The sequence below is a fragment of the Prionailurus viverrinus genome, chromosome A3 (genome assembly GCF_022837055.1).
Source record: "Prionailurus viverrinus isolate Anna chromosome A3, UM_Priviv_1.0, whole genome shotgun sequence".
In the NCBI taxonomy this organism is placed as follows: Eukaryota; Metazoa; Chordata; class Mammalia; order Carnivora; family Felidae; genus Prionailurus; species Prionailurus viverrinus.
In genome coordinates this window covers 12,539,348-12,750,280 of record NC_062563.1, presented here as the reverse complement: position 1 = coordinate 12,750,280, position 210,933 = coordinate 12,539,348, and the positions used below count along the sequence as shown (strand labels likewise).

The 210,933-nt window shown below is 44.1% G+C and overlaps 2 protein-coding genes and 1 long non-coding RNA gene across 5 annotated transcripts; 2 read left to right on the top strand and 1 right to left on the bottom strand.

The window, feature by feature from the left end:
- Positions 1-37,128: 37,128 nt before the first annotated feature.
- ARFGEF2 (ADP ribosylation factor guanine nucleotide exchange factor 2) lies at positions 37,129-141,841 on the top strand. Its single transcript, XM_047851983.1, has 39 exons — positions 37,129-37,413; positions 51,480-51,510; positions 52,138-52,261; positions 61,473-61,619; positions 62,578-62,757; positions 63,232-63,466; positions 72,690-72,758; positions 74,647-74,798; positions 77,634-77,764; positions 79,150-79,384; positions 80,029-80,128; positions 80,862-81,001; positions 82,499-82,607; positions 83,256-83,439; positions 85,680-85,791; positions 86,308-86,513; positions 89,556-89,640; positions 89,743-89,914; positions 90,472-90,623; positions 91,650-91,778; positions 93,067-93,225; positions 97,554-97,701; positions 98,841-98,940; positions 104,480-104,520; positions 104,625-104,794; positions 109,496-109,647; positions 115,207-115,379; positions 117,119-117,279; positions 119,268-119,398; positions 119,540-119,669; positions 122,745-122,880; positions 124,913-125,051; positions 125,160-125,214; positions 126,677-126,791; positions 129,077-129,207; positions 133,304-133,472; positions 134,368-134,506; positions 138,217-138,334; positions 138,900-141,841. The coding sequence occupies exons 1-39, from the start codon at positions 37,293-37,295 to the stop codon at positions 139,074-139,076; spliced, it is 5,358 nt and encodes a 1,785-aa protein (XP_047707939.1). The 5' UTR covers positions 37,129-37,292; the 3' UTR covers positions 139,077-141,841.
- A 7,997-nt stretch (positions 141,842-149,838) lies between these two features.
- Positions 149,839-153,490, bottom strand: LOC125161828 (uncharacterized). The gene is made up of 3 exons (XR_007150774.1): positions 153,047-153,490; positions 152,566-152,665; positions 149,839-150,176 (listed from the first exon to the last, which is right to left on the bottom strand). It is a non-coding gene; the product is annotated as an uncharacterized LOC125161828 (long non-coding RNA).
- Positions 153,491-153,605: 115 nt separating this feature from the next.
- CSE1L (chromosome segregation 1 like) lies at positions 153,606-201,509 on the top strand. Of its 3 annotated transcripts, none has more exons than XM_047851269.1 (25): positions 153,606-153,751; positions 166,684-166,779; positions 171,770-171,912; positions 173,977-174,078; positions 174,157-174,302; positions 174,844-174,934; positions 177,046-177,153; positions 178,930-179,022; positions 181,623-181,790; positions 181,917-182,046; positions 184,139-184,204; positions 184,596-184,798; positions 185,830-185,914; positions 188,007-188,068; positions 189,551-189,687; positions 190,812-190,915; positions 192,564-192,661; positions 194,818-194,968; positions 195,336-195,544; positions 195,925-196,022; positions 196,124-196,209; positions 196,586-196,667; positions 198,274-198,420; positions 199,480-199,711; positions 201,083-201,509. In XM_047851269.1, exons 2-25 carry the CDS (start codon positions 166,689-166,691, stop codon positions 201,170-201,172), a joined length of 2,922 nt encoding a protein of 973 aa, XP_047707225.1. In that variant the 5' UTR covers positions 153,606-153,751; positions 166,684-166,688; the 3' UTR covers positions 201,173-201,509. The 3 variants fall into 3 exon arrangements, with proteins under 3 accessions (XP_047707225.1, XP_047707226.1, XP_047707227.1); XM_047851270.1 differs by lacking the exon at positions 153,606-153,751 and adding an exon at positions 157,158-157,261; XM_047851271.1 differs by lacking the exons at positions 153,606-153,751; positions 166,684-166,779 and adding an exon at positions 167,445-167,572.
- Positions 201,510-210,933: the final 9,424 nt, after the last annotated feature.

Sequence of the window (210,933 nt, the reverse complement as noted above, 5' to 3'; positions counted from 1 at the left end):
TTCTGGGGCTTAGTAATGAAGCACTGAAAGTCAGGCACACGGGGCCTTGCACATAGCATTAGCCTTTGCGAGGATCATCGTGTTAATAAGATGATCACGTTCACCCTCATCCAGTGGGTGTACTATCGAATGGAGCACAGAAACCCTCAGTCCCGTGAGAGAAAGAATCAAGTCTCTCTCTTTTTTTTTTTTTTTTAACGTTTATTTATTTTTGAGACAGAGAGAGACAGAGCATGAACGGGGGAGGGGCAGAGAGAGAGGGAAACACAGAATCTGAAACAGGCTCCAGGCTCTGAGTTGTCAGCACAGAGCCCGACGCAGGGCTCGAACCCACAGACCGCGAGATCATGACCTGAGCCGAAGTCGGACGCTTAACCGACTAAGCCACCCAGGCGCCCCTCAAATCTCTCTTTTTAGCAGTTTGCCTGTATCACTCATCTGTAAATATCTTGCCTTTTTTCCTGTTTCTATCAACCTCGGTGAGAAAGCAACACGGGGCTAGCAAAGAAAGTGTGCAGATCTTGGTCGTGATCAAAACCACTGTATTTTTTAAAGATGCCAAGAATCTTGATTGCTGCTGAGAGATTCTCACGGAATAGACACACCCACGCAGGCCCCTGAGTCCAGCTTGGTGGCAGGGGGACAGATGAGATTTATCTTTCAAGGTCACTTCCACCTCTGCATCCCCAGGAGGTTAATTCAATTCAACAGTTATTTAGTAAACGTTCACACAGTTCCAGGCCTCTGCTGGGGATTGGGAAGACGGCACTGAACAAGACAGATAGAAATCTCCATCTCACGCAGCTAACATTCTAGGGGAGGAGACAGACAATTAAAAAATAGAGACATCATTCTAATGTCAAGTGTTGAGAAATTACCTGAAGAAAAATAAAACAGAGAGTAATAGGTGTGGGAGTGCTGTTAATTTAAAAAAAATTGTTTTTAACTTTTTTTAATGTTTATTTATTATTGGGAGACAGAGAGAGGCAGAGCGTGAGCAGGGGAGGGGCAGAGAGAGAGAATCTGAATCTGAAGCAGGTTCCAGGCTCTGAGCTGTCAGCACAGAGCCTGAGGCGGGGCTTGAACTCACGAACCATGAGATCATGAGCTGAGTCAGACGCTTAACTGACTGAGCCACCCAGGTGCTCCAGGAGGGCTGTTATTTTAAATAAGGTGATCAGGGAAGGCCTCCTGCAGACATTTAAGTTCAGAGCTAGTGACGTGAGGATAGCTGGGGAAAAAATATTCCAGAATGAAGAATGAGTGGCATGCACAAAGGCCCTGAGGCACAACCAGGGTGGAGAATGGTAGGAATTGAGTTTGGAGAGGCAGGTAAGGCCTTGCTTCTCTCCTTTTTTCTCTACCAAAGTGGAATAAAGACAACAGCCTGATGCCCCACCTCCATCCCAGCTAATGGATGGCAAAGTGCTTTGAGAGGGAGACCAGCGATGATCAGTGTCACTAATGGACATGTTGGACAAGACCCATCCCAGGGGCATTTGGGGTCAGCGTGGTTTCTCCTCCCTCCTGGCGAGTCTGTGATATCCTAAATACTAGTGCTGGGAAAGCCCAAGGTTCAAACATTTCCATTCTCTCATTCGAGGGATGGAAAAGGTAGGGCCCAGAGAGGGGAGGAGGCCTGCCCAAGGTCACACAGCAAGCTCCTGCTAGAAGCCTAGTTTTCAAGATTTGGCAAGAGTGCAACAAGCAGTGACCCATCCCACCCACAGGTGCAGATGAGAGTAAATAAAATCGATATTCTTATCTCCTTAAGAAGTTGTTACTTCCCCAAGGGTAAGAAGAAGGTGAGACTGTTTGCTTGGGGGTTGGCTGTGACGAGTAACACTTTGCAAAGCAAATTCAATGTGTTAAATGAGCAATTTCTCCCCTAGACCATTCTCTCTCTGCTCTCAGCAAGTGACTTCTCATTTGTGCTTTTCAAAACATTCCCCTAATTTTCTTAGGTTTTCACAACCAGCGCTGACAAAGGGTTAGAGAAGACTGGGCTTTTTGTCACTTTTCCACAAAACCAAGGCCCAGAGTAGTGAAATAGCTCATCAGAGGCCGAACAGCAGGTTTATCTGTTCGGTCAGCAGATACGCATGATGGTGGACCTGGAAAACGGCCGGGAACAGGCCACGTAGAAAATAACGTAACATACAAGATAATTTCAGAGAATACCAAAAGAATACCAAAAGCAATAAACAAAGGAACTGGCAGAACTAATCTAGGGTGGTCAGAGAAGGGCCCCAGGGGAGGTGACAGACGAGCAGGACCGGCAGCTGAGATGCAACCAGCCAAGTCCGGAGCCAGGCAAAAGAGGGTTCCGGACCAAAGGACGGCGAATGCAAAGGCCCTGTGGTAGGAACAAGTTTGGTGCTGGCAGAACAGAAAGGAGAGGCCACTGTGGAGGAAGCAGAGCAGACCAGGGGGAGGGGAGGGAGAGATGAGATCAGAGGGGTGGGAGAAGGCCCTGCAGGCCACTGCAAGGAACGCCAATTCAGTCCCAAATCCAGGGCTCTATGGTTCGCAGCAGAGCTGGGCATTAAGACTCAGGCCTCCTTTGGGGCGCCCGGGTGGCTCAGTCGGTTAAGCGTCTGGCTTCGGCTCAGGTCATGATCTCGGGGTTGGTGGGTTCAAGCCCCATGTCGGGCTCTGCTGACAGTGCAGAGCCTGGAGCCTGCTTCGGATTTGGGGTCTCCCTTTCTCTCTGCTTCTCTCTCTCTCAAAAATAAATAAACATTAAAAAAAAAAAAGACTCAGGTCTCCTTCTTCAGACCCAAGACTCCCTCTTCTATGACTCCCTTTGGCCTTGTTCACATCCCAGTTCCTCCTCAGCCTGACTCTGAAAGCTTCTGGGTGTCCTCCCAGAGCGTGTCTCTTTCTTGCCCTCCTCAGCCCTGATTTCCCACAAACTCACTCAGCACCCACCGTCTTTCTGTCTCTGTCTGTCTCTCTGTCTCTGTCTCTCTCTATCACACACACACACACACACACACACACACACACACACACGTGTGGCAGTCCTTGACCTTGGTTTCTCAAGTTCACACTCTCTGGGAGCCTCTCAGCAGCAGATAAATTTGCATCTCCCCTGCCCCCAAGGCAACAGGAATTGGGGACGGGGCAGGGGGTGGGGGGTGGGGAGAAAACAGCAGAGAAGGCCTCCAGGAGAGAATCTGCCTGCAGACTAGATGGGACACAGGCCAGGTCTGGCGGAGGGTTAATCAGCCCTGTCCTGGGTGACAGGCTCCCAGGGGCAAGGGCTGCTTCTCTTCCTTACTCCCTGTGCTAGGAGGTGCCAGACAGGATCCCAGAATGAGGCTGGCCTAAAACTAGCCAAGCAGCAGGGACAGCCTCCAGGGAACCCTGGGGGTGGGGGTGGGGGTGGGGAAGGGGTCGTAGCCCCCCCCCCCCCCCCCAGCAAATCACCATCAAACCTCCAAAGCCCCTCCTTGGGGTTATCTTTCTTGATGTAGGCAGCTGAAGTCTTTTTTTTTCTTTGTAACTGAGATATACCTAACATATAACCTTATATTGGTTTCCAGCGTGCAATATGATTTGATATCTGTAAATGTTACAAAATAACCACCACCGTAAATTAACATCCATCACCACACGTAGTTACACGTTTTTTCCTTCTGATCAGAACTTCTAAGATCTATCCTCTTAGCAACTTTCAAATATGTAACATAGCATTATCAAGTATAGTGACTATGCCGTGCGTCACATCTTCGTGACTTTTTTAATTTTCTATCTGGAAGTATATACCTTTGGACCCCCTTCAACTATTTCATCCACTTCCCTACCTTCTGCCTCTAGGTCACATTTATGGAGCACTTACTGTCTGCTAGGCACTGTACTATCTACTTTACAGTTTTAACTCACAAAAACACTTATGTTTTATGGAAATAAAAAGATGCTTAGAAAGCCTAGTGGTATTCTGCTGACACTGAGCACGAATCTGGTCATTTAACCACCCTTCCAGACACAAACCAAGGTGTCCTGCCTCACCAAACACCCATTAGGTTTGGCTGCCATCAAAATAACAGAAAATACCAAGTGTCGGTGAGAACGTGGAGAAATGGGAACCCTTCGGGGTTTTGTGGGTGGGGCTGTAAAATGATGCAGCCACTGGAAAACAGTGCGGTGGTTCCTCAAAAAATTAAAAATAGAATTAGCACATGACCCAGAAATTCCTCTTCTGGGTATGTACCCAAAAGAATTAAAGGCGGGGACTTAAAACCGATATTTATACACCCACGTTCGTAGCATTATTCACAGTAGCCGAAAGGCGGAAGCGACCCAAGGGTCCATCAATGCATGAATCGATAAGCAAATTGTGGTCTATTCATACAACAGAATATCGTCCTGCCTTTACAAGGGAGGGAATTCTGACACTGGTTACAACACGGATGAATCTTGAGGATCTTATGTCAAGTGGAACAAGGCCGTCACAAAAGGACAAACACTGACTCCACTTCTGTGAGGTCCTTAGGAGAGCCAAGTTCATGGGGGGCCTGGGGAGTCATGGCTTCGTGGGGACAGAGTTCCAGCTCTGCCGGATGAAAAGAGTTCTGGAGATGGGCGGTGGGGATGTTTGCACAACAATGTGTGTCCTTAATACCCCTAAACCAGGGGCGCCCCGGGTGATGCAGTCGGTTGAGCGTCCGACTTCAGCCAGGTCACGATCTCGCGGTCCATGGGTTTGAGCCCCGCGTCGGGCTCTGGGCTGATGGCTCAGAGCCTGGAGCCTGCTTCCGATTCTGTGTCTCCCTCTCTCTCTGCCCCTCCCCCGTTCATGCTCTGTCTCTCTCTGTCCCAAAAATAAATAAAAAAACGTTGAAAAAAAAATTTAAATAAAAAAAATACCCCTAAACCAAATGCTTAAATAGAGTTACGATGGGGGCACCTGGGTGGCTCAGTCGGTTCAGTGTTTGACTCTTGATTTCAGCTCAGGTCATGATCTCGTGGTTCATGGGTTGGAGCCCCGCGTTGGGCTCTGTGCTAACAGCACAGAGCCTGCTTGGGATTCTCTCTCTCCCTTTCTCTCTGCCCCTCCCCTGCTCAGGCACTTGCACGTGAATGCTCTCTCTCTCTCTCTCTCTCTCTCTCAAAATAAATAAACATTAAAAATTAATCAATTAATTAATTAATTAAAGCTTCAAAAAATGGTTACTGTGGGGCGCCTGGGTGGCTCGGTCGGTTAAGCGTCCGACTTCAACTCGGGTCATGATCTCGCGGTCCGTGAGTTCGAGCCCCGCGTTGGGCTCTGTGCTGACAGCTCAGAGCCTGGAGCCTGCTTCCGATTCTGTGTCTCCCTCTCTCTCTGCCCCTCCCCTGTTCATGCTCTGTCTCTCTCTGTCTCAAAAATAAATAAATGTTAAAAAAAATTTTTTTTTTAATGGTTACTGTGGTAAACTTTATATTAGGTGTATTTTGCCACAATTAAAAAAAAATTTTTTAAAGAAAAAGATGTCTCTGCCTCTTCACTGAGGCCCAGAGAGGAGGTCTCATTTTCCGACAGGAAGGGTGGGGTTTGACTTACACCTCCAGCAGCCCTGTGGCCCCATCTAGCTTAGTCTGTACATTCAGAGGCTGGGACACGCCTCTGTGACCCTGAGAGGAGCCATCACAGACTTTAGGTAACACCCTTTGGCCCCAGAACAGCACAGCAGTGAAAGCAGGCTGAAAAAAAACGGGGTTTTCATATTAGCTTTGGGGGACCTGGAGGAAGTTGTTCTACCTCCTTGGGCCTCAGTTTCCCCATCTTTCCCAGTGAGAGGTTGGACTTCAGAAGCTGCCCAGGAACCGTATCTGGGCCCCAGACATGTCTTATTTGTCTCACGCGAGCTTTAAAATTGAGTGGTCACCACCATCTAGAGGTGGCACCCTTGGATGGAGCCAGTGTGCCCCAGTTCACTGCAGGTCCCCCTGGGCCTGAACTTCCCCTGCCAGGGCCCTGTAGGTGGTTGAGTTTGCAAAGCCTGGACAAGGTGACACCCCAGAGGCCTCTGACTTCAATAACAGTTTGATTAGGGTTTCTTGGGTGAAGGTCAGTCACAGCCCTGGGGTTTCTGACCATGGGACACACTGTCTCCACCTGACAGTGTTTTACAGAGACATGCCGTGTACGAAGAAATCCTAGAGTGGGCTGAGGGCTTTGCTCAAGGGCCTTTCAGACAATAATCTCCTTCCCACCCTCCATCGCAAAGTTACAGAAAGTAAAAAAAAAAAAACAAAAAAACTAAAAACAAAATATACCCTTATACCTTAAGGTGGGGATGTAAACTGATGCAGGCATTCTACCCTGACAATTCAAACAGGAAGAATAGGAACTAACATCCTCCTCTTCCTCCTTACCATAAATGAACACTAATAATAATGATGACTGACTTTAACTGAGCATGTGCTATGTACCAGGCTTTTTTCGAAGTGCTTTCATATAGTTTCATTTATACCCGACAACAATCAGGGGAGGTGGATGCTCTTATAACCCATATTACAGAGGACGTACCTGAGACAGAGCCCACACAGTGGTGGTGAGCGGACCTGGGAAAGATTTCACCTCTCTCTCCTCTCATGACAAGTCACTTCCTCTCTCCAGGCCTCACTTTTCTCATCTGTGAAATCTCCAAGTTGTACGATGCCATCATTACGGTCTAAACATTTTGCTAGGTCTTGAACACATTTCCTAAAACTCGAAGCACATGCAGAAAGAATGAATTGGAAACTATCCCTGCCCGTGTAGGGCGTGTGTGTGCATACGTGTGTGTGTGTGTGTGTGCGTGCATGCATGTGTGTGATTGCCAAGCCAGTGAATCAACATTCCACTCTGTTCTTCCTTTCCAACCTGGGTCAGGCAGAATGGCTCCCGCAAAGAAGGATGGTTACAAGAAGGCCATCCTGCCATCAAGGAGGTGGTGACCAGAGAACATATCATCAGCGTTCCCAAGCACATCCAAGGAACAGGCTTCAAAAAGTGCACTCTTGGGAACCTCAAAGAGATCTGGAAATTTGCCTTGAAAGAGATGGGCACTCCAGATGTGTGCATTGACCCAGGCCAGAGGAATAAGGAATGCCCCCTACTGTGTCCGTAGGCAGTTGTCCAGAAAATGTCATGACAGGAGGAAGGTTCATCGAACAAGCTCTGTACTTGGGTCACCTGCATCCCTGTTCCCACTTCCAAAAATCTTTAGTCAATGTGGATGAGAACCACTGATGGCCAAATAGTTATAAATCCAAGCAAACAAAAAAAGTGAATTAAAGTTTTAAAACTGAACCTATACCTTTTAAAAAATTAATAGCCTTTTAAATTTTTTAATCTTTTTTTTTGAAGTTTTTTTATTTATATTTTGAGAGCGGGTCGGGGGAGCAGAAAGAGAGGGAAAATCCCAAGCAGGTTCCGCACTGTCAGCACGGAGCCCCATGTGGGGTTCGAACTCACGAACCATGAGATCATGACCCAAGCTGAAATCAAGAGTCAGACTTCAGGGGCACCTGGGTGGCTCAGGTTAAGCGTCCGACTTCAGCTCAGGTCAGGATCTCACCATTCGTGGGTTCAAGCCCCACATCAGGCTCTGTGCTGACAGCTCAGAGCCTGGAACCTGCTTCTGATCCTGTGTCTCCCTCTCTCTCTGCCCCTCCCCCACTCGTGCTTGCTCTCTCTCTCTCTCAAATAAATAAACATTTAAAAAAATTCTTAAAAAAAAAAGTTGGACATTCAACCAACTGAGCCACCCAGGTGCCCCTAATTAATAGACTTTTTTTTAGAGGAATTTTAGGTTTACAGAAAAATTGAGGGGGAAAGTACAGAGAGTTCCCCGATACCCTCTCACCCCCCCCGCTAAGTTCCCCCTATTACTAACATCTTGCATTAGCGTGGCACATTAGTTAATGCCAACAGCCAACATTAGAGCCATATTGGTACGTCGTTATCAACTAAGCCCATGGTTTACAGTAGGGTTCATTCTGTGTTGCATATTCTACGGGTTTGGACAAATGTATAATAACACATAATTTCCCATTGCAGTATCATACAGAATGGTTTCACTGCCCCCAAAATCCTGTGCTTTGCCTAGTGATCCCTTCCTTCCCTCCCCACAAACCCTTGGCAACCACTGCTCTTCTCATGGCCACCATAATTTTGCCTTTTCCAGGACGTCACACACTTGGAATCACACCATATGTAGACTTTTCAGACTGGCTTGTTTCACTTAGTTATATGCTTTTAAGATTCCACCATGTCTTTTCCGGCTTAATAGCTTATATACTAGTGCTGAATAATATTCCATTGTCTGGATGGACCACAATTTGCCTATCCACTCACCCATCAAAAGTTGCTTTCAAGTTTCAGCAATTTATGGGTAAGGGTTTATCCATTTTTTAGTAATTTTTTCTTACGGGGGCACCTGGGTGGCTCAATCAATTGAGCGTCCCACTTCAGCTCAGGTCGTGATCTCATGGTTTGTGGGTTTGAGCCCCACATTGGGCTCTGTGCTGACAGCTCAGGGCCTGGAGCCTGCTCCGGATTCTGTGTCTCCCTCTCTCTCTCTCTGCCCCTCCCCCACTTGCCTTCTGTCTCTGCCTCTCAAAAACAGATAAACATTAAAAAAGTTTTTTAATAATAATTTTTTCTTCCAATTGCAAAAAGCAATTGCAAAAAGCAATGATACACGATCACCACAGATTTGGAAAACATAGATGAGCACAGTCTCTCATTTACAAATGAGAAAACCGAGGGTCAAGGAGAGGAAGAAAAGTGTCCATTCATTCATTTCTCCAGTGACTGTTTGCAGAGGACCTACTACATGCGGGCACTGTGCTGGAGCAGGGGACACCTCTGGGAATAAGGAGTTGAGGTCTCTGCCCTCCTGCAGTTGACATTCTAGACAAACAATAATCAAGTAAGGAAGTAAATCCGAACAAACGAAAGAATGGCTAATATTTATCGCGTACTTTCTTTGTGCCACATGTCGTTCCAGAATCTTTGTGTACATCAAGGCAATTAGTTCTCACGGCCACGCTGTCTGTCATTATCCCGATTTTGCAGATGGGAAAACGGGTACAGAGTTTAAATCACTAACGTAAGATGGAATGATGGCGTAGCTCAAACATGGAGGAAGCCGGATGCGGACCCAGGTCTCGGGGCTCCTGAGTCTGTGGGCTCACCACCACTCTACAGCAAGGGGAGGTCATTTAGAGGGAGGGGTGGTGGCAGAGCCCAGGCTGAACCCTGATCTTCAGCTTCTAGACGCCTTTGTGCCAGGGGCCCCTCTGCCGTTCGGGGTCCTGAGAAGCCAAACTTCATTATTCTTTTGCGACTTCTTCCAGTTTCTTAGCTGTGGTCCCTTGGGGGTGAGGGGAAAGGGCTCGGAGCTACTGCCAGGGCTCCTGAGTGCAATCCGATACCCTTTATTTTTAAGCCATTCAACCCCCGATGACAAATGCCGCTCTACGGACAAGCAGGCTGACCTGACCGCTAGAACAGAGTCACTAGATACGGAAAATGATCTCAAAGCCACACACCTCAGCTGTGTTTTTGACCATCAGACAGAGAAGGCCGGCCCGTCTGCTCAAAATCAGCAGCAGAAAAGCCAAAATTTTATAAAAAGATGCAGGTGAGACTCTGGGGTGAGAGCCACTTGCTGTAGGTGTTTTGGGAAACAAGTGATATTTTTTTTTTTAATTTTTTTTTCAACGTTTATTTATTTTTGGGACAGAGAGAGACAGAGCATGAACGGGGGAGGGGCAGAGAGAGAGGGAGACACAGAATCGGAAACAGGCTCCAGGCTCCGAGCCGTCAGCCCAGAGCCGACGGGGGGCTCGAACTCACGCGAGATCACTCGAGATCTCGCGAGATCGTGAACTCCCGGACCGCGAGATCGTGACCTGGCTGAAGTCGGACGCTTAACCGACTGCGCCACCCAGGCGCCCCGGGAAACAAGTGATATTGACATCACCTACCCAAACTTAAAGGAGCGCAGCCTTTGACACACCCATTCCAGGCCCAAGAGTTTATCCTACCAATACCCACACACTTGTGTGAAACCATGTATCTGCAGACCTGTAGTTCCTTACAGGGGTCAGTAGTGGAAGAACCGAAATGACCCACCCTTCGCCCATCCCCCAGAGAGGTCCCTGGTGAAACCAGTAAGGTCCGTACTTGCACAGAAATTCTATGCTGTTGGTCGAAAGAAAAAGGCAGCTCTCCGTGTACTGTGGTTGAGCTCTCTCCAAGATAAATTGGAAAAGGGGAAAAGCAAGGTTCAGAACATTATATGCTGTCTTGGCTATAACAAAAGTGGGGCGGTGGGGGGGGGGGGGGGGGCAAGTCTACAGAGGCGTTGAATCCTGAGAAAGGGCCAGGACCTGGGGCCGAGGCAAACCAATTCTGGCCCTCCTTTGCTGTGTAATGAGGAGCAAAATGCTCAACCTCTCTGTGCTTCAGTTTCCTCAACTGTAAGATTGTGTCCTCCTTGCTGGGCTTGTTGGAGGGATTAAATTAAGTAATCTACCTAAAGAGCTCCGCTCAGTGCCAAGGACACAGGAACCGGTCAATAAAGAACAGCTATGCTGGGGCGCCTAGGTGGCTGATTTGGTTAAGTGCCCTACTCTTGATTCTGGCTCGCGTCCTGATCTCACGGTTTGTGGGTTCGAGCCTCCCATCGGGCTCCACAATGACGGCATAGAGCCTGCTCGGGATTCTCTCTCTCCCTCTCTCTGCCCCTCCCCTGCTCATGCTCTCTCTCTCTCTCAAAGTAAATAAATATTTAAAAAGACTTAATGGGGGGGGGGCAAGGCAAATTCAAAATGAGAAGGAGCAGGTGAGTGATTTTCGGGTGACTTTCCAGCTGGATTTTCTGAGCTAACGGCCTCCTGGGCACGGCCCTTCAAGACATCACGGGGGATATTGGTAGAACAGCCACCCTCAGCCCCGCCCCAGACCTGCTGAGCCAGAATCTGCAACTTAATAAGGGTTCCTGGAGCCACACAAGTTTGAGTGTGCAAGTCTGAGGGGGTACTGAATTTCAGACTGCGGCCCTAGCGGCTGCCAGAGGCCAGAAGACAAGTGGTTCTCAGTTTTGTGACTCAGCAGAGCAGAGGATGAATGGAATGGGTTGCCCCTCCCTCGGGATGGGGGAGGGGGTAGAGAACAGTAAGAACTAGAATTCTGCTCACTCTCTCCCCAGAAGACGTTGTAGCACATGAGATCTGAGGCATGTGGCTTTTAGCAGCTCCCCACTTAGGTTTAAAATAACTTTCTGGCTACAAAGAAAGAGAAAGAAAGAAAAGGGAGCCTCCCACTGCAGCCCACACATCCCCAACACAAAAGGAAAGCCTCTGCTCCCTGCTTCCCCACCACAGCCCGTTTGATCCTTCTGGGGAGACCGTGACGGAAGGATTGCTCAAGGACAAACCAAGTCAGAGATTCTAAGGGCTGAAGAGCCTCTGAGAGGACCCACTTCAAGCTTCTCATTTCACAGATGCGGAAGTAGAGGCCCCGAGAGGGAAGTGATTTGTCCACGGTCACACAGCAAGTTGGGGACAGAAGCGTTTTAGGAATCGCAGAGGCAGGAGAGAACTGGAAACCACTCTTTTCAGAGCTGCACACTCGAGGGGGCCACACAGGCAGTGTCTATAAGAGAAGCAGATTGGCTTTTCCATCCCACAGGCCACAGAGCTGGCACAGGGGCCAAGCTGGGCTCATGATAATTGGTTCTGGAACTTTCCTTGGTACTGAGAACCATCTATGCCTTGACATGCAGGTATAGAGCCTGCCACATTTTCTTTTTAAACCGTGGTAAAACACGCGCAACATGAAATTTACCATCTGAACCACGTTTTTTAAAGTTTACTTATTTTGAGGAGCACCTGGGTGGCTCAGTGGGTAAAGCATGTGCCTTCAGCTCAGGTCATGATCTTGCAGTCTGTGAGTTCGAGCCCCGTGTGGGGCTCTGTGCTGACAGCTCAGAGCCTGGAGCCTGCTTGGGATTCTGTGTCTCCCTCTCTCTGTGCCCCTCCCAGCTCACTCGCTCTCTCTCTCTCTCAAAAATAAGTAAACATTTATTAAATTTTATTTATTTTTGAGAGAGAGAGAGAGAGAGAGAGCCAGAGAGGGGCAGAGAGAGAGGGAGAGAGAGAATTCCAAGCAGGCTCCATACCGTCATCATGGAGCCTGATGGGGGGGCTCGAATTCACGAACTGTGAGATCATGACCTGAGCATAAATCAAGAGTCAGACGCTTAACTGACTGAGCCACCCAGGTGCCCCCATCTTAACCATTTTTGAGTGTCAATGTAGTGTAGTGATTAGTATATTCACATTGTTATGCAAAAGCCTGCCGCCTTTGATAAAGGCCTGGGTGTAAGAAGTGCTTGGCTTTTCTCTCAGTTCTCTAAGAAAATGAGAGGAAAATGATAGATGGCAACAGACCGCAGGTCTCGGGGTCAGGGAGACAACAGGGAGTGGTGGGGAGTATGGCAAACCGGAGAGCACACAGCCCATCTAGGAGGTAGACTTACCACCCAGCTCTGCACTGACCGTTACCTGCAGGGCGGGTAGGTCCTCTAGATATGAAAACATCGATGTTTTAAACTCTTTTTTTTTTCCAAAATACAAAACATTTTGAAAAGGTAAACAAAAAAGTCTCCCTCCCACTCCAGTCTCCTACTCCCAAAGGTAACAGTTACTGACTTTTCTTGAATATTTAAGATTTCTTTAGAATTATGCAAGCAAATAGTAACATAGGCATACACATTTTTTTTTTCCTTCAGAGGAAAGAAAGCATAATGAGCACTTTGTTTGACACCTGGCTTTTTTACTTAACAGTATATCCTAGAGAACTTTCCTTATCAGTACCTAAGAAGCGCCCTTGGCCGTTTTTCTAGCCACATAGTATTTCAATGTGTGGATGATCCATTTTGGATCTAAACCATCTCCTCTGGGTAGGCACTGGACTATTTTTCAGAACTGTTACATTACAAACGATGCTGCCTGCTTGACCTCCAATGTATATCATTCTTCACATGTGCAAGTGTATTTGTGGACGACGTTCCAAAAAGTAGAACCTCTCTGCATGCGTTTGTTTAAAGTAGGCTTCATGCCCAGCGCAGAGCCCAACGTGGGGGTTGAACTCCCCATGCTGAGATCAAGACCTGAGCTGAGATCAAGACTCGGATGCTTAACTGAGCCACCCAGGCGCCCCGTGGGTGCATTTTTAACACGTAATCAAAGTGGCCAAATTGTTCCTTCCCAGTGGTTGTACCAAGATCCACTCCCGCCAATTATGTATCAGTGACTACTTCCTCACAAATACCTTATTGTTTTAATGTTGTCAAATAAACCGAAATGAATCAAAACAAAACCATGTGCCATCCACATAAACATGCCTGTGGGCCATGCAGGCCCCAGCGTCACCAGCTCCAACCCTTCAAGGCCCAGAAACGTTGATTGACTTTCCTCAAACTGCACAGCGAGTGAACTGCAAAGTCATCGTTCGAATCTCAACTGCCTGATGCCTATGCCCGTCCCGGACCCACTTCCTGGCTGACAACCAGCTTGGGGGAGCACTCAGCTTCGGTGGTAAGAGACTGGGGCTTCTGCAGAGTTGCCCGGAGCCTCTGTCAGCTCGGTGCGTGGAAGAAGTCCTATTTCCGTGCAGGTGGTAAATGTGCATGGCGCTGTCCTCAGACCCAGCAGGTGCCCACCTCTCAGATGTATTGGTCAGCTCCTGATGTGTAACAAATAACCTCACTTATCTGTTCATCTAACCGAAAGCCCTTCACTAAGTGCTTGTGGAGGTCTCTTACTGCAGAAGGGTGTCTACAGCTGGAACCCAGGGTGCAGCTTTGGATCCAGACAGCCCGAACCCCAGTCCTGACCCAATCTCCCTTACAAGCTGTACATGACTTTGGGAAATTGTCCCTTTTCAGCTTCCGTGTCTGCAACTATAATACAGGGATAATAACAGACCCCACTTTGAATTACACTTGGTAACCACAGCGCACACAAAATAAGTACTTTAAACATTAGAATCAGGCCCAGCTTAGGGGCGCCCAGGTGGCTCAGCCGGTTAAGCGTCCAGCTTCGGCCAGGTCACAATCTCATGAAGAAAGGCAACCCAGTCAAACAGGCCTGGAAGGTCTTCTGGAGTCTTCTCAACCAGCGCTTGAAGGGGGATTTTAGGAGATGAAAGAGGGTCCAGCTATTTGCTCGGCATTCGGTTTCCTGATTTCATTTTGTTTTTCTATTTAGTTTCTCCCCCTCTCTTTTAGAAATAACACAAGTGTCTGGGGCACCCGGGGGACTCAGTCAGTTAAGCGTCCGACTTCAGCTCAGGTCATGATCTCGCGGTCCGTGGGTTCAATCCCTGCATCAGGCTCTGTGCTGACAGCTCAGAGCCTGGAACCTGCTTCGGATTCTGTGTCTCCCTCTCTCTCTGCCCCTCCCCTGCTTATGCTCTCTCTCTGTCTCTCAAAAAATGAATAAATGTTAAAAAACATTTTTTTTAAATAACACAAGTGTATCAGTCGGCTTTTGCTGTGAAATATACTCCCGTTTGCGTCTCGTGCATGTATTTTCTGGGAAGGTGCTATTGATCTTGTGATCTCAACTGGGCCTCTGGGCAGTGGGTTTGGTTCGGGGTGCTTCTAAGTCACTCATCTGGGGGAGCTAGTGGGCCACCCAGGGCATGTTCTTCTCGTGTCGAAAGCCAGGAACACAGGGGAGAGGCCCCATTCCACAAGTACATTCCAAGCCTTGGTTTATATCATGTCCACTAATATCCCATTGGCCAAAGCCAGTCACACGGCCGTGGCCAACGACGAGGGCCAGAGAAGTGCACCCCTTCCACGAAAGTGGAGGGGGAGAAGGTAAATACTTGCTCAATGACAACCTGATCTACAGCAGCTTGTATCGCATGTGAATGTGGTCTCATTAAATATCCAAGCAGGAAAATATAAAACCATAGCAAAGGAGAAGAATACTTTATCACCGTCCTGCCCCACCCTTTCCAAACACAAACACTCCATCAGTGCGGGACGCGTCCCCTCAGATTTTTCCCACGCTTTCACTTCATTTTACACAATGAGATCATACTACATGTATTCTCACATGACAGTTGTAAGTATCTAATCATTTAACTATTATAGTGACCCTATGATTAGGCAGGTTGAGTTTCTATTTTACAAATGAGGAATCTGAGGTTAGGGTGCTTACCCAAGATCACTCACCTCTTCAGTAGCTGGACTCCCGTTTGAACCCAGGACTTTCCACAAGTCCTTTCAATTACGGGAAAGCTGCCTCTCCAAACGGGGGTTCGAGTTGGGCCCTCCAGACTCATCGTCACCAGCCCACTACGCCTGTGCTGTGGACACGCAGGCATCGTGTGTGTGCGTGTTGTGCTGGGGGCGCGAGTTTTAGGAAAAGGAAAGGGGCATGTTTACCGTGACCAGACTTGTGTTGGGGGCTTTCCCAGACACGAGGTGGAGGACAATGACCCTCCCCTTCAGGTCGCTTGGGACTAAGCCGAGGAAACAAGGAGGCTCTTGAGGCGGTTTAACAGCACGACAGGATGTGCTAGCTGAGTGTCGGGCACCTACGGGAAGTTTTTTTTTATCTGTCCTTCTAAGAACTGAATGCTGAAAGGGAGCTGAGCCACAGGCTGATATCTCTGCTCGGCCCTGGGGATGACACAAGCCTTAACGAGCTAACTCGAAAAGAAACGAATAAATAAATAAATAAGTAACTGGTAGCATTTGGAGAAAGTTGAAGGAACTTTTGCACGAATTGTGAAGAGTAATGATTGTTACAATGCCTGCCGTAGTGCTGCCCATGCGATATGAGGATGTCACCAGGGGGTTTAATTTAGACTGGGGGTCAGGGAAGGCTTCTTGAACAGGTAACATCCGAGCAGAAACCTGCAGGCTGAGTGGGAATTAGGCAAAGACTAAGGGAACGGCGAGTGGGGACGCCTCGACTGAAGCTGGAGAGGGCTTGGCATCCGAGAAAGAGGAGGGACCCGGGGCGGTGAGGGGAAAAGCGTAAGGATAGAGTGGGGGAAGGTGGGAGATAAGGCTGGGTGGCCGCCGGGGGCCGGGGTGTGCAGGGACTAGGACTGAGCCGCACTGGGAAGGTGGACAGGGGGGCAGAGGCCATGGCATGAGCACGGGCTGGTGCCCGAGGAGGGTGGTGCACTTACGTGAGCGTGCAAAGAGCGGCTGCCTGAGCATAGACGAGAGCGAGGCCGGGGCAGCCCGCGGCTCAGAGACCGGGCCAGGGTAGCTAGCGTATGCACAGTGAGATGACTCTGGTTACAATTGCATCCATTCAGGTCTGCAGCTACAAATTCAAGTTTTCAAAGGGGTGCCTGGCATAGCAGAACCTGACAAGGGGTTTGAGCAAAGCACCAGTGAGACAAACGCTGATGTGTTTGTGGTGCGGAGCTCGGGGAGGAGGTGGAGGAGGGAGCGACTGGGGTTTGGAAGGTGTCACGGGAGCCGCCTGAGCCAGGCCCTGAGGAATGAGTGGGAGATCACCAGGCTAGGTTGGTGGGGAAGACAGACAGGCAGAGAGCAGAGCAGAGGCGAAGGCAGGGTGTTCTGAAGGGGCCCAGTGGGTACAGAGAGCAGGCTGGGAAGGGTACGAGCTTGGGTTCCTGGAGGAGAGAGGGCACGAGGGAATACTGGGCAGCTGAGCTGGGGACAGGCTGTGCAGAGCCGCCCAGCCACGGGAGCTGAGACCAGGATCACATGTCTCGTAATAATATATTGGGCTCGCCTCCCTGCTCTCTCACCCCAAGGGGAGTAGAGCGAGGCATTTGGGGCCCTTCCCCCTCTTCCTCACACAAAGACGCACCTTTTGGGGAGGGCGAGGTGGCAGATGTGGGTGACAGATCCTGTAACCGTATCCGCAGTCCCTGGGTCAAGAAGCTCTTTCCCCAGCGGGGTCCAGCCCAGGTCTGCTGTTGAGACAGAGGGCAGAAAACTGTTTTTCTCATCCACCCGGCCTCAGGTGGATGGGATGGGAGCCCAACAGAGTCCTCTGGAGACAGCTCTGGCTGCGGGATCGGCCCTTAGAGGGCGCAAATGAAATCCAATGTGACATGAAAGGTGGCAGGAGGTGGCCAAGTGCTGATTTTATCAGGCAAACTCCTCCTTGGAATCAAAGAAAGGGAATAAAACTTTTCTTGTTGTCTCTCCTTTTCCGTCCCAGTTAGCTGTGAGCCAGGGGTCTGCGGGGGACTCTTGGACCTGTAATCTGGCTTGGGAGCCAGGCAGGTTTCCCGGGCACCCTGGATTATTCCCAGTTTTTGGTGTTGTTGAGAGTCACATCCTCAAGCAAACTGTTGGGGCACATTTAAGGAGCAGCCACCAAAGGCTCTACAAAGGGCTAAATAAATGCTCTTGGGAGTGACATAAAAGGTAAAAGCCTGTCTTTCCACAAAAGGAGTCTATGATCTAGACAGAGACGGGAAGTGAGGCACAGGTTCTTTATCTCCATCAACCGTGAACTTGTTAGGAGCCAGGCACTAGTCAAAACCATCCTGGCACAAAGTGGGGCTCAGGGTACATGGCGTCTCACCAAGGATTCTTCCAATTGTAAGTATTAGAAACCCGGCTCAGGGCGCTTGGGTGACTCAGTCGGTTGAGCATCCGACTTCGGCTCAGGTCATGATCTCACAGTTCGTGGGTTCGAGCCCCGCGTTGGGCTCTGTGCTGACAGCTTAGAGCCTGGAGCCTGCTTCAGATTCTGTGTCTCCCTCTCTCTCTGTTCCTCCTCCGCTCATGCTTTGTGTCTCCCTCTCTCTCCCTCTCTCTCTCTCTCTCTCTCTCTCAAAAATAAATGAAAGATTTAAAAATTTTTAAAAAGGAAAGAAAAGAAACCCAGCTCAAAATGGCTTCAGAGAAAAGTGGAATGTATTGGCTCACAGAACTGAGAAGCCCAGAATGATGTCAGGTTTGGCTGGATCTAGGGGTCAGCCAATGTCATCAAGGTTAGACTTTCTTCGTCCCCATCACTTGTCCCTTGTTCTTTGTGTTGGCCTCCTTCTCAGGTGGAGTCTTACTGTATGGTGGGCCTCAGTGGCCAGACTTCTATCTTTAGCAACATCATGGAAAGAGTCTTTTCTCTAGGTCATTGGACCTAGATCATGCAGACCCCACATGGGTCACATGCCCATCTCTGATACAATCACCTAGCAGGGAAGTGGAATGTGGTGATTGACCCTGCCTGGGCCCATGTTGATTTCACATTTGTTACATGAATAAACATGAAAGGCTAGAGAAAGAAATACAATAGTCTACATTTGTACCCCATAGCAACCAGAGTGATTCTTTCCAAAACCTCTATGGGATCACTTCACTCTTCTGCTGGGAGCCTTCCTTCCCCCTCAGAGCAAAAGCCCAAGTCCTTCCAATGACCTCTAAGGCCCAGTGCGATCTGCTCCCCTGCCCTGGCTGACTCCTCTCCCATTCATCTCCCTTTGCTCACTGTGTTCCAACCAGGCTGTCCTCCTTGCTGATCCACAAACAATTAGGCTTCGGTTTCTTTGTTACTAAAATGCGGACACTTGTAGTCAACACCTGACACTCTGTCTGTTCGGTATTCCCCTTTTCCTTGCAACTCAGTGACATCCCCTCACCCTCCGGAAGTGTTGACCCCATCCCAGGTCCAAAGGTGTGCTTGTGGCTGGCCAATCGGAGTGTTCTAGTGGTGTTCTGGAACCAATCACAGAGGATGGTTCAGGGATGGGCATGGGATCCAAGTCAGTCTATTGAGATTCAATCCTGAAACCTTAATTAGGGTTGTTGGAAATAGAAAGCTCTCTTTATGCTGATGTTGTTGGAAGGATAATATAGGCATTGAACCATCAGAGCTACCACATGGAAAGAGAGTCTACTTGAGAAACACCAGGGAACGGAGGGCAAGGATGGAGGGAGAGGAACACTGAGTTCTGGTGATATCTTTGAGCCCCTGGATTCAGCCACACCTGAATCCCACTAGACTTTTTAGTTACACACCTTAGAAGCTTCCCGTCTTTGCTCAAGCCAACAGGAATTGGATTTCAGTCACTTGTAAGCAAAAGACCACATTTCAGGGCTGCACTTGTAAGGGTTAAATGAGATCGTGAATTAGAAAGTGTCTCGCACAATAAGTGCTCAAAAGGCAGGAATTGTTATCAGAAGTATTTTATGATTCCATCTTCTACACACATATTTAAATATGTTTTCATTTTTAAAACTTTCACTGAAGAAACAAATATTTAGGGGTGCCTGGGTGGCTCAGTCAGTTAAGAGTCTGATTTCAGCTCAGGTCATGATGTCACAGTTGGTGAGTTCAAGCCCCGCATAGGGCTCTCTGCTGTCAGCACAGAGCCTGCTTCAGATCCTCTGTCCCCCCCTCTCTCTGTCCCTCCCCCCCCACTTATGCACGCACTCTCTCTCTCTCTCTCAAAAATAAATAAGCATTTAAAAAAAAGAAACAAATACTTAAACGTCTGTAAAATCAGAGCTCTTATTTACTTGGTGCTGGTGCAGCCACACAAGTTGTTAAAATACTGAAATACTTCTGTGATGGTTGATAAATAGCACCACTCTCAATCTCCTGGCTCTCCAGGATGCACTCACCTCCTCTCTTGCGACCCTCCGGCCCATCTTACAATCTAGCACCTGACAGGTGAACACCAGGGCTGCTCTCTGACTAAGGCTTCCTCCATGCTACGCATTTTTTACACCACCTCTGGGTATACCTATTAACTCTTCAATATGCACGCATTAAATGGAAACACTGAATGATCAACAGCTCCATGAAATAAGAGCCCCACCCTCCATTCCTCGAATCACCGGTGATCCTTAACTGTGTAAACTCCTCTGATCCTAAAGATACCAGAGACATGATTTTGCACAGTGGTGACTAAGCAGGCATGGGTGCAGGCCAAGTCCTGTCTTTCTCCCTGCCTGCTACCTCGTGGGGCGCCTTCCCTGATTTGCACATCACGGTCCTTTTTGCCGTTCACTGTGGCAATCTGATATTCCTTTGTCTTAGCGCACACCATGGACCGCCTCACCCTTCCTCCACGGTGGGACATATGGTCCGGTTTTGTTCAGCTTTTCAAATTTTAAAAACTCTCTCTGTGGGAAATTGATTTTCCATGTGGTGCCCATCTTTCTGGTAATAAGCAACGGATTTCCTTCCTGATTCAAGACTTCAGTTTTGCGAATCACAAGACACAGTCTAACTTTTTGTCTGCAAATGGTTTCTGTTGCTCTTTGAAGTAAGCACCCTTGTGCTCGATTGTGCAATGCTGCCCATTTAATAAATTATTTATTTTGATTCTCAGTCCATAAAGGATTCAAAGTGGTTTTACAAAAATACGTGCAAGATGAAATCAATAGAGGAGGGAATCGGGGAGAAGAGAAAATAAGGAGCAGTCCATCTGATAAGTATTGTGCCCAGCTGGTGGTAAGACCAGAAATAACAGCGGCTTAAACAACATAGATGTTTATTTTTCTCTTATGTAAATAAAATCTGGGGGAGGGAAGTCTGGAAGTGGTGCGGCAGCTCCACAGATGGAGAACACAGTCTCTTCTATCACCCTACTTTATTATCCTCACAATGTGGCTTCCGTCCTGAAGGCCACCTCATGGTGCAAGATGACTACAGGAACTCCAGCAATTACGGCCGCATTCCAGGCAGCAAGAAGAATGAAGGGAGAAAAGCTTGCAATCTCAGCTTTCTTTAAGGAGCCTCTTCGGAAGTCCTAGTCCCAAACGTCTATTTGTAAATTACTAGCTAGGACTTAGCCCTAACTACATGGTAGACTGAGAAATGCTGTCATTTAGCTCTGTCCAATGTCACCCCCAATGAAATCAGGGCTCTTTCCTACTAGGAAAGAAGGGAGAATAGATAACAGACCACTAGTAATTTCTGCTACAGGTGAGAAAATGAGGTGAAGCCTGGAGTTCATGGGGTCCACAAAACTACCTGCCACAAAGACCTTTCCAGGTACCTGGCTACCAAATTGTCTCTGAGCATCCTAATGCCCATAGAAGAAAGGAATCCGTGACTGAATACAAAGTATATTATCTTATTATCTTAGCAAAGAAGGCAAACCCACTCCTCAGGAAAAAAACACACAAACAAACTCCTGATACAAGGGTGAAAAAGAAAGTCTATGCACCAGTCTTTGTGAGGTGGACAATATCCTCAACAATATCCTGCACTAATGGAAAAGCTCCATTCTGGGATTTGTTTCAAAACTTGGGGGCGAGGGGGTGGGTGGGAGTATAGCTAAAACCAGATGGGCCATGAGTTGATAATTGCTGGACTAGGTGATACAGACATGAAAGTTTTCATATGTTTCCCTTTACTTTGCTGTATGTTCAAAATTTTTCCATACTAAAAAAAGAATTCAAAATCTGCAGTAAATCCTTTCCTACAATTGCTTTTTTAAATGCTCCCTTAATAAATGTGCTTTTTAAGGTTCATTGACAGACAGCTTCTATCAAAACTGCATTCTCCATTTTTTGGCCTTTTTTTTTTTTTAATTTTTTTTTTCAACGTTTTTTATTTATTTTTGGGACAGAGAGAGAGCATGAATGGGGGAGGGGCAGAGAGAGAGGGAGACACAGAATCGGAAACAGGCTCCAGGCTCTGAGCCATCAGCCCAGAGCCCGACGCGGGGCTCGAACTCACAGACCGCGAGATCGTGACCTGGCTGAAGTCGGACGCCTAACCGACTGCGCCACCCAGGAATTTTTTGGCCTTTTTATCTCCTTTCCGTATTTACGAACTGATTCTTGAACGGCTCTACCGAGATGTAATTCGCACACCATACAGTTGACCCCCCCTTAAAGTGTATAATTCACTGGTTTCTCACAGAGTTATACTACCATCACCACAATCTATTTTAGAATACCTTCAGCGCCCCCAGAAGAAACTCGGTAAGTATTAGTGGTCACGCCCCATTCCCATTCCGCTGTCTCCACCCCTAGCCCTAAACAACCACTCACCTACTTTCTGACTCTATTCTGTGTATCTCATAAGTGGACTCATACAATATGTTTTGGATGTGTGACTAGCTTCTTACCTTAGCATAATGTATTCAAGGTGTGTTTGTGGCACCGCCTATATTTTACGGCCAAAGAATATTCCCTTTCATTGATACACCACATTTTGCTTATGCAGTCATCAGTTGATGGGCATTTTGGTTGTTTCCAATTTTTGGCTATTGTGATAAGGCTGATAAGAACCTTCCCGTACAAGTTCTTGCGTGAATGCCTATTTTCGCTTCTCTTGGGTATGTCCCTAGAGCTGGACTGGCTGGGTGGAATGCTAACCCCACGTTTAACATTTTGAGGAATTGATGAACTGTTTTCCAAAGCGGCCGCATCATTTTTGCATTCGCACCAGCAACGTGCAAGGGTTCCAACCGTGCTGTGGCTTCAACGCTTGTGATGGTCTATCTTTTTTGTTTTAGCCACAGCCGTGAGGATGAAGTGGGATCTTGTGTCTTTGATTGGCACCTCCTTGACGGTTAATGATGTCAGCCATCCTTTAACGTGCTTATCTGTCATTTGTATATCTTCTGCGGAGAATGTCTGTTCAAATCCTCTGCCCACTTGTCAACTGGTTTATTATTGTCTTTTTATTGTTGGATTGCAGGTGTTTTTTTTATACGTTCTTGGATGAAAGTCCCTTATCACATATATGATTTGCAAGTATTCTCTATCATTGTGTCTTTTCACTCTCTTGATGGTACCCTCTGAAGCACAAATGTTTTTAATTTTGATGAAGTCCAATTTATCTATTTTTTTTCTTGTCATTTGTGCTTTCTTGGCGTCATATCTAAGAAGACTTTGCTCAACCTAAGGTCACAACGATTTGTTCCAATGTTTTCTTCTTAGAATTTATTATTTTAGTCCTAGCCTTTACGTTTGTGGTCCATTTTGAGTTATTCTTTATGTATAGAGTGAGGAAGGGGACCAAATTCGTTCTTTTGCATGTGAATATCCAGCGGTCACAGCATCTCTTATTGAAAAGATTATATTTCTCCATTGAATTATCTTGGCATCCTTGTCAAAAAGCAACTGACTAATAACTGTAAGGATTTACTTATACTCTTTCTAATCTATTCCGTTGATCTACGCGTCTATCATACGCCAATACCACCCTGTCTTGATTGCCATGGCCTTGTAGTAAGTTTTGAACTCAGAAATTGTGAGTCCTCCAATTTTGTTCTTTTTTGAGGTTGTTCAGTTATTCTGGATCACTTGCATTTCCACATCAATTTAGGATCAGCCAGCTAACTGAGAGGAAGCCAGCTGGGATTTTTATAGGAAGTGCTTTGAATCTGTAGATCAATTCAGAGAGTATTGCCACTGTAACAATATTAAGTGTTCCAATCCATGAAAATGGGATGCCTTTCCATTTGTTTAGGTCTTCCCTGGTTTCCTTCAATGTTTTACAGCTTTCAGAGTGCAAGTTTTATACTTCTTCTGTTAATTTATTACCAAGTATTTTATTCTTTTTATTGCTCATGTAAGTGGAATTTTTACTTAATTTCATTTTCAAAATTTTTTATATTTTATAGATATTTAATTATTTTTTACATCAATCATATCCTGTAAACTTGCAGAACTGATTTATCAGTCCTAATTGTTTTTAAATAAATTCCTTACCATTTATATTATACAAGGTGATGTTATTTGCACGTAGCATAGTCTTGTTTCTTCCTTTCGAATCTGGATGTCTTTTATTTCATTTTATCTGATTGACCCAACTGGAATGTCCAGTACAATATTTACTAGATGTGTTGAGAGCAGACAATCTTGTCTTGTTTCTGATCCCAGGTAGAAAGCCGCCATTTCTTCATCACTAAGGAGGATGTTAGCTGTGGGATTTTTGCAGACCTCTTTTATTGGGTTGAGGAAGTCCCTCTGTCCATAGTTCATGTAGGGCTTTTTTTTTTTTTTTTATCATAAAAGGCTGTTGGATTTTGTCAAATGCTTTTTCTGTACCTGTGGGATGATCATGTGGTTTTTATCCTTTAGTCTGTTACTATTGTTCATTATATTAATTGATTTTTGAATGTTAAGTCACCTTTGCATTCCTGGGATACATTTTTGGTGTGTAATCCTTTTCATACGTTCCTGGAATCAGTTTGCTAGTCTTTTGTGGAGGATATTTACATCTGTACTCATAAGGCTATTAGTCTGGAGTTTCCTACCCTTGTGATGTCTCTGTCCATAACCTGGACCACTCAGCAGCATGTGACACAGTTGCTTACTCCCTACTTTTCCATTTTTAATTATGGCAAATTGTACCATAAAATGTACCACTTGTGCCATTTCTAAGGGTACAGCTCGGTGGCCTTCGGGACGTCTGCTGTGTTGTGTAACCATCACCACCATCCAGCTGCAGAGCTGTTTCATCTTCGCAGACGGAAACCCTACCCCCGTGAGACCCTAACCCCCCTCCCAGCCCCTCATACCCGGGAACCTACTTTCTGTCTCTGAGTCTGACCACCCCCGGGACCTCATCGAAGTGGAATCACACAGTACCTGTCCTCTTCTGAGTTGTTTCACTCAACAGAATGTCTTTCGGGGTTCATCCATGTCATAGCCTGGGTCAGAATTTCCTTCCTTTTTAAGGCTGAATAATGTTCTAGTGTGTACATCTATCTATCCACTACATTGTGTTTATCCATTCATCTGTCATTAGACAATTAGGTTGCGTTCACCTTGTGGCCACTGTGCATCATGCTAGTTTGAACATGGGTGTTCAAATGTCTGTCCGAGTCCCTGCTTCCGGTTCTTTGGGGTATATACCCAGAAGAGGAACTGCTGGGTCATATGGTAATTCTATGTTCAATTTTTTGAGGAACCTCCATACCGTATTCCTCAGCAGCTGCACTATTTTACATTCCCACCAGCAGTGCACAAGGGTTTCAATTTCTCCACATCCTCACCAGCCCTTGTCATTTCCTTCTTCTTTTTATTTTTGATTTTATTTTATATTTTTATTAATTTTTTAAGTTCACTTCTTTGAGAGAGAGAGAGTGAGTGAGCAGGGGAGGGGCAGAGAGAGAGAGAGGAAAAGAGAGAATCCTAAGCAGGCTCCGTGCTGTCAGCACAAAGCCCGACGTGGGGCTCCAGCTCACAAACTGGGAGATCATGACCTGAGCAGAAACTAAGAGCCGGACAGTTGACTGACTGAGCTACCCAGGCACCCCAGAAGGAAATGTCCTTCTTTTTTTAAAACAGCTTTATCAAAATGGTGTTTACATACCGTGAAATCCCCTACTTTAACTGTATGAGTCACAAAGGTTTGTGAAATTTATAGAGCGTGGCCATTAGCACAATTCGAGAACATGTCCATTACCCTAAAAAGGTCCCTCAAGCCCATTTGCCATCACTCCCGATCCCCCCACCCCAGCTGCAGGAGACTTTAATCTCCTCTCTCTGTCTCCACATTTGCCTTTTCTGGATATTGATATGAATGGAATTGTAGTCTCTAATTCCTATAAACGGATCAGTATCTTGTTCCTTTTAGCTGCTGATGCTACTCTAGTGTATGGATATAGCACATTTTTTTAGCTATTCACTAGCCGGTGGACATTTGGATTATTTCCACATATTTTTCATTTTTTATGGTGGTAAAATATATTTACCGTAAAATTTGTCATTTTTAAGTGCACATCAGTGGCCTCAATCACAGTCATAAAGTTGTACAACCGTCAACACCATTTCCAAAGTTTTTGTCACTCCAAACAGAAACTCTGTACCCATTCAACAATCGCCCCCCATTGCCTTCTACCCCCCAGCCCCCGGTGATCTCTAACCTCCTTTCTGTCTCTGCGAATTTGCATATTCTAGATAGTTCATAGAAGTCGAATTGTACAACCTTTATCCTTTGGGATTTATCTTCTTTCATTGAGTGTGATGTTTTCAAGGTTTATCCACATTGTAGCAAGTATCAGTACTTCCGTCCTCTTTACGGCCAAATAATATTCCATTGTATGGCTAGGCCACATCTTGTCTATACATTCATCAGCCGATGGACGTTCGGGTTGTTTCCACTGTTTGGCTGTCACGAATCGTGCTGCTATGAGCATTCCATAAGGTTTTGTGGACCTTGTTTTTAATTCTGTTAGGTATACACTTCAGAATGGAATGGCCGTGTCATAGGACAATTGGCTGTTCTCTGCTTTGGGGACTGCACTGGCTGTGGTAGGACAAGGATTCTCAGCTTTCCAGACTTCTCAAGGCCAGTAAAAATTCCCAGAAAGAAAACAGATGATTGGGCCGTCTATCTAAGACGATCTATTTGTTATGCTACCAAGTAAAGACTTTAAGGTCAAAGAAACATTTTCCTCATTACTTCACAGAGAAAGAACATGTTAACTCCCACCACCACTATCCCCAACAAGGGAAAGAGATTAAAATACTAGAATAAACAGCAGCGATTCAAATTTATGCAAACTTCACTACATTGTTGTTTTCCACAAAGTACTGGGAACGGGTTAAAAAAGAAAATAACAACACACCTCCTCAGAGTCTCGCCAGGCTGTGTGTGTGTGTGTGTGTGTGTGTGTGTGTGAGAGAGAGAGAGAGAGAGCGCACGCGCGTGCCGCACGGGGATGTCAGGTACCCCAGCTCTAGGGAGTTCTGAGATGTGCAAACAGCGGTTCTTACCCCAAGGAGCTTCAGGCTCTGAGAAGAACAAAAACCGGGACAATTGCTTTAACTGAGGCACACGCATCAAGAGAACTCAGAGACAGAAATTCGTTCTGACCGTGGGAAGAGCAGGTGAGGGGTGGAGACCCGAGCAAGCCAAGGTGAATTCCACACGCCCACAAGTCCGGGAGACCACTTTTGCCAGACCAGAGAGAGTCTGCAACTCCTGGAAGTGTCAGTACCTTTAGGGACAGAGGTTCCACGGCCAAGCAATCTCTTCCAGTCGGGACATTCACAACAAGAGTGGGTAAGTTCGGTCCCCTTGTCCTCCTGGGCCCCAGAGGCTCTGAGACCCATCCCCTCTGATGGAGGCCAGCTGGGAAATGAACCCTCAAGTGCCTACCACCTGTTTGGGAGGGAAGCAGCCGCCCTCAGGAGATCAGGAGATTTGTGGGGTCCTAGCACCATCATGAAGGAACGAAAGGAAGCTGTACCTGGGGCAGCAGGTACCGGAGGGCCGTGAGGCTCTGAGAGCACACTTCCCCCAAGCTCCTAAATCCCCTTGGAGACTTTTGGGAGCAGCTGTCGATGAACTCATTATAAGAAACAGCTGTCAGGGCGCCTGGGTGGCTCAGTCGGTCGAGCGTCCGACTTCGGCTCAGGTCATGATCTCACGGTTCGTGAGTTCGAGCCCCGCGTCGGGCTCTGTGCAAGCAGTGCGGAGCCTGCTTGGGATTCTCACTCTCTCCTCTCTCTCTGCCCCTCCCCCACTCATGCTTTCTCTCGCTTTCGAAATCAGTAAGTAAACTGAAAAAGAAACAACCGTCCTCTTGTAAGCTCCCGCTGCTGGAAGAAACGAGGAAAGGGGACAATAAAGGTCATAGATGGGGGAAGGTCATAGGGCAGAAGTATCAGTGTATTAGAATCAAACTTGGCTGACCTTCCCCTAATGAAAATACGAGGAAAAGTCCCCGTGCTTTGTGAGGTGGGCTCATGGAAAACTGTGCTGAGGGAGACTTTTCCTGATCAGCACTGAGGGATCAAATAAGCCAGTGCCAGACCCTCACACGGGACATAGCTATCAGACTTTCTTCTGGTTTCAGGGCAGCTCATGAGAATGAGTCTAAGGCAAAATGATGAGGTCCAATCCTTTTCCCCACCTTTTCTTCGGAGAGGAGTGACGCGGGACCCGGTGGTGAGCCGATCTGAACTTCCTGAACATTGTCGCTCTCTGGTGGCTGAGACACAAATTGCATCGAGGTTGAGCGTGGACGTAGGGTGGAGGGTCTGTCCTTTCCCTTCTGTGATGAGAAATGGTTATACCAAGAGGTTTCAGAGAGACTGGCTTTGCTTATGAGGAATATCTACCGGAAGGTGAGGTCTTGGAGTTGGAGTTTATGACATCCTCTTTCTGAAACCAGCTTTTCCTGTGCACCGTTGGCTTGGTAAATGGCCTCACCACCTGTCTGCTTCCCCAGATAAGAAACTTGGGGGCCCTCCTGCCTAGACACCCTACTCTCCCTCATTTTCACATGCAGGCAGTCCCTGAGGTCTGTTCATTTAGCTTTCTAAATTTGTCTTGAATCTGCCCGTTTTTGACCACCTTTGCTGCTATATCAGCCAGAAAATGGCAGAAGCTTCTCTGTTTCGAGTAGCTTCTCTCTTCGAGCCATTCTAGCAGAGTGATCTTTCCTTCTGTCATTCAATAACTGTCTGGTTACTATTACCTTAGAATAAGTCGCCCCAAAACTTGGTGGCTTAAAACAACCAAAAATCAGTACCTGTCTCCATTTCGTGGGTCAGGAATTTGGGAAGAGCATGGTCTGGTAGTTCTGGCTGGAGATTTCTTTTTTTTTTTTTTTCCTAATGTTTTATTTATTTTTGAGAGAGTGCACGTGAGCAGGGGAGGGGCAGAGAAAGAGGGAGACAGAGGATCCGAAGTGGGCTCTGTGCTGACAGCAGAGATCCCAACAGAGATCTCACGAACCGTGAAATCATGACACGAGCCGAAGCCAGACGCTCAACCAACTGAGGCACCCAGGCCGCCCCTGGCTGGAAATTTCTGATGTGATTGCAGCCCGATGCCTGCTGAAGCTGGCACAGGGGGAGCCGGAGCAGCTGGGGTGGCCTGGCATCTCCCTGTCTCCACGGGGGCCCCTCTGGGCTTCCTCAGAGTGGGGGACTCAGGACAGTGCGTCTGGGTTATGTGGCAACTTGGGGCTCAGGTGCTCTGTGCACCATACTTCTTTGGAGGCCACGTGGGTGGGATTTCTTCACGACGACAAGTCCCAGGAGACCTGCAGGTGTTCGGGGAAGAACAGTGTGGCAGCTCTTCTCAAGGACGAGCACCACCAGCCAGCCTCTTAGTATTCACACACCCACATAGCTCCTTAAACATCTATTCTGGACTGATCTCCTGCCTTGATTGAACCAATAGAATGCAGTGGAAGGGGCGCTGCGCCTTTCCAAGGCTCAGCCTTAAGAAGGTCTGGTAGCTTCAGGTTCTGCACCTTGGGGAGCCCTGTGCCACCGCATAAGGGGTCTGGCTACCCTGCCAGCAGGGACCATGTGGTGAGGTTACATAGGGACAGACCCTGAGTCTATGAGGAGAGAGGCCAGGTGTCCCAGCTGTCCTAGCACCTCAGCTGTCCTCCCCCAAGGTGCCAGATGTGTGAGCAAACCATTCTGGGTGTCCCGGCACTGTGTGAGCCCCTGATAACTGTAGCCAACACCGCACACGACAGGAGAACCACCCAGCTGATCCCAGGCGAGCACAGAATCGTGAGAAATAACAAATCGTTGTTTTAGGCCGCTAAGTTTTGAGGTAGATTGTCACACAGCAGTGGATGGCCAAAACAAGAAGTAAGACCAGTTATGTGGGTACAAGGCCCACGGAGGGTCTGTACCCCAGGGTGGCAGCAGTGGGGTCTTTCTGAGGCGGTGACACATGGACATTGCATCTGGCTACCGATCCTCAAACATGAGTCTCCGGGCCTCCCAGAGTTTCCTTGAGCTTCTTGGTATATTTCAATAAAACCCTTTCCTGCTTAAATTACCTAGAGTGAATCCTGTTGTTTGAATTCAGAAACTTCTCTGATAAACTCACGGTCTAGGCATTAGTGTCCTATGGCTGTTCTCACAAAGTGACACAAACTTAGTGGCCTGAAATACAAGTTTATTACCCTACAGTTCTAGAGGTCAGAGGTCTGAGATGGGTCTCACTGGGCCGAATCTAAAGTGCTAGAAGAGCTGTGTTGCCTCCTAGAGGTTCTCAAGGAGAATCTGTCTTCCTGCCTATTTCAAATTCTAGAGGCAGCCCACATCCCGTGGCTTGCGGCCCTCTTCCACCTTCAAGGTCAGCAATAGCATCGATCTGGCCTCTGCTTCTGTCACATCTCCCTTCTCTGCCTCTTCTGCTTCCCTCTTTCTCTTATATGGACCCTTGCGATTATGGTTAGCCTACCTAGATAATCCAGAATAATCTTCCCCTCTCAAGATCCTTAATTTCATCCCCACTGCCATGTAGGGCCATATAGCCACAGGTCCTAAGGATCAGGGTGTGGGTATCCCCGGGCAGCTATCATTCTGCCCACCACCGTTAGGTTCCCCCAGAAGCACATTCTGAGGTAAGGACTTGGGTGCACATGGTGTGCTTGGCAGGAACCAGCAGGCGAGTGGGGAAGTGAGACAGAGAGGGGAAGGAAGCTGCCATGGGATGTGCTCTCTGGCCAGCGAGCCCCGAGGACCTCTGGGAAATAGCAGAGCACGCTGCAGACCTCTCTGTTCATCCTTAGGTGGCTCTCCCAAGGGTGTCAACCGGCTGGCACTTCTGATCTGCGGTACGCTTGGCCGAGCACACGTCTGTGCCCCCGGGAGAGTCCTCGAGCCAAGGGTCTGACATATATAAGGACAAAAAAGTACCCAAACGGCACGCAGCAGACACTGTCGGTGCTCCAGCCATCTGCCCTGGGCGCTCACCTCTCTTGGCTGGAGGAGGCCGCTTCCACGGGTCTCGGTCAGCCTGTGTGCAGGACACGGTGTCAGAGCTGATGCCCCGAGAAGCAGCCGTAGGCAACAATGGATGGGAACTAGACGAATTAATACCCGGGCTTTCTCATCCCTTGGCTGGCATAACTCTGACGCATATCTACACCGGCTCCCAGGGCTCTCCAGTGCGATGGAGCCCCAGATGCCCTCGGGGGTGACTGGCTTGATATCACACCTGTACTGGCTCCATTCTCACTCCCTGCTGCTGTGTCCTGGGGTCACCTCCTAAACACACTTGAATCCTTGTCTCAGGCTCGTCCTCTCCTCCGGGAGCCCAAACCAAGATCCAGGGGCAAACAAATAAACAACAAACCCCCACAGTGGTGGTGTCTTAAATATTTACACTGAACAAGTCAACATTTTTCTAGTGTAACTGGACTCATGTCCACAAACAAACAGAATACAGCTGCTACACACATAACTTCCTTTGGAGAGACTCTCGCAAGTCTACCTTTGAGGCTCGCCCTAAATCTAAGGCCCCAACCAAATGGGGCTCCTCCCCAGTCCTGCTACGAGAATCGGCGAGGCTGTATTTGAGTTTTGCCTTAAAGTAAACACAGAAAATAAACATCTGTCACAGAGAACAGTGACACACAGAGGCACTGTGGGAGCAGGCTCAGACCATCCAGTGTGACGAGGGGTATAAAGAGCCTGTGTGTAGCGGGAAGAGACCAGACCGGAGGCTGGAAAGGTTGACTGCAGGCACGGCCACCAGGGCCTTGGGTGACTGGCTCAGGCTACCAATTGAGACATGACTCAGGGGAAAGCGGAAGTCAGAGAAGACGCTGCCGGTTGCCAGTATTATTAGTTAGGACTAGGTTCCACTGCACGAGATAGGGAACTAAAACTAAAAGGCTGCCTTGTGTAAAAGGCAACAGGTAAGCACCCCAGAGCTGGTGTGGCTCTCCAGAATGTCAGGGACACAGGTGCCTTCTCTCTCGCTGCTCTGATGAGAAAAACTTCTATTTCAGATTGCCTCATGGGCCCAACATGGCTGCTGGCAAAGGGAGCCGGTGGGGGGGGGGGGGGGTCAGTTAGATAAAATACAATGTAGCCAGTTATATTTTATTTTTATTTATTTTATTCTTTATTTATTTATTAAATGTTTATTTACATTTGAGAGAGAGAGAGAGAGCAAGAGCAGGGGAGGGACACAGAGAGAGGGAGACAGAGGATCCGAAGCGAGCTCTGAGCTGTCAGCACAGAGCCTGACATGGGGAACCCACAAACCATGAGAACATGACCTGAGCTGAAGTTGGACACCCAACTGACTGAGCCACTGAGGCGCTCCAAAGACAAATAAATATTTAAAAACTAAATGGGGGTGCCTGGGTGGCTCAGTTGGTTGAGCATCTAACTTCAGCTCAGGTCATGATCTCATGGTTCGTGGGTTCGAGCCCCACATCAGGCTCTGTGCTGACAGTTCAGAGCCTGGAGCCTGCTTCCAATTCTGTGTCTCCCTCTCTCTCTGCCTCTACCCCACTTTTGCTCTCTCTCTCTCTCTCTCTCTCTCTCTCTCAAAAATAAATAAACATGAAAAACTTTTTAAAAATTAAAAAATATAGGGGTGCCTGGGTGGCTCAGTCGGTTAAGCGTCCGACTTTGGCTCAGGTCATGATCTCACAGTCTGTGAGTTCAAGCCCCGCATCAGGCTCTGTGCTGACACCTCGGAGCCTGGAGCCTGCTTCAGATTCTGTGTCTCCCTCTCCCTCTGCCCCTCCCCTGTTCATGCTCTGTCTCTCTCTGTCTCAAAAATAAATAAAAACATTTTAAAAAATTTAAAAATAAATAAATAAATAAATAAATAAATAAATAAATAAATATTAAAAATATATATTTATCTCTGAGAGAGAGTGCAAGCTGGGGAAGGGCAGAGAGAGGGGGACAGAGGATCTGAAGCAGGCTCTGCGGAGAGCCTGATATGGGGCTTGAACTCACAAACCGTAAGATTGTGACCTGAGCCAAAGTCAGACACTTAGCCAACTGAGCCACCCAAGCTCCCTATTTATTTTTTTACTGTAATCTCTACACCCAACATGGGGCCTAAACCCACGACCCTGAGATTGAGTCGCATGCTCTTCCAACTGAGCCAAGCAGGTACCCCTCCAGTTATAAACTTTTCCCCCTCTAGTTATATTTTAATTTCAGATAAATGGTGAATTTTTGTAATATAACAATGTCCTGGTTATTGCATGGGACACACTTCTACTCAAAAAAGTATTCATCGTTTATCTGAAATTCAAACTTAACTTCTGTAGCAAATGACCACAAATTTAGTGGCTTAAAGCAATACCAACTGATTCACTCACCGTTTGGGAGGTCAGAGGTGTACAACGGGGCAGCAGAGTGGTGTTCCTTGTGGAGGCACTGACAGGGATTCCATTTCTTCTTTTCCAGCTTCTAAAGGCTGCCTGTGTTCCTTGGCTTGTGGTCTCACATCACTGCTGGCTTCTAACATCTCCTCTCCTCTGACTCTGGCCCTCCCGTGTCCTTCTTATAAAGACCCCCGTGATTCTATTGAGCCAGCCCGGTAATCCAGGATGATTTCCCAGTCTCAAAACCTTTAACTTAATCACACCTTCAAAGCCCTTTTTGTGGGGTGTCTGGCTGGCTCAGTCGGTAGAGCATGTGACACTTAATCTCAGGGTTGTGAGCTCCACGTTGAGCATAGAGATTCCTTTAAAAAAAAAAAAAGCTCCTTTTGCTCTCTAAGGTAATATATTCACAAGTTCAGGGGGTTGCAATGTGGATATCTTTGGGGACTGTTATTGTACCCATAGAAACACAGAAGTTGCCCCCAAATAACTTGCTGATGAAATTATTAAATCCTGTGGACCCAATCCAGACACCTCCATTCATTCATTCATTCATTCATTCCATAAATAGCTACAGAGCACCTCCTACATGCTCTGGGCAGAGAGCTAACAGCAAGACAGATGACGTCTCTATCTTCATGGATGCACATTCTACCTGGGGAAGAGGAGACAATAACCAAAGAAACTCGTGTGAAAACAGACCTTTCCTTTAAAAAGGTGGAGCCTAATTTTTCTCCTCTTGAGTGTGGGCTGGACTTAGTCATTCACTTCTAAAGCAACTATATGCAAATCAAGGGAAAGCTGCCTTTTGTCTGGAACTTGACCAAATGTCATTCACCGTTGCAAAGCCATAGCACCACCATTTATGTCAACCACAGTCAAGTCTCCAAGACAGTACCCTTGATCAGTCTGGATGGAAGATACCTTGAAGACAAGGTCATAAAAACTACTGCAGCTTTCTATGGCTGTTCCCTCTTTTTTTCCCTTGGATCACTCTCTGGGGAAAGTGAGGTACCATGTCACAAGCACATTCAAGCAGCTCCATGGTGAGGTGACTACCCGAGGCCTGTAGCCAACAGCCATGTGAGTGAACATCTTGGAAGCAGCAACTCCAGCCCCAGTCAAGCCTTCGGATGACTGCAATCCCAACTGACGGCTTGACTTCAATCTCATGGGAGCTCCCGAGCCAGAACTACCCAAGCTGCTCTCAAATTCCACAGAAACTGTGAGATAATAAAGGTTTGATTTCGAGCCACTGAGTATTCACATAATTTGTTATGCAGCAATAGATAACTAATATACAGATAAATAAACACCTCCATTGCAAATTAAGTTTAGTGTGATAAAGAAAAAAAATCAAGATGGTGTGGAATCCCATGGTGAAGGCAGGCATGATATGACAGGCAGGTTGGTGAAAACCTCCCTTATGGGTGACCGTGAGCTGAGAGTGGATTGATGGGAAGGTGTCAGCCAGATGTGCTTTCCAACCCCAACAGACACCACACTCCCTTTATTATAACCACAAAGCCTCTGTTAACTGTTCTGAAATGAAATTCATAGATAACAGAATCTTTCTACATGCATAATTTTTTTTAACTTTTATTTATTATTGAGAGAGAGAGACAGAGCATGAGCATGGGAGGGACAGAGAGAGGAAATAATACAGAATTCTAAGCAGGCTTCAGGCTCTGAGCTGTCAGCACAGAGCCTGACGCGGGGCTCGAACCCACAAACCACGACATCATGACCTGAGCCAAAGTCGGATGCTCAACCGACTGAGCCACCTAGGTGCCCCATGCATAATTTTTTTAAAGGTAATAAAAAACAAAGACAAAACAAAAGGAAAGTAATGTACAATCCACAAACTTTATTTCAACATATAAGTGCTCAGGCACAATTACACTAAGAGATATAATGAAGCAGTCAGATACTGGAACCTAAAAGTAGAATCCTGTGGATCACAACAACTGCAGATTGATCAGGGGTGCTATTGTGGCAACGCAAATACCAGGGCTGGTGTAAATGGTACTAATGTGGTTTTGAAACAGAGAACGACCAGACAGAATGCAGTTTTCTCTGGAATTACTATAATAGTTACATTCCTAGAAAATTCAAATGTATATTAAGCCTATGAAAAACGCTTGTGTTTATATGTTAAGCAGATGTACGTTCTAGGTTCAGATGGCTACTAATAGGTTTTTCACCTCCAAGAATGTCTACTCCAGCCATGCAGGACTCTGCAGGATGGTCCAGCTCTCTGTAGAATGTTATCAAGCAGTCCTGCTTCCCTATCAAAACTTCAAAATGTCCCTAGGGTTGGTACTGGCCTCAGTGAGAGGCACTGATTGGGAGGAACAGAGGTGCATAAGCCAAGCCCTTAAGGGGAACAGAAAGGAATCCACAGTGGCTGGAGAGTCCCAAGGAGGAAGAAGGGAAGAGAGAAGTGAGGGCAGAGAAGTCGGCCACAGTGAGATACTTAGAGTCAATTCCAAGGGCAACTGGGAGTCATTGTAGGTTTTATAGCAAGGAAATGACTTGGCCTGACCTTGTTGGGGGGGGGGGACTCCAAACATCTGTTACTCCTTGGATCATACTGCATTTTTTGAGTGTCATACATCCATTCGTTCACGTATTCATTCAACACATAAGGATTGAGAGGTATCTCAGTGATGCATTGCTGTGTAACAAGCAACCCCCAAATATAGTGGCATAACATAACAATAATGTGTTGCTTTCTGCTCTTCTGTGGGTTGGCTGGGCCGTTCTGCTGGTCTCACAAGGGTTACTCAACCTGCTGTATTCGGCTGGCGAGTTGGCTGGGGGCTGGGCTTAGCTGGGAGTTCTGGGACGACTGGGCCTCTCCCTCCATGTGCTCTTCCTTCAGGATGGTCCTGAGCACCTGAGGCCTCCGGATGCACAGGACAGGCTCACTTCCACCACATTCTGTTAGTCAAGGCAAGGCAAATCAAGGGGGTGGAGAAACAAACAGCACTGCCCGCCGAGAAGAGCTGCAAAGTTGCATTACAGTAACGGAATTTATGGCCACGGAACATTCTACTTGGCTCTGGACCAGACCCTGGGGAGAATGCTGCCCCTTTGTGGCCTACACCTACACCCTAGTCTGACAACACACAAGTCAACAAGTGCAAAAGGCCAGAAGGTGTTGTGAAAAACATCAAATAGGGAGACAAGGGGCTCCTGTGCATGAAACTGTCAGGGAGGACCTCCTGAGATGTTTGAGCATTTGAGCATGCCTGCATGAGAAGTTTCCGTGGTTTCCAAGAAAGACGCCCTCCTTGCATGAGCACACAGTTGCCTTGTGGGATACAGGCGGTATGAAAGGGCTCGGGGGACATCACCAGTGGTCTTGCGATGTCACTGGCAGTAGGATAGAATACAAGGGGCCCCGGGGCCAGAATTTGTCTTCTTACACTCACTTGTAGGCTGTGTGACACTGGTGATCTCTGTTTCTTCCTCTGTCAGACACCCTGCCCTGTGCACAGCACTGTGAAGAACCACAGACTGATGAACGTGGACAGGCACACTCCAAAGGGAGGTGCACAGAGGTGGCACTGGTCACACAGCTCACTGAACTGGACGGCCAGGCACGCAGTGCAGTGACGGTAAAGCTGGGTGCAAGGTGTGTGTCTCGCCAACAGGCATGGAGAAATCCTGTGTCTGGAGAGTGTCCATGAATCCCCCTTCCCTCTCTCTGCCTTCCTTTCACCTCCCCTTTCCCTCCACCCCTTCCTTTCCTCTCTCACCTGCCCTTATCTTCTCTCCTTCTCATCTCTTTTCCCCTGAACTCTCCTCTTCCTACCTCCTCTCTCCCCTCACCCCTTCACCTCCAATCGACCCCCTACCTGTCCTCCTTTTCACCTTTCTCCTTTGTCCCTCCCGGGCCCTCTGGCCTTCCACCCACTCCCATTCTCCTCCCCCACCTTTTTTTCTTCCTTCCTCCACCCTCGCCCCTCCCCTCCTCACCCGCCGGACCCCGCCCCCAGCCGCAGGCCCCGCCCCGCCGGGGTCACGGGGTCGACGGACGCTCGGCGGCCGTAGCGGCCCCGTCAGTCACGTGGTCACGTGACGCGCTCCAACATGGCGGCGCCGTGGGGCCGCGGCGTCGCTTCCTGACGGGGCGGCGCGGACGGACGCGGCCGGTGGTGGCCGGGACGCCGGGCCCGCAGCGTCGCTCGCCCGCTTGTTCGCACCGCCCGCCCGCGGGGCTGCTAGCCCCCGCCGGGCCGGGGCCATGCAGGAGAGCCAGACCAAGAGCATGTTCGTGTCTCGGGCCCTGGAGAAGATCTTAGCCGACAAGGAGGTGAAGCGGCCCCAGCACTCCCAGCTGCGCAGGGCCTGCCAGGTGGCGCTCGGTGGGTGAGCCGCCCCGGCCCGGCCCCGCGCCGGCCTCCCCACGCCGGCCGTTACCCCGCCCGGCCTCCTGGTTTCCACCTCCCCCGACCTCGAATCCCACCCTCCCGACCCCCTTATTGTAGCCCGGGGAAACTGATGTCCAGGCAGCTCGGGACTGGCCCAAGGTCACCTAGCAAGTTAGTGACAGCCAGCGCTAGCTATCCAGCCTCCCAGCCCCGGGCTCTTGCCACGACTCCTTGCCGTCCTGTTTCCTGGTTCCTCCCCTCACCAACCTCAGGAGCGGTAGTCCTTGCCCCAAGTTTTCTCTTTACCTGCGTTCTGCTGGTTAGGGTTCCCCCATGTGAGCAGAGCAAGTGCTTTGCTCACCTGCCTTAGGGAAACCCCTGACATTTGTTTTGGAAGTCCTGGATTGGAGAATGTTTTCCCTTTCATTTGGGGATCTCCCATAACTCCGTCATGTCCTGCACCTCTTAGGTAGGTGCAAGAGATCCGCTCGTTGCGGGCAGTCCAGTGAAATAGATGTTCTTTGAGGGCAAAAAGGCTCGTCTGTTTTATGCACTGCTGGATTCCCTGCGTCTGCAGCTCTGCCTGGCACATAGTAGGTGCTGATTGAATGGACCCACGGATTATGGAAAGAGGGAGAGGACTCTCACTCATAGCTAGTTAAAACCTTGGTAGTTGATTACAGCATCGACATCCTGTCTTTTAATCATTGAAATATTTACCAAGTGGCCACTGTCTAGGTGCTGTGATGGGCACTACAAGACAGACAAGATACTTGCCTTTGTGGGGCTTATACTCTAAAATTACTAAAATTACTGAGACATTTTTGAGTACTGATAAATACTTTTGTGAAAGTAAAAGAGCAAGATAGGATAAAAAAAGGGGGGGGGAAGGCCTGCGGACTGGTTTTGATAGGGTGTCAAGAAAGTAATCCTTTCTGAGGAAGGGACATTTGAGCTGAGTACTGAAAGGCAAGAAGTGTCCACCATGTGGAGTTTCAGGAGAAGAGTTCTGGGTGTTGAGGATCAATACATTTGACCAGAGCTAGCTTCAAGCTAATTCACGACCCCAGTGCCTTTGGTTTGACATCTGTAAAAAGACTTGTTTTTTTCCCTAACAAATCGAGTAAATGGAAAGTTTGATTTTCTGTTAGGGAGTTTGTAGTTGCCGTCACTTTTCTCGCTACGTTTGGTGTAAGGGACAGAGCCGAGATTCTTCTCTTGGGGCCTAGGAACGAGCTTGTGAACTTTGCATTTGTCCAGGAGAAGGTCTTTGGCTTTATCTGATTCTCGGAAGGGTCTGAGACTCCCTCAGGGGTCAGGAACTATTGATTGAGAGGTTGTAGTTGCTTAGATAATCTGGAAACAGATACTAGTCCTGTGAAATCCAGGATCAATTGGAGGAATTTACTGAGATTTAGATTTGTAAAGCTTTTCTATTCAGAAAACCAAGGCTAACTGTTGGATATTGTTTTATCAGGAATGCAGGATAAACACCTCAAAGCAGTTTGTTAGGCAAAAGCCCAATAGTTAGAACTCCATTTTGAAATCTGCCTGGAGTCTATCCTGTCAATATTACTTTAAGAGTATTGTCGCAGAAATTTAAAGATAACTATTTGGCAGAAAATTTTTCATTCCTCATTTTCACCAAGTTGTTTATCACAATTTTTCAACCTACTTCTAAAATTGTATTATGGGTCATAAAGGGTCATAACATTGAGAGCTTTTTAGATGTTTTTGGATCATATCTTTATTCAGAAGTTGTGGAATGCATGTTCAATGTTTTAGTAGTGGATTGTAAGAAATACCTCATATAAGAAGTAATTTGACCATAGGTTAAATGAATAGCAAGCAAATGGACATGGTGGCTCGTCATTGTCATCAAATTGGGTCATAGGAACTATTATAAGGGAACCTGTGCACAGTGTTGAGTCAAAGTGGCCATTTTTTTTAAGAGAGTAATTGTGTCATTGCTGTTGAATAGAAATGACTGCTTTTATTTGTAAACAGTAGAAAACCTATAGCAAAGTACATGGTGATTGATACTTTACTCTGCATCTCCAGGCACAGTCTTGTGCCCAGAAACAAGCCTGTGTGTGAGCTTGTGTATAAGAAGTTTTGTAACGTGGCCAGCGTTTTAGAGATTACCACGTATAGATTATCGTTAATTTTGATAAGAGGAACTGTAAATGACCACCCAAAGTTGAAGTGCTTAGATGATGGAGCACACTTACAGGAAGCAGCTGTGATAGGATTCGTCTGTTGTAGTGTATTGGGGGAGGGGATCAGGGCTGCAGGGACTGCATAGTAGGGAGGTTAGGAGTGTGTTCTCTGGACTCAAGACTGCCGGGGTTCAAGTCGCTTGCCTTCCGCTTCTTATCTTTGTGATCTTGGACAGGTATTATACCTTCTTCATTGGGTTATTGTAAGGATGAAGTTAGTTGACATATGCAAAGAACTTGGCACATAGTGGATGCTCTTGGTTTTGCTCTTGGTTTTTTTTTTTTTTTTTTTTAACATTTATACATCTTTGAGAGACAGAGACAGAGCATGAGCGGGGAAGGGGCAGAGAGAGGGAGACACAGAATCCTAAACAGGCTCCAGGCTCTGAGTTGTCAGCACAGAGCCCGACGCCGGGCTCGAACCCACAAACCGCGAGAGCATGACCTGAGCCGAAGTCGGACACTCAACCGACTGAGCCACCCAGGCACCCCTCTTGTTTTTTATTATTAGCTTAAGCTGTAACAGACCACAGACACTGAGAGTTGTAGCCTGATGTTCTTAACCTGCATTGGTTCCTCGTTCAGGAATGACTTATTGCTCTATTTGGTTTGTTGCTGCAGTAAATAAGAATGTAATTACACGACCGGGAGGCTGTGTTTATCGCAGTGTTAACTTGCTAAAGCTCAATGAAGACAGGGGTTGTCCCTTGTAACAGCAGTGATGATCAGGATGGAACAGGTTTGGAGTAACCTCAGTGATTTATCTGCACTAAATGCCAAATGCATAGGTAGGTATAGACTACCCAATTAGGGGATTTTGTCCTGCCAGCCTTTATCTGGAGTATCAAAATAGCCTGTAAGAGTATTCATCACCCCAAGGATTTTGTTGGTCTTTACCTTGTTAACGAAGCTCTGATGTGTATTAATAATCTTGAACCCTTCAGCCTTCTTGTTGGGGTACACACATACATTCCTAAACCTCCCTTTCATAAGTGTCTTAAGGGCCATTTTCTGTCATGATCTCTCTTTACATTACTGAGTTATAAATTATAAATTCTAGAGTTTGGAGACTTGACAGGATAATCTGGGTGTTTTTAAATTGAGTATGGAAAAATTTGTCTGGAAATCTGGAAAACGTTAACTGAGTTCTAACAGTACTCTTCTCATCTATATATGATAAGAGATGCATTATCTTACTTCGTAACAATCCACACAGAGTGCTAAGAGCTGAGTGCTCTGTAATTACTTGGTGTCATTCTTAGTCATTATCAAGAAAACATAAAAAGAATAACAAACATATCTGTATGGCTTTCATATGAAATAAAGTGATTTCTTTTTTTAAATAGACTTTTTTTTTTTAGAGCAGTTTTAGGTCCACAGCAAAGTTGCACAGAAGGTACAGAGAATTCTCATCTGCTCCCTGCCCCCACACATGCGTTGCCTCTCCTGTTAGCGACATGCCTCACCAGAGTGGAACATTTATTACTATGATGACGCTACACTGACGCATCATTATCACCCAATTGAGTAACGTCTTAAAATCACATGTTATGTAATAACTATTGGTATCTACCATGTACTAAGCATTTCTGTGTTCCAGGCACCATGCCATGTGCTCTGCAGCAGTTTACTTCTTAACTGTTATTATCCTCATTGAGGCCCAGAGAAGTTGGCCAGCATACCTCCACCAGGAAGCAGTGGAGCCAGGATGGAACACGGGCAGGCCGGCTCCAGAGCCCAGGACCTTAACCGTTAGGGTCACGCTTGTGTTGCTCCTCCGTAGGAGAGTTATTGTATGTAAAATACTCAGTGGAGTCTTTAAGCGGTAATTGCACTGCAGTAAAGTTTTGAAGTTTCATTAAGTAAAAGCATTTGGTAAGTAGAGAGACCATATTTTCTATAGTTGAATTTTGATATATTTGAAAGCCTGTCATCACAATGATGACAGCTTTCTTCCCCTGCAGCTTTTTGCTGCATGTATCTTGGGTTTACTTTAGTTTAGGAACTAAGGGGAAGAAAGAAATGAGGGTAAAGAGCCGATGGCCCATAAGCTTCACTTGAGTGATGAAGCTTTCTGATTTATGACCTCTCTCTTCATCAGCGGTAAAGTGCCTTTGATGAATTCTGGAGGTGTGACATGGAGCCGGTGTCCGTCTTTGGGTACCGCGGGCAAAGGGAAGCCGAGGCCCACGTCTGCACAGCCAGGCGGGAGACATACGGAACACACACACGTGCCCTGGCCTGACACACAAATCGTAAAATCCAGCTTTAGATCTGCCACTCCGCTTGATATATGGGACTGAGAGGCGTGCGGGTCATTGGTGATCTTAGCTTGAGCTGTTTTGGTGGCACAATGAAGGAGAAAACCAGAATGGAATGGGCGAAGCATGAGTGGGAGGTGAGGAAATAGCGAGCACAGACAACTGTTTTCCAAAGTTTGGCTGTGGCGTGAAGGAGAGGCAGGAGATGTGGATCCTGGGAGGGTTTTTCTCCTTATTATTTTAAAATAGAAAAACTCGAACGGGTTTAAATGTCCTTGGGAAGAAGCCAGTTAAGGGAGTATGCTCATAAATCTTAGTTGTATATTAATGTGCAAAAAAAAAATTTAACATTTACACGTCCATATGATAAAGTGAACTGCTTTGTCCTCCATGTGATGTTGTTGTTATTCTAATTTTGACGTGTTCAAAATAACTGTTCTCACCACTAGGAAGAACCTAAGTGCAAAATTTGAAAAATATGAAAACCATCTCTAAATTGTCATAGCAAATAAAGTAAGGCTTCCTGGTGAAATACAAAATAAACCCTTTAATTTTGGCAAATTCTGGTGTTTGGATGAGACATTTTGTTTGCACGTGGTGCAGATTAATGTTTTGAGAAATACCAGGACTCAGGACCCTGACAGATTAGTTTTTGTTGAAAAGCTTTATGATGATTCTTCAGGAAGCGGTCACCTGCCTAGAAGCAGCATCTAAAAGTTGGATTTTGATTCCTGAAAATTGTTTGTTTATTGGATTAGCAGAAAATTCACTGACAGCTGAGTTGGAAACTTTGCTTCTTGATTAGTTCTGTGATGCTGGGTTGATAATTTAGCTTCTTTGAGCCTCAGTTTCCTGAAATGCTAAAGGTGATAATACCTTTGTCCCGGGATTATTGTGAAGGTTAAGTGACCCAGTGTAGTAAAGTCTGGTGCCTAACAGATAACCTGTTAAAATTTAGAGGCTCTGGTGTTAACCATATTTAAAGGAGAAGAAACTGAATGCTTGCTCTTTTCTGCCTCCCGTATTAGTTGGTTTGTGGACGTTTTTCTGGTCTCTGACATTTCGATGCCGGTGAAACAAGCCGTTGGATGAATTTAGAGCTCTGTCCTGTACGTGTAAATCTCAGGGGAGAGTCTGTAAGCAGTGCTGGGGAAAACAGTAAGACTATTCTTTATGGAAAAGAGCAGACTTGTGAAAATGTGTACTTAATCAGCAAGTACATGGAGTTTCCTATATAAATAGCTCAGAATTGTATTTAGTCCTCACCAATTTCACCAGGCTTAGGGGGCCTGCCAGGAAAATACTTGACTTTCTTTCCAGCAAGGTTATCTTAGAAAACCTTGAGTCAGTCATTCCTGGAGTCTTCCTAAAGGAGCTTCTTTCAGTTTACTGTCTTGGTTGTAAATAAGTCTTTTGCTGCTTTTTTTTTTTTTTTTTTTTTTTTATTTAAAGGTATTTTGTTAAGTTTTATAGATTTGTGGGGAGAACAGCCTTCTTGTGCCATTAAATTCTTAAATTTTTCCTCAGTCCCAGGGAGCGGTTAGTGCATATTTTGCTCTTTATATGGTCCTTTTGTCTGTTGACTAAACAAGGGTGACATTCACTGAGAAGATATTTATTTGGGTGTCACATTTGGTGTCATGATGCAGGGGAAACAAGCAAGGACCCTCTTCTCATGGAGTTTGCAGTTAATGGGGAAGAAGTGCATTATTCAAATGCTCACATCCTCTGAATCAACGTTAAAAAAAAAAAAAAAGTTAACCTAAAAAGTCCTGTGAAGGAGATAAACCTGGTCCTGCAGGGGAGTGAGCAAAGTTGTGAGGGAAAATTTCCCTGAGGAAGTCTTGAGATTTGAATGACAAATAAGAATTAAGTAGGTGGACGGGGCACCTGCCTGGCTCGTTCAGTAGAGTGACTCTTGATCTTGGGAATGTGAGTTTGAGCCCCATGTTGGGTGTGGAGATTCCTTAAAGATAAAAGCTTAAAAAAAATTAAATAGGTTAGGGTGCCAGGTGTTTTGGCAGGATGTGGGAATAGTATGTACAAAGGTCCTATGGCAGGGAGGAGTACAACTGTTAAACTCAAAAGTCGATCGACAGTTATCTCAAAATAGAAAAAAATGTGATCATTTAATTAAAAAAAAGAGAGAAACTGAAAGAGGCCACTGTGTGGTGGGAGCATGGTAAATGAAAGGGGAGAGTGTTTGAGAACAAGGTGGGAGGGGTGGCCAGGGCCCTACCATGCAGGACCGCAAGGTTTTCATGGTGAGGAGTCTGATTTTCCAAGCAAAAGCAGTGAGACAACACTGAAGAGTAGTAAACGGGGGAGAAGGTGCCATCATGACCAGGTTTGTGTTTTGGAAAGATCACTTGGACTTGGACTGTTGTGTTCAGAACATTTTAGAGGAGGACCAGAGGGATTGCTCAGGGACAGTGAGGAGGCAGTTCCCGTCACCCGGGTGAGAGATGTTGGTTCCTGGCCTCAGTGGTGAGGACAGAAGCCAAGCAAAGCGAGTGTATTCCCCACTTGTCCAGAAGGTGAATCAGAACATTGGATAAGGAAGAGGCTGGCTGTTAAGTTTCTGACTCACCCGACTGAATGGATGGTGGTGCCGTTCTGTAAGGTGGGACTGTGGGGGTAGGAGGTTGATCTGAGTTGGGACTTGATGTGTTGAGGCTCACCTGCCTTCGAGCATCCAGTTAGGTGGAGCAGGCAGCAGGTGGACATATGAGCCTGTTGTTCCTGAGACAGACCTGGGCCGGAAGTCATGATTTGGGACTCAGGAGAGCCTAGGTGGGAACCGAAGGTGTCGGTGAGAGTGAGGTGGCCTAGGGAGAGAGTGTACAGAGAACGAGAGCCAGAGGTCTGCCTGGGCCTCAGGAACCCCTGCCTGGCTGGGCAGAGGAGGCAGCCTGCAAAGGCCATAGAGAGGAGTTGGGGCAAGAAGCAGAGGGCAGATGAGAATGTGTGCCTAGGAAGATAGAAGCAGAGAACATTTCAAGGAGGGTGAGGTTGGTAAGGTCAAACGCTGTAGGGAGGTCGGGTTAGATGGAGAGTGGCAAAATGCCCATCAGATCAAGAAACACGTGGGCCATTGGTGACCTTAGTTTGGGCTTCTTTGGTGGTACGGTCGGTGAAGGTGAAAGCCAGACTGGAGTGGGCTGGGGCGTGGGTAGGAGGTGAGGAAATAGGCAGTGAGCATGGGCAGCTCTTTCCCCAAATTTGGCTCTGGTGTGAAGGGGAGGAGGGAGGTGTGGATCCCGGAAGGTTTTTTTGTCTTATCTTTTCTTTATATAAAGGTTTAAACTTGGGAAGGATCCAGCTGAGTGAGAGGTTAAATAATGCAGGATAGAGAAAGGACAGTTTATTCATTCAACAAATATCGAGTGCCTCCTCTCTGCCTAGGAATTCCTAGGTGCTGGGAATTCAGCAGTGACCAGAAGAGACAAAAGTCTCTGTTATCATAGTTTATATTCTCCTGGGGAAGACAGAAAACAAATGAACTGATAAATAATGTGTCAAGGGCGGGAAGTACTGTGAAGCAAGATGAGAAAAGTAAACCAGGGTGAAGTGGAAAAGTGAAGCAAGTGAGGAAATAGAGAATGACAAGGAGGGGCAGAGGTGGCAGATTGGGTGGTGAGGGAAGGTGACATTGGAAGGGGGAACTGAAGGAAGTGAGGGAGTGAGCCCTGCGGATATCTGGGGGAGGGAGGGCATTCCAGGCAGCAGGAATAGCAATTGCAAAGTCCCTCAAACTGGACCGAGCAGGCTGGGGGTGGGGGCAGCGGAGTGTCTAGAAGGTGAGATCAGAGGGATGGCAGGGGGCCAGATCTTACAGAGGCTTGGAGGCCAAGGTCAAGATTTTGGATTTTACTCAGGGTGAGATGCGAAGCCAGTGGAAAGTTTTGAGCAAAGGAGCAGATGTAATCTGATTTCCATCGTAAGGGTTATGGATAATCTGTTTTGAGCAAATGTGATCTCATTTACATTTTAAGGGAATCCCTCTGGCTGCTGTGGGAGGAAAGGGTGGGAGCTGGAGCAGCGTGGATGGCAGTGGTGGTGGCCCAGCACCGTGAGAAGTAATCAGATTCCAGGCAGAACGGAGAGCCCGCAGAGGCAGGTAGGGATGCGAGATGATAGAGGTGGAGGGATTGGACCCTGTCTTCTGGCAGGAAAGAGTGAAATTCTGGGTACAGAACCAGTTAGGTTCTCTAACGGGAAGCTGAGTCAGTCTCCTTGTGGCGGCGTCTAATCTCTGGATGAAATAGGAGGCCACTTCATGGGTAATGAGTAAAGAGGAGGACCGGTTGGTGGTTAGTTAGGAGGGGAGGTGGGGTGTTTGAGAAGAGCGGAGAAAGGAGCAGTAGTTTAGGGAAGGTAGAGGAGATGGGCTCACCCGGCATTATTTAGGGCTCCATTTATGGTTGGCGATTATGACTCTCTAGCCCTGCCAACTTGCCCCACTGTCAGAGGTCTGGTTGCTAGGTGGAGACAGGTCAGAAGGAGATGGTAGTATAATCTCAGTTTGGGATTTTGCCAGAAGATGAAGACTAAAGGTCAGAGAGAGTCATGACTGTTGATCACCTACCATTCTGATAGCAGTCCTGCTAATGGGACCCATCCTGGGAACTGAAGAAAGGGGAAAGCTAATGCTGGCCTTGTCAAGATCTGACAGGCCAAAGAAGGGCCCTGCTGGTCAGCTGGAAGGAAAGAAGACTGAGGGCATGGGTCAGGAAGGAGCTGGAAGTCCACCATTCCATATAGGGACAAGATTCAGAGTGTGACCAGCCTCACCAGGCTGGCTTGGAGTGGGGGAAGAGGGCCTTGGAGGAGAAGTTGCACGAGTTGGGGGCAGCCTTGGTTTCCATAGGAGGCAGGGGTGTGTGTGGCAGGTCAGATGTGTGGGGAGAGTTGAAGATTTGCAGGGACTTTTGGGGTCTCTGGGTGAGTTGACCAGTGATGGGATCATTGAGGTTGATGTGGGTCGTTTTTGGACTCAGCCTGGGAGTGGAGTAGAGGCTTGTGCCAAAGTCACTGATGAATGGGGGGCGGGAGGGGGGGGTGGTCCTGACCCTAGGGGTTGGTAGATGGCAGCCATGCCCAGAAAGGATTTCCTAGGAAGAGTGTGGTTTTTCGGCTGAAGCTGCCCCACCCACTCAGGTCTTCCTCCTCTCCAGCCTGTTCATTTATGGCTGCTAATTGTCCGGTTGGCTGCTGGGAACACCTGTTAAAATGTGGAGCAATAAACCAGAGCAGGTGTGTGTGGAGCAATAAACCAGAGCAGGTGTGTCCTACCATATGCTCCTCTTCCTCCTCCTCTGTCTCATCATTGAGGGCTTCTGGAGTATTGGCTCTGGAGCAGACAGCCTGGGTATGATGCAGTAGCACTTGGCGGCTGTGATGGTGGACAGGTGACTTCGGCCGTGTGCCCAGATTCCTCACCTGTGTAACAGTTACGGGATAAGAGTGCTCTTGGCTTCCTGGGTGTTGGTGAGGACCGAATCGGCACCTGCCCCTCATTTTCTTTTTTCCCTTGTCTCTGCTTGGTTCCACTGATAGCACTAGAGGTTTTGCGCGATTTCTGACTCCTCTTTTAAGAAAAAAGCAAGAGAACTGTCACTTGGTTGACCACCTGCTGTAGGCCGGACCCTGCCTTAGCCATTAATCTGACAATACCTCTCTCATGGGCTTGTCAAGAGAATCACCTGCACCCAAAGGCCTGGTTACAGTCTATGGGGCAGAGGGGGCTGCTTTTCATCATCCCCATTTTTTAAAGTTGGCAATCAAGAGTCAGAAAGGCCTACTAACCCAGCTGGCCTCGTTCAGCTAATAGATGTCCATGCGAGGACTTGAACCCAGTTCTTGCTGAGTCTCAAACGAATTTCCTGTCTTCCACCACACCAGGCCGTGCCAAGCTATCTGTGAGGCCCCCTGCCACACACCTTTCCCCTGTTTCTTTTTCTGCCTCTGTTTAATGGGAAGAACATACCCTATTATCCAGATATATCCAGAAGCCAACTGTTAGGGCAGGCCATATGAAACTGCTACTATTCGGCCGTTCCCAGCTTACAGAAATGGCGCGCTCCTGTGGTTCTGATACTTCACCTTCCCCCATGGACTCCATCCTGGTCCAGGCCCCTGTTACTGCTCGCCTGGATTAGTAACAGTAGCCCCTTGAATGGAGTCCCTGCTTCTGTCCTGGCCACCCTCCTCTTTATACTCAAAACAGCCGCCAGATTGATCTGTCAGAACATAGGTAGGTCAGCTCAGGCTGCCTCCCTGCCCCCCCCCCCCCCGGGGCTTTCCATCATCATTGGGACCCCAGCTGTGCCCAATGAAGAGGTTTTTTTCATAATTTTTCTTCTTTAAGAATGGTGTAGAGGGGCGCCTGGGTGGCGCAGTCGGTTAAGCGTCTGACTTCAGCCAGGTCACGATCTCGCGGTCCGGGAGTTCGAGCCTCGCGTCGGGCTCTGGGCTGATGGCTCGGAGCCTGGAGCCTGTTTCCGATTCTGTGTCTCCCTCTCTCTCTGCCCCTCCCCCGTTCATGCTCTGTCTCTCTCTGTCCCAAAAATAAATAAACGTTGAAAAAAAAAAAAAAGAATGGTGTAGAGAGTGCAACATTTCCTGATTCTTGTGGGAATACTTAAGCATAAAGTGAGAAACTGAAGAAAATCTGCAAAAATACGATTTGTGACTTTGGTGTCTTGGCCTTTGGCAATAGCTGTCACCAGTAGTGTCCTCTGTCCTGCTCACTGTGGAGGGCTGTGCTCTTCACTCACTGCCACAGGTCACTCTGGCCCGTGTTCAGTTCTTTTGGAAAACCAGGGCGTACCATCTTGGTGGCTCTGCCACAGCAGGCCAGGAAAGGAGATCGAGAGAGTCCAGAGCCGGGGTTCAGCCTCCCGAGGCCGGATGGGGCTCAGAGCGGTCCAAACACTGGTGCTTCGAACTACGGTCGCAGTAATCACAGTCTGCGTTAGTGATAGCAAAGCCAACATTTATATTCTGCATTTATAGCTTACCGGGAAATTCTGGGTGCTTATTTGGGAGTCACCCTCGTACCCAAGGGTTATGAACAAGGGCCTTAATTTTCTGGGTTCAAGTTCCAGCCCTACCGCTTACTAGACTGTAATGTCTCTGAGTCTTGTGTTTTCATCTGTAAAATTTAATGGAGTTGGGCCTTGAACCCTGGTCCTCAGGCTCCTTACATGCTTTTTGGCTGAGAAGCATTTTAGCTGGTGTAAAACTTGGATGTTTTGTCTTCATAGTGCTGGCCATACTCCTTAAAAGCCACTTTTGTCCCCAGCAGTTGTTAACTTCTCTGCAGCCAGTGAAGTACATTTTCCTCGATTTTTCCTGATCGGTAAAGCAAAGGTTGCAAACTAGTTTTTTTTGAGCATAATACTTTTAAAAATAATTGAGGTTGCTTTGGATTACAGTCAAACTTTCACTTAAAATCCGGGTTTTGACCTCTGGAAAAATCAAAACAGCTGGCACCTCTGGGCTCCGCCGGGACTGAGGCCCTGTGGGATGTGGAGGGGTCCCCCCTTCCCCTGATGTCTTAAGCCCACCTGTGCCTCTCCTTGATGTCCACTGCCTGGCCTCCGTAGGCCTTTGAGTGTTGCACTTGAGTTTATTACCCTTGATGCCTCAGTGACTGAGTAGCTGGCATTCCTGGTGATTGCCTCATCCATCAGTGAGTGAGTTGGCACCGGTGATATTCCAAAACAGATTATTTTGGAGCTCAGAGGCCAGCCCAGACTCTAGTGAAGGCTTAATTGCTTCAGATATATTTAACATCTAGACGCTAACAAGGTAACCGCTAACAGAAGGAGACCTTACGTTTGAGTTTGAGGAGCGGTGTGCCTCTGGCATGTCACACGGTGACACCAAGGACCAAGAAAGCCTTGACGTTATGGGTACAGATTTCTGCCAGCTGAAAGCTTGGCTACCAGTGTCCTGGGCTGGATGGGTCTCCTGAGCCACTCCCACAGCCCGGAGGCCTCCACTAGAGGAAGCCACAGCTACGTCCTTAGTGGATTCTTGTGCCAAAAGGGAATGCCACAGAGCTCTCTGTAACAGACCCTGTGTGTCACAGCCCCGATGGTCCATGAGCAAAATGCTTGCTAACGATCATCTGGGTGTTTCTCCCCCGTTGTCTGATGTGTGCAGTAAGAAGACACTGGAAGATTGCTTCAGGGTTAGAAATTGCCACCTCTAGTGAATCTGGTTGTTGAGTTTTCACTTCCTAGTTCAGTCTAGGATAATAGTTGTCCAAGAAAAAGAAATCTGTAATTTCCAGAGCTGTGTTGCTGGGATAACTGATGCTGTATCCAGACCACTGGTTCTCAACAGACTGGATAAAGAAGACTGCTCTTGGAGATTATCTGAGTACACAGCAGGCTTACTTCAGTGGCCTGGTTTGATAATATGTTGAGCCTGTGAAGCCTAATGTGCAGGAATACTTTTGACCAAGAGAATGGGGGAGAATTCTCTCCATATTTAGATGGGGTGTTCTGTTGCCTCAAGGGCACAAAACCTTGTTCTCCTGGAAATAAGACTATCCGAGATTGTGATTTGTGAATAATGATGCTTTATTTCTGAAACCTAACTGTGAGGTTGTATAACCTCCATGGTAAAGATTTTTTATAAATTCATAAAAATTTTTATATACCTTGGCACAACAATATGAGTGTACTTAATACACTGAACTGTGTATTTTAAAATGGTTAAGATGGTAAGTTTTGTTTGCCACAATTAAAAAAAACTTCTATGTAAAAATAACAAAGTATATATGCTTATAGAAAGTGTGAAAAAAATAAAACATAGTCATTCTACTAACACAGCTTTCTGTTATATTTGTTGCCAATCTCCTATACATATTTTTGCACAGTTGAAATGTTGATAGTATTACCATATTATTGTGGTAGCTATCCTTAACATGCATTTTGCATGACAGGGAAATAGCCAGAACATTGCACTATGGGCCGGAATGCTTGGATTCCAATTCTAGTTCCCCAGTTCCTGATATCTAACAGGGGGCAAGTTACCTAACCTTTCTGTGCCTTGGTTTCTCATCTAAATCAGTGATTCTCACCTGGGGCAATTTTGCCCCAGGGGACAGTTGGCAACATCTGGAGACATTTTTGGTGTTGCAGACCACAGAGGGCTGCTACTGGTATCCCACTGGTAGAAGCCAGGGATACTGCTGAACGTTCTGCAGTGCGTAGGACAGCCCCATAATGGATTAGCTGCTCCCAGATGTCAGTAGTGTCTTGGTTGAGAAGGCCTGCTGTAGATAAGATGGAGATAAATACTACCTGCCTTATAGGGTTGTTTTGAGGGTTAAGTAAATTAAAGGTATGTAAAGTACTTAGAGCAATGCCTAGCACAACATAGCTGCTGTGCACGTGTTAGCTATTGTTATTGTTACCGTAATCACTTTTTATTACTTCATATCAGCATTTCATTCTTAAAATTCTGATAAACATTCTTTTTAATATTTTCCAAATCTTTCAGTAAAGTTTTCTTTTACATAATTATTGCATTCTCTTAACGTGCCCTTCTTTTTTCCCCACAGATGAAATTAAAGCAGAAATAGAAAAGCAGAGGTAAGCTCTTCTCCTGGCTGAAATACAGTATTAAGGGAGTAGGTAGTGGCCACGGGAACCCCTCTCTGTGCGCGTTTTCTCATATTGTATTATGGACAGCGCATGCTCTCCTAGCACAGTGCCGGGCACAGGGCCCGACTCTGTGTGTGTTTGAACAGATGCTAGGTTAGCAGGTTACCGACTCGGTAACTGCATATTTGCAGGAAAGGGTAAGGAAGATCAGGTTGAGGCTGCTGTCCCTTTTCTTGACAGACGAGGCAAAGCCCTTGCTTGCCCTCTATGTCCGGCTTCTTTAGGCAGGAGGACAGCTTGTCCCGGAAGTGGCTGTGCCTCGTCTCCATGGTCAAGAAGCCAGTTCGACTACAGCCCCGACGTAGCTGATGCCGGGATTCAGTCCAGGACGCTGTCGACATAGCCTACCAGTCAGAGACCTCGCTCTCTGCATGTGGCCCTATGGTCTTTTGTCCTAATGCATGTGTTTCGGTTTTCAGTTGTCTGGCCCCGCAGAGGCAGTTTGCAGGCACTTCCAGTCAAGCGATTACAAGTGGGATGGGCAGTTAGAGTGAGGCGTAGAAAAGCAGACTTTTTTCCATTTCCCCTCTCTGCCCTCTCCTGCTTCTTCCCTAGGCGTGGCGCTGCTGCACCCCCGAAGGCAAACTTCATCGAAGCCGACAAGTATTTCCTTCCGTTTGAGCTAGCTTGCCAGTCCAAGTCCCCCCGGGTGGTCAGCACATCCCTCGACTGCTTGCAGGTACCACGTTTAAACTTGATGGTGTCAGGAGGGTTGTCTCCAAGCCACAGGGGGGTCCTTTCACAGGGGCAGTGAGGAAAGGAGCCATCCAGTGTATTCTTTATGGAGGTCTCATGAGGGAGGGAAAAGTAAGAGGTCTGATCTGACCTCAGCTAAAGAAGAATGTGTTTCCCTAGAAATGTTGTGTTGTACTCTTATGTGCGGTTTTCTAACTGAAACCTTTAGGATTCGTTGGAAGAGTTGGCATACATGGGCACGTGGTATTTTTACGCCACCTCTTTCTTGATGGCATTAAAATTCATAATATCCAGTAGAGAAATATAAGCAATATTCATCATTTGTGGTAATATTCCATAAAGTCCCTGTGAATCCTGAATAAGCAAATGCTGAACCATGGTTCCCACAGGAAATACAGAGTAAGGTTCCTGTGAGCCTCTGGCCTCAACATGTTCATCAACTGATTAATACATAAATCAGTACATAAGTTTGTTCTTGGTGTGTTTCTGTTTAAAGACACCTTATTTAATAGATGTCACTGATTCATTATCATCAAACTCACGGTCAAAACATTATAACACATGCCTGAACAAAGCTTATCTCAACGTGTAATTTCTCTGTAAGGCACATCATTGCGTTCTCGCTCTTAGGAACGATAGACGGCACTTCAACAATGTGTTTGGGGCCATCTTTTTTTTTTTTTAATTAATTAATTTTTTTTTTTATTTTTTAGGTTTATTTATGTCAGAGGCAGAGAGAGACAGAGCATGAGTGGGGGAGGGGCAGAGAGAGAGGGAGACACAGAATTCGAAGCAAGCTCCAGGCTCTGAGCTGTCAGCACAGAGCCTGAGGTAGGGCTCGAACTCACAAACCGTGAGATCATGACCTGAGCCAAAGTCGGTCGCTCAACTAACTGAGCCACCCAGGCACCCCTTGGGGGCCATCTTAAACGTCAAAAAAATCGGGACACCTGAGTGGCTCAGTCGGTTGGGCGTCCGACTATAGCTTAGGTCATGATCTCTCGGTCCGTGAGTTCGAGCCCTGCCTCGGGCTCTGTGCTGTCACCTCAGAGCCTGGAGCCTGCTTTGGATTCTGTGTCTCCCTCTGTCTCTGCCCCTCCCCCACTCATGCTCTGTCTCTATCAAAAAAAATGAATAAACGTTAAAAAAATTTTTTTAATGTCAAAAAAAAGCAACAAAATGAACCGAAATGTAAAAAACATGGCATGAAATAGGCCACAGAAAATGACCCTGTTTATAGTAAAAGAGCTGAAACGAGAAGACAGAGGGTCTCTGTGTTTGACCTCGGCTGGGAACGTGTGCATCGGGTGATTCAGTTTTCTCCTCGCTTTGCATGTGTCCGCAGATGACTATAAAAGTACCACAAATATTGATTTGGGGCTTACAAATAAATTTTAGTGAGTGGGTACATTTGCAAACACAGGATCTGGGAATGATGAGGATCGACTGTATTAGAGCCACAGTGACCTTGTTATAAATTACCTTTGCTTAATGAAGAAGCAGGAACAGAGAAGTTAAGGTAACTTGTCCGATAATACGTAGCGTGAAAGAAACAGGACTACAACTACGGTTTCTTAATTCTTCCTGGTCCAGCATTCTTGTATTTTTTCTTAAGATCTACTCTTGAGGTTTGTGGTTACCTCACTTTGATTCTTAACCCCAGCAAGCAACCAGCATCAATGAAAAAAGCTTGATAAATTAAAAAATGATGGTCAGAAGCCCACAGTTTACCAGGACTTTCTAGAGCAGGGATAGTGAACAGGTTCTGTAATTGCCCAGAAGCTGTGTTGAAAAGCTATCTGAAGCTTCATCTGGGTTTCTTGAGAAAGGACTGTGATCGATTGGTTCTGTCTGCTGTGGCACAGGACTGCCAAGTGGCAGTGGGCATGCCACGTTTTTGGCATCGGTGGTCTAATATTTACTCTATCAGTCTCGCTTCTTTGATATGTCTGTGCTTGAAAGTTGGTGACAGTTTCTTCATGGAAGCGGTTCTTCCAAATGAAAAGCCATTTTTCTCGTTCAACCAGATTCTGTACAGATTGTCCTATGTGAAACATACTGTGAGCCCAGAATTCTTAAATGGCAGACCCAAGTCCTGCTTCTATCCTGAAATATTTGTGGCCGTGAAATTTTCTGAGGAAATTTGGCATAAGTTTAACTTTAGTTGTTTCCTTCTCACGTTACGGTTTAGTTCTGAAGCTGGTGCTGAGAGTTAACATGACTGATGTGTAAAGAATGGTGTCTAACGCGTGTTGAGGTCTCAGCCAGTGCTGGGCCTTGTGCAGAGTGCTGCATCAACTCTGTCCACAGCATCGTGTCTGATCTTCCCAGCACCCCTCTGGTTACTTAACTCTCATCTCATCCTCATTTCAGAATGGAGGAAACGGAGGCTTAAAGAATAAAGTGACCACCCTACGGAGCTCCTGTGCCCAGAAAGTGGTGGGATTGAGTGGGCATCTAGGACTCTCCCCACCCTGTCTGAATTCTTAACCAGGGGTCCTTAAGCTGCAACTATGAGCTAAATCTGGCCTGCTACCTGCTTTTGTAAATAAAATTTTATTGGAACACGGCTGCCTGAATCCACTCAGGTTGCTCTAACAGAACACCACGGACTGGGTGGCTTAAGCTGGAGGCACTTACTTCCCTCAGTTCTGGAGGCTGGGCAGTGCAAGATCAGGGTGCCAGCTGATTCAGTTCCTGGTAAGAGCCCTCTTCCTGGTTTGTAGACAGCCAAGTTCTCACAAGACAGAGAGAGCACATTAGATCTCTGGTCTCTTCTTATAGGGCACTAATCCCACGAAGGACCCCACCTTCCTGATCTTACCTAAACCTAATCACCTCCCAGAGGCTCTTCCTCCTGATAACCATCTCACTGGCGGTAGGGCTTCAACATAGGAACAGGGGATCACAAACATTTAGTCCACAGCAGCAACTGTACCCATTGTTAATGTATTACCTCTGGCTGCTTGCTGAGTTGAGTTGTTGGAACAGATCACATGACTTGCAAAGCCTAGAAATTTGGTTCTTTACAGAAAAAGGTTGCTGACCACCCCTCTTAACTATTACCCTGTGGTTTGGCGTCTTTGATTAAAAGTATGCTGTTTATGATTTATGTTCTATATTTTCCTAGAAATAGTCTGTAGAACTCTGGAACGGAAACACTGACATCCTGCTCTACTTTAGGCCACAGTCCTGGCTCGAGTTGTAGATTTAAGAGTGTCTTGAGACCTATGACATATGGTTAGCTCTTCTTCTACTCCCCCCCCCCCCCCGCAGAATGAAAGTTCTCTGTGATTTAATAGGTACACTTGAATTTCTTTGGTTTGTATACAAAATGCAAAATATGTTGTCCTTTTTATGACATTAGAAAGTGACCCAGTGCCCTCTGGAATACTAAATGAAATACATTTCCTCTTGGAGGTTGCCCTTGCAAAGCCTGTTTGACTGGCTTTTCCCAGTGTGGGAGAGGTAACTTCTGACTTGGAAATGGAAGGTCAGTGTCCAGGGGTAAAAGTTGGTTTAGGCAGAATTGAAGACTGCTGCAGACATATCCACATTCTGCTCTGGGCATTTAAAGGCATCCTTCTTAGGGGCACCTGGGTGGCTCAGTTGGTTAAGCAGCCGACTTTGGCTCAGGTCATGATCTTGCAGTTCGTTGGTTCGAGCCCCATTGGTCTCTGTGCTGACAGCCTGGAGCCTGCTTCGGATTCTGTGTCTCCCTCTCTCTCTGCCCCTCCCCCACACCTGCGCGTTTTCTTTCTCTCTCTCTCTCTCTTTCTCAAAATTAAATAAACGTTAAAATTTTTAAAAGTAAATAAAGGCATGGGGCACCTGGGTGGTTCAGTCAGTTAAGCGTCCGACTTTGGCCCAGGTCATGATCTCACGTCCGTGAGTTCGAGCCCCGCGTCGGGCTCTGTGCTGACAGTGCAGAGCCTAGAGCCTGTTTCAGATTCTGTGTCTCCCTCTCTCTGACCCTCCTGCATTCATGCTCTGTCTCTGTCTCAAAAATAAATAAACGTTAAATAAATAAATAAATAAATAAATAAAGGCATCCTTCTTTGAGCTTGGAGAGGTGATGGGGTAGTAAAGATGCTTCTGGGTTTGGTTTGTCCTGAGCACAGTTAGCTTAGAGTTCCCTCTCCCCACGGGGAGAAGCCTACAGAGTTCTCCTGGTGCTCACTTCTACCAAAGGTAAAGATCCTCTTTATTCCTTCCTTTCTGCACCTGGTCTGTCCTCCCCCATGGGAGGACCCATGGGGGTCTCCTCCCCCATGCCAGGGGAGGAGCATTAGGGTCTGTCTTGCCTAACTCAGTGATCTCCAGGGTACCCTGGACATATGTCAATAACCAAATTTTTTTGAGAATAACCTTTTAATACGTTCATATATCTTCAGTGGTAAGATTATGTACATGTACTACTCTTATTAAATTATTTATATTATAAAACAAAAATAGAACTTTTAAAAGGATAAGATAAGAAAAATATGAATAGAATTCTTTCTATGTCCTAGTGAAGGCTGTAGGGAACCACTGGTCTCAGCTGTCTTGTTCATACCACAAACATTATCTTTTAGTTCTTATTTCTAGAAAACTTTGGATTTTTTAATGCATATCTTAAAATCCATTTGTAATTGGGGCTCCTGGGTGGCTCAGTCGTTAAGCACCCAACTTCAGCTCAGGTCATGATCCCACAGTTCGTGAGTTTGAGCCCTCCATCGGGCTCTGTGCTAACAGCTCAGAGCTTGGAGCCTCCTTCAGATTCTGTGTCTCCCGCTCTGTCTCTGCCCCTTCCCCCCACATTCGTTCTCTCTCTCTCTCTCAAAAATAAATAAATATTTTTAAAAATTTAAAAATAAAATGCATTCATAATTATCAAAGTTGTACATGATTACATTCTCTGTTAAATATTTTTTTTAGAACTTTAAGGATAAGACTGGGGGTGCGTGGGTGGCTCAGTCAGTTCAGTGTCCAACTTCAATTCAGGTAATGATCTCACGGTTTGTGAGTTCAAGCCCCCCATCGGGGTCCATGCTGACGGCTCAGAGCCTGGAGCCTGCTTTGGATTCTGTGCCTCCCTCTCTCTGTACCCCTCCCCCTCTCGAACTCTGTCTCTCTGAAAAATAAATAAATAAACACTTAAAAAAAAAAAAAAGGTAAGACTGAAATCCCTTAGACTGCTAACCCCAAACCCAGTTGCCTGTGTAGGTCATAATACTTTTTTTCCTCTCGTCTTTTTCATTGTTTTTTTCCTTACCTGTGGGTGGTAGAATTTTATCTTATGAATTTGACAAATTTCCCTAATTTATTTGCATCTTTAAAATGTTAGTTGGATACATGGAATTTCCTTCTCATTTTAATATTAAAAAAAAATTTTTTTAATGTTTATTTATTTTTGAGAGGGGGGAGGGGGGGGCAGAGAGAGGGAGACACAGAATCCAAAGTAGGCTCCAGGCTCTGAGCTGCCAGCACTGAGCCTGATGCGGGGCTCGAACTCACAAGCCGTGAGATCATGACCTGAGGCAAAGTTGGACGCTTAACCGACTGAGCCACCCAGGTGCCCCATTTTCTCATTTTAATACTGTTTTAGGTTGAACCACATGAAGTTGTCATTCTCATGGACTGAAAAACTCAACTATCAGTAACTTCGTACGACCCCAACTTTGTATGACAACTTTTTGTCCATAAAGAAGGCAGATAAGTCAAGACTGAGAGCACAGACTTGGCTTACAGATGGCCTAGCATCTGAGACAAGTTCTTTAACCTTTCCAGGGTCCGGGATCCTCAGACACAGAATAACAGTGGTGTCATCTGCCTCCGTAGGTGATGATGGGGACCAAATATAACTACTCAGTGTTTCCCAAACACAAATCAGTCATGTTTCTCCCACACAGCCTCTTCCATGTCTACACTCCTCTTTATCAAAAGTATTTAACACTTTTCTTTAAAATAATTTTTAAAAAATGTTTGTTATTGAAGTTGACCTATAATATTAGTTTCAGGTGTTCTGCAGCTTTTTACATTCAGTAGTGGTTTTTTTTTTTTTTTTAATTTTTTTTTTTTCCAACGTTTATTTATTTTTGGGACAGAGAGAGACAGAGCATGAACGGGGGAGGGGCAGAGAGAGAGGGAGACACAGAATCAGAAACAGGCTCCAGGCTCTGAGCCATCAGCCCAGAGCCTGACGCGGGGCTCGAACTCATGGACCGCGAGATCGTGACCTGGCTGAAGTCGGACGCTTAACCGACTGCGCCACCCAGGCGCCCCTCAGTAGTGTTTTTAAGATCTGGCTGTATTGCTATCTGCAGATACAGGGCATTTCTTTTGACTGACGTATGATATGTGATACCACCATTTTATTTATCTCTTGTTCTGTCGAGGGGCATGGATAAATAGGGTGACAGTGAACATCCCTGTGCAGGCAGCCTCCTTAGACACAGGGGTGAGCGAGCCAGCTGCCCAGAGGCCTCCCTCCTCTTCCCTCTTCTCATCTCATTGCATTGACAAGGAATAAAGCAGGAATTTCTACCCTCCATCTCTGTCACCCTCCCAGAGTCCAAGCCACCAGCTTCTCCCTCCTGGACAGCTTCGGTAGCCTCCTCACTAGTCCCCTGCTTCTCCTCCTGTTGTCCTCCGGTCTGTCCTCCATGCAGGAACTGGGCAGGGGGGGAGGCGGGGGGAGTCTTTAGAAATGTATCACATCATGTTAATCCTTTGCTTAAACCTGCCAGTAACTTTCCACCCCACTCACCGTGCAAAGCGCTTTCCTCAAGTGAGCTTGCCAAGCACGCTCGTGCTGCTGGACCTCTGCTATGTTTCCAGGTTTTTTTCTGTGCATTGACAAAAATTTACGCACGCGTATACACACACACACACACACACACACACACACACACACACACACACAGTTTGTATTTTCCAAAAATGAGATAGTCTTATGCATGATCACTGCAACTTGCTCTTTTTAAAGTGTCTACAAATCAGACAGGGCCCTGGAGATCGCAGCCAGGACTTTTGGCTTTGGTCTGCCCCCACCCGGGAGAATATAAACTCTGTGAGAAGAAGGACCATCTTACTCCCTGTTGTACCTCCAGTGCCCAGAACAATATCTGGCACAAGGAGTGAGAAGGCAGAACAGGAAGGTCACGGGAACTCTTTCTTCTGGCCCTGTGTCACTGCACAGACAAGGGAATAATGTCGTGCTTTAAAACCCTGTTCAGGGGTGCCTGGGTGGCTCAGTTGGTTAGGCGGCCGACTTTGGCTCAGGTCATGATCTCGCGGTCCGTGAGTTCAAGCCCCGCGTCGGGCTCTGTGCTGACCGCTCAGAGCCTGGAGCCTGTTTCAGATTCTGTGTCTCCCTCTCTCTCTGACCCTCCCCCGTTCATGCTCTGTCTCTCTCTGTCTCAAAAATAAATAAACGTTAAAAAAAAAAATTAAAAAACAAAAAAACAAAACAACCCCTGTTCAGTTTGAAGGGGAATGTGCCCTCACAGGAGTCTGTAGAGAGACTACTTCTAGTCCTTTTCGTATTTGAATTAAAATATCCAGTGGTTCCTTCACCTCAGTCCTGCTTTGCAGCATCAGTTCTGTGGGGCCTACTTGTTAACATCACATTTGAGGAGTTTATAACCATCGCACTCATAACCCAGTGCTCCACATGGGCTTATGCATCCACTAGGAGTAAGGCATAAGCAACGTCAAGAACCGGAGCTCACTTACCAGGCAGCCCGTGCTGCCCTCTTCCGAAGCCTGCATGTGCATCAGCAGTGGGGGAAGGGGGGGTGAGGTAAAGGGCATCTTGACCTGTTTCTCAGAAACACATTTTAGCACGCCTCCCCTCCCCCGCAACTTCCCCACTCCCGCCCCCACCCCCTGCCCCTGTGTGGTGACCTCTGGGGTTGGACTTGACGAACAGAGGCTGTGCAGGCCTCTTCTGCTCAGTCAGTCATACGATCTGGCGGTATCATGTTCTACTCTGAGCCACTGTCTCTTGTTTTTTTCTGCTTACTGAATGGCGATGCTTTCACAGTCAGTGATGGGGGAAGCCAGTGAGAAACAGAGTCCGGCCTCTGCAGAGTGGCAGGTTTTCCTAGCACCGTAGATAATCTTAGGACCTTGTGTCATTTTGTGTGTGTAGAAGCAAGGATGTGACCAATCAGGAACCAAAAAGGGTAAAAAATAGAACAGCATTTTAAGGAGTCTTTGAGTCAGTGGAAGCAGATAATGCCTTAGAAGTCACATATCCTAGAGGGGTTGTGTCAGATGAGTGATTCTTTTATCTGGGCAGCCTTCAAAATAACCTGGACAGCTTGGAGAAAAACACCAATTCCCAGGCTCTACCCCAGAAGTTATGATTCCGCAGGTGTGGGTTGAGGTCCAGGAATCTGTATGTGTAATGGGCTCCCTCAGGTGATTGTGAGTCTCACGCAGGCTTGGAAATCATCCTGCCCCTGACCTTTGGGTTCCTTTCCAGCTTTCAGATTCTCTGTGGTGAAATCCAGGTCATGAGTGAGGTGGCACAGGCCTTTGAAAGGCAGCCCCTCTCCAACCCAGTCTGTCGCCTGACCCAGAGGCCATGGCCCAAGTGACCCCTCACCTCTTCAGCCACGGGGTTGACACACGTCTAATACATAGGTGCAGAATTGAGTTCCCCCTCAAGCAAGACACATGATCAGTTGTTTCCTGTGTATCTTTCCTTTTAAAAAGAAAAATCTATACATACGGATTTTTAACAGCTCGTGATACAATTTATATGCACACAAGTCACCCATTGAAAGTGTACAATTCAGTGATTTTTGTACGTTGACAGGTGTACAACGATCACCACGATCAAATTCTAGACCATCTTTATCACTTCAGAAAGAAAGTGGGCTCGTGAGTAATCACTGCCCGTCTCGCACTGATGACTTCCTGTCTCTATTCCATACAGATTTTAGTCCCTCAGTCCTTCGCACTAGTGGTTGTGTATTGGCGATTGTTCTACACTCTGTTCCCCTGGGCACCGTTTCACCATCCTGAGGCTCTCCTGCCAGAGGAGACAGGGTGAACACTGTGCCCAGAGGGTGGCTGTGTCCGCCGTGCCCGGGGAGAACAGAGAGATCTGTGGGAACCAGAGGTTAAGCACTTCTTTTGCTGCCATGGGCAGCCTCAGCCCTTGTCGGGCAGAAACTTTTCATGTCTGTTCTTTCTGTATTTAGAAACTCATCGCATATGGGCACATCACCGGCAACGCCCCCGACAGTGGAGCCCCAGGGAAGCGGCTTATCGACAGGATTGTTGAAACCATTTGCAACTGCTTTCAGGGCCCTCAGACCGATGAAGGAGTTCAGTTACAAATAATTAAGGTATTTCTGTTTGTTTGCCTGATCTGGATTTTAAATAAGAAAGCTAGTGTCTTTTGGGAATTTGGATTTCTAATTTGCCATGTGTTAGTTGTCTCAGGTGGTGCTGAGCTGGAACAGAAGAGTGTAAGCATCACTTACATCTTTTGTTAAGTGTCAGAATTTATTAGCCCAGGCTGAGACAAGAAGAGTGGAACCAGGTGTGTTTTCAGAGTAAACAGTTCCGCTAATAACAATGTAAATTGCTTGTCAATTGGATCGGCTTGAAATCTCCTGGTCTTTCTCCTTGAAATTCTGGATTCCCAATCTGCCATTTCTCACTGGGTCCTTGTTGATAATCTTACACCAGTCTGCCCCTTGCCCTGCACCCCCGCCCCCATTCCATTTCCCTGTTCCATTCCAACCCCTCCCCCCATCCCATTTCCCTGTTCCATTCCATTTGTGCTGCCAGGAGTGGTTTAGCATGTAGTAGTACCATCTGCTTGTTGGGAAACAGGATCTGGATGGGTGTAGCCAACATTCCAGATCTTAAGTCCTAACTGTATTAGCTTTGTGTGGGATGATTCCGTGTTGGCCATTCCCAAAGCTCTCTTGGAAACCCTCCAGGGAACTAGGACACTGACCGCCTATCAAAACCTGTATATTTTGTGATTAATATAGACAAGATAGAATTAGAGCAGTTTCCCTCCTGAGAGAATGGTTGGTCTGTATTTTTGGCTCTTAAAAAAGTAAACTGGTAGAAAGCCCTCTTCAACACAACTTAATTAGCATCAAATAATTTGGATTTTATAGAGTTAATAATTATCTTTAAACTCAGAGCAATGGGGAGTTTTCGTGTGCAGAGCCATCTTAAAATTTATGAAACCAAAACAAAGCTAAACCCTGTATGAAAGTTTGGCTGTGGGAGGATGGGAAGCAGGTGGGTGTTTGTGAAGGTGAATGTTGTGGGTTTTCGTTTTAGGCTCTTCTGACAGCAGTGACGTCCCCACACATTGAAATTCATGAGGGTACTATTCTGCAGACAGTTAGGACATGTTACAATATCTATTTGGCCAGCAAAAATCTCATCAATCAAACCACTGCCAAGGCTACCCTTACTCAGATGCTGAACGTCATTTTCACCCGCATGGAAAACCAAGTGGTGAGTGGTAGCAGTTATCAGCTGCTAGGGATGCAACATCTTCTGATATGTGACTGTTTCACTTTAAAGTTTATCCCTTCTTCCTCTGAATTCTGTTTTTGTTCTTGTTTTAAAAGGCAGAGAAAGTAGCATGAATTTTGGAATCAACATTGAGAATTTGTTCTGAGTTTTATCAAAAGAATTTATCTCCTTTTTAAAATGTTATCCTTCTGGTTGGATTTTTTTTTTTTTTTTTAAGCAACAGGCTGGCATATTTTCTGATCCTTCTCAAAATGCTGGGACTTTTTTTTTTTTTTTTTTTTTTTAAGATTTTCTTATTTTTAAGTAATCTCTGTACCCAATGGCGGGGGCGGGGGAGGGGTGGCTCGAACTCACAACCCTGAGATCAAGAGTCACACTCTCCACCAGCTGAGCCAGCCAGGTGCCCCAATGCTGGGACCATTTAGATCGAATCCCTTTTTTGTTGCCTTTTAGTTGCAGGAGGCCAGAGAATTGGAAAAACCAGTCCAGTCAAAACCCCAGTCCCCTGTGATCCAAGCTGCAACAGTGTCCCCAAAGTTCAGTCATTTGAAGCAGAGCCAGGCACAAAGCAAACCAACGACTCCTGAAAAGACAGATTTAACTAATGGTGAACATGCCAGGAGTGGTTCTGGAAAAGAGAGCTCAGAGAACGGAGATGCACCTGGTGAAAGAGGCCTGTCGCTGTCAGGTATGTCCTGGGCAATGTCCCTTTCCCACTGTGAGAGGGACCTATTTTGTGTCTGAGGGGCAGTTGAAGGAGCCTGGTAACATCTGCAGGAAACCTCTGATAGCAGCTTGTCTATTTCTGGGCCTTCCCCTTCCCTGTTGCTTTTCTCTTGAACATAGCCAGCAAGGCATGATGTCCGATGTCAGCTGCGTGGTTTTCTCTAAATAGCCCCTGGAATGCATCAGGCTACAGCTTCAGTGCAGTGGGTTCAGTTTGGGGTGTTTCTCTCCCAGTGGTTAACTGTTTGGGTAATTAGTCACTCAGTGCCTGCCTTATCTGCTCAGGGGAGGACGAGGGGACCTCATCTGTCATGTCACGTATACACGGACGGGATCTCTGCACTGTGCCCACAGTGCCCACAGTGGCTACTCGTAGACAGCTGATTCCAGTCTCCAAGTAAATGAAACATCAGGCATGAGATGGTGGATTGGATTATCCTAAGAGTATTTCTGAATGTTTGCATGTTGCCCTGGGCAGTTTTTATGAACCAGTTCTCAAATTCATATTTTTTTCAGGAAGGTACCTTCCCGGTGATACTTGTCCAGTAATTCTTCACTCTAGCTGCTTGGTCCGCATGAAATATCTGACCCATCTTTATACTTTATCTCATCTCTTCCTCTGTCCCATTATTGATGGCAATTTCTGTTGGTCGTGTGTTCTGTGAAAGCATCCATATTTGAGAGCTTTTGTTCCTCTATTATTTATCAGAATGCTTGGCATACACAGGAGCGGACCAAGTGCTGTTGCTGGAAGGTTTTTCTGTATCTTTACTCAAGGGAAGGACAAAAGAAAAAGTTGCCACTAAGAATGGCACGTGCCTGAGCACGAGCACAGAGTTGCTGTCTCCTCAGTCCTTCTGTCCTGTGTCTCGGGGAACGTGCTCAGAAACTACTGGCCCACCCTCTATATCTGTTACCATCTTTGCCTTCTTAAGCTTTCAGGGCAAGGACCAGGTTTTTACTGTAACCCTTATCAGGCTGTGGTCAATCCATAAGTATTAATATTTAAACACATGCGAGGTAGTAAGCGTAGCTGTGCAGATACAAATGTCAGTCTCTTTAGCTGCAGGAAAGTGCTTCCACTATAGCCCATTTTGTACATGGCATCCAAAGTGATGTCTTAAAAGCATGAATTAGATCCAGCACCGCCCCCCCGCCCACTGCCAACCCTCTCTGGTAATTTCCCATTGTATCCTATTCAGAATGAAATCTGTGCCCTCACTGCCCCGTGGCTTCCGAGACCCAGTGTGACCAGCTCCTGCCCACCTCTCTATCCCCTTCTTACACCTCTTTCCCCCTTGTTTGCCACCCAGTGTGCAGGCAGTGTTTCTGTCTTGAAAGTGCCATGCGTACTCTTGTTGCCTTTGCACTTCCTGTCCCTTCCCTGCCCCGCCCGCCCCCATCTTCAGGTATCCCTGTTTGAACTGATCACCCTCTCTGAAGCTGCCACTCCTTCTGCCCCATCAGCCTCTCTTCTTTCCTTCAAAGCACTTACTGTTACCTGAGATCACTGAAGGATTTATGTTCACTTATCCCTGGGCTGAGATCTAGACCGCTGTGTTCACCACTGTATGCCCAACACCGGAATGGTGCCCAACACACACGGCAGACTGTCAGTAAATGCATTTTTTTGAATGAATGGGGGGAAAAAAACTTGATTTCTAAAATGCGGTTTTGCAGAAACACCATAACTTAAACTTGTGCAGTAACAAAGAATGATTTGTAATTCGTGTATTGCTGTGGGTTTTGTTGCCAGTACTTGGTGTCCTCTGCAAGGCTTCTCTCGAGAATATGGGAATTGGATTGCCAGTAAGAATCCAGTAGCAAACCCACAAAATAGTGGGTCAGAATGGAAGTGGGTCTGTTACCCTTAAAAAGAGTGAGTGGCTTCTGGTTCTCAAGATGTAGCTCTAAAGAAAGAACCTCTCCTTCAGAAGAAGGGGTTGAGCAGCCACAGAAGCCAAAGAGGAAGGACAGCGTGAGAGGCAGGTGGTGGAGGTGACGGTGCTGGGAGACGGCACCCTGGGCTGGACTCCAGGCTGTCGAGGCCCACTGAGAGGCCCGGGCTCTAGTGTCTCCGCGATGGAGATAACACAGCCTGCCCTTCTGTGGGGTCCATCCTGTAGTCCTCACCATCCTGGAGCCACCCCTCACCAGCTGGTCACTGTGTCAGGCTCCGAGCTCGCCATCTGAGCACTCCACATACATTTTCCTTTTTAATTCACCGAGAACCCTGCCCACGGCCTTCCTGGGATCACTTGCCTCCCACGGTGAAATTTGCTTACATGGAGACAGTTCACCAGCAGACTTGAGTATCTCTTTCCGCTGAGAAGTTTTTCATTCTAAGTTGATAAGTCAGTAATCATTTGGTAAATCTTTATCAGCTTGTCCAAGACATGCATTAGATTGGTCTTTGTAAACTTACAAAATGAGATCTTTGAACCTAAGATATGCTAGCTTCTGTGAATTTGGGGGCACAGCCAGCAGTCTCCCTAGGGGACCTCACCCCATTTGTCCATTTACACTCCTCCTCATTGCCTGGCTAGTCTTGTCGATTTTTGAAAAAACAGCTTTATTGAGATACAGTGCATGTACCAGAAATTTACCTGTTTAAAATGTACACTTCAGTTATTTTTAGTATATTCACAGAGCTTGCAGTCATCACCACAGTCAATTTTAGAACATGTTCATTACACCCAAAAGAAATCCTGTACCCAGTAGCAGTCACTTTTTGTTTTCTTTCTTTTTTTTTTTTTTAATGTTTATTTTTGAGCTAGAGCGTGAGCGGGGGAGGTGCAGAGAGGGAGGGAGACACAGAACCCGAAACAGGCTCCAGGCTCTTAGCTGTTAGCACAGAGGCTGATAGGGGTCTCAAACTCATGGAGATCATGGCCTGAGCTGAAGCTGGCCGCTTAACTGAGTGACCCACCCAGGCCCCCCACTTCTTGTTTTCTTTTAAGATCATTTTTAAGATCCTGACTTTTTGACTCCCACCATGCATGAGACATTAGCGTTTTTACATTTATACAACTAATGAGTGTTGTGGGTACATAAATACCTGTGGGTTTAAAGATTTCTTAGCTCATTTTTTCTTCTTGCATCTCATTCTTTAAGAGAAAAACAACCCAGTCCGTAAGTACTATACACTAGAGAAAAGCTATCCTCTTTTTAACCAATATGGAGATTCTGATCAGGCAGCCTGGTTTCAGACCGTGACTCTACCCTGTAGTAGCTCTGTGACCTTGGGGAAATCTTTAACCTCTCTGGGCTCAGGCTCCTCATCTGTAAAATGAGTCTACAGCTAGTACCTGCCCTGCGGGTCTGTGAGAGTCCAATGAGACCAGTGACTGGCCCTGGGACCTGTGTAAGTGTTTGCTATAATTAGCTTTCAAGTAAATTTCAGCATAAAAAAGGAGTTAGGGAACAGTGGCAAACAGTTAAGATGGTAACCAGATGTGAAGGTGGTAGGCATGGTCCTGTAGAATAACATGAGCCTATTTTCCATGTTAGCACCCAATCTTCTGCTTTAGGAATTTTATTTTATTTTATTTTTATTTTTATTTTTATTTATTTAATTTTTTTTTTGTGGAGAAGACAAAAATTGTCTCAGAACAATACTTTATAAAATAACAAAATGTACCCACAGGTCCCCCTCCTTTCTGACCTGTTCTTGACACAGGCTGTCTGGCAGGGAGGCTTCAGCTCATGGGGTTACAACATTTGTATAAGGGACATTTATTGTGCAACAGGAGGTTGCCTAATGTATTTCTTCCTGTCGAGGAACCATACTGGTGTGTGGCTGGAATGTGATAGCAAACAGCTGTGTTCCCTGATGTTTTCCCTTTAGTATTCTTACATGTTACCAAGTGCTTGGACATTGGGCACAACCAAACCCCAGTTTCTAGGAAACAGGCATGTCACGTTTTCTTGTCACCATGGGTTCACACTTGTCCCTTCCAATCCCACACCTGCCTCCTCCCACTCTACTTTTCCCCTAGCGCTGTAGGACACAGCATGTGTAGTTATTTACTATCCCAGCTAGAATGTAAGCACCATGAGGATCAGGATCTTTGTTTTAAACAGTGATAGAGTCCAAACGCCTGGAACGGTGCCAAACTTGTAGGCACTCAATATGTTAACAATATGTCAACTGCACGAATGAGTGAGTGCATCTTCCCACCCCACCTCCCCCCATCCCCCATGGCCCCTGCTTTGCTGGACAGAAAGCAGGGATGTGGGTGGGTCTGTTTCAGATTCCTTCCATTTTTTCCCCGGTTATTCTTAGTTTGTGACTTTCATCCTCCAGGTTACCTCATGGTTCCAGATGCTGTCATTTTGCTCTAGGCAGAAAGGAGGAAGAGGGTGGGACTAAAGGACTCCCGGCTGAGTCATGCCCCTTTCTAAGGAGCCTTTCTGGAACCCGATGCAATCTCCAGTAATTTGCGCTTACCCCTCATTGGCCGCAACTTGGTCAGATGGCTACCGTCTGCTAGGATGGCCAGGAATCTAGGGACAGCCCCTTCCAAAACAAAATTAGAGCTCTGTTAGAGGACTAAGGGTATGAGTCAGGACCTGGCGTACCCACCATGGAGGTTATTCTCCTGCTGGCTAGGGAGGGAATGGCAGCAAGGCTTTCTTTCATCTGAACGTATTCAAGGTGACCCTCTTAGGGACAGAGTCTGTGAAACAGGTAGGATCTGGTGCCTAATCAGTAATGGCCAAATGGTGACTGCTGGACATCCCAGAGAACCAGCAAAACCGGAGTGTTTTAAGTATACCCTGAACCTTCCAAGGATTTGATTTGATTTGATTTGATTTGGTTTCCTAACATTTTGACAGCATGCTTGAAAGTTAAACACAGCAGACTTCTCAGTGGTTATTATGTCATCCAGAAAGGCCTCTCCTGAGACCTACCCCAGGCTGACATGAAGCAGTCCAGGGGTACTGTGGGAAGTCCTGCTACTTCTGGGCCTCTCTGGGGACTCTTCAGCAGCAGCTCCCTGTGCAGGAACCTTCTGTTGGAATTAGGGCTTCCTGCGTCTCCCACCCCTTCCTAGCCTGAGAATATTTTGACAGGTGCCATTATGGATCCAGCCTATTGAGGAAAATGAGTTAAACACTGTTATCCCTCCAAATAATGGTGGGCCTGATGCTGTTTAAGTGGAAAACTGCAGTGAGGGAAGAGGAAGATCCCTGTAGAAATGGACATTCTTTAGAATGAAAGATAGTGATGGCTTGAAGTAACTGAAACTGCTTTCCGCGTGGTTAGTTGGGAAAGTTCAGTATGGACTTAGTCTCCAGGGCCAGGCAGATGACAGAGATGAGACGTCCTCTGTCCTGAGGGCACCTTATGAGCATCTTACCGCAGTCACACTCTGCAGGCCTAAGAAAAATGAACCTTCCGCTCCTCACTCTCTGGGTGCCATTTGAAACGCTTTCTGGGTATTATTTTTATTGAATTCTCACGAGGCCCCAGAGGTAAGTGCTGTGGAAATTGTCCTTGTTCGCTCCTGAAGGAACTGAGGCTAGAGCAAGTCAAGTGACCTAGGTCCCCACGTTGGGAAGTGGCAGAGTGGGGACCTGAACCAGACACACTGGCTCCAGAGCCTTCACTCCTCCTTACCGTGTTGAAGTCACTTCCACAAGGGAACATTGTCTCTCTGATGTCTTTCAAATACCCAGCCCTGTCAGTCTCCCTTTTTCCGCACTCTTGACAGACATGTGTCACATTCCTGCTGACTGTGATAGCACCTGTCCTCAGTGGATGAAAGACCGTTGACCTTGGCAAGGACCGAGGCACCAGGACATCTGCAGAGCTCACACCCTGGCTAAAGGGGGCAGTTACTCCTGGGTCCAGCCACTGTGGCCTGATGTTGCCAGATAATTTTTCTGAAGCCACATCTGGATTTTTATGACATGTCTCCCAGTTCTTAAATGTTCACAGCTAATTCAGCTGTTTTTAAAAAAAAAATTTTTTTTTCAACGTTTTTATTTATTTTTGGGACAGAGAGAGACAGAGCATGAACGGGGGAGGGGCAGAGAGAGAGGGAGACACAGAATCTGAAACAGGCTCCAGGCTCCGAGCCATCAGCCCAGAGCCCGACGCGGGGCTCGAACTCACGGCCGCGAGATCGTGACCTGGCTGAAGTCGGACGCTTAACCGACTGCGCCACCCAGGCGCCCCCTAATTCAGCTGTTTTTAAAAACAGTGCATAAGCACAGCAAATGAAACAACCAGTGGAGTTTGACTGCATCCTGTGGAATGGGAGAACCTATTTGCAAACCATATATCTGATCAGGAGTTAATATCTAAAATATACAAGGAACTTATACCACTCAGCAAAAAAAAAAACAAAAACAAAAACAAAAAAAAACCCCGAATAACCCACTGAAAAATGGACAAAGAACCTGAATAGATATTTCTCAAAAGAAGACATACAAATAGCCAACAGATACTTAAAAAGGTGCTCAGCTTCACTAATCATCAGGGAAATACACATCAACACCACAATGAGATATCGCCTCACACCTGTTAGAATGGCTGTTATCAGAAAGGTGAAAGACAAGAGCTAGGTGAGCATGTGGAGAGAAGGGAGTCCTCGTGCCCGGTTGGCGGGAATGTAAATCAGTACGGCCCATATGGAAAACAGTATGGAGGTTCCTCAGAAAATTAAAAATAGAACTACTTTATGACCCAGAAGTTTTATTTCTAGGTATATCTCCAAAGGAAATGAAATCAGGATCATGAAGGGATCATCTGCGCTCCTGTGTTCATTTCAGCATTATTCATAATAGCCAAGATACAGAAATAATCTAAATGTCAAAAGATGAATGGATAAAGTGCAGACATACATACACGCTCGCACACACGCATGCACGCGCACACTGGAATACCATTCCACCTTAAAAAGAAAATCCTGATGTTTGTAACAACATGGATGGATCTACAGGGCATTGTGCTAGGTGAAATAAGCCAGTCACAAAAGGACAGATACTGCTGGGGGCACCTTGGTGGCTTAGTTGAGTGTCTGACTTGGGCTCGGGTCATGATCTCCCATTTCATGACTTAGGGCCCCACATTGGGATCGCTGCTTTCAGCGCAGAGCCTGCTTCAGATCCTCTGTCCCCCTCTCTCTGCCCCTTCCCTGCTTGCGCTCTCTCAAAACCAAAACATTTAAAAAAAAAAAAGAAAAGGAAAAAATACCGTGTGATTCCACATAGATGAGGTGCCTAGAGTAGTCAGAGTCATTGACACAGAATGTAGAATGGTGGTTGGAGAAATGGGGAGGTACTAGTCAGGGGTACAGAGTTTCAGTTATGTAAGGGGCAGAGTTCTGGAGGTGCAAAATGCCAACAGTATAAACGTAGTTAACAATACTGTGTCGTATACTTGAAATTTGCTGAGTGTAGGTCTACGTGTTTTCACCACACACAGAAAAGGAAGAAAATGGTAACTGTGTGAGGTGATAGATGCGTTAATTAGCTTGACTGTAGTGATTATTTCACAGTGTATATGTATATCAAATCATCAAGTTGTATACCTTAAGTATATACAAGGTTTGGGTTTTTTTTTTTTTAACGTTTATTTTTGAGAAGGAAAGAGACTGAGCGTGAGCAGGGGAGGGGCAGAGAGACAGGGAGACACAGAATCCGAAGGAGGCTCCAGGCTCTGAGCTGTCAGCACAGAGCCTGACACGGGGCTTGAACCCACAGACCATGAGATCACGACCTGAGCCGAAGTTGAATGCTTAACCAACTGAGCCACCCAGGTGCCCCGAGTATATACAAGTCTTAATCGTCGCTTATACCTCAGTGAAGCTTGGTTGTGGTGGGGGTGGCGGGGAGCAGCACATATAGCATCAGAGAATGTTGGAACTGGGAAGGAACTTGGAAACATCTTGTCACATGTAGATGAGGTGATTTTAGGTGGCTCATGCGTAAACAGTTTTTATTTTAATAGTTACACATTTATTTTAACATGCATTCAGAAAATATAATTAGTGCATGAAACCTGCGGTTTTGTGAATATTCTTGTTTAAGGTGAGTTAATGTAAAGAGCACTGTTAAATGTACACATGTAATATACTGATACGAGTGATGCGTGAAAATGGCAAAGGTGGTACAGTAATGCCTGAAGTATGTCACACGCGGAGCTAGTCTAACTCATCTTGTTTAGATGAAGACGTGGGTACAGGAGATTGTCACTGCGGCTCTGGACTTTCTTTCATTCAAGTTCTTTTTTGCCCTCTAAGAAAAGGGTACACAACATCAACGTTTTCCAGAGATTTGCTTAGCCATTTACATACTTATTATGTAGTTTCATTCGTCAGTCGTACCTCCGTAAAGCTTGGGGCATGTGTGTGTGGTCGGGGAGGGGGAACAAATAAATAGTTTGGGTGGGTCAAGTGCTCAGTGGAAATGAAAATACATTGTGCTGTTCTCTAGGACCTTTTGGGCCAAGCACAGAACTCATAAAAATAAGGGCTTGATTGAAAGGCCTCATTGAGGAAAAAAAAAAAAAAAAGAAAGGCCTCATTGAGGAAGAATTTAAAGGGGTATTTTAGCTCTGTGAAGTTTTGGTCAGTGTGATGTTTGAGAAGGCAGTAATGTTTATTCCTAAAAGTCAAGTCCAGAACTGTTTACTAGTTCTCCCAAAACTAGTTTTAGAACAATCGGTGCTGAAGCTCTTTGCTTAAGTATTAACAGTGTACAGAATAATTTTACTTAAAATTTACTAAATCCTCATCACATTAGAAGTCTCATGCTGAGTTCTGGGGTGAGAGTGTGGGGGAGTAGAGGCAGCAGGGGGCATGTCACTTCCCAAGGCCCTGGGGTACTGGATGTGAAGGCACAAGAGAAAGCCCTGTCTTTTGTTCTGCTGAGCAGCATAGCTGGATGAGATGCGGCTCCTGCCCCAAACTCTGGGGTGGTGGAGAGGGCCCTTGACCGCATAGCTGTGACTTAAGAAGGAAGAGAGATCCACAAAAGGAAACTCAAAGTCATGGCAGACACTGCCTGAGAGTTTCCAGATTGCACAGGACTTGTTTTTCGTTGGCATAATCCAATTTGGCTTTGGAGAGGACTCCTTTGACCCCTTTGCCTTTTGAGATGTGACCTTCTGCCCCTTCCTTTGCTTTCCCTGGAAATACCCATATGTATTTGTTTATGTCTCTGGGTGTGTGTAGGGACTGATGACGGAGCCCAGGAGGTGGTCAAGGAGATCTTAGAAGATGTGGTCACATCTGCTGTTAAAGGTAAGAACCAAGAGCTCAGCCTTTCTTCCTACACACTCCTCCAAAATAGTCCTTGGGCAGATAATTTTAGTGGTGGAGTGCCCACCCTCGGTGAAGTCATGGAAACTGAGTCTGCCTGTATCTGCCCATCTTTCATGTGGAACTCAGAAATTACTTCTTTTTAGTGATTAATTTTATTCTCACTAGGGCCAGGTTCAGAGTTCAGAAAGCACAGTCTGACGGTGCTAGAATTGGGCACTCCACACGAAAGACAGAAAGCCACTCCCATATATATCCAGCTTTTCCCAGGAGTGGCTGGGAGTCCTGAGGTGCTGCTGAATGTTCATGGCCAACCATTGATGTATCACGTCAGTGGGTATCAGATGCACAGGGAACCTTTGTTTTGTTAGTCTTCACTCATAGCTCCCTCAGTTTTATGGTGTGGTTTTGGTGGAATTAAACTTGTATAGCTCAGAATGACTGTTGGATGAGTTTTTTCTTTGTTTTTGCCCCAAATCTTACGTCAGTGCCTATGTGTTGAACGCTTGGTTCCAGGGGCAGTAAACCATTAGTGGATTGAGAAATCATTAACTTAGCAGGGGTTACAATCAGCCTTTCTTAAAGGAGAGAGAATAAAATGAAAATAGAACAGAAACTGAATACATCACGATGGTAATGTTAAGCACTGTTTCATGAAACGTGCTTCAGTTATTATATGCACATGTGTACTGGGTCTTTTTTTTTTTTTTTTTTTTTTTTTTTTTACCTTGAGAGAGAGAGCCCACATGCACACACACACGCACACACATACGTGTTGGAGGGAGGAACAGAGAGAGGGAGAAAGAGAATCCGAAGAAAGCTCGGCACTGCCAGCGTGGAGTCAGACGCAGGGCTCGGGCCCAAAAACCTTGAGCTTATGACCCAAGCTGAAGTCAGACACTTGACCAACTGAGCCACCCAGGCAAGCCATTAAAATGCATTTCTTGCTGAGGGTCATGGTCAAAGAAGTTTGATACACTGCTCTAAGCCCTGTCCTTTTGTTAATTTAGGTTACCCAATCTGTATTCATAGAATTCATTATTTATGTAATGTAGAATTAAATTAATAGAACATAAAAATGTACACTCTGGTAGAAATGTCTTTAAAATAAAATAGTTTTGGGGTGCCTGGTTGGCTCAGTTGGTTGAGCATCCAACTTCAGCTCAGGTCATGATCTCATGGTTTGTGGGTTTGAGCCCCACATCTGGCTCTGTGCTGATAATTCAGGGCCTGGAGCCTGCTTCGGATTCTGTGTCTCTGTCTCTCTCTCTGCCCCTCCCCCACTCATGCTCTGTCTCTATTTCAATAAATGAATAAACATTTAAAAATTAAAAAAAGTAAAATAGAATAGTTTTAATTCTTTATCTTTCCCTTTTCACATGGCTGCCAGGAAGCTCAGGTCTTTTTTTTGGGGGGGGGGGGTTCCCCTCTCCCTCCACTCCATGACTAAGGTCTCCTGTCATAACTATCAAATTCTTTTCATTTACATGGCTCTTCTTTAACACCTATATTAGTAGCCCCTTTAAAAACAAAAATCTGTGCTTTGCAGGTTTAGCTGCTTCTAACCTTTTCCAGAAGTGGACAGGGGTGGGTAGGCTGCTGTATTGCTCAATTCTAGAGACACCACTGACATGGACTGTGGTATGAATGAAACCTCCAGGGAATGGGACTGTGGATAATGGACACACGTAAAGTCTAAGCACCGCTTTGGCCAAGCCTTTTTCGATATTGTGTCAGTTCTTAAGGTAGTGCGAAGGGAAAAGGGAAAAAGCAGGAGCTGGCAAATCATGTGAATAACTTCTTCCTGGGGTCAGGCTGCCTTTTAGACCAAGTACTAATTTGGTGATGACTTCTGCACCTGTGTTTTAAGAAGCAGCACAAAAGCACCGTCTGACAGAACCTGAGAGGGTCCCAGGTGAAATGGAGTGCCAGGAGTGTGCTGTGCCCCCAGCAGCTGATGAAGATTCACAGACCAACGGGATAGCGGACGACAGGCAGTCCTTGTCATCAGCGGATAATCTGGTATGCTGGTGATCCTCCCATACAGATGCGTCTCGAAGTTTCCTTTTTTTGAAGATGCAGATTTAAATCTCTAGCAGAAGAAGCGAGTGAAAACCAGCAACCCCTGTTCAGCTAGTCACACAGTCCTGGCCTGATATGCTTTGTATTAGTAGGTTCCATTCTCGGAACGTGTTACTGTTGGTTGTATAGGACATTGTTGTTAACGCTGGTTGTTCAGACTTGTAAAAACTTAGATTTCCTGCCCTTTTTCTTCTCCTTTAATATACATTCATTACAGAAGAATAAGAAAATACCGAGGAGGAAAAACAGGGAAGTAAAAGTCATCTATAATCCCCTAACCTAGGGATAACACTTGGCAACATTTTACTTACATCCTTCTAGATTTTTCTCCCCTTCTCATATTTTTTTTTTCAGTTAGATGTAATCACACAAGATACATGCTGTTTTGTAACCTACTTTTGAAACTTAATGTGTGTTACAAACATCTTTCAGACTCCTAGATCTGTCTGCCATATTATTTTTCTTTAATAGCTTTGTTGTTCTCTTGAAAATGCTGTATGGGGGCGCCTGGGTGGCGCAGTCGGTTAAGCGTCCGACTTCAGCCAGGTCACGATCTCGCGGTCCGTGAGTTCGAGCCCCGCGTCGGGCTCTGGGCTGATGGCTCGGAGCCTGGAGCCTGTTTCCGATTCTGTGTCTCCCTCTCTCTCTGCCCCTCCCCCGTTCATGCTCTGTCTCTCTCTGTCCCAAAAATAAATAAAAAACGTTGAAAAAAAAAAAAAAAAAGAAAATGCTGTATGTAAGCATTCAAAACAGGGAGAGATATGATGTTAACATCCCACCTGAACCCACTGCCTGTACCTTTTTACTAGTGTTTCTCAACCTTTTGCATTATTAGCACCCCCCAAGCCTTTTTCTATATTCCTTTTTCTGACTTACCACCCCCTTTCATGAATTTTAAAGCCACTGATAAACTGGATATCTGTTTATGTATTATATGTGTGTCTGTGCTTTATACATAAAAAGAATAAGATTTTTTTCAACCTGCCCCCCATCCTTCCACCAAGTACCAATACCTGTCCCAGTCTTAGTCTGTTTGGACTGCCATAACAGAATAGCATAGATTGGGTGGTTTATAAGCAGTAAAAATTTACTTCTCACAGTTTTGGAGGCTAGGAAGTCCAAGATCAAGGTACCAGCAGTTTTGTGTCTGGTGAGGGCCCATTTCCTGATTTACTAATGGCTGTCTTCTTACTGAGCTTACAGAGCTTTCTGGGCCTTTTTAATAAGGACACTAATCCCATTCATGAGGACTCCACCCTCCCAAAGTCCCCACCCTCCAAATACCATCATTTTGGTGATTAGATATCAGTTTATGAATGGGGGTGGGAGGCATAAGCATTCAGTCTACTGCAGTCCCCATGGGGTTATGTCATTTCCATTAAGAAAGGATGCACTAACAGGGATGTACTTAAATCTATATGAGGACACATGCCTTGTATACCAGGCCGTGACTTACTTTGTTCACTCAGCACTATTTTATGGACATCTTTCCACATGAGTACGTATAGACCTAACAGATTTTTTAAGTGGTCATGTAAAATTCTGTCATATAGATTACCATAATCTATTTTACCAATTCCCCATTAGGTTTTTATGTCATTTCAGTTTTATCACAGGAAATGGTTCTATAATGAACATCCTTATAGATAAATCTTGTGCACGTCCTTAATTCTTTCTTTAGGATAAATTCCTACAAGTGATATTGCTGGGTCACGAGTTGGAAGCTTTAAGGCTTTTGTTCCTTAACATCACATTAGCCTGCTGGGAAGGTAATGCTCAAATTTCTGCCCACCTGTAGGCTATCAGTGCTCATTTCCCCATTCCCTCATTAAAACCGGGCAATAGAATTCATTCAGAATTTTGCTAGTCTGTTGGGAGAAAGATCCTGCCTTAATAATCAGTAGTAAGATTATTTAGGTGAATCTGTCATTTGCATTTCTTGGTAAATTGCTTGTTCATGTTTTTTTGCCTGCTTTTCATTTCGGTGGAAGGTTTCTGTATTTCCTTAATGAATTATAACAACTTTTTGAGCATATTAATCTTTGTTGTATGTTACAAATACTTTTTTAATTTTTAAATATAGTCTTTTTAGTTAAAGAAGTATATTTTAAAATGCCTGTCATTTTCCCCTATCTACCCTGCAGTAGTGTTCTTAGAAATACTGCTATCCAAGCTAATAGAAATACTTATACACATGACCCTTAAATAATGCCGGGACTAGGGGCAGGCAGCCGAGAATCTGCATATGACTTTTCACTCCCCCAAAACTTAACTACGACTAACCTGTTGACTGGAAGTCTTACCCATAGCATAAACAGTTGATTAACACATATTTCGTATATATGTATTATATACTATATTCCTAACAATAGACTAGAGAAAACAAAATCATAAGGAAGAAAAAATACATTCACAGTACTGTATTTATCGAAAAAAATCTGCAGATAAGTGGATCCGTGCAGTTCAAACCCGTGTTGTTCAAGGGTCAACTGTATTTGTCTTAGATTTTTTAATGGTTTTATGTTTGCTCATTTATCATTAAGTCATCCATACCCACTTTTTAAAGGACAAGGAACAAGGTTTTAGAATTGCTATAATGACTCCCCTATCGCTCCTATTTTGACATATTGTCCCCTTCCCCACATTCCTCAGTTCCCCCATTGAATAAATAAAAAAATTTTGATTTCCATGAGATAATTATATTTCTTATTTTTGAGAAGAGTTCTTATTTGGTTTTGACGGTTTGATTTTTCTATTATTTGTTTCTAATCTCAGGAATCAGATGCACAGGGACATCAGGTGGCCGCTAGGTTCTCTCACATTCTCCAGAAGGACGCCTTCCTGGTGTTTCGCTCCCTTTGCAAGCTGTCCATGAAGCCCCTTGGTGAAGGCCCCCCAGATCCAAAGTAAGCAGACAGCCGTTCTTGACTGTGTATAACATAACCCAGATAACCCAGGAGGATCTTGGGGGTTCCAAAAAGATCTCAGTGCCTTCTCCCATGGTTGCTGCAAATGCAGGAATTTACAGCTTTCCACATTCCTGGTGTCCCGACAGCCCTTTCATAATGTGTTGTCTCTGTGCCCACACCAACCAAGATTTTGCCTGGTGTTGCTTTCCTTGGTTTGTGTGTGAAAAATAGTCATTATACTGAATGTGCCCCCTCTGTTTCCTAACTAATGAATTTAATCTAGTGCAGAGTGGGCAGAGGCAGGATGTGTACAAACCTCACTTCCCTGCCCTCATTGGAAACCTCTGCTTCCCTGAGTACAGATTTAAGCCTCAGATTCAACCCAGAGAAGCCAAAACATTCTTTGTCATGAACAAGTTACTGCAAGGATGATAGCCCTTTGGAGCCAGAAAGCTGCATTCCCTCCTAGCTCGCTTGAGACCAACTCCACAGCCATATGAATTACTGAACCTCATCTGAAAAGATGGGAATGTGGAAAATTGCCTTGCAGCATCAATTACATGAGATGATGCAATCGCATCCTGAGTGCAAGGGCCCTGCACTTTATGAGTTTTATAGTCACTGTTGTTATTAGTTGCTAATAATAATCTTCAGCTTTTCTGTTGAGACACGATGACCATTAAGGAGATGATTCAGGAAAATTTCCCTTTCTCTGCAGCCCTGTGGGTGGTGGTGGGGAGCAGGAGACAGGTGGATAAAGAGCCCTGTTTGCATTGTCCATAAACATGGAGCAGGACACACGTTTAGTTTCACATGTATAATGTAAAGTAATTGATTCTATTAGGTTAGTTGTAGAACCAGCTTTCTGGAGTCAGTTTACACTTATTTTGCTCCTGCTGTATTCCCTATTTTTGGCAGGGAGAGAAAAAAAGCAGGAGTTGGCAGTTCCTGTTCTCACAGTCCTCTGGGAGGGCCCATCTCATGCCATCTGTCCTCACTCTCTTGGCATTGAGGTGCAGGTGACAATCCTTAACTCACTGGCTCTCAGAAAATGCTACTCCCTGGTAGAGAAGCAAAGCCTTGTCAAGAAACATGCTTCTTGAAATGGAAATCTTGGGGCACCTGGGTGGCGCAGTCGGTTAAGCGTCCGACTTCAGCCAGGTCACGATCTCGCGGTCTGTGAGTTTGAGCCCCGCGTCAGGCTCTGGGCTGATGGCTCAGAGCCTGGAGCCTGTTTCCGATTCTGTGTCTCCCTCTCTCTCTGCCCCTCCCCCGTTCATGCTCTGTCTCTCTCTGTCCCAAAAATAAATAAACGTTGAAAAAAAAAAAGAAAGAAATGGAAATCTTGTAGCGCCATCACCGTTTCTCACTTTCTGTCCCAGATCCCACGAGCTGCGCTCCAAGGTGGTCTCCCTGCAGCTGCTCCTGTCCGTGCTGCAGAACGCGGGCCCCGTCTTCAGGACTCACGAGATGTTCATCAACGCAATCAAGCAGTATCTCTGTGTGGCGTTGTCCAAAAACGGCGTCTCTTCAGTGCCTGATGTCTTTGAGCTCTCTCTTGCCATTTTTCTTACTCTTCTCTCAAACTTTAAAATGCACTTGAAAATGCAGATAGAGGTATGGGCTCTGAAATGACTTTTTTTTTTAATGATGGTGATGCTTACACTCAGTTAACCCCTGGTGACACAGTCTCCAGGAACTAGAGTTACACAGTCTACTTGCTGGCAACCCAAAGAAGGACTTTTTGAATGAGCAAGAGAGTACTTTTTCCTAAAAGTCCTTGCCCCAGAATCTTGCGTGTGTTTCATTTTAACCAGAAGTTTAAATCAAATGGTCTGTATGCTGGACTCAGTCCCCTCAACGTGTTTGTTTAGCCTATAAATTGTTTGAAATAACCTGAAATAGTTGGCAAATCGAGAAGTCAGATTTTACGTGAAAATCCAGATTTCTGGTTTCTCTCAAAATCATAACTTAGTGCACATAACTGTGCCTGGCAGCTCCTCTCACTCGTTGCTCAGGAGCAGCTGGTCCTGTTTCCGGTGGGGCCCATGTTCTCCAGGTCACTGTGGGCCGACCCCACCCCACTAGCCGTTCCCACGGGAGGCCGGGGCTCCAGCGCACCTCAGCAGTGCGAGTGTGCATTGCTCTGCTACTTCTGCCCAGGCTGCTTCGCTCTGCCTATCCCCTAAAGCCTTTGGGGTTTTTGAGCCCTAATTTAAACTGGATTAATTGGTGTCCTCCTTTGTCTCCATGCCATGTAGGTCTTTTTCAAAGAGATTTTCCTGAACATTTTAGAAACATCAACAAGTTCTTTTGAGCACAGGTGGATGGTTATTCAGACTCTGACAAGGATCTGTGCAGGTATTTTCACCCTGAGGGTGTGCTCATCCATTGACTTACCCAGAAATGCTTCTGAAGCTTTGATTTTCCAGAATCCAGATTGAGCCCTTTACTTTATGCTATTAGAGTTTTAATGCAGTGCTGGGAAATCCTTACCTTAAAGGCTACTGCTAACGTACCGTCTAGTCCTGCCCCACTCTCCCTTAGAGGATGACCAGCTCAATCCGGTTTGCCTGGCACTTTGTGGTCTTAGCACAGAAAGTCCCACATCGTGGGAAACCCCATCATCTTGCCAAACTAGGAGACTTGGTCACTCTACCTACAAACTGAACAGTTTGTTAGTCACAGGACCCTGCTAACCCCTGGTTGGATGCTAAGGTAAATTTGGATTTACCTTATGAACGCACAGTTGTGGGGCTATCAATCAAGCCCCCTCTTGTCTGTCATCAAGCATGATTTCATTAGTTACATAACTTTAAGAGGTGGATCAGGCAATCATTACTTCTTTTGAGGAGAGTGAGCCTTGGAGAGGTGGAATGAGATGCCTGAGATTTCAGTCGGTGCTGAGGCAGGCCTGGAAAGCGGGCCTCCCGACTTCTAGAATGTCTGACACACTTTTCTGAGGGAGGTGTGTCCACCCGAGTCCGTAGTTTACAGGGAAGCATTTTTATAAAAGGAATCTCATGTGATAAGAAAATGTAACTGCTGTGTGTGTTTGATCAGAATTTCTAATATCTGTGTGTTATTTTCCAAGATGCCCAGTGTGTTGTAGATATTTACGTCAACTATGACTGTGATTTAAATGCTGCTAACATTTTTGAGCGCCTCGTAAACGATTTATCCAAAATCGCTCAGGGAAGAAGTGGACATGAGCTGGGAATGACACCTCTGCAGGTAAGGACACTGAGAACACCCATTTCTACTTAATGTGCGTTTGTTTCAGTAAACGTTTATGGAGCATGACCTTGTGCCAGGCAGGCGCTGTCCGTGGTGCTGGAATACAGTGGTGAAAGGACACTCCCATGAGCATGCACAGTTGCTGTGGTCATGACACTTACTAGCAGACAATGAAGAAATAAGCTGTAGAGAAAAATAAAGTGGGGATAAAGGAGTCCTAGAAGTGAGGGTATTGCCACTTTTAATGGGGTCATGAGGGTAGTCCCTCCAGGGTGACATTTGAGCCTAGAACTGTAGGAAGTGAGTTCACACTTAATCACCGTTCCAAAGATTGAATGAAAACCAGATCCCAGGCTCCAGTAAGGCAAAGGACGTTGCCTCTTATCAGATTGCCTCGTTAGTGTGCCTACACAGAGAACAGGATCTTAACCTAAGGTCTCTGAGGGAACTGGTCAGAAGGTCTGTGCGCTGCCTGGAATTATGGGTACAATTCTGGTGTATGGGCATTTTCCGTAGAAAGTCCATAGCTGTCATTAGACTTGCAGAGAGAGCTGTGCCACCTTAGATGCTGTTTTGAGTCTTAAACTAGTTGTATTTCTTTAGGTTATCTGTGATTCACATTCGATTTTTAAAGGAATGCTACTTAAAAACAAACAGTATTTTTATTTACTTGTAAACCTTAAAATGGAATGCATTTGTGAGTGTCTGAGGAGTAAGAATATGTCCAGAATCACTCATTTGCTGGATGATGTAAAATTCTTTTCTTTTTTTCAGGAGGGAGGGCAGTCACTGGTTAAGACCCTGTTGGTTTTTTAAAAAGGAAAAGTGTTAGGTGTTTTTTTTAAATTATATAAACAGTGAATAGCTTCCTTTTAAAAATTCAGATCACACTTGGTGTACCTGGCTGCCTCAGTAGGTAGAGTGTGCAACTGTTTTGTTTTGTTTTTTAAGATTCATTTTCTTTTAAGAGCTTACACACACAAGCAGGGGAGAGGGGTAGAGAGAGAAAGAGAAAAAAATCTTGAGCAGACTCCACGCTCAGTGTGAAGCCCAACACGGTGCTCGACCCCATGACCCTGGGACCATGACCTGAGTAGAAATCAAGAGTCAGATGCCCAACCAGCTAAGCCACCCAGGCACCCTTGAGCGTATGACTCTTGATCTGGGGGTTGTGAGTCCAAACCCCTAATTGGGTGTAGAGTTTACTTTAAAAAAAAAAAAAAAGGCAGATAACACTGCTCATTTTTGGAAAGCATACATCTCACATTTTTGCTGCTAGGGTGTTTGTGATGAACAGCGGTAGAGAGGTTCAGGGGTTTTGCAATGAGCCCTTAATACTTACGTCACCTGTTAACTTTTCCTTGGGTTCTGTGGTTAATAGCACCGAATGTCCGTGATTATCTTGTATCCTCGCAGGATTCCCTAAGAGCCCTGTAGATGTCTGCACTCAATTTTTCTGTTAAGCCTCTGTGCTATGTCCCTTCTGACCTTTAGGAGCTCAGTCTGAGGAAGAAAGGTTTGGAGTGCCTCGTGTCCATTCTCAAGTGCATGGTGGAATGGAGCAAAGACCTGTATGTCAATCCCAACCACCAGACCAGCCTCGGTGAGAGAGCACTTTGCACCGCCACCTCCATTCACCATAGGCTGCTTCCGACTGTTGGGGAAAGCTGTGTTTGTGTCGCTGTCTCAGAATTAGTAAAACGCTGTAGTTTTCAGACTGCCTGAAAGCTTCTGCTTTTTAATGCATCTGGAATTTGGGGGGAATAGTGTGAGTTGTGCTCTAATGTCATTTTCCCAAATGGAGAGACAGTTGTTCTGACATATTTTTAGTAGTCTCTCCTTCCCTCACCACCTTGAAGCACCACCTTTATGATACACGCATTTCCCTGCAGAAGGAAGCCTGTTCCTGAATTTTCTATTCTGTTCCATGGATTTGTCTGATCTTGTGCCAATACCAGCCTTTTCAGATGCCTTGAGTTCTTAGTGAGTTTGTACCTGTTAGGGCAGGTCTTCCTAGCCACTGCTCTTCAAGTGTCTTGACAGTTTCTGTACTTTTTAGAATTAGCTTATCAAGTTCGACAAAAAAGTAAGTTTTTAAGTATCTGAGTAGTAATCAAGTTTTCATGCTTGTGATTCTTCCAGTACAAGCTTTATTGTTACAGGTCTGGGAAAGGAAACCACAGAGCCCCATCTGAGCTCAGGTGTGTCTGTATCCCATCTGCTTATTTGGTTTCCTTTGCTTTTATGTCAGGTCAGGAGAGGCCCACAGATCAGGAAATGGGGGACGGGAAAGGCCTTGACATGGCCAGACGGAGCAGTGTGACATCCATGGAGTCCACAGTGTCCTCAGGGACCCAGATGGCTGTCCAAGATGATCCGGAGCAGTTTGAGGTCATCAAGCAACAAAAGGAGATTATTGAACACGGCATCGAGCTGTGAGTATGGCTGCTACTCCAGCCGAATCTCTTGGGGCCTCTGACAAAGCCACATCCCCCCTGGGACTGAGTCCGCAAGGGGAATGCCTATCACAAAAGGGCAGTGCTGGCACTTGCAGCTGAGCCCGACTGAGCCAGGCAGAGGGAGTGAGTGGGAGATGGAGAGGGACATCGAGACTGAAATTGAATAGCTTTGTGTAACTGATGCCTGGTCTTTTTATTTTTATTTTTCCTAATGAAAGAAGTTAAACCGATTCAGAAAATAGGAGTACAACACAGGAATGTTTAATCATTCATGAAATTATCATGTAGAGGAAATCACTGTTGATAACTATTTTCCAGCTATATCTTATGAAAAATTTCAACACACAAGAAGAATTAATGTTACCCTATTAGGGTTATCTATGTATCTTTTTTTCTGAACCATTTGAAAGTAATTTGCACCCATCATAATACCTCAGCCCTACATCTGTGAAAAAGAAGGACATTCTCCCATATAAACACATCATCATTATCACAATCATTGGTAATTTTAATGTATTTCTTTCCGGTCTTTCACACACAAAAATATATAAGCACAGTTTTACATCCTGTCCAAATTTTGAATGATTGGTTAACTTAGTAAATTCAGTTTGTTTTAAAAGTTGATGTTAGGGGTGCCTGGATGGCTCAGTCAGTTGAGTGTCCAAGTTCGGCTCAGGTCGTGATCTCACAGTTTGTGAGTTCGAGCCCTGCATCAGGCCCTCTCTTGTCAGCACAGAGCCCACTTCAGATCCTTGTCCCCCTCTGTCTTTGCCCCTCCCTTGCTCATGCTCACTTGCTCTCTCTCTGTCTCAAAAATAAAACATTAAAAAAAAAAAAATAGTTGAGCACCTGGGTGGGTCAGTCAGTTAAGCATCTGACTTCGGCTCAGGTCACGATCTCGCCGTTCATGAGTTCGAGCCCCATGTTGGGCTCTGTGCTGTCAGTTCAATGCCTGGAGCCTGCTTTGGATTCTGTGTCCCCCTCCCTCTCTGCCCCTCATCCACTCACACTCTGTCTCTCTTTCTCTCTCAAAAGTAAATAAATATTAAAAAAAAAAAAAAAAGTCGATGTTAGAATACTCACTTATTAATTGAAGTGTTGGTCTTATTTCCGCTCTCCCCAGACTGGCATCTCCCCAGTCTGTTCTCCCGGAGCTAATCTTTTAAAAACTTAAATCAGGTCATACCACTCCCCTGCCTACAATCATTCCAGGTGTCTCTCTCCTCATCACAGCCTGATCCCACCTCTGGGTCCCCCTCACTGACCTCATCCTCCTGCCAGTATCCACGTCGTAAGATACACTTCAGTCCCTTGAATACCTCAAGCTCTTTTCACCATCGTGCCCTCTGCTTGGAATACTCGTGGGTCTTTTTCCTCCTTAAGACTTGGCAAAACCTCTCTTCCTCAAGGAGGCCTTCTGGAGCCACCTGTCTGCACAGGTCCCAAGCTGCTCTTGCTTGCACACTACCCATGTCCTTCCCTTGTAGCCTTTGCCCCAGTCCGTGCTGACACGTGAATAGCCTTCTCCAGTGCAGGGCCTGGTAAATAGTGAGTTGAATTTATACATAGTTAAGTACGCCTACCTTTAACAGGAAATACAAACAGTACTTAAGCACTGGTAAAGGAAATCCCAACATGGACAGTCTAGGGTTCTTATATTGGTTCTTACGGACATCAGAGATCCAGGCTCTTTTACTTTTTCTGCTTCACCATCCTTAACACAATTTTCACCTTCCGTGTTACCTCATGGCTTAAGGTGACTGCTGGAGCACCAGCCGTCACATATATCCTAGGGAATAAAGAAGAAAGGGCAAAAAGAATATACCTCCCAGCCAAGCCAGCTTTGTTTAAGGCTCCTTCCTGAAAGTACCCACACCACTTCTGCTCGTCTGTCACAGGCCAGAACTTTATCACATGGCCATACTTTGTTTGAGGGAGGCAGGAAAATGTAGTTTTTATTTCAGGTAGTCGTGTGCCCGGCTAAACATCCTTGAGTTCTGTTCATGTGGGAGAAGAGGAGAACTGATGTTGGGTGACAGCCATCAGACTCTGCTACAGCTAGGTCAGAAATTAAAGGTGGAATTTGGAGAAGCTGCCAGGACACACACGACCTTCCTAAGCTGATAAACGTGACTTGTTCATGGCCCAGATGCCAGCTTTTTCTGTTCTCCAGACGTTGAAATAAGTAACCCGTGTCCTATCTCTTCTCGAAACAGTTTCAACAAGAAACCCAAGAGAGGGATCCAGTTCCTTCAGGAGCAGGGCATGCTGGGAACGTCCGTCGAAGATATTGCCCAATTCCTGCACCAGGAGGAGCGCCTGGATTCTGTAAGCCTCGGGGTGGGGCACTTGCGTGTAGGTTTTACCAGGTGATTCTGAGACCCTTCCGGCTTTAACCTACAGTGTGACTGACCCTGAGTGCAGTGGCTTTTGTCCACACCCCTGCTGACAGCAGTCCTACTTGCTCCAGCGTTGCAAAAAGCTCCCAAGAGGTAGTTGTGTTCTTGGTGGAACAGCGTCAGAACTAGAAGTGTCCTTTGACTGCCGGAGACTTCTGGCTGCTCATCTGCAGCTAACCTCCCTCCTGAGTATGTCTCATCGTGTTCCCATCTTTAAGTCTCTCGTGCTGCCTCCTCCTGCTTTGTCCACGGCAGGATAGACTGAGCCCAGTCTAACCCATCTGGGCGGGTGGGCAGGCTCGGAGTCGCCCAGCTTTTCTAGTGGGCCAGCCTGTTCTGGGTGTTGAGAGCAGGGTGTTCTGCCTTCTCCGCTCTGCCTGAAGTGTGCCTTACTGTGGGTTCACGTATGACAGTTTCTAGATGTGAGTGGGTGCATATGTTTCAGACCCAAGTAGGTGATTTTCTGGGAGAGAGCACGAGGTTCAACAAGGAAGTGATGTATGCCTACGTGGACCAACTTGACTTCTGTGAAAAGGAGTTTGTCTCAGCCCTGCGGACATTTCTGGAAGGTTTCCGCCTACCTGGGGAAGCCCAGAAGATTGATCGATTGATGGAGAAGTTTGCAGCGAGATACATAGAGTGCAACCAGGGGTGAGCACTGTGTCTAAGTCCCTTCCACATCACCTTTTTGCCTGCCTCAGAGCACTAGTCTTCGATTGGTTAGGACTTGAGTTTAATCTTTCTAAATCTGTGCTAGGCAACTGAAGTTTCTGTTACCATGTACCAGGCATTGTGCTAAGGGATTATTTTATGTAAGACCTCACAGCTTCTGTCTGTGTCCCCTTTCTACAGACAAGGAGAGGACTGGAGAGGCTTAAGTAACTTGCCCACGTTCACACAGCTGGAGCCCATACTGGTTTTTTTTATTTTTTTATTTTTTTATTTTTTTTACATTTTTTTTCCCAACGTTTTTTATTTATTTTTGGGACAGAGAGAGACAGAGCATGAACGGGGGAGGGGCAGAGAGAGAGGGAGACACAGGATCGGAAACAGGCTCCAGGCTCCGAGCCATCAGCCCAGAGCCTGACGCGGGGCTCGAACTCACGGACCGCGAGATCGTGACCTGGCTGAAGTCGGATGCTTAACCGACTGCGCCACCCAGGTGCCCCTATTTTTTTATTTTTATGTTTATTTATTTGGGGGGGGGGGCAGAGAGAGAATCCCAGGTGGGCTCTGCACTGTCAAGCCCGGCCCTTGGATGCAGGGATCAAACCCCAAAACTGTGAGATCATGAGCTGAGCCGAAATCAAGAGCCAGACGCTTAACTGCCTGAGCCACCCAGGTGCTCCTAGAATCCGTGCTATTAATTGTGATAAGAGTAATTTTATGAGTTGGAGGGAGGTCCTTGGGCATCTCTTCCCTAATTAACAACGGCTCCTTGGGGTGCTGGGTGGCTCAGTGAAACATTTGACTCTTGATTTTGACTTGGCTCATGATCGCAGGGTCATGGGATCAAGCCCCACATGGGGGGCTCCATGCTGAGCACGGAACCTGCTTGGGATTCATTCTCTGTCTCTCTCTCTCAATCCCTCTCCCCCTCTCCCCCGCTTGCTTTCTCTCTTTCTCTCTAAAATAAAAAACAAAAAAGTACTGTAAAAAAAACCCAAAAAACAGCTCCCCGATTTAACATACAGAGTAGATCTCAAGGATTTTGGTTGTTCTTTGGTTACGTAACTAACAAGCAGGTTACAGAAATGGCTATATAACTAATAAAACCTGCCTTAAATACATGATTTCATCTTAGGGCCTCTTTTGGTGGGTAGTTCATGTTTTTTTTGTAGAAGTGGAAATTAAAAAGAGGGCTAACCTTTATTAAATGGTTCTTATATGTCTGTCATGCCATGGGTTTTTCATAATGGTAATCCTGTGAGTAGGTCTCCGTTTTATAGACGAGAAAACTGAGGCTCTGGGAGATTGAGCAACCTGACCAAAAGCTAATCGGCCAGCAAGTAGCGGAATAGGATTGAAAATGAATTGTCTAACTCAAAAGCTCATGCTGCTCCCAGTGGGCACGAAGTGCAGAATTTCTGAATGTACTTGAACATGATATGGAGATTGTTCAGTGGAGACATTTCGAGAACAGTTTTGCCTCAGGTCAACTTGGTTTTCATATTAATTGGTCCTGATGCTCCAGGTGCACAGCCGGCTGTTCCCTCTGAGACACATGGACAATAAAGGCAGCACCTGGTCATTTTAACCAAGTGGACATTAGAATTTGCTACAAAGGGATAAGGAGATTTTGTTTCCTTTGAACATAGTCTCCTGTGTGAGCCTCGTGCCTTGATCTGTTTCTCTTCATCGGTAAACATGTGACCCAATTGAATTTTATTTTGGAATCGGTCTTTTCGTTATGTTCTTCAGAGTGTCTCCCTTTCCTTTTGGGGGTGATGTGGACACAGACCAGTTTTGTAGCTTCAGCCTCACATGTTTTTGAGGCTATGCATCCACCAGTTTTTGCCTTTCTTCTCTTGCCTTGGGCAAAAAAACAGTCAGACTTCAGCTTATAATTTAGAACAATGTATTTTTCTTCAAATGTCTGCTGTTCAGTATTACAGTGGGGAATGTAAGCTATAAACAATAACTGAACAGCTGTTTTTTTAAGATTTTATTTAAGTAATCTCTACACCCAACTTGGGGCTTATTTTTTTATTTTTATTTTTATTTATTTATTTTTTTTCAACGTTTATTTATTTTTGGGACAGAGAGAGACAGAGCATGAACGGGGGAGGGGCAGAGAGAGAGAGGGAGACACAGAATCGGAAACAGGCTCCAGGCTCTGAGCCATCAGCCCAGAGCCTGACGCGGGGCTCGAACTCACGGACCGCGAGATCGTGACCTGGCTGAAGTCGGACGCTTAACCGACTGCGCCACCCAGGCGCCCCTTATTTTTTTATTTTTATTTGTATTTATTTACCTTTTTTTTTTTAAATGTTTATTTACTTTGAGAGAGAGGGAGAATATGAGCGGGGGAGGGGCAGAGAGAGAGAGAGAGGGGCAGACTCCGAAGCAGGCTCCAGGCTCTGAGCTGTCAGCACAGAGCCTGACGCAGGGCTTGAACCCACGAGCTGTGAGATCATGACCTGAACTGAAGTCAGATGCTCCACCGACTGAGGCACCCAGGTGCCCCCAACATGGGGCTTATTAAACTTAGGACCCCGAGATCAGGAGTCGCACACTCCCCTGACTGAGCCGGCCAGGTGTCCCTGAACAGCAGTTCTTGTCCTCTTTACACCCAGTACCCAGCACAAAGTAGATGCTCTCAGGAACAGGACCAGGGTGAAGCAAGTGAGGCACAAAGGTGCAGACTAGAAGGGGGCCTCACGCTCATGGTTGGAGTGAGGGTCTCCTTGCATTTTGTGCTCTGGGTGTCTTGCTTGCCACACCCTGATCCCTAGGCCTTTAAAACTTTACTTAAAACTGTGTTATGCAAAGAAATCTAAAGCTTGACATGGTTTCTTGATTAGCTTTTTCTACACTCAGGGTCATTAGTAATTGTTATTCAGTGATGATGAAAGGATGAATGCTTTTGACTAGTTTGCCATCACGTGGAACGGTCAGCCTGCTTTCAGTGCAGTATGTCTCCATTCGCCTCCTCTCTGTGCATGTTCTTACATCTGGAACCTTCTCTTCCAGGCAAACCCTATTTGCTAGTGCTGACACTGCATATGTCCTAGCATACTCCATTATCATGCTAACTACAGACTTGCACAGCCCTCAGGTAAAATATTTTAGTGATTTATATATTGCAGCAGCTAAATAAGGAGCTTTATTTGGACCACTGGATGGTTTCTAAATTGTTTTTTATTTTTTTTAATTTCAGGTAAAAAATAAAATGACAAAAGAACAGTATATTAAAATGAATCGGGGTATCAATGATAGTAAAGACCTACCGGAAGAATACCTCTCAAGCATATATGAAGAAATAGAAGGCAAGAAAATTGCAATGAAAGAAACAAAAGAGCATACGATCGCAACCAAATCAACTAAGCAGAGTAAGGTCTAATGGCAAATTATTTTTATTCTAAATTTCGAGTGTATTAGAGTGCATGATTAAGTCCCTTGATAATAAATCTAATTTGTGTATCTAGACATCTGAATAGCAAATGTGTTTAAATTAGTTATTGTGATTATGTTGAGTCTTTTCATAATTATAACCATCTTCTTGCTAAATTTGTGATTAGCTACAAGAAGGAATTTCAATGAGTGATCTGAGAGCCAAATTACCCCCACAAAATGTTCCCTGAAACTGCTTTAATGCCACTGGTGATTGTGCCAACGTTGGTGAGGATTCTGTTAGGTAAGGCCCACGGCACGATCAGTTTCAGCCCAGTGTAGGGGTTTAGAGCACCGGCTGTAGAGCCACGCTGGCTGGGCTCAGGTCCCACCTCTACTACTTACTGGCTGGGGTACTAGGCCTCTCCTTGCCTCATTTCCTCCTTCAGTAAAGTGGTAATATTCCGAACATGCTCATGGAAGTGGTCAGGGGGACTTGTGTGCCTAGCACATAGCAAGCTGTCCGTGGGTGTCACACTCCCCTATTTCTTTGTAGGCGTAGCTAGTGAAAAACAGCGACGGCTGCTGTACAATCTGGAGATGGAGCAAATGGCTAGAACAGCCAAGGCCCTGATGGAGGCCGTGAGCCATGCCAAAGCCCCGTTCACAAGTGCCACACACTTGGACCACGTCCGGCCAATGTTCAAGGTGAGTATACTGAGAAGTGAGGACCCGGCTCAGCCTGATTCTGGAGGTGACCAGCTAGAAGCTAACCAGCCACCCTGTGATGGTGAAGAGGTTGAGGAGAGGAAAGGCCAAGTCTGGGTGCTTCTGTCTAAACGGTAACTAAAGTGAGTCCTTCCCAGAAGCCCTTATGATGCCGGGGATGCACCAGCACTGGCCACAAGCACGGGCTCTGTGTCGGAATGGCTGGTTTGCCACTTCATAGCTCTGTGACCTGGTCCCCTGTAAAATGGGGACAAATACAGGGTTGTTGTTAGAGCTGTGGGGGTATTGAATGAATGAATAATTATTCAGGCAAAAGAGATCATTTTAACATCTCACCTCAGTGGCCTCAGGGTTAGTTTACCAGATGAAATTAGCTGGAAGTAAAGAATAATGTCCTGAAGTCCTTCTATTTTTAAGATGTCTAGAAAAGATACATGTTTTATATACATAGCACATAATTTTTCTCCAAGATATTTTTATAGTAACTATCAATACCCTCTTAGATTTTTGTGAAGCTTTATTTCCAGGGAATTCACAACAAAATTGGAGGAAAAATAAAGTCTAAATAATTCGAACTAGGAAACTTTCAGTAAACTAAGTTTATAGAATATAAGTTACTTATAGGTTTTATTTTGCATGCCAGCCTCTGATTGGCAATGGCTGCCTGCTGCACTGTGAATGAAGGATTCTCGTGCCCTGAATAGACTCAGGAGGGAGTGGGCCCTCCAGTTGATTAATGATGTCTGTCACGAGCGCAGGTACTCCAGCCACGTATTTATCTTCCTTCCTTTTGAACCACACGTCTAGTAAAGAGCGTATCTGTAGTGCTGTTGTGATACCTTTGACCACGGATCAGGAGGAACTATTTTATATTGTGAATGGAATAGGGTGAAAGCAAAATAGTGATGACTCTGGCATCCTGCCTGTGCTCCTAAGTGGCAGTGTGGTCTCTAACAGCTGTTGCCATGCTACAGTTGTAGCATTTGAAACCTTGCTCCCTTTTAGCTGGTGTGGACACCACTGCTGGCCGCCTATAGCATCGGACTGCAGAACTGTGACGACACAGAAGTGGCTTCCCTGTGCTTGGAGGGCATCCGGTGTGCAGTCCGGATTGCCTGCATCTTTGGAATGCAGGTGAGTTTAACAAAGCTCCAGCGATCCTGGTGGGCTGTGTGCCTTTGGATTTGGCAAAACTTAGAAGCTACCAGACATTTCCACCAAGCCAGAAATTCTCAGCAAGCTCCTTACTCATGCCTGCTGAGAGGAAGCCCACAGATTTGTGCTGACAACAGTCTCCTCTGTGGGAAGAATTGGAGATTTGGATTATAACCTTCTTTAGGGGTGGGTGGGTTTCGAGCTACTTGACAGGGCTTGACAAAACAGACTTCCTATCCGTCTGACTAATTTGTGTGCCCTAGTGCTTAAAATATTACTTTTCCTTTTAAGATCTGTCTTTATTATAATTTCCTTCATATCTAGGTCTTCTCTGGGAGAGACTAATAATTTATTGCAAAGTGAATGTGTCTGTAAACCTTTGAATCTTGAAAAACGCAAGCAACTGAACAGAATAAGATTCTCAAACTGCTAGGAAATTAGGAAATCGTCAGGTCCGTGCATTACTTACTTCTTAAATAAGAATTTGTACCCATTTATTTTGAAAAACTCAAATCTGTTCCTGCTTACTTTACAGTTAGACATTTTCTGCTGTACCAAGACCACAGGCTTTGACCTCAGTCTGGGTTTCAGAACCCAGCTGTGCTACTTCTCTAACCATGTGACCTTGGCCCAGCTAACTTCTCTGTAAGACACTCGATTTCCTCATTTGCAGAGTTGAGAAAATAGGCCTGCCTTGCAAGATTGTTGCAGATACTACTGCAGATGTTACAGTGTAAACATTTCAACATTTTTAAACATTTTTTTAATGTCTATTTAAAAAACTTATTTTTGAGAGAGAAAGCAGGGGGAGGGGCAGGGAGAGAGGGGGCACAGAGGATCCAAAGCGGGCTCTGTGTTGACAGCAGAGAGCCTGATGTGGGGCTTGAACTCACGAACCATGAGATTATGACCTGAGCCGAGGTTGGATGCTTAATCAGCCGAGCCTCCCAGGCGCCCTGAGTGTATGTGACGATCTTAACATTCAACAGATTCCTCTCCCACTCCCTCCAGAGGGAATAGAACCTGGAACTTAAGTCCGAGGTCAGCTGCAAGGGAGAGAGCTGGCTCTCAGCCATGAGGTGTGCAGGGATATTCCGGGAGCAGGAGGACGCCAGCACCGAATAACTGGCCTGATAATGTGCGTGAAGTCTGTTAGGCGATATGTATACAGAAGGTGTCAGAAACCCAGTACACAGTCCAGTCGATGAAAACAGTCACGCTAAGGGTGGAATCTGAGCGTTGTCTCTTATTTGGGCTTCCATTACAGCTGGAGCGAGACGCCTATGTTCAGGCTCTTGCTCGCTTCTCCCTGCTGACGGCCAGCTCCAGCATCACAGAAATGAAGCAGAAAAACATCGACACCATAAAGACGCTTATTACGGTGGCACACACCGATGGCAACTACCTTGGGAATTCCTGGCATGAGGTGTGTTTCCTTTGAAAGCTTGGTAAATGCCTTTTCTTAGGATGACTCCCAGCATTCCTTTCATTCACTGTCTATCTGTCTTTGGTCAGTTGCATTTTTGGAACTACAGTGAAGCCTGACTTTAACTCTGGGTTTTCCCTTATCTTTCAAATATGTCACATATCTGAGAGTCAGCGTGTGTGGCTGCAGACGGCAGGTGGGTTCACATGCACCCCCTCATGGGGTTCCCACGCCCCCGCAGTTCATGTTGCACAAGCACACCTGTGTTGCAGTGGCTTTCCTCCCACCCGAGTGCTGCTTCCCCAGCCCTTATGTGCCTCCTGGAAGCACCTAATGCCAGTGTATAGATTTAGAAAAAGCTGGGAGCCTGATCTGAAAAGAAAGGTCAACATTTACAGTAAGCCACTAAGGAGATTGCCGGTGGGTTTACGTTTTTCCTTAAATAACATTCTAAGGTGCTCACCTAAAGATAATTATTTGTGGGTACAGACATGTGTTTGAAAGGTCATTCATTGAAATTTTAGTTGTCATAGGAAAAAGATTGTATGAGAAACAGCCTGGATGTGCCAGCAATGAGACATTGCTCTTTATTTTTAAAACTTTTTTTTTTCAACGTTTTTTTTAAATTTATTTTTGGGACAGAGAGAAACAGAGCATGAACTGGGGAGGGGCAGAGAGAGAGGGAGACACAGCATCGGAAACAGGCTCCAGGCTCCGAGCCATCAGCCCAGAGCCCGACGCGGGGCTCGAACTCACAGACCGTGAGATCGTGACCTGGCTGAAGTCGGACGCTTAACCGACTGCGCCACCCAGGCGCCCCGACATTGCTCTTTAAAAGAAAATAGAACAAAAGTGTGGTACGCCATTCCTTAGAGTGTTATGAGGCCATTCGAAATAATGTTGCTGAAGGGAGGGACAGCCAGACATATGTGCTCCTTGATGGAAGCACACAGTACCACCCACGAAATGCTTCTGCCCCCACCTGCAAACCGAGTCAGTCCAAGCCTGTACTGCCAGTTCACGGGAAATCTAGGGGCCAGAGGCAGGTGTAAATGAGATCATGTCCATCAACTGTAGGAGATGAAAACCCCCCCGACTGAATGACCAGGCTCTTCAACAAATAAATGACAAGGAAAATAATGAATGGAGTCTTAAAAAAGACTTTAGGGGCGCCTGGGTGGCTCAGTCGGTTGAGTGTCCGACTTCGGCTCAGGTCATGATCTCGCAGTTCGTGGGTTCGAGCCCCGCGTCGGGCTCTGTGCTGTCAGTTCAGGACCCTGTTTCGGATTCTGTGTCTCCCTCTCTCTCTGCCCCTCCCCTGCTCATGCTCTGTCTCTAAAAAGACTTTAGAGAAAAAAATAAAAATGATTTTGTGTCATGGAAAGGTGGTCACAGTATATGAAGTAAAAATTCATTTTAAACGTACATAGAGAGTGAGGTTTGAACAGATAAAGAAAAACGTTGACATCCTCAGTGATAGAATTAGGTAGGCATTTTATTTTCTGCTTTTTTTCCCTTAAGTTACATTACCTGATTTCTCTACCATTTGTGTATATTGCTTCTTGCTTTAAAGAGAAAATTGTGAAAAAGTGGAGGTGAGAGAGTGCAGAGTTGCAGGGACTGTGGGCACCTAGAGGGAAGATTGCTGCCTCCTGCCCCACGGAGTCCTCAAGGGGAAAGGGCCCCCGGTCCCCTACCTCCCCCCACCCCCCCCAGCTGCACTGCGGGGGGCCGGGGCCGGGCTGGGTGTGCACCTTTGCCTGCCGGTGTGTCGCCTGCAAGTCCCTCAGTCCCCAGGCCGTACCTCTGTGGGGTGCCATGAGGAGAAGGGAGGTCATGGCGCGGGAAAGGGATCAGAACCGCGTTTGGCAGGCGGTAAGGGCTCAGTAGGTGTTAGCTGTCCTCCTCCCCCTTACCGTGGCACATACCTGCGTTCTCTTCCACCCAGCCTTTCCTTTCTCTGTCACAATCCTGGAGTTTTCTGTATTAGAAAAGATGCAGTTGCATGGGGTGGGGGTGGAGAGGGCTGGGTTGGTTTGGGTTTGGTTTTGTTTTGTTTTGCTTTATCTCTATGCCCAGTGTGGGGTTTGAACTCATGACCCCAAGATCGGGGACTGAGCCAGCCAGGAGCCCTGGTTTTTTTGTTTGTGTGTATTTTTTTTTTTAAGTTTATTTATTTTTGAGAGAGAGACAGAGCATGAGCGGGGGAGGGGCAGAGAGAGAGAGAGGGAGACACAAAATCTGAAGCAGGCTCCAGGCTCCAAGCTGTCAACACAGAGCCTGACGTGGGGTTTGAACTCACAAGCCGTGAGATTATGACCTGAGCTGAAGTCGGACACTTAACCCGACTGAGCCATCCAGCCACCCCTGTTTTTTAAGAAATAATTTCCTGTCTTCTGAGGAGTCATAACGTCTGATGAATCAATAATTAGCCACTTTGTTTCGTAGAACTTTTTTTAACCTGGGAGGCATGATCTATGTGGGGTTCCCGCTGGTTGCCAAGTCTGTAGCAACACCTGGAAATGTGAAAATGAATTACCACCTATGTGATGATCAGAAACCTTGAGAAATCAGACTTGGAACCAAGAATCCCTCAGCCACAGGTTGTTGACATACTCAAGACTCTGGCCATCCTCAGCTTCTGGAAAAGGGAGGGAATTCATAGTTTACCGGTAATAATTTAATAGTATTGTATATGGAGCAATCAGAGGATAGCTCTTTCTGGTAGAATTAAGTACCTTTCTCAGTCAGCTGGAAGGCAGTCTATAAGTAATAACAGAAGCGCTCCATGGTGTAATGGATTCCCATACTCTGACATTGGATGATAAAGTCAACACGAAAGGCAATACTCAGCTTTAGTCGCAAATTCCCGTGAAAATCCCTTGGGAAGGGTTTACCTGGAGATCTCCACGCTGTCCCACAATCAGTTTCTTGGAACCAGTTTTTCCTCTGGTGGAAGTTGAGACCAATTTCTGTTTCTTCAGATGTTTCAGTTGAGAGGGCTTGTGTGCAGGGATGACCTCTCAGCCCCAGAACCACCCCATAGGGCTGGAAAGGTGCAGCCTTTCTTCCCACCGCACCCCCATTCTGGGGCATGTTCTCAGTCAGCCAGCCAGCCAAACAATAATCAGCTATTTTAAGTGCTGGGGATTCAGCAGTGAACAAAACAGTCGGTGCCCTGTTGGGACTTAAGGCACAGAACAAGCAAAATATATGGCAAAACGCCAAAACGTTGTAAGTGCTGAGGGAAAAAAAAAGTGTTACCAGGGGATGGTGGTGGAGAGGGTGTGTGATCTCAGGGCAGTTAAAGGAGGTCTCTGAGGGACACACGTGTCTGAGGTGGAAGTGAGCCATAGGGAAGAGCGTAAGGCACATATTGTAGGAATAAGGAACAGCAGGTACAAAGGCTCACGATGAGCCATGTCAAGTTAATGGAGCAGCAGGGAGACTAGTATTTTATGTGTCTGAGGAGTTCATTAAACATCCATATGGCATAACTCCATTGTACCAGCTTTTCTTTTTGTCATTTTCTCTTTTCCTTTTTAATAGTTTGAAAAAAAATAGCGAAGTCTGTCTTCCAGGCCCACACTCAACGGGTCGCCTAACCATGACTAGGGAAACCACCCTAAGACCCTCAGATTTTATTCTCACCTGAAAAGCTGTGTATTTCAAAGAACTCTTTAATGACTAAGATTGCTAGAAATGGGAACTGGTTTCTTTTTGTATTTTAAAGATGTGAGGTTTTTTTCTTTTTCTTCAGCCTTAGCAGATACTGTTGTTTTTTATTTTTTACGTTTATTTAGTTTTGATAGAGACAGAGCACGAGTAGGGGAGGGGCAGAAAGAGAGGGAGACATAGAATCCCAAGCAGGCTCCAGGCTCCGAGCTGTCAGCACAGAGCCCGACGCGGGGCTCGGACTCACAAACCATGAGATCGTGACCTGAGCCGCAGTCAGACACTTAACTGACTGAGCCACCCAGGTGCCCCGATACTGTTTTTTATTTTTATTTTTTTTAATTCTAGTACAGTTAACATATAGTGTTATATTAGTTTCAGGTGTACAGTACAGTGATTCAACATTTCTATACATTACTCAGTGCTCATCAAGATAAGTATACTCTTTTTTTGGGGGGGGGGGGGGAAGAAGCAGAGGGAGAGAAAGAGAGAGAATCTTAAGGAGGCTCCATGACCAGCACAGAGTCCTACTTAGGGCTCAGTCTCACAATTGTGAGATCATGACCTGAGCCAAAATCAGGAGTCAGATGCTTAACTGACTGAGCCACCGGGGTGCCCCAGGAACTCATTTCTTCATGCCTTCTCTTCATTAGATCTTGAAATGCATCAGCCAGCTGGAGCTTGCTCAGCTCATAGGAACCGGTGTGAAAACCCGCTACTTGTCTGGATCCGGACGTGAAAGAGAAGGGAGCCTGAAGAGCCACACGTTGGCAGGAGAAGAGTTCATGGGCCTTGGCCTTGGTAAGACACCAGGCCCCACGGCTGGCCATCCTGGAGTCACAAGTTAACCGGAATGAAACGCTTCTTGTCTCAGCAGGACTGTTGTGTAAACCTCTTCCTTGTGTGCCAGCTGACAGCATGTTTATTCGTGGAAGTGCAAGTGCTGCTCTGGCTCTCCTATCTGTGTTCGAACTGTTGAGTAAATGCCTATTTTGTCAAAATCAGGGTGCATTACTTTTCTTTCTGTGCATAGAACTACTGGGTGGAGGGCCATTTGCTTTAGAAAGGCTGCAGCGTTAGTACCTAGTGGATATCTGCATCTCTCGATTTTTAGAAGGATTCTTCACCGTCTCTTCCATGTTCATTTGGGGACCTTTTAACTAAATGGTATTTTCATGAAAGTAGAATTCTTTCTCACTGAATCGAGAGACCCCATCAGTGATAGAACAATATCAGTAAATAGGGCAAACAGATGTGTGGGACCACATTCGAAACCCTCCGTTTACACATTTGAACGCATTCATTCCTCTGAACAACTCATTGAGATTGGCACGATTGTCATCCCCATCTTGTGAGTGAGGAAGGTGAGGCTGGGGCGAAGTGACCCGAACAAGACCACACTGCAAGGAGTAGCAGAGGCGGGTGTCAAACCCAGGCTGTCTCGGGGCAGAGGGCAGGCTCCTAGGTCCCACTGCACTGGTTGGAATCGTGCCAGGTAATGTTAAAAGCACAGACTGTATGAGAGGGGAGGGGTTGTCATAGCATCGCCTCCTTAGGGTGCACACAGGGATGGCTGGGCTGAAGTCCTGGAAAGCATGCCGGACATTCAGCAGGTGGAAGCCATCACATCTTCCAGGAGCTCTAAGTTAGGGTTGTTTAATTCGTATTTGTTTTCCTAAATATAGGCATTCAATACTATAAAAATGTAAAGGACTGTAAAGGAAAGGAGGTGGTTGGTACAAGCAAAGGAGTTTGTATTTACAGAATAAGAATGTATTTTATGCTGTCATCAGTTGAGGGGGCTTGGGGCTTTTTTTTTCCCTCCCACAAACCCTTCGCATTTATGTCTCGTGTTGCTGCAGATTGATGCCACAGAATACTTTGTTCTAAATATTTGACTGTTTTTGAAGCACCGTTGACTTTTGCGCATTGCGTTCCAGGTAATTTGGTGAGTGGTGGCGTGGATAAAAGACAGATGGCCAGCTTCCAGGAGTCGGTTGGTGAGACCAGCTCGCAGAGTGTGGTTGTAGCTGTGGACAGGTAATGATTTTGTTCTCCAGCGAAGCTGGGCTGTCCAGTAGCTTGGCACATCGTCTGTGTCGTTATTGGACTCCGCTCGTTTGCCTCTTGTGAGTGTGGTGAGCTCCAGATCACTCAGGCTAGGAAGTGGCATCCACAGCCACTCATAACCTTCACGTTCATCTGAATTGGGACCCGAATTGCCTCCTGACCTTTTGAAGAAAAATTATAACTTTAACCTTGTGACCAAATCATGTCAGAAACAAGACTTTTTGCTTGTGCTCGTGTTTTAGGTTACCTTGTTTCCTTAATAGAAATTACTTTCATAAAAATGTCAAGAAGGGTTTAAGATTTAAAGCCTATGTCCGTGAGTGAGACTTGGCCAAATTGATAGTTTCCATTTGTTTTTCCTCCGAACCTTTCCATTCTGTTTACTTGAAACTTGACCTAAACATCTGAGAGAAACACAGGTACTCTCATTTGAAGACATTCATTAGGTACCAGTGCTTGAAATGTGAATTTTCTAAAATGAACACGCTCCTGAAACTTACCACTGAATAATCATGTACACTGCTGTTCGTTTGGTTATTGACCCAGCCCGGTGCATTAAATATAGACCATTTTGCGATGACAGCCGTACAGAATTTTTGTCATAATTTGTATTGTTCTCAGGACAATCCTTAGTATTTTGAATTCTTTGTCAGTGTATTTAATTACCTTGTTCCTGTTGCTTCTCTGCTTCTCTCTAACAGAGACACTCTCTGTCACATACTTTTGACTGGTTTCCCCCACATTTTTCAGTTAGGTTTAGGCTAATAGTACAAAATTTTTGTTCTTCCACTAACCACACTTACTTCTTTTCTGTTTCTCTGCCTCAGCCACATCACGCACTACAGGCAGTCTTGCCTAAAACCACTCTTGTGCTGTTACATTTCTGAAAACCGAGATACAATTCACATACCATAAGATCTCTTCTTTTAAAACGTACAATTCCATGGGTTTTAGTATATTTGGAGTTGTGTGGTCATCACCACTGTGGAATTTCAGGGCATTTTCATCTCCCTGTACTTATTAGCAGTCACTCCCCATTTCCTCTGCCAGTGGTCCCTGAGCCCGTAATCTTCATTCCGTCTATATGGATTTGTGGATTCTGGGCATGGTTCAGTTGTCCATTTCTGCTTTCCAGTTCTATCTGTTTGCCTCGTGACTTTGGGGTTTGTTGTTAGATGCATATGTTTGTAATTATATGTTTTCTTGACAGATTTAACCTTGTATGTTATAAAACAGTCTTTGTCTCTACTAATGATATTTATTTATTTATTTATTTATTTATTTATTTATTTATTTATTTATTTATTTTTTAACGTTTATTTATTATTGAGAGACAGAGACAGAGCATGAGCATGGGAGGGACAGAGAGAGAGGAGGAGACACAGAAACTGAAGCAGTCTCCAGGCTCTGAGCTGTCAGCACAGAGCCCGACACGGGGCTTGAAGTCAAACCATGAGATCATGACCTGAGCCGAAGCCTGACGCTTAACCGACTGAGCCACACAGGCACCCCTCTAGTAATGATTTTTAAATCTCTTGTCTTACATTGGTGCAGCCACCCAGCTCTCTCTTGTTTACTTTTTGATATGCTGTGTCTTTTCTATTGTTTTACTTTCAACCTATTTGTGTCTTTGAACTTAAAGCGAAACTCTTTGGGGGCACCTGTCTGGCTCAGTCAGTAGAGCATGTGACTCTTGACCTCAGAGTCACGAGTTTAAGCCCCACGTTGGGCATGGAGCCTACTTTAGCAAAATAATAATAATGCAATAAATCGAGTCTCTTTGGACAGCAGATGGTTGGACCATTTTTTAAGTTTTTATTTAATTTATCTTGAGAGAGAGAGCACGAGATGGGGGGAGAGAGAGAATCCCGAGAAGTGTCTATTACTTTTAATTATATCTATTAAAGTATCTATTTACATTTAATTATAATTTAATTGCTGATATATAGGATTTATATCCGCTCTTTTGCTCTTTTTATTTTTATTTTATTTATTTATTTATTTATTTATTTATTTATTTTTAAAGCATTTGACTCGATTTAATCCCCAGGCTTTTTTTTTTTTTTTCAACGTTTATTTATTTTTGGGACAGAGAGAGACAGAGCATGAACGGGGGAGGGGCAGAGAGAGAGGGAGACACAGAATCGGAAGCAGGCTCCAGGCTCTGAGCCATCAGCCCAGAGCCCGACGCGGGGCTCGAACTCCCGGACCGCGAGATCGTGACCTGGCTGAAGTCGGACGCTTAACCGACTGCGCCACCCAGGCGCCCCTCTTTTGCTCTTTTTAAAAATGTGTCATTTTTGTTCTCCCGTTCCTTCATTATCACTGCCTTCTTATATGGTAAGATATTTTCTAGCGTATCATTTTACTTTCCTTGTCTGTTTTACTATATTTTTTGAGTGTTTTTCTTACTGATTGCTTTGGGGATCATGATTAGTAACATTTTAACTTTGAACATTTGACTTTGAATTAATGTCCACTTAATTTGAATAGTCTGAAACGTGTCTTCTGTATAGCTCCATTCTCTCCCCTCTCCTTTGTGCTGTCCTATGACTTACATGTTTATACACACCTGCCCATCAACACAGTTTACAGTGATTACCTTCGCTGTCCTCGAATCTGGTAAATAAAATGAGTTACAAACAAGAAATACCTATTTCCCCACACACTTACCTTTACCAGTGCTCTTTTTTTCTTCAGATTCTTTTGAGTTATTCTCTATCATCCTTTCATTAGAACCTGAAGAACTTCCTTTAATATTTCATGTAGGGTAGGTTGGTTAGCAATGAATCATCTCCGATTTTGTGTATCTCGGGATATTTTAGTCACTCCTTCATTTTTGAAGGTAAGTTTTGCTGCGTTTAGAATTCTTGGCTTATAGTCTTTTTGTTTTCGCACCTTAAATATGATATCCCACTGCCTTTTAGCCTCCTTGGTTTGTGATGGGAGATCAGCTTTTCATTTTCCATAGGATCCATCATGCAGTCACAAATCTCTGCTCTCTTTCTACTTCCAAGATTCTCTCACAGTCTGTGACTTTCATCATTTTGATTATTACATGTCTGAATGTGGATCTCTTGAGTTTATCTTACTGGAGTTTGTTGAGATTCTAGAATGTGTAGATTGTTTTTCATCAAATTTGGGGTATTTGTAGCCATTATTTCTTCAGAAGTTCTTCCAACCCCTTTCTTTCCTCTCTTGTTCAGACTCCCCTTATGTATGTCTATATATTTGATAGTGCCCTACAGGTCTCTGAGGCTCTGTTCACTTTCTTTTTAATTCTTTTTATGTCTGTTTATCACACTGCATAATCTTATCTGACCTATCTTCAAGTTCACGAACTCTTTGGTCAGCTGAAAACTGCTGTTGAGTCCCTCCGGTGAGTTTTTCATTTCAGTTGTATGATTTTCAACTCCAGAATTTCTGTTGGGTTATTTATTACTTTTTTAATATATTTATTAATATTCTCTATTAATGAGACATTGTTCTTATCCTTTCCTTAAGTTCTTTGAACATATTTGAAATAATCATCTTTAGGTGTTACCTGCGTGGCTCAGTTGGTTAAACATCCAGCTTCGGCTCAGGTCGTGATCTCACAGCTTGTCAGTTCGAGCCTTGCATCCGGCTCTGTGCTGACAGCTCAGAGCCTAGAGCCTGCTTCGGATCCTCTGTCTCCCTCTCTCTCTGCCCCTCCCCTGTTCTCTCTCTCTCTCTCACACACACTCTCTCTTTCTCTCTCTCTCTCTCAAAAATAAACGTTAAAAAATTTTAATAAAAATAAAATAATCAACTTTAAAACTTTAGTAAATTCAATATCTAGGTTTCCTCAGGGACTGGATCTGTTGTTGTTGTTTATCTGTAAATAGGCCATCGTTTCTTGTTTCTTTACATGTCTTAACAATTTTTTGTTGAAAATTGATACTTTAAAAAATACATTGAGACAGCTTTGGGTATCAGGTTGCCCACCAAACACCCAGGGTTTATTATTGTTGTCATTGCTATTAGTTTGTTGAATGACTTTCCTGAACTAACTATATAAAGCCTGTATTCTTTTCGCATATAGCCACTGTCTCCTCATTTGGCCTTTGTGATCCGCTAAGAATTGGACAAAGATCCCATATGCATGGGACTGTTAAGCATGCCAGCCTTTGCTGCGGAGTTTTGAGTGTGTTTTGGGGTGCCCCTCTGATGTTCTGGCATGTTGTGTTGTGCCTTAAGGCCTGCCAAAGATGAGTGCTTAGGGCCCTGTCTTGTCTTCCGTGGGTGTGTACAAAGCCTTACCCATGTGATGGCTATCTAGATCACCAGGAATATGGTAGAGCTTTTTATTACTTTTTTTTTTAAGTATTTTTTTTTTTAATTTTTATTTGAAAGAGGGAGAGAACGTGCATGTGTGCACATGCGAGCAGGGAAGAGGGGCAGAGGGAGAGAGAGAATCTCAAACAGGCTTGACACCCAGTGCAGAGCCCAATGCGGGGCTCAGTCCCATGCCCCCGGGATCACAGCCTGAGCCAAAATCAAGAGTCAGACGCTCAACTGACTGAGCCACTCAGGCGCCCCTGGTGTACCTTTTTAAAGCCTCCCGTGGACACCTTATTCCCAACTTTTCCTTTTAAATTTTCGCCCAGGTCCTTGTTTGACCTGGTCGTACTCAGGTAGCTGCATTGTTCATTGGTTACACAGATTGCTTGTGACAAAAGCCCCAGAGAAAAGGCTGTTTGGACTGAATGAGGTCTGTGTCAAATATGGACAAATCCTAGAAATGAGGGTTCCCAGGGTACTGCCAGGCAGGTCACACGTCAGTTCCCTGAGAATGGTATTTTGGGGGAAATTCCAGGACTGTTCTGTTCTCTCCTGTGGAGCTAGGTTGCTGGTCTCACAGTTCCTTTGACTTCAGAGCTGTTGGTTTTCAACACTCCCATGGAGCTGGGGAGACAGTAATGGAAATAGGCCAAGTTAAAACACCTTCGTGTCCTCTGTTCATACCAAGATTTAGCCATTTTTCTTGAATGAGCATTTTATCAGCCTTTGGTAATTTCCAGAGTCAGTCCTAGAAGAGTTGGTTTTGGTAAGTTTTTTTGCCAAAAAAAAATTGTTTTGTGTGTTTGTGTTCGTCTTATGGAGGAGCACCTTTTTAGTATATTTATTAATATTCTGTATTAGAGAGACATTGTTCTTATCCTTTCCTTAAGTTCTTGGAACACATTTGAAATAATCAACTTTAGTTGATTTAGTTGACAGTGTCCCACTGTCGTGACATCACATGCTGTTATACTTTACTCTCCCTTCCTCCTTTTGATGTGTCGCTTTTTCTTTCTACCGTTGTAGGCATTTCTGCTTTCAGCTCAGTTCATTTACCAGTTCTGTGCCTCTGATGCCTCCTCATTTATTTTAGTAGAGGTGCCAGACCCAAAATGTTTCCTTGTTTGCCTTTTCTTCAGTGTTTGAAATTGAAACTCAGCTTCCAAATCTAACTTTGGTCTTACTGTGTCTGAAATTGTCTTCCTAGAATTTTTACTGGATCTACCAGACTGGATGGAAATGCCATAGGTATGTATTTGTCACTCACATGTGACAGCTACAGAATCCTCATGTTGTGACTCTCTGGCCGTTACTAATGAAGCCTCGCATGTGTCGTTGGGTCCGGCCTGCAGTTGACTTTGTCCGCTGGTTGTGTGCCGTGTCCATGGACGAGCTGGCCTCCCCCCACCACCCCCGCATGTTCAGCTTGCAGAAGATCGTGGAGATCTCATACTACAACATGAATCGGATTCGGCTGCAATGGTCCCGAATATGGCATGTGATTGGAGATCACTTCAATAAGGTAACTCTTCACATTCAAAAACTACTCCACCGATGTCCAGAAAAAGGCAGGCAGCTGTATTCAAAAAAGAAGTGATTGAGAGTGTAGGTGCCTGTACACATTTCCGTGCTATCCGAGAGTAGAGCATTCCTGTGAAACCTTTTGTAAGCTGAAATGGTGTGAAGCAAAGAGGTAGTTACCGTTAACTTGTCTGAAAACTGTTTTGAGCGTCCCCAGACCCCCCGAATAACCTCTCTCAGGCATTTCTGATACTTCAGGACACAAATCTTGCTAACGAAGCGCGGAATCGAGATAAAGCCCAGGTGCTCAGTGAGAGTTCAAAGCTCTGGCAGCTTGATGCGGAGACGCCAAGTGGAGTTCCCGGGGCGGGGGCTCGGTGACACCAGTCCGGCCTCTAGAACAGCTCGCTGCGAAACAAGTGCTGAGTGTTATGTTCCCTTTTCACCTTCTTTTGTAAAAGCAGAAGTTCTCTTCGGATATTTTTTTTTTTTTTTTTGGTTTGCAAAAACTGACACTAAGGCAGGTCTTTCATAAAAGCAAAGCAGTGCCACCTGACTTTGCGAGAAGCAGAGGACACCCGTAATTCGTTTTCCCTGCAGAGTGTATTTACATATCGCTAGAACTCGGGGAGCGTGGAACTAAAATAGTATTGGTACCAAAAATACTTGACTGTCCCCTGCCCAGGATGTAGGCTGACGCCACAAACATCGTTGTAGTCATTGGACCAACACTGGTGTTGGAGCGCATTGCAGAATCCTGTGGTGTCTTCTGAACGACCAGAGATTAAGATGAAGTTCTGTATGTTTCACTGTTAAACGTCCCTGCTGCTGCTTTTGGCTTTCTTTGCCATCACTCTCCTAAAACCTTTGTTGAGAAAACTAACATTTATTTTTAAATTAGAAGCAAGCTAGAGGTTTGTGTGTTTTGAAACTGACAACTACTGGAAACCAGACTACGCTTCTTTGTTTCCGCTGGAAGTTTCATCGTGTACACGTAGGCACTTGCACACATCTGTTGAACACTTTACAGATCAGAACATATACATACCATGTGTGTGTGGATGCGTCTCTGACGCCATTGACTTCTTAAAGGAAAAGTAATAGCTAAATTGTACTGTTTACTACCAAAACACACTCCATGATTTCAAAACCATTTCTTCACTCCTGGAGATAGAGTTCTAATACAGATGCTTCAAAGAACTGTGAATAAAAGATAGTTTATCCAAAAGAGAATCGCATTCTCTGCATTGAATGGAAGAAGCTTCTAAAAAGAAGTGGTCTGCCACTGGGATACAGAACAGGCAGTAGGATGCTGGTAAAGGGTTTATAGCATCTGTCGATTTCTGTGGTGTAACCACCCCCGCCCCCCACAACCGATTTGAGGCTAAGCAGAATGATATTGGAGATAGTGGTAGTGCGGATTAACAGGGTTGAGCACTGTTGGCTCTTGTGGGCAGCTGCTAACCTGCTTCAGGCCCCAGTTGAAATGAGACCTTGTCAGATGCAGTCTTGTATTCTTGTCCAGGTCTGTGACCGCTAAGCTGGAGCAAACATTGCTCATTAATGCCGCGAGATCTTTCCGCTGGCAGCTTTGGAATCCTATTTTCTCTTAGAAGTGATAGTCCAAAAGTGGGGTTTTTTTGGTAAACATGTCCCAACTCTTTCGAGTCTAGATTTTATGTTCGGTGGGACTTAGAGAGAACATATAGGTTACTGTTCCCACCTATGATTCTATTGTCAAGACTTTTTTTTTCCTTTTATTTACTTTGAGAGAGAGTGAGAGAGAGCGCGCGCGCGCGCGCCAGAGAGGGGCAGAGAGAGAGGGAGAGAGACAGAGAATCCCAAGCACAGAACCGGATGTGGGGCTCGATCCCACGAACCGTGAGATCATGACCTGACCTGAAATCAAGAGTCAGATGCTCAACTGACTGAAGGCACCCCTTTTGTCAAGAGTCTTGTCGTGCCGGTTCTCAGTTATCTTTGGGCCGCTTATGGGCAGGCCTGGGACATGGGCTGGCAGGTAGTAATTAGACTTTTCGTGGTTGTCAGCTTCATTACAAATGTCTGTTCCATCTCATCAGAGCCATTAAGCACAAAGTTGTGGAAAATTCAGTCCCTCCGTCTGCAGCTCGTCATTCTTTCTACCACCTCAGGAAGATGTTGTGCTTCCCCTTGGGAACCGGGGCACGTAAGGGTCTCAAGGTTTGAAGAGATGGTTGGCTGAGTACAGCTGTAACTTAGCTCTTGGAATTCTAGGAGAGTCTTTGGCACAGTCCCATGTTCCTCTTTTAAACTAGGGCGCATGCGTGTCCTGGGGTGTGTGCAAAGCTGCTCAATCAGCATGGAGTATGCTCTGCAGCAGGAACTCCTGAATCCCCCTGGTTTTTACGAGAGGAATATTTTCTTTATTAGTCTTTAATTAAACGAACGTTACATGACAGGCGCCTGGGTGGCTCGGGTCAGTTGGGCGTCCCACTTCAGCTGATCTCACGGTTTGTGGGTTCAAGTCCCATGTCGGGCTCTGTACTGACGGCTCAGAGCCTGGAGCCTGCTTGGGATTCTGTGTCTCCCTCTCTCTCTGCCCCTCCCCTGCTTGCACTCTGTGTTTCTCTCTCAAAAAATAAATAAACATTAAAAAAAGATTTTTTTTTTTTAAATAAATGAACACTCCATGAACACCTTAAAAAAAATTACAGCTAAAACCACTTTCGACCATCACCACTCCCCAGTTGAGCCCTGCCCCAAACTAATTGTTAGCAGTTTGGTATATATTTTCCCAAACATTTTTGTAGAAATATAATAGAAATATAGATATATAGAAATATATCATAGAAATACAGATAATCTTGTCTTGGTTTGTTTTGTTTTTTTAAAAAACGTGATTAGTATTACATACCAGTTTGTAACTTTCGTCTTCCACTAAGCAAGGAATCTTAAAGATTTGACTGCTATTAGAGTGTGTGAATTTATTTTTATAATTGTAAAATACGCATAACATTTTTCATTGTAACTGTTGGTAAACGTATAATTTATTAGTGTTAAGTACACTCACATCATGTGCAACAGATCTGCAGAGCTCTTCTTTTCCTCCCGTAAAACTGAAACTCCAAATTCATCAAACACCAGCTTCCCATTCTTCGCCACCCCTCCCCCAGTTCCTGGCAACCACCATTCTGCTTCTTGTCTCTGTGAATTCAACTGTTCTAGGGACTTCGTATAAGTGGAATCATGCAGTATTTATCTTTTGGTGACTGGCTTATTTCACTTGGCATAATGTCCTCAAGGTTTATCTGTACTGTAGCCTGTGATAGAATTTTCTTCTTTTTTCTTCTTCTTCTTTTTTTTTTTTTTTTTTTAAAGCTTGGACGTATTTGTTTTTAACTGCCAAATTTCATTGCATGTATGTGAATATACCGTTATGTAACCATTTTACTGTTGATGTTTCCAATTTTTCTTTTTTTTTTTTTTTTAAGTTTATTTATTTCTTTTGAGAGAGAGACAGCGAGCATGCTTGTGCTGGAGAGGCAGAGAGAGAGAATCGCAAGGAGGCCCCATACTGTCAGCTCAGAGCCCAGCATGGGGCTTGATTCCATGAACCATGAGATCCATGACCTGAGTTGAAGAGTTGGACCCTTAACCGACTGAGCCACCCAGGCGCACCTGCAATTTTTCTTTATTGCAAATAAATGCTATTGCCACGTTACTTTTGTTAAAAGTAACGCATTTTCAGGTCAGACCACATGCTAATGAAGTTCCTTGCTTGGAGCAGGCTCCTGCAACATGCCCCAGGTCCCTTCGCATGAGTTCTGGTGGAAAACATCCCCTTGCTCTGCTTTTAGGATTCTTTTTGAGGCAAAAGCCTGAGCAACCAAATATATAGCCACAGCTCCAGTCCCTAAAAGTAGGTAGACTATAGACAAGTACAGTTTTAAGGAAATCAAAAGCCTCAATGTTTGTGCTGAATTCTTTGAGGCTGGCGATAGACATTTATAATTTGCTTTAGGTGACAGACAAGTATGAAAAGGCTTTAGAGACTTTAAAGTCTTTTGACTTCTCCTTTTGTTTAGATAAAATTAATTAGTACATGAGGAATTATTTAATGTGTATAGAGTTTCAGTTTTGCTACATAAAGAGTTCCAGAGATCTGTTGCACAACAACGTGAACGTACTTAACACTGCTGAACTGTGTGCACTTCAGATGGTCACTTTTCTATTTTACATGTATTTGGACACAATCTTAAAAAAAAAAAAAAAAAAATTTAAATAGCGAGGTGCCTGGGTGGCTCAGGCAGTTAAGCATCTGACTTCGGCTCAGGTCACGATCTCATGGTTCATGAGTTCGAGCCCTGCATCAGGCTCTATGCTGACAGCTCAGAACCTGTAGCCTGTTCGGATTCTGTGTGTGTCTCTCTCTCTGCCCCTCCCCCACTTGCTCGTGCGCTGTCCCTCTCTCAAAAATAAATAAACATTAAAAAAAAATTTTAGCATATTTTGAGAGCACTTTAAATGTGCAGTACTGATCTTTCATCATTAAACTTAAAAATTGTACAGGTCATAGCCAAGGAATGCCATTTTCTTTTTTCCTTCAGTGTGCTTTTCCAGAGCATTTGTTTTGAAGGCAGCCTATCCGTTTTTGATGTTCAGAATCCCACATCCACAGTTGCACTGTGCCTGTGTCACCTCACCTCTCTTTCCTGCTCAGGTTGGCTGTAACCCCAATGAAGATGTGGCCATCTTTGCTGTTGACTCCTTAAGGCAGCTCTCTATGAAGTTTCTCGAGAAAGGAGAATTAGCCAACTTCCGTTTCCAGAAAGATTTTCTGAGGCCCTTTGAGCATATCATGAAGAAAAACAGGTATGTACATTGTTCTAGAAGACCTTTAGTCAAACTCCCCAGGGGAGGCCCAAAAAGACCTAACACCAGTCACACAATATTTTCTTCCCTTGTTGATGGAAGCAAATAAAATGAACAACCTATAATTCATCTGTATCATTTTTTTTTTTTACGTTTACCTATTTTTGAAAGAGAGCATGAGCGAGTGAGAGACAGAAAGATTGGGGAACAGAGGGTCCAACGCGGGCTCTGCACTGGCAGCAGAGAGTCCAATGCGGAGCCTGAACCCATGCACCACGAGACCATGACGCCTAGCCGACTGAGCCACCCAGGCACCCCCACACGTGTCATTTCTAAGTAAATCACTGAGATCTGTGTGTGGCCTTTACTAGAAGAACAGGTTACACCACCACAACTAGTAGAAACATACCATGCATCGTTACTGGGGTGCGTGCTGAAGTCCAGAGAAAGAGCCATTGCTGAGGCGTCCTAAAACAAGGTCAAGAATTACATGACCCTCATTTCTGCCCCGGAAGGCGATAGAAGAGATCAGGACAGCTATCCCTCTGAAGCACTCTCCCTGTTCATCATTTGTTCCCTTCACCTGTATTTATTGCAGCCTGCCATTGCTAGGTACTGTTCTAAGTGCCACGCATACAGCACAGAAGCAAACAGTCAAAAATTCCTGTTTTCATCTGGCCCTGATTTAATCATCATCGCAACTGGGTACAGGGGTGTTCGTTACCATATTCTCTTTACTTTTGTACGTGTTTGAAATTTTCCATAATGAAATTCAAAAGTAAACCCTTGTTTAGATTCCAGTGAGATAGATAGATAAATGTTTAAATCAAGGTAAGGGGCTCAGAGTAGAAGCACTCTTTTATACAGGCCGGTAAGCAGGCGTTTGGTAGGTTGACCCTTATGCAAAGGGAGGAACAAGCCAGGAGTGGCTGTATGTGGTCTTGGGAGAAGCAAGAGCAAAAGCCCTGTGACAGGGTATGCTGGGCATAGATAAGGAGGAGCAAGGAGGCTGGTGTAGCTGGACAGAGTAAAGGCCGAAGGTCCTGGAGGATGAAGCCCTGGGTCGCAGAGTGCCTAGGTCATAGAGGAGCCGTCAGCTTTTGTCAGCACTTTGGTTTGTTGTCTGTGAAAGACAGAAGCCATTGGAGGCTTTTGAGCAGAGAAGTGAAATGGTCTGAAGTGTTAAGGGATTGTCCTGCATTTATCTGTGGAAAATGGAAAGCAGTAGGATGGGTTAAGCAGCTACTATAATAGTTCAGATTTGGACCCGGGGGTGAGACACCGTGGGATTTGATTCTGCATATGTTTTGAAAGGACAGCCTACTGTGTGTGCTGAGGAATTAGCTGTGGGGCATAAAACAAAATGTCAAGGATGACTCTTAGCTGTAACCCTTTGTGTCTGTCCCCATCCCTAAAATGTGTCCATGAGATCTGCTTGGATTGTTTGTTTTTAATGAGAGGGGTGCCTGGGTGGCTCAGTCGGTTAAGCATCCTACTTCAGCTCAGATCATGATTTCCCAGTCCATGAGTTCAAGCCCCGCGTCGGGCTCCGTGCTGACAGCTCAGAGCCTGGAGCCTGCTTCCGATTCTGTGTCTCCCTCTCTCTGTCTCTCTGCCACCCACGCTTGCTCTCTGTCTCTCAGAAATAAACATTAAAAAAAGAGCTTACAAGTTCAAAGGCTATAAGCCAGTGTGGGTCACTTAGGAGAATAAAAAGGGCAGCAGCAAAGTCTGCTTGATGTGTCTTTCTCTTGGTGTCTTTCTTCTTCACCTTACTGCTTATTTAAAAAAATTTTTTTTTCAACATTTATTTATTTTGGGGACAGAGAGAGACAGAGCATGAACGGGGGAGGGGCAGAGAGAGAGGGAGACAGAGAACCGGAAACAGGCTCCAGGCTCTGAGCCGTCAGCCCAGAGCCCGACGCGGGGCTCGAACTCCCGGACCGCGAGATCGTGACCTGGCTGAAGTCGGACGCCTAACCGACGGCGCCACCCAGGCGCCCCTCCTTACTGCTTATTTTAATAGAAAATAAAGCTCATCCCAGAATCTGGCCTCACCCCTGAGTTTAATGTGCACACAGAAATACCCTCCCGCCTCTGGGGACACTGTTGATAGTGCCAAGGAGACAGAGGCCTCGTGTAGCAGAACAGTGTGCTCACGCCTGCCTGGCTGGCTGGTGGCACTGATGGCCCCAGAATCCCAGGCCCTCCCTGCCCATCCCGTGGCTGCCCAGCCAGCGTTTGAGTAAGGGGCAGAGTGAGTTTAGAATCACACATCGCCAGCCACTCTTAGACACTGTTGATGGAACCGTAACTTGCTGTAACATTTCCAGAATCATTGGGGCAGTGTCCATCCAGAACCTTACTATTTTTGTGCCTTTTGACTCACTAGTTCTACATTTTTGCAACTCTTGTAAGGAATTAATTTGAAATACAACGAAATGTTGAAGTAACACAAAATAATTTTTTAAAAGCCAGATACCACCTAAATATACAAGAGTGTTAAAGTAATTCTTGGTACAGCCACAACATGGAATATTGTGCAGCTGTGAAAGATGTTCACAAAGTTTGGGGTGCCTGGGTGGCTCAGTCAGTTAAGCGCCCAACTCTTGGTTTTGGCTCAGGTCATGATCTCATGGTTTGTGAGTTCGAGCCCCACATCAGGCTCTATGCTGATGGTGCAGAGCCTGCCTGGGATTCTCTTCTCTGTCCCTCTCCCTCTGCCCTGCCCCTTCTTGTGGTCTCTCTCTCAAAATAAACTTAAAAAAAGAAAAAAAGATGTTCACAAAGTTTATGACATAGGAAATGCTTAACAGTTTAGTCAAAAGGCCAAGTTCTAGAATTGGACAGTGTAATAATAGTGCTATCAGGGCGCCTGGGTGGCTCAGTCGGTTGAGCATCTGACTCTTGATTTTGGCTCAGGTCATGAGCTTACTGTTGTGAGATTGAGCCCCATGTTGGGCTCTGTGCTGAGCATGGAGCCTGCTTGGGATTCTCTCCCCTCTCTCTCTGTCTCTCTCTGTCTCTCTGTCTCTCTCTGTCTCTGCCTTCCCCCTGCACACACACATGCACACTCTCGCTCTAAAATAAATGAACTTTTGGGGCGCCTGGGTGGCTCAGTCGGTTAAGCGGCCGACTTCGGCTCAGGTCATGATCTTGCAGTCCATGAGTTCAAGCCCCGCATCGGGCTCTGTGCTTACAGCTCAGAGCCTGGAGCCTGTTTCAGGTGCTGTGTCTCCCTCTCTCTGACCCTCCCCCGTTCATGCTCCGTCTCTCTCTGTCTCAAAAATACATAAACGTTAAAAAAAAATAAATAAAATAAAAATAAATGAACTTTTTTTAATGTTTATTTATTTTTGAGAGACAGCACAAGTGAGGGAGGGGCAGAGAGAGATGGAAACATGGAATCCGAAGCAGGCTCCAGGCTCTATGGTATCAGCACAGAGCTCAACGTGGGCTCAAACCCGTGAGCTACGAGATCGATCATGACCTGAGCCAAAGTCGGACGCTTAACTGACGGAGCCACCCAGGCACCACCTAAAATAAATACACTTAAAAAAAAAGACAGTGGGGGTACCTGGGTGGTTCAGTTGGTTAAGTGTCCAACTTCACCTCGGGTCATGATCTCACATTTTGTGAGCTCGAGCCCTGCAATGGGCCTGCTGCTGTCTGCACAGAGCCCACATCAGATGCTCTGTCCACCTCCCCCACCCCGCCCCTGCTTGCACTCTCTCTCAAAAACGAGTAAATGTTTATAAATAAATAAATGAAAATTTAAAAAAGACAGCGAGATCAATCTCTGCATGTGAATACTGTACTATCACAGGAATTTTTTTCATCATGTTTTTTCTACATTTTCCAGAATGTTAACTGTCATCACATATTACGGTGTGACACATATTAACAATCAGGCAAAAAACATTTTATTTTATTCATTGTTTTTTTTGTATTTTTAAAACTGTTTATTGATCTTCAGAGACAGATAGTGGGGAAGGGGCAGAGAGAATCCCAAGCAGGCTCCGCACTGTCAGCACACAGCCTGATGTGGGGCTCGATCCTATGAACTGTGAGATCATGACCTGAGCCAAAACTAAGAGCTAGACATTCAACCGACTGAGCCACCTAGGCGCCCCAAGCATTAATCAGTACGCGTAGTTCATCTCAACAAGCTGCTTTTTTTCCCCATGGGGAGGCAACCCTAAATTCAGTTATATTACATATTAAAGTCACCTAAGTATGTAGTCAGTCTTTTGTCATCTGTGGGCAGCATATTTACTTTGTGGACTTATAGATAATTTTTGACTCTGTTTGGACTTTTTGTTTGCCTTCTCTAAATGACCTATTATCAGTTAGCATGAGTCCTGCAGACTAACATTAATGTTATCTAAGACATGAAATCTGCAAGCCAAGTTTGCAGTCCTAAAGCCACTCTAATGTGACTTTCAAAGCTAGTGGTATAAGAGCTTGCTTCTTGTTTTATTTGTAAAATAATAGAACTTACTTCATGACTGTATGTGTCTTAATAGGTTCCAAGGCATATACACTAATCTGTCACAGATACCCAGATAATGCCATGGTGAACCATGCAGCTGCTTCAGAAAATGGGCCATTTTTCCTACCTTCAGGTTTTGTTTTGTAATAATTTAAAAGGTTGCGTCTTAAGTTATATACGTATACTCCCATCCATGCATATGTGTTTACCATACATGTATATCCCTGCCCAAAAATGTAAGAGGATATGCACTAAGAATTGAGGAATGGTCATGTCTGGGTGGCAGAATTATATTAGTGTAAAGGTTTTCAGCCAGAAAAACTGACTGACGATGGCTTAAACCACAAGGCTGTGTGTTGTTTACTTAAGTTAGAGGCAGGCAGTCCCAACTTTGATTCCTTAGCCCAAATTGTCATCGAGGACCCAGGTTCTTTCTGTCCCTTTGGCCACCCACAGGATCATTTTTTATCCTGGAGCCTACTATTTCATGCTGCTGAACGGAGGCTCTATCTCCAGGCATCATGCTATGTTCACAATGGGGATACCAGGAAAGGGGGCAGAACCTACCGTGTGTATTCCTTGTAAGGCAAGGAATTGTTTTCCCTGTAAAACCAAAGCCATAGTAGAAACCCCTCCCCATGCCATTCCCATGACTGTCTCTTATATGTAATTAGAACAAGTCATATAGCTCCCCAGACTCCAAAGAAGTCTGGGCAATTGAGGACCTGACAGATGAGACAAGATTGTCATGTTTTCTTGTCCCGTTTATGGTTGGTTCCCTGAGGTCAGGCATGTTGCTTCCTGGATAAAATTAGAGTCCTGTTGTCCAGGAGGTGAGGGAGAGGTGGCTGCTGGGAAAGCAGCTAACTGTCTGCCACAGTGATCATCTTAATGTTTTTTCTTTTTGTTGTTTCTAATTTAATTTATTTTTAATGAATGTGGATTACTATGTGCTTTTAAAAATGTGGGGTTTTTTTTTTTAACATGCTGCTTCTAAGGTGATGCCGTGTCACTTTCGTCCCACCATGCAAAGTACAGCTGACATGGCTGCCCCGTTCTTTCCTCAGGTCTCCGACCATCCGGGACATGGTGATCCGCTGCATCGCCCAGATGGTGAACTCCCAGGCGGCCAACATCCGCTCAGGCTGGAAGAACATCTTTGCCGTGTTCCACCAGGCAGCCTCGGATCACGACGGGAATATTGTGGAGCTGGCCTTCCAGACCACGGGCCACATTGTCAGTAAGTGGCTCTACTGTCCCACCTGCGAGTCTCAAAGGGTGACCACTTATTTCCTGTCTCTTTTACTCCCCAAAGGGGCTTCCTTGTTTGAGATCTGCAGTCATATAATAACGTGGCAGGTGGCATTCTGAGCACTTGAGGCATGTGCGCAAGAACCCCGTGAGGGAGATACGGTCGAGTCTCATGGTTCGCAACCACAGAACTAGTGCTGCCCGCACTTTTGCGGACACATGCGTGCATCCAGCAGGGAGATACTTGAGTCGCCCAAGGCACGTGTTCCCAGCTGAGGTGAAGCGAGGCGATGTTCTGCCTTTTGGTTTCAGCTCTCCTGCTGTAAATAAATAAATGTCCTTTCCGTGGTCTACCTACTACCACGTATTGTTTTCATTTTTGATTTTTTTGTTGGTGAGTTCACCATTCAGGATGGCCCTGAAGTGTAGTGCCGGAGTGCTGGTCAGTGTCTCTGGAGAGAATACACGTTCTCGATAAGCTTTGTTCAAGCTTGAGTTAAAGTGCAATTGGCGAAAAGTTCGTGTTGTGAACCAACACTATTTGTTAAATCCTGAAACACACATAAAACAAGGTTATATATTGATCGGGTTTTTTGTGTAACATTTATTCATTTTTGAGAGAGACAGAGTGTGAGTGGGGGAGGGGCAGAGAGAGAGGGAGACACAGGCTCCGAAGCAGGCTCCAGGCTCCGAGCTGTCAGCACCGAGCCCGACGTGGGGCTCGACCTCACAGACTGCAAGATCATGACCTGAGCTGAAGTTGGACGCTCAACCGACTGAGCTGCCCAGGCGCCCCGGTCTTCATAAAAAGTATAAAGCAGATCATCTTTGATCTTTTTTGAGGTCTTTTAACTCTTTGTAAGCTTCTTGCTATTCATATTTTTGTCTTAGGTGATATTTGTAGGTTTTCAGAAACCTTAGATTTCTATATTACCTTTCACCTTTAGCTCATTGACCTTCTTTATCTCCCTTTGTCTTCACAGCCAGGTAAGGGGTGGTCTTGGGACAGAAACAGCCAGGGCAGTAAAGGACGCACTCGGGATCACCCAACCAGGGCCTAGCTCAGTGCTCACCTTCTGTCGGCGAAGGCAGCTAGGGGGCCATTTCACACACACATCAGTGTTTATCCTGCATCATTCCTTAAACTCCATCCTAAAGTAGCTTAAATTGAAATGGACACCTTGGCATCCTGATGAAGCTTGGTTTTTTTATGGCTTGTCCTCTCACTTCTTTGGGGACACTTGTCAGGTAGGACTTCTTCAGGGAGTCCTTCTCTGACCCCCAGCCTAAGCAGCCTCTCCTGCCTTCTGTCCCCTCACCCAGCACTCACCCAACCTGAGATGATATTTTATAAACGTACTGACACAGGTGATTCTTGTCTGTTCTTGCCCATTGGAGCAAGAGCATTGTGAGGGCAGGGAATTCGATTGGTCACCTCTGTCCCCAGGGCCCACAACCATGCTTTGCACATAGTTGGCACTCTAAACGTTTGTCGAATGAATGAATATTTGGACCTTTGCATCGTTGCTTGAGCTCAGGAACCAGTTTAGCCCAAGTGGTGCTCAGTGAATTCATCCCTGAATAACTTAATAAAAAGTTGTGTCTTCCGGAGATGGTGACATGTTTCTCCTAGATTTTCACAAAAGTAACTGTCTTGGGGTGGGAGGGGGTGTTTGATCCCCATTTCTAAGTCCTGGTCTTATAAACAATGTGGCTTTGTTTCCACAGCAACTATTTTCCAGCACCATTTCCCTGCAGCCATCGACTCCTTTCAGGATGCTGTCAAGTGCTTATCAGAGTTTGCCTGCAATGCCGCCTTCCCGGACACCAGCATGGAGGCCATCCGGCTCATCCGCTTCTGTGGGAAATATGTCTCTGAGAGGCCTCGGGTACATTTTTCCTCTCCTCCCCCTTGGGCTCTGAGGGAAAAGGAATCACGGGGCAAAAAACCCTTACTCCTGGCAAAGAACTTTCCAGCTGCGCTTTCAGAAGTGCGTGTTTGCCCTCAGCTAGGCATTCAGTTCAGAATGCCGCTGTTGCTGTTTTGTGTGTATGAGGTGACTTGTTTTACCCCTACTGAACTTTTATGTAGTATTCTACTAATTGTTTTTGTGGAAAATAATAGTATTTAGCTTTGAATTTTGGCAAAGCTGAAGAAGCTAGACCTTTCTATTTGTAAGAGAACAAACCTGGGGCCCCTGAGTGGCTCAGTCGGTTGAGCGTCCGAGTCTTGATGTTGGTTCAGGTTGTGATCTCCCAGTGGTGGGAGCAAGGCCTGAGTCAGGTGTGGGGCTTGCTTGAGATTCTCTCTCTCCCTCTCCCTTTCACCTTCCCCTCTCTTGCACACGTGCTCGCTCTCTCAAAAAATAAAGCAAGAGAAAGAACAAACCTACCTCTTAAGAAAAGACATTTTAGGGGCGCCTGGGTGGCTCAGTCGGTTAAGCGGCCGACTTCGGCTCAGGTCATGATCTCGCGGTCCGTGAGTTCGAGCCCCGCGTCGGGCTCTGTGCTGACAGCTCAGAGCCTGGAGCCTGTTTCGGATTCTGTGTCTCCCTCTCTCTCTGACCCTCCCCCGTTCATGCTCTATCTTTCTCTGTCTCAAAAATAAATAAACGTTAAAAAAAATTAAAAAAAAAAAAAAGAAAGAAAAGACATTTTACTCCCCCCCCAAAAAAACACGACATTTTACCATTTTGACATGACTGAGAGATCACACTTTAAAAATCATCTTTTTGTTTTCTCCCAGAAATGTTCGAGTTTATTCTGTTATGTCTCACCTTTCCAAAGAAGCCTGCTTGGGTAAACGACCTTCTCAAACAGTGGCATTAAGTAGAATAAGCACATCTAAACTATGATGGCTTATACAGATCTCTTCTTCAGATCTTTTCTGCGTATTGACTTATTTAGTCTCCACATCAGACCTATGAGATTGGGAATTATGTCCCCATTGTACTGGAGAGTTCACTGAAACAGAGAGAGAAATTGCCTAATGTTGGATAAGCTGAGCTGATAAAGAAATCCCATCACAGCAGACAGCACTGCTTCAAGAGTGGTTCCAGAGCAAAAGGCTCAAAATCCCAGAGGTGGGGCAGGGAGTAGGGCTTCCCACCCACACTGGGAAAGACTGCCAGCTTCTAGCTGCATGACCTTGGGCAGCTTGCTTATAATCCCGGTGCCTCAGTTAACTCATCTGTAAAGTAGGACATTTATTTGTCTCTGGCTCATGGTGTTACCGAGAGGATTGTTAATCCACATAAAGCACTGTCACAGTTCCTGATGCAAAGCAAGCCCTCAATAAAGAGCTGCTGGTGGTATTGTTTTAAGGAGTGTGTATTACAGTTATATTCCAGAAAGACCTAAGGTACGGAATCATCTTGAATACCTTTTGACCTTTAATGCTCTTTTTTTTTTTAATGTTTATTTTTGAGAAAGAGACAGAGTGTGCGCCCAAGCAGGGGAGGGGCAGAGAGAAGTGGGGGACAGAGGATCTGAGGCAGGCTCTGTGCTGACAGCGGAGAGCCCAACACGGGGCTCAAATTCATGAACCATGAGGGAGATGCTTAATCGACTGAGCCACCCAGGTGCCCCGACCTTTGGTGCTTTTCTTAATGGAACACCTCCCACCCGCAGGACCCTCGTGATCTGCCCACTCAGCTTATTCTAAAACCCACAGAGGTCCAGAGCTTCATACGTGGAAACTGCTCGTGTGCTCTTGGGAGAGGCTTGTGTCTGCCTCCTCCGGATTCCCGGTCCCACCCTTGCTGAGTGGATGTTTTTAGGAGGGGAAGAAGTGTGGGGCCTGGAGCTTCATGTAGTTCTCTTTGACTTTCTTCCTTTGCTTGCTTGGCCTGCATCTGAGAGATGACCCTCCTTGTAGGTGCTACAAGAATACACAAGTGACGACATGAATGTGGCTCCTGGCGACCGGGTCTGGGTCCGAGGCTGGTTCCCCATCCTGTTCGAGCTCTCCTGCATCATTAATAGATGCAAGCTGGATGTTCGGACAAGGTAACCATGTCCCGGACGGTGCCCCTTCTGTCATGGAATGAGCCTTGGTCACCGGCTTAGTTGACCCGTGCTCTCCCACCGTCTTCTCTGCTCTTTTCCCCCTCACCCATTCCCTCTCTGTGCCTGGCTTTGTTCCTCCAGAGGACTCACGGTCATGTTCGAAATCATGAAGAGCTATGGCCACACCTTTGAGAAGCACTGGTGGCAGGACCTGTTCAGAATCGTGTTCAGGATTTTTGACAATATGAAACTCCCTGAGCAGCAGTCAGAGGTAGGTGATGACTAACACGGTGCCCTAGATGTGGCTAGGTGGCGTGGGGGTGGGGGAGTCTCTGCCTTTGTCTGCTGCGGGGTTGTGTCATCATCCCCACGAGGTGTGTTTCAAAATGAAAACCCCATCCTTGGAACTCTTATACCAGAAGCAACTAATGCTAAGAAACTGTCCCCATCTGAGGAAGGGTAAGGGGAGAGAGGTCACCATGGCCGGCCTGCATTACACCTTGGGCATTACACCTACCAGTTCAACAGGGCACTGCTCCTGTCTGTTCTTTGGTCCGTATCAGCTTCTCAGCAGTCAGTAAACAATGGGATGTCTCTGGTCCCTAAAAGAACCCATTTAAAACATTTTTACGAGTGCCTGGCTGGTTCAGGCAGAAGAATGTGGATTCTTGATCTTGGAGTTGTGAGTTCAAGCCCCACATTTGGCATAGAGATTACTTAAAAATAAAATTTTAAAAAGAAAAGTTTTTAATGAAGTTACAGTTGGAGATGATGTTGGCAAATTATTAGGCTTTTTTTTTTTTAAAGGATATCTGATGCCTCTAGTTGTCATTGTTATTTATCCCCCAGGGATAGAGGGAGGAGGAGAGGATATTCTAAGACTTTTAGAAGGAGTCACTTTCTTAACCACTTTTAGGAATACCGTTCTCTCCCTCCCCCTGGTATAAAAGCAACATAGGTTTAGTATGGAATATTGAGAATATATAGAAAACTCAGGGGCGCCTGGGTGCCTCAGTTAGTTAAGCATCCAACTTCGGCTCGGGTCATGATCTCACGGTTCATGAGATCGAGCCCCACATCAGGCTCTCTGTTGACAGTGTGGAGCCTGCTTGAGATTCTCTCTCTGCCCCTCCCCCACTCACACTCTCTCTTCTCTCTCTCTCTCAAGATAAATAAGCTTAAAAAAAAGAAAAGAATACGCAGAAGACTCACAATTTTACCATTCAGAAATAAGAGTTAATGTTTTGGCAAATTTCTGTCTTCTACATGGTTAAAGTATGGTTGAGGTCACAGTATAAGAGTTCAGCTTTCTAATCTTATTTTAAAATAACTTAAATTTTTCTTCCTTGTAAAACAAATCAGAATACAGAAAAACAAAGAAAACATTTGAACAGCCACTGTTCCAGCTTCCACAGGCAACCACCGTTAACCTACCTTCACATTCTTCGTGTGTTTTCTTCTTTACAAAAATGGGATCCCAGCCCACACACCGTAAATTGCTTTATCAGTTTAATACCTGAGTGTTTTTTCACAACCCTAAGTCTTCTTCCATACTGTTTTTAAAAGTTGCAAACTGGGGCGCCTGGGTGGCTCAGTCGGTTAAGCCTCCGACTTCAGCTCAGGTCACGATCTCACGGTCCATGAGTTCGAGCCCCGCGTCGGGCTCTGGGCTGACGGCTCAGAGCCTGGAGCCTGCTTCAGATTCTGTGTCTCCCTCTCTCTCTGCCCCTCCCCCATTCACGATCTGTCTCTCTCTGTCTCAAAAATAAATAAACGTTAAAAAAAAAATTAAAACTCAAAAAAAAAAATTTGTTCACTTAAAAAAAAAAAAAGTTGCAAACTGTTGGGGCACCTGGGTGGCTCAGTCAGTTAAGCACCTGACTCTTGATTTCGGCTCAGGTCCTGGTCTCATGCGTTTGTGGGATTGATCTCCATGTCAGCTATAGTGCAGAGCCTGCTTGGGATTCCCTCTCTCCCTTTCTCTCCACCCCTCCCCGCATACCCGCTCTCTTTCTCTCTCTCTTTGGAAAGTAAATAAATAAACATTAGAAAGAAGGCAGCACTGAAATGAACATTCTTTGCTGCTACCTTTGTTCTTGTTTTTTCTTTTTTCTCTTGGGACATCAGTGGTATATCAGGTTTGGGGCTTACAAATTACTGAGGCTTTTGATACGTACTTTCAAGTTACTTCCAAATAAATTCGCAACCTTTATAAATTTACAGCCTTTTACATTTGAACAGTGCACAAGAGTTCCCGTTTCTCCATACCCCCTCCAACTCTTCATACCTTAATGAATTTTTTTAATGTTTATTTTTGAGAGATAGAGCACATGTGGGGGGAAGAGCAGAGAGAGAGGGAGAGAGGGAATCCCAAGTAGGCTCCATGCTGTCAGCGCAGTGCCCGACTCAGGGCCCAATCTCACGAACTGTGAGATTATGACCTAAGCTGAAATCAAGAGCTGAATGTTCAACTGACTGAGCCACCCAGGTGCCCCCATACTTTTTTAATCTTTGTTCATTTGATGGGCCATAAGTATCACAGTGACAAAGTTTTGTAATTGCTGGTGAGGTTGCAAACTTTTTTTCACATTGCTGATTCACAGTTTTTTTCTTTCATGAATTGCTTTTTCACATCCTTAGCCGATCTATTGGGTTAGTTATCTTTCTCCTATTGATTTAGGAGCTTTTTAGTGTATAAGTAACATAGCATATCCTTCCGTAAATTGCAAATGCTTTTGCTCACTTTGTTATTCTCGTTTTGTTTTCATTTTAGAAAATTTTAGCTTTTAGGGAACCAAATTCATCAGTCTTTTTCCCTTATGGCTTCCACTTCTGGAATCTTGTTTTGCAATTAGCAACCCTTCCCTTTTCGATGATTTTCTAAATCTCTCTATACACTGAATACTTAAAATAGTGCCATGAAATTACTAGCGGTAAATTTTGGATGTAAGGTATAACTTAGCACAATCTCCTACTCACTTTTTCCAAATCATTAAAGCCTTTGGTTAGTATCCCTTTGAATGACTATTAATGTCCTGACATATGTATAAACTTAATTTAGTTGCCACCTTCTTGGGCATTTGTTCATATGTGTTTTCAGTGTGTAAGTGCCAGTGTGGCATAAACGTCTTTATTCACAAGACTTCACCCACAGATGTTTACTGCTTTCCTTAGGATCCACTCCTTTGGGCAGCGTGACTGCCTCCGTGGGTGTGAGCGTTGGAAAGACTGACTGTAGACACGTACTTCCAGGTTGCACAGCAGAACAGTTTTTCCCCTGAGGTAGGAGTGGGCCCATCTCACCACAAGGAGAGTAGCTTTTAAACATTACCTTGTTGTTTTTCAGAAATCCGAGTGGATGACGACAACGTGCAATCACGCACTCTATGCTATTTGTGACGTGTTCACCCAGTTTTATGAAGCTCTGAACGAAGTTCTTCTTTCTGATGTGTTTGCACAGTTGCAGTGGTGTGTAAAACAAGGTACTCTCTCCGTCTCCAGGCGTCATCCTTCTTGACGTAGTTTTTAATGAGAGGTTCGTTATTTCAGTATATGAAAGCAAGAATGTAATGCCAAGGAGTACAATATATAATCAGTGAAAATGTGTATTTTTGTATTTAATAAGAACATAGAAACAATCTCAAGTCAGTTATAAAGCATTTTTTATTATTTAAAAAAAAAATTTTTTTTTTTAATGTTTATTTTTGAGAGAGAGAGAGAGAGGGAGGGAGAGAGCGCCCATGAGTGAAGGAAGGGCAAAGAGAGAGAGGAAGACACAGAATCCGAAGCAGGCTCCAAGCTCTGAGCTGTCAGCACAGAGCCTGACGTGGGGCTTGAACTCACGAACCGTGAGATCATGACCTAAACCCAAGTTGGATGCTTAACCAACTGAGCCACCCAGGGGCTCCTAAAGCATTTTTTAAAGATGGATGTAGTTATTATTATATTTAAAAAAAGTGCCTTTAGGGGTGCCTGGGTGGCTCAGTGGGTTAAGCGTCCCAACTTTGGCTCAGGTCATGATCTTGTAGTTTGCAAGTTCGAGCCCCATGTCAGGCTGTGTGCTGGCAGCTCAGAGCCTGGAGCCTGCTTCGGATTCTGTGTTTCCCTCTCTCTCTGCCCCAACCCTGCTCACAATCTGTGTCTGTCTCTCTCAAAAATAAAACATTAAAAAACATTAAACATTTAAAAAATTTAAAAAAAAAAAAAGATGTGCCTTTCTATATTATACTATGGTTTCTGCTTTTGTCGTAGTTGAAATTTTCTGTAATGTTTTTAAAATGTCCTGTGGGAGGGGCACCTGGATGGCTCAGTTGATTAAGTGTTCGACTCTTGATTTTGGCTCAGGTCATTATCTCAGAGTTCTTGAGTTCAAGGCCTCGTTGGGCTCTGCACTGATAGTGTGAGCCTACTTGGGATTCTCTCTCTCTCCCTCTCTCTCTGCCCCTCCCCTGCTTGCTCTCTCAAAAATAAATAAACATTTTTTTTTTTTAATATATCATGGAAGTCAATATAAACAACAGCTTCATCAGTGGACATTTTTCGTTTGAGTACGTATGTGTTGATTTTAGTACATCCTAGGAAGAATACCTACATAGCACATTAGACCTGGATTCCGTAGATAGTTTTGGCTTAGGACAAAGCTTAATTTCGCAAAGTTTTTCAAAAAGTGATTCAGTTTTAAAATAAGTGAAAAAACAATCAATACCAGTATGGCAAAAACTGGAAGTGCAATGTTTGAGTGACTATATTTTGAGAGACACTGATCTAATATTTCCGTCTTCTATCATTGATCACATAAGAAGCCAGTTAATTAACAAACTGACCTTTTTCCATCCCAGCAGTAAAGCTGTGATAAGTAATTTTAACTCTTGATAGCCTGTTTAACAACAAGTTATTTTTTTTATTTAAAAAAATTTTTTTTTAATTTTTATTTATTTTTGACAGAGAGAAAGACAGAGCATGAGCGGGGGAGGGACAGAGAGAGAGGGAGACAGAATCTGAAGCAGGCTCCAGGCTCTGCGCTGTCAGCACAGAGCTCAAACCCACAGACCGCGAGATCATGACCTGAGCTGAAGTCGGACGCTCAACTGACTGAGCCACCCAGGCACCCCAACAACAAAAGTTTTTCTTTTTTTTTATAAAAAAAATTTTTTTTAATGCTTATTTATTTTTGAGACAGAGAGAGACAGAGCATGAATGGGGGAGGGGCAGAGAGAGAGGGAGACACAGAATCGGAAGCAGGCTCCAGGCTCTGAGCCATCAGCCCAGAGCCCGACGCGGGGCTCGAACTCACGGACCATGAGATCGTGACCTGAGCTGAAGTCGGAGGTTTAACCGACTGAGCCACCCAGGTGCCCCCAACAACAAAAGTTTTAACACTGTATCATTGCTTCGTTAAGTAAGAGCCTGCAAACCCTTTGTCATGTCCCCACCTCGCAAGACGAAGCATCAGTGCCCTGGTGGGAATCAAACCAGCAGCAGAAGTTTGATGATAGATGTTGCTTTATTTTGCAGATAATGAGCAGTTGGCTCGCTCAGGTACAAATTGCTTAGAAAACTTAGTGATATCCAATGGGGAGAAATTCAGTCCCGACGTCTGGGATGAAACGTGCAGTTGTATGCTGGATATCTTCAAGACAACCATTCCACACGTGTGAGTGCAGATGTGATTGTTGCTGATTCTTGCTGAGCTCAGTAGATGTCTTAAGGCTCCACATTGCCTTTCACACTGATCATTTTCCTTCTCTTGTATTCCCTTCAGTTTGCTGACATGGAGACCTGTAGGGATGGAGGAAGATCCATCGGAGAAACACTTGGTAAGGTTTTTTGTTGTCATCTTTTCTCTGATCTCGTATTAGGTAAAAAAATTAAGTAGCCCAAGGAGTTTGTGCTTTTCTGATGGGAAGTGAGCAAAAAAGGCTATAAGCTTTAGGAGTGCCTGGCTGGTTCAGTCAGTGGAGCGTGCAGCTCTTGATCTTGGGGTCGTGAGTTGGAGCCTCACTTGGGGCATGGAGATTACTTTAAAAAAAAAAAAAAGAGTTAAAAACTATGTTCATTAACACGTTTTTTTAGAAAGTACAGAAGATAAGTCACCTCACCCAATAAAAGCCACAGTTCACATTTCTAGTTTTTACTTTGTGCGACGGCACACGTATAACCCACGCGTGTTTGAAATTCGGGCGCGCTTGGCACAGAATGTTTTACCTAACAACGTGTAAGCAGTCTTCCATGTTTTTAAATATTGTTTGAGAGCAGCCTTTTCAGTGGCTATACATTATCATATTTAGTGAATTCTCCCTTGTTGGACTCTCAGGTCTGGTGTTTGCCTGTTAGAAGTAATACTTTGGTGTAATTATCCTCATTTATTCCTCTCCTAAATAAAGAGTGCTTTCTTCCACCACCAGTGAAATAGTGATTGTTATTTTTTGTGTGAGGCCACATCAAGAAGTTCTAATTCAAGTCTCACTTTATAATATTTTGCTTTATACGGGGTTTGTGTTATTAACGTCTATTCCCAAATAACTGTAAAGCCATTAGATTTTAAAAGTCATTTGGAGGGCATCTGGCTGACTCAGTGGAGCATGTGACACTTAATATCAGAGTCATGAGTTCGAGCCCCACATTGGGCCTGGAGCCTACTTTAAAAAAGGGGTGGCATTTAGGATATAGCAACCTAAAAAATGAAGCACCCTATTTAAACATTTTTTGTTTGTCTTCTGTCAACTTTTTAAAAAGCTAGCTCTTGGCACTAGTGTATTTTTGAGCTTGTCCTCATTAATTGGTCATATGTATTGTTAAATCATAATATGTAGAGAAATACCTTCGAAGTCAGAATAAGAAAATACGAGATTTAAAAAAAAATTTTTTTTTAATGTTTGTTTATTTTTGAGAAAGAGACAGAACGTGAGCAGGGGAGGGGAGGAGAGGAGGAGACACAGAATCCGAAGTAGGTTCCAGGCTCTGAGCTGTCAGTACAGAGCCCGATGCGGGGCTCAGACTCACGAACTGTGAGATCGTGACCTGAAGCAAAGTCAGACGCTTAACCGACTGAGCCACCCCGGCACCCCAAGAAAACGTGAAATTTTAGTGGGAGGGAGAAATAAGTGAAATTTATAATGTCCCCTGTGCAGTCCAGCATGGAATGTCATTTTACTTTAGTCTAAGCAAGGCACTTACTCTCAAGTTGGGCCAGCCCCAGTGTTAAGCCGGGCACATCTCTGCCCAGGTACTCGATTGTGGATAAAGTGAACATGGTATTTCTCTCTGGCTTACTTTTAGGATGTGGATCTGGACCGCCAGTCTCTGAGCAGCATAGATAGAAATGCCTCTGAGAGAGGCCAGAGTCAACTCTCTAACCCGACCGATGACAGCTGGAAAGGTAGACCATATGCAAGTAAGGCTACTTTTTCTAGTTGTTTTCATTTATTTATTTTAAATAGGTAACACACTTATGCAATTTAAATACTTGCAAAGTACAAGAGGATAAACACGATAAGCCTTCCTTCCACCCTGTGCCTCAGTCTGCCAGTCCCTTCCTGTGGCAGCCAGTGTCACCAGCTTCTGTACGTTTCCAAAGACATTTTATCCATATATAAGAAATGCATATCCGTAAACACATATGTACGTGCACACACATACACATGAATTCTCCTGTCCTTTTTATACAAGTTAGGGAATACTATACATTGTTTTTTCAGTTAGTATATCTTCAAGATCATTCAAAATCAGTACCTTAAAAGCTTTCACATTCTTTTATACTATTTATGTTATCCAAGGATGTGGATGTACTATTGTTTGCTTAATTGGGTTTCCTACTAATGGACATTTATATTATTCCCAATCTTTGTGACGAACAGTACAACATTGAATCACTTAATGTGTGTGTCATTTGTGAGTTTATCTGTGTAATAAATTCCTAAAAATGGGATTGCTGGGTGAAGTGCACTTGCCATTTTGACAGATGATTAGATTCTTACCCCATTAATGTTGTTTCTGTTTACGTGATCTTCAGGAACACACAGGTGATATTTCATACCTTTGGAGTATTTTTAATTTGCAGTTTCCTAATTATGAGTGAAATGAGCAGTTTTTCATGTGTCTAAGATCTTTTCATGATCTGTTCAAATCTTCATTTTATATTGGCTGTTAGTCTTTATTGGTTTGGAGAAGCTTTTTATGTGTTAGAGATCCCTTTTCTGGATATGAGTTTCAGATGACTTTTATCAGTTTGTCCCACAGTGTTCTTGTGATCTATTTAACTGCCTGTCATTTTAAAAAACAGGTCTGACAGTTGCTATGCACCAGGCACAGCACTGTGTGTTTCAAATATGTGATCTCACATAATTGGTACTCTACCGTTTGAGGAGGTACTGTTGACATTTGGATCCTTGGGACCTCGCGCACTTCTGGCTGACTGAGAAACTGGAACCGTCCTGTTTCCTGGTCTGGTTGTTTTCAAGCTGTGGCCATATTGTTTTCCTTCATAGCAGCCCCACCCTCTTCTCCACATGCCAGGCTGTAGGTGTTCACACCGCTGTTAACTTCTCAACCAGTGCATTAGGCAAAGCCACACGTGCTCACCGCTATTTTTTGAAGGCATAAAACAGAAGCACCCTTGGGATCCATTGAAAAGCTACCATGTTCCTCCATATCTGCAGCTCATGCCAGTCTCTCTGTAGTAGCCAGTGAGAGAATGAACTGTGCTGCCTCATTGGCTCCAGATAAAGGGTTGGCTTGTGTGGAGGAGGCACGTTTTAACTAGAACCGCTCTTGGTGCAGCAGGATGTTTATACTCTGAGAGGTGCCTGGGCCTTGAGACCCCTGTCCTTCCTCCTGGGAACGTGCCTCCAGTCTCCCATCTCAGCCTGCCCTGTGGGCAGCAGGTACAGGCTCACAGCACTTGCGTTGTTTCTCTTCTTTTTAATTTTTGGTCCAGGCTGATGTTACTGAATTGGCATGAGTCAAATGTACACGTTTTGCAACTCCACCATATTCCTCTTTAATTAAACTGATTCTACATAGAAAATTGATAGACAGACAGACATACAGAAAGACCATTTTAGTCACTTTCCAAAACTTGAGAATGACCTAACCTCATTTGACATCACTAAATGCTTTATTTAATGCTTTCAACTTCCTGATTCTATAACAATAAGTTGAATGAGGAATCTCTACTTTTATTATAGTCAAATCAACCCACACCTCCGAAGTGCCTGACATGGACCACCACTGAGCCCAGGGAGTGAGAAGACAAAGATGGAGGGAGGAGATGTTAGCTAGAGTCTAGTCAGTAGCTGCAGGTGGCAGAGAAGCTTGTCGGAAGACATGGGCCCTGCGTAGCTGACTCCTCCCCTTCAGGTCTTTGCTCAAGTATCACATTCTCGGAGAGAGCTTTCCTGACCAGCTTATTTAAACTTGAAGCCCCATCCTGATGACATCCCTACCTTGTCCCCATCCCTACCTTTGTCATCGTCATTTGACATAGGTAGACATGTGCCTTAGACTTAAGTATCTTGTTTATTTTCTGTCTCTGCCGTGGAAGCAGGGATTTTTGTCCAGCTTATTCATTGTTATGCCACAGCATCAAGGACTGTGCCTGGCATGTAGAAGGAGCTCGGTTAATACTTACTCAACACTGGCTGAATCATTATTAGGGTTAATCTTTATCATCTAATATAGATCAGAAACTGTTTGCCAGCCTCCTCATCAAGTGTGTGGTCCAGCTGGAATTGATACAGACCATTGACAACATCGTGTTCTACCCTGCAACAAGCAAAAAAGAAGATGCAGAACACATGGTTGCTGCCCAGGTAATAGGACGAGCCTCAAGGAAGACGAACTTGCCCCTGGAGAGGTTGCTTAGATGCAGTGGTGTGCTGGAGCCAGCTCGTAGATCGTGCTCATCTCTCCCCAGCCCTGTGATCAGTCACGGCATATTGGTAGCTTGAAATTGGCCACGATGAGAATATTTATACCACAGAAATCAGCAAACCCTAAAAATCAGAACTTTCTTTTTCTTTTTTTTTTTTTTTTTTTTTAATTTCCCAGAGAGCCAGTCTACCAGCATGCCACTGCTCAGATCCCACCCTCCCCGGTGCTTCGAAAAAGAGTGTTGTTAATCACAGGCCTGTTTCACATAATTGTTGTATGGTTTAACCATAAGTAACCGAGAGAGAAAAATATATGGGTGAAGATACCACTTTTTCCTTTAGAAAGTTTACTTTTTTGTCTTGTATGTACAACCTGTTGTTCTTGGCGACGGAGGGTTGGGTGTCCAAAAGTTGAACCATAACATTACCCCATAGGTTGTAAACTTACGTGGTTCTGGGACTAACATCCTGTGAATGCCTACTCAGCCTAGGTGGGACCGGGGGCAGAGAGACCAGGCACCTCCAGCCCCGCCAGAGCCGCAGCCGCCTCCCAACCCAGCGGTGTGTTGCTAACAGATGGGTCAAGTCACGACAGGCTCCCAGTTTTTCAACAGGAGTCAGATTGAGATTTTTTTCATATAGGAAATCTCCTGTTTATTAAGTAATATAATTACCGATGAACAGAATATATCTGTGGGCTAGATCCAGCCCAAAGGCTATCCTCCTTTTTGTTTGTTAGAGAGAGAGAGAGAGAGAGAGAGAAAGACAGAGAGAGACAGAGAGAGCAAGTGGCACAGGGACACAGACAGAGGGAGAGAGAGAATCCCAAGCAGGCTCCACGCTGTCAGTGCAGAGCCCGATGTGGGGCTCAAACTCACAAAGCATGAGATCATGACCTGAGCCAAAGTCAAGAGTCAGAGTCTTTCCCGACCGAGCCACCCTGGCACCCCTGGTTTTTATTTTTTAAATGTACAGTTCGGTGTTTTGGAATATTCACAAAGTTGTACAAACATCACCCCTATCTAATTCCAGAATATTTTTGTCACCGCAAAAGGGAATGCCCTAACCATTAGCAGTCAGCCCCCTTCTCTCTTCGTCCCAGCCCTAGATAGCCTCTAATCTACCATCTGGCTCTATGGGTTTACCTAATCTGCATATTTCATATTAATAGAATCCTATAATACATGAGCTTTTGTGTCCAGCTTCCTTCACTTAGCATAACGTTTCCTGAGTTCATCCGTGTTGTAGCATGTGACATCCACATTGTTATATGTATACAGATGTGTGTGTACGCGCATATATATGTGTGTATATATATGTCTATAATATTCCATTGTACAGCTGTTCCACATTTTATTTATCCTTTCATCAGTCGATGGACATTTGGATTGTTTCCATTGCCTGGCTATTGTGAATAACAGTGCTGTGAACATTTGTATATGAGTTTTTATGTGGACATGTTTTTAATTCTCTTGAGCTTGTACCTAGGAGTGGAATTTCCAGGTGACACCATAACTCTATGCCTACCTTTCTGAGGAAGCGCCAGACCGTTTTCTAAAACAGCTGGACTATTTTACCCTACCATCAGCAATTGATGAAGGCTCTAATTTTCCACATCCTCATCAATGGTTGTTATTGTTCTTTTTTCTTTCTTTTTCTTTTTTCTTTTCTTTTTTTTTTTTTTTTTTTTTGTAATTATCACAGCCATCCCAGTGAGTGTGAAGTGGTATCTCATTGTGATTTGGATTCCCATTCCCCTAGTGACTAATGACCTTGAACAGCTATCTTCTGTGTTGATTGGTTCATTTGTATTTTGGGGGAGATGTCTTTTCAAATCACGTACCCACTTTTAAATTGGAGTATTTATCTTTCGGCCATTGAATTATATGAGTTTTTATATATTCTGGATACTAGCCACTTATCAGATACAACTATTTTCTCCCATTCTGTGCATTGTCTTTTCAGTTTCTTGATGGTGGCCTTTGAAGCACCAAAACTTAATTTTAATGAAGTTCTGAATTACTATTTTTACTTGAGGCCTTGTACTTTTAGTGTTATATCTGAGAAAGCATGGCCTGATTCAAGGTCACAGAGATTAGGCCCACGGTTTCTTTTAAGAGTTTTATAATTTTAGCTTTTACATGTAGGTGTTTGATCCATTTTTTAGTTCATTTTTGTGTATAATGGGAAATAGGAGATCATCTTTTTTTTTTTTTTTTTTTTTTTAACACGTGGACATCCCCAGTTGTCCCAGCACCATTTATTGTAAAGACTGTTTTCTCCCCAGTGAATTGTTCTGGCATGCATGTTGGAAATCACTTAATCCTAAATATAAGGATTTATTTCTGGGTTCTCAGTTCCGTTCCACTGACCTGTATGTCCGTCTTTATACCAATACCACCACACTGTCTTGAATGAAATCAAAGTGTGAGTCTTCTAACTTTGCATTTCTTTTTTCAACCTTGTTTTGGTTATTCTGTGTCAGTTGTGTTTCCACATGAATTTAGGATCAGCTTGTAAATTTCTAAAAGGTAGTAATCTGGGGCGCCTGGGTGGCTTAGTCAGTTGAGCGACCCACTCCAGCTCAGGTCATGATCTCACGGTTTGTGAGTTCGAGCCCCGTGTCAGGCTCTGGGCTGACAGCTCAGAGCCTGGATGGAGCCTGCTTCGGATTCTGTGTCTCCCTCTCTCTCTGCCCCTCCCCCACTCATGCTCTCTCTCTCTCTCTGTCTCAGAAATAAACAAACGTTAAAAAAATTTTTTTTAAATAAATAAAAGGTAGTAATCTGGGATTTTGATAAGGATTGCATTGAATTCATAGATCAATTTAGGAAACATGGCCAACTCCATTTTTCATTAACCTCCGGCTTATAAGAAGGATAGATCCATTCTATTCTTAGAATGCTCAACAAATATAAAATCCCTAATTATGTCTCACATTTTAGGCAACATGTTTGATAAAAATGTCTAGCATTTTGTAACTATTTTTATGTTTTTTTCCCTTCACATTTGTAAACAAAGTTGAAGCTAAAGATGCCACTCAGGCTTCACTTAGCAGTTTCTTTGTTGTTGCTGTTAAGTTTATTTTATTTTGAGAGAAAGCACGTGAGTGGGGCGGGGGGGGGGAGGGGCGGAGAGAATCCCAAGCAGGCTCTGTACCATCAGTGGACAGCCCAACATGGGGCTCGAACCCCTGAACCATGAGATCAAGATCTGAGTCAAAACCAAGGGTTGGATGCTCAACTGATTGAGCCAGCCAGGCCCCCCAGTTTTGGTCTTTCAATAAGTATGGTTTGAGACTCACACCTTCTATGACATACAGTACAGTTTGACTTTCTCATGTTCCAATCTCATTATAAAATACAAATAAAATAGGGGCACCTGGGTGGCTCAGTCAGTTGAGCGTCCAGCTTCGGTTGAAGTCATGATCTCACAGCCCGTGAGTTCAAGCCCCAAGTCAGGCTCTGTGCTGACAGCTCAGAGCCTGGAGCCTGCTTCTGCTTCTGTGTCTCCCTCTCTCTCTGACCCTAACCCACTCGCATTCTGTTTCTGTCTCTCTCAAAAATAAATAAACATTAAAAAAAAATAAAAAAATAAAATAAAAATGAATAAAAGAGGAGGAGCACCTGGCTGGTTCAGTCCGAGGGACGTGCGACTCTTGATCTCGGGCTTGTGAGTTTGATCCCCATGTTGGGTATAGATATTACTTAAAAATAAAGTCTTTAAAAAATTGTTTCTTTGATAAGTAGAGGACCGTGCAGTCCTATTGTGAAATAACTGGAGAAGTACTTGTGTTCGTGCAATGAAGACAGTACCGACAGAACGGACACTCGGGCCAGCAAAGCCTGACGTCACACAAGAGCTCGGTGTAATTCTCCCCCCTGCCCCTGCCGGTGAACAGAGTGTAAAGGGGAGACATTCAGGGTGGTGAGGAATGAAGTGTGTGTATGACTTGTGGCGAGTAATGACTGCCTCGATGTGATGCCATGGTGTCCAAAACCACCCTCACTTAGCTCTCCCACCCTCCCCTCTCTAGCAAGACACGCTGGATGCAGATATCCACATAGAGACAGAGGACCAGGGCATGTATAAGTGCATGTCTTCCCAGCACCTCTTCAAGCTGCTGGACTGCTTGCAGGAGTCCCATTCGTTCTCAAAGGCCTTCAACTCCAATTACGAGCAACGGACTGTCCTGTGGCGAGCAGGTAAGGCCACACAGCAGATGGGACAGGTGGCCACACCGGTCACCACCCTAAAACATGGAAGCCCTTGGGAAACTCCTGATACTTGTACACTTAGCTGGAATAACTTGGCAGATAATTTTCATGCTTGAGGGAAAAAGAAGGAATGCTGGGTACATTCCATCCCGGTACCAGGAATTCCAGGAATACTGCCTGGCACGCGGGGGGGATTTTCAGTAAGTATCTGGTGGAAAAGTGAATTCATAGAGACCAGAACTGATCTAGCAAATCAAGGTAAAATTATGTAGTTAAATATTTTTGTATCAAAAATTGTGGTGGTCTAGGAGAAACAGAAAAGCATTCAGACATTTTCTGAGGCTTTTAGGGGTTCTCCTTCCCACCTCCAAAAATAAATACATAAACTCTGGAGGTGATACAGAGATACATATAGATACATACACAGATTTATATAGATACATTTATATGTAGATAGGTATGCATGCATGGTGCCAGTGAGAGTCTCATTTTGTGAACTTTGCACAAAAGTGAGACTTTATATAATTTTTGTATTGTTACTGTTACTGGGTAACCATTCATTTTCTTCCCAAATGCTTATTTTAATCCACAGTTTTATAATACTGTTTTCCTTTATGACTTTAACAGATCTAGGTATTTTATGCCTTTGCCTGTAATAAGGCTTTGCTTGTGAGAGTTGTTTACGTATCTCTGTGGCTGACCGGTACTGCTTTGTTTAAGAAAATGTGTTTAAGAGTAATGTTATATGTCAGCTAGACTTCAGTTAAAAAGAAGGTGAGATGTTTCAGTGTTCTTTCCCTAAGGTAACTAGATTAGGTTCCCGCATGACTTCTCAGTCTTATCCTAGAAGTGTGCACTGTTTATCTGACTGTCTAATCTCTAGGTTTTAAAGGCAAATCTAAACCCAATCTTCTAAAGCAAGAAACCAGCAGCCTGGCCTGTTGTTTGAGGATCCTGTTTCGGATGTATGTTGACGAGAACCGCAGGGATTCCTGGGATGAAATCCAGCAGCGACTTTTAACGTAAGAAGATTGGTTCCTGATTAAATGTCTTATCTGTAAAACACAAACTGCATCACAATAATACTCTGAATTGAAAAGAATAAGAAAAAACATATACATGCTGACACCCTCACAAACTGCTTTTCTTTTTTTGTGTTTTCTATTTGCTGATGCTTTTTTTTTTTTTTAACGTTTTATTTGAGAGAGCGCAGGCAGGGAAGGGGCAGAGAGGGGAGGACGGAGGATCTGAAGCGGGCTCTGTGCTGACAGCAGCGAGCCTGTTGTAGAGCTTGAACTCATGAACCTTAAGATCATGACCTGAGCTGAAGTCGGATGCTCAACCGACTGAGCCACCCAGGTGCCCCTTTGCTGACACTTCTACTTCACTTAATGCCCTGAGGAGGGTAGGGCCTCATTTCTTTCATTTATAGGTTGAGAGGGGGCGAGAGAGAGAGAGAGAGAGAGTGAGAATCTTAAGCAGGCTCCCCATTCAGCGTGGGGCTCAATCCCACAACCCTGGGATCATTACCTGAGCTGAAATCAAGAGTCAGACGCTCAACCGACTAAGCTACCAGGTGTCCCTCATTCATAAATTTCTTAAGGCACAAAAACATGGGCAGTACAAAGTACTCCGAGTCAGCAGGTCCGGAGTGAAGTCCTGACTAAGTCCTCTTTAGGGCAATGTCCACTTAAACCTCCCACCCTTCCTTCTTCCCAAGAAGCATGTGTTGGAATCCTGTGGATACCAGGGTGTCCTGACTTAGATTATGCAGAAACGCAGCCTTGAGGAGATGGGGGGTGGCACTGAGAGTCCCAGACAGAAAAGTAGATGTTTGAGGGGCTCCTGGGCGGCTCAGTTGGTTAAGTGTCTGGCTTCGGCTCAGGTCATGATCTCACGGTTCGTGACTTCAAGCCCCGCATCAGGCTCTGTGCTGACGGCTCAGGGCCTGGAGCCTGCTTCGGATTCTGTGTCCCTCTCTCTCTCTGCCCCTCCCCTGTTCATGTTCTGTCTCTGTCTCAAAAATAAGTAAAACATTAAAAAAATTAGAAAAGTAGACGTTCGCCACCCAGCATCTTGTGAGCAAGACACCATGTCTGCGCCCCTTTTTCACTCCTTTATGATTTCAGATCATTAGCTTGTGGTGCTGGCAACCACGATAGGATGTGTATTCTCCTGCACTGCTAGGAGGAGTGTACAGTGAGGGGATTTTTCTAGAAAGCAGGTGGCATTAAAATCAGGAACGTGAAAATGTTCAGTGCCTTTCTTTGGCACAGTAATTCCACTGTCATGGAATCTAAAATGTCTTAGAGGGGTGCCTGACTGGCTCAGTCTATAGAGCGTGCGACTCATGATCTCAGGGTTGTGAGTTCGAGCCCCACTTTGGGCATGGAGATTACTTACAAAACAATTTTTTTTTAAAAAGAAATTTTGTTAGAAATAGAAACCAGGATTCCCACAAAGAACTCTTCACTGCAGACTTACTTATAAAGAGAAGAAATATCGGGTGCCTGGCTGGCTCAGTTGGTAAAGCATGAGACTTTTTTTTCTTTTCTTTTAATATTTTAAAGTAATCTCTCATGAGTTCACTCTCATGAGTCCCCATGTTAGGCATAGATTACTTTTAAAAATTAAAAATACGAAAATAAGAGAAGAAATTTAAAACAGCTCAGCTATAGAATGGATAACTAAATTACAGTCTATCCTATGGTAGACTATTATGCAGACATTGAAAATGAAGTTTTACAAAATAATTTTCCAGAATGTGGGAATGTGCTCATGATACAAGTTTCACCACAAAACAAGATGTAAAACCATATAGATCTGATTTTTCAGCAATGTTTTTTAAATATCACAGACAAAAAGACTAGAAGGAAATAGGACAATATTTTGATATATGTCCCTTAGGATGATGGAATTACAGGTATTTTTTTCTCCTTTATAATTTTTTGCACTTTTCGTTCATCATAATTATAGAGACACCAATAGCTCATATTAACTTAAATCAAGCTCAAAGGATAATTATCTACATAGTCTCATAAAGTTTCTGTAAAGGAGATAAATTTGCATTTTCTAGCATGACATTTTTTTTTAAGTAGTCTCTACCTCTAGTGTGGGGCTTGAACTCACAAGTTTGAGTCACATGCTCCACCAACTGAGCCAGCCAGGCACCCCAGCATAACATGTGTTTTGAAAGTAGCACTTGTAGGGCACCTGACTGGATCAGTTGGTTAAGCCTCTGGCTCTTGATTTCAGCTCAGGTCTTGATCTCACAGTTCATGGGATTGAGCTCCATGTTGGGTTCTGCACTGACAGTGCAGAGCCTGCTTGGGATTCTCTCTCTGCCCCGCCCCCTCAAAAATAAACTGAAAGAAATAATAACCAAAAAGTTAAATAAAAGTAGCATTTGTGGGGCACCTAGCTGGCTCAGTTGGTAGAGCATGCTACTTTTGATCTCGTGGTTGCAAGTTCAAGCCACATGTTGGGGGTAGAGATTACTTTAAAAAAAAAAAAAGTAGTGGGGTGCCTGGGTGGCTCAGTCAGTTAAGCGTCCAACTTTAGCTCAGGTCATGATCTCATGGTTCATGGGTTCGAGCCTGGTGTTGGGCTCTATGCTGACCGCTCAGAGCCTGAAGCCTGCTTCAGATTCTGTGTCTCCCTCTCTCTTTGCCCCTCCCCTGCTTGTGCTCCCTCTCTCTCAAAAATAAACAAACATTAAAAAAAAAAAAAAAAAAGCAATTATATGTGACAGGAGAAGAGAAAGGCAGTGTGTAGCCAGCTGTGGATGATAGGCTCTATGTTCATTGTGCACAAATGCTGATTGGGCCCTCTTCTCTGAGCAGGCCCTGAGCTATGCTAACATTCAACACACCAGTCTCATTTAATCTTTACCACAGTCCCTTGAGTTGGGTACAGTTATTTATCCCTGTTTTATAGCTTTGCCCAAGATGGCATAGCCAGAAGCCAGAGCAAGTGCCCAGCAAATAAATACTCATTGCCAGAATGAAGAGTTTTCCACTACATGGGGCATCTGGGTGGCTCAGTCGGTTGGGCGTCTGACTCTTGATTTCTGCTCAGGTCATGATCCCAGGGTCGTTGGATAGAGCCTGGCATCAGGCTCTGTGCTGAGCATGGAATCTGCTTAAGATATTCATTCATTCATTCATTTCTCTCTCTCTCTCTCTCTCTCTCTCTCTCTCTCTCTCTCTCTCTCCCTCTCCCTCTCTCCCTCCCTCCCTCCCTCCCTCCCTCTCCCTCTCCCTCCCCCTCTCCCTCTCCCCCTCCCTCTCCCCCTCCTCCTCCCCCTCTCCCTCTCTCCCTCTCTCCCACTCTCCCTCTCTCCCTCTCTCTCCCCCCACCCCCGCTTCCTCTCTCCCTCCCTCTGCCCCTCTTCCCCACTCACATGCTGTCTCTAAAATTAAAAAAAAAAAAAAATTCTCTAGTAAAATGTGAGAGGTTAATCTTGTGGGTTTTTAAAAAAAATTTTTTTAATGTTTATTTATTTTTGAGAGAGAAAGAGAGTGTGAGTAGAGGAGGGGCGGAGAGAGAGGGAGACACAGAATCTGAAGCAGGCTCCAGGCTCTGAGCTGCACAGAGCCCCACATGGGGCTCAAACCCACCAACCGTGAGATCATGACCTGGGCTTAAGCCGGATGCTTAACCAACTGAGCCACCCAGGCGCCCCGAGGTTAATCTTGGGTTTGATGTGCCTCCCTGTTTCCGACTCTTCTAGCGTGTGCAGTGAGGCCCTTGCCTATTTCATCACCGTGAATTCGGAAAGCCATCGGGAGGCCTGGACAAGTCTTCTGTTGTTACTTCTAACAAAAACCCTCAAAATAAACGATGACAAGGTATAAACCAGGAAACTCTAATGTCTCCACTAGGACATAGGTTTGGGTTGGCATTTTACTCAGAATTTCAAGACTGTTTTTCTCAATTCTTCTAAGGATGGTTGCATAACTAGCACCATTCTAGATGCATTGGAGAAAAGTTAATTCATGACAGACAGTGATGCTGTGGCCCATTGGGGCTCTTTCTCTCCAAGAAGCCCAGTTGAGAAAGGCTGATGTTGAGACCGTCCATGCGGCTATTAAACAGCAGCAGTGATTATCAGTGCGGCTGTGTTGGAAGAGAGGGTGGCGATTGTGAAGCAGTGGTTCAGAGCTGGGAATCTGCCTTGCTAAAATGAAAGTTGACTTCGGCAGCAAAGCTGTCCCCCAAATAATTTGTGTTTGGAGTTAAACGTAATTAAGAGACATTCTAATTTGCAAATTTCTCACATCAACTTTTTAATAGCAAGAAAAACCACCAGAATCTTGCAAGAAGTTCCAGGGTGAGATGAATACTCTTGGCAAAGTAGTGCCAGAAAAAATAGCTCCCTGTCTAATTCTCTCTCTCCTTCTCTCCCACCTCAAGTTTAAAGCACACGCTTCTATGTACTACCCCTACTTGTGTGAAATTATGCAGTTTGACCTCATCCCCGAGCTCCGAGCAGTCCTGCGCAAGTTCTTCCTGCGGATAGGCGTTGTGTATAAGATCTGGATTCCAGAAGAGCCGTCACAGCTACCGGGAACACTGTCACCAGTGTGGTAGCCCCAGCCCCGGCGGGCCACTGCTGCAGCTCTGCAGAACGCTCACCATGCCACCTCTGCCTGGCACATCTCGTGAAGGGTCAGATCTTAGAAACGAGGAGTCGGCCTCTGGGAGCTCAGAACAGCCTGGAGGAAGCCGGCCACTGTGCTGGCCCCATCGGTCCCTGACTAAGACGTTGTGCCGTTTCATTAAAGTGTTGCATACCCAGTTAACACAGTAGGTGGGGAGTCTGTTTCCTCTCCGTCATTCCATTTTACTGATTAAACTGTCAAACCTGTCACTGCACATGTGGTCATTTCCTAGCAGAGTCCCACGATTGGCTGTCCGTGTTTTGTCCGAGGAAGTTGCTCTCCTTGAAAACACTGAACATAGCTGTATAGGTTTGTGATTATTAGAGAGTATGTTAATAAAATTTCTTGTTGTAATGGCTAAGTGCCACCTAAAATATGCTGGATTTTTTGTTGTTGTTTGAGCGTGTTGGAGAATTTTGAGTGTTTTTGTCAGTTGTGAGTCAGCTGTAGTTTAATTAGTTTGGAGAAAGTTAGTGGGGAAAAGGGTTGTTGCTTTTTTTTTTTCTGTTTTGTTAACGTCTGAGTGATTTTTAAATTACTTTATGAAAAGATATTATTGAAAATTTCATTGACAGCAGAGTTTAGTAATTAAGTTAGAAGTAAGAGCTTGCAAGGTTAAAAAACAAAAACAGGTAGTGCCTCCTGGCTCTCCCTTTTTGAGTAACTTGGGGAGAAAACGTCTGTAGGAAAAAGTAAAAAATGTAACGAAGATGATTAGCCTTCCTTTGAAATAAGTATTTGTGGATGGGTATTAAAATTTCCAGAATGCATTGTCCATCTCACACATTGAAACCTAATCTATGAAGTAGTAACAAAAATGAAGTAGTAATTTAACAGAGTTAATTTATATTTGAGTAAACCTTTTATTTTTACCTCAGAACAGCGCGTGTACCAATTGTTAGCGTCCCTGCTGTGCACAGTCCCCGTTAAAGGGCCCTCGAGAGGGACAGTGGCTGTGCGTGACAGGGGTCGTCTGTGAACCTTGAGTCGTTGACCCGGAGTAGGCCTGTGCTGTTGTGGGGCCAGCACAGCTGAACTGTGACCGCGGCAGGAGATGGCCCGTGCCCAAGTGCTTCCGTCAACTTGAGCTCAGGGGCTGCGTTCTTTGGGAAGGGTGGACTCTGGGGGTCCTCCCTGTGTTGGTGAAGTCGCAGTACCCCTCACCGCAGTTAGAATGGAGTCCTGACGCGGCAGCTTCTGTAAAGGTTTGCAGTACACAGGCAGGGCCTGACGCCTGCAAGCAGTCTGTTTGGAAGCTGAATTTATTCTGAGTCAGCGAGGAAGAGGACACACGCTTCACTCTGCCCCCTCATCCAGTGCTCACCACAAGCCGCACTCAGCATTAGAAAAAGCGTTACACAGAGTCATTAAAACATTCAGACTTCTACCTATGCCCTCTCGTCCTGTAAATTGGGTTGTATTGATGTCAACTCTGGTGCCTTAGAAGTTAGCAAGTTGGGAAACTATCTAAAATCAGCTATGTTTTCTTTATAGAGAAGGATTTCTGGTGCTTTTGTTTACTAAGAGACCGGTTTCTTCAACGTTTTTTGTTTGTAACAGCCTTGAGAAATGTCTGGTTTGGGCCAGCAGTACTTTTTTTTTTCTTTCCCCCAAAGTATTTTAATTTCTCTACCAAAGAAAAAAAGAGCAGGTTTAGGTTTTTATGTTATTCACATACATTAGAGAAGAGGAGCTGTATAATTTAGGAGGAAGGGACCGTGGGAGAGTATCTTACTGTGAATGGAAAATATTAGCACCTTTGACTTACCTGTCCTGAAATCCATGACATCTTTACGCCGCAGCACGGAACCTGTGTTCTAGACCCATCCCTGGTACTGTAGCCCGTCACAGCCTCAACAAGTCCGTGCCATCATCCGCCTTTGTACTAAAAGTACACACAGGAACGCACGTGTCCCTTCGTACTTCTGTTTTCTGTACCATATCGCCACGTTCCCGACTGGAGACTTTTCCTTTCCTTCTGGGGTTCCCGTGTGACATTTTCTTCATCATCTCTGACTGCATCACCAGTCATTTTTGCCTCCTTTTGCAGAGCAGGAAATGTTTGAGCGCATTTTGTTACATGCTGAAACACTCAGCCTTGGAGTTCTTTTAAACTTTGTCTTTTAAAAGATTGGATTCTCTGAATGAGGCATTTGAATTGTACCAGCGCGGACCTTTTGAAAACAGGGATGTAAAACCATTTGGGGTAGCTTTTCTCGTAGGGGGCCCGTGACATACAGAGGAATTCCTTACCTCTACTAATAAGCCATTCAGCCTAAATTCTATTTTGTGAATCAGTCTGTTCTATCTCATGGTAAACGTGGCTTGTGCCACTCAAACACTAGTGAAAAGAGTGCGTATAACTCTGCAGCACCGGGCCAGGACGCCGTTCACAAAGTTAGAGAAGATGGAGCATTTCCAAGGCCTTATTTCTTTCTCAGAATGCTTTAAGTATTGATTATATGTGCTGGGTCTCTAGAGAAGTTTTGTTTGTTATAATACTGCTACTTTGAGCAATTTTGTTTTCTCTTCATTGTCCTTTAGGGCAGTCACCAGCTCTAGCATCGTAACAACAAACGGTGGATGGGAAATTTGATTCCTAATCTGCATCTTGAGAGTCAAATACACCTTTTCCCTGTTACTCGTCACGTACAACCAAAGAACTACATTATGGAAATTGTATGATAATATCTGGAAACACAACCTTTTCCTCTGACAGATGACTTTTATACAACATGCAAAAAACAACAACAACAACAACAACAACAAACCTAAACCTTTTTGTTGTTCTTTTGTCATTATGGCTATACATTTCGTAGCCGTCACAGTTCTTGAAGGAACCTGCTGACAGATCCAAGTATGAGCACCCCATTCAGATGTCTGCTGTTACGATGCAAACGGATATTGGCTGAGACAGAAGCTAGATCCTTAGTACCACGTTTTCTGAGTTCTGTTTTACCATTTCTGTTAAAGTAGAAATAGCTTGAACTCCTGTGAAATCCTAGAGTTTTGCTATCAGCAGCTTTGTAGTTTGAGAAACAAAGAAACCAAAGCTGAATATTTAAAAGAATGATTATATCTGGAAATCCTTGCTCTCAAAGACACTCATCAAAGGTGTAGTTTTTCTCAGTGTTCTAATTTTTAAAAAATTTTATCTTCATATTTGCATCAAATGTTTCTTTATGTGCAAAAATGTGTTTTACCTCCTTAAAATGCCTAAAAAGTTAGTTAATAGCTACTTTTGTTTAATCTATACATGATGATTAAGTGCATTTAATATTGGTAATTTAATGAAAAGCATTCCTTGCCCAATGGATGTATACATTTTTGAAAGAATAAGCCGAATTATATAATATGAAATGCTATGTAAAGTTTTCTATGTAAAAATATTATGTATAATACTGTTAAAATCCCATGCTTTAATCAGGTGATAAATCAATAAAGTTTTAAAAAATAGAGCTGTTTTTAATATAGTAACTTATATAAATATATCAATTTATATAAATATATATATTTATATATATCAAGCTATAGTTTTGGGTTCATTTGTAATTATGGCAGCTGTAAGCATGTAGTTCGCAATTGGTGGTAAAATTTGGCCTCAGTAATTAACAAAAATAATTTTTAATGGAGAATATTAACAGTGGGTTTTAATTATTTTAAGTAAGGTTCTCTTCTTACTCCTTCCCTCCCCATGAAAGAGGGGAAAATGCAGTCATGAGAAGATTCTTATTTATCTCTTGAATTCGCTTGAACTCATTAGTTTGAACAGTGGGTTCCCAAGAGAAGACAGAAGTCTCCTCTTGCTGCCGTTGAGGGGCAAGATTACAAAGGAAGACTCACAGGGTAGCCAACTTGGGCACTGAGTGGGATACAATTCTAAGGTTCACAGAGGTTGCCAACATAGGAGGACATGGCTTGGCTTTAGTGCTTCTGAATTCAGAATATTCTTTCTGAAATATTCTAAAATTGTAAATGACTATTGTACTTAAAATATTCCCCTGAAATCGACTAATACTTTTGCATCTTTATTAATTGATTGGAGTAAAACTGCGACTCTCTGTGGTCCTACATTTCAGGTGCTTCCAGTAAAGAACAAAAGGAAAAGGTTTCCAAAGCGTCATTATCTCTCCACAGCAGATGGTGCCTGGGTTTTATCTAGAGCAGTCGTTTTCAACCTGCTGCCAATCACTAGTTTTCAGTTCTGTCCCCAAGAGGCACTCGAGACACTTGGCAATGGCTGGAGACATTTTGGGTTGTCACAGCAGGAGAGAGGTGGGTAGGATGCTGCTAACCAACCCCCACCGCAAGGAATTACCATCCCCAAGGGCTCTGTCTCTCTCAAATAAACTTTAAATAAATACCAGCCTCAAGGTCTAACTGGTGCTAAGGTTGAAAAACCCTGAACTAAATCGACTCAGTCTAACAGGGTTTCCTCGGCGTGGTGGTGTAAACCCAAAAGTCCATCTGTGGCAGACCCTTTCAGCTTTCTTTGGCCTTATTTTAAAAAGTCACTTCTGCTTACCCAGTTTAGAAAGGAGGGCATGCTGAGGTCACTGGTCGAGGAAGGGCCAACTCCACTTTATTTATTTAAAGTGCTACTTATTTAAGCATTTTGAAAGGTAATTTCAGCATTATGTTGCATTTGTAACCGTGCCAACAGACTGGAACATGTTTGAGGCAAAAGTATGTTTTCTTTTTCAAAGGACCAGAGTGGTTCCCTAGAGGTTTTGTTTTTGTTTTCATGTTTATTTATTTATTTATTTATTTATTTAGAGAGAGGGAATCCCAATGCGGGGCTCGGTCTAATGAACCGTGAGATCATGACCCGAGTCGAGTCGAAATCAAGAGCTGGATGCTCGGGGCACCTGGGTGGCTCAGTCAGTTAAGTGTCCGACTTCAGCTCAGGTCATGATCTCACAGTTTGTGAGTTTGAACTCCCCACATAGTCGGGCTCTGTGCTGACAGCTCAGAGCCTGGAGCCTGGTTCAGATTCTCTCTCTCTCTCTCTCTCTCTCTCTCTCTCTCTCTCTCTCTCTCTCTCTCTCTCCCCCTCTCTCTTCCCCTCCCCTGCTCACGCTCTGTCTCTATCTCTCTCTCTCAAAAAATAAACATTAAAAAAAAAAAAAAGACGCTGACCTGACGGAGGCACCCAGTTCCCTGGAATTTTTGCAAAGCTGTGTAACATGCCTGTTGTCCAGTTAAAGAAATCTGCGAAATCGTCCTTGAGTTAGTTATTTGTGTCACATCTTAGGAGTATCCAGCTTAGTAAAGGCAACTACATGCTCACAGCAAAAGAAGGGGTGGGGATTCCCCAAGGATTCTGGCAAAAATGATTTTAGTATTTTTTTGAAATGTCCGTTTCTAAATGCAAGCCAACTGTCTCTGGTAATCAACTGAAGATTGAGCCTCTGCAGATAATTTTATATGTCAATTTTCATCTTTTCCAGAGATTCCCAATCCCTGCGTAAAGCTTCTGTAGTTGCTTCTTCATTGACTTAAAATTCATCTTGATTTATGTTCAAGAAATACCATGCATTCTGGTAAACTTCTTATCTTGAGTGAATTTGAGCTTAAATAATGGCATATTGATTCTCTTGTCCAGGGTGCTATGGTTTTCTGAGAAGCAGGCAAAAACCAAGCACCATTCTATGGGAGAGGCCAGTGGACAGATCATGGAAGCTGGAATGAAGAACTCTTTGTACGGTAGGATTTGTGCTAACTTTATGCCCCTTTTAGGGCATCAGCAATAAGCAGACTATCAATGTCACTTCTTAACATTTACTCATGGGGCGCCTGGGTGGCTCAGTCGGTTAAGCAGCCGACTTCGGCTCAGGTCACGATCTCGCGGTCCGTGAGTTTGAGCCCCGCGTCGGGCTCTGTGCTGACAGCTCGGAGCCTGGAGCCTGTTTCAGATTCTGTGTCTCCCTCTCTGACCCTCCCCCATTCATGCTCTGTCTCTCTCTGTCTCAAAAATAAATGTTAAAAAAAAAAATTTTAAGAACATTTACTCATGGTTTCCTGCACTCCAAATACAAGTGCTTTGCATACAAGAAGTCCTTTTAATACTGCAACAACTGTATGACATAGCAGTATTAGACCTCCCTTTTGTTTTTTTAAGTTTCTTTATTTATATATTTATTTTCAGTCATCTCTACACCCAACACAGGGCTCGAACCTACAACCCCGGGATCTAGCCACATGCTCCACCAGCTGAGCCAGACAGGCACCCCTCACCCATTTTTTAGATGTGGATACTAAGGCCTGGAGAGGCCCGCTGAGGCTGTGTACCTGGATCACACGGTTGGGAAGCAGCCCAACTGGGACAGAGCACACACTTATCATATGCCAACCACACTGCCTCTTGCTGTCACTGGTTAATCTGAGGGAAGGGGCGGGGCAACCAAGCAAGGTATCCAGCAGAACACAGTCCTGGTCTCTGAAGAGCTTATGTTCCAAAGCCCCTGTTTGTAAATTCATCTGCTTGGATATTGCAAACACCTGAGTTAGAAACAATCTTTACCGGGGGCACCTGGGTGGCCCAGTGGGTTGAGCCTCCGACTGGTGATTTCGGCTCAGGTCATGATCTTGCGGTTTGTGAGTTCAGTCCCTGAGTTAGGCTCTGCACTGACAGCACAGAACCTGCTTGAAATTCTCTCTCTCCATCCCTCCCTGCTCACTCACTCACTCTCTCTCAAAAACAAATAAATAAAACTTAAAAAAAAAAAAACAATCTTTACCAGATCTCTTAGACTGGCCTTCGTAATCAATGTCTGAAAGCGCAGTACAAGTTTTGTACCTGAACTGCCGTTACGTGCACTCTGCCACTACAATCCGAGTATCTTGTCTTTCGCAAAGGGTTTGGGGAATGATACGTTCTGCCCACAGGGCCTATGCCAAGGCAAGCAGATCTTTCTGAAAGTAGTATGTTCTGTGTTTTCCTTTTAATTTACAGATTTTCTTGACATTTTTGTAATGTTGTGGATGAACACCAACTTTCAGACAGCCCACTTAGCCTGTCCGCACGTATCTTGATGCCAAGACTCCATTCTTCATCCCCAGGTGTTTTGGGGAGTAACAAACATTCTCTCATCCTACTTAGCCTCCCTAGATTTCTCATGACCTGTTAATGTGTGTCCGTGGCTGGGTGCACCTGTAGTTCTGTTTAATGGTCAGTGGAAATGAAAAAAAAAAAAGTCTGCATTATTGCAGTTCTGGTTTCTCTTCCATTCTGTGTCACAGACACCAACCCACCACTCATTGGAAAATGGTTAAAAAAAAAAAAAAAAAAAAAAAAAGTACAATGGATGCATTGAAGTTATATGTAATTGTATAAATGGTGCAACAGTAATAAAGTTAAACAATTAAAGAAAAGACTAGCCTTTGGGGGGCTGTACCTTGGACCCTTTCATGCCCACCATGGATATTGTCTCAGAAGCTGCCTTCATTTCTCCATTTAATGTTACACACCTCAAAGTCTGTGACACCAATTAGTGACTTCTTTAGATTTTCACAACTTGCTCTTTCCTCAGTGTCTTTGCCCTTGCTATCACCTCTGCCTAGAAGGCTTTTTCTCTAGATTGCTCCATGGCTGGTTCCTCCTCCTCCCGGGGTTCAACCCAGTTGCTAACTCCTCGGTTACCTCCACCATGTCTTCAGAACCCACTGCCATCTGCAATGATGTGTTTGAAATCTGTCTCCTCCACTGGAATGTAAGTGTGTGAGGACAGGAACCCTGGCTGTTTCATGACAATCTCACTTGCTAGAACACAGTAACAGATGCAAAGCAGGCACTCGCTAAAGTGTTGGTGAAAGTGCAGGATTTTTTTTGAAGTTAATTTATTTTGAGAGAGACAGAGAGAGCGCGCGCACAAGCAGGAAGGGGTAGTGAGAAGGAGACACAATCCCAAGCAGAGCTGGATGCGGGGGTTCAAACTGATGAACCAAGAGATCATGACCTGAGCCAGATGCTCAACTGACTGAGCCATCCAGGCACCCCAAGGAATTTTTTTCATGGAAATTCTAGAATTCTCACAGGACACTTCACAAACTCAAGAGAATTGGGTCATTTCCTTGGCTTTCCTGGGTTGCTGGCATTCCACTCTCCATTTTCCTTCCTCGGCTTGAAGAGGAAGCTGGCCCACCCAAAGGCCCAGTTCCTCTCCATACCTGCTATGATGGAAATCAGCTCTAGGCACTGCTTCCCTCTGAGAGAGTTCTGGAAGGTGCTCAGTCCTCAACTCCAAAGGCCACAGGTACCCAAAGGGCTCTGGTTTGAAGCTCCGTATTCCCTGGACTCTTCCCCCTCCACCAAAGGATAAGAGAAAGAGAACTTCACTCCTCCTGTCAGGCTTCCTCACTGATCATTTTATATGCTCTTTCCATGTCAGCTATTGTTGTTTTCATTATTGAGATAGCACCTAGCAGCAGATTAATAACAGTAATAATGATCATTTATTGGATTCTGAGCGTGCCAGGCATTTGCCCTGCACACGTCATCTCCTTAGACTGTCACAACCACTGCCTAAGGTAGGTGTCGTTACCATCATCACGCTCTGCTTTTTATAGAAGGGTACCTGGGGCTCAGAGAGGTCAAAGAACTCATCTAAGGCAACACAGCTAGATTCAAAGCCCTGCGGTCTGGCTCTAGAGCCTGCCTCTTAAACGCTGTCCCACACCACCTCTTGGTGCTGGAGAGCCATGAGCTCCTGGCCCCATCCCTCCAGGCACTGCATCCTTGATGCTGTCTTCGGTCTGTCTCCAAGGACGGATCTCACACAGGGAGGACTGTGTTGATGTACAGGGTACAGCAGACATTCAGAAGTAGGTGATGTAGGACACTAGCCCCCTTCGGCAGAAAGCACAGCACACTGCTGATGTCTGTGGCTCTGGGGATGACATACAGATGTGGCCTTGCATCCAGTAAGTGTAAATATTTAAAAGTTGGGGTACCTGGGTGGCTCAGTGGGTTAAGCTTCCAGCTTCGGCTTGATCATGAGGTCACGATCTCATGGCTTGTGAGTTCAAGCCCCACGTCCGGCTTTCTGCTGTCAGCACAGAGCCCACTTCACATCCTCTGTCCGTCACCCCCCTCAAAAATAAATAAACATTAAAACTAAACTAATAAATATTTAAAAGTTATATGTCAAGATAGTAAGTGTTCAAAAACACACATTCCATCTTCCTTCCTTGACAAGCAACACCTTTGCAGAACCTGGAAGCCCAGGTTCAAAGATGGAATTCTAAAAAAAAAAAAAAAAAAAAAAAAAAGATGGAATTCTCAGGCTCAGACTTCCATGTCAGAACACAGCAACATGGGGAGAATCAGCCCTCGTCCTGCACCCTTTCTCTTCCCACCCCAGGCCTCAACCTGTACCACGAGGCTTTGAATGTGTGTGCGAGGATACACAGCTCTGTCCAAACCCCCTGCAAACACATCTGTCCACAAGTCCCACTGCCAGTTTAGGGATGCTCACAGCTGCTGTGTCTCAGCTCTCAGGAGCGACCCAGGCAAGAGGTTTCCACAGACCCTGGGAGAGGGCTTGGGGCCTGTCGGTGGAGAATTCCAGGGTCCTGTGTCACCGGAACGAGGTCTGAAAGGAGGTGGTACGGGTTCTGGGTGAGCACACCCACTTGGAGCAGGGCCCCCTCCTCACCTGTGGGAGCTGGGGCAGGACCAGAATGGCACCTTTTAAAGCACAGGGGCCAAGGCAAGCATCCAAAGGCCTGTCCAGGTCTCAAGCGGTACCATCTGGGAAAGGCAGGACTGGGGACAACAGGAGGACATCAAAAATACACTGCCGCCCGGTCACAGGATGGGCATAAGACCTAGCACTGTTTGGACGATTACTGTTTCTCAGGTGCTTCTCCACGGGCCTCATCTATCCTGTCTCTTTCATCCTCCTGCCTACCCTGTGAGGCCAATCCCTATTACTATCACTACTGTAGAGACTAGACAGCTCAATTACAAGTAACATGCCCGCTGTCATGCAGATGGCATTAAGTCAAGTCCATGGGTAGTCAAGTCCATGCTCTTAACTAGTGTGACACAAGATCAAAGAGTGACAGTAAAGGGCTGGTAAAAGATGTGTCAAGACATGTTAATTCTATCTCAATGAAGCCAGGGGGATGAAAAGATACGCCAGAAAACTGTTAACCAAAAGAAAGCAAGTCTAATAATATTGATGTCAGACAAGATAGAATTGGAAGAGGAAAGGTCTGAACAGGCCAAAGAGGAATATTGCGCATTGTGAGATGGTCGATAGACTTCAACATCTGGAAGAAATGGCAGGAACCTTATCTGCCTAATAGCTTTACAACATACAACAAAAGACCAGTGAATACACTTTAACAATGACGATGCCAGAATCATGGTGGGAGACCAATAAATGAGCCTCTCAGAGAACATCTGATAAAGCAAAATTAAAAGTAAGGACATAGAGGGGAGCCTGGGTGGCTCAGTCAGTTAAGCGTCCGACTTCAGCTCAGGTCACTATCTCACGGTCCATGAGTTTGAGCCCCGCGTTGGGCTCTGGGCTGATGGCTCAGAGCCTGGAGCCTGCTTCCGATTCTGTGTCTCCCTCTCTCTCTGCCCCTCCCCCGTTCATGCTCTGTCTCTCTCTGTCTCAAAAATAAATAAACGTTTAAAAAATTTAAAAAAAAAAGTAAGGACATAGAGAACACAATGCAGATTCCCAGGGGAGTCTTCAGGTATCACCCATGGAGGCTGGAGGACACACCAACCTTTTTCTGTGCCCCTCACCTGCACGGTTCTTCTCGCGGCTGCAAGGAGCAAAGGGAGTGGGCACCACTAGAGTTGTATCCACAGACACGGGAACCTTGGCACACTTCAGGGCTTTCTGCAGAAACTGGCAGAGATGCTGGATGACACAGGACTCCAGCCAGCCTCCCTCGTGATTAGCTCTCAGAGATGGAAAACTGTTAAATCATCAGGATTGTTCTCATCAGGACTGGAAGACAATGTTTGTCCAGGAAAGCAGATACGTATGATTGATTGCTTGTCCTGTTGCTGTAATGGTAAAAATACATCTTTTCCACCAATGTCCCAGTAACTTACATCTTTCTCAGTGGACTTTATTTATATAGGGTATTTCATTCAGCATTCAACAAATGCTTATTGAGCAGGTGTTGTGTGCTAGGTGCTGGGGGGTACAGCTGTAAATAAGATAAATGACGTCCTTTGTTTTAAAGCTTATTTCTTTATTTTAGAGACAGGGAGAGAGAGAGCCCCAAGTGGGCTCCAAGCTGTCAGCACAAAGCCCGATCCAGGGCTTGATCTCACAAACCGTGAGATCATGATCTGAACCAAGATCAAAAATCAGACACTTGGGTGGCTCAGTCGGTTAAGCGTCCAACTTGGGTTCAGGTCATGATCTCACGGTTTGTGGGCTCAAGCCCTGTGTCGGGATCTGCACTGACAGTGCAGAGCCTGCTTGCAATTCACTCTCTCTCCCTCTCTGTCTCTGCCCCTCCCTGACTTGCACTTTCTCTCTAAAAATAAAATAAATAACCTTAAAAAAAAAAAAAAAAGAGTCTGACACCTAACTGACTGAGCCATCCAGGTGCCCCAAGGTACTTTTTCTAATAGAGTCCTTAAGCTAATGATGAGGGGAACAATTAACAAAGAGACAATCACAAAGAGTGATAAATGCTATGAAGAAAACAGAAAGATATGAGGCTAGGGTTGCCAGATAAAATTCAGGGCACCTGAGTCAATGTGAATTTCAGATAAACAATGTATTATCTTTTAGTATAAGTATGTCCCATGCAATATTTACACTAAAAAAATCATGCACTGCTTTTCTGAGATTCACATTGAACTGGGTGTCCTGTATTTTGCTTGCTAAATCTGGCAAACCTAAATGTCGAGTTACTGGGTGTGGACAGTGGGCAATTTCAGACAGGATGGTGACATTTGAGGTGGAATCTGAATGTACAGAGATGGAGTCAGTTATTCAGGGGTCTAGAAGAGCATTCCAGGCAGAGGGAAGAGCAGCTACAAACACTCTGAGGAGGGAGAAAGCTCGGATCTTGGAAGAACCAAAAGGAAGGTGAGGTGGCTACATTGAGTGAGGGTGGAGAGGAGGAGGAAGGAAGGTGATGAGGTCAGGCAGGTTGGCAGGGGCCAGATCTTGCAGCGTTTGTGGGCTGTGATAAGAGATGTTGAGCAATTTTACAAAAACTTACATCATTCACTCAAACAGAGCATTTTTTTTTTTTTTTTACATTTTATCTCAGGAGTTGCTTTTACATGTTCATAGGCAGGGTGCTATCAAAGATAAACAAAGCTGGACATTGTTAAAACAGTAAAAACAGATTTTATTCAGTAACTACTGACAGTAGGGGAAAGAGCGGATTCCGACTATGCAGAGGTGATTGGGCATTTTAAAGGAGAATGAGGGAGTGCGGGAGAGAGTGAGGGCACAGGTAAAAACTTACAAAGGGTTGGTCGGTGTAAATGTGATCAGGTTAGCTGTGTCTGCTAGCTGGCAATTATCAAGGTTGCAGCCTCCCACAGAGACCAAGAGACCGAGGCCTTACCTTCCTGATGATTATATTTCAAAGGAACGGCTTTCAGGTCATTGAGAAAGACACTCCTAATTGCAACAGATACATATATATCTCAAAGAGACTGAAGAAGAATTCACAATTGTAAGCCCTTCTTAGTAAATGCTCTAAGATGGGGAGCCTGGGTGATTCAGTCATTTAAGCGACCAACTCTGGATTTCTGCTCTGGTCATGGTCTCATGGTTCATGAGACTGAGCCCCGTGTTGGGCTCTGCCCTGACAGCCCGAAGCCTGCTTGGGATTCTGTCTCCCTCTTTCTCTGCCCCTCCACTGCTCACGCTTTCTCTCTCTCTCAAAATTAATAAACTTAAAAAAAAAAAGTAAATGTTCTAAGAAAGTGAGGGCCTATCCTTAGGTGTTGGGCTAGAACAAACACAAACAGTAAATTCTCCTGGCAGCATTGAGTTTTCTCAAGCAGTTATGGGGAGGGGGGGAGGGGGAGACACTGGGGTCATATTAAGGTCATGGCTTTATGCTGCTAGAAGCCAAGTTCAAGTTCGGTCATTTCTTGCTGCAGAGGTTTGGACAGAGTCATTACGTGGTGAGAGTTCTGCAATTCTCAGTGCCTACGTAATTCTGTGTTCTTATATTTGTTTCCTTGAATGATAACCAAATATGTGCCTTTCAGTCCCTGGAGGAGCAAACTAGCAATTGCAAGGGATGGGCTCTGAAAGAGCTGGGCCCGCTGGCGGCCAAAACTGAGGGCTGGGCCATAAGTCCTCATTGCTTCCTGTCATTGTCACACTCAATGGATCATAAGATCCTGCAGGCCCTACCTCTACAGTATCTCCTGAAGCTGTCCACTTGTTTCCATATGCACTGTTACTCACCTGAGTCTGAGCATCTCATCTCTCTCCTGGAGGCCTCTAGTCTCCTCTGCTTCAAGCTCTTCCCCCCATACAGTCCATTTCCACACAGCAACTGGTGGGCCTTTTAAAATATAGATTTGGGGGCGCCTGGGTGGCGCAGTCGGTTAAGCGTCCAACTTCAGCCAGGTCACGATCTCGCAGTCCATGAGTTCGAGCCCCGCGTCAGGCTCTGGGCTGATGGCTCAGAGCCTGGAGCCTGTTTCCGATTCTGTGTCTCCCTCTCTCTCTGCCCCTCCCCCGTTCATGCTCTGTCTCAAAAATAAGTAAACTTAATAAAATAAAATAAAATAAAATAAAATAAAATAAAATAAAATAAAATAAAATAAAATAAAATAAAATAAAATGTAGATTTGGTGGCCATCCTGTAGTGGATGCACACAAGGCACAGTCTAACAAGGCTTATGAGCCCCCTACATCATCTGGCCCCTGCTGGCTTCTCTACCTTCCGCCTCCTGTTCCTCCGCACTTCATTAAGCCCCAGCCTAGTTCACGCCTGATCTTCACACAGCTGTCTCCTTGTTGAAACTCAGGCCAAATGTCACTTGTTCAGAGGCCTTCTCTGACCATCCAATGACCTTCCAAGTCACTGCCTGTCATATCACCCTGTTTTAAATTTTCTTCTCATAGCGCTTATCAAGATCTGAAATTATTTTGTTTATTCCTTCTCTCGCTGTAAAACATGCGCTCTGCGAGGGGGCAGAAAGTTCTCCGTCTAAGGCTATGGGCAGGACTTTGAGCAGTTCGTTCAATAGTTATATAAGACCTACTACGTGCCTCACTGAAGCCCTACGTCAGACGAAGTCGCACTCCAGCGGCCCCTGGCCGAACCAGCGTCCATCTGGGGGTGGGGGGGGAAGGATGAGGATTGCGACGCCCGCGGCGGTGATCCAAGCCAAAGGGCATTGTCACTTGTGACGTCAGCGCAAACACGGAGCGCGTCTCCATTGGTCTTTCGAGTTTGGGTGGGGCCCGAGCGCTCCTGGCCCCGCCCCCCCGCCTCTGCCCCTCTCACGCATGCGCCCGGGCCGCAGCCTCGCCGCCGCGCCATTTTGCCGGGGTTTGAATGTGAGGCGGAGCGGCAGGGGTGGGTAGTGCCGGCCACAGTTCGCGGCTGAGATTCCCTTCTCCGTTCCCGTATCCCCAGGAGGTGAGGCGCGGGGCGTGCATGGCCTGGCAGGGTGGCTTCTTGGGACCCAGCTAGGGGAGGGATGCGGCGCTCCTGACACTTCCGAGCGCTGGGAAGCAAGGACCGCGCCTCTGGGCGAGAGAGGAATGCGGGCCCGTGCTTCGGGAGGCGCCCTCGGGCGAGGTCTTTGCCCGCACCGACGGGTCTCTCTTCACCTCACCTCGCGGCATCCCGAGGCTCGGGCCCACGCCCGACGGCCCCGGGGCCTGTGAGGGGCGAGGGCCCCCGAGGCGCGGCCTAACGCGAGCAGCCCGAGCGTCCGCCCCTTCCCCTCCAGCGCCGCGCCGATTGGTCGCGCCGCCGCCGGGCCGCTCGGGAAGGCCGCCTCTCATTGGTCGCGCGTGCGCGTCCGTTCTCCTCGCTCCCGGCCACCCGCAACGTGAGCTGAGTGCCGCGGCGAGGCCTGTCCGGCCGGGCTGCTGGGTGAGGGCCGGCCGCCGCCCAGACCTCCTCTTGCCCCGACTCACTTTCTGATTCGAGGGGGGGAACTTTAACTTCCCTGTGCTTCAGTCTCCCCGACCGTAACTGAGCATCGTGATCTCACTTTGCTGAGTTAAGGAGTATGTCCTAGTCCCTGCACCTGCCCAGTAATGTAGAGTCCAGCTCTTGGGGGGAAACGCGATAATACGGTAGTTCGGAGCATGAGCTTTGGAATTGGAAGGCCTGGGTTCGCTCCAGATTTGGCCTCTCCCTAGGAGTGCAATGCAGGACTAGTCACTTCATCCCTCGGTGTCTCCCATTTCGTTATGCGCAAAGTGGGTTTGAAAACAATCTGCTTGGTAAAGTGGTTGTGAGAATCCACTCAGTTATTACCGTGGTTTACAGAGTCCCACCTGAAGTGACCGTTGTCCGCCTCTTCCACCCATCTGCTCTTAGCCGCTGTAGCTGTACTGCTGACTTCTGTTTTCTTAAATGTTCCAAGCTCGTGCCCACCGTAAAGCGTTTGGACCTGCCTTTTCGTTTGCTTGAAAATTACCGACCTCTTAGGTTTGCAAGACTGGCTCCCTGTTTCACGCCTCTTACACCTTCTTTGACCAACTTCTCTGAGGGCTTCTTTCTTTCACCTCTTAATAGCATTTATCATTCTCTAGAACTACTTAGAGTTGTTCACTGTCTCTCGGCTGCTGGGCTGTGAACTTCAAGAGCAAGGACCTTGCCTGTCTTTGTTGTTGTGTTCTGGTGATGAGTGCTTGCCACGTGGTATTATTCCTTGGAAGCACAGAAGGGGACTTTTACTCTTGGATCCCACCAGCGTTCTTTTCTCATCCCCTCGCCCCCCCACCCCCATCCGAAGTTTTTACTTGTGTGTGTGTTTCTCCAGTTTTTGCATAATTCCCGGGACTCTTAGTTCACCCTGTTCTCACCACCCCGCCCGCCTCAAGACTCTTCCCCTTCTTTCCATCAATGCAAGGGAATTTTCTCTTCCCATCTGGTTACTTTGATTTCTGCTATTTGGGGGCTGGGACAGAGGTTTCCTACATTTGACCTTAGCCAAAAGGTTGAGAAGCGGTGGGCGCAGAGGTTTCCTATACAGGATTGGATGGGTTTGAGAGCACTGCTCTAGCTTTGGAATTAATTTGTTCTTTTATTCATTTAATAACTATAGAGCATCCACTTAATCTCTGGAAAAACAGTGAAGAAATAAACATGGACAGGGTCCTTTCCCGTGGAGAGCTTATATCCTAGTGGGAGAAAGAAACAATACAAATAAATGAATTAGATAGTTTCAGATACTGATAAGTGACAGGTGAAGAAGGTGGCATATGAGCTGAGACCAGCCATGGAAAGGTGAGGGGACAGAGGATTCTAGGCAGAGGATATAGAAAGTACAAAGGCTCGAGGATAGGAATAGACTTAGAATATTGGAGGAAAATCCACCATGCTACAGTAGTGTATGAAGAAAGGAGAGGTGTCCAGGGGCCAGATCATGTAGGGCTTTGTAGACAATTACAGAGTTTGGATTTGATTCTAAATGGTATGTTCCTGTGATTAGAAAGCAGAGGGTGGGTCAAAGTGCCTTGGTACGTTCTTGATGTGTATGTGCCAGATAGTTTTCATTCATTGGAACTCTTTCCCTTTCCCCAGATGTAAGGACTCAGGAATGGTTCTCTAATGTGGAAGAAATATCTAAGGAAAAGGCACAGATCTTGGATCAGCTTATGTCACAGGTGTCTGTGAGATGGCCTTGGAAAGCTTTTATTCCAAGTCTTCATCCATAACTGAGGGCCTGTGGGAAGAGGCTAGACTTAGGTCCAGCCATTCATTCAACAAGAAGAACTTGGAATTTAGATAAGTTTCTCATAATTGAGTTACTGTGGCACATGTGTTTTATTTTTTAACTGAATTGGTAAGGATTTCCAAAGATAGTTCTGTGGAAAAACTAAAGCGTCGCCCCTTTTTTAAAGGCAAAAGGATGTATTTCCCATTTTTAGTTTGAATCTTTATTTTAAAATCAGTAACACTTTCTATGTTTACATATTGCTGATATTTTAAAAAGTCAAAGTACTTTCACCCGTGGCCAAATTAGGTAGCTTAATTAGATCTTGATTTTGCCCATGTATGGTGAATACCTATGGAGTATTCTCTAAAATTACCTTGTCATGCTTTCCCAAATCAGGGCTAAGCTTATAATTTGGTTTTATAGACATTATCATTAAGGAGATACAAAAAGGGTTTGTTGATAAATATTTAGTTCCTTAACTAATACTAAATTGTAGAGTCTGTGTAGTATTTTGACTTTTAGGGATTGTTGCATGTATGTTTGTATATCTCCCCTGTCCCCAATGCACACTTTTTTAAAGTTTATTTTATTTTGCAAGAGAGAGTGCATTGGGGAGGGGCAGAGAGAGAGAATCCCAAGCAGGCTCTGTGCTGTCAGTTCTGAGCCCACATCAAGAGTTGGTTGCTCTGTCAATTGAACCACGCTGGTGCCCCCTCGTCCCCACTTTTTTTTAAACTTACAAATAGTCATATTTTAGTACCTCAACTTTGTCATTTTAGGGTCATTCTATCATGTGGTCTTAGAATCAGTTTTCCCCCTCTTATTTTTCACAGTCAATTGACCAGAACAAACGTGTGAAATGATAATGCTTTTGATGGAAAAATCAAGGGAATGTAGCTTTTGAAAATAGTATAAGAAATATATATTAGGTATTTATCACTATTGTAAAAGCTCTAGGGAGATTGAAATGAACAAAACACAAAGCCCCTACTCTCATGGAACCTAGAGTCTAGGGAAGAGAGAAGCACAGTGAACAAGAAAGCAAAGTAATATGGCCTATAATATTTGGGAATTTGGAGCTTGGAAAAATAGAATAAGGGAATGGAGAGTGACTAATGTGGGTGCTCTTTTAGATAGGATGGTCCAGGAACTTATCTCTGAAAAGAGACAACCTTGGAAAAAGACCTGAGTGAAGTGGGCAGTGAGCCATGCAGCTCTCCAGAGGCAGAGCTGTTCAGGCAGGGAGGACGGTAAGTGCAGAATCCTGAAACAAAAGTATGAACACTAACACAATATGAACAGTAATATAGGACAGATCTCAAATTCACTTTTTTAAAGAATTTATTTTTTTCTTTTTTTAAATTATTTTTAATGTTTGTTTATTTTTGAGAGAGAGAGACACACACACGAAGGATGACACAGGCTCTGCACTGTCAACGCAAAGTTCAATGTGGGGCTCGAACTCACTAACCGTGAGATCATGACCTGAGCCGTAAGTCAGACACTTAACCGACTGAGCCACCCAGGAACCCCATTAATTTATTTTTTTAATTTACATTCAAGTTAGTTAGCGTATAGTGCAACAGTGATTTCAGGAGTAGATTCCTTAGTGCCCCTTACCCGTTTAGCCCATCCCCCCACCCACAGCCCCTCCAGTAACCCTCTGTGTTCTGTATTTAAGAGTCTCTTATGTTTTGTCCCCCTCCGTTTTTATATTATTTTTGCTTCCCTTCCCTTACGTTCATCTGTTCTGTGTTTTAAAGTCCTCATATGAGTGAAATCATATGATATTTGTCTTTCTCTGACTAATTTCGCTTAGCATAATACCCTCTAGTTCCATCTACGTAGTTGCAGATGGCAAGATTTCCTTCTTTTTGATTGCCGATTAATGCTCCATTGTATGTATGTGTGTGTATACACACACACCACATCTTTATCCATTCATCTATCAATGGATATTTGGGCTCTTTTCATACTTTGGCTATTGTTGATAGTGCTGCCATAAACATGGGGGTACATGTTTCCCTTCGAAACAGCACACCTGTATCCCTTGGATAAATACCTAGTAGTGCAATTGCTTGTTGTAAGGTAGTTCTATTTTTAATTTTTTGAGGAACCTCCATACTGTTTTCCAGAGCGGCTGCACCAGTTTGCATTCCCAGCAACAGTGCAAAAGAGATCCTCTTTCTCCACATCCTCACCAGCATCTGTTGTTGCCTCAGTCGTTAATGAGCCATTCTGACAGGTGTGAGGTGGTATCTCATAGTGGTTTTGGTTTGTATTTCCCTGGTGATGAGTGGTGTTGAGCATTTTTTCGTGTGTCGATTGGCCATCTGCCTGTCTTCTTTGGAGAAGTGTCTATTCATGTTTTTTGCCCATTTCTTCACTGGATTATTTGTTTTTTGGGTGTTGAGTTTGATAAGTTTTTTTATAGATTTTGGATAGTAACCCTTTATCTGATATGTCGTTTTCAAGTATCTCCTCCCATTCCGTCGCTTGCCTTTTAGTTTTGCCTATTGTTTCCCTCGCTGTGCAGAAGCTTTTTATTTTGATGAAGTCCCAATAGATCGTTTTTGCTTTTGTTTCCCTTGTCTCAGAGATGCGTTGAGTAAGAAGTTGTCATGGCCAAAGTCAAAGAGGTTTTTGTCTGCTTTCTCCTCAAGGATTTTGATGGCTTCTTGTCTTAACATTTAGGTCTTCATCCATTTTGAGTTTATTTTTGTGTATGGTGTCAGAAAGTGGTTCAGGTCCATTTTTCTGCATGTCGCTGTCCAGTTTTGCCAGCACCACTTGCTGAAGAGACTGTCTTTATTCCCTTGGATATTCTTTCTTGCTTTGTCAAAGATTAGTTGGCTGTACGTTTGTGGGTCCATTTCTGGGTTCTCTATTCTGTTCCATTGATGTGAGTGTCTGTTTTTGTGCCAGTACCATACTGTCTTGATGATTACAGCTTTGTAATACAGCTTGAAGTCTGTCGGATTCACTTCTTCCTTGAAACACTTTTAAGTGAACAGAAACGAATTATGGTGGGTAAGTTGGTCATGTAACTGAATTCCTATGTTGTTGGGGTTCCTCATAACTGATCCTTGAAGAATAGTCTCTAATCCATACCGGGAACTCCTGTTTTAGCTAGTTGACTGACATTGACTCATCCTTTAGTTCATGCAACAAATGCTTACTGAATATCTTCTATGTGCCAGGCAGTGGTAAAAGTCCTGGGCTTACAGAGACAAGACATACAAAGTCCCTGCCCTAAGGAGCTTACAAATAAGGATAGCAGTTACATTAAAGATACTTAAAAAAAGCAAAAAAGCTATTTCAGATGATGTTACTGCTGTTAATAGTGTAGATGATAGTGATGGAAGGCCTTTTTAAGAAGTTGATGGTGGGCTGACAGCTGAATGATGCCCAGTATCAGATTAGAAGGAAGAGCATTATTACAGGCATGGAGAACTGTCTTGGCTGGTTCAAGCAACAGAGGGAAGGCTTTGTGGCTTGAGCACAGAGCCAAAAGGAAGGTAGGTGAGGTTGACAGGTGTCAGATTGCATAAGACTTTGCCATGGTAAAGAGTTTGGATTTTTAATTCAGATAAATTATGAGGAATCTAAGAGATTTTGGTTGTGATATGTACAGTGCTATAGGAACATAATGAAGAAAGTTAGTGAAATGCAAAATTATTGAGGAGTGTATTAAACTCAACAGAATAGATCCAATTAATCTCTAATCCTCCCAACACACACACACAGTTTCTAACATGCTGCCTTGTGTAAATCTCAAAAAGGTAGGACAAATTTGTGTGATAGAAAAAGATGAGTTTTGTTGCGTATTTTTTAAGCTCGTGTATACTGATGTAAATAATTTTGCTTGGCAACAGCCAACTTTCATGATTTCATAACAGATCGAGCATTTCAACACAAAAAAAGAATGGGAAATACATTGATTAAATCACATGTTGAAAAGTTTTATATAATGAAGTAGTTCTGTGGCCAAGTAATGAGGGGGAACTCTGGGTTAAACAACATTAACCTGATAACTTACTGCTTCAGTTCCTGAAGACTTTAAGGTGAATCTCCAAAAGGGGATTATAATGTATAGCATTTGCCAAACTATTTTTTTGTAAGATTTTATTTTTAAGGATCTCTTGACCTCACAGCCCTTAGATCAAGAGTCACATGCTCCACTGACTATGAGCCAGCCAGGCACCCCTACCTTTTCCAAACTTTTGATATAAAACCCAGAAAGGGTGGCCTTTCAAATTGTGTGTATGGTTGAGTAGGACTTAATATTCATGCCATGGAGTGTTTTGCCCTGGGTCAAAAGAAGTGAATAGATTGGTGGGCAAATCTACTAGAACAGTCAGAATATTGGCTTCCCTTATGATAAAAATGTTTCCAGTTTCTAATAAGGAGAATACAGATAGTTTCAAACAAATCATTCTCCTTAGAAGGTTGTGGTTTCTGGCTGTGGAGGTATAAGCTGCACAGGCACAGCATTAACTATAGCCCTTTGTCTATCTGTCTCCCTCCCTCCCTCCCTCCTCCTTTCTTCCTTTCTCCCTTCCTCAACATGTCCTTTCTATTGCCATTCCCAGTGCTTCCATTCTAGGTCAGGCTTCTGTCATTATTTCTTCCACCTGAGAGATAAGATAGCCTTGGTAGGAAGAGAGTAGACCTATAGAGTCAGACTGATTTGAATTTGATTTTTTTTTTTAAGTTTATTTATTTTGAGAGAGAGCAGGAGCGAACAGGGGAGGTGCAGAGAGAGAGAGAGGGAGAGAGAGAATCCCAAGCAGGTTTGCGCTGTCAGCACAGACCCTGACACAGGGCTCAAACTCATGAACTGCAGGATCATGACCTGATCCGAAACCAAGAGCCGTTCATGTAACCAACCAAGCCACCCAGGCGTTCCTGAATCTGATTTTTATTAACTGTGTGTGACTTGGAGCAAGTTAATCTCTCTGAGTCTTCTTGTATGTAAAATGCTTATATGAAATGATATGAAGCATACAAAAACATTTAGCATTGTGCCTGGTTCATAGATTGTGGTTCATAGCATTGTGCCTGGTTCATAGATTGTCCCGTTTAAAAAAAAAGAAAAGTGTCCTAACAGATCTTCACTTGTTCCTTCAGCTCCATTCCGGAAACCATTACCAGCCCAAAGTTCATATACTCCACTTTCATTAAGTTTTGACCCATTTCAAAAAAACCGTAGTGGCTTCCTATTGTACATTAAATCATGTAACTCTTCAGCTAAGTCTTAAGGATCTAATAATATGATCTGATCTCAGCCTCCAATTCCACTGTTCCCCAAAGGAGCTATGTAGCTTCCTGTTTGTTACTTTGCTCACACTAGTTCTTGTGTTGGATGGGTCTTCATTCTATTTTGCCTTTCCAGTTCTATGTATCCTTCAAGTTCAACTCAAGACTCAGCCTCTTGGAAATCTTGGCCCACATGGAAATGTAGGCCAAGTGACTCTCTTGTTAACAACCTCCTAACAGTTAAGTTTTTGTGTGACTGATTTGGCACCTCTACTCCAGGGGACAAATGTGTTTCAGGCTTTCTTTTTGGATGCACATACTGTGGATTATGCAACTTTCTTTGTGGGATGTGGGGTAGCACTCTGCAAACACGTTAGTATTTCTTAAGTAAGACAAATTTTTATACAAAGTAAGATACTTTATTTATAGCCTCAGGAAGTTTGGGCCAGGTTTTGTTGCTAAATGAGTTTGCCACAAACTTAAAAAACAAAACAACAATAAACCTTTCAGTTTATAGATTTTTGGATTTCAAAACTGCAGGAAAGGGATTAGTTTGTAGCTGGAATCACAGTTGTGTCTTGTCTTCCAACTAATATGTAAGCTCCATTGAGAGCCTAAATTTAATTACCTGTGACAAGGTCATTTTAAAAAGACAACAAAATTTTATTTACTTACTTTTTAATGTTTATTTACTATTAGTGAGAGAGCGCGAGCAGGGGAGGAGAGAGAAAAGGGGACAGGATCTGAAGGGAGCTCTATGCTGATAGCAGAGAGCCCTGTGCAGAGCTAAAACTCACAAACTGAGATCATGACCTGAGCCAAAGTCGGATGCTTAACTGATTGAGCCACCTAGGTCCCCTTAAAAATGCCACAAAATTTTAATAACTTTCTGATTGTAAGTGTAATACATATAGGTAGTTCTGTAGGATATCAGGAAAATCTAAAAGAATATGAAGAGAACAAAAATGTCCGGTGTTCATCACATAGACATTTATCACTGTTTACATTTTGGAGTGTATTTTTCTATAGATGGGGGTATGTGTACATTTTTTAAAGATTTTAAGTAATCTCTGTACCCAGTGTGAGGCTCGAACTTAAAACCCTGCACCCTGAGATCAAAAGTTGCACACTCTATCAACTGAGCCAGCCAGCCACCCCTAATTTTTTTTTTTACATAGTTTGAATTGTAGTTTTTTTTACATAGTTTGAATTTACATAGTTTGAATTTTACATATTTGACTTTTTTTCCACTTAGCTTAATTACATTTTACAAAAATTATTACATACTTAATTTTTTTCTTCTTTGTTCTAGAAGCTCCAAATTTAGTTGGGTGCATGGTTGCCTTGAAAAGGCGACATTTCCTAAGTTCCTGGGAGCTAGTATGACTTTTTACCTAAAGCTGGGTCCTGGGATCTAAGCAGAAGTGCAGTTTTAAAAAATAACTATTGAAGTATAACTTACTGTGAGTTCATGTGAAGTGTACTTTTTGGTGAGTGTCATTAATAATTGTATACAGTTGTGCATCTGTCACCACCATCTCAATCAGCACGGTTTTAGAACATTTTTTATCGCCCCAGAAAGTTCTGTCAGTTTGCACTTAATTTTACCTACTCAGCAACAACCCGGAGACCACAGAGTCCTCTTTTATAGCATTCTCAAGCTTTTTGTTTATGGAGAATGATGTGTGCACGCACTCACTCTTATAATCTGTATATATGTGCTGTTTTTTCTGTCTGTATTTCTTTATGTCATCAGTCATGTGGGTATAAGCCATAGATTTAGTTTAGAATTTGTAATGTATTAGATGTGAATTTTTTTTGGTCAGTGGCAGTGTATTCTGTGATTTATATTTGGTGTTGTTTAAGATTTGAATATTTACTTAATAAAATTGTTACTTTTTTAAGTTTACTTATTTTGAGAGAGAGGGAGAGAGAATCCCAAGCAGGCTCTGCACTGTCAGTGAGGAGTCTGATAGAGGGCTTCTTGAACTCACGATCCATGAGATCATGACCTGAGCTGAAATCAAGAGTCAGACGTTTAACCTTAACCAGTTGAGCCATGGAGACCTTCCATCCTCCCCCCCTTTTTAAGTTAATTGTTATCTTTTTTTATTGAGCTGTATTTGACATTACCATTAGGTTCGGGTGTATAATACAATGAGTAATATATGTATATATTGTGAAATGACCACAGCACATCTAGTTAACATCCATAACTAAACATAATTACAGATTAAAAAAAAAAAAAGTTTTTTTTAATGTTTATTTTTGAAGCAGAGAGAGAGAGAGCAAGAGCAGGGGAGGGGCAGAGAGAGAGGGAGACACAGAATCTGAAGCAGGCTCCAGACTCTGAGCTGTCAGCACAGAGCTGGATGTGGGGCTTGAACTCACGAGCTGTGAGATCATGATCTGAGCTGAAGTCAGATGCTTAACTGAGCCACTCAGGTGCCCTTACAGATTTTTTTTTTTTTTGTCATTAGAACTTTGTTTTTCTTACATAGGCTCTGTGCCCAACATGGGGCTTGGAACTTATGACCCCAAGATAAAGAGTCCCATGCTCTACCAACTGAGCCAGCCAGCTGCCCCATAATACAGTATTGTTTGTTTGTTTATCAATTTTAGTAATTTCTGCACCCAATGTGGTGCTTGAACACACAAGCCCAAGATCAAGAGTTCCATGTTCCTGCAACTGAGCTGGTCAGGTGCCCCCTATATTATTAATTATGGTCACCATGCTATACATTATATCCTCATGACTTACTTATAACTAGAATTTTGTACATTTTGACCCTCTTCACCCATTTCATACACCCCTAAGCCCCACCTCTGGTAACCACCATTTGGTTCTCTATATGTATGAGCTCTGGTGTGTTTTGTTTGTTTAAATTTTAAATTCCACATTAAAGTAATCATTAAAGTAATCATTAAAGATAAATCATAAATTTATCTTTCTCTGACTTACTTCACTTAGCATAATGCCCTCAAGGTCCGTCCAGGGCGCACATGGCTGGCTCAGGGCATGCAACTCTTGATCTTGGGGTCATGAGTTCAACCTCTACGTTGGGCATGGAGCCTAATTTAAAAAAAAATCCATCCGTTTTGTCACAAGTGGCAGGGTTACCCTTTTTATGGCTGAATAATATTCCATTGTATACACATTATCACATTTTCTGTATCCATTTATCCAGTGATGAACACTTAGGTTATTTCCCTGTCTTGGCTGCTATAAAAAAAAAAAAATGCTGCTGTGAACATAGAGGTGCAGATATCTTTTTGAATTAATGTTTTTTTTTTTTTTAATTAAAAAAAAATTTTTTTTAATGTTTATTTATTTTTGAGACAGAGAGAGACAGAGCATGAATGGGGGAGGGGCAGAGAGAGAGGGAGACACAGAATCGGAAGCAGGCTCCAAGCTCCGAGCCATCAGCCCAGAGCCTGACGCGGGGCTTGAACTCACGAACTGTGAGATCGTGACCTGAGCCGAAGTCGGACGCTCAACCGACTGAGCCACCCAGGTGCCCCTTGAATTAATGTTTTCACTTCCTTTGAGAAATACCCAGAAGTGGAATTTCTGGATCACGTGATCTGTGATAGTTCTTTTTTTAATTTTTTGAGGAATCTCCATACTATTTTCCATAGTGGTTGCACCAGTTTACATTCCCACCAGCCGTGCACAAAGCTTCCCTTTTCTCCACATCCTCATCAACACTTGTTATCTCTTGTCTTTTTGATGATTGCTATTCTAACAGGTGTGAGGTAATGTCTCATTGTGGTTTTGATTTGCATTTTACTGATGATTAGTGAAGTTGAGAACCTTTTCATGTAACCGTTGGCCATCTCTGTGCCTTGGAAAAATGTCTGTTCAGATTTTCCGCCCATTTTTTACTCAGATTTTTTTTTCTTTTTTTTTTTCTTTTGAGTTGTGTGGGGTTTTTTTTTTTAATTTTTTTTAATGTTTATTATTTTTGAGAGAGAGACAGAGACAGAGACAGCAAGCAGGGGAGGGGCAGAGAGACAGGGAGACACAGAATCAGAAGCAGGCTCCAGGCTCTGAGCTGCCAGCACAGAGCCTGATAGGGGGCTCGAACTCACAGACTGCGAGATCACGACCTGAACCGAAATCGACGGCTTAACCAACTGAGCCACCCAGGCACCCTGAGTTGTGTGGGTTTTTAAAAATATATTTTGGATATTAACCTCTTATCAGATATATGATTTGCAAATAATTGCTCCCATTTGGTAGGCTGCCTTTTCTATTTTGATGGTTTCCTTTGCTGTGCAGAAGCTTTTTAGTTTGATGTAGTCCCACTTGCTTATCTTTGCTTTTAGTGTAGAAGGTTCCTTTTTAATCATAATAATAGCTGTCATCCTCTGAACCCCAGCATTCTCTCCCCAGGTACAGATTCTTAGCATCTGGTTTGTTGTCAGTGCTTGTGATTGCATGTTGTGCACAAAGAAATTTATTCTAGTTTCTTTAATCTCAGAACTCTTTATGGGATCCTTACTTCTTAAAATTGTAATTTCTTATGGTGGCCCCTTTTATTTATTTTTTTTAATGTTTATTTTTGAGAGAGAGTGAGACAGGTGCTAGCAGGGGAGGGGCAGAGAGAGAGGGAGACACAGAATCTGAAGCAGGCTCCAGGCTCCAGTTGAAAGCACAGAGCCTGACATGGGTCTCCATCCCACGAACTGTGAGATCATGACCTGAGCCAAAGTCGGACACTTAACCGACTGAGCCACCCAGGCACCCCTATGGTGGGCCTTTTTATTTTTATTTTTATTTTTATTTATTTTTATTTTATTTATTTATTTATTTATTTATTTATTCATTCATTCATTCATTTTAAGTTTATTTGTTTTTGAAACAGAGAGAGAGCATGAACAGGGGTGGGTCAGAGAGAGAGGGAGACACAGAATCGGAAGCAGGCTCCAGGCTCTGAGCTGTCAGCACAGAGCCCAACACGGGGCTCGAACTCATAGACCGCGAGATCATGACCCGAGCTGAAGTCGGACGCTCAACCGACTGAGCCACCCAGGCGCCCCATGGTGGGCCTTTTTAAAAAAAAGTTCCTGCTGAGTCTTTTTTTAAACTCTTGTCTGCCTTTTTTTGTAGCATTAAATCTAATAAATGTTATGTGACTTTGATCAATTATTCAGCTTTGTTTTTCTGCACCTTCTTTTTTTACTTTGTGGTATGTATATTCTTCATCTCAAAATTAGCTAACCATTTTCAAAAAAGCCCATTATCTTCTGGAACCTTGTCTGAGCTGAGTCAGGCTTATATAGCCCATACCTTAAAATGTAACAAATGGATGACCTTCAGAGAGGGGAAGACCCATAGTACAAAAGTACTCTTTTATGTAAATCACTATGTCCCAATGACCAATTTACCAAACCTCATTTTTTGTTTTAGGTTCTATGGCAATGGAGCTCAGCGATGCAAATTTGCAAACGCTAACAGAATATTTAAAGAAAACTCTTGATCCGGATCCTGCCATCAGACGTCCAGGTAAAAAGAATAGATGTTTTGTGGTTTGATCTATTCTTTAAGAACAGGTGAGGAAAACCTTTGCATAATCTACCTGTATTTGTAAGTTAAAAAAAAAAAAAAGATTTACACTTTGATTTTCAGGCATAGTTTCTTTTTCATTCTCCAGCTATAAAGTAGATGGTTGGCTGCTTATAGCTGCTGTAATGTATGGTGATGGGTGTTTTTGGTTTGGTTTTGTTTTTTGAGTAAAATCTCTTTTATTTGGTGTCTTGGATTAAAAAGCACTGTGTCTAGAATACCTTGTCCCTTCACCTTTCTGAAAATCCCCACATTTGCCAGTTTTAGAGAGATAATAATTAGGGCACAGAGATGAAAGTTAATTGCCTAAAAAGTGATTAATTAAATCAGGTAATGAGACAGTCTCATAATCCCCATGTTGAGTTTGATTTAATTAATACATTTTAAGACCAAGGTTCCTCTCTTCTGAATTTGACCAGTTTCTGTTAGAAATTTAGTATAAGCTTAGATTTTCTTTTAAGTTTATTTATTTTGAGAGAGAGAAAGAGAGAGAGTGAGTGCCTGTCAAGTGCAGGGGAGGCAGAGAGAGAGAGGGAGAGAGAGAATCCCAAGCAGGCTCTGCACGGAGTGCTGGACCAATGCGGGGCTTGAACTCCTGAACCGCCGGAGATCATGACCTGACCCAAAGTCAGACAAGAGAGATCAAGAGTTGGATGCTTAACCCTGTAAGCCACCCAAGTGCCCCTAAGCTTGGAATTGTAAACTCAGATGCCCACAGGAGTCAGATGTGAAGGTAAATGATGGAGGCAGGCCAAGTGGGGACTGGTAATATGTGACTTACATACCTTGGTTAAGGGCTTTTGGGATGAGCTAACTTTGGGGGATTCAAACCAGTTTTGCTGGATCAGATTTCCAGCTTTGCTTCAAAAATAAAAGACGTTTCTGTGAGGTGTGCAATGTCCTCATTTTTAAATGATAACATCTGAGTTCAAAAAATTGAAATACTGTGCAGAAAAAGCAAACTACTTCTGAGAGCCAGATGTCTCTTGTGGGAGGGGTAGTAAGTTGATGGTTCTCAAAGTAAGCCTTATTAAAACCAGGTATGCTCATCCCACTTCTGCAGAACATACTAATGTGCATGCTCAGAAAGAGGCTTTTAGCATGGCCTCACAAAGAAATGAGTGAGTGAGTGCATGTGTGTATGTGTGTGTGTTGAAGATTTATGTTCTGTAAAATAAGTAGAATTGTAAACATGTTAATACATCCATTCTCTTCTAGGATAGCCTTGTGATTTCTGAGAGGGAAAATTGTGGTTTTCCCCATTAGTGCTTAAAGAAGTAATGTGTTCTTGGAGGAAGGAAAATTAATGGCTGTAATCTTCTTAGACTTTCCCAGAAAGCCTCTGCAAACCCTGTCTGTTGAAAATGATTTTTAATAATTGTGTGTTTGTAAGGTGAGGTGGTTACTGTTTTACGATTCCAGGGACAGAGTGTAGGAATAAATTGATGTTTTCTGGAAAAGAGTTATGAACATAGCATTTCTCAGGTTGTACTAGACCAACTCAACATCTTTAGAAAATGATCTGGAGGTTGAAATGTGTAGCGGATCTCAGCTTATAGATAGCACTGTGCTCCTTTGGTTCTTGAGATGAGACTGGTATGGATGAACTGGAAGACAGTTTGAGGCTCTTTGAGTGTGTAGAAACATGTCGTTATAAATATTTTGTGAGCAAGTTGAAGGAAATGAGCACAGAAATAATTTGACTTAAACTCATGAGATTTCTTTCAGGGTATTGATTTCAATTTAAGAAAGAGATCTGGCAATTTATATGGGCTTTCCCCAGAGCATGGATACAGTGTGTTGCCCTGTGGGCAGTGCTAACCACGAGAGGAAACAGCCAAAGCCTTCCAGACTCCTACAAAACCATAGTGTGTCCCTCTTGAAAATCATTTTCCAGTTCATTTTATTTATTAATGTTTTTATTTTTGAGAGAGAGAGAGAGTGTGAGCTTGGGAGGGGCAAAGAGAGGGAGACACAGAATCCAAAGCAGGCTCCAGGCTATGAGCTGTCAGCACAGAACCCAACATGGGGCTCAAACTCACGAACTGTGAGGCCATGACCTGAGCCAAAGTCGGACATTTAACTGACTGAGTCACCCAGGTGCCCCAACATTTTCCAGTTTACCATTCCTCATCTTTTTTTTTTTTTTTTTTTTTTTTTTTTTGAGAGAGAGGGAATGAGAGAGAAGAGAGAGCGTGCACGTGTGAGTAGGAGCGGGGTAGAAGAGGAGAGAGAATCTTAAGCAGGCTCTATGTCCAGTGCTGAGCCTGATGCAGTGTTCAGTCTTACCACTGACTGTGAGATCATGACCTGAGTTGACTCTCAGCTTACTGAGCCACCCAGGCGCCCCCTAGCATTCCTCATCTTTTATTTTTTATTTAAAAAAAAAAAAAATGTTTTTAACGGTTTTATTCAGTTTTGAGAGACAGAATGTGAGCAGGGGAGGGGCAGAGAGAGAGGGAGAAACAATCTGAAGCAGGCTCCAGGCTCTGAGCTGTCAGCACAGAGCCCGATGTGGGGCTCAAACCCATGAACCATAAGATCATGACCTGAGCTGAAGTTGGATGCTTAACTGACTGAGCCACCCAGGTGCCCCATATTCCTCATCTTTTAAAAAAGACATGAGCACAAAGTAGGGAAGATTTGAGGATGGACGCCAAACTCTTGGGACCCAGTTCAGAAAGAAGAGAGGTGTAGATTGTAGAAAATACTAAATTGTAGAAACTAATAGATGCTAAAAGGAGACCTTCTCAATACATATTGGGACCTTAGGGTAGGTGTTGCCTTATGAAGCTTGTAAAGAAGAAATGTTATAAACCCTCACTGTGATCAGTAAACTCAGAAGACTGATTATCCCTTAAGTGTAGGAGTTGAAAATATGTGGGTAAAATCTTTGAATATTTTTTGCTGGTATTAACAATGTTTAGTTTGAGAAGAACATTGAGGACCAGTATGATAGAATAAAGACTGCACTAAAACTTTATCAGTGATGAAATCTAGCTGTGTGATCTTAAGACTACCTAACTCCAGGGGTCTTGTTTTTATTATTTATTTATTTATTTATTTATTTATTTATTTATTTTCAGGGGTCTTGTTTTTAAAATAAGGATAATATACCTATGGGTAGTAGTGACAATTAAGGAAATAATAGATGCGAGATGTGAGTAAAGCACCAGACCCATATGATTAATAAAAATATACATTTAGCATGCATTAATTCATTTGATTTTCATCACAGTAGTATAAATTTTTTTTTACTGCCATTACTAATAGTACTAATAATAATCCTTCTGGAATAAACCAGAACAGTCTTCAACTTGATGGTTCCACTCAGTGAAAATTTTTTAGTGTTTTTATTTATTTTTGAAAGAGAGAGAATGAGTAGGGGAGGGACAGAGAGAGAGGGAGACAGGATCTGAAGCAGGCTCTACACTGACAGCTGAGAGCCCAGTGTGGGTCTCGAAGCCACAAACCGTGAGATCATGACTTGAGCTGAAGTTGGACGCTCAACTGACTGAACCACCCAGGTGCCCCTTGGTGATTTTTTTTTTTTTTTTACTGTAATTCTTTATAATTTTTTTTTACATTTATCCATTTTTGAGAGACAGAGACAGAGCGTGAGTGGGGTAGGGGCAGAGAGAGAGGGAGACACAGAATCCGCAGGGTCCAGGTTCTGAGCTGCCAGCACAGATCCGGACGCGGGGCTCAAACCCATAAACCGTGAGATCATGACCTGCTCTGAAGCTGGACGCTCAACTGACTGAGCCACCCAGGTGCCCCATCCATCCCTCAGTGAATTTTTGATGATAGGTTGGTGCAAAAGCAACACATGTTTAGTAGAAACCATACTTCAGATTGTGAATTTTGAACTCCCTGGGCCAGTGATAGGCGGCAGTACAATACTGTTTCACGGTGCTGGGCAGTGACAGCAAGCCACGATCCCATTCAGTCATGTTGTCACAAAGGTAAACAACCAGCACACTGACAACCATTCTGTACCCATATAACTTTTCTGATTTCACTCTCAGTATAGTACTCAGCAAATTACATGAGATAGAAACACTTTGTTATAAAATAGGCTTTGCAATAGATGGTTTTGCCCAACTGTAGGCTAATCTAAGTGTTCTGAGCACTTTCAAGTAGGCTGGGCTAATGAGTACATTAGGTATAATGAATGCAGTTTTGACTTCTGACATTTTGAACTTAGCATGCTTTTATCGGGACATAGTTCCATCCTAAGTTGAAGAAGGTCTCATGAATTTGCCAGAGAGTCACTTAATCTGAGAAGCAGATTTTCCTTCTGCAGGGGTGATCAGTCAGTCAGGCCATGTTACAGGTTTGCCAGAATCAAGTGAGGTGTTTTTTTGTGTTTTTTTTAACTAAAAAAAAAAAATTTTTTTTAATGTTTATTTATTTTTGAGAGAGAGAGAGCACAAGCAGGGGAGGGGCAGAGAGAGTGGGAGGCACAGAATCTGAAGCCTGCTCCAGGCTCTGAACTTTCAGCACAGGGCCCAACATGGGACTCAAATTTACAAACCTTGAGATCATGACCTGAGCCTGAGTCTGACACTTAACTGACTGAGCCACCCAGGTGCCCTCAAGTGAGTTTTAATGGATGGTAAAGTGATTTGAAACTGTTTATTTAGAGAGAGGGAGACAGTGCAAGAAGGGAAGGGGCAGAGAGAGAGGAGAGAGGGAAAAAATCCTGAGCAGGCTCCACACTCAGTGTGGAATCTGATGCGGGCTCAGTCCCACAACCCTGGGATCATGACCTGAGCTGAAATCAAGAGTTGGACACTTAACCAACTTAGCCACCCAGGTGCCCCTAATTTTTTGATGCTTTTAATTAGATCTACATAGCTCACCTGTATATAAAATGGAAAGATTTGGTTAAAGTAACAAATCTTCTAACATGAAAATTCTTTTACAGCTGAGAAGTTTCTTGAATCTGTAGAAGGAAATCAGAATTATCCACTGTTGCTTTTAACTTTGCTGGAAAAGTCCCAGGATAATGTTATCAAAGTGTGTGCCTCAGTAACATTCAAGAACTATATTAAAAGAAATTGGAGAATTGTAAGTATTTTGTGAACACACAGTCTCATAACCTGTATGTTTAAGATTTATATATGCAGTGCTCCTGAAAGATTCAGACACAGATCAAAGATAAAATTAAATAGAACCCTCTTCAACAAAATATTAGCAGATCAAATCCAAAAAGGTGTAAAAAGAATTACAAACTATGACCAAGTGGGATTTATCCTAGGTATGCAAGGCTGGTTCAACACTGAAAAATCAGTTAATGCATCGTATCAGTAGATGAATAAAAAGCATTTAACAAGATCCTACCCCCATCCATGGTAAAACTGTCAGTAAACTAGGAATGGAAGAGAACTTTCTTGACTTTATAAAGACTAACTACAAAAAGCCTAGAGCTAATATCCTACTTAATGGTGAGAAACTTGAAACTTTTTCACTAAGATGAGATACAAAGCAAGGATGTCCCCTCTCATCACTCCTTTTCAACATTGTATTGGAAGTCGTTGCTAATGGAATAAGAGGAAGGAAAAGGTATAGTGATAGGGAAGGAAAACATAAAACTTTGTTCACAGATGACATGATTTGTCTGTATAGAAATTCTGAAAGACTTAACAAAAGCTAGACAGGATGCTTCTCCAAAGTTCCTGTTGTTTCATTTGAGTTCATATAGATAACTTGAACTTGCTAACCCAGGTTGGTAGAGTGTGAGACTTGGTTTTTGCCTCCATTATGGTTGAAAAAAAAATTTTTTTTAAGCTTATTTATTTGGTGGGGGGGAGACATGGACGGGGGTGAGAGAGGAGAGAGAGAATCCCAAGCAGCCTCCATGCCGCCAGTACAGGGCCTGGTATGGGCCTCCATCCCACAGACTGCGAGATCATGACCTGTGCCAAGATCAGGAATTGACTGAGCCACCCAGGCGCCCATCCATTATGGTTGAATTTGAACATCAGCTCATTGTCAACTGAAGAGAGATTCTGTGGGAAGACACAGATCTTACTGAATAATTGAAGCAGTGTCTCTTATGGACTGGAAAAAATTAAACACAGTTGTAAAACCATGTTACATATATTAAAAATTTGTAGAATGTGAAATAATTTAGATTTGGAGTTTTTGATAAGGGGTATGTGGAAATAGATTCTAATTTTAAGGTGAATCCTATTATATTGCAAGTTTAATTGCAAAATTAGAAATTAAGTATTTTCCCTACCTTATGACAGTGGTTCTCAATGGGGGATAATTTTGCCTGCAAATATCTTTGGAGACATTTTGGTTGTCATAGCTGGGGGCCCAGGGTGTTACTACGGTCTAGTGGGTAGAAACCAGGGATGCTGGTAACTGCCCTACAGCGTACAAAAAAGATTCCCATACCAAAGATTTATCTGACTCAGAATGCCAGTAATGTTGCGATTGAGGAAACCCTGACTTAGGGTAAAGAAAAAAAAAAAAGAATTGTTTTGAAGTGATAGCAATGATGATATTTAGAAAGTATTAAGGTTGACAAAAATGGTCAGTTTTTCTAAAAAGTCAACTATAAATATGCCTAAATATTTATTTAGAATTCTTCTTTTGTCTTCATTTCGTGAAAGAGTTTATGAGGTAGTAAATGTAGTAAATAGTTTTTTTAAGCTTGTGCAGTTAGGTGTTACCACACATAGTGAAGAAACAACTAGTGAAACATAGGATGTTTAAAAATCCATCCCTCTGCAGACACGCTAGCCCTCTTCTTCTGTCTTGATTTGTAAAAGTGGTGAGACTTCCAGAACCTCTTTGAGTGATGTAGTCCTGGATGTTTTCCAACTGGTAATGATCAAGAAGTTTTCATTGGAAAGACCTCTGACTTAAGGCAAGGGTCAGGTTGAAGGTTCTGGAGATGGATGTGGCCTGTGCCGTGCATGTCCATAAAGACTTTAACCATGTGTTCTGAGAATGGTGACATATAGAACTCAGATTTTTCATTGGCATCAGGGAGCCAGTGAAGCTCATTGATTTGTATGTAAAATATTTGCATTTGGGATAGAATATACATTTTTATCTATAAACCCATATGGTCATGGATATGGACTTCATGTTACTTGGTATTGATGTTTTGCTTTTAAGGTTGAAGATGAACCGAACAAAATTTGCGAAGCTGACCGTGTAGCTATTAAAGCCAACATAGTGCACTTGATGCTTAGCAGCCCAGAGCAAATTCAGAAGCAGGTAATGTAAGGCCCTACTATTTAAGGAGGCTTGTTTGCAGAGCTTTGATCTAATTAATCTTTTCCCTTCCCGCTCCAGTTAAGTGATGCTATTAGCATTATTGGCAGAGAAGATTTCCCTCAGAAATGGCCTGACTTGTTGACAGAAATGGTGAATCGTTTTCAGAGTGGAGATTTCCATGTTATTAATGGAGTCCTTCGTACAGCACATTCTTTATTTAAAAGGTATTGATAAATTCTTTTTTTTTTTTTTTTTAAGATTTGTAAGTAATCTGTACCCCCAACTTGGGGCTCAAACTCACAATCCCCAGATCAAGAGTCTCATGCTCTTCCAACTGAGCCAGCTAGGTGCCCCGATAAATTCATATATTTATAAAATATTAATTTTATTTATTAAGAGAGAGAGGGGCAGAGGGAAGAGACACAGAATCCCAAGCAGGCTTCCTGCTGTCAACACAGAGGGCTCAAACTCACCAACTGTGAGATCATGACCTGAGCTGCGATCAGGAGTTGGAAGCTAAACTGAGTCACCCAGGAGGCCCAATTCATATTTTTAAAATACTTTTTTTCAAATGCTTTTGTTTGTGTAAATAGTTGTATTTTTGTGACTGCTGTCATTCCTTTGAACTTGGTAATCTTAGAATCAGAGATAAGCTTCTCAGTTCATTATTATGTTTGTTTCTTAAGTAGTCTAATCTATCCTTGAAGGCCTAAAGTCAATAAACATAAAGCTTGTAAATTTACCTACTTTACCTTAATTTTTTAGATATCGCCATGAATTTAAGTCTAATGAGTTATGGACTGAAATTAAACTTGTTCTGGATGCCTTTGCTTTACCTTTGACTAATCTATTTAAGGTAATGGAATACTCTCTTTGTGGTACTGTAAAATTACTTAATATTTTAAACTGCTTAATTATTTGTGTGGATTTTATTTAAGAGAATGCTTTAAGTATATTTGATAGGTAACACTTAGAGCAGCATTTCTTTTGAAAAATTCCAAACCTGTACAGAAATAGAGAAGATGATCTCATTAACTCCCATGTATCTGTTACTGTTACACAAGGTTAACAGTATTACTTTTTCCCCCTCCCTTCCTCTCCTTTGTAGGAATACTTAAAAGCAAATCCCAGACATCATATTTCACTCAAGTATTTGAATGTTTGTTATTTTTTAAAATATAATTTATTGTCAAATTGGCTTCCATACAACACCCAGTGCTCATCCCAACAGGTGCCCTCCTTCATGCCCATCACCCACTTTCCCCTCTCCCCCACCCCCCATCAACCCTCAGTTTGTTTTCAGTCCTTAAGAGTCTCTTACGGTTTGCCTGAATGTGTGTTTCTAAAGGAATCGCTCCCCATTTTGATTTGACTTTACATATAGTTCAACTAATTAATTTATATATTTGTACATCTTATGGTGCACAGGCTGCTTTCCTAAACATGTTCTTTATCTCTGAGAATCCTATAAGATTGAAAGATTAAAAAAAAAATTTTTTTTTAATTATTTTTAAGCAATATCCACGTGCAATGTGGGGATTGAACTTAAAACCCCAATGGGATCAAGAGTCACGTGCTCCACCAACAGCCATCCAGGTGCCCCCGTTTTTTTTTTCCCTCTTAAGTTTTTTTAAGTAATCCCTACACCCAACAAGGGGCTTGGACTCAAGATGCCAAGATTAAGAGTCACATGCTCTTCTGACCGAGCTAGCCAGGCACCCCGAAAGAGATATATTTTTAACCTTTTTTCAGATAAGGAGAGAGGATTCAGTATCCCCCAGCTAATAAAAAAGGGAGCCAAGCCTTAACCTAGTTTTGCTAATAACTCTGGAAAAGCTACTCCTTTCCTATTTTCAAAAAAGGAAAGTTGTATGATACAACTTCTAAGATGTAAAGTGTGCACAGAAATTTTTCATGGTTAGGATGTCTTACTGATTGTACATTTTTTCTTAATGTTTATTTATTTTTGAGAGAGTGGGGTGGGGAGGGGATCTGAAGTGAACTGTGTGCTGACAGCAAGAGCAAGGGGCTCCAACCCCAGAACTGTGAGATCGTGACCTGAGCCAAAGTCAGACACTCAACCGACTGAGCCACCAGGCTCCCTGCTGACTGTACATTTTTATCTAAGAAAATAAAATTGGATAAAATGTAATCAAGATTTTCCACCTATTGGGTTGGCACAGATTTTTGTTTCGTTTTACTAATGTTAAAAGTGTTAGAGTGCAGTGAAATGAAGTCTGATGTCCTGTCCATTGGATTATAAATGGTAGTGTCTGGAGTTTGACATTTCATTAAGAAAACCTTTATATTCATATTTCTTAACTCCAGGATATAGGAAGTAAGATTTGTTGAGTGTCTTTTACATATTCCACGAAGTACTAGGATATTTTATGTGTACTTCTTCATTCTCATTCTCTGAGGTAGGCATTATTTTCAGATTACAGATGAGGAGATTGGGGCTCAGTACAATAATTGCTCAAAGTAATGCTCATGATGAACAAGAGTCTGGATTATATCTAGTTTTATCTGGCTTGCAAAACCTGTGCTCATAGCATAGTGCTCTGCTTTGGTAATACACTTCTAGAATTTCATACTGCAAAAATTAAAGGTATGCATAGTTTTAGATAAGCCTGTTTATTATAGTTAGAATAATAAATAATTGGAAACAAATTAAATGCCAGGTGGCAGGGGAATTATTTAATGAGAGCAGATAAAGACAATTTTGTAATATATTTATATGCACAAAGGAGAGTAGAAGGATCTAGTTGAAATATTAACATTGGACTTTTTAGTAGTGCTATTATGGACAACGTGAAAATAAATACTGTTGTAATATATTTTTTCAGAATCTCTTATATGACCGTATACTATTTAAAAGGTAAATTTTGGAGAAGATATAAGTAGTCTCACCTTATTTGACTAAAGTTTATATAACATTAAAACTGTGCTCCTAATTTCCTTTCCAAGGCCACTATTGAACTCTGCAGTACCCATGCAAATGATGCTTCTGCCCTAAGGATCCTTTTTTCTTCCCTGATCCTTATCTCAAAATTGTTCTACAGTTTAAACTTTCAGGTGAGTTTTGTTACATTTCTTTTTTTTTTTTTTAATTTTTTAAGTTTATTTACTTATTTTGAGAGAGAGAGAGAATGAATCCCAAGCAGACTCCATGCTGTTATCACAGATAGCTAATATATAGCACATATAATAGCACATATAGCTGTTAGCTCCATCCCACGAGCTATGATGACCTGAGCCGAAACCAAGAGTTCGATGCTCAACCGATTGAGCCACCCAGGCGCCCCCGTTTTGTTGTGTTTCTTGCTTTTGATTCTTTGATGTCAAATATATAGGTTCTGAATTGATAAAGACTTCTTGGCCAGCCTTGATTTTTCTGCAAAGAAAGTAATTCGTATTTCTCTGACTTCCTCCATTTTTTGTCTGCAAATAGTGTTCTACTTTATAGTTGTTCTGGAGATATTTTTTTTTAAATTATTTATTAGGGTATTTCTAGTGGGTATTTTGTGGGGAAAGGTAGTGTTCTCTTGTAGTCCAATAACTTAGAGAAACCCCATTTCCTAAATCACTGCTTTGGAGAGTCACCCTGTATACAGTATTGAAGACACTGAGAGATCACATTTTCAGGCCTTTCTCTTTTGTTCATTTAAGTGGATATTAACACTGGGGGAACCATGGTTTGGTTACAGGTCTCTGGATAGCTTATACAAAAAGGCTTTTATTGGAAGCATAGGAGACAGAAGGCTGAAGAGCCAGGTGTTGAAAGGTGTAAGAATTTGTGGCATTTCAGAGGAAACACAGCCATGGACTTCTAGTAGAAAATGTCTGGTCCCCCTCTTGCTACTGAGATAGTGGCCTCCACTCTTTTTCTTGAAATGTTACTTTAAGATTCAGGGCTCCAAGAATGAGAAGAAGGGTCTTAACACAGAGCCTAATGGGGGGCTCCATCCCTCGAACTATGATGACCTGAGCCGAAACCAAGAGTTGGTTGCTCAACCGACTGAGCCACCCAGGTGCCCCAGTTTTGTTGTATTTCTTGCTTTTGATTCTTTGATGTCAAATAGACAGGAGGAAGGTATTTGGCTTTTTCATTGCTCAGAGCCAGGGCCAAGTACCTGAACGTCATCCTCATAACATGACTACACTCACAGTGGTAGGAAAAGCATTCTCTAAAAGGAATGGGTGGAATAGGAGATGAACATCCCAAAATGGCATATCCGCATCTGTGTTCTGCTGGACACCAGTTTGAGAAATTTTTACTTAAAGGATATCACTGTTTTTGCTTATACCTTCTTTTGAATATTTTTAGAAATCAGGTAGAATTGAGGCTCTTAATAACTTGTTAGGCATAGTTAAGGAAACCAAAAGAGGAAATATAATCTTTACCTTGGGGGGCTTATCCCTCATTAAAAAGGCAGTACTATGGCACAGGAAATCAGTAACTGTAAGATGATGAGTTTGAATGGGTGGTCATCTTACAATAAATGCGATAGTTCAGAAAGGAAAAGGAAGATACTGGTAAGCACTGAGTTTTTGTAAGGAAAGGTTTCATACAGTCTTAGACCTTCCGAGAGAAAGTAAATTTAGATTGGGACAGGAAATAGAGGTGGCCTCATTTTGTGGTTGAAAGTGTATAAACATAAGACACAATGGTTTATTCAGCTGCCAGACCCAGCTGGAATAGAGAAGGCTTGTCTAAATAGTTAATGGTTGGCTCAGGCTGAAAAGTGTGGACTTGAGGCAGTAGGTATGTGGGAAATGTTTGGCATGGGGCAAAACTTACTAAAATAACATTTATTTTAATCAAAAGTCTCAAGTCAGTGTTTATTCTAGGATCTCCCTGAGTTTTTTGAAGATAATATGGAAACTTGGATGAACAATTTTCATACCCTCTTGACATTAGATAACAAGCTTCTACAAACTGATGTAAGTATTGTTTTAAAATGTTTCCCAAGTAGCCTTTTTTTAAATGAAGAATTGTTTGAAATATTAGATTTTGATTATATCTCAGTTTTTAAATATGTAAAAAAAAATGCCCTCTGAAACCTTTGGAATATAATTAGACTTCAAAAAATGAAATAGTTATTTGAGAACATTTACTTTATTATTATTTTTAATTAAAATTTTTTTTAACGTTTATTTGTTTTTGAGACAGAGAGAGACAGAGCATGAATGGGGGAGGGTTAGAGAGAGGTAGACACAGAATCTGAAATAGGCTCCAGGCTCTGAGCTGTCAGCACAGAGCCCGACGCGGGGCTCGAACTCACGGACCGTGAGATCATGACCTGAGCCGAAGTCGGCTGCTTAACCAACTGAGCCACCCAGGCGCCCCACAAGTAAACTTTGCCCAACATAGGGCTCGAACTCAAGACCCAGAGATCAAAAGTCTCCTGTTTCACTGAACATTAAATTCTGGATCCTAAAATTTTTTTTACTCTTGCACTGTTGATAGGTAGAACCCAAGAAGGCAAATAATATTTAATTATGTGGGATGTTCTATGTTTGGTTATTTGTAACATACAGAATTACTCTTCTTGTGGGCCTGGTGTAGGTAGGTCCATGATTTATAGAGAAGGCTATATCATTACATTATTAAAAGGAAAGCCTCAGGGGCGCCTGGGTGGCACAGTCGGTTAAGCGTCCGACTTCAGCCAGGTCACAATCTCGCGGTCCGTGAGTTCGAGCCCCACGTCAGGCTCTGGGCTGACGGCTCAGAGCCTGGAGCCTGTTTCCGGTTCTGTGTCTCCCTCTCTCTCTGCCCCTCCCCCGTTCATGCTCTGTCTCTCTCTGTCCCAAAAATAAATAAACGTTGAAAAAATAAATAAATAAATAAAATAAAATAAAATAAAAGGAAAGCCTCAGAGTATTCACACTATGACCATTTTATGAAATAGAAAACCGTCACTGAAGATACTAAGAAAACATAAACCTTTGCAACAATAGCCTCTTTTTAAAAAGCATCCGCAGCATGGGAAAATGGGGACATTATGAAGGTTTGTAATGTGTTATAGTTTCTGGTCTGGGGTTTGTAATAATGCATACTTTCCAACATAGGGCACGCACTTTGTGTTGCTCATTTGTTTGTTTATTAATAGATTCGTGATCTACTTCCTCTTTCCCAAGAAATAAAAAACATAAAAAGTAAAATACTGAGAATGCTTCAATTTCAGATAAAATTAGAATAGGTGATTCAAATCAATTTTGGGGAGTGGGGTGCAGAGAGAATTGTTTCAGTGGGTGTATAGCAAATTTTCTCTGAGATTTACCGACTAAAGCAACAAAAAAAGCTATGGTTCCTATGATATAATTCTTTCAGTCCAGTGAAATAAAAACAATGCCCTCAGAAAAACAAAGCTCGTCTTCACACTTTAAAGGAAGATTTTCACCTAGGATTCTTACAGGGAGCTCTTAGCCCGTTTAACCAGTTATACCTTATGTCCTCTTAATATGTAACATTCCTTATGTTTATGCCTTGAGGAGCCACCTGTTAGGGAGTTCTTTTTATCTCTTCTAAATTTGAATTCTTTGTCACATGGTACAGCTTAAAAGGTGTTTATGGATTGCTGTTACAGTAGAGAGCATCATATAAATGACTGTCATGGTTTAGATTGGGGTTGGCAAACTTTATCTGTAAAGGTTCAGGTAGTAAATATTTTTGGCTTTGTGGGCTGTACAGTCTCTGTCCCAACTACTCAGCCCTCCATTTGGAGTTGAAAGCAGCCATAGGCAATACTATAAATTATATAAATGTAAAGAAGGAATGAGCAAGGCTGTATTTCAGTAGAACTTTACTTACAAAAATAGGCAGCAGGCCTGCAGACCGTAGTTTGACCCCTGAATTGGTTTGGTGTTTAATACTTTATAACCAGAGTATTGTTGGTGAGAATCTTACAGCATTGTATATTTGAAGTGACGGCCTTTTGGGAGGAGATAGCAAGACACCTGACCATGTTGCAAAGGAAAGTGTGATATGGCCTTTATCATTTAGATTTCTGTAGGAATACATTATTTTCACTTTAACATGTAAATATTTTATAATTCAACAACCTGAAGAAAAGTCTTTTTTTTTTAAATTTTTTTTTGACGTTTATTTATTTTTGAGACAGGGAGAGACAGCATGAACGGGGGAGGGTCAGAGAGAGAGAGGGAGACACAGAATCTGAAACAGGCTCCAGGCTCTGAGCTGTCAGCACAGAGCCCAACGCAGGGCTCGAACTCACGGACCGCGAGATCGTGACCTGAGCCGAAGTCGGCTGCTTAACCGACTGAGCCACCCAGGTGCCCCAAGAAAAGTCTTTTTAACTTGAAAACTTGAAATTACTCTCACTGATTAATAAATGAGAAGTATTTCATTTGTTCTGTATTTGAAAGACTAAATGAATAAATTGATAGTGGCATCAATGCCATTTGTAACACTAGGCTTTGGATTACATTTTTAAGGAGTTTGTTTCAGGAATTAAAGCTATTCTCTATGTATGATAACATTATACGTGTATGTTTGAGTTTTCTGTTTTCTCTTATATGAGGATGAAGAGGAAGCCGGCTTGTTGGAGCTCTTAAAATCCCAGATCTGTGATAATGCTGCGCTCTATGCACAGAAGTATGATGAGGAATTTCAGCGGTACCTGCCTCGCTTTGTCACAGCCATCTGGAATTTACTGGTTACAACAGGTCAAGAGGTTAAATATGACTTGGTAAGATGATGGTGGAGAGACAGATAATTAAGACATTCCCTCCCTACCTCCCCCAAGAAAGAAATGACTTAGTTTTGCTCTTAAAAATATGCCTGTTCTTGTGTTTTTGTTTTTGTTTTTTCCCAGTTAGTAAGTAATGCAATTCAGTTTCTGGCTTCAGTTTGTGAGAGACCTCACTATAAGAATCTGTTTGAGGACCAGAACACGCTGACAAGTATCTGTGAAAAGGTTATCGTGCCTAACATGGAATTTAGAGGTAATTATGGCAAGTCTGAAGCCTTTTCAGAAGATTAAAAGCTTGTTTTTTTAAAGAGTATGTTAGTATAAGTTTAGTAAGTCTGTTCCCTGCTGCTTTTTATATAATACATTGAGTCTGATTTTTTTTAACTGTTTATTTTTGCGAGAGTGAGAGTATACACACGTGCAGGTGGGGGAGGGGTAGAGGAAGACAAAGGATCTAAAGCTGGCTCTGCTCTGACACCAGAGAGCCTGATGTGGGGGCTCGAACCCATGAACCGCAAGATTATGACCTAAGCCAAAGTCAGACACTTAGCCAACTGAGCCACTCAGGCGCCCTAGTTTTTTTTAAGTTTAACTTAATTATTTTTAGAGAGAGCTCACATGCCACACTAGCAGGGGAGGGGCAGGAGAAGGAGAGAGAGAATCTTGGGCTGAACAAGAATTGGACGCTGAATCAACTGAGCCACCCAGGAAGCCAGTCTGATTTTTTTTCTTATTGCTAATTAAAACTTCTGCAGGTCACTTAATTGCCTATTTCTGAAAAAAATGTTTATTTATTTTGAGAGAATCCCAAGCTGGCTTCACACTGTCAGCGAGGAGACCGATGCCAGGTTTTGATCTCGTGAGATCATCACATGAGCTGAAACCAAGAGTCAGATGCTTAACCGACTGAGCCACTGGGGTTCCCCCACTTACTGCCTATTTTCTACACTAAGACAAAGTGTAGTTTAAAAGACATTTGTGAGGGGGGGCCTGGGTGGCTCAGTCGGTTAAGTATCCGACTTTGGTTCAGGTTGTGATCTCACAGTTCGTGGGTTTGAGCCCTGTGTGGGGCGCCGTGCTGACAGCTCAGAGCCTAGAGGCTGCTTCAGATTCTGTGTCTCCCTCTCTCTCTGCCTCTCCCCCGCTCACACTGTGTGTGTGTGTGTGTGTGTGTGTGTGTGTGTGTGTGTGTGTGTGTGTCTCAAAAAAAATGAATAAAACATTAAAAAATAAATTTTAAAAATAAAAGACATTTGTATCACTGTGGTGAGGTTTGTTTTACACTGTGGAGGGTTTTTCACAGAAATATTGAATAAGACTAAAAAAATTCCTATTCCATGGATAAGAAAGTAAACCATCCAGGATGGTGTTGTTTGAGTTAGTGTTTCACCAAGGCAGATAGCAGTTTTCAAACAGTGTAGTTGAGAGTGGAAGTGATTGATAACCTGTAAATACAGAGCTGAAGCCCACCTAGTTTGTAATTAAGGTTAAGAGAGTCTTAAGAGTATTAGTGTACAAATTGTCTCTCCTTAGAGCTGAGAAGGACAGGTAGTAAATATGGAAGGAATTGTGTTTTATGTTAAAGTATTCATTAGATCAGTGGTTCTCAAATTATCAGGAACTAAAAGGAATAAAGGACAATATCATGTAAGGCTTTATTTCCTTTTGTGTTTTTTTCATGAAACTATAAAGGACAGATCTTTATTCTGATATTGTCCATCCTACTTTTATTGGTGTGGAAATGACTTTTATGAAATAATGGTGGTTATATTTGTTAGGCTGTTTGGTTTTTTAATGTCCTTATTTAGCAGAATAAAAAGTTGGCATCCCTAGCTTGGGCTCCAGCAGTCATCTTTTTGATGTTGGTGGTTAAAGTCCCATTCTGGGGACACTATCACATTAGAACAGGTGAGCTGTGTGAATTACCTATACTTACCCTCTCAGGGTGGCATTTGTGCTCTAAGTAATGATTAAGAATAAATGAAGTATATATAAGCTTGGGTGGCTCAGTTTAGCTTCCAGCTCTTGATTTCAGTTCAGGTTATGATCTCACGGTTGTGAGATCAAGTCCCGTGTTGGGCTTTGCGCTGACAGCGTGGATCCTGCTTGGGATTCTCTCTGTCCCTCCCCAGCTCACACGCTCATGCTCTGTCTTGCTCTTGCTGTCACTCTCTCAAAATGAATAAGCATTTTTTAAAAAAGAATACACCAAGTCGTCATTTGTTAGGAACACTTTGCTATAAAACATGGCACATCTACATACTCTTCTGTGTACTCAGTTATGAAAGTACAGTGGCTTGTCATGTCTTTTGAGGGGTTATTTGAAATGCCATCTCTCTTTGTAGCTGCCGATGAAGAAGCCTTTGAAGATAATTCTGAGGAGTACATAAGGAGAGATTTGGAAGGATCTGGTATGTATTTTGGTTTTTAACTGTTAGTCTGATAGCAAGGCACTTTTAAAGTAGTTCTTGTCACTGTGGGGAGGAGGAGTAGTCAGAGTAAGTGTGTTGTCTCAACTGCCTTTCCTCCTTTAATTTGTATACCTTTAAGAGCAGCTCTCGTCTGAGTTCTATCCAAGTGTCCAGCATTGAATGTCCTCTGTCTCTTACATACTTGTTAGTGTGTAACTACTACGATAATCTTTTCAGTTTCATTCCCATTCTTGTGTGTCTTGTGAATAAAATAATGGTCTTTTTCATTGTTTATGTTGTTGATAGCTATCAAATGGCAATTTTTTGCCTTATAATCTTGATCAGTTGGTGGTTTCTTTATCCTGTGATATATTTCCCTTTGATTTTATAGATATTGATACTAGACGCAGGGCTGCTTGTGATCTAGTACGAGGATTGTGCAAGTTTTTTGAGGGACCCGTGACAGGAATCTTCTCTGGTTATGTTAATTCCATGCTGCAGGAATATGCAAAAAATCCGTCTGTCAACTGGAAACACAAAGATGCAGCCATTTACCTCGTAACATCGTTGGCATCAAAAGCCCAAACACAGAAGGTGAATCTTGAATGTAGTTTTGTTTCTAAAATAGACTTGCTGGTGGGGCACCTGGGTGGGTCAGTTGGTTAAGCATCCGACTTCAGCTTAGGTCATGATCAGGTCAGTGAGTTCGAGCCCCGCGTCAGGCTCTGTGCTGACAGCTCTGAGCCTGGAGCCTACTTTGGATTCTCTCTCTGTCTCTCTCCCTCTCCCTCTCCCTCTCCCTCTCCCTCTCCCTCTCCCTCTCCCTCTCCCTCCCCCTCCCCCTCCCCCTCCCCCTCCCCCTCCCCCTCCCCCCCTCTCTTTTTCTTTGTCTCTGCTCCTCTCCTGCTCGCACTCTGTCTCTCAAAAATGAATAAACGTTAAAAAATTTTTTTAAATAGTCTTGGTGGTAACCACAGAAATCAGAAAGAAGTAATAGATTTCTAATGATGCAGCCTACTCTGCTAGGTAACCTGTTTGTTCTGATGAGAATCATATAGTCTCCAAAGATGAGTTGACATTGATGTATGAAGCACTTCATTTTCTCCTGGACAAAAAACTGATGGATTCCCTTCACTGAGACTTGGTGTATAAAATGTGCTAAATTTAAATTTAGCTGTTCTTTAATTTAGGGACGCTTCTTTCTTGTTTATTAAAAAAGTCTTGGGGCGCCTGGGTGGCTCAGTCGGTTAAGCGTCCGACTTCGGCTCAGGTCATGATCTCACAGTCCGTGAGTTTGAGCCCCGCGTCGGGCTCTGTGCTGACAGCTCAGAGCCTGGAGCCTGTTTCAGATTCTGTGTCTCCCTCTCTCTGACCTCCCCTGTTCATGCTCTGTCTCTCCCTGTCTCAAAAATAAATAAAATGTTAAAAAAAAATTAAAAAAAAAAATACTTGCCTTTAAAAAAAAAAAAAAGTCTTGTTTTTTTTTTAATATATTTAAGCAGTTGTGATTTGAAGTGTTCATCTCCATTTTTAACCTGTTTTTTAAAAGTTGCCTTAATTTCTTATGTGTTAGATAGATAGAAGTATTTCATTTTATTTTATCATATTAAAAATTTGTTTTTCAGCATGGAATTACACAAGCGAATGAACTTGTAAACCTGACTGAGTTCTTTGTGAATCACATTCTCCCCGATTTAAAATCAGCTAACGGTGAGTTGGGGGGGGGATGATTTTTTTTTTTAATATATTTTGAGAGAGAGAGGGAGAGAGAGAATCCCAAGCAGGCTCCACGCTATTAGTGCAGAGCCCAGTGTAGGACTCAATCCCATGAACCCCATGGAGTCCAGACCAGAGCTGAAATCAAGATTTGGGACCCTTAACTGACTGAGCCACCTAGGCTCCCCTGTTAAAAATGTTTTTTTATACAGCTTACAACATTTTTTACTTGCAATGGTATGTATGTATGTATGTATGTATGTATGTATGTAAAGTAATCTCTACACCCAATGTGGGAGTTGAACTCATGATCCCCTGAGATCAAGATTCACATTCTCTTACCAACTGGGCCAGGCCAGGCACCCCTGCTTCTTATTTTATACTGCAAAATAACTAACGTTATGGCAAAAGTCATAACGAGTTCTGCATCACCATGACACTCAAAAAAATGGCTCCTATCCTTGTTGCAGTTACTTCTTTTACTGAATAAAGTCTCACATGGTTTCCCCAGATCTTGCCCAGTTGAAATGAACAGTCTAAAGAAGATGTTGCTTGTGTAGAAGGAAAATGGGAACAACTAAAACTAAATTTGTAGCTCAGCTACAAATTCCTATAGGAATTATACTTTAGTTTTCTTTTCCTTCTTATTTAAAAACCGAAATCCTACTCATACGTTGACCTTGAGAAACTTAATAGAAGACCATGCCCCCATCGTCTTCCCCAAGGGAAGGGGAAAAAAAAAATAGTTACAGAGAGGGAGGGAGGCAAACCAGAAGAGACTCTTAAATACAGAGAACAAACTGAGGGTGGATGGGGGAGGGGAGGGCGGGCAGGAGAGGGGAAAATGGGTGATGAGCATTGAGGAGGGCACTTGTTGGGATGAGCACTGGGTGTTGTGTGTAAGTGATGAAGCATGGGAATCTACTTCAAAAACCAAGAACACACTTTACACTGTATGTTAGCCAATTGACAATGAATTTAAAAATTTTTAAAAATATTTTTATATTTAATGGCAGAAAAAAATAAAAACTGAAATCTTAAAAATTGAAGCAAATTTAAAGTACTTGAAACTGAGTAAGTCTTAAGGGTAATTTTCTATGTTTATGAAAGTAGGTTGATTAAGATACCTTATGTATTCCCCCCCCTTTTTTTAATCCCTTTTTAAAAAACTTTGGGGGGTACCTGGGTGGCTCAGTTGATTAAGTGTCTGACTGTTGATTTCAGTTCAAGTCTTGTGGAATCAAGGCCAGCATTGGACTCTGTGTTGACAGCATGGAGCCTCCTTGGAATTCTCTCTCTCTTTCTCTCTCTCTCTTAAATATTAAAAATAAAGAAAGAAAAAAATACTTTTGTATGGATTTTTAAATACACTAAAAGGGAGAATATTTTAATGTACCTTGAATCTGGATAGATTCAAGAATTTTTAATAATTGACCAATATTCTTTCTTTTTTACTAATTTATTTTCCCATAATTAGAGTAGTTTAAAGCAAATCCCAGACATTGCTCACTTCGGTAGCACAAATATTAAAGCAAATTCTTGGGGCGCCTGGGTGGTGCAGTCGGTTAAGCGTCCGACTTCAGCCAGGTCACGAGCTCATGGTCTGTGAGTTCGAGCCCCGCGTCGGGCTCTGGGCTGATGGCTCAGAGCCTGGAGCCTGTTTCCGATTCTGTGTCTCCCTCTCTCTCTGCCCCTCCCCCGTTCGTGCTCTGTCTCTCTCTGTCCCAAAAATAAATAAACGTTGAAAAAAAAAATTAAAAAAAAAAATACAGCAAATTCTATCCAGAGACACATACTCTTGATTCAGAATAGCTTCCTTTCTAGGAAGAAGTTGATACATGGTCATTAGTTTGTGGTCCTTCAGTTATGTAAGTAGTACATGTTCATTTGTAATGAAACTTAACAAGGGGAAAAAATAAAATTACTCATAATCTTACTAATAACTACATAGTAGATCTTTATGTAATTAAGTTTCAGTTTACTTGACATTTTGGTTACCAAACTGTTTCAAAGATCCAATAATGTCACCAATTTGGGAGTAGTGGTCTTTAGCACTTAAATAACTATGGCTTTATTTTTTTAATAGTGAATGAATTTCCTGTCCTTAAAGCTGATGGTATCAAATACATAATGATTTTTAGGAATCAAGTAAGTAGCTTTTGAATTACATGTTTTATACCAGTTAATCTCTTAAGAGTTTTATTGTATACCAGCTTCTCTCCCTGCTGTGCAGTCATACTTGACATCCATATCTAACAGAATTAACAATAACTTCTTAAGAACTTAGGATCCAGACCATGCTTATTTTTCTCCTTTGTCTCAAAAATATCATTATATAGTGATTTTAATAAAAATTGGGATCCAAACAAGGTACGCACATTTTTTATGGTTGATTGTCTCTGATCTCTTATTTTACAACAGAGAGGTCCTCCTTCCCCTTTCTTGTGACTATTAGTTCTTGGAGAAACCAGTCATTTGTCTTGTGGAGTTTCTCACATTGTATTTTTGGCCAATTTTATTCTCGTGTGTTTTTGGTTTTACTACATAACTTGTTTCCACAAAAATTCTGTAGTATTTTATAGGCTTAAAATTTTATTTGTATAAATGATATGCTGTAGGTTTGGTCTACACATCTTGTTTTTTTGTGTGTGTGCTTAACATTGTTTTTGAGAGTTACTCATTTTAGTAGACGTAGTTCATTTTTTAATAGTTGTGTAGTATCCCATCATAAGAATATGCCACAATTTATTTCCTATGGATGATTCTTTAATTTCTTGATTTATAATTTTTATGTCTTTGGCAGGTAGTTACCAGGGTTACATGCAACCTTGTGAAGCTGTTCTATTTTAAAGAGCAATGAATGGGTGTTCTAAATTTTTAGAGGCTTCTAATGAAGATTAGTATTCTTATCTTTGCCCCCACCTCTTTTCTTAGAAGAAAAAATGAGGCACAAAGAGCTTGAATAACTTTTCCAAGAACTACCTGCTAGTGAAAAGTATAATTCTTAGTAGTAATGAAATTAGTGTGCTTATCCATATTATTTTTTATTTTTTTATTTTTATTTTTTTATTTTTGTTTATTTTTATTTTTAAATTTTAATAAAATTTAATAAAATTTAATTAAAATTTAATAAAATTTATATTATATATATTATATATAATATATATTTATATATTTATATATATTTATATTTTAAATATATTTTTAAATATAATTAAAAATAAATATAAATATTAAATATAAAAATATGTATTTATATATTTATATATAATATATATAAAATAGATATAAAATAGATATAAAATATATATTATAAAATTAATAAAATTTAATAAAATTTAATAAAAATTTTAAATTATTTTTATTTATATTTTATTTTTATTATTTATTATTTTATCTGTAAGATTTTACTCTAACCGTAGTTTAATGCTCAGAGAAGGAGAATAAGAAAAGTTAACATGAATTGAATCATTACGTGGAGATAGAAGTTTTAATTTCTCAACCGTATCATCTCCCATTGTAACAGCTGAAAAAACACTTTCTAGAATCGTCAAGCCCTTCTATTCCAGTTGTCTTTTACTCTAAGGTAGCACCATTGAGTTAAAGCTTGCACGTTACTGTGTTTTTCAGGTGCCGAAAGAGCATCTTTTAGTCTCCATTCCTCTCTTGATTAATCACCTTCAGGCTGAAAGCATTGTTGTCCATACTTACGCGGCACATGCACTTGAGAGGCTGTTTACTATGAGAGGACCTAACAACGCCACTCTGTAAGTATTTGATTCTAAGCAATTTTTATTTTTTCAGCTTGGGGTGGGAACTGTTCTGTGCTGTCAGAGATCTCTTTGACTATATTCATAATTTCATTAGTAGTTTGAAAAATAAATGTGTACTTTTTCCTCATTTATTTATACTGTGTGTCAGTCTAGAAGGATGAAGCAGTATGCTACGAAGATACATAATGGCAAAAAGTTAAACAGGAAATCGGAGCAAAGGGAAATAACGGGGTAAGGTTACTAAAAGGAAATAGGTGTCAGAGGAGCCTATAGAGGAATTAAGGAAGCTCCTGAAATTTATGTGCTGTCTTCTGGCAAACCAAGGCAAAGAGAGGAACTTGGTCAGTTAAAATTTTTGGTGTCCTTGAGATTCAACTTAAAACAGTTCCTCAGAAGGCATCTCAGAAATGGGCCTTCATTAAGGGAGTGGTCTTAGCACCGTCACGCGACAGTGTTGTTTTTACCTGGTGTTTTTACTCTTTGCGGAGATACGACATAGCTGAGTGAAAAAAGCTACCTAGGCAGTAGCTCTTCTGGCCTGATCCGAGGATAAATGTAGAGGGATGGACGGTCTGCAGATCTTTCAGGCCATTATCCACCAGTGTTATTTCTTGAAACTGAGCTTTGGGTGAGAGATGGAAAACAATTCTAGGTTCTTTTCTTCATCAAGAACTTGAAGTACAGGTCTTCTCAGTGACCAATTAAGGGTTGAAAGGACATCCTCTGAGGTGAGTCAGACCAGTACCTGTCTTCAAGCCCGGAATTCATGTAGAAGTTACGAATCTGTTCCACCTCCGGGAAAAACAAATGACTGAGACCCTGAGAGTCTGAGTACTGTTCTCGACAGTGATGGATAGGAACCAAGGACGACCTGAATGGCTTTAGATGATGTTGGGTTTGCCTGGCTTCTGGTTTGTGTTTGATCACAGATGTGCCCTTTTTAGGGACTTAACATGAACACATGTAAACAGTTACTTTCCTAAGCTGTCAGCTGATTATCAGTGGTGGGACATGGCTTACTCTTATGCCAAGAAGTGTGATTTAGTGGTTGCCAAGGGTATTCCAGAGTGACAAGCTCAAGAGTTGGCAGTGACTGAAAGCTGTTTTTTCATCTATAGCTTTACAGCCGCAGAAATCGCACCGTTTGTTGAGATTCTGCTAACAAACCTTTTCAAAGCTCTCACACTTCCTGGCTCTTCAGAAAATGAATATATTATGAAAGGTAGGCCGTTCCCCTGGTGTACAGACTATAAGAATCCCGTCTCCAATTACAGGGGTAAATACTGAGTTGTACTTCAGGTTTCATAGTCCATGGACCAGATACTGTTGGCTATGAAGTTGGTAGGTTTAGATATCTTTACGTGGAAAATGTTTGGTTTACTATTATATTAAAACAAGTGTTTTCAGAAAAAAGTCTACCCTAGTTTGATGTAGATACTCCTCTTGTTAAAAAGTAGCAAACTCCCTTCTTCTTTACCTAGATTGAATTTGGGGGCAGAGCTCAGATCAGACATTTCTTGGTGGCATGCTAGGTTACATCTTTGCTGTGCAACCTGGATGCCCTTGAGAGACTCCACACAGATCCGCCTTCATAGAGCTACTGCCGAGGACACAGGCAGCTATAAACCATCTGCCCGGTGCTACATTAGGAGAGTGTCGTGCGGACAGCTCTGACTTGAGGGGCAATTTCAGTCTTATTCACTGTCACATTCCAAGAGCCTAGCTGTGTCTGACTCATAGATGTTTTTCAAACAAACTGTCCCTCGTGGCCAGTCAGGGCCCCTGGCATGTGTTGTGTGTTTGTGTGTACACGTGTGTTTATGTATGTGGATAGGTGTGTATCCGTGTGTGTTTTCAGTATCGTTCTTTTCCCAACAGTGATGTGTGATTACTGTTGTTTAACGTCCATTTCTGTGAGGTTACCTGGCATGTGGTCCCATTACTGTGTTCCTGGACTATACAAGGAGCACCTGTATGTAATACCTTCTCAATGAATATTGTTGGATGAATGAGTGAATGGACTCTGCCAGCCCAGAGGAGGGGAACCGATCCATCCTCTAAGCCCCTTAAACTGAGCTCAGGAAAAGCTTTCTCTAGGAAGTGAGGGATAAGCAGTGGTTAGCTAGTTGGAGGTGAGTCTGCTTCAGGTAGGAGAAGCATCCACAAAGTTGAGGAGATGAGATGATGACTTTTTGTGCTCTCTTGCTTGGCATGTAGTAGTGGCTGTACTTAGTACACATCTGTTTTACTCACGCAGAAACAGTTATTTATATTTTAAGCTTAGTAATCTGTGCAAAATGTTTTTAGGCATTTATTAATGGGCTGTATTCTTACAGTATGGAACCTCCATAGCTTTACATGTATTTTTAGATTTTTTTTAGGCTCCTAATCTCTCTTTTTGTGGGGAGATGGGCAGTGGCCTTTTCTCAGTTTTTGGTGGGCTGTGATGTGTCCATTAGGCTAGGGCTAAACATTTCCTGCCACTGATTTCTAAGTGAAAGACACTGGAAACTGCACTCCCTTCCAGCTACTGTCGTTCCTCCCTGCCCCCTCCCCCAGTCGTCCTACCCTTTTTCCTGCTGTGTGTCTGCCTCTTCAGTCACTTACTACTTTTTCTTGTCCCTTTTTTAATTCTTTTAAGCCTTAGGCCTTCTGAAAGTAATATTTCCTAGCACGCTAGATTTTGTTGTCAATCCCTGGCCTAATTTTAAGATGAAAGGAAAGTTAGATTATTTTGAAATATAGAGAGCTATCTGGGGGTTACTTAAGGGTCTTAAAGTTTTGGTGATGAATCAGTGGACTTTTTTTCCTTAATCACGATTTTATTCTGAAGTTTAACTATTTACTTTTGCTGTTTTTATATTTTACAGCTATCATGAGAAGTTTTTCCCTCCTACAAGAAGCCATAATCCCCTACATCCCCACCCTCATCACTCAGCTTACACAGAAGCTATTAGCTGTTAGTAAGGTAACAAGATCAGTTTTAAAAGTGCAGTTGCTTTTTAACTTACGCTTCAAGCTATTTGAGCCTCAGAATTCCCTGGCAATAGACTGGGCATAGGAAAAGTTCCCTGAATTCTTCCTGACCAACAATTAATACACATATGAGAAGTGTGGAGAGTCACTAGATTGGAGACCTAGCAGCACTCGCCTTTAAGTGCAGGCCCAGTAACTTGAAAATGTTTCATTTAATTTATTCTCACTTTAAAAGTAACGTTTCATTGAGGCACCTGGGTGGCTCAGTCGGTTGAGCGTCCGACTTCGGTTCAGGTCATGATCTCACAGCTCGTGAGTTTGAGCCCCGTATTGGGCTCTGTGCTGACAGCTCAGAGCCTGGAGCCTGCTCCAGATTCTGTGTCTCCCTTTCTCTCTCTCTGCCCCTAACCACTCGCATTCTGTCTCTGTCTCTCTCAAAAATAAACATAAAAAAAAAAAATTAAAAAAGTAACGTTTTATTAAATAAAATTGAAAAAGTAAGATGATTGATCTTAGATGGAGGAAAGCAGACTTTGTACCAAGTGGACACAGAGGCTACTTACTTAGACTTCTGGAAAATGGTGCAGACCTTTGTGTCTGGTTTTCTTTATTCTTTTTTTTTTTTTTTTTTTTTTTTTTTAATTTTTAAAAAATGTTTATTTTTGAGAGAGACAGAGCATGAGTAGGGGAGGGGCAGAGAGAGATGGAGACACAGAATCCGAAGCAGGCTCCAGGCTCTGAGCTGTCAGCACAGAGCCCCACGTGGGGCTCGAACTCACAGACTGCGAGATCATGACCTGAGCTGAAGTCTGGCACTTAATCAACTAAGCCACCCAGGCACCCCTGGTCCTCTTTATTCTTGTTTCCCCCAAGTAAATTTCATTCCTTTGATTAAAAATTTTATAGATAATTTGATTCCTATTTGTTGACACTAAGTTTTAGAAAATAAAAGTCCTTTTAAGGCTGCCAAAACTCCTTTTTAGATGCCTGTTCCTAATTACTCTATGGAAAGGAGATAAATTCTTGGAACTGTTACAAGGACTTTGGAGAAGGATCATTTTCTCACTGGGTTCTGGGTAAGGGTGTTGTACTGCTTTGGGCCTTGGAGGATTAAGGTAGAAGACACATTGGGGCCTCCCCCAACCATCTCCTGCGTTCATCTACTTTCTGTGGTAGCCTTTCGAGAAGGATTTCGTTTGAAGGAAAACAGGGTTATGTTCCTTTAAAAAACATTGAAAACCACTGATAGAAAGGATTGTCACTCAGGGGTGCCTAGTCGCTCAATCGGTTAAGTGTCCGACTTCGGCTCAGGTCATGATCTTGCAGTCATGAGTTCGAGCCCCACGTCAGGCTCTGTGCTGACAGCTCAGAGCCTGGAGTCTGCTTTGGATTCTGTGTCTCCCTCTCTCTCTGCCCCACCCTCGCTTGCTCACTCGCTCTCAAAAATAAGTGTCAAAAAAAAATTAAAAATAAAAAGGATTGTCACTCTGTAGATATAAACATTGAGGCCCATAGAAGTTAAGGTTTGCCTGAGGCGTCCCACATGAGGCTAGTGGCATAGCCAGGACTTAACATGTCCCTGCTTGCTTCTTCCACCACTGTTTATAGTGATGGCTCTAGAGCACATGGGTTTTAGACAAGTTCCTTACAGCCCTGGGAGCTGATGCTTGGGTAGTAATCTCTCTGTGACTCAGAGGTATTTTTCGTGGTGGATTTTGCCCATTAAAAAAAAAGTTGAGGTGGGGTGCTTGGGTGGCTCAGCCGGCTGAGCGTTCAACTTCAGCTCGAGTTATGACCTCGCGGTTTGCAAGTTCGAGCTCCTCGTCAGGCTGTGTGCTGACAGCTCAGAGCCTGGAGCTTTCTTCGGATTCTGTGTCTCCCTCTCTCTCTGCCCCTCCTGTGCTCGGTCTCTCTCCCTCTGTGTCTCAAATAAAAAATGTTTTTTTTTAATTCCGAGGAAAAAGGCAGTATTTTCTGAATTTTAAAGTTAATTACAAAACTTCAGCATATATGCAGGCAAGTGTAATCAATGCTTTAATACTGATTTTTTTTTAAAAGATGGCCTTTTACTGTGTTCTAGAAAGGGTAGGTGTGTTTTATTTTAGATATTTAATATAGTCACTAATAAGCTTTCGTTTTTAATTTCAGAACCCAAGCAAACCTCACTTCAATCACTACATGTTTGAAGCAATATGTTTATCCATAAGAATAACTTGCAAAGCTAACCCTGCTGCTGTTGTAAATTTTGAGGAAGCTTTGTTTCTCGTGTTTACTGAAATTTTACAAAATGATGTTCAAGGTAAGTTAAAGGAAGTTACTTTCTTCATTACCGAATACAACTATTTTTTAAAAAAGATTTTTAATGTTTATTTTTGAAAGCGCAATCGGCAGGGGTAGAGTGGGCAGAGAGATAGGGAGACACAAAATTCAAAGCAGGTTCCAGGCTCTGAGCTGTAGGCAGAGCCCAATGGAGGGCTTGAACCCACAAACCATGAGATCATGACTTGAGCTGAAGTCGGATGCTCACCTGACTGAACCACCCAGGCGCCCCTGAATACAGCTATTAAAGGGGTTAATAGAATGCAGCCTGCCTAAGAGGTGTGCGGCTTTTGTATGGGAGCTATTGCTTTAGAATCTGACAGCTCTGTGTTTACTTTCATCAACAGAATTTATTCCATACGTCTTTCAAGTGATGTCTTTGCTTCTGGAAACACACAAAAATGACATCCCATCTTCCTATATGGCCTTATTTCCTCATCTCCTTCAGCCGGTGCTTTGGGAAAGAACAGGAAACATTCCTGCTCTAGTGAGGCTTCTCCAAGCATTCTTAGAACGCGGTTCCAACACCATAGCAAGTGCTGCGGCTGACAAAATTGTGAGTGAATTTATTTTGATGTAAGTTTCTGAGGTAGCTGAGAGAAACTGAGGATGGTAGAGGTTTTTTTTTACTTCTTGATTTAAAATAAATACAACCGTGAAGAAATAAGTAGTAGAAAATATTAATGTAGATTTATTATTGTAATAAGGTATCCTTTAATTATCTCCATGCTGGAAAATAAAGAGTCCAGTAGGTTAATTTCAAGATCTTAACTTTAAGGGCTTATTGCGATGGGATATTCAGAAGTAAGAACGGAAGCAAAAACACTGATTATTCTAGCATGCACCCTTTTCCAAGACATCACCTATTTAACATGTAACTTTTGGAACAATTAATCCTTGTCTCTTTAACTGATTATTTGATTTAATTTGTTGTAGCCTGGGTTATTAGGTGTGTTCCAGAAGCTAATTGCATCCAAAGCCAATGACCACCAAGGTTTTTATCTTCTAAACAGTATAATAGAGCACATGCCTCCGTGAGTATGAGCATAAAACATCACTGTAGGATTATTCAAGGACTGTTAGGTGCTGAGAAGATGCTGAATTGATACATTGTTTCTTTTATTCAATTCTTCAGTGAGTCGGTTGATCAGTATAGGAAGCAGATCTTCATTCTACTGTTCCAAAGACTTCAGAATTCCAAAACAACAAAGTTTATCAAGAGTAAGTAAAATCATTTGGCTATTCCTACACAAATAATGAAGGAAAGTAGCTAAAACTCCTAGACTTTCTGGTTACATATAAATGTTTTATCAAGTTACAAGCTGTCTATATACAATATTTTAAGATGTTTGTATTCTCCAAACACTAAATCACTTTCAAATATATTGTGTTCCAAAGGTTAGTTTCTAAAGTTAGGTATCAAAACATTTTTTGTCTGTACTGTATGTTAAATTGTATAATAAAGGCAAGTACTGATGCCACAGTTAGCCATTGGTTTTGATGATTAGGAGTATTTCACTTGGAGGACTTCAGTGGTGAATTGCTTGTTCAGCACAGTGAGGCCTCTGTACTGATACTCTGTATCTCTTTTCAACAGGCTTCTTAGTCTTTATTAATTTGTACTGCATAAAGTATGGGGCGTTGGCACTGCAAGAAATATTTGATGGTATACAACCAAAGTAAGTTTGTTTTTATTATTTATTACAATTTATACAATTAAAATTTCTTTAAAGTTTATTTTGGAGAGAGCATGTGCATGAGTGGGGAAAGGGCAGAGAGAGAATCCCAAGCAGGCTCTGTGCTATCAATAAGGAGCCCATTGCGGGGCTCTGTCCCACAAACCACGAGATCATGACCTCTGCCAAAACCAAGAGTCAGACGCTTAACAGACTGAGCCACCCAGGTGCCCCTATAATTTGTTTATTAAAGCAAAAAAATGGACCTTTTTAAGCACAAATCAGTATTTCTATTTTATGCATGGTTTTATAGTTCTTGGTGGAGTTACAGTATCTTTGTGGTTTTCAAAATATTCTTAGGACTGTTGAGTGGCAAGGAAAACCCCTGCAAAACATTTTTCTCCCCCATCTCTGCCAGCCAGTGTTCTGTGTTATTGATGGCCAGGGTTGTCTCCAGGAGCTTGCTTTTCACTTAGTGTAGAGACAGCGTATAGTTTGGTAGTATTTCCCATTTAATAAGGAAAGGAAGGATAGAAAGAAATGAAAGAGAACAATTTGGAGAAAATGTTCAAGGTAGCTCCTTGTATTGGTATTATATCCCCAGAATTCCAGATGGCCTAAAATGTCATTCCAGAAAATATGCTTTCCAGCAGTAGAGGTTTGTGAGGAAATCCGTTTCATGAACTGCTAGTGGGTGCCTACACTGGTATGATCTTGCTATAGAGGAAAACCTATGCACACTTTTATTTTATCTAGAGCTAAAATTTCCAGTATCCTTGATAACCCACTATTTCCACTTCAGATACTTGTGGTAGAGTATACACTGAGGATTTTGCATCATTTAGTACCATGAAAAACTTTACTTTCGGATGTCTGCAAGAACATATTAGAATTGTTGGCCAAATCATTGTTTTAATGTATCTGTCAACTTTCACATGATTACAGGTGTGTAAACATAGAAGGTTGGGAAGTTTATAATCCAGAAATGTTAAAAGTAGTTACTGCTGGATAGCGGGGTGATGGGTAATTCATTTTCTTCCTTCCTTTGCTTTTCTGTTTTCTAATTTTTCAGAATTTCTTAATTTTTTTTTAAAGCATATGAGACAAAGAAAAGTGGCCATTGGGGCGCCTGGGTGGCGCAGTCGGTTAAGCGTCCGACTTCAGCCAGGTCACGATCTCGCGGTCCGTGAGTTCGAGCCCCGCATCAGGCTCTGGGCTGATGGCTCGGAGCCTGGAGCCTGTTTCCGATTCTGTGTCTCCCTCTCTCTCTGCCCCTCCCCCGTTCATGCTCTGTCTCTCTCTGTCCCAAAAATAAATAAACGTTGAAAAAAAAAAATTAAAAAAAAAAAAATAAAAAAAAAGAAAAGTGGCCATGAAGATTCTCCTTGAGCACAGTTGTCGTTAGTATTTCACAGAAGTTGTTGGTGGCATTTGGCCACAGAGTCGAGGCCTGAGGTTTTGTTGTTGTTTTGTCATCTCAAGGACTCTGCCATTCAGTTGACCAACTTGTTATTTTGGATTCTCTTATATTCCTAAGGAGTCAGTGTAAATAACATGAAGAATTTCACAGTATTATAATGATAGTCTAATGTAAAATTTGTTTTAATAGAATGTTTGGAATGGTTTTGGAAAAAATCATTATTCCTGAAATTCAGAAAGTCTCTGGAAATGTTGAGAAAAAGATTTGTGCGGTTGGAATAACCAAATTACTAACGGAATGTCCCCCAATGATGGACACAGAGTATACCAAGCTATGGTAAGTAAAGTTGTTAGAAATTACAGCTTCCTTTCCTTATGACTACAAATTCAAATAAGCTTATTTTCTTGAGGGCTGAGAATTGGATTCTGATCTCGGGTTCTCCACTAGCAACCATCAGATCCAAGACAGGACATGTGGGTAGTTCTGGGCCTAGAAGGAACTTTGAATTTTTTTTTTAAATGTTTGGGAGCGAGAGAGAGGGCAAGCAAGCGGGGGAAGGGGTAGAGACAGTGGGGAAGAGAACCCCCCCCGACCCTCCCCCCGCCAGTAGGTTCCGCACTGCCAGTACAGAGCCTGACATGGGGCTCAATCCCACAAACCATGAGATCATAACCTGAGGCGAGATCAAGAACCAGACGCTCAACTGACAGCCACCTCGGCACCCCTGGGCCTAGAAACCTCTTGTTGCTGCTTCCTTAACTTTACTAGAGGAGGGTTCATGTGTCCCTTTGAGAATCTGGTGAAAGTCCCTGGTCTGCATGATATCTAGGACTGTTCATGACACCCAACCAAACTGGCTTAAATCTTTAAAAGGAGATATTGGAGCACGTGGGTGGCTCAGTCAAGCAACCGACTTCGGCTCAGGTCATGATCTTGCAGTTGGTGGGTTCGAGCCCTGCATCAGGCTTTGTGCTATTAGCTGGAGCCTGCTTTAGATCCTGTTTCCCTCTCTTTCTGCCTTTCCCTTGCTTACACTCTGTCTCTCTCCCTCTCAAAAATAAACAAACATTGAAAAAAATTTTCTGTTTAAGGAGAAATTGAATAGGCTACGAGAAGACATCGCATGCTTGTGCTTGTTGGTGTCTGGTATTCCTGGCTTTTCTTGACCTCTTGCATCTCCTTTCCGCATTTGGGGCTCACTTAGGCTGCCTCTTCCAGAAAGGGATCTGATGATTTGGGGCTTTTTTTTTTTCTTCTTCCATTTCAAAGCTACCTTACTGTTCTTTTCTTTAGACTGTGGGTCTAATTTTGCATCTCTGAAGAATTGCTGTTTAAGCAAATACTTCTGAAGATGTAAACAATAATTTTTCATCTGTTTGCTTTCTTCAAATTCAGGACTCCTTTATTACAATCCCTGATTGGCCTTTTTGAGTTACCTGAAGATGATACCATTCCTGATGAAGAGCATTTTATTGACATAGAAGATACACCAGGGTATCAGACCGCCTTCTCACAACTGGCATTTGCCGGGAAAAAAGAGCACGATCCTGTAGGTCAAATGGTCAATAACCCCAAAATTCACCTGGCACAGTCACTTCACAAGTTGTCTACCGCCTGTCCAGGAAGGGTAAGTGACTGCTGTCACAGAACTCTAAGTCGTGGAGACTTTTTTGGGAAGCCACGAAGGTAGCAGTTACTCTGGCGCATGTCTTCACTGGTCAGCGTGATCAAACATCCCACTGAATTATAGTTAGGCCTTAATTTTTTTTAGTAAAATGATGTGCTAGAAATAGATTTTACGCAAATAATTTTCTTAAAGTTTTAGTTAAGTAATCTCTATATCTGACCTGAGCTTCAACTCAAGACCCCGAGGTCAAGGGCCACATGTTCTTCTGACTGAGCCAGCCAGGTGCCCTAAAACTCTTTGGATAGAAAAATGTGTATTTCCCAGATTAAAATAATCTTTTATTGCAGGCATATATACACGCACACACACACACACGTATATGTATAAATAAATGGTTTTTTGGGTTTTTTTAGCCACAACATACTCAAAAATTAAAGAATGGCTCATGGAGTAAACCTAATAATGGCTGTAGAGTTGCATTAGCTAGCACCTTTTACCAAATCTTCTAGATTATCTGATAAAATTTTTGTTTTCCATTGTGTTATGGAAAACTTTACACACACAGAAAAACAAATAACAAACAGCATAACAAACCATCATGTGCTGACCTTTAGAAATGATCAGCATCCTGCCAATCATGTTGCATTTGTTTCTCTTTGGGCAACATGTCATTTAACCCACATGTACTTTAGAAAAAGTCCTTGTTGGGGGTGCCTGCGTGGCTCAGTCGGTTAAGCGTCCGACTTCGGCTCAGGTCATGATCTTGCGGTCCGGGAGTTTGAGCCCTGCGTCGGGCTCTGTGCTGACAGCTCAGAGCCTGGAGCCTGTTTCAGATTCTGTGTCTCCCTCTCTCCCCCGTTCATGCTCGGTCTCGGTCTCAAAAATAAACGTTAAAAAAAAAAAGTCCTTGTTGGTCCGTGATGCATATATAGTTTTTAATATCACAGTACCTCTACCACACTGAACAGCAGCAATTCCTTGTGGATCTGCTTTTGAGACCTGTTCAGTTTTTTTTTTTTTTTTTTGAGAGAGCGAGGGAAAGAATGAGCTGGGGGGAGGTGGGGGCAGAGAGAGACACACAATTCGAAGCAGGCTCCAGGCTCCAAGCTGTCAGCACAGAGCCTGACACCAGGATCAAACACACAAAACATGAAATCATGACCTGAGCCAAAGTCAGACGCTTAACCAACTGAGCCACCCAGGCGTCCCGAGACCTGTCCAACTTTGAAGGCATAAAGCAGTTGATCTCCTTATAAATCCCAGTAAGAGCCCTTGGTGACGGACTGTGGTGGTTCTCCCATAGAAGACAGGGCTTGTGTTGGTTTGTTAGGCTCTCCAACAACTAGCATGTGTGTTTTCCATCTCTGGTAGGTTCCATCAATGGTGAGCACCAGCCTCAATGCAGAAGCGCTCCAGTATCTCCAAGGATACCTTCAGGCGGCCAGTGTGACACTGCTTTGAACTGCATTTTCCAAACTGGCTAAGCCTGGGAACGTTTCGTAGACGTCAGAGTACAGCTGCATTTAAGCAAGTTTTCCTTTTGAACTTGTCACAAATTCCATCTTGTAATGAATATTAAATGTTGCTTTAAGCTGAACCCTGAGCAAATTAGGTGGTTTGTATGATCCTAAATGTAAGGGGTTGACTTTTCCAGTTTGCAGCTTCAAGGGACAGGTATTAATAAGTTCAGCACATGATCATGATGAGCATCTGCATTGTTGGGAGAACTTTAAAATTGTGACGGACACTGAGCGTGGAGACTTCTTTCTGTTACTAAATCCTTTTGTTTTGAGGCATCGCTGTTTGTGTTTCTCTCATCCTTTGTATTTTTGTCTGTTTCCTTAAGCTTTTATTGGAAATGTAAGTGAAGAATCACTGGTGTAACTTGCCAAGAAATGCACATTTCAAGTTTGAAATCTGTAATCAGCAATAAAAAAAAGCCCCATCAAATATGTATCCAAGAACATCTTAAGGACAGGTTTTTGGTGCTGATAACTTAATGAATAATTTAACTCAAATTCAAACTCAGATTAGTTTTCCCTTACCTGGGAAAAGGGAACATTAATACAGATTTGGAGCTTATCTATTAGAACTTTTCTGGACCTGTTCCCAGGCGGCAGCATGAACTCTAGGCAGATGGTTTCCTCTGGATGGGAGAGAAATGCTTTGCCTGGCTTCACGAGGCTGTCCCATACTCTAGACAGTGTAGGAGTCTGCTCTTACTCAAAGCATGTCTTCTTTGCAGATCGGAGGTTACTTAGAACTTTTCAAACCACAGCATCTTAGAACCTGAGGTCAAGGTGAGTCACAGGAATGGGTATATGCTAGCAAACAAGGCTGCCTGGGCAAGTTCTGTGACCATTCGTTTTTAGGAAGTAAGCAGACTATCTCATCTGAGAGGCACAGTTTATTTATGCTGGAATTGTTGTCCATGTAGTGCAGATTAAACTAGAATCTCATTCTTCACAGATCACTGATTTCCTTTAAAATTCAGGTACCTGACTTGAATCCTTTTTCTTCACGTTGTTTTTGTCGTGTTGCTTGAGAAATTGTCCAGCCTAATTGAAGTGTTCTTGTCCCAATCTAATCACTTTTGTTTTGACATAGTGACAGAGCATTAAATTATATTACTATGTAAGTGGTCATCGGCAGAAGGATATTGAGATAGTATTGGGATCTGCTTTTAAACTACACAGTCTGGAGTGGAAAACAGTCGGTGGCGATGGTTATGTTTGCTGCTTACGTAAGCTCCAAGAGCGCCTTTTTGGCTCTTTGTGGTGAGGCTGTCATGGAATAGTACATACTGCTGCAGCCAGGGCTCACTACAGCATCTTAAACTTGGAGGACTGATCAGGTTGTGAACTGTTTCCTTTTAAGATCATTTCTGAACAGGAAGACTGGTACTTTCTTTCAGTCTGGCATGAGTTGTTAATTCTGTTGAGGTTTCTTATTCCATCATCTGAGGGTTTATCTAGCTTTTAAAGATTTTTGAAATGATTTGTCATGAGTTTCTGACAGGCCTTAGTGACTTCCTCAGTGGTGAAGCATATTCTTTGTGGTTTTAAAGAGTTGGGTTCGTACTTTGAAATAGGGCCAATCTGGTTTGAATTACTCTGCCACGGACTTGTGTGACTTTGAGCAAATTACTCAGTCTTCTGAAAAACAGTAATAAACACTTTCAGGATGGTGCAGAGACATAATGACGTACTCAAAGAGGAGAACATATAGAGTAAGTACTAATAAATAGAAGCTGCTACTTAATTGTTCATGGTGGGGTTGAGGACCAGCAGGGGGCCTAGCTGGGAGGAAGTGTTTGTTACTGAGCAGTGCAGAACACTGCCCTATCTTACCAGTACTCTAGGAGCTCTGGGGTGTGGGAAGACTTTCCAGAAAGGTCCTGGCCTAGGTAAGGCGTGCACTCTGACCAGGGTAGTTTGAGACATGGGGGAAATGTAGCTAAATTGCAGAGTTCCTCATGAGAGTCTCCTGCTGGGCCCATGGATTCCTTTATGCACATCTTCCCTTTTAACAACCTGGTTTTTAAAAATAACATTTCTGATTATAAATGTATATAAAGATCCTTCATATTCCTGCCTTTAAATATTCTGCCCCCCCCCCCCCAAAGTTGAGATAATTTATAATTTTATATGCTTTTTGAAAAACTGAAAAACTACTGTTGGAAATGATAGACTCTTGAGCTGAATGAACAGTCTTTATATCTCTGTTTCCTAACAGTGCGAACGGGGCCAATTTTTGAGCACACCCCCAACTCACACTGGGCATTTTTCCTTTGTTGCTATTTTGATGGGTGAAAATGCGATCTCATTTTTCCACTTGTGCAGCATAACCAGTTTGGCTTTAATGAAACTGACGTGCATGTGAGGTTAACTGAGGACAAGTCTCCACGTTCCACTCCTGGAGACAACCGCTTTCGGCCTGCGCTGCCTGTAGCTCCTAGTTCCTCCTCCTCCTGACACATCAGCCTTCAGCATCTGTTACCTCCCTGCTGTGGAAAGTAAGACTCCAGCTGACCCCTCTTCTACCCTCCTGGGGTCTTTTTGGGTGTTTTTAGTGATGCCATTCTTTGATTCTTTTTATCTTCAAAACTTGGGCTAGTGTCTCTTGACACCTCAGCATCGATGAAAGGTGTCTCTCGTGTGTCTGCTGTCCCTTCGCTTTCATGCTGTCACAGGAGGGGCGCTTCACTCTGTGCAGTATCTGTAGGTCTCTTGAAAGGGAGAAAGTGATGAACAGTACTTGTTGGCGGCAGAGAGAGAGCGGAGTCCCAGGCCTAGCAGCGTGTCAAGGCTGCATTTCCTCTTCCCTGGGCCCAGGGTCTTGACTTTTGCATTCTTTAAAAGAGAACACTCTTAGAATCAAGGTCAAATGGACTGCTTTTTTTCTGTCATACTCCCGTCACTTGCTGAAAGCCAAGTCCCATGTTAGCTTGTATTATATTTGGATCCTGGCTTTTTTCTCATTCTGTGTGTCACATGGCATCTCTTTAACTCTTCCCCAAGGTGCTCTTTTTGCAGCTCACTGGCTCTCACGGGCCATTGCGGCTCTCCAGATCGCTACGGCTCCCTGTCAAGCCTCCCACTACCAGTGTTCCATGGAAACTTTTGAGAACTGGATGTGAGTCTTTGGTTGAAAATCTGAGAGGTCTGTGATCCTTATTCCTGAGAGGTGGAAGAAGCTACCAGGTCACACAGCTGGATGGGAATGGGACCGGGAGTTACACCCAGGCAGCATAGGGCTTGGCACAAGTCAGAAATAGGAAATCGGTTAATAAGGGCATGATCATGAGGTACTCTGCTGATAACTTCTTAAGTATACATGTTTTTTCGTTTATTTTTGAGAGAACATGAGCAGGGGAGGGGCAGGCAGAGAGAGAGGGAGACACAGAATGCGAAGCAGGCTCCAAGCTGTCAGTGTAGATAGAGCCCGACCTCACAAGCCCTGAAATCGTGACCTGAGCTGAAGTTGGACGCTTAACCGACTGAGCCACCCAGATACCCCTTAAAAGTATAAATACTAGGATTGTTTTTGGTTGTTGGATGTGCCCTTTTGTTCCTGTTGGGAGAGACGTGGTAGCCCTGATGTGTGACCACAAGGCAGGACTTACCCTTGGGTCCACCCTGGGGTATTAGGACTGCTCTTTTGTAGGGCAAAGGAGCTTCATGGATCAGTTGGAAATAACTCCAGGTAGTTTCTAGTGGATTCTCTAAAAGAGCTAAGAAGGTCTGGCTACAGATACACAGGAACACCTGCCCATGGGTGGGCAACTCCCCTTATCCACCTACCCTTCTGGACTGGGGTTGCTGCGTGATCTGTGGAGAAGGCAGTCAGGAGCTATGTGAAGTCATTTACCTATTTCTGGGTTTCCTCCCTTCTCTATTAAGAGGATATAAACAGGGGCGCCTGGGTGGCGCAGTCGGTTAAGCGTCCGACTTCAGCCAGGTCACGATCTCGCAGTCCGTGAGTTCGAGCCCCGCGTCGGGCTCTGGGCTGATGGCTCAGAGCCTGGAGCCTGTTTCCGATTCTGTGTCTCCCTCTCTCTCTGCCCCTCCCCCGTTCATGCTCTGCCTCTCTCTGTCCCAAAAATAAATAAAAACGTTGAAAAAAAAAAAAAAAAAGAGAGGATATAAACAGAAAGCGTGGCATCGTGAAAGCACCGTCCAGGTGAAGAGTAAGCCACAAAAGGCAGGTCAGGGAAAAGTTTCTCAGATGTGTCACAAAGCTAGGTGGGAAACGTTAGGAGAAAAGCAGCTTACTGCATCGGAACAGGGTCCCATCTCCTTGCAGGGAATTAGAGTAGTCCCCTTGAGTCTAGAGGAGAAAATGATTACTGCTCCCAGGTGCCTGGGTTCCTGTAGCAAAACTCAGCTAAGCAGATGTCCCGATCTGTCTCCCAAGAAAGTCTACAGGACAACAGGAAGTAGAGCCTGGCACCTGTCGGGGCCTCCCACTCACAGAGCAGGCTTAAGTGTCCTACGAAAGCTGGACAGGCTCTTCTGTTGGGCAGAAAGAGGGAAGAAGCCGCAGTCATGGGTCTGCTGAGCATCTTGGTCGGTCAGGGAAGCTACAAAACCCTCACAGGGAGAAGCAGGGCGGGGACAACAAACTTGAGCCAACTGCCACAAGTGACGCATTCCAAACCCCACACCATGTGACCACCTGACGATTGGCTCTGACCCTCCTGCCACAAGCCACCGATCCAGTCCTTGCCAGTGTCCTGAAGGAAACTCCCTTTAGTCGCGAGGACAGACTGGCTCTGAACTTCAACAGCAGTCTCCAGAGCCAGGGGAGATACGTCTGAAATCGTGTGGCCAGAGGTGTCCTCCATTTAACTCAAAGGCAGCATTTCTCCACGTGAGTAGAAGGGGTCGTGGTGCAGTCAAAAGGAACATGTGACTTACGGTTATACGTGCTGTATTAGGAGCAAATCACTAGCAATGTTATTGCTTAGGATGGTGCTTCTCAAAATACCACAGGATCACCTAGGGCCCTATTAGAAATAAATGTTGAGTCCTAGACCTCCTGCACCAGAAACTAAGTTGGTGAACACTGATTCAGGATAAAGCCAAGTACAAGTGAATCCATCAAGAAGACACACAGACATGCTAAAAGCTGTGCATGCTGTCTGGAGCTCCAGGGCCTGAAAAGTAAGAAGGGATCATATTTAAAGATGTGCAATTAATGAACACCTTTAGTTTGGAGCAAAGGCAGGCAGAGGGTAAGTAGGCCCCGTTAGCGGACCTCTTCCAAAAAGTCACCCACTCCCTACGGTTACAGAGGAGACAGACATAAATTCTCACTCCTGTGGAGTGTGTCACTGTACTTTTTCTTGAGAGACTTGCAGTGGATGAGGGCCTGCATCCCAGCGGGACAACCGTGAGAGCTGGACAGGACAGAACGAACAAGAGTAAGACTCAGCATTTCCGGCAAGGAAGTGGGCAAATTCCTCTCCACCCACTGCCCCGAGTGGTGGGACCATGAAGACAAACCAGGAGCAACGGCTTCCTCTGGGCCGTAAGAACAACAGAAGGGTGTTTACAAAGTACTTCCGGCACCAGGCGCTCTGAGAAGCTACTTACGTGTATTGTCTTAAATGCACAAGAGAAGCGGTTTTCTAATTTAGAGAGAGAAACTGAGGCACAGAGAGGTGAAATAAATTGAGGTCTCAGCAAAGAGGGGACGAGTCGGGATTGACCCGCTGGCCAGTACCTGTGCTTGTTAGCAGCTCACACTGCCATCTAGGTCAGCACACTGCCTCCCCCTCCAAGAAGGCCTCCAACCAGCTCCTCTGCCAAACGTTAGGTATTCGTCCACCTACGTTACAGCACCTTGGTCCTTCAGGAGGTGATCTCTTCACAGCACAGAAGCCTCGTCCACATGGGAGTCTACCCTCTACCGTGCTGCTCCCTCACGCAGGCCCTCTGGAAAATGTTACATGGCCAAGGAGAGCAGTGACAAAGGTTGGGCCACGTCTGGGGCCACTCAGACCTTGGGGCTTTCAGAGAACAGACTTGCCAACAAATCCTCCAGGCCCAGACTCCAAAATCAACATGGCCTAAAATGCCGGCACTGGTGGTAGAGTGGTGAGCACAGCCGCCTTACCACACCGCCAGAAACCAACTTGTCCCCCTCCCCCAGGCTAGGGAAGGCCCGCATATTTCTGGTTCCTTAGGTGGAGGAGTCTGACTCCTCCTTCCACGTTTGCATCGCTTTTGTCCATGAAAGAGCCAACCAGACGGGAGCGTAACATCAGCCCAGAGGAGAGCTTCCAGGCCTGCCCTTCCACACTGTCTGCACAGGTCTCCCCCATCTAACCATCTGCCCGATGAACACGGGCGCGCGATACACAGGACACACACCGGCCACGGACCCCCAGCGGGTATTTGGACTGAACAACAAAAGCCCAAGGGGCTTCCGAATCCTAGAGAAACTCCGGCCAGTTCTTGGGGAGGCCTTTTTGGCAACCAGAGAAAATACACGATTTAAAAAGCATGATATAGAGGTGCCTGGGTGGCTCAGTCAGTAAAGCATCTGCCTCTTGGTTCAGGCTCATGTCATGATCTCACAGTTCGTGGGTTCAAACCCCATGCCAAGCTCTGTGCTGACAGTGCAGAGCCTGCTGGGGATTCTTTCTCTGCCCCTCCCCTGTTCATTCTGTCTCTCAAAATACATAAACTTTAAAAAATCTTTTACAAAAATCAACGAGTAAAAGTAGTGTCTGAATAATGACAGTAAGGATTTGGGTCACTCCAGAGTGGGACCGAGTGCTCCTCCATCTACCCCCACTCTGTAATGTCAAAGGTCAGGGAGACTCTGCTGCTTCTGCGGCCAAAGGAAGCTGGGGTGACCGTGATGAGCTGAGGCTGACCCAGAGCCCGCAGGTTCCCGTGGGGCGGGTGGATGGCATATCGGAGCCTGCCTGCTCTGGCCCTGCTCAGCTTTGTAACAGCACCATTTTGTGTGCTCTGCATGTCTGATCATGAAAAGAACCACATGCAAAAAGGGATTGGAAAAATGGTAACATGGAGGATTTGGGGATAACTTCCAAATTTTTCAGTTGTCCTTGCAAGCCTAGTGGGTAGGTCTGTCGAAACAAGTTTTGATGAATGTTTGTGGAACAATCTACAAAGGAATAGAGAGAAAGGAGAAACACAGAATGTGGAGCAGGCTCCAGGCTCTGAGCTGTCAGCACAGAGCCCGACGTGGGACTCAAACTCAGGTTGCAAAATCCTGACCTGATCCAAAGTTGGAAACTTAACTGACTGAGCCACCCAGGCACCTCAAAAGATTGTATTTTTGGGTAGTAATCTTTATACCCAACATGGGGCTCGAACTCATGGCCTGGAGATCAAGAGTCACACATTGAGCCTGCCAGGTGTCCCCAAAGGAAATATTTTTATATATTTTTTAAGTATTTATTTTGAGAGTGCAAGTTGGGGAGGGACCAAGAAAGAATCCCAAGCAGGCTCTGCGCTGTCAGGACAGAGAGCCCGACAGGATTGTTGGGGCTCCATCCATCTCACAAACCATGAGATCATGATCTGAAATCAAGAGTCAGATGCTTAACTGATCGAGCCACCCAGGCGCCCCAGAAATATTTTTCAAAAATCAGACTTGAGAGGCGCCTGGGTGGCTCAGTTGGACTCTTGATCATGGGGTCGTAAGTTCAAGCCCCACACTGGGTGTAGTGATTACTTAAATAAATACTTTGAGGTTCCAAGAAAATGGCCATTGCCTCTTCTAAGAATCCACGTTTTTTAAAAGACAGATTGAAGAAAACTGGCTAACCCCTCCCTGCCAATCCAGCAGTGCTTAAGTGCTTGACAAATCCATTATTTATGGATTTGGAGATTTCAAATATTGGTCTGTTTTTAAGGGCACACATTTAAGCACGAAAAGCAGAGATAGCAGTGGTGGAAGTTTCCAACGTTAAATCCCATGCAAACAAACAAAGCTATACATCTCTGTCCTCAGGTTTATTTCCTGGTCCTGTTCTACGGAGCTCATAGCTCCTGTAAGGCAAGCAGCATGCTGCTTCTAGGGAATGCGGATTCCCTTCCCATGGGCCACAGCAGTCACAGATCCCATCTCTAATAACCTTGGGATCTGGGCCAAGGAAGCTGTCACTGGGTGTTCGCCCTGCAAAGCTTCACACGTGAGCTTGGGGAGCAGGGGAAGGAAATCTAGACTCAAGTGACATGTTTTTCTAAGAGCCATAGGTCCCGTTCCTGTGGCTCAAGAAGGCCTTTGAAAACCAGTAACAAAACCACCAGCTCTGCGGAAATCATCTTTACTCATTAAAATCTCCCTGCGATGAGAGGAACTTTCCAAAGTCCTGACAGGACATCTGTGTACCCACTGTGGGTGACCAAGACCTAAGTGTGTCTGTCCCAAGGACCACAAAAGCCACTCCCCTCTGAGGACCAATGCCCCACAAATCCTAAGACCCTCAGTCTTCTTGTGACTGACCCACAGCACCTTTGATGATTTCAGACCTCTCAGGAGCATTCCAATCCCCTTTCCTGCCTGCAGTCTGGAAACAGAGTGCATTGTATTGTCCCAAGGGCAGAAGCACCTTGTTTGGCTCTAACCTTGTAACTCTTAGAGATCGTATCAGCATAAAACACAGCACATACTCCATTCCCAGGTGGCTCTCTCAGAGCCTGCTGACACGGGTAGAGGTGCTGCAGGGGGGTCCTCTGTAGCAGAGGACAGCTACAGGGCCTTCCCAGAGAGCTCACTATTGAAGAACATTCAAGGACCTAAAACAGCCAGAGATGTATCACCTTTGAAAAACCTCCTGTCAAAGAAACCTGGAAATCCTTACAACATCCCTGATATAAAGGGGAAACTTCCCCTTCCTGGAGTTTTGGCAGTGAGGGCCACTCACACAGCCAACTGGAAGTTGTGAATTTCTTCGAAGGTTGTACCATCCTGCTCCTCCCATCTTCGTTTTGCAGCTGGAGGTCGCCAGTGGGCATACTGTCAGGCAGGGGGGAGAGGGGTGCTGGGCAGAGGCCACACACCCCCAACAGACACACAGGAACACTGGGCAGAAGAGGCTGGCAAGGCGGGAGACTGGCTACAATCTCAATATTGGAGAAGGTACTAAAGACAGAAGAGAGCTATGAAGAACCCCCGGGTGCTATCAGTATAAATGCAAGACTTCTAAATACATCACAGACAAAAATAGGAGTGTGGGGGGGCACCTGCATGGCTCAGTCAGGTTAAGCGTCCGACTTCGGCTCAGGTCATCATGATCTCGCAGTTCGTGAGTTCGAGCCCCATGTTGGACTCTGTGCTGACAGCCTGGAGCCTGCTTCAGATTCTGTCTCCCTCACTCTCTGCCCCTCCCCCACTCACACTCATGCGCACGCGCGCTCTCTCAAAAGCCAACATTTAAAAAGAAAAGATGAGCGTGTTTACACTAGACACACACACATGCATACACACACATGGGTCTGTTCCCTAGAGGTCTGCTCGGAAGGCCTAGGAAACATCCTAGTAGCAGTGAGTGCTCCAAGCACACCCAGACCTCGGTGGCTTCTTTCCATGTTTTTTAATCTCTACACCCAGTGGGGTGGGGGGCTCAAATTCACAACCCCTAGATGAAGAGTTTCGTGCTCTGACTGAGCCAGCCAAGCGCCCCCCCCGCCCCTGACCTTATTTTTTCAGATGTGGTCATCACTAAAGGGGACCAGAGC

What these genes read in the sequence shown, in the direction of transcription:
- ARFGEF2 (XM_047851983.1), top strand. Translation starts at nt 37,293, where the DNA reads ATGCAGGAGAGCCAGACCAAGAGCATGTTCGTGTCTCGGGCCCTGGAG. An exon ending in ATCCAGCAGCGACTTTTAAC is followed by an intron (nt 134,507 to 138,216) that starts GTAAGAAGATTG and finishes CGACTCTTCTAG; the next exon opens with CGTGTGCAGTGAGGCCCTTG. An exon ending in TCAAAATAAACGATGACAAG is followed by an intron (nt 138,335 to 138,899) that starts GTATAAACCAGG and finishes TCCCACCTCAAG; the next exon opens with TTTAAAGCACACGCTTCTAT.
- CSE1L (XM_047851269.1), top strand. Translation starts at nt 166,689, where the DNA reads ATGGCAATGGAGCTCAGCGATGCAAATTTGCAAACGCTAACAGAATAT. An exon ending in AGCTATTAGCTGTTAGTAAG is followed by an intron (nt 192,662 to 194,817) that starts GTAACAAGATCA and finishes TTTTAATTTCAG; the next exon opens with AACCCAAGCAAACCTCACTT. An exon ending in AACAACAAAGTTTATCAAGA is followed by an intron (nt 196,210 to 196,585) that starts GTAAGTAAAATC and finishes TCTTTTCAACAG; the next exon opens with GCTTCTTAGTCTTTATTAAT.